The 283,422-nt window shown below is 40.4% G+C and overlaps 1 protein-coding gene and 1 long non-coding RNA gene across 3 annotated transcripts; both read left to right on the top strand.

The window, feature by feature from the left end:
• Positions 1-34,607: 34,607 nt before the first annotated feature.
• On the top strand, positions 34,608-169,897 carry Cradd (CARD and death domain containing adaptor protein). Of its 2 annotated transcripts, none has more exons than XM_090328395.1 (3): positions 34,608-34,739; positions 36,460-36,762; positions 168,843-169,897. In XM_090328395.1, the coding sequence occupies exons 2-3, from the start codon at positions 36,465-36,467 to the stop codon at positions 169,142-169,144; spliced, it is 600 nt and encodes a 199-aa protein (XP_090184521.1). In that variant the 5' UTR covers positions 34,608-34,739; positions 36,460-36,464; the 3' UTR covers positions 169,145-169,897. The 2 variants fall into 2 exon arrangements, with proteins under 2 accessions (XP_090184521.1, XP_090184522.1); XM_090328396.1 differs by lacking the exon at positions 34,608-34,739 and adding an exon at positions 35,315-35,395.
• Positions 169,898-236,900: 67,003 nt separating this feature from the next.
• On the top strand, positions 236,901-279,803 carry LOC150067353 (uncharacterized). Its single transcript, XR_016534605.1, has 4 exons — positions 236,901-237,017; positions 252,649-252,705; positions 278,211-278,339; positions 279,586-279,803. It is a non-coding gene; the product is annotated as an uncharacterized LOC150067353 (long non-coding RNA).
• The last annotated feature ends 3,619 nt before the right edge of the window (positions 279,804-283,422 follow it).

The raw sequence follows: 283,422 nt of genomic DNA on the forward strand, positions 1-283,422 counted from the left end.
CATTGTTTTTGAAATAAGAAAAAGTAAATTGATTTTCAAATTCCAGTGCCTTTCATGTTTTCACACACATTTGTTTTTATCATCTAGTTTCTGATAATTACTACAAATTAACAAGGCAATTAAATTGAAGTCAAATGCAGGAACTATTGAGATAGACCATGGAGACTGGATATTTTAGCTTGTACTTTGATTTTCCTTGTGTCCCTGTGAGTACAATTGACCTTCAGAATTTCAGTACTTTCATTTTTACAGCTCTTCGAAGATTCTGTAAAAAAAAAGCTGAAAAGTGAAACAAAAATTTAACTATTAAAATTTCTACTGCCTAGCTCTTTTCATTTTTAAGCGACTCTTGAAGATATTCTTTCCCTGATGGATCCTTTATATCTTTAATTATTTTTATTATATTCATTATATTTTATTAGATTTAATTAATTTATTCTGAGATGGAGGTCTTGCCATGTAGCCAGGGTGGCTTTGAATTCACAATCCTGCCTTAGCCTTCTCCCATCTAAGTACTGGGATTGTAGTCATACAACACTATACCCGCCTTCAGTGTATCTTTTAAGAATGACTAATAGGCTTCATTAGATTTTTCCCCTTTTAATTTTATTTTTTATAAGAGGAGATATTCTGGCTTCTATTGTTATTTTTATTTCTTTGGACATACTTTGTTCTTCCTTTCTTGGGGGGGGAATTAATATGAAATTCACTTGTTAGAGAATCCTACTATTCTAACAGCTGGTAATATGAACATATATTTCCCCAAGTTATTAGAAAGAATTTTAACCAGCTCTTAAGCAGTGAGAGTTAAAGGAAAGCTTTGTACTTTTGTGTTTTTGATCTCTGTGTTCTAAATAAGAATTAAATAAGAACGGTGTGCTTATGTAACTGGTACTGGAAGCAAGTTTCACTGCATTTTGTTCATGTGTCAAGTTGAATAAGCCAGCTAGAAATACAAGAGACCGATTCTTTCTGTCAGCAATACTTCGAAAGTAAGGATTTATTGAGACTTCTTTTATTGCCTTGGCTTTATTACTTTTGCAAAAATACATAATGGGTATTATGCTTAGATTTAGTAGGGTCCTTAAAATCTTTTTGGAAATGAAACAAGCCCTTCCTGTCATAGGCACTGCCTATTTAAATGCATTTGTGAGTGGGATAGTTTTGCTTTTGGAAACTTAACGCATTACTGAAAATAAAATATGCCCCACTTTTTCTTTTCACAGTAGTCATTTATTTCACTGGTTCTAAGCCAGTAGTTAATGTTAGGGGAAATGCTTGGCATATTTTAACTAATTTTGTGATTTGGTTTATAAAGTGAGTTGCATTTTCACCCTCCCCCACACACACCTTAGAAACCTGATTTATGTAATCCTGAACGTTATGTGGTAGATTCCATCATTCTAAATTCAAGTGAAAGATCAATTCTTCCTATAGTTCTTGGCGGTTCAGATTTCAGAATGTGAAATGGGATTGCTGTCAACTTTAATGTACCTTTTGAGAAAGAAAATGGAGTGTCACATTTCTTGCCTCTGTGTGTATGTGTGTACACTTGTGCGTGCCATGAGCCCCTTCAGCTGGAATGCTTTTCTTTGGCCAACTGAAAATAGAGCCTGCTCCTCTTTCAGATTAAATCTGGTTTCACTGGTTTTCAATTCAGTTGGTTCGTGACTAAAAGAAAAGTCTCTCTCTCTCTCTCTCTCTCTCTCTCTCTCTCTCTCTCTCTCTCTCTCTCTCTCTCTCTCTCTCTCCCCCGTCCCTCCCTCCCTCCCTCCCTCCCTCCCCCCCCCCCTCTCTCTCTCTCTAATTTTAAGCCTGTACAATTTCTAGTCTTGCTGTAATCTTTGGAAGCTCTGAGAACACAATTATTTTTGACTTTGTGTTTAGGTTACCTAGCAGAGTCTACATTCTTCCGGCATTTAATTTGTGACTGTACCGTATTGTACTTTGCAGGATTGCACACACAAAATGAGCACTTTTATTTTACTTTATTTTTTCACATATGAGCTGGGCCCTGGTGTGTCATGCCTCTTCTAATCCTAGTTGCTGAAGAGGTTGAGATTTGAGGGTCAAATTTCAAAGTCAGCCTTAGCAAGAAAGTCCATGAAACTCTTATCTCCAATTAGTAAAACACATGGGGCAAGGAGTTTGGCCTAGTGGTAGAGTGCTTGCCTAGCATGCACAAAGTCCTGGGTTCAATCCTAGGTACCATATACACAGAAGGAAGCAGGAAGTGGTGCTGTGGCTGCAGTAGTAGAGAATGCTAGCCTTGTGAAAAGCCCAAGGACAGTGCTTAGGCCCTGAGTTCAAGGCCCAGGACTGGCAAAAACAAACAATTAGTAAAAAGCATGAAGTGGGGCTGTGGTTGAACAAAAAAATAAAAAGCTCAGGAACAGATTCCTGGTCCTGAATTCAAAGCCTGTTGCCAATACCCCCCCCCCCACACACACATCGGTGGTGGTACTAGGCTTGAACTCAAGGTCTTGCATTTGCCAGGCCAGGCGTTCTGTCACTTGAGCCAAAGCCCAACCTAACCTTTTTTGCATTTAGTTGTTTTTCAGATTTTTTTTTTTGTGGGTCATGGGGCTTGAACTCCCCTGAGCTTTCCAGTTCAAGGCTGCCGCTCTACCCCTGGGCCTAGGCATTGTCTCTGAGCTCTTCAGCTCCAGGCTACTGCCCTACTCTTGAACCAAGCCCCACTTCCCTTTTCTAGAGTCTCAAGTCCTTTTATGCCCGGGCTGACTTTGAACCTTGATCCTCAGATCTCAGCCTCCTGAGTAGCTAGGATTCCAGGCATGAGCCACCGCACCCTGCAGTCTCATGTTTTCGCCCATAGTTGACCTCAGACCTGTGGCCTCTTTCTAGTTGAGATCACAACTCATTATATCCAGTTTATTGATGGAAATGGATTTTCAAATAGAAATCTCAAATCAGGATTCTGTCAGTCTCTGCCTGCTGAATAGCTGGCATTACAAACATGAGCTAACACATCTGGCCGTATCTTTTGTTGTTATTGTTTGTGGTAATTTGGGGGCTTGAACTCAGGGCTTGGATGCTGTCCCTGAGCTCTTTTGCTTAAGGCTTGTGCTCTTCCATTTTGAACCACCATTCACTTCCAATTTTTGAGTGGTTCATTGGAGGAAAGTGTTTCATGGGGACTTTTATGCTGGCTGCCTTTGAACCTTGATCTGCAGATCTCAGCCTTCTGGGTAGCTAGGATTCTAGGTATGAGCCACCAGCAACTGGCTTTATCTTTTTGTTTTAATTTGAAATAATTCTAGATCTCCTAGGAAAGGATGATGGTATTATAGAGAGGGCCTGTATTCTCTTCACCTAGTTTCCCCCAATGGCTAAATTTTATCTAAGAGGCATAAGAAATACATAACCTTAACATTGGTACAGTGTGTGTTAGTGGTTAGTTCTGTGCCATGTCATTGCAAATCTGTATGGCTGCTGATGAAATCAGGACACAGGATGATCAACACAAAGAGCAAACTGTGTTACCCCACCCGTTCCCCCATCTCTTCTTCTCTCTTTCTTCTCTCACTAGGTAGCCCATTAAATATGAATTAATTAATACGGTGCTTAAGTAGGAACTCAAGGCTTCTCCCTTGGTAGGCAAGCATGATATCACTAGAGCTATAGACCTAGTTATTTTGCTTTGAGTTTGCCTTTCAGAGGTTTATTACCTTGGACTGCCACCTCTACCTCTCCCTCCAGAGTAGCTGAGATTACAATGTGCTCTGTCAGACCCACCAAGTTCATTCTTTTCAATTGCTATAGATATTCCAGTCTATAAGTGTACCAGGTTTTTAAAATTGATTCCTTCTCTTATTGACAGATGTTAATAATGCATCCTGCTTTTTACTCCTCTGTATAATTCTGCCCAAAGCACCCTGACATACAGATTCTTGTGGATAGGTGAGTTTTTCTGGAATATTGCTGGTATTTTTTTCAATATACTTCGTCAAGTTGGCCAGACGGTCCAAAATTCCTCTCTGAGGAGTTTGTTCCCATCTCTCTATATAGTCCCTGATTGTATATGAGACTTTGATTCTCCATGTCCTCAACAGTTAGAATATGCTTTCAATCCGTGACAGATTGTTGGATCTCATATCACAGGCTCTTGGTTAAGTATGCAATTTCTGATTGCTAATTTTGTTCTTTTAGATTTTTTTTTGAGAATTCTTTGTTTCTGTCTTGTGTCTACTTTTTTCCAATTAGAATTCTTTTATTGAATCATTGAGGTATCACAAACTGGTTATCAGGATTCTGGATGGTGTTTCTGAAGATGGGTTAAGTTCAGCCTGTTGAACTGTTCCGTTTTCAGAAACTTTTTCTGCATATATGGTACTGAAGAATCGAACTCAGGGCTTCATGCATGCTAGGCAAGCACTCTACCACTCAGCCACATCCCCATCCCCATCCTCGTTTTTTAACCATGGTTGCTTGCTAAATTTGAAAGAAGTTCAATATCATCCGGATTCATCCTGTCCTCATTTGAACTCTTCAGATGTATTTCTTACCCAAAAAGTTTCTGATTTCAACTAGAGCCCCATTCTTCTGAATAAGGATGTTGAAGGAAGCCCCAAGTAACACCCCTGATCCCGTTCTGCACACGACTGCAGAGAAAGCACACAGTGGCCAGTTCCTTTTTGTTTCCTCACCATTTGTCAACCTAGAGCCTCTTCTTTTCTTTCCAAGGAGACTGAGTTCTATGTTGATGTAGAACCTCGCGGGATTCTGCAGGGACTTTCAGAGTGATGGCGGCATTTTCCCGAATGTCAACAGACTGGTTGCTGACATGGTCTACATTCTCGCAGTAGATGGAGCAAAGAGAGGACGTCCTGGGTGTCTGCTTTCTTGTGGAGCTGGGTTTTGCTTTGTTTTGTTTTTTGCCATGGTGGCACTTTATATATTCTAGTTAATAACCCTTCATTACATTTTATGCCTTGATGCATACATGGTAAAAATCTCTGTTGCAGTTTATATGCTGAAATATTTTCTTCTAACTCTTAGCTTGCCTTTTTTACTGTTTTCTTTTCAATTTCTGGCTGATCAGCTTCAAGGCTTTGTGCCTTGTTTGTACATGCTGAGTAAGCACTTTACCATGGAGCCACATTCCGAACCCTATCTTTTAACTTTTTAAAAATCAGAGTTCTAGCAGGGCGTAGCAGCTCATATCTGTAACCTTAGCTACTTAGGAGGCTGAGATCTGAGGACTTAAGTTCAAAGCCCGCCTGGGCACTAAAGTCTGTGACTCTTATCTCCAGTTAACCTCTAGAAAACCAGAAGTGGCGCTGTGGCTCAAGGGGTAGGCTGGTAGCCTTGAACTGAAGAGCTCAGGGACAGCGCCCAGGCCCAGAGTTCAAGTCCCATGACAGGACCGACCAAAAAACACACACAAAACAAAAAATGGGTAGATGTTGAATTTTATAAATTATTTTTGCATCTTTTTAGATAACTATATGATTTTGCTACTTTAGTCTGTTGAGAATGTGAGGTTTATTGATTGATTCTGAATTCTGAATCAGTGTCACCTTCCCCATGTACAGGTGAGTAGATCATGATGTGTTAACATTTCATATATTTTTACATTCAGTGTGCTGAATTAGTCTCTAGTTTTCTTTCCTTTTTTTTTTGTGGGTTATGGAGCTTGAACTCAGCCTGGGCGTTGTCCTTGAGCTCTTCAGCTCAAGGCTACTGCCCTATACTGAGAGACAGAGGAAGGGTGGGGGAGGGAGAGGGAGAGAGAAAAGGGGATGGGGTAGGAATGGAGGGGAGGGAATGGAAGAGGTAGAAGGAGAAGTAACTGGTTCAGGGGACCTTGTAAAAAAATTTTCTAAGCACTACTAGAAAAGCCAAAGGAGAAAAATGACAGAACTTAGTACTATGATGTTTATAAGATTATTTCCAAATAGATTTTTGGAGTATTTTATAAGAAATGAAATTTTAGTGTTTAGCTTAGAATTTTTGGCACATACAAAACAAAAAGGACCCAACATTTTCTCTTTGTTCATTTAATATTTAAATATTATATATATGTTTGTTCATTTGTTTTGGTTGGTCATGGGGCTTGAACTCAGGGCCTAGGCACTGTGCCTGAGCTCTTTTGCTTAAGGCTTGTGTTTTACTTTTTTGAGTCACAGCTCCACTTCTAGTTTTCTAGTGGTTAATTGGAGATAAGAGTCTCATGGACTTTCCTGTCCTGGCTGGTATTGAACCATGATCCTTAGATCTCAGTTTCCCAAGTAGCTAGGATTATAGGCATGAGCCACTAGTACCTGACTAAAATATTATAAATAATTTTTGGGGGATCTTGGGGCTTGAACTCTGGCCTGGTCTCTGTCCCTGAGCTCTTCAGCACAAGGCTACTGCCCTACCTCTAGGCCTAGGTGCTGTCCCTGCACCCTACCCTTGAGCCACAGCCCTACTTCCCATTTTCTAGTGATTAATTGGAGATAAGAGTCTCATGGGTGGCAGTGGCTAGCTACTGTGGTATAATGCCCAGGCTGGCTTTGAACTTTGATCCTCAGATCTCAGCCTCCCGAGTAGCTAGGATTACAGGTGTGAGCTACCATGCCCAGCTTGAAACTTTTATACATTTTCTATTGAGATATGAGATCACTGTTGATTTTTGGATATTAATTTGTACCTATCAACCTTGATGAACTCTTAGCTAAGTCTAAATAGTTTGTATGATTCTTTTGGATTACAAAGATGTGGTGGGGGTGGTCAAGAGGAGGAAATAGAGGAAGGAAGAGAAGAATGTAGTCATTATATTTGTTGCATATCCTATGAAATCAAGGAAATTGGGTTGGAGGGGTTGGGTTGAGAGAGGGAGGAGAAAGATGAAAAGGACTGATATTGATCAAATGCATTATATTTACAAACTGATTTGTTGAATGGTGTCTTCTTTATATAACTACTTAAGATATAAAAGTATAATTAAAAAATGAAACATACATATCTGGTACAGGCAGCTCACACTTATTTATAATTGTAGCTACTCAGGAGGCTGAGAGCCAAGGATCACCGTTGAGAGGTAGCCTGGGCAGACAAATTCAAGAGTCTCTGATCTCCAGTTAACCAGCAAAAACCACAAATGGAGATATGGCTCAAGTAATGGAGTGCCAATCAGCAACTCCAGCCCCAGTACCAGCACACACACACACACACACACACACACACACACACACAGGCACAAATGTACAGCTATATTTCTGGAAATAATACAGTCTTTTCAAAGATAATGTTTTTTCCTTTCAAAGATAATTTTTATTCTTTTGTCAGTCATGGGGCTTGAACTCAGGCCCTGGGCACTGTTCCTGAGATCTTTTGCTCCAGGGATCTACCACCTTGAGCCACAGCTCCACTTCTGGTTTTCTGGTGATTAATTAAAGTCTCACAGACTTTGCTGCTTGGGCTGGCTTTGAACTTTAATCCTTAGATCTCAGTCTCCTGAGCAGCTAGGATTACAGGTATGAGCTAACAGAGTGTGGCAAAGTAGTCATGTTTAAAGCCTTCAAAACTTAGACTCATTCAAGTCAGTGTTTTTGAGCATGCGTGTGGGCAAAAATTAAGGATGGGTACTCATTCCTAGAACACGGTGCAATAGCTTGATACAATGCACAGCAACCTTTATTTCTTCGAACTTCCTAGTCCCTTCCCTATTGATTTTAGTAGGAAATTTACACAAAGATTTTCACAATCAAAATGTGAGCCATGAAGAGATTCAGCCCTCTCTGTCACTTGCTGATGACATTGGCACATGGCTCTCTAAGTCACTGACAGTAATGTATTCTCACACACACATTACAGAGTTCAAGGTGTGGGCCAAAGAAGAAATGAGAAAAGGATAATTGTCAATCCTTGGAACTGCTAACACACACACACACACACACACACACACACACACACACACATACCATACATAGGTATGTGTGCATAAAAGTATGTACTGGCATTAAAGGGCACGTTTCTTAGCTAGTGCTGATGGCTTACCACTATCATCCTAGCTATTCAGGAGACTGAGATCTGAGGATCGTGGTTCAAAGCCAGCCTGGGCAGGAAAGTCCATGACACTCCTAGCTCTAAGAAGCCACCAGAAAATCCAGAAGTGGCACTGTGGCTCAGTGTGGTAGAGTGCTATCTTGGAGCAAAAGAGCTTAGGAACAGCACCCAGGCTCCAAGTTCAAGCCTATGACCACTGCCTCTGACACTACAAATTAAAAATCAAATCCATGAAATGAATGCAGGTTCTAGTTGAGGTCCGAAAGTGTGTCAGTTGTATGAACGACTTTGAGACATGTTACTTCAGGGAAAAGGACCTTCTGGATGAAGATTTGCCCACCAGGAGCCTGGAGTGGTAATCTGCAAAAGGGTTTGGGTAAGAGTGTTGCTCCACTGTGCAGCTCCCAGGATGGAGAGAGGGTCTTCTCTGCAGCCTGCTGGAATCCATGGAGATGCTTCCCTGCCACCCTCTGGCTGCTGGTGATGAGGGAAGGGGGTGTGGACTCCATGGAGTACACCACTCAGCCAGTTGTCACCTGGATTCTATGCCCACCCCCCTCCCCCACCATCTTGGCAGTGTTTTGTGTGAAACAGAAAAGGCAACGGCAGCTCCGGTTGCTCAGATGGCTCATTGCATCTGCTGGGTCTTTTTTTTTTTTTTTAGGGGGGGAGTGTGCAAACCTCCCTGGAGTGAGGTCCAGTCAGGATGTGGTCTGAACCAAGCAGCAGTTTCCAGAGTGCTTCATCTGCCGCCACAGAATCTACTTGGTCAGTGACCAAGTCATAGCTATTCTCCAAAGCTATGAGTGTAAACACTGCCTCCTATTTTTAGTAGTTGGTCACTTGTTAAAAAAAAAAAAGCTAAAAATCTGGCCCTTTGAGTCTCCGCAGTCCTGTGGTAACAACAACAACCTCATCAGCGACTATGACCATCCCTGCTGGCTCCTTACTCAGGAGTCACCTTGTGCAAGGTGCTGTGCTAAGTACCCTAGAGGCATTGCCTTGTGTAATCCTCACACAGAGTAGTTACTGACATTATTGCCATTTTTCAGATGGGAAAAAATGAAAACTCAGAAAGATTAGGCCAGCTACTCCAAAGCACAAGCCTTTCAGAATCAGAGCCTTACCCTGAATTTAAGTTAGTAACCATTCTGATCTGGCAGTTGATGGTTTAACTGTGTCTCCTTTCCAACCTTTCCTCACTCCAGAGCAGCACAGTCAATGTGCACTTATATGAGATCTAATCCCATTTCCCCAAAGAACTTTACTTGGTAAATTGGATTTAAGTTATATAAGCAAGATTATTTATTTTTCTTAGTATCTATTTTCCTATTACCTTTTCTTTTTAAGCCATTGGATTTACAAGTTACTGTACCTCTCACCGTGTTCCCATTTTACCAAGAAACTTTAGGTATTTTCCAACACAGTTTATTTAAGGTAATTGCTTGACAATTCAATTGTAGGTATGTGGAATCTAGACTTCAAATGACCAATAAAACCATCTGAGTCTGTGCAAGCTCCAGGGGTGGAACCACGAAAGTGGCTGCCTGTTCCATTGCTGATTGCTTTAGCAGAAAAAATCAAGTTCAGGATCCTGTGTTTGCTGAGATGATCGACATACATTATCAGAGTAACCACACCTGGATTCTGACCTCTGTCTATTGATTTCATGTAAATGGAATATGGAAAACAGTAAGTGATGGTTTGGATGGCAAATGTAATTCAAGGAAACACCTCGTCAGGAGACAATATATTTCTTTCTAACTTGACATCTCTCAGCAAGAGAGCACAATGGTGATGGCTGGTGAGTTTGATTGCCTGTGTGAGTGTAGAAAGCTCCAGTCATTTTGTGACAAGGTGGGATGAAGGGTGGAGGGCTCTCAGGATAGCCACATGAGGACATAGATTCTAGCCTAGGGATTCTGAACCTGTGCCAACAGGCTCTGTTCCCAGACTCTCTCTCTCCTTTCTGTTCTTTTGAACTCATAGCTTCTCTGAGAGGGGCAAGGGATCAAGCTTTTGTTCCTGTTCCTCCTCTGATGATGGCAGGACAAAGTGAGTAGACTCCCATCTTTGTGTGAATAGAGTACAGATAAACAAGGTATACAAAGTGCCTGTGTCAGAAAATTGGCATCCTCATAGCTTGCATTTTTATTGTCTACACCAAATAGAAATGATTCATTTTTATCTTACTCAGATATTTATCATGCAAGAGTTTGATTAATCATCTATCAAAATTAGCCAATGTATAAATGTAATTAAAAGTAATTTTTCCCTCCAACCTATCTTCTAGGCATACTTATGACCATCAAATATACCTGAACTGAGTGTTTGAAGAAAAACCAAATTATGGTAGTTTAGAAATTTATATTTAACATAATAGATCAGAATCTTTACATCTTGGCCTTTCTTCCCCACTTTTTTTTCTTTAAAATTAATCACTTATACAAATAGGGTAAAATGTTTGGAAACCAATCAGCCATACCTTGATCCCACCCCATACTCAGGTATTCTGGATTTATAGTTCAAGGTATCATTTAACATCTGAATGCTGTTGAATATGTTAAAAAGAACCTGAGCAGGCTAGTGCTGGTAGCTAGCTATGTGGGAGACTGGGGATGGGAGGATTGAGGTTGGAGGACAACTCAGGGAAGAAAAAAGTTCACAAAACCCCTTCTCTACATATAGCGGGATGCTGTGACATGCACATGTCATCCCAGATTTATAGGCAGCTGAAAACAGGGATGGGGAGGATTGCAATTTCAGACCCGCTCAACTGGCTTTGCATTATAATCCTCAGATCTCAGCCTCTGAGTAGCTAGGATTACAGATTCAAGCTGACAAGTCACTAAAGAGAAACTGTCCCCTTAGATCACCCCTCTGGGTGCCTGACTAGAGACATCTGTAATTAATAAATGGGAATCCCATGAAATGACCATAGGCAGACACCTCTTGCACGTGCATCTCTTACATGAATAGCACTTGAGTCAGAGAATAGGGGAAAAAGAAAATAGATTTGAAGTTGTGTAGCTCCTCATTTTATTATAATTGTCTGATGCTCTTTGGGGAGATAGTGGAGATAGAATTCATAACTGTCAACATTGTTATCATAGATGATATTTACTGATTGCTCCATAATGTCTCAGTCACTTGCCATTTTATAAGAGATATTAGTTAGTATATAGTTTGATCTGTTGTAATAAAGATCCAAACTGGCAGGGTTTTTGGGGGGGAATTATTATAATTGCTATTTTAAGTGTTTGTACCAAGGGGTTTCAATTTCACATCTTGTATGAGTATAGTTCATCTTGATCAATCCAAACAGACAAATTCATAAGAGGACAGAGCTTTACTTTTTCACTCACACTGGAGTGTAGGTGTATACAGTTCACAATCACAATCGGTGAACTCAAGGTCTACACTACTACTGTCTTTTTGCTCTATTACTGACAAGGAATTACCCCTATACTCAGGTCCAAGATGGCTCTTGGTTCTCCATGACAACCCTTGATTGTTAGTATTCTATTGGCCAGCATTGAGTCACATGCGTATATGTGACTGCAAGAGAGGCTGGGGACTTTAGTCTTTATTCTGCGCAGCTATGTATGGAAATGATTCCATTCCAGTAGAACCGAAGAGACTTCTGTTCTAATCACATAAGAGAAGCCCTGGATTTAAGGCCTCTACAAGTCTATTCTGTAAGTAGGTAGTGTCTGTTTATTGGACAACATTGGGAGTCCAGCAAAAAAGACCCCATTCAATGCATGATAATAAGAGGGACAGACTTGCTGAGGGTTACCGTGTGTGTGTGTGTGTGTGTGTGTGTGTGTGTGTGTGTGTGTGTGTGTGAAGCTCTTGGTGTGGCTTTATTTTTGTTGCTCCTTTTTGCATTTGCATCTAGCTTGCCTTCTAAGATTCCCACTGCCTCATCATTATACCCCTACTATCATCATACCCCTTAACTATTATCATCCAGGAAGATGCTTTATGGCATGTCTTTCAGAGTGGAAAGAAGTAAACTGCCTTCAAAGAATTCTGTGATGTGCAATTAGTAATGACAGTACATTTGGGTGGTGCCTAATCAGAAGTGGCAACTTAGACCAGGGAAATGTCATTCTTCAATTTGATTCAGATGATACATGGCTTTTGATTAGACTAGAAAATATGTCCTTTGAATCTTTTTAATTAGAAAGAAATGCTTTAATAAAATACTGATTCCATTTCTTTCTTATAATAACTTTTTTCCTCCTGTGACCAATATCATAGTCAAAATCAAAATCATCAACAAAATCAAATGTGGCAGGTTTATATTTTAAGGAGAAAATTATGATATTGAAAGCAGATCTTGTTTTTTGACAGCATGCAACTACTGGCATTTTCCAGACAACAAAATTTGGCAGGAAGGTGACCCCTTTCTGTTGCTGTTCCTCCCTTTCTGTTGCTATCCCTGGCAGTAGCTCTTGGATCTGGCTAAAGAGGTAGGAGAAAGCCCAAGGAAAGCTAAGAGATGGTGACAGAAACAGCTAAAAATGAGTTTAAAGGCCAGTTCAGTAGCTCTAGCACTTTCTCTCTGCAACCCTGTGAAAAGGATCATGTCCACTAACAGAAAAATCAATATCCCAAGGTTCTGCTAATTGCCTGAATGTCGGGAGGTGTTTTCTCATCTTGAATGAGAAGAGCCTTTTAAAACAACAAAGCTCCTATATAACCAGGACAAAAAGAGAGCACTTACATTTGGACTCCACATGAAAAGTGCCTTGTGATTAATATCTCATCTTCCTAAACAACCTAGTGCAATCAATGCTTTCCTTTCCTCAGACAATTTTAAAGACTCCCTCTGCCCATCTTAGAAAATGTATCAGACTCAAACTTATTCTAAAGTATGAGTTTGAGTGAGGGGACTAGGAGACGGAGAGGGCTCCATTTCGATGGGAAGGGATACTTCCTTTCAGTGAGGGCCATCGGGACTAGTGGGAGGTGTGACATCCCTGAAAAAATGGCAGGGGTTGCAACTGGCATGAACAATGAGAGAGTTCACCAAGGCCAAATTTTCCTGCTTCCCTGGCAGCCAAGTGAATAAGGATTGTGTGTTCAAGTAGAAGACTTTCTTTCTTTTTTTTTTTTTTGTTGGTCATGGGGGCTCTGGGTCTGGGCCTGGGCACTATTCCTGAGTGCTTCAGCTCAAGGCTACTGCCTTACCCCTGGAGCCACAGCCCCACTTCCCATTTTCTAGTGCCCGGCTGACTTTGAACCGTGATCCTCAGCTATCAGCCTCTCCTGAGTAGCTAGGATTACAGACATGAACCACCGTGCCTGGCTTCAGGCTTTAATTCTTATTTATTTTTTATTTTTTTATTTTTTTTTGCCAGTCCTGGGCTTGAGCTCAGGGCCCAAGCACTGTCCTTGGACTTTCTCAGGGCTAGAGCTCTACCACTTGAGCCTCAGCACCATTTCCAGCTTTTTTCTATGTATGTGGTAGCGAGGAATCAACCCCTGGTCTTCGTGCATGCTAGGCAAACACTCTACCACTAGGCCAAACTCCCGGCCAGGCTTTAATTCTTTTTTTTTTTTTTTTTGCCAGTCTTGGGCTGAAGCTCAGGGCCTGAGCACTATCCTTGGATTTTTCTCAAGGCTAGAACTCTACCACTTGAGCCTCAGCACCACTTCTGGCTGTTTCTAAGTATGTGGTACCAAGGAATCCAACCCCGGTCTTCATGCATACTAGGCAAGCACTTTAACCACTAGGCCAAACTCCCAGCCCCAGGCTTTAATTCTTAAGTTAATGAAAACACCTTTCTGTCTGGACCTGGAAAGCTGCTAGAGGGCAGACTGAAACAGCAGCAACAACAAAGCTCAAAGCCAAGACACCACTGTTTTATTCCAAACATCTCATGATTCACCTAATGCATGGGAAAATATTAGCTGCCAAACAGTCACAGCCACTGCCACAATAAAAGACTCTACATACTCAGTGTTACTGATGGGACTGGATTTTCCATAACTATTAGGTTATTAATGGAGATCTGGGTAAATAATGATATCACCATGATATGCTTGCTAGGCTGAGGCAGACTTCGAGGATAAGTTGATTTCTGGTCTCAGAGATCAACAATTTGCTCACGAAGTCCAAGAAGCATGAACCAAAATAGGGTTTGTTTCTGGTGGTGGTCCTGTATTGCTCACATAGGAAGATGGAGTCATCACTCTTTCCTGAGGTTCTCCAAAGGGGAGACTCTGTACGAAAAATCCAATATGGTGTTTGAGTGTGGTAGTGATTTGAAGAGGGCATGGGAGAAGTCTCCGAAGTGTTGATCATACTAGATTGGTTGCTTATATGGAGATGTCTATCCTGAAATATAATTCCAGTCATCTCTCAAAGGCCCTAATTCTAAATAGAGTTGGATTAACTCTTTACCTTCTTGGTATACAAGGATTAAACAATAAATGATGGGAGAAGACACTCAAAATGCATTAAACAACTTGGAGATGTTAAAGCTAAAGCTATGGAAGAGAGGCGAGCACAAGAAAATGGCTAGGAATGAGTGTGACAAGGTAACTGGATAAACTTCTATTTCCTCCACTCTTTTGCCAGTGCTTCTTGGCTAAGCCCAAGGGCAAGGGAAGCAGAGTAATGAAGTCTGTAGATGGCAGTGTTCCAGGATACAGAACAGACAGGAAAGGACGATGAGTGGAGCAGGATGAAATCAATTCAAGTATAACCAGCCAGGTAGCTCACATGTGGTGGGTGTTCAACATATGGATGGATGGATGGGTGACTAAGTGGGCAAAGTTGAAGAGAAAGACCAGGGCATACCTAAAGGAATTCACATTTCCCAGTATCCTTCCATGTACCCAGCAGGCATTCTTTATAAATAGTCTTGTTAATACACATAGTGATCCTGTGAGATGTATGGCTGAAGTTCTCGAGGGCTTAGACATTAACATACCTCAAGAAGAAGTTGTGAAGCCAGGATGACAACCAAGATCCTGAATTCTCCCGCTACTTCAAGTTGAACATCACTTGCAGACTACTGTCCCTGAATCCCCGCCCAGAGTACTCATCCCTCTCTGCTTGTAAGGTCTTCTAATTCTGCAGAAATCCCAGTTAACCTCTACTTCAGCTTGTTGCTCTTCAAAACCTTCCCTGGGTCTTCACAGCCAGATGTCACCTTCTTCTGAAAATCATAGCATCAATCACAGGGTATTCTAGTTCCAACTGCTATCTGTTTCCTTAAAATGTAATTATCCTTAGATCTTTGAAAACAGGTACAGATTTTTTTGTTGTTCCTTTTTGTTTTTGCTCTTGCCATTACTTTGTATAAACAGTAGTTATTAGGTAATCAATACATATCGATTGCTACTTAGCCTACTGACCTGTATTATATGATTCATTATGACTTTCATTGTTTAAGAAAAATTCTTCTAAATTACATATTTTATACGTATTACATAAACTTGTATCTTTTTCTCAGTTCTTGGATCATCAGCATTTTTCCATTACTCTTCTGTGTGCACAGAGTTTTCAATGGTGTTTTCACAATCAGTCCTATGGATGTAGTCATGTTTGCTCTAGTCTATTTCCTACTATTGATGTTTATATATACAACATCCCCTTTACCCTCAATATCAATGTTGTTATGAACTTTCTGGGAATAGAATTTTCTTCTGTGGAATCACTTCTGCAAAAGTTTGTCTTTAGGCAGTGCCTAGAAAGAGTGATCAGACTCTATAGTTGTTTTTTTTTTACACCAAATAGGTTCAACCTTGAAAAAATTTGGTTTATAATCGATCTTACAATGGAAGAGTCAGGATAATAGTGTTTTCTGGTACATGAAAAAGATGAGTGCCTTTGGAAAACTTGTCCATCCATCTATCTACCTACCTACTCATCTGTCCATTCATGTGTCCATTTACTCACCCATACATATACTTACCCATCCACCCACCCACATACCCATTCATGCATTTATCTATCCACCCACCCATCCATCCATTCACACTACCCACTCATCCATCCATCCACCCACCTGTTTGTCTGTCCACCCACTCATCTAACCACTTACCCATCTATCCATCCATCCATCCATCCATCCATCCATCCATCCATCCATCCAAGCCTGCACTACTCAAAAGCCTTGTGGGGAAGGGGGGCTGGGAGTTTGGCCTGGTGGTAGAGTGCTTACCTAGCATGCACAAAGATCCAAGCTTAATTCCTTGGTACTACATACGTAGAAAAAGCTGGAAGTGGTGCTGTAGCTCAAGTGGTAGAGGTCTAGCCTTGAGAAAGCCCAAGGACAGTGCCCAGGCTCTGAGTTCAAACCCCAGGACTGGCAAAAAATACACACACACACACACACACACACACACACACACACACACACACACACAAAACTGGCACTGGTAGCTCATGCCTAGAATCCTAGATACTCAGGGAACTGCGATCTGAGGATTGAAGCTTGAACCCAAAGCAGATGGAAGAGTCTGTGAGACTCATCTCTAAGTAGCGAAAAGGCAAGAATGGAGATATGGCTCAAGTGGTAGTACACTAGCATTAAAGAAAAAAGCCAAGAGATAGTGCAAGGCCCTGTCTTCAAAGCCCCAGTACTGGCACAAATACAAAACAAAAATATCCTGCTCAGTGGAAACCAAGGACTGTGGCATGTCACAAGTAGTAGAGCATTTTCATAGCAAGCTTGAGGCTATAAGTTCAAATCCCAGTACTGGCAAAGAAGCAATGGTAGAAGAAGGAGAAGGAGGAGGAAGATAAGGAAAAAGAAGTCTGAGTACACACTTGTAATTCCATAAAGCTACAAGAAGATGAAGTGTTTGAGGTCAGCCTGGTTTGTATAGTAGAACCTTGCATAACAAAAAAAAATTTTTAAAGAAAAAGTAAAAGAAAACCTACAGTAAAGTAGCTCCAGGGTTAAATCCAGGGTGAGCTGCAGAACTGCCACTCCTTCCCTTTCCCCTTCTGATATTTTCTACCCATCTCTGATTTCTCCAAGATGTCATTATCAGTGTTCCTCCTCAAGGCTCCCCCTGCCTGAATGTCACATGGCACACACACACACACACACACACACACACACACACACTCAGAGAAGGGCATGTTTTTCTATTGGTGCCTTTTCCTTATAAAGGAAAACCTTTGCAAAACAAAACAAAACACAAATAAAAGAAGGCCTGGCAGGTTTCCCTCTGACATCACAATTGGACAGGGTTGGCTGAGATGCCAATATCCTCATCATTGTAAGGAGGCAGAGAACATTGTGCCTTATACTTTATACTGCCTGGAAGGCAAGGTAGGGTCTCCCCACAGGAAAGAAGAGACAGCAGAGGACTGGCCACCCAGCTGTAAGGGAACTTAGCACCAGGTGCAGCTCATGTGTACACCCTCATATCCTTCACTTATCACCTGGGTGCAACTAAAATGGATTCCTAAGGAAGACATTGCCTCTAGTTTTCAAATGCAAACAAAAAGTAATAGAGACACAATTTATCCAATACAACTGGAATAATGTCTTCAACATTGTCAGCTTTTAACAAAGGACAGCTACTAGTTCTCTGTCTTATAAGAAGTTTGAGGCATGAATGGTTTAGGCAGGTATTTTTTTTCATCTGCTTTTTCACTTGCTAGTTAGGTATTATATGTTCAATAGCACTCAAATCAAAGACATTATTCATTCAACAGATGATTTTATATATCTGATCTGGTGAAGTTTAGATTCCAATGCACAGGATGTGTGTAACAAAGACTTTTTTGGGAAATAGTTTCCTTTTAAAATATTTTTTTACTGTTATTATCAAGGTGATGTACAGAGCTTTTTAAAAAATATATGTATTGGGGTTTGGACTCGGGGCTTTGTGCTTTTTAGTTAGTTACACTACTGCTGAGCTGTGCCTCCAGGCCTTTTTTTCCCTGGTGGATTTTAGGATAGGAGCTCACTCTGACTGCCCGCACCCCCACTGCATGCCTCTGAACTTCTGCAACCTTTTGGGTTCCTAAAGTTGCTGGGAGAACAGGTGCACACCACTGCATCCAGCTTTCCTTCCTGGAGATGGAGTCTCAATGATTGTTTTTCCCTCCAGGCTGATGTGGAACTTCAATCCTTCTGATCTCAGTTTGTCAAATAGCTAGGATTTATTCATGTGAAGTACTCCATTGGTTTTCAGCCCTCTCCCTCACCTCCTCCATGTCCATCTCTATGTATATCATTGTTATCTATAATAAACAAATACATAAATACATTTCTGCTATAAATGACCCAGTGTCTGGTATCTTGTTATAGCAACACAAATGGGCCAATACCGTACCCATCATCGGAGCACACTATTGGGCAGGGCTTTCTAAGAGCAGAGCTGAGCAGAGGCTGCTGCAGGCTGCTGGAGGAAGAGCTAGGACTTTCTCACCTGCTTGCAGGGCAGGTGAGAAAAGTGGGTAGGAGCTGTAGTAAGTGAGACAGAGGCTCTGCCACAGTGCAGGCAAAATGGCTTCTAATTGTAAACCAGAGAACAGAGCCCCTCGTAACAGGGTTGAAACTCCTCTTGGTTTATAAATTGAAAATATAGTGGCTATCACTTCTTACTATTCTTACTGTTCTTACTATTCAGTCCCTTAGATAATCCTTTACACATTCTTAACATCAAGTGAAGGCCCCATTTTTCTCACCTCAGATATCTCAGAATTGTTTTGTTTTTTGCTTGCTCTTGCTGGTAATTTCCCAGGCTGAATCATTCAATGAGTCATGTAGCCTTGCCAGTCCTTGTATTTATTTTTCTTGATGTGTCACACATGCACACACACAGAGTTTCTATTTACTCAGTTATATAATACCAATCTCTTCTTTCTTAACACGTCTTTACTTGCATTTTTGTCTTCTTCATACTCTTGAAATGAAGGTCTGATTACTTCATGTTGAACCATTTCATTATCATCCCATAGACGGAAAGACTCTGGGTGACTTAGCATACTGGGTGGGTGGTGCAGCTACCTTTGCTGGCTTTGGCACCCAGCCCTGCCTCAAAAAATAATGCGACAGAAGTGGCCCTGTGGCTCAAATGTGTTGAGCTGAGATGCTCAGGGACAAGGCCCAGGCCCAGCCAGTGGTATAATCCTAACTTCTTCTTCTTCTTCTTCTTCTTCTTCTTCTTCTTCTTCTTCTTCTTCTTCTTCTTCTTCTTCTTCTTCTTCTTCTTCTTCTTCTCCTTCTCCTTCTCCTTCTCCTTCTCCTCCTTCTCCTTCTCCTTCTCCTTCTTCCCCTTCCCCTTCCCCTTCCCCTTCCTCTTCCTCTTCCTTTTCCGCTTCTGCTTCTGCTTCTGCTTCTGCTTCTTCTTCTTCCTTTGGTCCTGGGTTTTGAACTCTGAGCCTGGGCACTGTCCCTGAGCCTTTGTGTGTTGCTCTCACGTGAGCAACAGTGCCACTTATGTTTTCTTTTCTTTTCTTTCTTGTTTTCTGAGTAGTTTATTGGAGATAAGAATTGTATGGACTTTTCTGCCTGGGCTGGCTTTGCATCCTGATATTTCAATCCTAGCCTCCTTCGTAGATAGGATTGCATTTATGAGCCATTGGTGCCCAGCTCCTAGCCTATCATTTTAACACTGCCCTGCAAATGCAAGATGCTCAGTAACCAAGAGAAAAAGACCCTGGCAGGGTCCAGCCAGCCTAAGCAGGTGCAAAGTATGCACTATTACATCCTGTGAGTACTTAGTGCCAGGCTTTTCTCTGTGTTGCCAAAAGCTTGGCTCTTTCTGGCTTGAGATTATTGCTAAGGATGTATTTAACCCAAACCTCCTTTTGCTTATTCTGCACCTGATAACACTGTCCTCTATGACGTGTTAACAATGTCTTCAGTCTCAGTGACGTGCACCTGCCCAACTTTCTATTGCTGGTCCTCCTCCACCATAGTAAGGAATGCATGGTGGAGCAAAATTGCTTCACCTCATGGCTAGGAAGCAAAAAGGATGAAAAGGAAGATTGGATTCCATCATCTTCAAGAGTACACCTGCAGTGACCTAAGGAACTCCCACAAAGCTCTATCTCTTCCACCACTTCCGAATAATCCTGCCATGGAGACCAGACCTCTTACACATGAGCAATGTATGGGGAGAAGGTACATTCAAGACCCAAATTATTACATGTCCTATTGTCATTTAGCCCCACTGTTTTCATGTGGGAAAGAGGGCCCCGATACATCTTCAGAATATAGTTGTTTGATGTCAGTGAGATCATGTATAGAGCTTCCAGCAGTTTGGCCCTTCATTGGTGTCTAATAAATTCTATTTCCTTCCTCCAAATATTTCCCTTCCTACTGGAAAGTTATAAATATGGGGCAAGAGAATGAGCACTACAAACTTTCAGTAACTTTGTTTTATTTTATTTTTTTATGGTTTCTTTTATTTTTTTCTTTGGGTAATTAATAGAGGGGTCACAGATTCATCAGTTAGTGGGTGTATTACTTCTTTTTCTTCATATATTTTTATTGTAATTAATAGAAGGGTTACATGATATTTGCCAGATAGATGATGCATTAATTCCCATACATTGATACCCTCTCACATGTCTTAGTCCCCATTTCCCTCCCCCCCACCCCCACCCCTCATCTTGTTTTCCCCCTTCCCTATCCAATTTCAAATAACCAAATACAAATATATCCGATATATCAGGTAACAAAGTGGGATACTGTAACAATATGAGATAACCAAGGGACAGCAAAAAGAGATGAGAGATAACATAGTACCTTAAGAACAACAATCATTCATTATATGGCTTATGTTTCTACATCCTAGAGATCCTTTCTTTTAGCTTCATACTATATGGCCTTTTGTATCAAGGTTTTGCTCTATTGCAAATCTCTGCTAGGACAGCCCAAGGTTTCTACTGATTATGACAAATGAGGGAAACCATTGAGCCTAAGACCCTTTGAGTCTGGCTTACTTCACTTAATATGATCTTTTCTAAGTCTTTCCATTTCCTAACAAATGGGTCGATGTCATTCTTTCTGACAGCAGCATAGAATTCCATTGTGTACAAATACCACAACTTGTTGATCCACTCATCAACTGAGGGACATCTAGGTTGGTTCCATATCTTTGCTATGGTAAATAGTGCTGCAATGAACATTGTTGTGCTGGTGGATTTAGTATGTCCTTGTTTCTGCATGATTGGGTAAATGCCAAGTAGTGGAATTGCTGGGTCATAGGGGAGCTCTATGTTTAGTCTTTTGAGGCACTGCCATACTGCTTTCCATAGTGGTTGAATGAGTTTGCACTCCCACCAGCAGTGTAGCAGTGATCCCTCCTGGCCACATCCCCTCCAGCATCTGTTGTTATTACTTTTCTTGATCCTGGCCATTCTAACTGGAGTGAGGTGGAATCTTAGAGTTGTTTTGATTTGCATTTCTTTTATGACCAGAGATGTTGAGTATTTCTTCATTTTTGTTTCTTCTTCAGAGAAGACTCTCTTTAAGTCTTTGGCCCATCTTTTAATGGGATTGTTGTTACTTTGGGATTAGTTTTGGATTGACTCAATTTTTTGAGCTGTTGATATATTTTAGATATGAGGCCTTTGTCTGTTGTATGGTTGGTGAAGAACTTCTCCCACTCTGTAGGTTTCCTAATTAGTTTACTAGCTATGTCCTTTGCCATACAAAAGCTCTGCAGTTTAATGCAGTCCCACTTATCCAGCCTTTCTCTGATTTGTTGTGATTCTTGGTCCTTATTAGGAAAGTTTCTACCTGTGCCGAGGAGGTCTAGTGTATCTCCTATTCCTTCTTGTAAAGTTTTCAGTGTGTCAGCTTTTACCTCCAGGTCTTTGATCCATTTGGAGTTAATTCTAGTACAGGGTGACAAAGAAGGATCCAACTTTAGTTTTCTGCAGGTGCTTAACCAGTTCTGCCAGCACCACTTGTTGAAGAGGCTGTCTTTCTTCCAGTCTATTTTTTTGGCTCCCTTGTCAAAGATTAGGTGGTTTAATATCTGGGTCTTCAGTTCTATTCCATTGATCTTCAGGCCTGTTCTTGTGCCAGTACCAAGCTGTTTTGATAATTATAGCTCTGTAATAGAGTCTAAAGTTTGGTATTGAAATTCCTCCTGCGCTGTTCTTTCTGCTAAGAAGTGTTTTTGCTATATGGGGTCTTTTATTATTCCATATGAAATTTTGGATTGCCTCTTCTATTTCTTTAAAGAATGACATTGGGATATTGATGGGTATTGTGTTGAATTTGTAGATAGCCCTTGGAAAGATTGTCATTTTTTCAGTAACTTTAAAAGCCTACATTTTACTGACTGTCTTTTGTACTTACATTCCAACAGTGTCCAGTTATTTTGTCAGACACTTGAATCTGACTTTGATGCATGGATATCTGATTATGAAATTTAAGGATTTTTTTCATGTTGTAGAATATTATATATATGCACATAGCTATTGAGCCTTTGTGATCTGCACCTATGAATATCCTCCTAAGAAATTAAAAAACAAAACAAAAAACTCCATGATTTTTTCTTTCCCAGATAGGCTTATCTTGTCACATTACTTGGTCCTTTCATACAGGCAGGAAGGTAGTTTTCTGATATAGAAGCATTACAGCTTCTAAGAGTTACATGGTGAGTTTTCATGATCTATGTATTCCTTTGTGTATTTCATTTTTTTGAACATTTTGCAAAACACCTGCTATTGTCAGCTTTTCTCAGTATGACTTTTGTGAACATTGGAACTGTTGTGTTGTCAAAAACCCCTTTGCAGCTGGCTCCTGGCTAGTATTTTTGTAATCCGTCCTGAAAGTTGAATAGTCCTGAGTTTTTTATGTCTGTTGTTCTTCCTGTGTCAGAGATAATTGTGAGCAATGGCGGAGACTCTAGGATACCATCTACTTCCATTCTTCCTATCTCAAAAGGGACCGAGTTCCAATTCCTATGCTGGTAGAAATGGACTATTTAATCCTTTTCTGCCTGGTGTTATGACTAACCTCAAAGATGCCATTGTTTACTCCACTCCAGAGCATGAGTTTGTCCTTGAAATCGGTGTGATTTATCTCTCTGTTAAATGTGTGGGTGTTTTCCAAGTTGTCTTCTGATTTTATTTCTTGGTGAATGATTCTTAAGAACTCTCAAACTTTTGAAAAGATACCAGAATTTACAATCTCACAAATCAAAAAAGAAAGACAAAAAAAAAACCAACATTGAGGACTGACATATGTTGGTCAATATTTTATTTTATTTTTTCATTTGTAGGAGTAGGAAAAAAAATACCATTTTTTTTAAAGTCCAAGACTATAAAAGGGTCATTTCACATGAAAATGAGGAAGGAAGTAATCTTGGAATTTCAATGGAATGCGTTTAAAATGGAAATTAGCTACATGGTCTCCTACTTTTTTTTCTTTTTTCTTTTTTTTTTTTGGCATGGGACTAGTGAAAAATCTGTACAAGAGTATTTATTTGGGAACTGCCTCTTCACAGCTGGTCATTCTATTGGGTCAAGGTTGCTCTACTACCTGGTCCTTTCACTTCTTACTCCAGCAATATTTAGAGACCTTTCTCTAGGCAAAGGCTTCATTGCCACATAGGAGTGAGAGCCTTTATCATCAATTCTGTGAGTCTGGGTGTCAAAGGAGTTGGTGATAGAAAAGTCCAGCAGAGGTAGCAGCTGTTAGCTCTGAGGACATAGAGCAGCTGTTCGCTGTCATTTCATGACTAGTGCACCATTTATTGCGCACAAAGGTAGCTTTGGAGTTCTCTTCAGCCTTATTCTTCCTTCTCATTCTCAGACAGTGAGAACCCGATACTTTTCATCTTTGTGTCATTACCTAAAGTCTTGGCCATTTGTCTTGGGTTTTCTTCCAGGCTTTCCCTAAGTTCTCTGCTTCTGATTTTGGAGAACAGCCCAATGTCAAACACAAAATGCAGGCCATCCATGCCAGGATCCTTACCCTTTGGGCTTTGATCAGATTTTCTTTATTCCAACCAGAACCTCTGCAAAATGCAAAGAAGATAGGTGCCCTTGGACTGTCCTCCATGAACCCTTTATTTCATTTCCAGGTGACTTCTTCCTGAGAGCTGGTGAAGTCGCACTACCACCCTCTTCCTCCAGGCTGCAAGCAATTGAATAAAACCACTCACACAAAGGGGTTCAACATTTAATTTTCTTCCTCTCATAGGTACTTGAACAGAATGAAGTGGAAAGGTAGCTCAGCTTTGGAGTCTGGAGGACTTAACTCTCTCAATCCACTTGCTGTTCTAAAGGTCATTTGGGCAACTCCTATCTTTTCTCTGAGACTGTTTCTTCATCTGTGAAATAAGAATGAAAATATTAAGATCCATCTTACAGGCTTAATGTAAAATTAAATGAGATTGTCAAAACACTTATCCTCAGAGAAGTATTTCCCATAACGGTTAGCTTTTTAAGGGATTGTGAGATCTAGAAATCTACTTCAGCTAGCTTTAATAAGGACATGGGTTTGAATAATTAAGACTTATATAGGGAGGGGCTTGTAGGGACCCATAAAATTTTCTTTCCTTACACCGAGCAGAGAGTTCCAGAGTTCATCAATATCTGGTTCTCCTTCTCCAGGTGGACATAAAATGAAGATTTTCCATCCTTCCTTGCATTTCTGTGGAACTATGTAATGAAAATTGGGCAGATGGCTTGTGGAAGCAAGTTCTATAGAGCTCTTCCTGAGGTCTTAGCAAATGTCATGGCAATATAGCATCACAGTATACCATGGAGCTCTGATTGTCCTGCCACCTACCCTTCTTGCTCAAGTCCTGGAGGAGGAGTTGTGGGGCTCACTGCAAAGCTATGGGGGCATAGACAGGTAGTGTAAAAAGAGAATATGAGATTTTTCCAGGGCCAAGTCAGTTCCATGTGTTTCTTATTGGCCAGTTTTACTAGGAACTTTATATTACTACTCTTTTTTTCAGGCAGAAAGAGTTTGGATAGGTGTGTGTGTGTGTGTGTGTGTGTGTGTGTGTGTGTTCCATTACTGAATAAAACCAAACCCCAGATAATAATTATAGAATTGTTACCCTTATTAGGATCCTTTTTGTAAAAGAGTCCTTGTGTAATTGTCACTCACTTTTAAAAGTGTGAATTTGCAGTCAGGATAAATTGTCATGGTCTCTTAAGGCTAAAATTATAGAACTCCAGAGAGAAAAGGCAAGAAATGTCAGACTATTGCCAGTGAACTAATATGGTGAGTCACTGGTTTGAATTCTGAGGTTTATGGCAACTCAATAAGCAAGAGGGACTCCTGGAAACTTCTTTGAGAGGCTTGGGGATTTGTCTTACAAACCCAGGAGCTAGTTTGAATTTCCAAAAGAGAAAATGAGATTTTTGTGCAGTAATAAAAATGTAAAAGTTGCCTTTTCTTGCTTAACAACAAAACAAAAGAAAACAAGAAATAAAAATAGTCTTCATTAAATAAGTGTGTGGGAGACACACTCTTTTTGGGTCCCTGTGACTAATGATTTTCATCAGCACAGCAATGAATCAGTATTGTGTTAAAGTAATTAATAATTATACATTTTAAGTCTGTCAATAACCAATTACCTGGTTATGTTTACATAACCAGCCTTTTGTGGAAATAGTTACTTAGTCTTGCAGTACTTGGTAATGCTATTAAGTTGATTTTTACAATAGTTTATCTAACTCTAATAACTCTTCTGACATTTTATGCTTATAGTTGGCATCCCCCTATTCTTTATAACCTTAGGAAGTGTCTACATCAAATCTCTCTTTTTGGCAATAAACTAAAAGTTAAAATGACTTGCCTGGAGGAGAGATGGACCATTCAAGGCTGTGTAATTGATTACAAAGTTTTCTAATGGATTGCAAAAATCTAGAGTCCTTCATCATCTTGGAAGGGAGCAATCCATGGTAATGACAAGTGGATGGGGATTATGAGGCAAGTAAGTGTTGAAAGTTCACTCAGCAATGTGAGGGGATTATAGACGTGCTGATAAGAGGGGCCATATGATTCTGCCACCATAGTCCTCTCCCTACCCATACAAGAGTTTCTGACCTTGAGTGGCATTCCTCAGAGTCTAAACCCCATAAGCTTATTTTGTAATAATGTTCCTAGGTATTGAGGCCATTTCATTTTTTTTTTTTTTTTGCCAGTCCTGGGCTTGAGCTCAGTGTCTGAGCACTGTCCTTGAGCTTTCCTCAAGGCTAGTATTCTACCCTGAGCCACTGCACCACTTCTGCCTTTTTCTATGTAAGTGGTACCGAGGAATCGAACCAGGATCTTCGTGCATGCTAGGCAGGCACTCTTACCACTAGGCCAAACTCCCGGCCCCATTTCACTTTTTGATACATGCTTTGTCTCTACACAGAAAACTGTTACAGGGCCAGATGGCAGAGCTTGGTATAATCATCCATTGTTATTCAGAGAGTGTGAGGCAATTGTAAAGGATGGAGATGAAATTAAAGGAATGGTAGAATCCTGATGTTTCATCAGATTAGGCACTGAGTGTAACGAATGCAACTAGGGAGTAAAATTGCTTAGACAGAAATGCAAAGCGATTCAGATCTGAAAGGCTGTTGTGATTCTGCTGTAATAGAAACAGGAGGTGTGCTTTTATAGGTCAACATACTCTAAGCAAATCATTTATCACTCTACAGGATTCATTGTTCAAAGGTAATAGAAAAAGAAATCCTTTCTTTGTCTTTGTCTCAGAAGACTTCCTGTTCACTGACAGGGTTTTCATTTCCTCAGACCCAGGAGGCCTGGAAAATAGCCCTGCTTTTTTTGGTTAGATGTGGGGTTTGAGCTCAGGGCCTGGGCGCTGTCCTTGAGCTCATTTACTCAAGGTCAGTGCAGTACCACTTGAGCCACAGTGTCACTTATGTTTTTCTATGGGGACTTTGCTGCCTGGGCTGGCTTTGAACTGTAATCCTCAGATCTCAGCCTCCTGGGTAGCTAGGATTACAGACATGAGCCATAGTGTATTACGAATGATACAAAGAGACAACAGAAATAAAGGGCAACAAGAAAGGCAGATTATGGATTGTGTCACTTGTCTAGCCACAACCCATTCTACCATGCTCCATCTATCCCAGACCTGAGTTTGTTTACTAGCAAACTAATTGATCTTTTAAAGACCTCTTCCCCTCCTCAGAAGATGAGAACAATAACAATTCTGACTTCTTAAGCCAGTTGTGACTACTGGGAAAAGAATATTACTTTGAAGTGTCTAATGCACAGGAATCTTCACAAATGGCAGCTCTTCTCAGTGTCTACCCTTTCTGAATTATTAGTAAAAGCTTGTCACTTCATCTAGATTAAATACAAATTGAGGTGCATCCTTTTTCATGGGAGCACCACAGTAAAGTTTGAAAGTATCTGTGGGACACAGTCTTTTGAAGAGGAAACAGAATACTGTAATGCTACAGTGGAGCTCATTGCTAGGCAACAGAATGAGGTCTAGACGGTACAGGAGCAAAAAGTCTTTGTTCAGTATAAGAAAGAATTATTAAGTGGAAAATGCTCAATAGAATCTTACCGGCAAAATAACATTCATTATTTTCCAAAGCACAGTGGACAACTCATTTTTATGGGCGTCCTCTGACAACACTTCCTGAAGCGGCTCACCCTAGTTTTCAGATAATCAGTTTTATGGAAAGCATGTATCTGGATGAAAAGTCACCAAATCCTTGTGTGCTAGAGTTAAATCAGGATTGTAAAAATCCATCACAAGTCATTTCAATATCAGTTCATTTAGATGGAAACATGTTTGCAAAACTTAAAACAGTGGTTCTCGCATGCAGGTCAATATTCCACATATTCCATCTATTCAGATGATCTATCTATCTATCTATCTATCTATCTATCTATCTATCTATCTATCTATCTATCGATGTGATGGCTAAATTTGAACATATGACTTTATGCTTGTGTGGTAGATGTTCAACTACCATCCCCCACCCACTATCATCTAATCTTTAAGTCATAGCTTAAGCCTAATGAGTCAGAAACTCTGGAGTTGCGACCTAGAGCTTTGTATTGTTTTAAGACAGTAAGGTGATTCTGATGTTTCCAAATTTGGGAATCACTGAGTGAGAGGGTCAGGACCACATGGGAAACACCTACAAGCAGACAGTAAAGATTTACATGCACTTTGGAACTAGTCACCCATTTTGGCCACTGTTGAACTACTGGAACTTTTTTTTTTTTTGCCAGTCCTAGGGCTTGAACTCAGGTCCTGGGCACTGTTCCTGGACACGTTTTGCTCAAGGCTAGCACTCTGCCACTGGAACCACAGTGCCATTTCTGGCTTTTTCTGTGCATGTGGTTCCTTGGAATCGAACCCAGGGCTTTGTGCATGCTAGGCGGGCACATTACCACTAGGCCTTGCTCCTGGCCCTGCTGGAACATTTTGAAGTAAGAAAGAGATGTACGGTTATGACTCAAATACTAACCACAGAGAAAAGACTCATGTCACGAAGGAAACTGCTCAAGATAGCCTTTGCTTGCTTTCTACAGGAACTGAAGATTTTTGTAACCACCTACCATTTGCAGTCATATGTAAAAGGGCACCAATTGATATGAACATTTATCTACCCAATATTTATTCACTTGATGACTGCTATCGTCCAGGCAACATGGTGGTTTTATAACTAATTGTTGGTTGTAAATATGGTATTTTGACCTGTCAGCTTGAAATCAACTCACGCAGAACTCGAGTAGGTTATTTCTTGAAATTGGAAAACATACAGATAGGAGCAATATTCAATAGGAATGCAAATATGGAAATACAGTAAATGAGCAATGTTTAGGTTAAAGGTGGACATAATTTCTTGATAATCCTCCCATTGAGAATTGTGGTCTGTTTGTTTGGATCTGGACTGTTTGTGATTGAAGAGGCTCTGCAGTTTCAGGTCTGTGCTCAGGAAGATTGGAAGCTTTTGACTTGATCTCCTGGAGCTATTGTCACCTTGGAAGGTATCTGAGTACCCTGCTGGAGGAAGCAGTGGGGTGCTTGAAAGAGCACAGGGAAGGAGAGACTTCAGCTGACCTCAGACTTTCAGTTGTCCTTGCCAAGTGTATGGACTCTCCTAGGCGTGTGTGTGTGTGTGTGTGTGTGTGTGTGCTTGAACTCTGGGCCTGGGCACTGTCCCTGCGCTCTTCAGCTCAAGGCTGAAGGTACCACCCTACCCCTGGAGCCACAGTGCCACTTCCTGTTTTCTAGTTGTTAATGGGAGATAAGAGTCTCCCAGACTTTAGTGCCTGAGCTGGCTTTGAACCTTGATCCTCAGATCTCAGCCTCCTGAGTAGCTAGGATTACAGGCACGAGCCACCGCATGAGGCTTCTCTTAGGCTTTTGTGTTGTCTGACTTCTAGTATTTTCAGCTTGAATTTCATTGTATCAAGCAGTGTACATAAATTGAAGTCAATCTGATAGTCGTGTTCCCTGGGAAGCATTTTGTGAGCAAATACTATGGACATAGTACTGTCTGGCTTAAGAAAACAAATGGGAAATTAAATTTCTGCCTCCAAAAGAGGAAAGCAAAACATTCATGAGTTGCAAGTATAGTGTATCTCGTTTTATTTCTCTACATCTGATGTTCTCAGGCCATTATGAAAAGTCTTTGTGGACATTCCACAACAACTCCTCTAGCCTCTTCTCCACTCAAAGACACTGTATTACCACTACTTACTTCTCAGAGGACTTCTTTAGGTGTCATATTGCTCATTGATTTACCAGTTGATACTTTCAATTGGTAAATGGACACTCCAGGAATCCTATTGTTCATATTTCCATTATCTGAGAAGAAGTGCCATAAAGAATCCATCAGCATTCTCAATGGCTTGTTTCTTTTCCTTACTAAATTGAAATAGAGTCCTTGTTTTAGCATTTGTACTCATTATTTGTTCAACATTCCATACTTCCTGTGTAGCTATCATTTGTATTGGTTGTATGCCCTCTTATCAGCACAAATGGCAGAAAGAGAAACTTTCTTTTCTGGCTAAATGGTTTATTTGCTTTATTAGGATGCAGGTGAACCTTTTGGTGGATAATTGTGAGAAAGAACAGCTACCCATCAATTATGCAGAGACAAAAATCATCATATTTAGCACTTATTTTTTAGTTTTGAAATGGCTTTTATTAAATAACCCAAGATAAAAAAAAGTTTAGTTCATTCAACTACTTGGTACATTTCCTATAAGTTATCTTGGGAGACTCACAATGATGTAACTCTGCCTGGGAAGATAAGTTCTTTTGTGGTCAATGTGACCTACTGATAGTGGAAATAATCAGGACCTTATATGGAGTGATCACGTGTGTGTGTGTGTGTGTGTGTGTGTGTGTGTGTGTGTGTATTTATGATGTCAACTTTTGTGGTCTCCAAGTACAGGGTCATATTCCTAGACAGAGTCATTTAAAAACTATGATCCATTGAGAAGTATCTTGGCCCATTCTCCTGAAAGCAACAGAAGTTGTTTTTGTCACTAGCTACTAAATTATGTCATCAAACAAATCAGTCTTTTATGTGCCTATCATCTAAAACGTATGGATGTCTCTGCCCAGTGACACCTGATGTTAGTCTGATAGCTATTCAGCAGGGAATTTAGTTATTAAAATTTGCTATTTAGAATACTTAAATTTGGCTGTGACTTCGTGTTGGGGGATGGTCTAAATGGCATCTATTTGCTAGTTTCTTTCAGTTCCTGCATTTAGTTATATTAGCAGAGAGTAACGGGACTGCATCATCTTGGGCTTTATATTAGGCCAAAACCAGAAATGTCACTTCTTGAAGAACATTTTGGTATCATATGCAAAATGACACAAGAAACACACAGTTTGTTCCTTTATTTTGATGTTCTTAATAGAAAGAATCATGATACATTTCTGTTTGAAACCAGTGTCAGAGAACTATTAATCTCTCTATGTGAGTGAATACATTTTCTTTCTTTGAGAGATAGAAACCTTAAACAATGAAAAATGAATTTCCCTTTGTATAAGGAATTAATTTCTTATTTTATTGTATCCAAATATTGTTGGGAGGCCCCTCTAACGTCTTTATAGCTATTTTATAGTATAGCTATTTCATCTCGTTTAACTGGGGATTGAACTGAATGCCCTGAGCTTGCTTGGTAAGCTCACCCTCCCTCTCTGCCTTCCCTCTGCTCCTTCCTTCCTTCCTTCTTTCCCACCTTCCCCCACCACCCCTGGATGTTCATGGTCTTCTTTTCCTTCTAAATTCAAGAGTCAAAGAGTTTACTTAGTTTCTTAACTTACAGGATTTATGAAAATTATTCTTTTGTTAAAATGTTGAATTTTATCATATAATAGTACTGTGCATTATTTATATGCTACTGATATTTTTGGAATTTGTTGAATTTTTTTGTGTGACCTAATTCATCATCTATTTCTGTGACTATATCAAGTGTGCTTGAAAAGAATCTGTTTTTCTCCTGGCTTAACTTCCACATCTGTGAAACAGGAAGTACCAAAAATATTCACCTCCTTTGTTTGAAGATTGCAAAACCAAGGATCAAATTGAAAGACAGAAAAAAGACTATGTTCTTTTTGACTCTTTTGCAAACTCACATGGGTATAGCTTGGCACAGGTAAACTTAATAGGGAGAGAGAAAACAGAAAGATTTGTTCTTGTTGAAAATGGCTTTGTTGTTACTGAGTGACAATCCTCTGTAGGGGCACAATTTCAACATACAGAGAGGGACTGGCCGGAGGGATCACGGGCAAATGGGAACTGTGTTTCTTTCCCTAGAGGCTAAGTGACCTTAGCTATTTATATGAATGAAGTTGCTGCATTGGTGCACTACTAAAAATGATCACTGTGTGTTAAGTAGGTGGTCCATGAGGCTGGGTGAGGACTATTTGCTTAGGAGATAATGCAGACATCAATAGCTTCATTGTCTAGATGTTAGGCACATCCTTAATGCCAGACCTTCGGTTGCTTCTTATAAGAACGCTGTGTCTTTCATCAGCAGCCCTAATGTTTCTTTTGCTGTCTCATGTCCTTGTCTGTGAACACTCATGCTCCTTACTTTGTTTCCTATGTCCAAGTAGACTTATAGTTCCAAGGATATTTCAAGCTTTTCCAAACATTGAGTTCATGGAAAAGGATATCTATTTTACTATTTGTTTCAACCTTTGTTTATGTTTGACAACTGTTAAAGTTTACAGTTGGAAAAAATTTTTCCCTTTTTCTTTTTTTCCAGGCCTGGGGCTTGAACTCAGGGCCTGAGCCCTATCCTTGGGCTTTCTCAAGGCTAGAGCTCTACCACTCGAGTGCATCACTTCTGGCTTTTTCTATGGATGTGGTACTGTGGAATTGAACCCGGGTTTTCATGCATGGTGGGCAAGAACTATTCCACTAGGCCAAATTCTCAGCCCAGAAAAAAAATATTTTCATAACTCCTTCCAAAAGTAGTGATTAGCAGGGTATAACGTGCACATCTGTAATCTCAGCTACTTGGTAGGAGGAGATAGAAGGGTCATGATTCAAGGCCACCTATGGGCCAAAGCACAAGCAGCAAGGATCTCCAGTACTGTAATATGTATATAGTAATCCTCAGGATATTGATAACACTTTTTTTTTTTTTACAGAAAAAACTAGAACAAAAGAAAATGAGAGGCCGGGAGTTTGGCCTAGTGGTAGAGTGCTTGCCTAGCATGCCTGAAGACCCAGGTTTGATTCCTCGGTACCACACACATAGAAAAAAGCCAGAAATGGTACCGAGGCTCAAGTGGTTGAGCTCTAACCTTGAGAAAGTCCAAGGACAGTGCTCAGGCCCTGAGCTCAAGCCCAGGACTGGCAAAAAAAAAAAAAAAAAGAAAATGAGAGAGAAAAAAGAGATTCTGTGGAACTCTACAGTATCAAAAGTGGGACTTGGCAACAGACAGATTTGCTGCAGTTAGAACAATAGGCTCTTCACTATCCAGGTGTGTATGGTGTACTAGAAAGAGGATCAGAGGAACCTGGTTAGGATGCAATTTTGCTCTATTTTGGCTGAGACAGCTGCTATTTCTGATTTCATAATTTCTATATATGTAGAATGCTGAACACTAATACTGTTTGCCATATATACAAACATACTGCCAACTACAACATAAAGTGGTGATATATAAAACTACTACTACTGGTACACTAACACTGATGTAGTAGCATGAACACACTATTAGATTTTTGAGGAGGGACGTTTGGAAATGATCTGCACTGATTTGCTTACTTGTGTATTTTTATCTTCCACTAGAGGGTTAGTTGTGAAAGTGTGTTGTTTGGAAATGGATGTTTGAGGAACTTTTCTTTTTCCATTATTGTCGAACAGTTTTTAGTAGGCGCATGACTTTCTGTATATGTCATCTAATTAATTGTAGAATGAATTGATGAATGATGTTTATTACCTCATTTCAAAGAGTTTGGAGGAGACTAGATTTGATATTCCTGTGTGTTTTGCTTTCCAAATAAGAAAATGCAGTGGATAAAATAGGCCCTCAATATCAGGTCTTCCTTTTTTAGTAGCTCTTTCTGTACCTCTAGTCAGCAGACTTAGATCTGCTGGTGCTGTTTTCTATGCTGCTGACAAATAACTACATCTGGGGTACCATACTTTATCTGTGCAAGGGTTCCTGTGTCCAATTATTTGTTCTGTCTGCGTTGAAAGAACATTGAGGCTGGGGAAGGCCAGCTTCTAGACTCCATCTTTTTGGATTGTGACCAAAAAGCTGGTTGGCACAATTGTCTAGGGAGTCATCTTCTGAAGCTCAATTCATTTCCATCATTTCCAGTGTTTTTGAACATACCCAACTTCCCAGGGCACTTCTGTCTTGAGCTGGTGGCTGTTGTAGGTAGAAACTGTGTTTACGGAATGCTAGGACTTTGCCTTTCAGGGAACTGGTGATAAATAAAGGAGTAAGTACAAAACTTTTAGGAAGTTAGTGATACATGCTTTAGGTAAAAATAAAAGCTGGTAATGGAAATGGGAGGTTTGGGCATGCTATTTAAATTCAGTTGTCTGGAGGCTTTACAGCTAGGTAAGGGGTGGGTGTGTGTGTGTATCTGGTGAGGGGCTTGAGGGCCTGGGTGCTATCTCTGAGCTCTTTTTCATTTAAGGCTAGCATTCTACCACTTTTTTTTTTTTTGCCAGTCCTGGGCTTTGGCTCAGGGCCTGAGCACTGTCCTTGGACTTTCTCAAGGCTAGAACTCTACCACTTGAGCCTCAGCACCACTTTCGGCTTTTTTCTATGTATGTGGTACCGAGGACTCGAACCCGGGTCTTCGTGCATGGTAGGCAAGCACTCTACCACTAGGCCAAACTCCCGGCCCCACATTCTACCACTTTGGAGGCACAGTGCCAGTTCTGGTTTTCTAGGGGTTCCTGGGGGATGAGAGTCTCAGGGACTTTGGTGCCCAGGCTGCCGTGGACCCACAGCTCCTCAGCTCTCAGCCTTCCTCTCGCACCTAGGATTCCGGGCACACCTGGTCCCGGGCTCCCTTGACTTACTATTTTTCCCCACTATCTCCAGGTGGTTGTTTTGTGTGCCCTCAGTAAGCATGGCGGGGAGAGCTTCAGCCAGCCGTCCTGCGACCCTCCGTAGAGATGGGGACAGCACTTCCTGGGCTTGCCCTCACTAAAGATGGCGACGGCACTTCCTGTGGCGGGCTCTTGCCTTCAACAAAGATGGTGCTTATGGTACAGGTTTCCTAACACTGGATTCCGGCTTTTTTTTTTCCTACCCTCTAAAGCTACGTGGTTGCGGACGTAAGTATCCGGACTCCATCTTTTCTGGGAAGCCCCGCGCGCGCCGTGGCGCCGCGGCCCCGGCCCGGGCCTGCGTCTCGGGTGGCCTCCCCTCCCCCACGCTCGCCAGGATTGGGGTGGGAAGTCGGGGGTGGGCGTGTGTGGGGGAGGAAACCTGTTCTCGCTCTGATCCGCTAGGATTGCTTCAGTCGTGCTGAGAAGTCTCCCGCGATTCTCCCTGCTGGTCACACCCAGCTCTCAGCTGCCCAAGCCGGGAGTTGAAAAAAAAACCCAGTTCCAAATGGGTGCTCGTGCCCAAATATGGACACTGCCCTCCGCCCCCCCCCTCCACCCCCCCTCCGCCCCCTCCTCCCCGCGGCCGGGGGTGTGGCCTCAGCTGACACCCCCGCGTCCCGCCCCACCGCCCCGGGCAGTCACCGCGCAGCTGCCGCCCGCCCGCCCGCTGGGGCTGTGCTGGGGCTGTGCTGGGGCTGTGCTGGGGCTGTGCTGGGGCTGTGCTGGGGCTGTGCTGGGGCTGTGCTGGGGCTGTGCTGCGGCTCCGCTGTGGGCAGGGAACTGACACACAAACAAAAAGCCGGGCATCCTAGCCCCTCTGGAGGCTGCGATCTGACGTTCTCTCCCCTTAGCCACAAGTGGAGCACGCCCTGGCTCAAATGGTAGAGCACTAGACTTTGGGGGGCGGGGGGGATCTCAGGGACATGCCCTGGTTGGAAGTTCAAGCCCCAAGACTGACAAAACGAACGCACATGAAATGGCCCGTGTGTGTGTGTGTGTGTGTGTGTGTGTGTGTGTGTGTGTGTGTGTGTGTGTGCAGGCAGTGTTGTGCTGCAGAGGCTGACTTCTCAAAGAGGCATGGTGGCCCCTGACCATGGTAGACAGGACAGGACACACACATCTGTTCTTGAGGGCAATGTAGAGGCTATTTCTGTTAACTAAAAAAACTTTAAAAAGTCCTTAAACTCATTATCTCTGGTTTCTGCCCTCCACTCCTATTGTTGGTCAGGCACTACAGGTGCACTTGTTTCAGGATGAGTGATGGGCTATTGAGGATGAAGACGTGTGTGTGTGTGTGTGTGCGTGTGTGCGTGCGTGCGTGCGTGCGTGTGTGTGCGCGCTGGATTGATGACTGAGCCAGGGGTCTCATACTGTTTTTGGTTTTGTTTTTTTTTCCTACTCAACGCTGGCACCCAACCACTTCAGCCATACTTCTTGCTTTTTGCTGGTTAATTGGAAGTCTCACTGGCTTTTCTTTTCTGGCTTGGTTTTGAACTACTGTCCTCAGATCTCAGCCTCCAGAGTTTGCTAGGTTGACAAGTGTGAGCCACTGGTGCCTGGCATGGAGAAAGACAATTTAAAAATCAAGCCACATTCGAAGAAAATCCCAGCATGTTAAATTAGATGATACTCTGTAGTCCTTAGAAGATTTCCCCCCCCAATTGCTTTTAAAAGAAGGTCTGTGACCCACATTGCGGTCCAATGTCTTTATGGAACAAGGATTTGAAGTAGGACCTCCACGGTGTGAAAAGCAAAAAACAAAAGATGATGTTCAGAAGCCTTTGAAATTGGCTTGGCCTTCACAATCATGTATTAAACTTCAGGGCTGGCACTTACTAAGGTTCAAAGATCTGTGTGACTTTGAGGTGCTTAGAGGGTGGCCATGCTATCTTTAGGGTCCCATCTACATTCTTGTCATCTGAGTTGTGGTTGTGTCTCTTTCCAGGGGAAATGGAGGCCAGAGACAAACAAGTCCTCCGCTCACTTCGCCTGGAGCTGGGTGCAGAGGTATTGGTGGAGGGACTGGTTCTTCAGTATCTCTACCAGGAAGGAATCTTGACAGAAAATCACGTTCAAGAAATCAAATCTCAAACCACAGGCCTCAGGAAAACAATGCTACTATTGGATATCCTGCCCTCCAGGGGTCCTAAGGCATTTGATACCTTCCTGGATTCCCTTCAGGAATTTCCCTGGGTAAGGGAGAAGCTGGAGAAGGCAAGGGATGAAGCCAGAACTGAGCTGCCTGCAGGTAGGTTCCAAAAAGATCCTGTCAAATAAGCTCGGAAACTTGGAACTAGGCCTTTTGGGTTACTGGAAGTTGGAATTTTAGCTGAACAGGGGTCAGCAGCTCATGAGCATGGATAAAGAGTCTGGACTGAAGGGATATAACACTGGAGAGATGATATGAGGTGGCATTAGGAAATATCTGAGGGCTGGAAGTGTGGGCTCAGATATAGAACTCTTACCCAGTCAATGTAGGGACCTGAGTTCAAATCCCAGTACCTCAAAAATACTTAAAAAAAATAGAAAAGGAAATGTAAAGAAGGAAGGAAGAATGAGCCAGGGGAGTGAGAGGTTGAAGAGGGAGCTCTGAGAATGTTTAGAAATGCTTGCAGAGAAACTTGGCAAGTCACTTTAGGAGGCATGTTCTCATCAGAGAGCCGGGTCATATCTCAGCTGTTGGCACAGGAACCATTTGGAAAGTTCACAGGGGAAAGCAGGCTTTGGCCTATTGATAACTGATCTGTGGGCTGCCAGGGCTGCCAGCTGTAAAAGGTCAGATTTGTGGAGGAGGACCAGTCTCTAGGAAGGCATGTCCTGCACCTGTCACTGGGCCACGAAGACTGACAGGTTTGTTATTTGAGGGTATTTGTTTAATAGAGTGCCCCATTGTAACTTGGCTTTGTTCAGACACCTGGAGTATTGTCACAGCAGTAGTTTGGAGAGGGTCTCATTGTAATTTTGAGGAGAACTAGAAGATGTGGAGAGTTATGGTGCTGTTTGCCTGGGCTGTTGCAGGAAGCTACGGTATGAAACACTTGTTTCCTCTTAACACCTTCCATGACTTCTACTTTCTTTTCTTTTTTTTTTCCCCCAGTCCTGGGCCTTGAACTCAGGGCCTGTGCACTGTCCTTGGGCTTTCCTTGAGGCTAGCACTCTACCAGTTGAGCCTCAGCTTTTTTCTATATATGTGGTACTGAGGAATTGAACCAAGGTCTTTGTGCATTCTAGGCAAGCACTCTACCACTAGGCCAAACTCCTGGCCTGAGTTCTACTTTTTACAAAGATCAAGGAGCAGAGATCTAAGCTGGCAAGAACATAAGTTTTTTTTTTTTTTTTTAAAGAAGATAATTAAAAGCTGGCTTGTACAATTTTAACAGGAAATTAAGAAATGAATCCAAAAGAATGAAAAGAATCACATAATTCTGATGTATTGTTTATATCACCCAAGATGATCATATAACTGTTGATTCTGAAAGGGTTTCAGTTTCTAGCTATGTGTTTCTGGTGGGGAGGTTGGGGGGAACTCTAAGTCAAATATCAGGAAAACACCAAGAATTTTTAAAGATCTCTCCCCAATTTTGGTGTTCCATATCCTGCTTTCACTAACATGTTCGAAATATCTTACATAGTTCAGCTTGCCTTTGTTTGGACATGGAGAATTTAATATTAATTCAAGTTGAGTCAGATTTTTGTAGCAGAATGAAGAAGTTAGAAATCTCTGGGGTTTCTGATTCAGTGATAGAGCTACTCTAAGCCAGTGCTCTGTAGCCCTCATTGCTATTTATTTTTTCAGCATGAATATACATTTTTACCACATATCATATTTTCATACCACATGTATTCAGTGATTGCTCAATTATGGTTCTAACCTTAGCAAGATCTGATGGAATATATGTGAGAAAAACAAGTATTTTTATGAAGTGGCCATTTTACATATATGGTTTAGGTGTTGTTTTTTTCCTTCAGTCATGTGGCTTAAACTCAGGGCCTGTGTCCTGAGTTCCTGAGCTGTTCCTGAACTTATTTACCACTTTGAGCCACAGCACTAGGTTTCTGGTGGTTTGACTTCTACAAAAATTGATAAACCTTAAGGAAAACATTATTTTTCCCCTAAATGAAGATGATGTTCCTACCACTTTATGAAGCAGAATACACAGCACAGAATATGGGAGATGGTAGAGAATTCTGGGTGTCTTTCTGTGTTTGACCTAGAGGCTCCTCTTAGCAACAAGAAAATTGCCAGACAGAAAATTTTCTGTATCAAAACACTCAGCTTAGTTACATGACCATTTGGGTTGATGGAATAGTGTCACACATCGGTCAGAGGATTGTAACCCCATTTTCATTTCTTCAGTTGCATTCAGAGAGCAAGAAAACATTAAGGTGATGAAAGTTACAGAAAAATGGGGGGGGGTAGGGGAGGAAGTAGTTTTCTTTTTTTCTTTTTTAAAATAATCTTGTATGTTTATTTGTTTTGTTTTTGTTTTTGTTTTTTTTGCCAGCCTTGGGCTTAAGCTCAGGGCCCGAGCACTGTCCTTGGATTTTTCTCAAAGCTAGTGCTCTACCACTTGAGCCTCAGCACTACTTCCAGCTTTTTCTAAGTATGTGGTACCAAGGAATTGAACCCGGGTCTTCATGCATGCTAGGCAAGCACTCTACCACTAGGCCAAACTCCCGGCCCCTCTTTTTCTTTTTTAGCAAATAAAATGAACCAGTGCATAGTAGGAAAACCTGAGCATATAAGGTTTTCCTTAAGGTTTATTAATTTTGTAGAAGTCAAATGGAAAGCTGGGCAAGGTGGCTAACACCTGTAATCCTTGCTACTCAGGAGGCTGAGATCTGAGGATTGCAGTTCAAAGCCATCCAGGGCATTAAAGTCTGTGAGACTCCAGTCTCTGATTAACCACTGGAAAAATGGAAGTAGCACTGTGGCTCAAGGGGTAGGGTGGTAGCTTTGAACTAAAGAGTTCAGGGATGGTGCCCAGGCACAGAGTCCAAGCCCCATGGCCAACAACAATAACAACAACAACGTCAAATGGAAAGCCAGGATGGGCTCTGAAATGGAGTAATCTTAATTATTTTATTTTTTATTCTAAACAAGTAAATGAAGTGTAGGTTTGATTTACATGTGTTTCTCTACACTTCCATGGTAACAATCACATAAACTCATTTTTAAATAGTTGTTTTTATTAATATCGACTTTTCTTTTTTCGTTCTTTCCTTCCTTCCTTCCTTCCTTCCTTCCTTCCTTCCTTCCTTCCTTCCTTCCTTCCTTCCTTCCTTCCTTCCTTTCTTGCCCGCCTGCCTGCCTGCCTGCCTGCCTGCCTGCCTGCCTGCCTGCCTGCCTTCCTTCCTTCCTTCCTTCCTTCCTTCCTTCCTTCCTTCCTTCCTTCCTTCCTTCCTTCCCTCCCTCCCTCCCTCCCTCTTTCTTTCTTTCTTTCTTTCTTTCTTTCTTTCTTTCTTTCTTTCTTTCTTTCTTTCTTTCTTTCTTTCTTTCTTTCTTTCTTTCTTTCTTTCTTTCTTCCTGTCCTAGGGATTGAACTCAGGGCACAGTTCCTGAGCTTCTTTTGCCTGGTTTAGCACTCTACCACTTGAGCCGCAGTGCCACTTCTGGCCTTTTCTACCACAAAGCCACCTTCCCAGCCCTATTTTTTCTTAATAGTGACTTTTAAATAATATTAAAAGCTATGAATAAGGTATGAAGATTAGTAATATAGTAAACATTTGTCTCCTCATTACTCTGTTTATGAAAAAACAAAACAAAACAAAAAGAACTACAGTTGTCTTTGATAATCCCTGATGTTTCTCACAAGCCTGGTTTTTCACCCTCACTTACTGAACCCATGAATTTGGGGTTGATCATTCTTCACTATATAGTTTTTCATGTCATAAAAATCATCTTTGAAATCTACATATATTATTGAGAATCTACCACAGTATACGTGTATACACATGTACACATGCATATATGTATGTATGTTTGTACACGGAGGTAATAGTCTTTTCTTTTTGTAGACCTTTAAATATTCCTAGGTAACTTAATGGCATTATTTTAATTCTACAATTAGCTATTTAATGAATTGGAAACTTCATTTTTAAAACTGGATAAGTGTCACAATTGAAATACCTTCTGACGTCCTTAAGAAAAACCAAACAAATCCAGAGGCCTGTTACTTAAGGTCCCAGTGGTTCTTCAGCATTGTTGTGAAAAGTTTTGCAGTGGTCTACCTGTGTTTATTGATTTTTTTGCCAGTCCTGGGGCTTGAACTCAGGGCCTAAGCTCTGTCCTTGGACTTTCTCAAGTCTAGAGCTCTACCATTTGAGCCTTAGCACCACTTCTGGATTTTTCTATGTATGTGGTACTGAGGAATTGAACCTGGGTCTCTGTGCATGCTAGTTAAGCACTCTATCACTAAGCAAACTCCTGGCCCCTCTACTTCTATTTCTATAAAGACATCTGGGAGTTCGGAGGAACTGGAGGGTAGAAAGTTGGTGGTGCTTATGCTACGTATGAGAAGTTGCTTGTATGTATTACAAAAACCACTTTTACCCACTTTGGTTGTAATTATCAACTACTGTTTTCAACTCATCTTAGGGATTTGGTGGCTTTCTCTTGGGAGGCCTTAAGAACAAATGGGAAGGAGTAGCCTTCTCTTGCAGGAAATTGATGTTGTTTCAAGGGTGAATGGATTTTGGTTTATTGGTGCTCTTTCTTGTGTGTTAATGGTCTTGGTTTTCTCTGTTTATAGATTTCAGTTGTCAATTTTGGGCTGCCTCAGAGGCTTTATTTGGGTGATTCTAGTTACTTTTTATTTCTATGCTGCATGTGATGTTTTAGAGAGGATTTGAATTATACCTTATTCTTGTCTTATAAATCCCCTCTTCAGAAAATGAACTATCCTAAATCTTTTTTATTCTCTTATCTGTCTTGATGTTTGTTTCAAAACATCTAAGATGCAGATGGATAATGGGTTTGTGTTTTTCTCACCCTAAAAGTACTCTTACCTTTTAGAAGAGGAATTCTGATGCTAAAATGACTTAATCCACTTTGGCAGAATGGAAGGAACACTTCACAGGGCGTCCTTTTCTGCCAAGGTCACACACTAGACATTAGATCAGCTGAAAATCCTCTGTAGGCTTCTGTCAGCTTATTTTAGGACATGAGGACAGCATCATATGTGGGTAAAGGTATCCTGTGGCTGCCTGCCTGGCTTCTCCCTCTGCAGGGGTCTTTTTTGTACCCACAGACAGCTCACTCCACTGCCTGAGCTAAGCTGGCAGTTGTGGAAGGGAATGCTATTGCAGTTCTGTCCTCACATCTTCCCTGACTGAGCCTAAGTCATGGCAGAGTGGCCTCTGGACCCCAGTATTCCTTGCTTCATGATGTTGACCTTGGTTGGCTATGGGGCTGGGGTTGTGCTGTGATTCTCTTAAAAGCTTGCATGGTAACCCTACTTCTTTATGTCCTGTCTTCTCTTAGTCTGGATTTTGTTTTTCCGTCCTCCCTTGGCTAGATTCCTGCTTATGTGTTCTTAGTCACTGGCAGATTGCTGGGACACAGACCTCAGCACCTCAGCATCAGATGCCTCAGCTGCTGACCCCAGTGGAGTGGTTGTTCTGAGGTTGTCACTGGCTTTGTCTTTGTCTGATCTTCAACAGGTCTTCCCCATGAGCTTTATGTCCAGCTCCCTGGCTGCCTTCACTAGGGTGGCTGGTCTGTTTTTCCTCTCGTAGCCTCTCCCTTGTGGAGCTGGCTTTGATTGACCATGTAGAGTATCAGCCACCTTCTTGCTTGCATCTGAAGTTGGCAAGCTGTAATAGTTGGTATATTAGATGATGTTGTAAGTTTTTCGAGAGAATTTGCAATCCTTCCCACAATACATTGTTATAAGTACCTGGTTGATCTCAGATCATGCAATCTTTGCTGTGTCCAGGTGTTTCTGTGTGGCTGAGTAGTCTTTGGCTTTCCGTCCTGATTATTATGTTCTTCCTGAGGACCTATTGGATGCCAGGTACCAGGTTCCCATGAATCAGATCAGTTGAGGACCTTCAGTTGTTCACTCAATAAATATTTACTGAGTACTGATCATGTGCCAGGCATTTGGTGTTGAAGTTTGGACAGAAGCAAAACCAAGTCCCTGCTGGCATGGGCCCCCTCTCATAGGTGATGTCTGAGTGGGGAGTAGATAAGAAGCCAGGGAATAAATAACCTCTCAGATGAACCAAACCAGTGCGTGCATGTGTGTATGTGTGCGTGAGTGTATATGTGTGTGTGTGTGTGTGTGTTTATTAGTCACAGTGAGCCTCACTGATGTGGAATGCTGGCTACAGATCAGTCCCAACAGAATGGCTGGGAGGACTGCAAGGACAAAGGCAATCCAGTGGAGCACAGGTGACACGAGGGTATGGTTAGAGGAGACACTTTCTTGCAGAGGTGAGTCAGGTTCCACATCAGTACAGGCTCAGTCTCCTCCACCATGTGCTGATCTTCCCAGCATTCCCCCCTGACCTTGCATAGGTCTTAAGATGATCTTTCTATGGTTTGTGGACAGGGAATACATAATATTAACTTGCACAATGAGAAGATGCCTTCTTTTAACCTCAGTGGCAGTATGGAGAAGAATGGATGCTTAAGACTTTTTGTAAGCCAACAGGGTTTAGCTAGAACTTAGCTGTATTTTTTCTTTGTTTTTCTATTAGTGTTAGTGGGTTCTTTCCACTAATGGCAAGTGAAAGATCCTGTTAAAAATAACATTATTTAGGGCCAGGAGTTTGGCCTAGTGGTAGAGTGCTTGCTTGCCTAGCATGCACGAAGACCCAGGTTCGATTCCTCGGTACCACATACATAGAAAAAAGCTGGAAGTGGTGGTGTTGCTCAAGTGGTAGAGCTCTAGCCTTGTGAGACCCCAAGGACAACGCTCAGGCCTTGAGTTCAAGCCAGGACTGGAAAAGAACCACCACATTATTTAGGACCAGGAGTTTGGCCTAATGGTAGAGTGTTTGTTTAGCATGCACGAAGCCCTTAGTTCAGTTCCTTGGCAGAGCACTAGTCTTGAGCAAGAAGTGTTCAAGGACAGTACCCAGGTCCCAGGCCTGGCAAAACAACAATAACAACAACAAAAACCATTATTTTTATTTGAATAGAAGTGAGTCAACCTGAGGACAAATCCCAAGAAAAGAACAGAAGGGTCTGTGGAGATGGTGGAGAGGGAGAAGGTGCTTAGCTTGGGTCTTGCCATTAGCAGAGGGGGAGAGTCAGGGGGAGCATGCACAGGAGGTGTCACCCTGCTGCTGAGGGCCTAGGGAACAAAGGCCAGCTCAGATGGCAGGCTGGTTACCTTCAGGGTATGCGTGGCTTTGTTATCCAGTGTAGACATTGACATTCTTTCTCCTTTCCTTCCTTCCCTTCTCCTTTCCCTTCCTCCCTCATAGTGGGGCTTGAACTCTGGGCCTGGGCACTGTCCCTGAGCTCTTCAGTTCAAGGCTGCCACCCTACCCCTTGAGCCACAGTGCCAATTCTGTTTTTTTACTGGTTAATTGGAGGTAAGAGTCTCATGGACTTTAGTGCTCGGGCTGGCTTTGAACTGCAATCCTCAGATATCGCCTGCTGAGTAGCTAGGATTACAGTCATGAGTCACTGCACCTGGCTCACTGACATGGTTTGATTAGTGATTCTCCTATGACTTCTAATTATGCCATGTAACTGAGCCTTTACTGTATGAGAAGTTCATTGTTGATCTCCAGTGGCTTCTCTGGGTGCTTTGCTGTGGTTTCACAGTGTTTGCCAGGTGAAGTGACAGGGCCATGCTAAGTTTCTTAGTTCAGTTACTATATTTGTAAGCTTTTTGAAGTTTAAACACTCTTATCTGCTGCCCTAATAGTTAGCAGGATGGAGCCAGTTCTTGGTATCACAGGTCTTAGGAGCCAGGATGTACTCATGGTCATCTAATTTTTCTTTGAGAAAACGGAGGCCAGGGACATTAAGTCAGCTCACCCATGATCACACAGCTACTTGATGTAATTTGTTGCTGAGATTGGAATCCCAGCCTCCCAACTCTTGATTTAAGACTTTTCCTGCTTCTTATCTTGGCTCCCCATTCCATTTGAAATGAAATTGTATTGTACTGCAGTGTTAATCATTGGAAGAGACTTAAAAAATGTAATAATAAAAAAATTTCATCAAAGAATGAACATTTCCAAGGCTTTTAGTGGTATATTACGATGCAGTTTTACTGAAATAGTTTATTTTTACTAATGCCAGTTTTAATCTTTAAAAAGAAATTATAATAAGTCTATACTGCATCTTATCAGATATCCATCCCTCTTCCCCTGCCCCCAGTTTCTGCCTGGCTGACATAAAGGAAAGCAGACAGAAGACTTTTATGGAGTATTTATGGCACTGGTGAATTAATGCATGTGCTGGCAGCTGATTGAGGCTCTTTCTAGGAATAGCAGATCATGTGACAGGTCTTGCCCCAGCAGGAGTCCTCCATTTCACTTTAATGAATGGATTTAATGTTCTTTTTGCTGAGGAAGTCTGACTTTCTGTCTCCCGTTTGTGGCTGAATGGACCATTTGGCTATATCCATCACCTACTGACCACCGGTTGATTTAGCTTTGCATTTATCAGCCCTAGCCAAAGTGCCTTGGAATTACCCTGTGAACTTTAAAAGAGAATTATGGATGGTCAGAGTTCTACACTAGGGCAGTCAGTTACAAAATCTCTGGAATGGGAGTCTGTCTGGTCCATGCCTTTAAAGACTCAGCACCTGGACCAAGCACAGGCACAGGCACAGGCACAGATGCCTTACTTGGTGATTTTGAGGTTGTAGGGATGAGAATCCTTTCTGCTTCCTGAGCATGGGCCTCCTAAGGTTGTGAGCTTGGTCAAAGAATTGTGGTGAAAGGTGACAGAAGTGGAGGAGAGGCAGATTAGACCTTTGTGTGTAGATGTTTTTATGTGGATGTCTTGAACACTGAATGTTCATTGCCTGCTCACATTGGGTGAACCTTACAACCATAGTGCTGTGTCCCAGTGCGGATGGAGCCTGCCAGAGAGGAGATAGTGGGCTGAAGGTGGCTGGATGGTAAAAGAGAAGAGAAGCTTGGATGGCCCCTGGGGAGCCAGGGTCTGGCTGAGTCTGTCCTTCTGTTGGGTGATCAGATAGGCTGTCTGTCTGCACATGGTTTTGTTTGAAATGGAAAAGGACTTTCAGTCTTTTCTGTGTCTCACAAAGAATCTCAGACAACATTGGCAAAATAATAACCATATTTATTGGAAGTATGCCAGTCATTGCTCTAAGTCCTTTGTATTTATTAATCCATATTGCCCCGACAAAAACATCATGAGAGAGGTGGAATAATCCCCCTTACTGCACAGACGAGCCATGTCTGCATAGAGATATTAACTAACTTCCTCCAGGTCATAGTCTGTAGTAGAGCTGAATTAAGATTCCAAGGCCTCTGACTTGTTTATTAATTCATATTCTGTAAAAGCACTTTGTAAAAGAAGATGATACCGGACTTTTCCTGGGATGGTCTTAGGATTTGATCCTCTTGTCTGCTTCTTGAGAGGCTGGGATTAGAGGTGTGATCCACAATATCTGGGAATAGAAAACCACTTGCTTTTGAACACCTGTAATCCCCCAGGAAGCACAGACCAGGAGGATTATTTGGCTAAGGCTGGCCCAGGACAAAAACCACAAGGCCCATCAGAAAAATAGTTAAAGCAGAGGGTGTGGTTTGTGCGCCTGGCTAGCAAACATGAGACCCTGAGTTCAAACCCCAGAATTGCTAAGACTAACAACAAAAAACTGCTATCTCAAAATTCCTTTTCTTTTTTCCCAAAGTCTGATTATCCAGGCTGCTTCAGAGTCTTACCCAGGCATGCAGCCCAAGGGCCTTTTGCACCTCTCTTTTCCTTGTCTGTCTGCCTGCCTGTGAGTCCTGTTGCTCTCTCTCCCTCACCTCTTAGTTTCTTGTTTTTTTTTTCCTTAATGGGAGATGGCGTCAGAGACTAATGTGAGGACAGATGGGGTCAAGGAACAGAGTCTGAGTTTCTTCCAACCCAGATGTTGCCTTGAGAGCAAGGGGCTGAATGGAGACAGTATGCTAATCCCATGTCATCCCTATCTGTGTCTCCTTCCTCCCCACCTGGACTGGAATCAGCCACACTTCGGCCTATCAATAACCAGCTTTTTTGGTGGTGCGGTTCAGAGTTTCAGCGAATGCTGGTGAAGGGAGCGTTCCCTTGATTTGGGTATAGTTCAAACTTGTAGGCAGCTGTTGGAGCTAGCTGCAGGAATGTTTGCTTTACTTAATTTTAATAGGCAGCTGTGTTTATACTTGTTCCTCTGTTTGGGCAGTAAGGAGTGGAGATGTACATGACTCTTTGGAGGGCATTTACCCTAGATTTTTTTTTTTTTTTTTTTTGAATCATGCTTTTCCAAACAGTAAATTTGAATTGAAAAGGAAATGTAACTTAGAAATTTGGGGCAGGTTTTTGTCTTAGGCTTTATTTTGACAGTGTTAGGAAAGAAACTGTAACTCCTTGTACTAAGTGCCAAGTTGACAATTCCTGGAAATGAGGTTCTAGTTACACTCTGCACCAGGGCTGAGAGAAAGGCAACCCTGTTATCAAAATAACATTGGGAGTTGTCCTAAGTGCCTCAGAGGCTATTGGAGTAAACAAGCTCAGTCTTTCCTTCTCTCACTTAGCACTCAACACTGCTGTGAGACTCCAGTGAAGCGGGCAGTCCTGCCGCGCTCACTCCAGCAGGCTGGCCTTTGGTTTACTCAGTTGTGCATCATCCATCTGGAGGAACCAGCCACCGCAGGTTAGGGCTCATTCTCTACCACTGGCCCTCCTTCTAAGGCCAGTCACCAATTTAATTCTGTTGAGATCCCCATAGGCCCTCCTTGGACTTAGTCAATGCTTGATCTGCTCCCCAGAGCTCACAGAAACACATCTAGCAGGGGCTAGATACAGGGGACAGAAGAGCCCTCATGACCTCTCCATCAGTTCAACTATCTGGTAGCGCTCCAAGTCCTGTTCATTGGGCTTGTGCACTGTCCCTGAGCTGCTTTTTTGCTCAAGACTAATACTCTACCACTTGAGCTACGGCATCACTTCCAACCTTTTCTGTTTATGTGGTACTAAGGGGTTGGTGTTTTTTTTATTATTTGCATAGGGACACTGAGGTGTTGCATAATTACGGGAGAGTGCACAGGATGGTAATAACAGCTGAGATTTGAGCAGTCTGCTTCACAAATCTGCTTCTAATCACTAAGCAATCTTAATCTTTATCTCTAATACCAACTTTTAGTTTTGATTAGATCATGTGTCTTAGATTATCTGACCTGGGCTAGCACCACTTCTTTATTTCCTGAGTATTGGTCTCAGGTCTAACTTGCAGCCCACATTTTCTTGTGTGACTATCAGTCTTTTCCTTAAGTGCTCACACCAAGTGAGAGATTAAAAAAAAAAAAAGATGTTTTCTGAGAAATGGGCTTAACAGAATAAAAGTTTGAATGAGACTGATGGAATTTTTTGTTTAGCTCTTAAGCTTATTCCCATGTAATGCCTTTAAGTTACTAAAAAATTATGTTATTGATGCTACTTATGAATGTTGTTACTTCAGGTCTTTTGTATTTTGTGAGCTCTTTGATTTCAGCATATAAAATCAAGGTCTATGAAGGAGACAAAAATCCTATAGCAAGATGAATAAGGAAAATTTAACACAAATTTTAACCATTGAATAGGTAACTATGACTGTGAAGTAAATAACTCTCTAAGAAATGCAGGAATAGCAAATTATTCTAGAGCTGCAGGATAGAAAATGATACAATGACTAAGAATGTACAATAAAAAATTCCTTCATGTTTTATAGTTTTTAGTGTACAAATTTTTTTATCTTCTTGATTAAATATATGCCTCACTTATTTGGGGGGAATGTTATAGGTTTTGGTGGGAAGGAGTTTGTTTAGGTAGAGTAAATGAAGTTTTGTTGATTTCATTTTCAAGTTAGTATTAGGAAATCTATTGGTTCTTATATATTAATTTTGTGCCCTACAACTGGTCTGAATCTATTAGTACTCAGCACTTTTTGTTTTTTTTTGGTCAGTCATGGGGCTTGAACCTTGGGCCTGGGTGCTGTCCCTGGGCTCTTCAGCTCCATTCTACCGCCCTATCCCTTGAGGCACAGCCCCACTTCCTAGTGATTAATTGGACAGTCTCACATTCTTTAGTGCTTGGGCTGGCTTTGAACCTCAATCCTCAGATCTCAGCCTTCTGAGTAGCTAGAATTACAGACATGACCCACTGTGCCCAGCTGCTCAGTGTTTTTTAATGTTTTCTTTTTCTTTTTTTTTTCATATATTTTTATTGTAATTAATAGAAGGTTACATGATATTTGCCAGATAGATGGTGCATTAATTCCCATACATTGATACCCTTTCACATGTCTTGGTCCCCATTTCCCTCCCTCCTGCCCCCACCCCTTATCTTGTTTTCCCCCTTCCCTATCCAATTTCAAGTAACCAAATACAAATATATCCAATATATCAGGTAACAAAGTGGGATACTGTAACAATATGAGATAACCAAGAGACAGCAAAAGAGATGAGAGATAACATAGTATCTTAAGAACAACAATCATTCATTATATGGCTTATGTTTCTATATCCTAGAGATCCTTTCATTTAGCGTCCTACTATATGGCCTTTTGTATCAAGGTTTTGCTCTATTGCAAATCTCTGCTAGGAGAGCCCAAGGTTTCTACTGATTATGACAAATGAGGGAAACCATTGAGCCTATGTTCCTTTGAGTCTGGCTTACTTCACTTAATATGATCTTTTCTAAGTCTTTTCATTTCCTTACAAATGGGTCGATGTCATTCTTTCTGACAGCAGTGTAGAATTCCATTGTGTACAAATACTACATCTTGTTGATCCACTCATCAACTGAGGGACATCTAAGTTGGTTCCATATCTTTGCCATGGTAAAAGTGCTGTCTTTTTTTTTTTTTTTTTTTGTGAAGCCTTTAGGATTTCTCTGTGTATGATCCTATTGTCTGCCAACAACAATGACAATTCAATTTCTTCCTTTACAATCTAAATACACTTGCTTTCTCCTCTGTTTGCTTTGGCTAGAACTTTTATTACTATCTTAAATAGAAGTAGGAAGAGACATCCTTGTCTTGTTCCTGATCACAGAGGAAAAGCTTTCAACATATCCCTGTTGAAAATGATTGGCAGCTATGGGTTTGTCATGTAGGCCTTTATGATGTTGAAGTATATTTCTACCATGTTTAGCTTATTGAGAGGTCTTATCATGAAAAGATGATGAATTTTGTCAAATGCTCTATGTGTAGAGGGATTTATGAGGTTTTCTTTCACTTTGTTAAGGTGTCATACTACACTGATTTGCATATAGTAACCCATCTTTGCACCTTTTTAGTTCTGGACAGTGGCCCTCTCATGCTATTCAACTCAGTTTGCTGATATTTTGTTGATAATTGGTGCTTCTGTATCCATCAGGGACACTAGCCTATTATAACTGTCTTTTCCTGACATGCCCTTGTCTGGCTTTGGTGGCAGGGTAATGCTGGTTTTGCAAAATGAATGTGGAAGTATTCCCTCTTATTTAATTTTTGTGGTAGACTTTCTAAAGAGCTAGAATTGGGGGAGCTTGGAGTGTGGCCTAGTGGTGGAGTGTTTGCCTAGCATTCACGAAGCCCTGGGTTCAATTCCTCAGTACCACATACACAGAAAAAGTGGGAGTGGTGCTGTGGCTCAAATGGTAGAGCACTATCCTTAAGAAAGATCAAGAATAGTACCCAGGCCCTGAGTTCAAGCCCCAGGACTGGCAAAAACAAACAAACAAACAAAAAACTTTGGAATTAGTTCTTTTTCATATGGCTGTAATTCAGCAGTGAAGACATCTAGCCACTAAATATAACCACTATATCAGATAGATACTAGAAAGCCCCCAGATTACTTGATGCCTCTCACAAGGAAATAAAAAAAAACCCTATATCCTGCCTTTGAATCTAGGCTATGGGACATTTATGCCAAAAGAACAGAGCAAAAGTAACTGCTATGATTTGGGTATGTGGTTAGTCCCTCAAAGTTTCCATGCTGGAAAGTTGGTCCCCACTGTATACTGTATATCATGTTTGAGGCACTGAAGATGCCACTGTTGGAAGGAATTAGAGTAGTCTTTTTAGATCTTATGTTTCCACAAGAGCAGATTGTTAGAAGAGTAAGCCTGGTTCTTGTTGAGTCTTGTTTCCGGGCTTCACATGTACCTCTTCAGCATGAAATTCTTGACAAAATCGTGAATAGAAATACTGTGTGACATAGCCACGTCTGTACGGGGTCTGAAGGAAATAATTCAGGACATTGAAGAGACATTTCTCCCCCATGTCCATAGCCTTAACTAAGGTCAGTGTGAATCCCAGGGTGTCACAAATGGATCCTGGGTTCACAACTTTGGATCATTTCTATGGCACATACAAGCTTTTGAAAAGAAACAAAGACCTGAATAGTAACTTGGTGTATTTTTGTACTTCCTTGGGTGACATGTGGACAGTGTGGAGAAATCTGATTGAGAGATTCTATAGATCCTTTGGTCTAGGTTAGGCTGAAACAGTGAGGCCTGTGCATTCATACTTTTCTTTTCAGATGCAATATGGGGAAGGCTTGTCTCACATGGCAGGGTGGGGTAGGTGGTGGGAGGGGTCAAGGGGAGGGAAGGCAAGAGCCATGCCCTCCTTCCTCTTGCTGCTTTTGCTTTTGTCAGATTTCCTGGGCAGTGTTTTGGGTTAGTATCTTGGATCCTGTTATTAATGCCAGAAATTCCATTTTACAGGCTCTTTCAAAATTCAAATCATTTCCACAAAGTTTTTATTTACTTGATACAGATGTTTAAATCTAGAATTTCACACGGTACCGCATAAAGAAGAAAGTTTAGAAAACTGTGTGTGTGTGTGTGTGTGTGTGTGTGTGTGTATGTAAAAAACACTTTTCTCCTTCAGAGAGTAAAACTTTTGAGTCAACTTAGTCTTAAAATTATTATCAAGGCCTGTTGCTATTTTAGTTAGCAAGTGGGTGGGGGGGCAGGGAATGCTGGACTTGAATAACCTTCTCCAAGTGCCTCATAAGGAACTGTGGAGAGCATTTTAAAGTATTTTTCTGTTTATCTTTCTATGATATTCTATTTCAAAATGTTTCATTATTATTACATAACTTTATTTTTTGGGGTATCTTGTTTGTATGCTTTTAAATTATTGAATTTCAAAACCTTCATTGTTTTGCACAAACTGTTAGATTATAGATAATTAAGCTCTTGTTAGAGGCATTTTAAAATACATCCCTTAAATGAACCAGATATGTAAATATGGGGGTGTTTGGGGGAGTAGATTATTTTCCCCTTGCAGTTGGAAAGGCATTCATGATGACTTTTTTTCCCACTAAATCCTAAAGTGTATTTCAAAGACACTGCTAAAAATTTGCATCGAATCGCCAGGTGCTGGTGGCTCACTTCTGTAATCCTAGCTTCTCAGGAGGCTGAGGTCTGAGGATCACCGACCAGCCAATGTAGAAAAGTCCATGACTCTCATCTCCAAATATCCACCAGAAAACTGGAAGTGCTGTGGTTCGAAGCCAGCCCTCTCAGAAAATTCCTTGAGTTTTTTTCTTTCTTTTTTTTTTTTTTTTTTTGCCAGTCTTGGACTTAGGCTCAGGGCTGAGCACTGTCCTTGGGTTTTCTCAAGGTTAGAGCTCTACCACTTTATCCATAGCACCACTTCTGGCTTTTTTCTATGTGTGTGGTACCAAGGCATCAAACTCGGGTCTCATGCATACTAGGCAAACACTCTACCATTAGGCCAAACTCCCGGCCCTCCTTGAGATTCTTATCTCCAATCAACTACTCAGAACAAGCCAGAAGTGGGGCTGTGGCTCAAGTGTAGAGCACTAGCCTTGAACAAAAGCAGCTCAGGAACAGCACCTACACCCTGAGTTCAAGCCCCAGAACTAGCCAAACAAAACAACAACAAAAACTTCTTGTATGAAAGTGATGCCTGTTATTTTATCTGCAAAGATTCAACGAAAGAATAGATGAATTAAGCTTTTAGCATCTGAAGTGCTCTGAATATGGGAGTTGTATTTCTTTTGCTGTTTGGGTAATCAATTAATGTCATAATTCTCTGTTGTCTTGCCTTGGGCCTTTCCCCTCTCCATTGAAGAAGCTCTCAAATAAGTCAGAAAGTACATAGCCGTGTAATCCCAGCACTGGGGAGTCTCAGGCAGTAAGATGTTGAGTTGGGGGCTATCCTGGGCTACATATGTAGCCTACCTTATGTAGACAGGCTATCCTGTCTCAAAGAAACAAGAAAACAAATAAACAACAACAAAAGCTCCAGAGGTCTTGAATCCTGTTATTAATACCTGAAACTTGTTCTTCAGCAGTTGTCTGGATGTTAGTGTGTTCTTCCCTTCTGTTCAGCTCTTGAAGATGGACTTTATCTTCGGTACATGCAGTGAATGACTGCTCATATCATGTCATGTGACTTGCAGCAGGGACCCAGGAGATGCTTATGGACGTCTTTCTGGCAACCACTTGCTGTCTTGGCAGCCTTTGTCGTGGGGCCATTATCTCCTTTGTTCTTGACTGTCTCAGTTCCATTATAATGTTAGTGGACCCTGTCATGTGTGTGCTTTATATGTGCATGATGTACTGGGAGTTACAGCTTCCACGATAGGAATTCTGAGGAGATTGATGTCCTAATGGAACCACTGGAATTAGGACCACCATCCAGAAGCCCAAACGGTGGGGCTATCAATGCTCAGCTCACGTGGACAGGCAGGAAAGTCCAACCTGTGGGGACTGTCACCACAGAGAGCCCAATGAGGCCATGAAGACAGAGCTGTGAAGCTCTGGGAGCCCCAGTCCCTCAGTGTGTTCAGAAGGTGGCACCTGGGGTGAAAGGTCATTTGGAAGCATTAGGACATAGTGCTGTTTTCCTTCTTATACTGTGTCCTGTTCTGAATGGGAGTGTTTTCCCTTTGCTTTTCCCACCATTATATTTGGGGACTAGATACTTATTTTAATGTCACAGTTTCACTGTAAGAGTGAATTTGCCCAGGATGAGTTTTACTTTGAGTCTTACCTATATGTAATTCAGATGGGATGGACTTTGGGAGTTTTGAGTTGGTTCTAAAGGGAGTTAAGACTTGGGGGCTATTGAAATGGGTTGGAAGTATTTTGTATCTGAGAAGAATGTGAATTTTGGGGACCTTCCCTATGCTATTATTTTAATGTGTCTCTAAAACTCTTGTATTAGAAACGTAATCCCGAATTCTTGTTAAATTCTTTTGGAGTGAGGCCTTTGAAGGTAATTACTTCAGTAAGGTAATTGAAGTGCCGAGGATGGGGCCTCCCTTATGGCTTTAGTGGCTTTATAAGAAGAGACCTGAGCTCCTCTGTTCCCTGTGACACTCCTTACCATGTTACGATGCAGCAGAGGCCCTCACCTGAGGCTGAGCAAGTGCCAGCACCATATCCTTGACATTCCCAGCCTTCTGAGCCGTCAGCCAAATGAACTTTTATTCTTTGTACATCACTAGGTATTTTGTTACAGTGCCAGAAAATGGTCTAAGAAACTTATTGGTGTAGATTTTTACCTCATCTTACTTTTCTGCTATTCCTGACTAAGCCAGCAAATTTAGCTCTGCTTAACCCTCCATCACACTGATTCTTTGGCATTTCTTAGTGGTTGCTATTTGGTGTTTGTGGATGCTTGCCATTAGCTATTCATTTCTCCCGACTTTGTTCTGGTTTCTATGCCAGACAATTTCTAACTTGTCTCTGGTTTTTAATCCATCTCCTCACTATTATTAGTAACTATTATAATAATAATGGATCTCACCAGGGAGTCTATTCCTTACCTTCTTTAGGGCTAGAAATTCCACTCTTACATGTCTCGTTTGGAAATAGGAGTGGGCATGGTAATCAGAACCTCTTGAGACCCACATCTACCCAGGGATAACTTTTTTTTTTGGCTTGGTTATGGGGCTTACACTCAGGGCCTAAGTATTATCCCTGAACTTTTTTTTGCTTAAGGCTAGCACTTTGAGTCACAGCTCCGCTTATGGCTTAATGAGTGATTAATTGGGGTTTCAGCCTTTTCTGGCTGGATTGGCTTCATACAGCAATCCTCAGATCTCAGCCTCCTGAGTAGGTAGGATTATAGACATGAGCCACTAGTGCCTAGCACTAAATCTTTTTAGATGGTGGGAATTGGACTGGCAGTGTTGCCTAGTGGTAGAGTGCTTGCCTAGCATGCAGGAAGCCCTGAGTTTGATTCCCCTGTACCACATATACAGAAAAAGCCCCAAGTGCTACTGTAGCGCTAGTGGTAGAACACTAGCCTTGAGAAAGCTCAAGGACAGTGCCCAGGCCCTGAATTCAAGCCCCAGCACTGGCAAAAAAAACAAAAAAAAACAAAAAACATGGAGGAAATCCTAAGACTGAAAATTAGAAGCTTTCAAGATTTTCTTCTTTGAACCGGTATTATCCCAAAACAACAACAAAATAAAGTGAAATTATACCTCTCACATGCACATACCCCAAACTGTCTTTTGCCTAGTTAATAGAGTGATTCTGTACTCCTAGTAGCTTCCGTTCTTTATATGGTTTGACTATGAAGAGTTTCCTGCAGGCTTATGTGGCGAAAGCTTGGTCTTCAGCTGGTGCTGCTATTTTGGGAGATTCTGGAAACTTTAGAGGATGGGTCCCCACTGGGAGAAATGGGTCACTGGGGCCATGCCTCCTAAGATTGTACTTGGTCCCTCCTCCTTTCTGCTTGCTCTGCTTTCTGAATAGCTTTCTCTGTCACATGCTTCTGCTACCATGTTCTGCTAAATGCGTGAGTCCAAGTGACCATGGATCGAACCCTCTAAAACCAGGAGCTCAAATGAATCTTTCTTCCCATACTGTGTCTGTCTGGTTACCGTTATGGAGAAGTGACTTATACAGTTCTAAATTCTGGGTTCTACCACTCATTCACATTTTTATAGTATTCAGTTTTATTCGAATTCAAGCTACAACCCTTCTCTTGGGCTCACATTTCTTTTGCTCTTTCATTTATTACAGGTGCCTAGAGATTAGAACTTTAGGTAGGTTATTTACATCTACAGTTTAAACCAACTGTTCATCCTTTCATTTAACCTTCTCTAACTGTGCTCTTTTTAGAAACAAAATGAATAGTTCCTAAGCTAATAACACATCCTTTAAAAAGTTTTATTGTAATTACTAAGTAGTTGTATAAAGGAGTTGCGGTTCCATACATCAGGTTATATCTAAGCTAATAACATTCTTTCTTATAGCCTCCTTGCCTGTTTAAGGGTTGGGGAACTATAGCCAAGGACCCAACTGTCTGCTACTTTATTTTTGTATGGTCTGTAATGTAAGAATGGCCATTCGAATTTATTTATGTTTAAATTAATTATTAATGAGGTGAACTCAGGGCGTGGGCGCTATCCCTGAGCCTTTTCACTCAAGGCTAGCATTCTTTGAGCCACAGCTCCACTTATGGTTTTCTGGTGGTTAATTGGAGATAAGAATCTCAAAGACTTTCCTGGCCAGGCTGGCTTTGAAACATGATCCTCAGATTTCAGCCTCCTGAGTAGCTAGGATTACAGTGTGAACCATCAGTGCCTGGCTATTCACTTATTTATTTATTTATTTACTTATTTATTTTTGTCTCTTGGACCCTGGCCTGGGTGCTGTCCCTAAGCTCTTCAGCTCACTCAAGGCTTCCGCCCTACCCCTTGAATGGCCCCACTTCTCATTTTCTAGAGGTTAATTGGAGATAAGATTCTCTCAGTCTTTAGTGCCCCGGCTGGCTTTGAACAGTGATCCTCAGATCTCAGCCTCCTGAGTAGCTTGGATTACAGGCATGAGCCACCATGCCTGGCTCTGGCTATTTATTTGTTTTTAAATTGAGATAGAGTCGTGCAATATAACCCAGGTTGTCGTTGATTTCATGATCTTCCTGTGTTTGCCTCCTGAGTGCTGTGATTACAGATAGGCACCACCATGCCTCTATGTCTTTTTTGTTTTATGAGTTTTTTTTTTTTTTTTTGGTGGTCATGGGGCTTGAACTCTGGGCCTGAGCACTGTCCCTAAGCTCTTCAACTCAAGGTTACCACCCTACCCTTGGGCCTGGGTGTTGTCCTTGAGCTCTTCAGCTCAAGGCTTCCGCCCTACCCCTTGAGCCACAGTGTCACTTCCTGTTTTCTAGTGGTTAATTGGAGATAAGACTCTCAGAGACTTTAGTGCCCAGACTAGCTTTGAACTGTGATCTTTAGATCTTAGTCTCCTGAGTAGCTAGGATTACAGGCATGAGTCACTGTGCCCGGTTACCATGCCTGGGTTTTTTTTTTGCCAGTCCAGGGCTTGAGCTCAGGGCCTGAGCACTGTCCTTGGACTTTCTCAAGGCTAGAGCTCTACCACTTGAGCCTCAGCACCACTTCCGGCTTTTTTCTATGTATGTGCTACCGAGGAATCGAACCCGGGTCTTCATGCATGCTAGGCAAGCACTTTAACCACTAGGCCAAACTCCCGGCCAACAATGCCTGGTTTTAAGAATAATTTTCACATAAATTTTTTTTACGGAGGTGGTAGCAATTGAGCCCAGTGGTTTGTGCTTGTCAGGCATACTCTCTGCTTTTGAGCTACTTTCCCAGGGTACTTTTATACTTTTTTTTTTTTTTTTTTTTTTTGCACAACCCAGTGGTTAGAATTTATTTTTTTGTGTGAAAAAGATCATGGTCTTTTCTCAAAAGGTTTTATACTTTTAAATGGTTGAAAATGAAAGAAAAAGACTTTATAATATCTGAAAATCACATGACAATTCCAACTTTAGTGTATAAAGCTTTCTTGGACCATAACAGGCTTATTTGTTAAACACATTGGCCCTGTCTACATGTTAGGCCTGAGTAATTGCAGTAGAGCTCTTGTGGCCCACAGAATCGAAAACACTATCTAGCCATCCCTATCATAGAATGGAAAAGGCCTATAAAAAAGACTGGATTAAAGCTAATGCTTGGTTTTAAAATTGATTAGAGAGTCAAAATTGGAGCGGCTGTTCTTCAGAGTAAAGCTTTCCTGTGAAAGTATATCATCTTTGCCATTTCTTTTGAATTTCAGTTATGCCAGAAGAGCTTTGTCATACTAGACCCACTGAATCTTTTCTTTCCTTTCTATAATTGCATTCAAAAGAAAAAAGAATTAGGTAAACCAGTAAAAGTGCCTTTTATACTCTCTGTACATTCACACAAAGATTTAGTTTCAATTTATCCTGTGTACTTACTTATTCATGGTTTAGTCTCAAGATTTTTATGTATTGGGGTTATGAGGTAATATTAGCATTTAAGTACTAACCACAAAAAGAGTTAAGCAAGGTTTGTAGTCACAAAGCATTTGCCTTGTGTTCCTGTCCATTAGGTATTTTGTATATTCTTTTCCCCTTTCTTCTATCTATCCTTCCCCACCCTTCTTGTCTTTGTTTCCCCTTCCTTTGAAGAAAATCATTTTTCATTGAGATTCAACTTCCTGACAAATAATGCCCAGCAAGGGTAAGAATTTCTTTCCTGTCTTTGAGATAGCTGTTGTGCTATTTTTATCTATTATTCACAAGTGTCATTATATTAGATTTCTCTCATCCCCTTAAGGCATTTGTTAACATTTTGAATGCTTACAGTGCCTATGGGCTCTAACAGGCCTCAAAAGGATTATATCAGAAACTGAAGTGAAAATCTTTGTCTTTCAAAGAGTTGTAGTTAGTGTGTAAAGAGAGGGCTAACATGCTTGTGAGTTCATCTTTCCTCTCTTTCTACACTCCTTCAGTGAAATTAGGGACCACATCTGAGTCACTGATATCTGTCCCAGCCATCACAGAATCCTTTTGCAAAGTAGTAGTTAAATTAGGGTCCACATCTTAGTCACTAACATCTGTTACAGCCATCACAGAGTCTTTACAAAGTAGTAACAAGGGAAAGACAGCAAATAGACTAGTGGGCTGTTTTAAAAACAGGAGTAGAGCTGGGTGCCTGTGGCAGCTTATGCCTGTAATCCTAGCTACTCAGAAGCCTGAGATCTGAGGTTGGTGGTTCAGAGCCATTCCTGGCAGGGAAGAGTAACTAAAATCCAATTAACTATGAAAAAAAAACTGTTCCAGGACCAGCAATAATAAAAACAACAAAACAAAATATAGAGACAAAACAACAAAATATAGAGACACTAGGCTTGCTAGCCTTGGACTTTGGGAGGAACAGAGATTGTTCCAGGTGGTATTGGTATGTGGTGCTGCATGATACAGTACTTAGCTTTGCAGTTTCTCTTGTAGGAACCTGCTCTCTGACTCCTTTTATGGGTCTTTTTGGTTCCAGGATCCTTAGAATACCGTTTCATTTACACTCAGCATAAAGCCGTTCTTTCTGCTGCCCCCTCCTTCTCCCACTAGAGCCATCCTTCGCAGGGAAGGTATTTCATATGTGCTTCACTATACTTGGGGTGAGCTGCCTTCTTCTTAGCAACATCCATAATACTGGGCAGAAGAGCAATCACCTTCTTTCATGTGGACAGAATTACCTTTGGTAACAATTCTATTCTGATTCACTTTACAAGTGTTGCAAATAATTCACATTGTTTTGTTCAGAGCCAGCCAAAATGCAGATTTGGGCTCTCAGATCCTTAACTGCATGCTGACTGTGGCCAGTGTGAGAGAAAACAGATGAAGCAAAGACTCATTGCCTTCAGTTTCTCTTTGTTGGCTAAAGAAAACAGGTGCCAATTAGCTGTCACTTAAAAAATAAGTTTATTGTAAAGCATATTTGAATAGAAATGGTGGTATAATCAAAAGAAGTAGAAATCATTTGATCAAAAGATCATATTTTGGCTGTATCTTATTGGTTCTCGTTCTTTGGGTCAATTTGTGTGTGTGTGTGTGTGTGTGTGTGTGTGTGTGTGTGTGTGTGTTTTGTTTTTGGTTTTTGTCTCACTGCTTAGTCCAAACTGGTCTCCAACTTACTTTGTATCCTCTTGCCCCATCCTCTTGAGTGCTGGGATTACAGATGTACCACCATAATCCAGCAATTTATTTATTAAAAAATGATATTTCCATCATGCTCCCGTATTCCCCTCCCCATCTCAGCAAGCTTCATTGTTATATTTTCACACAAAACACTTTGACCATATTATCGTCTGTAATTAAATTCTGGTATAAGTGATGACATTTGGGTTTCTTTTGTTATAGTTTTATTGTTGCTCTTGCTAATGATTTAGTTTTCAAGAAAATATGCACTTACATAGTTAGAAGATACTTTTCTCTTTAAGAAACATTTTGCCATTTTTTTTTTTTTTTTGCCAGTCCTGGGCTTGAGCTCAGGGCCTGAGCACTGTCCTTGGACTTTCTCAAGGCTAGAGCTCTACCACTAGAGCCTCAGCACCACTTCCGGCTTTTTTCTATGTATGTGGTACCGAGGAATCGAACCCGGGTCTTCATGCATACTAGGCAAGCACTTTAACCACTAGGCCAAACTCTTGGCCCCACATTTTGCCATTTTTAACCTCACATTATCCTTAGCTTTTAGATCATTTCTTTTTGGTTGTTGTTGTTGTTGGCTTAGAACTTGAACTCTGGGCCTGGACATTGTCCCTGAGCTCTTCAGCTCAAGGCTTACCACCTTACCCCTTGAGCCACAGTGCCACTTCTGGTTTTCTGGTAGTTAATAAGAGTCCTTTTGTGCCAAGGCTGGCTATGAACAGTGATCCTTAGATATCACCTCCTGAGTAGCTAGGATTACAGGCGTGAGCCACTATGCCCGACTTAGGTTGTTTTCTTGAGTTATTACTTACTTTTATTGATTTTTTTAAAGCTAATTGATTACCAGTGGTAAGTGTAAATTCATGTGAAAAAGTATGGGTGATGGAAAATGACTACTCAAAGTTCTCACTTCCTTCTTTCCTCATTTGCTCCCTCTTTCCCTTCTTCCCTTGCTTTCTTCTGTCCTCCTTTTATTGAGTGGGTTGCTTTAACTGATGTTTCTCCTGGGCATGACCTAAAATGTCTGTTGTTAGGATAAGTGATTCTCGTACTGATAGATATTGATTTCATATTGATATTGATTTTCATATTGATTCATATTGATGATTTCATAATAGAATAATTTCTACAAACAGAAGGATGCTGTAAAGGAAAGGACTAGTTGAAATTGAGTATTCTGCATTCTAGTGGCATCTGCTGGAGGATAATTTCAGAAATTTCCTCCTATTAACATATGATCATTGTCCTGTGAATTGAATATTTCATTTCTGTTTTAAGTCCTATCTATTCTTTTTTTTTGTACCAGTCCTAGGGCTTGAGCTCAGGGCCTGGGTACTATTCTTGGGCTTTCTCAAGGCTAGAGCTCTACCACCTGAGCCACAGCACCACTTCTGGCTTTTTCTATGTATATGGTACCCAGGAATCAAACTCGGGTCTTTGTGCATGGTAGGCAAGGACTCTACCACTAGGCCAAACTCCCGGCCCAAGTCCTGTCTATGCTTTTTAAGGTAGTGTCATAAAATTATTTTCTTGCCTGCTGGGTAACTGAATGAAAAAAACTGTGTATACTTTTCCCTAATTCTATGACTGGTGTATCAGTTAAAGTTGATGTTATTGTATTTTCCTTGAATAAATTTTAGGAGAATTTTGTTAGCTTTCTATTCTAGTTAGTATGATTAATTCATTAATTCTGAATGATCAGAGTCTCCCTAGTCTGTCTGCTCTATGTCCTATGAATTACGTCTCTGAGCAGAGACGTCATTGGATATTGGACAAACATTGGTCTGCGTAAATCTGTCGTTCTTATGCGTGATTAGGAGGGAGGCACTCTTCAGTTCTAGACCAACAACAATATGGTATCCTTTCATTAAGAAAAGTAGTCTACTACTTCATTAACAGTGTTCCCCAAATTGGCATATTAGACCTACTATTTAATTTTGCTCATTATTTCATTGATTGCGGATTGAGAAAGATCTTGACAGGCACATTGTTTCTGGTTCACATGGTATCAGGTGACTTAGCTGGAGCCAGAAGATCTAATGTGGTCAATGCAGGGATGCCGGCTCTTGAGCGGGTACTGGGCTGGATGGGTTCTTGGTTTTAGCACTGACATGGGTTCTTCATGGGGCTTAGGTTCTTTAGTTCTTCATAACATGGAAACAAAGTTTCTCAAAACGTATAAGTGGAAGCTTGAAGACGCAAGGCTCACAAGTTCCGAAATGTCCATCCTCTCACATGTTGTTGGTCATATAAGTCACTAAGATCAACTGAGACTCAAGAGTTGAGTGAGACTGTCATTAATGGCTAGTGGTGAAATGACATCAGAATAGCCTTTATTTTTAGCAATTTCTATTCTGCCTAAGGTTCAGGTGGCCTAAAACACAAATACAAAAAGTAGTTCATATCAAGGAACTCCTTTCCAAGTGGTAAAGCCTTCACTACATAATCATTTGATGGATGGAAACTCTAAAAATGGCGCGACTAGAATCTCAACATATCTAGGAAGTTGTCAGTCCTCTCTGACACCGTGCAATCTAATTCGTTGGGAGTGTTCAAAGCAATCCTAGATCTTGCAGCTGGAAAGAACGCTAAGAGATTACGTCATCATCGTTATCTTCCTAAAAGGCTTACTGAGCAGGTGCCAGGCCCCAAGGATACAGAGGAGAACATGAGAGACTTGCCTTCCATAGCGAGTTGAGAAAACAGAACTGAGACGTAAGAAATGAATAGAAACCCACGAGATATAGACTGTCAAAAATAGTACAGGCTGGTGTAAGGGCTGGGAAAGGTTGTAAAGAGACAGGCTTTCTATTACACTGAAAAAGAAAATCCAAAGTGTAAGTTCTCATGGAATCTGCATAAATTCCTTTGGATCCCTGTATTTCCTCTGATCTCTTTGCTCTTTTAATCTACTTTATGTTGTGATAACAAAGTATCAGAGCCTGGATCATTTATAAAGCAAAGAAGGTTATTTAGCTTAAAGTTCTGAAAGTTCGAAAATATAACATTGTCATCTGACCTGCTCTCGTGAGGGCCATGTGGCAGATGACATCACATATGTCAGAGTGGTAAGACAGAGTTAGGGTAAATGCCTGGCTCCCATTCTCTGGGGACTAGTGAAGTTCCATATGATATGCATTAACTTCTTTCAAGGATGGTGCTTCTGTGATCTACTTACCTTCCATTAGCCCCCAAGTCTTGCAGTTTTCACCACCTCAACATCGCTACACTAGGTACCAAACTTCTGCCACATAAGCCTTAGGGCACAAGCCATATCCAAGCCATGATATTACCTCTTTCTCATTGGCCTTTCTCCTTGAATATGTAAGCATATGTAGATAGGATCTTTGCACTTTTCCTGCCTCTTCCTGAATACTCTTTTCCCAGGTATCCAATGGAAGTGAGAATCTCTGGTCACCAGTGCCTGCCTTTAGCTTCCTGTCACTTCTCTGTTTCTCATCACTGTCTCCCCATGAAGGCCATTGCGTCCTTGTTCATTACCGTGTCCTTAGCACCTAGAGAAGTGCCTGGCACAGCTTGTGCCCTCTAAAATACGGTTGAACATTTGAATGAGTCGATATGGACCTTGGCAAGGGGTCCATTTGGGTTTCTATTACAGACTACCTTAAGCTGGATAGCTTATATACAATAGAAAGTTATTTATCACAGTTCTAGAAGCTAGAAAGTTCAAGAAGCTCTAGCAGATTTGAGCCTAATATAGTAAAGACTGAAGGAGGTGATTAAGTCGCTTAAATTCACATCAGTTTATTGTTGAAGGTATATGCTACATTTATGATCATCTGCCTCATTCAGCTCCTTGACTTCAGTGGGACTCATTTATATCCCTGTGTCCTTTAAGTCATCAACCACATAGCTGTATGCAAAGGCCAGGTATAATATGGATTGCAGAAGCCATAATTTATTTTGAGAGAATAACTTAACCATACTTGAAAAATACTTTTTTTTTTTTTTTTTGCCAGTCCTGGGCATGAGCTCAGGGCCTGAGCACTGTCCTTGGACTTTCTCAAGGCTAGAGCTCTACCACTTGAGCCTCAGCACCACTTCCGGCTTTTTTCTATGTATGTGGTACCGAGGAATCGAACCCGGGTCTTCATGCATGCTAGGCAAGCACTTTAACCACTAGGCCAAACTCCCGGCCCCTTGAAAAATACTTTGTAGTATACTTTTGCTTTGCTTTTTGCTCTTCGTTATATTTCTAAGTAGATTATCCTTGCTTTTTGGTCTTCACCTGTTGAAATTACAAATGATGTTTCAATTAGTATGTATACAAGGTCCTGAGAAATTACAAATGATATTTCAAAACACAATAATCTAAAACAATTGTTCAAAAAAATGTCTTACAATTTTGTGTGTTGTCTGGGCTCAGCTTATTGGTTCTTCAGTTCTGTGAGTGTCTAATGTAGTAGATGCTTTGATTTCAGAACTCAACTAGGACTAGAATGTCCAGGAAAGTTACATTCATACGTCAGTGTTGGGCTGTAGACTGGAGTGCCTTTGTCCTGTGCTTCAATGTCTTGTTTATTTTGCCTTATAACATGGAGGCTGGCTTCAAGTGTGGGTCATGGAAACTCTGGTTGTCTTGAGGCTTAGATCTGGATCTGGTGCAGCAATATTTCTACCACATTCAGTTGGTCAGTGACTCAGAAGGCTAGACTAAATTCAGAGGGGAGAGAACCACATTCCCATCAGGTGTGTAGGTGGTGACATATTCACGGATCCAGGGAGGGATCCCTGATGGCTTTTTTTTTTAGCATGCCTATATATCCCTTAGGCATTATTAGTAAAGCTCCTGACCTTTGATTATTATTTTACCCTTTGGTTTGAATTTTGAGTTGCTTATTGAGAAATTGGCTGTAAAATTCATGATTGAATAGCAGCTGAAAAGGATCACTGGGTCTTCTGCTGTCCCTGTTCCTCTGAGCTCAGTAGACATTGGAATCAGAATTGAAAGGAATCTGAAAGATGATGCTGAAGTTTTCTCTGATTCTCACTGTAACCTAGAGTAGGTGACTCCATCAGCAGAGCAAGTAAACACAGAAAAGAAGCAAAGAGGAAGGGCGAAGAAGCAAAGTGAAACAAGCTGAAGTTATAATGTTAACAGATGGGAGAGGGCAGCTTTAATTACCCAGCTTGTATCTTCTTTGTCCTAACTGGCCTTTTGGATTTCATTATTGTGCCCATAATTAATTTCTCAGGTTGCAAACAGAGGGCTCTTTAAAAAGTGGAAATCAGATCATGCTATTCTCCTGTTTAAAATACTCCAATGGATTTTCATTGTACGAGGAACAAAAATCCAGACTGTTGATCCAGCCTCTCCTCTTACTAGTTCCCGCCCCCTCCCTTTCATATATTAGCCACCTTGTCTTTCATTCTCTTCCTGGAGCTTTCTAGGCTCCCTTTGCCAGATTCATTTCATCCTGGGGCCTTTGTACTTGCTGTTCCCTGTCTTGGGAACACTGTGCCATGAGATCTCTGGGTGGCTGGCTTCCTTGTTGAAGCATCAGCACAGATGACCTCAGAGAGACCTTTGCTGACCCCAGCTTCCAGTTGTATGGTCGTACATTAGGTTTCCGATGCCCTGCCCCTCTGTTTTTAATCTTTATTTTTGTCTTCTGCTGTTTTTTTTTTTTTGCACCAAAGCTCTCTGTCTCTCAGTTTCTCATGTATAAGGTGGGGTTGGTAGTAATAGTACATCCTTCATAAAGTTGTTATAAGATTAAATTAGTTAATGTTTAAAAGAGTATGTGGTACATGATACACCCTCAGATGTTAGCATTGCCATTATATCACTCTTTATTACCTGAAATCCCCCTGTCTACTTACACCGGGTTTATCTTCTCTCGCATGTCACTGGGGTAGCTCTGTGCAAACCAACACCGCCCTTGCCTGTGTGTTGGTCTTGCCTCATCTGTTTTTCCCAGGGCATCGTCACACCCAGCCATCCTCTGTGTGTACTTGGAAAGTCAGTAACTGAAAGCAGGAACAGCCACTGAACAGGCCAGAAAAATCATTGACAGTGACAGCAGGCAATTAGAGCTTGGGAAAGTTGCAGAGATTGTCAGACATTGTTCATTTACTTGTAGTGGGTTCGAAGGTTTTGGTCCAGGAATATTTTGTTCCAAGACATTGAATGAATTTGAGGACAACTTACTATTAATTTATTACTAATTTTCATGACATTTTGACAAGTTGGAAAATGTTAGAGTTATAGAAAGACAAGTAAATGAAAATTGGATTTTTTGCTGGGTGCAGGTGGCTTCTGCTTATAATCTTAGCTACTCAGGAGGCTAGAGTAGGTGACTCCATTAGGAGTCTGAGATCTGAGGATAGTGGTTTGAAGCCAGCCTGGGCAGGAATGTCCCATGAGACTCTTACCTCCAGTTAACCACCAGAAAACTGGAAGTGGTGCTGTGGCTCAAAGTGATAGAGCACTAGCCTTGAGTGAAATAGCTCAAGGACAGCTTGCAGGCCTGAGTTCAAGCCCCACCACTGACCAAAAAAAAAAAATCTAATTTTAAAGAGTGAGAAGTATGCATTTAAAAATTAGACTGGTCATTGTAGCCCCCCCAAAACCAGCCTGAGAATGATACACTCCAAACTGAAGTATAACATACATGTGGCATTTGAAAGACTTAGAGTGCAAAAAATATAAACAAAATATAAAAATCTTAGAGTTACTTTGAGTCTATCTGTTGAAATGGTAATATTTTTAATGTATTCATTTACACAAAATATGTCATTACAGGGCCAGGAGTTTGGCCTAGTGGTAGAGTGCTTGCCTAGCATGCACGAAGACCCGGGTTCGATTCCTTGGTACCACATACATAGAAAAAAGTCAGAAGTGTGCTAGGCTCAAGTGGTAGAGCTCTAGCCTTGAGAAAGTCTAAGGACAGTGTTCAGCCCAGGACTGGCAAAAAAAAAAAATATGTCATTACAGTTAGACTCTTGTGGAATTTCCTTTTTAAAATATGGTCACTAGAAGAATTATATGGCTTGGATTTGTAAGAACTAATGACATTTGGGGGGAAAGTTGACAGAATTGGTGACATCACTGTGCTCATGAGGACAGCTGTCTCCACCCCCTGGATGGTCTTATTCTGTGCTCAAAGGTAGAATGAAGACAATGAGTGGGAAAGGTCAGTTGAGATAAGAGATACAGTTTTTGAAGAGATAAGTTTCTTCTAGATGTGGTGACTGAATAACTCATCACTGTGTATAGTTGAAGTGGAGGCTAGCTACCTGATGAGTTGGATTATTTAGAAAGTGGGTAGATTGCTGAATGTGATACATATCTGTAAGGAACAAGCTGTGTGCATTGCTCCATTGACTTGTAATATTCCACTGTGAGGAATACTGTGGGGTTTTTTTTTTTTTTTTGGCCTTATGGAGATTAAGCCAGGACCTCATGCTTGCTAGACAAACTAATGCTCTCTACCTTTACTGCGCCTTCCTCCATCCCTTTCACTTCAGTTTGTTTTTGGTAGGGTCTCACACTTCCGCCTGGGCCAGTCTTGAGTTGCAGTTCGTTTCTCTCTCTCTCTCTCTCTCTCTCTCTCTCTCTCTCTCTCTCTCTCTCTCTCTCTCTCTCTCTCTCCCTCTCTCTCTCCTTTCCCTCTCCCCCTCCCTCTCCTCTCCCCCCTCTCCCCTTCCTTCCTTCCTTCCCTCCCTAAGAGCTAATTAGGGTTCTTTTTTTTTTTTTTTGGCCAGTCCTGGGGCATGAGCTCAGGGCCTGAGCACTAACTATCCTTGCACTCTGTAAGGCTAGCACTCTACCAACTTGAGCCACACCACCACTTCCAGCTTTTTCTGTGTATGTGGTACAGAAGAATTGAACCCAGAGCTTTGTGCATGCCAGGCAAGCACTCTTACCAGTAGGCCAAACTTCCGGCCCAAAAGTATATTGAATTTTTTTTTTTTTACCTGTCCTGGGCCTTGAAATGAGGGCCTGGACACTACCTTGGGCTTTCTCAAGGCTAGAGCTCTACCACATGAGCCACAACACTATTTCAGGCTTTTTTTCTATGTATGTGGTACCAAGGACTCAAACCCGGGTCTTTGTGCATGCTAGGCAAGCACTCTGCCACTAGGCCAAACTCCTGGCCCCAAACTAGGGTCCTTTTTGAGATGAGGTCACACTACGGTTTTCTCTAGACTGACTTTGAATCATGATCCTCCAGTCTAACAGGGATTACAGGTATGCTCGATCACAGTTGACCTTTGTGCTTTTCTTTTTTAACTAGTAGTCCAGTATAGCCAGTGCTACAATATGTGCAAGAGCAGGAATACCAAAAGTTAGAATTCTGTAAGAGATTCTTCTTGCTACAGAGGAACGTTTCTTTTGTAGACTATTGCAATGTAAAATGAGGTACACTGGTAACGGAAAGAATTCCATATATGGAACTGTGTAGGTTGAGAAATGAGGGAAATTTATTGTGACTATTTACTTTGTAGAAAATTTGAATCAAAATTGAGTATGGAGTGCCTTCCTTGCCTTATTCATTGTTTGGCTCATTCTGTCTCTGTCTGTCTGTCTGTCTGTCTGTCTGTCTGTCTGTCTCTCCATATCTTAATTCTCACAGGCTATCCTTTGAGGTAGGCATTTCCCCCATTTCAGAGGGGCATAGATTTTCAAGGTCTCAAAGCTTTATTCAAAACTGAGGACAGAATTTTGCAAAATCTGTAGTGCTCTTTTTTTTTTTTTTTTTTTTGGTGCCAGTCCTGGGGCTTGAACTCAGGAAGTGGGTATTGTCCTTGAGCTTTCTCAAGACCAGTGCTCTACCACTTGAGCCACAGCACCACTTCTGGCTATTTATTTATTTTTGCTTGCCATGGGGCTTGAACTCTGGGCCTGGCCACTGTCCCTGAGCTTTTCAGCTCAAGGTTACACCCTTACCTTTTAAGCCACAGTGCCACTTTCAGCTTTCTGGTGGTTAACTGGAGATAAGAATCTCATGGACTTTGTGGCTGGGCTGACTTTGAACTGCCATCCTCAGATCTAAGCCTCTGAAGTAGGTAGGATTACAGGCGTGAGCCACTGTGACTGGCTTAGTGTGTGTGTGTGTGTGTGTGTGTGTGTGTGTGTGTGTGTGTGTATGTGGTACTGAGGAATCGAACCTAGGGCTTCGTGGGCTTCGTGCATGCTAGGCAAGCACTCTATCACTATGCCACACTTTCAGCCTAGCGCTCTTTGTTTTTGTGCTTAGTATGCTTGAACTGGCAAAAAGTAAGTAGTTATATGACCCAATTCTGTTACCTCTATTTCAGATGAAATTTATTTATTTGGGGCAATGTTTGTATTTCTATATTTAAGTAGTGCTTCTTTTTGTGTAAATGTGCATGTCCTGGGGCTTGAACTCAGGGGTATGGGTGCTATTCCTTAGCTTTTTTTTTTTTTCTTTCCTCAAAGCTAGCACTCTTATCACTTGAGTAACACTTCTCCCTTTTTAGCTTTCTGGCGATTAATTGGAGATAGGAGCCTTGCAGACTTTTTTGCCCAAATTAGCTTTGAACTGCAATCCTCAGATCTCAGCCTCCTGAGTAGCTAGGAGTAGAGGTATGAGTCACCAGTGCCTGGCTGCTTTTTTTTTTTTTTTTTTTTAAATTAGGGAACCAATTGTTACTAGAACATGTAGTTGAGGGGGTAGATTTATAATCTGAAAAAAAAAATCTTACCTAAGGTAACAAATATATATTATAGCCATGAAGTATAAAGTTTATTACTTTTTTTTCCTTTTTGTTTTCTGCTTAAATCTTACCAGGTAGAATCCCAGTTTTCATAGCAGGAATGAGGAAATGGTGATTTTGTAAATTACAGCACAGAAGTTAGCAGAAAAGACTAGAACTGATGTTGAAGACAGGCCTGCTGTAACTGAGTCATCGGTGGTGTATGGCCATCTCAGTTTCATGACATGAAGGAGTAGGAACCTTAGAATTGCTTTTCTTTGTATAGCATGCCTGAATAATTACCAGCTCTGCCCAAATCTTTTATTTTGTGATTGCCATCTTTCAGCTACATTCTTATTATCCCATTTTGCAATTTGCCTTACTGCTGCTGTTCAGGTGGAAAAACTTGAAGCCTCTGAAATTGAAAAGATCATTCTGATGGAATATTTTTTGGTGCTTTTCATTTGCTATTGAGCAAGCAAGGTTCAAGACAGCTGAATTCTTTCCAGATGTGTTTCGGAATAACCTGACAGATCTCTAGGGTTTCTTTAGTAATAGCACAAGTGACTGTGGATTCTCTCTCTTCCTCCATGCATGGCTTCTCATGGTCGCTCTACAAAGGGCTGTTTAGTGGCAGGATGATCCCACAGGAAATAAGAAGCTGTTTAGGAATAAAGAGTTCATCTAGGCAGTGAGTCGCTGAGCTTTGCAGGTCTACTTATTTGGGTACCTGTAACTCACTGTCTAGGAGATACACATGCAGTTTTGTATTCACTTACTTTGTTAATACTTCCAACATGAAATGGGATCATTCACTCTCAGTACATACTGTCCCTGTGTAAAAATAAGTGATAGGAAACTTGCCAGTGATATTGTAAGAAAACACTTTCACCAAATTATTTCATATACAGACTTCATTAAAATATGAGCAGAGAGAATCCAGAAAAATGGAAAAAGATGCTACATCAACAGTGATGATCATACAAATGAGCAATATCCCAAATAGAAAGATAGTCCTGCTACGGCAGGAAGTATAGAAGTTAATCTGCACACATTTGACAATCTAGTACAGAGCTACAATCCTTATCTGAAACATTGGGCTCAGCCATGTTTCAAAAATCACTATGTATATACATACATATATTCAACATTATGTGTATTTTCACAGCAAAATAGACCCATAGCGATGCTAAATGGCATAAAGACCAGAAACAGCTTCACATTGGCTCAGATCATTACCATCTTACGATTTTGGGAGAAGATATTGCATTCAGAGCCACATACTTTCTAGGCAAGTGTTCTATTGTGGAACCATGCTTCTAGTCCTGCTTTTCTGTGGTTATTATTGAGATAGAGTCTTGCATATGCCTTGTTGCATACTTGAACAGTGATTTACCTGTTTTAGGCTTCTCCTTGTTCCTGGAATTAGAGTCATATACTACGTCCTCTAGTTTTCTTCCATTGGCATGGGGTTTTACAGACATTTCTCCTGGAGCTGGCCTGGAATTGTAATCCCTCCAATTCCCACCTTCCATAGAGCTTCTGATGACAGGCACACACCAAACGGAAATAGGTGGTCTTTTGAACTTTTCTGTTCGGGCTGGCCTCACTCAGTCAGCAGTCCTCCATTCTCAGTAGGCAACAAATTTGGAGATGCCAGAGTCACTAAATTTTAACACCAGACTTCCACAAACAAACGAGCCTCAAACATCAAATACCTTCACTTTTAGGATCTCTTTAATTTCAGAATTTCAAGTTAAGAATTAGCAACTTTTTAGGTTGATATATGATGTTTCAAGCACTTCTGACTTCAGAGAATTTGTAAAAGATGCTAGGATTATAAAGGAAATAAAAGAATAAAGTTAAACCCCTACTTAGTAACAAAATTAATCATTTAAAATTAGGATTTGCTGGCGCTGTGGCCCAGTGGTAGAGTGTGTGCTTAGTATATATAAGGCCCTTGGTTCAATCCTCAGGAACGCGTGCGTGCACACACACACACACACATCACAGACGTATATTTCTAGAAAACTAAAGAATATATAAAGGTGGTATGATGGAATAAATAGCCATTTTAAAATTTATAACCTTGGCCAGGAGTTTGGCCTAGTGGTAGAGCACTTGCCTAGCATGCATGAAGACCTGGGTTCAATTCCTTGGTTCCACATACATAGAAAAAAGCCGGAAGTGATGCTGAGACTCAAGTGGTAGAGCTCTAGCCTTGAGAAAATCCAAGGACAGTGCACAGGCCCTGAGCTCAATCAAGCCCAGGACTGGCAATAAATAAATAAATAAATAAATAAAATTCATAACCTTGTGCCTTGTGGTAGTAAGATCTTTGTCAGCATTAGAAGAAAAAAGTTTTAAAAAATTGGATTTAACTACATAAAATTATTTTTTTCAAAATAAAGAGCACCATAAAACAGGTTAGAGAGTAGTGTCAATTTGGGAAAAAATGGCCAGTGAGTTATTACCTAAAATTTATATAAAGTCCTTATAAGATGAATAAAACATGGATTGCTGAACACAAAAACAGATCACAAACAACAAAAGGTAATTTGCAACAAAAACAGCACAATAGCTGGTAATATGCCACTACTTCTGTGACAACAGCTATTACTAGTGGCTACTGTTTACCAAGTTCAAGTTTTAGGCACCAAGCTAAGGGCTCTACATCTACTGTGTAAGAAAATAGAGACAGGCACACTCATTTACATTTGGCAATGGGGAGAGTCCAATGCAGACCATTAAGACAAATCTTACATCTAAGCCAGAACATTGCAACTCAAGATTGTTCACCTCCAAAGCCTTTGCTCCTTGGTAGCACAGTGGCTTTATACTGCTACGTTTAGGAAAAGACCATGCAATGAAACAACCAGAAATTACCATTTGTTTTATTGATGAATTGGCAATGAATTGGGAATAAGGGGAGAAAAGTATCGATAGCTAGGGAAAGTCAGGGTGAGGTTGTACTTAGGTCATTTTAGTGGGGATATGGAAACACTTTGACAGTATATGTCAAATGCCACACCCTGACAATATGTTTTTACTTTGAGAATTTGAAACAATGTGGTAAGTACTTGTAAATAAAAGACTCATTTCAGGGGTGGGGAGTTTGGCCTAGTGGTAGAGTGCTTGCCTAGCATGCACGAAGACCCAGGTTAGATTCCTCCTTACCACATACATAGAAAAAAGCCAGAAGTGGTGCTTTGGCTCAAGTGGTAGAGCTCTAACTTTGAAAAGCCCAAGGACAGCACTCAGGCCCTGAGCTCAAGCCTACGACTGGCAAAAAAAAAAAAAAAAAGATTCAGTATTGTTTATAAAAGTAAAAGGCAGGAAGAAACCTATCAGTGAAAAACTGGTTAATTATGAAAGACTTAAAAATGTAGAGCTCTACAAGAGCGAGGACTCAATATCTGCATACCCAATGCTATGGACATGGTAATGGAAATATAAACATAACTATATAAACATAAAAACCTATGACTCTATAGACATAATGTTTTATTTCATAAATTAATGTTTCTATGACATACAAACCCTTAGCCTAATTTTGATTAAGTTCTAAATACTAAGTCCCAGTGATTGTAAATAGAGATTCCCTTCTTGAACACTTCTTTGTTAAACTTGTCATTTAAAATATGATGTAAAAAATCAATCTTAATAAATTTTTTAATAAAAAATGTAGAGCTCTACTTATTGATATTTAAGTATTTTGCTTGACTTGTAATTGAAAAGAAAAATAAACCAAAACAAAACAGGTTGCAACATAGTATTTGGGTTCCAACCCTGTACTTGAAATTCCCCAGTGTATCCAGAAAAATGTCTGGGGAGGCCATGAAGCAGAGTTGACAGTGGTGTATGGAAGTGATTAATTTTCCTAATTTTTTTCTGCAGCATCCCCTGATTTTCCTGTACATTTACAGTATATATACGTTAGTTGAAAACAAGTATTTAAAAATACACATGATAATTTTTATATGAATGTAATATGTTATCTTGAAGTTTAGCATCAAACTTGGGGAATATTGTGTTATGTCTGCTCATTTACTTTACTTTTGTTAGGGAGCATTTAGGTACTTTCTGTGATTACATTTTATTCTTTGAGACTGGTTGACTCAGGCATGAGCTATTTCTACATGTTTTCCCAAGACTTATGAGGCTCCTTTTTTTTTTTCTTACCAATTGTGTTTACAGTCATAGTTTGCCAGCTATTTGGTTTACAAGTACAGTCAGTGTGCCAGCCATGTGAGGTAAATTTCTTGATAGAAATAAGGAAGTCCTGGTTTGTGTTTGTCTGATCAGGAAATCAATAAGGTCAGATTCCCTTATGGGAACTGACATCTTCTTAATTATAAATAAAATATTTTCAAGTTGTCTTAATACAGCTGAGAATTCTTCTGGGTTAGAAAAGGTTGTGTGTGTGTGTGTGTGTGTGTACACATGTGTGCACCAGTCCTGGGGCTTGAACTCATGGCCTGCATGCTGTCTCTGAGCTTTTTTTTTTTTTTTTTCTCTCAAGGCCAGCACTCTTACCACTTGAGTAACAGCTCCACTCCTGGAGTTTTGGTGGTTAGAGATAAGAGTCTCACAGACTTTTCTTCCTAGGCTGACTTTGAACTTCCATCCTCAAATCTCAGCTTCTGAGTAGCTAGGATAACAAACATGAGCCAATGGTGCCTGGCATTTTCCACTTCTCTTTCCTCTTCTTCCTTCTTTTTCTTCTTCTTTTTCCTTCTCCCTTCATTCTTCTCATCTTCTTCCTCTTTCTTCCTTTCCTCCTCTCTTTTCTAGTAGGGAGACATTGATGTTGGGAACATCCAGAGAACACTGTGTAATGATATTACAGACTAATTAACAGTGGACTTTCTGATAGTGCCCCAAAGATTTGGATAGAGGTCTGAGTACCATTTCAGTAAACTGGTGGTTTTAGAAATATGTTTCTAAATTGCTTACCCAATGACAAGGGAAGACAGATGTAGTGAAAAATGTTTGTTTTCTATTGTTCTAAAGACCATTTGAGGGATCAGAACAAGAAATTTGTCACAGAGAAATAGTTAGAAATGGGCTCTTAAAGTTAGTATATTAAAGTAGTAGTCATTTTGAATTATCTTTAAAATGTTTAGTTGACTTTGTCCTGTTTTGGCATTCTCTTTTGAAGGCATATAAGATGAAAGTAAATACTGAAACTCGGTGTAGTGGTTAAGAGGGTATGTTTTAAAGTAAGACTGACCTGGGTTAAAATCTTGGCTCCGTCACAGAATATTTTTTAAGCTTTGGCAGGTTTGAATTTCTCTAAACTTCAGTGTCTTCATCCTAAAAGTACCAATTCACATTTTTGCGGAGAGGTTTAAATAGATGATTTTTGTAAAGAACTTAATTTAATGTGGCTGGACCACATTAAGTGTTCTTATCATATACATCTTATTGCTTTTAGAAGTCTTTTTTTTTTTGTCCTGGTGTGTGATATAAGGATTGTGCACTATATTATTTAGTAGACATAAATATAAACCCTTGCTCTGTCCCTTAGCAGCCCAAAATCTTGGCCAAGTCATTTCTACTCTGAGTCTTCATTTTTCTTCTCCATGAAATGGCACCAGGAACCCTTACCTTGTTGGGAATTGCGAAGATTAGAGGTAATATAGGCCAAATGTTGTTTTGTGCTTGGAGATATTTAGTGAATGGTTACTAGATGGTAAATATGAATGTTCGATACTTGGTGTATGGTTACTGCCATTATTTTAGGTTAATAAGCACTAAAGAACATTTTAAAAGATTTTATATATGAGAGAATGAAGGAACCAATAATATCGTATGAAATGAAATGTACTCATTAGCTGACTCATGTAAATGTAACCCCTCTGTACATTGCCTCTATAATAACAATAAAGTAAATTAAGAAGATTTTATATTCTCTCTCTTTTTACCTTTAGCTGTAATTGCTTAAGAATTAAATATTGTAGGAAGTGATGCTGTGGTTCAAGGGGTAGGGCAATAGCCTTGAGCTGAGGAGCTCAGGGACAACACCCAGGCCCAGAGTTCAAAATCCCATGACTGACTGATCAAACAAAACAAAACAGAATTATGTATTGTACATCATGCTTTATCTTGGCACAGTATGATGCTTAGTGTGAGGTATTTGTCTGCTCTCCTCCCCTCCATTCTTCCTCCTTTAGTCGCTAGCTATTGCAATGAACAAGACAGAGTCTCTGCTGACAGGAGGCTTCCATTTCAGAGACTCAAAACAGTTTAAAATTTTATCTCATTTACCTAACATATGAACTTTGAATTTTTCAGTGCTTTCATTTCAGATTAAATGACCTACCCAGGATAAGAGTGCTATGAATAGACCCCCCCCTTTTTTTTGTGGGTCATGGGGCTTGAACTCAGCCTGGGCTCTGTCCTTGAGCTTAGTGGCCTTCCCACTACAGCTTCTCCAGCCTAAAACTGAGCCTCCCGTTATTCCAAAATATGGATGTGAACAAGTGAATGAATGGATGAATACCGTAGCCACACAGAAAGAGACACATGAGACACATGAGAAATTTTAGATAGTTAGGGTTTATCCATTTCACTTCCCTCTATGATATGGTTTTAGCAATGAAGACAGTTAATGTAATGGTGCAGCTTTCTCATATTTGACCAATGTTTATATAAAAGAGAAAGTGCCATCCATGTTGGTGTCCACCAGTAAGCCTAGCACTCAGGAGGCTGAGGCCAGGAAGATACTGAGTTCAAGGCCATCCTGGGTTCTATAACAAGGCATGTGTCTCAAACAAATCATCATCATCAACAACAACAAATCACATAGATTAAGAAGGTTAACTACTAGCATTTGCAAAGTTCCTAAAGAGGTAACAAGAAGTGGCAGGGCAGGTATGGTGACTAATGGAGCCTGGAGAAAAGATAATAGACCAGGTTATTTGTTTTATGCCTCCCCCCCACCCCCGCATTAGAACATGAGCAACTTGAAGTCAGCAACCAGAACATATTTATGGTGACATTTTCAAAGAAGAACATGGTGCCAGCTCATAGTAGCTGTTGAATAAATATTGGATGGATTGATGAATAAGTGATGTGTCTCTTACCTATGAAGTCAGCTTTGAACATCTTCAAAGATGTTTGAGTGACTGGTTTGTAGTAGCTGTTGAATAAATGTTGAATGAATGAATGAGTGAGTGATAATCCTCTTATCTTTGAAGTCAACTTCTTGTGCTCTTAGTACTGAAATTAGAAACAATATGGTTTATGGAGAAAATACTGGCTATATAATCAGTGAGACCTAGAATTAAAACTACTTAAATGACAGCCATGTCTACCACGTGATCTTGTTGGGGCAGATGTAAACAGATGATATGTATAATGTGCTTGTTATGCTCCAGAGACATGTAGTGGATTCCAAAGACGTATTTAATTCCCCTTTCTTTCTCTCTACCTTTGTTTCTTTCCCAGATAGATGTTGGGGGAATATGGCAAATCAATGATTAAAATAGCAACAAGGAATCTCAAGGCAGAATCAGTAGAGCTGTGTCTTGTGTCTTATGTCTATGTCTTTGTCTTGTGTCTTATTCTTATGACACGTGAACATGATACTGAAATTTTTACAGTACAGTACATCATCATATAGGAATTGGGGAATAATGTTTAATAATGTTCCCATTAGTCTTGTCCACACTCAGCCTGTTCCTCTAAAAGAAAGATTCTCTCTTTCTCTTTTTTTTTTAGGGTTAAACCTTTTTTTTTTTTTTTTTTTTTTGCCAGTCCTGGGGCTTGAACTCAGGGCCAGGTCACTTCACTGGCCTTGAGCACAGCACCACTTTTGGCTTTTTCTGTGTATATGGTACTAACGACTCGAACCCCGGCCTTCATGCATGCTAGGCAAGCATTGTATTACTAGGCCACATTCCCAGCCTTGATTGATTGATTGATTGATTTTTTGCCAGTTCTGGGCTTGAGCTCAGGGCCTGAGCACTGTCCTTGGATTTTCTCAAGGCTAGAGCTCTACCACTTGAGCCTCAGCACCAGTTCTGGCTTTTTTTCTATGTATGTGGTACCGAGGAATCGAACCTGGGTCTTCATGCATGGTAGGCAAGCACTTTAACCACTAGGCCAAACTACCGGCCCCTATTTTTTTATTTTTAAGCACTGAGGTTCAAAACTCCCTGCTTTGTCTCCAGTGTTATAAACCATCTCACTGTGGCTCTTCTTTCACTTGGTTCTTTTGCTGGTTTCATTCTGTTCTGTAAATTCTCTCTTCTGTTTCGTCAGTGCCAAGTCAGACAGTTACAGTGGATGGACATAGGGTGTGTTCAGTGTCCTTGAGTTCATACGGATTTCTTTTTTTTTTTTTTGTATTTTTTATTGTAATTAATAGAAGGGTTACATGATATTTGCCAGATAGGGGGTGCATTAATTCACATACATTGATACCCTTTCACCTGTCTTGATCCCCATTTCTCACGACTAGGGATAGGCTGGTTATTGTTTCTGTCCTCCAGCTTATACTCCTGATCTAATAATGATACAGACATTGGGAAGAGGGACTGGTTTTTCTTTGTTCTTACGAGGCACATGGTTTAGACTGCTGTATTGGAGGCTTTGGCTCCACCATTGTGATCAATATAAGCTTGGTACTAGGATCAGGATGGTAAAAACCTGGAAGTCACTTCATAGTGACTAATGGTAGTGATGTACCTATACTCTGTCATGGGATATGGTACAAAAAGTGGAAGGCACTGACATTCATTGGGGAACCTTGAGTTCAGCAGGGGAGACTGAGCAGCATGGCACAGGCTGCTGGGTGCCATAGGTCCATGTATGAAGGCATATGAGGTGTTTTTTTCTTGTCAGTCGTGGGGCTTGAACTCAGGGCCTGGGCACTGTCCTTGAACACTTTTTGCTCAAAGCTAGTGCTCTGCCACTTGAGCTACAGCTACTGCCAGCTTTTTCTAAGGATGTGGTACCAAGGAATCAAACCCAGGGCTTCATGCATCTAGGCAAGCACTCCACTAGGCTACGCTCCTGGACATGAGTTTTGTTTTGTCTTTTTTTTTTTTTTCCTCATTAGACCATGAGCAACTTGAAGTCAGCAACCAGAACATATTTGTGGTGATATTTTCAAAGAAGAACCTGGTGCCTAGCTCACAGTAGCTGTTGAATAAATATTGGATGAATGAATGAATAAGTGATGTATCTCTTGCCCGTGAAGACAACTTTGAAGGCACCTTTGAGTGCCTGATTTGTGGTACATGAGCACAGAGTCTGGGACAGCAGAGGGAGATGCCTGTTGGAAAATAAAGCAGAGTTTGCTGTGTAAGGGCTGGGGAAGGAACAGTATGTGAAGACAGGCAGCTGTGGACCAGCACAGTGTGTGCTGGGGTTTCCTAGTACATAGCTACTGCTGTCTTGTTGAAGATGCAGACTGACATGAAGTCTAGCCAATGCCAACGTCGATTGCGGAAGTTTTTTTTTTTTTTTTTGGTGTCCCAGCATTAAAAAAAAGAAATCACATCTGCCCAGGATGGTTGGGGGTGATATGTTTCTTAGATCCAGAGGCATATATACCACGTGTGCCATATAAAAACTAATGGCTATTTTGTACACATAGGGACTGTATTTGTTAACTGAAAAGACTCGGACTTTGCACTTTACTAATCTGCATCTGATAGGTACAATTTTAAAGATACCTAATCGAGGCTGTCAGCTTATGGAACAATATTCTTCCTAGTGACAAATACCATCCCCAAATTTAGTGTCACTCTTTTTCTTTCCATTGGAGAGCTGGTTTCTTTTGAAGCAGAGTCATTACAGAGCCAGAAGAAAAATGGGAGTGGTCTTACTTTATCTATCCTGGCTTTCTGAAATGGTACCTCAAATATTGTGTGCTTTTAAATCAGCTTTCACAGCCTTCCCAGGCTGAGGAACTGGGGAGATGGTTTATAGTTCTGAGAACCCGGGTAGGACTGCTGTGCTTGCAGTTGGATGCTTTTTATGGAACGGGGAATGTTGTTCAGGGGCGTTAGGCAGCTGGAACCTGCCACATTAGCAATTCAGGTTGAGAAAGAATTTTGGGGTGAGAAAATTAGCTCATTATATAAACCCACTTGGGTATTTGGGCCTGGGAGAGAGGAGGGAGAGAGGAGGGTGTTAGGAAGGCAAGCTAGACTTTCCTAAACAGCTCCCTCTCTGTTTACTTTCACTGTAAGAGTCACCTTTAACTAGGCTGACCACGTGGCCTATTTTGAAAAGGGCAGTCATGTTCTTCTCCTGCTTCTTAGCTGTTTTGTAAGTTGGAGCAAAACAACAGAGCTGCTCATTTTTGCAGGGTTAGAGGAAAAAGGCCTGGCTGAAGAATGACGTGGGGTGCAGGAGCAGAGGGGAGGGGTAAAATGTCAGGCCTTGGGGAAGAGATTCTGAAGGAAGCCTCATGGTCCCGGCAGGCCTGGAACTGTGACTTTGGAAGCCTTTTACCATGGCATCCTAACTTAGCCTTCTGTGGAATTCTTCCATGAGGTGAGCTTGCCAACTTCAGGCCTCCTACCTAAGGAAGGGAGACTACCCACTCTAGTGTGACGCTGGACACGCAGAGCTGGGCATGGGCCTTGTGAAAACTCATGGGGCCAACACTGTTGAGACAGACATCCTCACCTGAGGAGAAGGTACTCAGTTCCCCGCACCTGCCAATAATCAGCTTCAGCCCAAACTAAAACTTATATCCTAACTTGTGGTTATTCTTTCCTGTGCATGAATATCAATCCCTTGTTTTTTCTTCACAAATGACAGGGCCATACTTCTTTGCAGAAAATCATAGGTAGTAACAGAGACCAGATTTAAGCAGAATACAAGGTAAGTTGGAGAGTCAGGGTTTAAATAAAGGGAGAGAAAGGAAGAAGGGGACAGAGAGGAGACATCAAAGGGGAAGGGAAGGGAAGGAAGGGAAGGGAGAAAAGGAAGGAAGGGGGAAGGAAAAAAGGAAGGAAAGGAAAGGCAAGAAAGAAGGAAAAGGCTCATCTCATAGGCTTTCAAATATTTAAGGAGAAAGGATCACTTAGGATGTTTTCTTCATTCTAATTTCCACCAGTAAAATGTGACTGAAATAATACAGGGTGTTTGGGAATATAAAAATTCCTATATGACTATGTATATATGTATTTGGCTTTACTATAATCTAGGTATCTAAGTAGATATTGGTATGGATTCACCTCCCTCCCTCCCTCCCTCCCTCCCTACCTATTCACCAACCTACCCTTATTTTTTGTTCTTCTCACCACAAACTATACAGATGTCAGTTTGAAGGGATATGTGTTCTGAGAGACCATGGCAGAGCTAAGGGCTTAGTAGAAAGTGTAATGCCATAAAATTGGAGCTTCCCTTGTGAAGAACTATGCTGGCTGTATCTGTTTAAATCTAAATGATGAGAGGACACCTTGAGCAGTGGTTAATGTGGCAACTTTTTATTAAATGTATATATCAATATATATTCATTTGCATTTTATGCTTATTTCCAGTATAGATTTGAGGCTGTCTTCATTCCTCTTAGCAGGATATATTGAAAGTATGTAATATATTATTATTATTATTTTTTTTTTTTTTTGCCAGTCCTGGGCTTGAGCTCAGGGCCTGAGCACTGTCCTTGGACTTTCTCAAGGCTAGAGCTCTACCACTTGAGCCTCAGCACCACTTCTGGCATTTTCTTTTTTTTTTTTTTATTTTTTATTGTAATTAATAAAAGGGTTACATGATATTTGCCAGATAGAAGGTGCATTAATTCACATACATTGATACCCTTTCACATGTCTTGGTGCTTCTGGCATTTTCTGTGTATGTGCTACTGAGGAATTGAACTGGTCTTCCTGCATGCTATGCAATCCCTCTATCACTAGGCCAAACTCCAGGCCCATATATATTTTTTAATTTTAAGCCTTGAGCTAAAGAGGTCAGGGACAGCACCCAGGCCCAGAGTTCAAGCCCAACAACTGATCAAAAAAAAAAAAAAGAAAAAGGTAAAAATTTCTAGGAAAGTCTAATTAAAAGCATCTCGAGACTCTCTCCTGCATTGGTGGGTTCTGTTACCTTGGTTCTTAGGGCTATAGCAGTGTTATTGGTTTGGAGAAATTAAAAAAGATAAAACTCAGAATCATAGTCTAGGAAAAGAGAGAAGGAAAGATGTTAGAGGTAGTCTTTTGTTTAAAAAGATAATCATTCCTATCATAAAAACATAGCCAAACAAAAACTCCACAATTATTTTTTTTAATTAAGGAGGATTCCCACACTGTACTTTAGAAAGACCAGTATTTTGTAGGTCAAATATAAATGACTTCCATTTTTCTCCTTACTACCAGTCATCTCGTTAATAAGAGGCTTTCATTAGAACACTGGAGTCATTGGTTTTGGAATAACTAACTCTAAAGCGTTCCTTGATTTTTATAGCATAAATTACAAACATCCTTATTTCAAAAAACAACTCAGAAACTTAAAGTTTCTGTAACCAGGGTAGAGTGGAGGGGTTGGCTAGAGATAGACTGTATAGAAGGAAAAATATTCAGTGTATACTTTTTTTTTTTTTTACAGCAGGGCATATGGATTTGGACTTTTAATTGGCAGTAACCTTATCTGTTTCAAATTATTTTTAGAGTTGGAAAAAAAAATCTCCCAGATATTTAACTTTGATGAATTGAAGTTACTGAACCAAGAGAATTAAAATAACTTTTTGCCTCAACATTTAAATATTCTCTTTAAATTGTTTCAAATTTAGTGTGACGTTCTCCCAGAAGTGAAATTCTTATCAGCTATGTAAAAGGGATTCAGAAAATTACTGTATAAGCTACCCACATTTTTCTATGCTATTAGATTGTTTTTCTTCAAAATACAATTTGCAAGGGGACTATTACTTTATATTGTGGTTTATCAAAGGGGTCTCTTTCACTGTCTCTTTTTAAGTAAAAATACTATCTGGATGATTTAATTTTTGTCATTAATACATGAAAGTAGGATAGATTGTTCTTAGAATTTAAGAATATATTTGTGTGAAAACTATGTTCTTGAAGTGAGTACTAGTCACATTTGATCATTCACGATCATTTTGAAATCCCTCTCATCATTAACAAAAAGCTAGCATTGACTAACATCATCTGGTTATTTATTCTTGTTATAGAAGTTTAGTTGTTTGTATGTGTGTGTAACTGTAGTTCCTTTCTAACAATTATAAATAAAATAAGTGTTTTTGGTGACAAAAATGTTTACCACTGGTCAGTATGTTGTATAAAAGTTAGTACCTGTTAAAAGTTGTTTGACTTTCGGTTTTAAAACAGCTCAGCAGCTTGGTGAGCCTGAAGCGTCGGGCTTTCTCTGTGGCCTGCCAGCCAAATAATTTCTGTGGCATTTTTTCTTTGCTTCCTTATAAACACTTGGAAATCATCCTTGTCTATCAGGTCAGCCATGAAGTTGCTGAATACTGAAGTTGTTGTGAAATTGCCCTTTCCTGTCTATACATCAGGGAGGGATGATAGATTTTGTGTATCCCTAGTGAGTTGTGAAAACAGACGTGCTTAGGCTGCTCTTCTCTGGAGCTGCATGCTTGCCTTATTACAGAAATGATTGACTGCATGGCTTTAAAATGTTTTGTTGCTTTTGTGCTTAGGCAAAGATACTTAATTTTGTTCTTGTTTAGAAGACCTTTACAACGTACTTTTTTTTCCCCCATCTGGAGCTCCTAAATTTGGAATAAGCAGAGAGACCTTTTTAGGACTGCAGGTTACTGTCTGATTTACTAGAAAGCACGAAACTTGTAAAATAGTGCCTCAAGATTCTGAGTTTTTTGTACAGATTATCAAGAGACCAAAAAAAAATAGTTAAGAGGTCAAGGAAGTCTTAAATATAGTAAACACTTTATTTTGATTTTAAAGTCCTATTTGATGTCTCCTAGGAACTTTCCAGTCATATTCTCAGCTTCCAAAATAATTTGAATATTACCCCTCAGGCTCACTGCTCTTCAGGTGTGTGGTTATGTCTTGGCTTGAATTTACGGATTCCGTAGCAGGTGATTACTTCTCAAGTAGACGATGGAAGTTAGTTACTGGAGTTTGGAAAGAGGATAAGGCTAATTAAATATAACAAGCTTTTCTGCTTCTGTCTGTGATTCTCTGGAAATGCTATTGGGTGGTTTTTGTTTGCTTGTTTCCATGTTGGGTTCTCTTAGCTTTGGTGAATAACCAGATGCAGGAATAAAACTGGCATTTTCTTCTTGATCAGATGAGGGGCCCGAACTGTGCTTTTTACTGAGAATCCCCACGCTGCACTCTTTTCCTCCCTCCTTTACGTATCGCACCTCTGTGGCGCTCAGCGACTTCAGTTACCCCATTTGCAAGTCGGCTCTGTCAGTTCTTTAGTACAAGTTCAGGCTGGAGTTCTCGCTGCCCACCACCCCAACGCTGTCGTCTACCCACTCCCACTGGAAAAACAAAGAGAGAGAGATGGTACGGCGCTTTCCCCTTCCCGCGAGGGCCTGGAGACACTCGGCCTAGCCGGGTAATCCAATCTATTTTAATGTAAAGATTTGCCAAGAAGGCAGGAGAGCCTCCGTGGAGCGGGAGGCTTGCAGGCGTCTGCTGTTTCGTTTCCAGATCCCTCGTGTTAATTGAATGTTTCTAGGGAGCCGGGCTCTCGCTTTCTTCTCGGAAGCCCTTCTCTAGGAACTGGCGAGAGGGGTGGCGCTGTGGGAGCGGCAGGCAGATAAGGCGTGGGGTTGGGGGGGCGGCGGTGCGGGGCCGCGCTGGGCCACGCCGGGGGCGCACGCCGCTCCGCGTGCGCACTCCTCCGCATCCCTGCGCCCTCGCCGGCCGCGCGGGCGCCCTGCACCCGGGCACCGCCCGCTCCCCAGAGGGATGGTTTGCCAGGCGGGAGGGCAGGGCGCATATAAAGTGATCGGGCGTCCTCACTTCACCTAAACCGGGGAAACTCGGTCCCCGCCCCAACCCAAGCCGAGCCAGAGTGAAACCCGAAGCTCGCACCAACACTTGCCATTTGTGTCAGGAAAGGGGATGCCAGGAAAAAGCGGGCATTTCCGAAGACGGCCCCTGCAGCCGGGCGCCAGCGAGGCAGCCTTGTCTCGGGTGTCCGTCCGGGGAAATGGCTTGCCCTAGGTGATGAGCCGGGTTGGGAGGCGGGGGTACTAGGAGGCAGGTGATGGTGTGGCTCAGGCTCAGTCTCACCCGAGCCCGTGGAGCCAGGGTTCCGACCCTCCCCCGGCGCCGGCCAAGCCGCCGTGCACTTTCGCTTCAGTGCCGGGGAGTTAACCCGACGCGCGCTGCTGCTGCTGCCGCCGCCGGGTGGAACCCCGCGCCTGGGACCCAGCGGCGCCCGGGCCAGGGTCTCAGCTGATGCAGTCTTGGAGGTCTGCAGAGCATGGGAAGGTAGAGAGCTTCGAGGTCCAGTTTCAGTGTGACGTTCTAGGAATCCTTCTATCTTCATTGTTATTTATTAAAAGTGGTGTTCGGCTTCCGTGTGAGGCATCCCCTTCTGTGGCCGGAGAGCTCCGCAGTCATGCGATTGGCCGCACCTTACACTGATGCTCTGTGTAAGTGCTGTTGTCCTTCCAGTCTAAAATCTTCTTTTTCATATGTTTTAGTGAGGTTGAGCACGAGAGAGCATATTCCGGCCTTTTCTTGCATTTGGGCTCTGAGTCCTCCTTTTATGCTTAAGAAACTTCATTTGAATTACTTAGAGACAACAGCAAAATTTCTGATTTTAAGGTAGCGTTTGATGTAGTCAATGAGACGTTATACTGACAACTTTTTTTTAGAATTAAAAATATTGGATGATTTCACATTTATGTTTCGGTCAAAATTAATAAGATGACATTTAAATTAAGAATGAAAGCATCATAAAAATCACCCATATGTAATTTTAAGGGTTTAATACAATAATAAATATTCACGATAAATTGTATTGTAAACTCAGACTTCCAGCTTGCAAAATCTCTCCCCCTCTTTTTGTTTCTGATATCACAATAGAATTGTGTCAGTTTCTAGTAACAGCACTATATAATAATTTTTGTAGTATTTCTGAAAGAATGGTTTCCATCTTCACTCGATTTTAGCCTTGCAATATTTTTAATGTATTTAAAGGTAATTCTCCTAGAAACCAGTTTTGATAGGAAAACTGGATCTTCTGATCCTACTGTCACTTAAGCAAATGAATGAATTAGTCACTTCCAGTTGTAGGACAAATGTAAACCTGTATAACCTTCAATCATAGAGCTGGGAAGCTCTTACATCTTACTGGGGCAGATGGAAGGGAGAGCAGGCTTGCTTACATGTCCTAATTTACCATGAAGAAAGTTGATTACCATTTGTTACAGAAATTATCATTTTTTTCCTTCATAACATTTTTTTGGAGAGGCAGTGGCATTAGGATCAACCTACAGCCCCACATATGCTAGGCAAGTGCGCAATCCATTCTTTTAGAAAGTTTAACTATACTAAAAATCCAGGAATATGAACGAATCATGGGAGAATTCTGGTGCTTTGGAATTATTGAAAAGCACGACCAGCAGATCCAAGGGAAGAACAGAAAGCATCTGGTTTGTAGAGGACTTCTCAATCTTCTTTAACTCCACTCTCTTGCAGTATCTGTAGCAAGGAGGTGGCTTTGGGCAAGATGTGGGCATCTCAGACTCCTTTGCTCAGAAGTGGTGCCCTGGAGGAATGACTGATGGTCTGGGGGGATGGGGTAGAGGAACAGGCAATGCTTGGTTTCTCTTTAGCCCCCAAATGGAGTGTGATGAACAGACGTTCGTCATGTTCTCAGCTTGCTGTGTATATTTAAGACATCAACACAGTTTATAAACTTCTTTTGCTTCCAATAATTTATGATTATTCCCATATAATCAATGATAGTCATGGATATTTTGGTATACTAGGATTTCATTAGGACTTTATATTTATGTAGTCAAGAACAATGGTGTAGAGTTCTGTTATCACTGATGTCTTTGGAGTTGAACTTCAGTGCATCCATGCTTACACATTATTAGCTATACTATTGCGAATCTACTTACTCATACTCTACTTTATAGTACAAACGATATTGAAGCCAGGCATATGCCTGTAATCCCAATTACTGGGGAGGCTGAGGCTAGAGGATTTCAGGTTCAAACCTAGCTTTGGGAATGTAACAAACAACCCTGCCAGGAAAAAAGGGAAAGAAAAAGTTAAAAAAAAATCAAAATCTGGACCTGGTGTGGTATATATTAGCATCCAGGAAACTGAAGTAGGGGGATCATGAATTTGAGGCTACTATATATGCATTATAGTAAGACTTTGCCTCAATAAACAAAATGAATAGAAGAGATAATAGAGAAATATATGTATTCCACCATCGTAAATTCATAAAGGAATTAGAGAAAAAGGGAAATAAAAGAGCAAAATAAGACTGGCATTGGCAGAGTTAGGGCAGAAAACACACATAACAATTGCCTAGTCAAAGAAGATGAAAAAAGAAAAGTAATTAGTAATGGGATTGGTCGTAGTCACACAATTATTCTAAGAGTGTTACATTTTCCTTGTAGTTTTGATGCTCTTTCTTCAACCTCTTGAATTCTGGGAATATAGGTATATATATGTCATCAGGCTCAGGCTCTCCTCCCTTCCCTTCCCTTCTCTTTTCCTTTCCCCCACCCCCCCTCTGATGGTGTCTTGCTAAGGTTGTCCAGGATGCCTTGAACTTAGAATCAAGTTCATCTTATATTGAAGGGGAAACATTTGATTTTCTAGAAAGGTTAACTTTGACTTGCAATAAAAGTCATAAAAATAAAGCTTTGGCAGAATCTTGAATGAACAGTATGACAGAATGGAAGCAGTTAACAGACTTTTGGTAATTACTTCTTTTTTCCTTGGTTGATCTAATATTCCAGCACACTCCCCTGTGCCTGCAGAGATCCAAGGAGATGGGAAGCTGAACACTTCCCCTGAGGACTGGGAGGATGGGTCACACAGAATGATCCTCTTGTTTTTCTTCATAGTGAAAACCTTTTATCATAAAGAATTTTCTCTTTTATTTGCTTTTCTGTAGTTAGAAGGAAGCCCAGGAATTTGTGGTATTCTAAAGTTCATTTTCAAGTTGCCTGGTTGAAAATTTGAGTCCATTTTTCCAGCAAAATGCTATGTACAAACCAGTTTAGAATTGTGATAAACCCAAGGTATAGATTGGTTTAATCTGAATAAATAGACTTCTACAGTTCTGTTTTCAAACCTTGGTGGGCATGTGACCTATATCTATAATCACAGCAATAGGGGAAGTGGGGAATGGATGAAGGAGGAGGTAGAATTGAGAGTTCTCAGTATCCTAAAACAGCAAAACAAAACCCAAGAAACATCCAGGCCAAATCTTGTTGAATTCAGATTGTTTTGAAAAGAAGGGTAATATTGTATGTCGTATTATGGTTATTACATAGCCCTGTTATGTGGCCTGGAACAGGACTCTATAATCAAACACGTTAATATTCCTGCAGTGAAACTGATGAATATTCACACTTGGTGAGGATAAATAAAAACTATAAATAGCCTCATGTCAACTCAGGTCAAGTTTTGTCATGAAAGGAATCCAGGCCCAATGAGTTCAGATCAGGTCAGGTTTTGCTGCCAAATGAGGTATGAAGAAACTGGGTTTTCAGTGCTTTGGGGAATTCAGATTAGTGGATTTATATTACACTTGTTTTTTTTTCTTTAAATAAAACACAGATATTATAAACTCATATATAGAATACTATTTTCTGGAAAAATGCATTGAATTCCCATTATTCCTATCCACGGAGCTGTCACCCTGTGATAGTCCTGCCTCTGTGGTGGGGGTAAACTGTTCCTATAGGCTGGAGTGAAGTGGAGACCCTCCTGTAACCCTGCAAAATGGAGTTAATAGGGAGGGAAGCAGGAGGGGGCTGTGAAGTGTCAGATGCCAAGAGCTGGAAAACATGAGGAGAGAAGGGAGCAAGGATGAATAGTGGCTTTCTCTTTTCCCATTACCCCATGATCCCCTTCCTCTCCCTCCCTGTGCCTTCCCCCTGCTCTCCTTCCCTCTTCCACCTTTCCACTTTATATTTCCTTGTAAGCTAGGGCAGTTGTGTAAGAGGACATTTCACCTTTCTATTCTTTCCTCAAAACTGCCTGTAAGGTCATCAAAAGGTACAAAATAAGCCAAGTGCCAGGCTCTAGTTTTCCTTATTTAGAATTCAAAGTAAATAATTCAAAGTCATATGATCCTCCTTATTTTTTAAGTTTTTCTCTTCCAATCCAGTTAACTGTCATCACTAATGGTAGCTTTTGGATGGAAGAACGCATGGGCAGTCACTTCTGTAATATTGAGCAATTTTTGTATTATCTGTTTTTTACTTTTCTCCTATGGGTTTTATCTGTTTTTCCTCCAGTACGCCCGTCCTTTGCCACTAGCACTAGTATGCATTCTTTTTTAAGCCTTTCTTCTCTCCTAGTTTTGGAGTTTTAATGTGCATATATTCATTTCATGACTTTTAGGGACATACGCTCTTGACTATACTGCTGTGCTTTATAGAACTTGATTTCATGTGGCAAACCTACCATGGCTCCTGTATGTAGTAGGTACGCAGTACATTTAGTTAGATGACTGAATAAACCTTTGGGAGTAGGATCTGCTGGGCTTTTGTGACGAATAAAAAGTCACATCCATTAAGTTGCCCCTAAGCAGGATCCTAAGGATAGTCACTTCAGAACTAGGGGTAAATATTTGGCATACAATCTTAATGGAGGGCTTATAACCCAGATAGGAATTTGGGGAGTGTAAATCTAAAGTCTGAACCTGATATCCAGCTTCTGTTTTGGCTTCTTATGTTGTTGAGAGAGGAAGATAGTTACTGTTATGGACAATGGAAGCAGTACTATATTTACACGAAGAGAAACAATGTGGAATGACAAGATGAAGATATGACCTTTCAACTTAATCGTGAGAAACATTTCATCTTCTCCACATTGTAGCTATGTTTTGTTTACTGTTTGCTGCTAGTAAGTACCCAAACTCTACAAAGAAAGAAGTTAAAGTAATATAGATAAATGTCTGAAGGCAACATACATGTTATGTTTATGTTGCATTATAGACCATTAACCAGCATTGCGTTCAATTCCGGATCTTGTTCTATCATTCATTTTCCAACTATTTAAAATGTCCTTGGTTATCTTCTGTCAATAAAGAGTTCAGAAACTTTGACATGCACACACTGTATATTTATATATGAATTGCGCCTTTAATTTTTTGAAAATTACATTTTGGTATTCATGTTGTTTAGACATGAGCCTATACTAACTTGCCTAATTACATGTGTGTAACTTCTAATTGGAAATCTCACTGACATCACAGATAGGGCAACACTGCATGTTCAGGAAACTTGTACTGTAGTTTAAGAGCTTCTTGATGAGTTTTAAGCTGGTCTCAAGGAAAACTCTCATAACCTGACCTAAAAATGGGCCTCTATGTACCATATTCTTCCCTCCCCAGTTTCTATGCAGTCCCTGGGCTTTTTTGCTCAGCGCTAGAACACAACCTCTTTGAGCCACAGTGGCTCCACTTACAGTTTTTGAGTAGTTAGTGATAAGAATTTTCTGTCCTGGTTGGCTTTGAACCACGATCCTCAGATCCCAGTCTCCCGAGTAGCTAGGATTACAGGCGTGAGTCACCATATTTTTTCTAGTAGGAAAAATTAAGCACAATTGGGGGATTTTTGCTTAAAAGCATGGGTTGGGCTTGGTGGTACATACCTGTAGTCCTAGTACTTGGAAAGAAGAAATTGGAGGATAATGCTTGAGGCCAGCCTAGATAACAGAGTTCCAGACCAGCTGGAGCTACATAGAAAAATGCTTTCTTAAAATAAAAATAAATAAAAGCATGAAAGTAATTGAAGGAAAAAAAAGTAGATTCCGGTTGTTTAGCATAAAGAATAACTATTAGGGGGCTGGGAGTTTGGCCTAGTGGTAAAGTAGTTGCCTAGCATACACAAAGACCCGGGTTCGATTCCTCACTACCACATACATAGAAAAAAGCCAGAAGTGGTGCTGAAGCTCAAGTGGTAGAGCTCTAGCCTTGAGAAAGTCCAAGGACAGTGCTCAGGCCCTGAGCTCAAGCCCAGAACTAGCAAAAAAAATTACTACTAAATCAGTAGCATAGGAACTTGCAAAGAACAGATCACAGAATGTTCACTGATCACCTTTGGAAGTTGGTCCTGCAGAGATAGTTTATCTACAATGAGGCCAGGCTGTTGTCAGGTCATGCCCTGTTTCATGCCTCTTGGACTAAACTGGAAGTTCACTTACAGTTACCATTAACTGAAGTCTCCATGAACAGTGGTTTGCCTCCTGAAAACTATTATAAGCAAGGTCAATATTGTATTTTGAACTGCTTATACATTAGAAAAATTAGGCAATAAAAATTATTTCTGTAGTATTTTTCTATAAGTGAACTCAATTACTGCTTAAATGATACCATTGGTTATTTTATGAAATATTTGGCTAGATAGCCTTTATGTTTTACTCTGTTCCTCTCAGGATAGCCCTCGGATTTGAATCTGCTTTCCAGAACTTTATTCTCACTGTGATCAGTGCTTTACCTCCGGTCGTCATGTAAGGAAGCTCATACACCTGATTTGCTGTGGGCAGTCTTGCTTCAAGTCTGCTCTCTCAGCGTTATTATTATTTTTTTTGCCAGATAGAAGCTGCATTAATTCACATACATTGATACTCTTTCACATGTCTTGGTACCCATCACCCTCCCCCCCACCAACCACCCACCCCCTATCTCAGCGTTATTATTAACAGAGCATTTTTGTCCTCCGAGACATACCCCTGTTTACCTGATAAACTTCATGGGCATGTCCTAATTTACCCTGGCCATATGTGGTTAAGGATTACGAATTCCATTCTTCTCTGCCTTCTTTGATATTTCTCTGCCTTTCTTTTCTTTCCTACATTGGCAGAAGAAAACTAAGAGGGAGAAGGAAAAAGAGAGTGGTAAAGAGCGGAAAAGAGAGGGAACCACACAGCAGCCACATGTGTATTTTTCAAATCAACTTTATCATTTTTTCCTCTTATAAGAAGTAGATTAATTTATTCAAATGTCATAATAACAAGCTTCACTTGTATATTTACCATGGTACCAATACTTGTTCTTGCTTGAATTAACAGTTCTATTTTCCAACAACTTTATGAGACAGATATTACAGTTACCCTACTTTATAAAGTGTAGATAAATCCCCTACTTTACTTCACATGATATGGAAAGTGGATTTGAATCCAGCCTGACCCAGAATACATTTGTTGACCACTAGTTTACACACATGGCCCATTAAAGTGCATGCACTGGCTAGATCTGGTGTGAGTTGATAGTTGACATGGAATGTTCATTTTCAACTAATAACTTCACTATACAATGGTTGGTGTTAGTTGCTGATTGCTTCATAAGCTGTTATCCCCAAATTTAGCAGTTTGAAACCATAAACCTTTATTGTCTCATATAATTTATCGTGGTCAAAAATTAGACAGTACCTCAGCTGAATAGCTATGGCTGGGGGGTGGGGCGGGCTCCCCTGACTTCTCCTGATGTCACTTGGGTTGAAGGACTAGGCTGGCTTCCTTTGTGGTGCTGGTTGCTGGCAGCTATTACTTCTTTCCCATTGAGTCCTCTCCTTGAGCTGCTTCCTCCAGAGGAATGATTGTAGATGGCCAGGTAGAAGTCAATGTGCTTTATGACTTAGTCTCTACCTTTCCACTACTACCCTGTCAGATACACAGGTCATTCTGGGTGGGGGAAGATTGGCCATAGTGGAATGACTATAAAAGGTTGTAAATTTCAGGAGACAAGCATCACTAGGTTATCTTGTGGCTACCTATTACAAAAGGACTAATACATTGAAAAAAATAAGCAAAAAGTCTAAGGATTCTAAGGCTTCAAAGTTCTAAGGGCTAGAATTAAAAAAATTAAAACTTACATTCTTTCTGCCCTCAAATTAACAAAAAATAAAGTTGTTTATATTTCTCCCTCCCTCCCTACTACCCCTTTCTCCCTCCCTCCCTTATGTGTAGACCAGACATAGTGACTCCGGCCTATAATTCCAGTTACTTCTTACGCAGAGAGCAAGAGGATTGTGGTTTGAGGCCAACGTGGGCAAAAAGTTACTGAAGCCCCATCTCAGCAAACAAGTTAGGCATTGTGGTATATGTCTATGATCTCCACTATGTTAGTGTTATAGGTAGGAAATTGTGGTTTGAGGCTAGCCCTGGGCAAGAATCATGTGGAAAAAAATAACTAAAAGCAAAAAGGGCTGAGTTACATAGTTCAAGTGGTAGTGTCCTTATTTAGCAAGCAAAGGCCCTGAGTACTGTTTAATACACACACACACACACACACACACACACACACACACACACACACACACACGTTGTTTCTATTAATGCTTCTACTGAGAATGGTATTTATATAAAAACTACAGCTTAAAAAAGTCTGCGATTGGAACTTGAACTCAGTATCTAGGTTTTTCACTCATTGGCTTCAACTCTACCACTTGATCCATCACACTGAAATGTTCTTCCAGTCTTTGTCTCTGTCTCTGTCTCTGCCTCTCTGTCTCTGTCTCTCTCTATGTGTCTCTCTATCTCTCTTTCCTCTCTGCCTCTCTCTTCTCTCTGTCTCTGTCTCTCTCTCTCTCTGTCTCTCTCTCTCTCTTTCCTACAGCTATTTGTTAACTTTCTGGTACACCCTACACTCAGAATTTATATCCAGAAATGTGGGGCAACAAAGAAATCGTTTCTGGAGACCAAACACAAAAAGCAAGCCAGAGAGTAGGCACTGAGTCCTGGGGAGGGCCCCCACCCCACAGAAACAGGAAGCCATGTGAGATGATGCCCAGGAGCAGGCACGCAGCACTGCAGTCATGTGTGGTTCGACGCTTACAGTAGTACTGGGGTGGAAGGAAAACGGCTTTGGCTAAGCTTTCCAGCTATTTCCCCAAGGTACAGGGAACGTTAGGGACTTGGATAGAAACTAGCCAGATTCATGAGGAAGCCCTTCAGGTCCATTTCTTAGGATTATGACTTGCCAATATCAAAGGCAGGAATTTTCTGTTGGACTTCAGACCACTGAGGAATTTTAGTATGTTGTTTTGTCAATTCCTGAGACCACAGCTCCTGTTTGGTCATCAGGAGTAACAGGAGTAACAGACTGGTAAGATGAATAGGACATGTTTAGGCTATGCAAGCCCAAGACATGAGGCACTTGAACTTGTGTTTATAGTAAGGGTTAGCACTTTTACTCATCTTGGGTAAAGATATACCCAATCTGGACAAAGGTTGAATCTGGTGGTTATGAGAGTTCAGTTCCTTACTAAGAAGTGGTGGGTTTATGAGGCCATAGTCAGAATGCGACACTTTCTCTACCTGGCTGTTTTTGAAATGTATAGTCTGGTGCTGGGGCCTCAGGGCCTGAGTCCTCTCTGAGCTTCTGTGCTCAAGACCAGCACTCTACCACTTGAACCACAGTTTTAAGATTCCCATGAACTTTCCTGTCTGTGCTGGCTTTGAATGACGGATGATCCTCAGATCTCAACTTCCTGAACAGTTAGGATTACAGGCATGAGCCACTAGCACCCCAGTTTTCTACTAGGCTTTTAAAATCCACTTTTTTTTTTTTTTTTAACCAATCCTGGCTTTAAGCTCAGGGCCTGAGCACTGTCCTTGGATTTTTCTCAAGGCTAGAACTCTACCAGTTGAGCCTCAGCACCACTTCTGGCTTTTTCTAAGTATGTGGTACCAAGGAATCGAACCTGGGTCTTCGTGCATGCTAGGTAAGCACTCTACCACTAGGCCAAACTCCCGGCCTAAAATCCTTTTCTTATTTGGAAAATTCTTTCATGTGTGTCAGAGCTTTGTTATGTGACATACTTGAGAATGAACAATCCTGTGATTGTTAACTCTTCTCTGCCTAATCTCCAGATTACAGGTATAGGTTGTACAAAAGGACTAGAAAGGCTAAGCCTCTCAACTAAGACAGGAACTTACAGACAAGACAGGAAACTTCAGAGCAGAATTTCTGGTTTAGGCCCTAATATACTAGAACCCTGGCCAGCCAGTTTACAGATGTGAGCACATGAGACTCATGGCACTGTAGCCACTGTACTGAATTTCTTAAGGGGTGTGTAACACCTTGTAATGTGCTCTGTGTGGCCTTCTCCTTCTACCCTCAATTACCTACTTTTTATGTAATTTTATGCTGCATAGTGAATTATATTGTCTCAGAAGAAGACAAATGAGCATGTGATTCTTCTAAGGAAATATAGCTGCCTTTTAGGTAGTAGGAGTCACAATCGAAGCCAACTGAAATACTTTCAATGAATACAAAAAAGATAAAGATAACAACTAGAAAAACATATATCAAGCATAAGTTAGTATTATAATCAACTTCTTTAACACCTAGCATCCTTAGTTCCCCTTACTTTGTAATTCTTGCCACTGTTTATATTTACTTCTTTTACTTTGTGATACTGAGGATTGAACCTAGGAGCTTGTACATCTAGGCAAGTCTGAGCTATGACTCAGCCCTTACTTGTACTTCTTCTCAAGCATCAATGAATGTCTAGAACACTGAATATTTATTTGTTTATTACTTATTGAGTATTCCTCTACCTCCTAAGAGGTGGCACAAATGAGATATCTTTATTTTAGTCTATGGATAGACTTTAGGCATCTATTTCAGTGTACATAGGAAGTGCTCAAAAATACCTATTAATAACAATTATGGGAACACCCCTATAGGTTCTATGATATTGAGATTAGTTAGGGTATATTCTGGTTAGTATATACTTCCAGGACAGCATCTTCAGTGACATGAGTATAATAATAGTTGTAAGACCTGAGCCAGACCACAGGTAAGCCAATGAAGGCTTTCTGGAGGACAGTCTGTGTTGATACATATCATTCTTGGGCTTTGCAGATCCATCATACTGATAGAGAGTCAAAAAAGCCTGGATGCCTAAAGCCTAGCACATAGCAGGTTCAAGTACTGTCTGAGTGCCTTTCTTGTCCAAGTCGCATCTTTCACACCAAGAATATGGACTGATATATATTAGCTGCTCATTAAATAGGTTTGGATGACGAAGGGCAAATCTTCACAAGTAGTAAGGCCTTTGAATATAGGAAAAGAGGGGGGAGAAATCCAAAGAGGAAGCAGAGCCACTGAAAAAAGCAAATAACAAGAGACACTGATCTGTTGCCTTGTCAGGTATCCAGGAAAGTGTGCAGTCATCTAGACTCAGACTCCTTGCTTTCTTCTACTTTAGAAAGGCTCCTTCATCCTGCCTCCCCTTCTGCCCCCCTCTGCCAGGTGGGAAGTCTTCAGTGCCCTCTTGAGGCTAAGCATATCACCCACATCAATGAATGAAATTGAATAGAAAAGTTCATTTCTTGGCCAATCAATATATTTACCATTATCATGTTGGAATAAAAGTTTCATCTCCTTGTTTATACCTGTTATTTTTCAAATTTTGTGAATAAGTCTCACTTTGTATCTCAGATGAGGCTTAAGCTCATGATCATATTCCCTTAGGCTCCCAAGTACTGAGATTATCCAGCCATATTTGGCTCAATTAAAATGTTTTAAGCAGCATTACTTAAAATGATTCCATTTGTAGGAAATGCAAGGTATCACCTTACTCCAATATTCTTTTTTTTTTTTTTTGTGGGTCATGGGGCTTGAACTGGCCTGGGTGCTCTCCCTGAGCTCTTCAGCTCAAGGCTACCACCCTACCCTTGAGCCAAGTCCCACTTCCTGTTTTCTACAGGTTAATTGGAAATAAAAGTCTCAGATCCTTTTGTGCCTGGGCTGGCTTTGAATCTTGATCCTCAGATCTCATCCTTCTGAGTAGCTAGGATTACAGTGGTCCAATATTCTGAACTCAGACAGCGACAAATGCTGCTGGGGTTGTGGAGAAAGAGGAAACCTACTGCACTGCTGGTGGGAATGTAAGCTAGTACAGCCACTCTGGAAGGCAGTTTGAAGATTTCTTAAAAAACTGAAAATAGACCTGCCCTATTATCCTGCCCACCACTCCTGGGCATTTATCCTGAACATCATAACCCTTCTTAGTCATATTCATCGTTGCACTATTCACAATAGCCAAGTGATGGAAACAACCCAGGTGCCCTACTACAGATGAATGCATACAAAAAATATGGCATATATATATATAAATATATGTGACACGATGGAATTCTACATAGCCAACAGACAAGATAAAATAATGGCATTTGCTGGGAAGTGGATGAAACTAGAATCATGTTGAGTGAGATAAGTCAAGACTGAAGGAACAAAAGGCATATGGTCGTCTTGATATGTGGATATTAGGTCCAAATAGTACAAGAGCGAGGACTCAATATTCAGGTCCCTAAGGTTATGGACATGGTCTTGGAGATAAACATAACTACACAGACATAAAAATCTATGATGAGATATCTGCTCTATAGATGTAATGTTATATACTTTGATATGTACCTATGACATACAACCCTCCAGCTTAATTTTAATTATGTTCCAAAATCTATGTGCCAATAATTGCATATAGAGATTCTCTTCTTGAATACTTATTTGTTAAATATGACATTTGAAATATGATGTAAAAATTAGTGTTAATAAAATCTTTCAGAAAATGATTCCATTTGTTTTTTGTTAGAAATTTTGTTAAGACATATTGTACATTTTGCCATCTTTTAATGGAATATCACCTAGTATTTTCCTATTTCAGAATGATTTTCAAAGTAGAGTACTGTGTCACAGTGGATACTCTTAGGTCTATTACAGGTGGCGTGTTTCCTGTAGACCAAAGACCATATACTGTTATAGTTTTTAAAAAAGTCTTATTTTTCACAGTTTGGTTGTTCTCCTTTTCTCTGGTAGGCTGTACCACTTTTCTTTTCTTTTTGTTCATGTGTCAGTTACAGAACTTGAACTCAGCCTAGTCTCCTACTTTCACTTGTCTGCTTGCTTAGCTGAGCCATGGCTTCAATCTGAAATTTTTGTTCATTCATTTGAGACAGAGTCTTGTGGGCTTTTCTGCCTTGGCTGGCCTCAAACTGGGATCCTCCAAGCCTCAGACTCCTAAGTAGCTAGTATTACAGACTTGAGCCACTGGCATTAAGCCAAGTATTCATTTTCTGTTGTTGTCAACATGGCTGCCCAGATGCCAGCTCTTGATGATATATAAGAACACAAGTGAACTAGTTTAGGTTTGTTTACATACGAGAGTACTTCAGTATATGGATTCTGTGGTTCCCATTAATCTTTTTTCCTCTAATTCCGGAACTAGAGCTGGAACCTCAGCAGTGTTCTAGGAGTTGGGGTTATCAGGCCAATGGCTTCTGGATAAGGAGGTTGTTGATGACTTGTAATTTTTCTGTTCCAGATTCTGAAAGTAGTAGACATCACTAATACTTGAGACAGTTTTTCTTAACGATTCTCGTGGGAATTTGAAAAAGAGAAATGAGCATGGTGCTATTTGTTTAGATACATTTCTGCAGGAAAATAATTTTAATAAGGAGGAAGAGGGAAATATTTAGGCAATGACCTTGAGATAGATTTGCAAGGCTCTTTAAGCCTTCAGGTAGAAAAATGGATTGTAAAGGACCAAAGAGGAAACAGCATAGCTGATGAAGAGACAATGGCAGGTGTCACTGTGAAGGATGGATGATATCTTGGGCAGAGTGGAATGGTTCTCATGCTGAAGCCTTTTTGGACTCAGTATGTATAGTAGGAAGAGCCACAGGATCAGGTGTTGAACTGAAGAGAGTTCATGGTACATAGTATGTGTTCAGCACACACAGTTTTCTTTTTCTTTTTTTTTTTTTTGCCAGTCCTGGGCTTGAGCTCAGGGCCTGAGCACTGTCCTTGGACTTTCTCAAGGCTAGAGCTCTACCACTTGAGCCTCAGCACCACTTCTGGCTTTTTTCTATGTATGTGCTACCGAGGAATCGAACCCGGGTCTTCATGCATGCTACGCAAACACTTTAACCACTAGGCCAAACTCCCGGCCCAAGCAGCACACAGTTTTCTTAAGCAACAGAGTTGGCCAATTATACTTTATTGCTACTATTATTATCATATTTGGATTTGCTCCATTAGGTGCACTTCCAGACACAGAATTAAAATCATTCTTGTCTCCCCCATGGATAAACAAACCACATGTTTTCAGATTGAAGTATTTGGTCTTGTTCCAAGGATTTATCAGAATAGACGTGTAGGGGTGAGCTAAACATTCTATTGCTATTCTTTTTTATTTATCCAACAATGGTAAATTTGGAGATGTTTAGGAATACCACAACTGTAAAAGAAATGAACATGAATCTATACATCAAGAATTAAATAGCTGTCATAGGATACTAGGAAATATAAATGGAATGCTTTTCTTTTAGTTAAGTATTTGTGGTTCTTTGTAGTTTATGGTGGTTTGATTAAGATCACTGCTGAATTTCAGAGTTTTAGATGCAATGGAAGTCTTTCTGTTTAACATCATTAAGTTGATAAAAGAAGTTTTTAAAAATTGTTATTAACTTGATTTTCATAACAATTTTACTATTAATTTTAGGTTCAGTAGATTGTGGTCTGATCACTTAGTATTAATTTATATCCAGAGCATTCGTTAAGATCCTGCAATTATACAGTTTAATCCCATGTACAGTCTTTCTAACTTATTTTATCCTAAGAAGGAGAAGTGTGGAAATTTGAGACTAGAAGTGGGTCCAGCCAAGTCTTATGAAATCAGATAGGTTTTTTATAACCATCCTGTTACCGTTATTTGTGGAGGCTGTTCTTCTAGACATCATCACAGGTTTCCAGGAATTCAAGGACTAAGAAACATTCTACTGAGAATTTAAAATGCTGAGGCATTTAATTTTGTGGGTGTGCAGTGTGTTTTATAACTCTTTAAGTTTTTAGGATTGGCAAAATAGAGAAGTGTATTGTGTTACACAACATGCCAGTTATAAATAAGTCTGTTTTTATTGCACATGATGTAACCAGAATGGGAAAAAAAAAATCCCACAGAAGTAGTAATTGTTGATATCATCTCAGCTTGGAGGTGGGGGCACATGGACAGTGAATGTGAAAACAGCACAAGAAGAGAAAAACAAATCTGTTCCCAATTGCAGTAAAATTATTATAGTAAAAAAGTTACTCACATGAATAATAATACAACCTTCATCTCACTTTCTTGACTATTTATAAACTTTTTTTCCTTAGATGCTATTTATAAATTTTTTTTTCCTTAGGTGCTTGATAAAGGAAATTTCCCTTGGTTGAAAGGTGATCTTATTCTCTGATTCACTTTATCTTTTGTTCTATGTTGCTATTGTGAAATAACTTCTGTTCTCTGCTGAGTTGTACCTTGCTTTCCAATAGACCTCTCCATCCTAGCCTTTCTGTTAGTTTGTGCTATTGAGTTTGTTCCCCTACCTCTTTATCCACAGCCCAAGAAGGATCTTGTTGACCCTGGCTTTCACTTTTAGAAACCCACCTAAAATTCCACTGAATAAAACTCATTTATAGGTAACTTAGCACCGTCTGATCTCAAGACAATCAACAGGAAACAGAAAAACACACAGCAAAATTCAACACAGATAGACAGGAGTTGCCAAAGGCAAATGGGAGAACAACAAGGATTGATTCATTGAATTTCCAGGAATGGAAATTATTGGTAATCTGTTGTTTTCAAAATAAACTTTGACTGGGAGATGACCACTTGTTAGTTACTTCCATTTGATGTGGGATTGTGGGAATGTGGCAAGGCAGTGTGGTGGTGAGTTTGTCAAGGTCAGCCTGCTAATCATAGCTGGAAGGGATTAACTTAGCTTCCAGAAAAGTGGAGAATACTAGGCATTTGCCAATATAAGTAGAGAGAGGGTATGCAGTCAAAATGCTAAGAAGACAAAGTGAAAAAACAGTACCAGCAATGCTGGCCAACCTAATCTTTGATAAGGGAATTATCAGATGGGAGAAAGACAGCCTCTTCAACAAATGGTACTGGCAGAACTGACTATACACATGTGGGAAACTGAAGTTTGATCTTTATATTTGACCCTGCACCAAAATCAACCCCAAATGGATCAGAGACCCTGAGGTAAGAGCAGATGCTCTGAAAATATTCCTGGAAGGGATAGGGGACACACTAGGGCTCTTTGGCACAGATCAAAACTTCTTAAATAAAGATCCAGAAACACAACAAATCAAAGAAAGGCTGGATAAATGGGATTGTATTAAACTGTAGAGTTCTGCATGGAAAAGGATAGCTATCAAGATAAATAGAAATCCCACAGATTGGTAGATTATCTTCCATGAATCACTTTCAGAACATCTATATTAGTAGTTCTCTAACCAGGCCTCCAAGTTACTGCCTGAGCTCCTCAAGTGGGACCGAAGACTTCTGCCAAATAACATGTTAGAACTTTCTTCCATGTAAAACTTTTTTTTTGGGGGGGGTGGACATGGGGCTAGAACTTGGCCTGGGAGCTGTCCCTGAGCTCTTCTCTGGTGAATGTGATCACATTTCATTATTCCTTAAATATTACCCAGCCCTTCAGAAGAAAGATGCTTTAGCTGTTGTCAGTCATCAACTGTCCTTTGCTAGAGGTAGAGTAAGCCTAGAAGTTAAGCTTGATGAAGGTGGTGACCGTGTTTTACTCATCCCTCAGTGCTAGTGTCTAGAAGACGGAGACAAAATGAGACTTTCCTGTAGGAACTTCCTGGAGATGTTGGATCAAGGTCGGAGATCTGTGTGCCAAAGATTTCTGGTAATAATGCCAGATGCTAGAATGAACTTGGATATATCTCCTTGATTTCTGTTCATTTCAACTAGACACAGGGTCTTTTCATTTCTGTCTGGTGCTAGTCAGAAAGCCTGTGGCCTGTGCTCTCCAAAATGCTAAATCTCACACTCATACAAGATCACACCTTTTATTTCTGTCATTCCAAACACTAGTGATATATGCATAAATGATTCTGACTGACTTATTCATGATTCTTTCATAGACTTGCCCCTCTTGAGATAGGATGAAATGTTAAACTTGGTTTCTATTCTTCATGAGAAGCCTCCTCAGCTGGAGCTCATCTGTGACAGGCCCTTTGTGCTCACGATTTCTCCAGCATACAGCCAGTAGTCTGTGTTGTGAGGCCGTGCCTGTATTTTATTCTATCATGCATGACTTGTTCCCTATAGGTATGCTTTTTACTTTTCTTTTCTTTTTTTTTTTTTGCCAGTCCCAGGGCTTGAGCTCAGGGCCTGAGCATTATCCTTGGGCTTTCTCAAGGCTAGCACTCTACCACTTGAGCCACAGTACCACTTCTGGCTTTTTCTATGTACGTGGGGTTCCGAGTAATTGAACCCAGGTCTTTGTGCATGCTAGGCAAGCACTCTACCACTGGGCCAAACTCCCAGCCCCGCTTTTTTAAAATTTTGAATTAATTAATTTTTTTTTTTATCTCAGGGCCTGAGCACTGTCCTTGCACTTTCTCAAGGCTAGAGCTCTACCGCTTGAGCCTCAGCACCACTCTGGCTTTTTTCTATGTATGTGGTACCTAGGAATCAAACCTGGGTTTTCGTGCATGCTAAGCAAGCCCTCTACCACTAGGCCAAATTCCAGGCCCACTTTTTACTTTTTTTTTTTTTTTTTTTTTGCCAGTCCTGGGCTTGAGCTCAGGGCCTGAGCTCTGTCCTTGGACTCTCTCAAGGCTAGAGCTCTACCACTTGAGCCTCAGCACCACTTCTGGCTTTTTTCTATGTATGTGGTACCGTGGAGTCGAACCCGGGTCTTTGTGCATGCTAGGCAAGCACTTTAACCACTTAGCCAAACTCCAGGCCCCCCGCTTTTTACTTTTTAAGGTAATACTTCTTGAAGCTTACTGGGTGTCAGGTTCTGTGCTAGGGCTTTAGATCTGCAGCCATCGTGTAAGTCTCATAGCCCCTGTGTGCAGTTATTATCCCCATGTGTAGACTAGAAAGCTGAGTTTTAGAGCGGAAACTTGCCCAAGGAGATTCAGCTAGGAAATACCAGAGCAGAGATTTGATTTTTATTTTCTTTGAGGATAAGAGGCTATATGGCTCAGGCTATCTTTAAACGCAAGATCTTTCTGCCTGAGCCTTCTGGTGCTGGAATTACAGATGTATATTGTACTACCATGCCAGCTTGAAATTGAATTTCAATCTTTTTATATAAGCATTATATTTCATGCTTTCCTAAAGGAGGATAGGATCATGTCATGCTTCCTGTAGCCACTACCTACCATTCTGCAAGAGTATATCCATTGGGTGCTCTTGTGAGATTCCTGTGATGTGAAGTAATGTACTTTGTTTCTTTCTGTCTTTTTTAATTGTTGGCTGTGGAGCTTGAACTCAGGGCCTGGACACTGTCCATGAACCTTTTCATGCTCAAGGCTAATGTTCTACCACTTGAGCTACAGCACCACTGCTGGTTTTTGGGCGGTTAATTGGAGATAAGAGTCTGCCTTGGCAGGCTTTGAATTGCAATCCTCAGATCTCAGCCTCCTGAGTTGAAATAATGTATTTTTAAATTTCAATGTATTGCAAGTCCTCTGAAAAAACATCTTCAGAAACCTCTTCAATTAAGATAAATGAATACTGCTTTAATGTTTATCCTATTTATCTCCCTCTAGCCCTTCCTATCTTTCCTTCTGGCAATACTAGGTTTTGAACTCAGGGGCCCATGCTTGCTTCTCAGGTGCTCTGCCACTTGTACCATTATTCTGCCCTGTTTATTTTTGCTACTTTTTGGACACAGTCTGTGCCTTCGTGGACCATGCTCCTCCCTTTTGTAATGCTCACATAGCTAGGATATCAGATACTTACCACAATGCCAACTTTTTATTGGTTGAGATAGGATCTTACTAAGTTTTTTCTTTTTTCCCATACTGGCCTTAAACCATGAGTCTTCCGATTTCTACTGTTCAAGGAGCTGAGATTATAAGAGTGAGCAATTACACCCAGTCTCAAGAATTACTCAATGCTAAATATATTCCACTAACAAATTTCTCTTTAGTATATTCAAAATTGTTTCTTTTTCTTTTTCTTTCTTTCTTTCTTTTTTTTTAACGCCAATACTGCGGCTTGCACTCAGGGTCAGGGTGCTACCCCTTAATTTCATTTTTCTCAAGACTAGTTTATACCATTTGAGCCACAGCTCCACTTCTTTTTTTTGGGTCGTTTATAGGCGATAAGGATCTCATGGATTTTTCTTACCTAGGCTGGCTTGGAACTGCAATTCTCAGATCTGAGCCTCTTTCGTATTTAGGATAGAAGGCATGAGCCACTGGCATCCAGCTTTCAAAATTGTGTTTATCCTGATTGATCTTATCATGATTATGAAGCCTAATTGAATGTTACATATTTAAATGATATATGAGTATCAGAATAGTGTTGATGGCCCCACTAAAATTGGGCTTTATGTTTTGGCAGAAATGATAAAGATGAATCTCTACACCAATTGCTCTGGAAATCAGAGTGGGTAAAATCATTGTGAAGGATTGGAGAAGAAATGTTCAAAGTCGTGAAGGATTCAACACTCATATCGCTTCACATATTTAAAATTTTGTTCATTGTTATAGAAACTAAAAGCTGAAAATAGAGAAGGATGGATTACTGACATGCTTTGAACTGCTAATGTGGGAATTCTCATCAGCAAATGCTGAAGTCTTTAGTGCTGAAAGTCAAAATAAAATTTGTAAGGCAACAGCTGGATGCTTTAATTATTAATATTTTTAAATGGATCCTCTACTTGCAGTCGCTTTTGAAGTTAAAATAATTTCTGGTCCTTAACATGTTAGATAAGAATGCTAATTCCCTCTCTATCTCAAGAGCATTGTATGATTTGCTAAGTGGCTTTTATAACCTTAATACATTGTAGACACACTTCCAAACCAATAAATATAGATTAGGATATTTTGTAACAATATGACATACTTGCATAAAAGCACACAAACTGTCAGTGATACAGTTTGGTGAATGATCAGAAAACAACATACATGCTGCATCCCCAGCTGGGCCAATACAAACACTGCCAGTCTCTCAAGACTCCTGTAGCTCCATCCTTCCCACTAACAATATAAATTTGACATTATGGTCTTTTTTTTTTTTTGCCTGGGCTGAGGCTTGAACTTTCTCAAGGTTAGTACTCTACCATTTGAACCATAGCAGCACTTCTGGCTTTTTGTAGGTATGTATGGTACTGAGGAATCGAACCCAGGGCTTCGTGCAGGCTAGACAAGCACTCTACCACTAGGCCATGCTTCTGGCCTGGTCTTTGAACCTTATATATAAATGTATATAGTTTTATTCCATTAAAAAAGCATTCTGCACCAGTCCCCCATGCTGTTGTTGATGGTCATTGGGCTTGCTTGCATTTTGAGGCTATTATGAAAAATATTGCTGTAACACTTTTTTAGTGTTTATGGGAATAGGCTTCATCTTTCAGAGTAACAGTCGCTGAGAACTTGGTAGTCATTGTTCTGGCAAGTCGTTTTGATCTGTGATGAAGTCCATAGCAGTAAGTGTTAGAGTTAGCAATCTATGTTTCAGTATTTTTATTAAAATTTGCCCTTTGCCAATCAGGCAGTATGAATTTACACCACAAACGATAGCCTCTTTGTTTTGCAGTTCTTGAAACCAAGTAATTTAATTGGTCTTTTCCATAGCCTTTTCTCTCCCTCTGCAGGACTGCTCTCCCTTGCACACTTCTTATTGGAAACTGGTCTTGTACTCTTTTAGTCTTAATTAACATGTAAACATTTACCTAGAGACCTGGAAATGCTGCTTTTCAATTAGCTTTTAAATGTCACTCTTAATGATGTTAGATTGACTCCTTTAAGGGAAAATTAAAATGCTCAAGTCATCTCCTACTTATTTTGGGGAGCATATTGATATTTCTGATTATCGGGTCTTTGTGGGATTGTTCATCTCTCACAGTCACAGGCCAATGGAAATAGGTCCAGGAGGGGACTCAGGTGCAGCAGGGTCCTACTCTGGCCTTCCCTGGCCTCTGCCTCCCTAGCCAGGCCTGTGTACCATGCCTGCACTGGCACTACTTCTCAGCAACAGCTTTGTTTACATAGGACCAACCGCTGCAGGAACCCAGAATGGGGAGGCCATAAGCGCCCTCCAAAATAAAGAGGATTACCTTGGGAAGTAGACATTACAGATTCAAGTCTTGTCTGTGTTACTTGGAAGCTGAGCCATGTTGAACATGTTACTTTCTTTCTCTAGAGACTCAGTTTCCTCATGTGTAAACTCTAATGGTGTTATCAACCAGTCAGGCTGTTAGGGGGGTTAAACATAATTGTCTATCTGTCTGTCTGTCTGTCTGTCTGTCTGTCTGTCTATATCTGAGCATGCTAGGCTGCTTCAGTTTCCTTGGGGAAGAAGGTATTTTAGGGTGTGGAATAGATGACCTCAGGGCTAGAGGCCCCACAGGCCCTCAGTTATGTGTACCAAGAGTGGAAATTACACTTCACTCACCCCATAGTGACTTACTCTTAAGACTCCTGGGAATGTATTTGTATTATTTCAAAATATACATTTTAAGTCTAAAATGTTATAGCAACAATTTAAATTATACAATAAAGATATTTTATAAACAAAGCAGTTGTTCCTTTTCATTAAAGTTTCTATCATTAAAAATTGTTCTAGACATTTTAAGTGGCAGCCAAGAACACTAAAAGATAAGTAGACCATAGACCCCTTTATTATAGTCACGTTTCTGAAACTTGCTTCCTTTAATATGTGGGGCAGCCTTTCATATTAATGGTCCTATCCTATTACTTTTTAGTTAGTTCAGTAGTATTTGCTGCTGTGCTTCTCCATGTTCTTATGTAATCTTCTTTTCTTTTGTTGAGGGATGGGATGGCATTGGAGTTAGAACTCAGGATCTCACACTTGCTAGGCTGGCAAGATTCCAGTGAATTCTAGTCCTGTTTTTCACGGCTTATTTGTAGGATATGGTCTGGCTTCCCAGCTTGGTCATGTCAGAGCCATACTCTGCCTGCTGTAGGCTTCTCATCTTTGCTAGGATGACAGGTATGCACCACTGCACCTTGCTTCCTTCTGAGAAGATGGAGTCCCATGGACTTTTCTGCCTGAGCTGCTCTGGAACTATACTTCTAATCTCAGCCTCTCAAGTAGTGTGGGATGATATGCATGTGCCACAGTGCCCAGTGATAGGTTGACAAAGGGTCTTGTGAACTTTTCTGCTCAGGCTGACCTCATACCACCATCCTCCTAATCTCAGCATTCCCAATAGCTAAGATTATAAGTGTGAGTCACAAGCACGTGACAATGATGTTTATGTTTTCTGAATTTTTGCTATTTATTATACACGGTGCCATCGAACATATCCTGTAGTCATCTGCAGACTTGTAAAGAGGTTATTCATCGAGGACAGGTCATCGAGTTCTTAGGTCAAAGAGTGCACCTATTTTAAAGATTTGCTAAGCATTGAGGAATTGTCCTCCAGAAAGGTTATACCTGTTTTCATTCTATCTACAGTGGATAGAAATGATTGTTTACCATGTATTTTTCTTCCCCAAGAAAATCTTGGCTAGACATGGTGGTCCATTCTAGCTACCCTGGAGGCAGAGGTTGGAGGCATAAGACCCTTTCTGCAAAACAAACTGAATGCAGAATTGGGGTATGGCTCAAATGGTAAGATTGACCTAAGTTTAATCCCCAATACTGTAAAATAATAGAAGACTGCTAAAAATAAATAGTGGCCAGGATCCATGAAAACACATTCCTGTGAAAACTCATACTTAGTATCCTCATTCCTAACTGCCCAAATGTAGAAACAACCCCAAGCTTCATCCACGGTTGAGTGGAGAAACAAAATGTGGCACATGCTGACAATGATACAATATTCAGCAATAGAAACTTCAAGGTAGATGAACTCTGAAAGCAGTCTGCTGTGTGAACAAGCCCCATGGATTTAGCTGCGGTGTCTGGAATAGGCAATCCTCAGAAGCAAACAGTAGACCTGAGGTTGCTGAGTACTGAGGGGTGGGGATAGGGATTTGGAAAGTGACGACTCGCTCATAGGCACAGGACTTCTTTGAGGGCATGATGGAAATGTTCTATAATTAGATTGTGGTAAGCCTTGTGCAGCTCTGAATATATCAGAAACCATGGAATTGCACATTTTAAACGGACAGATTTAATGTGCGGATTTCAATCCAATAAAGCAATTTTTAAAAAGTGATGTCAGAAAGCATGGGATGTGATGGGAAGGAGAAATGGCAGCATTCTTCTGGAAGATACTGTCAAGACAGTGTGGCAGGGAATTTGTTGGGGGCTTACATTTTATTTGTCCTTGTTTGGGCCTCACCAGGGTCCCTTCTGCAGAAGAGAGACTCGGGAAGTTAATACCGTGTGTTAGAGGTCAGAATGAAGGTTAGTACACTGAATTACTGCTCCTTGTTCTTGCTTAGTCTTTGAATACACAGAAGATACTGTTCTCCTGGAAGGCAGTAATAGTTTCCTCGGCTGACCTAGAAATGCCTGCTAAGCACTCCAGCACTTGGAAAAGGAAGGTCAGAGAGAGGAAGCTGAGCTCAGCTGCTGAGTCAAGGAAAAAAAAAAAGAGGAAGACACAGGTCACAGACAAAGATGGGGCTTTTACTGGTGAATAAGTGTGGTCAGTTTGAAATTCAGCAGTTAAGTTTTTCTCATAGTGCAAGCAACTAGATTGGGAGTAAGTCTGATAACGAGAATATCTAAAAGGCTCTAGTTGTGATCATGGATAAACTTTAGCTCCAGGAAATAGAGTTAGTCTTGCAGTGAATAGACACTAAATATTAAGGGAAAATCAACATACCTGTGTGCTAAAGCCCATTTCTCCTGGTGGTTGTAGCCTTTTACACACCATTTATTCTGCTTACTCCTCCCCATCATGGCTCCGACGCAAAAGTTACATCAAACCAGAACATCTAAAACCTCCTGAATTACCTTCAGGTCTTGAGATTTTTCAGCTTCAGAAAGAACTGAGGTCTCCACGGTTCATTTGGAGGTTAATTATTTTTAGCTAGCTACTGCAAGTTTGCCAAGGGTTTAGAAACACAGGGCAGCACATGTGTGTGGTTCAACATTGATCCAATAGCCAGGTTTCCTGGACCAAGCATTTGGTCATTTGATTCATTACCCTCGATATGCTTTGTTCTGTGTACCGTAGATAAGAAACGATTACTCCTTGTACTTAATTAGCATGCAGACAGGAATCTTACCCACTTTGAAAGCTTTCCAAGAAATATTTGTCTTCTGATTCCCGCCCCCCCCCCCAAATCGCTAGAGAAAATAGCAGTGAAAGAGAGGAAGGGCCCATTTGTATCAGCTGGATGATCACTGGTTGGATAGTTTTGAATTTATTGCTATTCTTAGATGAAAGCCTGTGGCTGTGAGGGAATAACTAAGCCTCTAATCAGGCACAGAGGTTTGACATTGAATCTGTGACTGTCTAGGCTTTTGGGAAAAACCTTAGTATCCTTAGCAGATGATAATATGCAGTCCCTCTGTGGAGTGATTTATCTTTGCTTAATAAATGAGCAGTAGACTTTCGCATTTTAAACTGAAAGATGATCACAATTATTGTTTTTATGTTTTAATTTTATTCTTACTGTTAACCACATCATAAGAGTAGCCACATGGGGGTTGGTTTGGTTTTATTTTTCCTAAATACATTTTAAAGACAAGTTACAGCCTGTATTAGAATTTCTTTTTGTGTTCTTGTTTTAGTATCCTAAATTAGCAATGAATCCACAGGACTCAAGAACGTAAGAGCAAGGTATCTACCACTTACCGTGTTAGAGCCATAAACTTTCATCTTTTGCCAACTTCTTTAGAACTGTGAACTGTCAGGACTTAACTTCAAAGCTTATGTGCTTTTTGTCGTTGGAGCCAAATATTTTAGATATGCCTGAACAACTATTGTAGGTTAGTGTCAACCGTGAGTAAGAATTCTTCTTTTCTGGTGTACAATGCCACATATTCTTCTTTTCAGCTAAATATTAAAATGACCCCAAGCTGATGTATAGTCATTCGATGACTTTCCCTCCAGTGCCTAGTAGATGTTTCAGTTAGTAGAAAGCAAAAGACTTCCTGTCATTTTATTTTCTAAACTACAGATGGAGGAAACATTGAGATGGAAATATATTAGAAAGTGTCACAACCTATTCAAAAAGCTGCTCACTGAGGCAAGAATGACTAAGGCCTTTAAAGGGAGTAATTTACCCCTATAGTATTACTTTGTAACTGCAGAAGGAAGGAAAATCCAGGATAACAAAATAGAATGATTTGAGAAAAATGTATTTCAGAGAAAAGAGAATTTTCAGCACCCAGATATTTGAAAGGAAAGATTAAAAAAGAGAGAGAAAGAAAACGGGAAATATAGAAAGAAATATAGAGAGGAAAGGAAAATTCTGATGGCTGAAGAAGAAGGGGAGGCAAACTTGGTTCTTCTAGGACAAGAAGCTTTTAATGCCTTGGATGTTAAGAGCATGTAGGAAAACTGAAGACCAGCCATGTGGTCAAGGCCAAATGCAGAAGCAGCATCAACCCAGAAGGGTGTACCTGCAAAGCTCAAGTTCACAGCACAATGGCACTGGAGAGAATTTGAAAGACAACAAAACAGGCCTTTTGAAAGTTATGTTCAAAACAAGAAGGACAAGTAAAGGCAAAGCTCCTTGCTTGAGGCAGATAGGATAACGTTAAACCTCTGATGGAACCTCTGATGACGGACTCAGTTATTTTGGCTTCCCTCTTTTTCTATCACAGAGAGTGATCTTCAAGCTGGAATGTGTAACATAAACATGGTTTAGAGTAAATTGAAGTGTGCAAGCTAATAATGGCACAACTAAATATGCTGAGTTTATGCTTAGGACAGGATACCATACAAGAGAATTTAGTGATTTTCTCCCCCCAGGATTTATGACAGCTATGCATGTAGATATTATTATCAACCCCATTTTACAGATCAGAACACCTGCTAAAGAATATTTAATTGTAACTCTGAAGTTACATAGCTAGTAAGCGATGGGCTTAGTAAGCTTTGACTAGCTTTAAATTCTTGACTTTTATTGTTTTTGGTATAAAGCACATAAATAAACTCATATTTTGTTAGGGTTTGCCTTTATCTTTTAAAATAATTTATACTATTTATCATCTCCATAGAGCCTAATACACTTCAATTAATTCATCTGTAACCCCTTGCTTACTACCCAGGGTGGTTCCTTGTAGATTTATAGGCACATTTTAGCTACCACAAATGAGAGAAACAATGTAACTTATGTTTCTCTGGGTCTAGCATATTTTGCTTAATTTAATTTTTTCCAAGTCTTTCCATTTCCTTACAAATGGTGCAATATCAAAGCCCAAGAAAATAAGTATCAGGGAATGGGTACTTTCAAGAGGGGAGGGTGATGCAAAGGGGATAGAGGTAGAAGAATAAGGGGAAAAGGAGAAAATGCAAGCATGGAATTGAGAAATATAAGGGAAGGAGTAGGTCCAAGGAAAGGGAAGTTGTCGAAGTGATGACGCAGATCAAGATGCATTGTATACATAACTGCTTTTAAGTAAGAAGAGGGGTGGGTTAGGAGCGGTGGGTGAGAATGTTGAAAGGAGCAGTACTGGTCAAGATGCACTGCATTCATAAACTGCTTCGGTGAATGGCAACTCTTTTGTTGTACAACTATTTAAAGATAATAAAGAATATTAAAAAAATAAGCTCACTAGATCATATTTGAAGAGCCACAATGTATGGTCTACTACACTGAGGAAAATAGAATAGAGTCTGGTTAAGAAATGAAGACTTGGGCTGGGGATGGAGCTCAGTGGTGTAGTGTTTGCCTAGGATATGAAAGCTCTAGATTTGATCTCCATGTCTCCAAAACAATACACAAAGGCTCTTTTGGTTTGGGATTTTTAGTTTTATTTGTTATTATTATTTTTTTTTTGGAGACAGTTTTCCTCTGTAGTCTAGAGTGGTCATGAACTAGCGATCTTCCTGCCTCTGCTTCCCAAGTATTATAGGTATTCCTGGCTTGATTTCTTTTTTTAAACGTTCATCTAAGTCAAGATTTTGATGAGGATCCTTTGGTAATCCTGAAACTCTTAGGCAGGTGATTTGTGAAAAGTTGGAAATGAAAGATAAGAACTCTTAGGAAGTAGTATAGGGTCGCAAAGCTTTCAGGATTTGATTCTTCCCAACCCTCCTTCCTGTTTCCTTCTTGCTTGCCATTGTCTCCTTCCTGTTTCCCTCTTTTACTTGGGCTGGCATTGAACCATGATCCTCAGATCTCAGCCTTCTGAGAATCATACTGCTAGGATTACAGGCATGAGACCCTGGTGCCATACTCTGTTTCTGTTTATGTGGTACTGAGGAATCGGACCCAGAGCTTCATGCATTTTAGGTAAGCACTCTACCACTAAGCCAGCCACATTCTCAGCTGTGATGTGATTATCTTTAAAGTATGTAGGTTCATTCTTACTTATTTTGGGTTTTAATCCCTATTTATACTTTTATATTGTTAAGTATGAGAAAGAATTAGGCATGGTATATCCAATAGCTTAAAGTAGAGGCAGTAATTTGAAGCTGTAAATAGAGATTTCACACCCACATAGTGAAATACTTCATAATAATTTGGAGGTTTCAGTCAGAGAGTATATCTGTTAGCATTATAAAGAAGATATTCATACACTGGATAGGAAGTTAGAGAAGATGGCTTTCTGAGATCTGAGGATCCTGGTTCAAAACCAGCCTGAGCAGACAAATTCTGAGAGTATTATCTCTGGTTAATCAGCAGAAAATCAGATTTGGAGGTATGGCTCAAATGGTAGAGCTCTAGTCCTGAACAGAAAACATCAACAACAAAAACGAACAAGAATGTGAGGCTCAGACTTCAAGACCAGTACCAGCACAGGAAAAAAGAGAACTGCCTAAATCTTGGAAGCTATAACAATTTTTGTGATGTTATCATTTTACCCAAGTAAGGCATGTGCAGTCTTAAATTCTATGAAGTAATGGTCTACTTGATTATTCCAAGGGTTTTGGGAGTTGGGCAATGTATCCATATCAGTGACCCTTGAGTTGATCAGTGAATAGTGTTGCTCCACCATGTTTCAGAGAATGAGATGATTGGATCACCCCTTCCTTTTCTTCTCAATGATTTTATTATTATTTTTTATTGATCTTTAAAGAAGAGACAACGTTTTGGTTAAGGATCTGTTTGTATATAACAATTGTGTTGAGATGTAAATTTTATGGATGTCTTGAATAAATGAGTTACTTTTTCTCTGTAGATAGGTTAGAAGCAATGCTTGTGAGATTTTTTTTTTTTTTGCCAGTCCTGGTCTTGAGCTCAGGGCATGAGCACTGTCCTTGGACTTTCTCAAGGCTAGAACTCTATCACTTAAGCCTCAGCACCACTTCTGGCTTTTTTCCATGTATGTGGTACCGAGGAATCGAACCTGGGTCTTCATGCATGCTAGGCAAGCACTCTACCACTAGTCCAAACTCCTGGCCCATGAGATTTTTTTTTTAACCACAACAAAGAGATGCAGTCAGTACTTATGTTTTTCAAAAACAAGCAGTGGTTCTTTGAAAAGTGTTCATTTTCCCAAAGTAATGAATAAATTATATGAAGTAATGTGACTGTTACTTTATATTGTCAAAACAGAAACTGTCAAAGTTGGAGCTACTATTCTGAAGCAGACTTGGGTGCATTCCATGGCAGCATTAGCATCTGAAGACTATAACAGAAAATAGTTTCATAATGCTCAGCACATACTTAGTGCTTCATAATAGCACATAAACAAAAGACTAAAATAAGACTGCTGTGGAATAAAAGTACATGAAGAGTAATGGAGTAACTATGATGGGCTTGTATGAGTGTGAGAATTCATTATAGTTATAGGCAACTCTCAAATCTGTAGTTAGGTCTTTTCCCTTATGCTTCCAGAGTACTCTTAACAGTAATCAAACTTATATAAAGATGTGTTCTGTGTTTCATCTTTCCAAGTAGACCATAAGTGTGTGTGTGTGTGTGTGTGTGTGTGTGTGTGTGTGTGTGTGTGTGTGTGTGTTTTGTTGGGAATGAATCCAGATACTTGCTAGGCAACTCCTGACTATAGGATCTTTTTCCTTGTTGTTATACTTGTACTGGGCATAAACTCAGGGCCATGCATTTTTCTTGGCTTTTTATCTCAGTGCTGGTATTCTATCACTTAATAGCAGTTGCATGTCTAGCTTTTTGCTGGTTAATTAGAGATGAGTCTCACTGAACCATGTTTCTCCATTCTTAGCCTTCTGCATAGCTGAGATTATAGGCATGAGCCATGGCTGGAGTAGCCACACTGGCTAATCATCACTAAATTCCACAGGTACCTTTGCACCATCTCAGTTGTAGCGTCCTAGTCAAAACTTGGGCTGCAAATGGAAACTTAGATTGAATGAATAAATGATGCAATGAATACTCCACAAAAATATTTTTGTCTTTCTGGAAAATGGCCTGATCAGTATAAATATAGGTACTGTGCTTGTGTATGTGACAGATATGCTGGTGTTGCTACAGTTATTTTTCTCTCTTCCTACAGCCTTTGAAATTGTTTGCTTCAAGCTGCTTATTCCTTTCTTCCTTCTTTCTTTCCTTCCCTCATTTATTTATTTTTATTTTTTTGGCAGTACTGGGATTTGAACTTAGAGCCTTTACAATTGTTAAGATACATCTCTTCCGATGAGCCACACTTCCTGTTTTCAGTGCTTATTTTTAAGACAGACTCTTGCTTCTTGCTGCGCTGCATGACTGGACCACCATGCACCCAGTATTGCTTGGATCACTGCTGCATATTATCCTGTCAAGCTTCCCTCTGCTGAAATGGAGTTCTGTAGACTTTTCTGCCTGGGCTAGCTTAGAGACTCCATCTTCCCAATTTTTATCACCCACATAGTTTGGTGTAGCAGGTATGCATTGCTGTGTCTATGCTTTGGATGGGGGTCTCACAAACTCATCTTCCAGGTCGTCCTTGAAACAGGATCTTCTTGTTCTCAGCCTCCCAACTAACCAGTATTATAAATATGAACCACCAGTCCCAGGTAAATCTTTCCATCTGTTTAATTCTTGGTTGAATCTATCCCATTTCCTACTTTTTTATAATCTTTCCTATTTCTTTACAGAGCAAGTGTGAAATTACCTTTCTCCCAGGCCAGTAAGTCTCTGCAGTAACTCAGTCTTTTTTCTTCCAAAGAGACAGTGTTGAGGCTGAAATTGTAGGGTCTGGAGGTAGAATGGCAGGACTGAAAGCCTGATTTTTTACTACTTCCAAGTGAGGTGATATTGGGTAAGTTGCCTTTGTGTCTCAGTTTTCTAGTTTGAAAGGTGAAGATAATAACAGTACCAGCATTGTAAGATTGTAGATTTCATCCACAGAAGAGCTTAATGCAAAATACCCTTAATTGATGCTAAATTTATATTCAACAAAGGCCAACAGCCTCCCTTGTAATTTGACTCATCCTTGAACTGCTAGGATTTTCTTGATCTTTCATTTCCCATCCCTTTCTCCCACCTTGCTTCCTACCTTCTGTCTGCTCCTCTTGTCTGTCAGCAAGGAAGATTGGCTGGGCTGGTCCATGTACATATCTTCATGGGCCTTCAAAAATACCTTTTCTGGGGGCTGGGCCTGTGGCCTAGTGGCAAAGTTGTTGCCTAGCGTGCACAAAGCCCTGCGTTTGATTCCTTGGTACCACATATATGGAAAAAACCAGAAGCAGTGCTGTGGCTCAAGTGGCAGAGTGCTAGCCTTGAGTAGAAAGTATCCAAAGACAGTGCCCAGGCCCTGAGTTCAAGCCCCAGGACTGATTGACAAATAAACAAACAGACAACAAAATCTTTTTTTCAGGAACGCTCTCTCATGAAAGAGGTCAGCTATTTTCTTATTTGCACCCTTTCTGAGCATACAACTTTATCTCATCAAAGTACAGTAGTATTGATCTTCACATATGAAGGGAATTAATTTTTACTATATGCTCTATGGACTGTGTGTTTAAATCAAGATTTATTTGGAAAAGAGAACTCTTTTCTGTTTGACTATTGTGACCTACAGCTCATAAAGAATAGGGGTTTGGTTTTCCCCCCTTCCTTATCCAATTTCAAATAACCAAATACAAATATATCCAATATATCAGGTAACAAAGTGAGATACTGTAACAATATGAGATAACCAAGGGACAGCAAAAGAGATGAGAGATAACATAGTACGTTAAGGACAACAATCATTCATTATATGGCTGAGATGAGGGGTTGGGAGTAGGGGGGAGGGAAATGGGGATCAAAACATGTGAAAGGGTATCAGTGTATGTGAATTAATGCACCTTCTATCTGGCAAATATCATATAACCCTTCTATTAATTACAATAAAAATATATGAAAAAAAGAAAGCTTCCACCAAAATAAAACATAATATAACTTGTTAAAGAAAAAAATAGGGGTTTGGAATTTACTCCTTTACAAATCCAGTGCCACTTGCCTAAATTCTTCTTCAGAGAAGAAGCTGTATAAATTTCATTTTCTACTACTAGCCCCTAGTATGCACTTTCTCTGCTCTGACCCAGCTATTGAAAGGTAAGCTGAAGTGTTCTCATCTTGTACCAGGGGGGCTTTATTTTCCCTAGATCCCAATATATATAGACTAAAGATACTTTCCCCAGAGCAGATGTAGAAAACATCTTATACTCCATCCCACCCAGCTCCTTTTCCCTTAAAGTTTTCCTTGTCACCCCCATAGTTTGTTTGGCCATCTCCGATACTACAAGCCCTGTACTGGAGGAATGACTTTCTCAATTAGATGGTAGAGATTGTTCTGGATCTTTAAATTTTTCCCTCAGTGAACAGTGCATATTTTTCTACTTTGGAAAAATGATACAAATTATAGTAGTTTTGCCTGTCATTTAAAACATAAACACACTTGAAACCTGTCTGGATTCATTGGCTTTACAGAACCAGACGGAAAGTACACCATGTACCAAATTATGGCAGAACAAATTCTTCTTTAGGACAGTCATAATGGGTTGGGTCTTCTTTTTCTTTTGCTCGCTCTTTCTTTCCTTTCCCCTCCCCCCTGTCTTTGTGTGTCTTATTACTGGCAATGATTTCTGGAGCATTTAAATTTTTCCACTTTTGTAAAAATTTAATCAAAGGCACTCCTTTGGTGGCCTTGAGCTATTTTTCTTCCTATATTGAACAGGATCCTTGTCGGGACTGCTTTATAGTATCCTATACTAGGTGTGTGTTTCTGAATAGCAATCCATGTGTTATGAAGAATAACATTGGCCAAGTTCCTTTATAAGAACCTTTAATAATGAATGAATGAATATAAATATAATTAACTCTGTAGCAGAAAAAGTTATAATTAGTAGAATCTGTAGTGTAATTAGAAGCGATGAACGAGTGAATAAATGAATGAATGAATGCAGAACTTACAGTGGGGGAGCGATGTTGGTCTTCTTATTCTATGTACTGTGAGTTCCCTGCTGGATCAGTCTGAGAAATTTACATTTTGTCACACATATCAGGAGACTGATTGTTTTTTGTAGATGTATTGGACTACAATTTTAACATCTACACCGGACACTGAATTTTACCATGAGTTTCAGCTTCCTTATAATTACGTGTAAAAGAGAGATTCATTTAAAAATGATCTATTTAAATTAACAGAAATGATTTAAGCATTATACCCAGAATTCAAAATGATGCACATACAGATTAGTTGCTATAGTACTGCTTGTAATAGCTGAAGATGGGAAACCTTCCATATTCATGGGAAAGGAATAAGGTAAATAATTAAATGGTACATTCTTACACTTACATGGTAAAGGAAAATCTGCTTTTTCCCATGGAGTATTTATCATTAAGTGATTGAAAGTACAGTAAAAATACATATATATGTATATACATACTTATTATATAGTATGCATCTTGTAGCATAAGATAGAAAACTGCAAGTATGTATGTATATGCATATGTATACAAATTTGACTATGTTAAAAAAGAAGAGAAGTGAAATGCAAGTAGAAAACCAATAAAATTTTCTAGCTAGCTGGTCATTCTGTGTGAATGAGGCAGTAGCTAGAATTGTTCTTGGATCCTTTGTTACTTTAGTTTTCCTAGTGGCTTTCCTGAGCAGTCTAACAGAAAAGAAAAGAAAGATGTCTGATGTTGGGCGCAGTGACTCACGCCTGTAATCCTAGCTACACAAGAGGCTGAGATCTGAGGATCATACTTCACAGCCAGCCTGGGCACTAAAGACAGTGAGACCTTTATTAACCAATTAACCACTAGAAAAACCAGAATTGGCACTTGGCTCAAGGGGTAGGGCAGTAGCCTTGAGCTGAAGAGCTCAGGGACAGTGCCCAGGCCCAGAGTTTAAGTCCGTTGACCAAAAAAAAAAAAATGCCTGAATGTGTTCAGAGTAGAATATGAGAATAATGAATCAATTTATAGTCAATGAGCTAGACATGGTAGTCTACATGTGTAGACTTCGGACAGAGATGTGAAGATCACAAGTTCAAGGCCAGCTTAAGCTAAAGAGAAAGTTCCAGAACAACCTGGGTTTCATAGTGAGACTGTCTCAACAAAACAAAATGGATGCCCCCATCAACAACAACAACAAAAAATAAACAGAAAATGATGTCAGAATATTGCTGTCATGATTATAGCCCTGTGTCAAGGAGCAGGTGGGATATATTCCAAGAATCTGGCACCTTGCTATGCAAGAGCTCTCCACCTGTTGGAACAGGAATTGTGCATGTCCATGATGCCACCTGTGGGAATCTGGTATATACTGTAAGCCAGCCCACAGATTAGACAGGTGCTTCATTAGCAGTGCAAGTGAGAAGAGCAGTCCAGAAAGCATCTGCCTTTAGCACAGAAACCAACTGCACAGGGTTGAAAAGAATATATTAATACCTTTGGAGAAGTTCTTACAATGCAGGTCAAGGCAGATACCAAACCAGCTATTCAAAAGGGTTTGGCTTTCTTTGTTTTGTAGAATATGAAACTCAGGTGAAAGTAATGTCTCAGTGACATATGCCACATAAGCAGTGGTGTGACCAGAAAGTGAGAAGCAGAACAGTGTTCTGTGGGTATAATACCGAGAACATGACTGCTGATGAGCGGTGCTAGTTCTCTGTTCCCAAACTGTTCAAGGCTTTTGCTACCTTAGCAGATGATCAGGCTGCCTGGTCTCTTCATGGAGAGAACTTGGATCATTAAAGGAAACAGCATATGTATCATGGCGCAATCGTGACAGAAAGAAAGGGAATATTGGGTGGCGATCCATATAGCTTTAGGAATCAGTGGATTTGGTAGTAGTAGAGCTGGCTTTGGAAACAGTCAACATAATAATCAGGGTGGAGGAAGTCCTCAGCCTGGGTTTAGCAGTGCTGGTTCCCAGGCAGTGCTGCAGACCAGGTGGGGTATGAAAGACGTATGAGCTGGTCAGCAGAACCAGCCAGACCCATTGGGGAATAACCAAAAGCCAAGGCAACATGCTGAGGATCCCAAATTAAGCCTCTGAGTCCAGAAATAACTCTTATGACAATTCTAATTCCAGATTCTAATTCACATATTTCTAAAACCATGATAAACATTATGAAATACATGTGTATTATGGATGTTCAAAATTGGTTGTTCAGTGGAGTACATTCAGCAGTATTGCTGACATCTTTCTTTAGAAAGTAGGAAGAGTGCTGGGCGCTGGAGGCTCATGCTTGTAATCCTAGCCACTCAGGAGGCTGAGATCTGAGGATCCTGGTTCAAAGCCAGCCTGGGCACTAAAGTCCATGAGACTCTTATCTCCAATTAACCACTAGAAAACCAGAAGTAGCACTATTGCTCAAGGGATAGGGCAGTAACCTTGAGCTGAAGAGCTCAGGGGCAGTGCCCAGGCCAGAGTTCAAGTCCCATGACCAACCAAAAAAAAAAAAAAAAAAAGAAAAGAAAAGAAAAGAAAAAAAAAAAGAAAAGTAGGAAGAGTTAGTGGAACTTTAAAAGTTTTGTTTCCTAATGGGTTGAAATATTGAATAGTTGAAAGTGAACTATTGTAGAGAAATGAAGAGAAGAAGTAGCGTAGAGAATGCAGTCATAAAATCCAATGCATATTGGGCCGGGAGTTTGGCCTGGTGCTAGGCAAGCACGAAGACCCAGGTTCGATTCCTTGGTACCACATACGTAGAAAAAAGCTGGAAGTGGTGCTGTTGCTCAAGGAGTAGAGCTTTAGCCTTGAGAAAGTCCAAGGACAGTGCTCAGGCTCTGAGCTTAAGCCCAGAACTGGCAAAAAAAAAAATCCAATGCATATTCTATAATATTAAGAAAAGCAAGAGAGAGGCTATGAGGGAGAATGTTGAAAGGGATGATATTGATCGAGATATGCTGAATTCATAAACTGCTTTATTGAATGGCAACTCCTTTGTATGTACAACTACTTAAAGATAATAAAAACATATTAAAAGAAGAAAGTGAACCATTGTTTGCCTCATTGGTAAACCAATACAAATAAAATTGACATAAAAGATCCTTTTATTATCTTTGTATATGGAAAGCAAAAAATATTGACTAGAACTACATTCCCCCCCCCTTTCTTTCTTTCTCTCTTTCTTTCTCTTAAACTCCAGTGTACAGATTTTTGTCCTTAGGAGGATCTCTTTTTGTGATATCATGAAGAGAAAAAGGTTATCTATAGGAGAAAAAAGAGCAGTGAGACAATACAAAGTGTAAGTTAGACCTCTTTAGTGTCCATTGTTTTATACTTTAGATCTCCAAGAGATATACATTTCTTTTATAATTAAATAAGAAAGTAAAAGGGACCACAAACCTCTATAAACAGCAAGAAATAGAAGGAAAGGCATATGTATCTGTATATACAAGTGACTTTGAGAGATTTTATTTGATTTTTTAAAATCTTATTGTGTTATGATTTATAGTTCCTGGTTGATTTGTGTTTCAGTGGTTAAGATATCAAGTGTGTTTTCATGACTTTAAATATTTTTGACTTCATATCCCTTGGGATATACACCAAAAGGCAGATGAAAATGATCATAGAGAATTTTTAAACTATATTTGTTAATCTTACTGATTATGTTAGTATTCTTAATTGTAAACAAGTAACTCCATTATTGCTGCTAGAGACCTAACTTTCTGTGTAAGAAAGCACTCTTTTGTTCGAATAATGGACAGTGTAAGTGCATACTTTATAATACTAGATTTGTTTTTTTGCAAATAAACAGACAAAACTCAGACAGTGACAGTCCAGTAACATTTAGTTCTTCTTGCACCCAGTTGTGGCTTCTAAATGGCATTTATAAGTAAAAGAAATCACAGCTTTTTAAAGAAATGGCTAATTCTAGGCCTACAATGTGAAGCAAACAGAATGTCCTGAGACATGTCAAATCTGAAGATCATCAAAGAGACTACTGAGATCATGTCAAAATGATTCAGAACTCAACCTGAAGAGGCTCCAGGGATCAAAGATGGGCTAGTTTGAGCTCCAAAAAGATTGAAGTGTGTGAAAATCCATGTTTCTGACACTACTTGTAAAAACAGCCCAGTGTGGGACAAAACAAAAACCAAACTCATCTGTAACTTTTGAAGTTGTGAGGGTGCCAAGTCATTGTTCTACCAATGAATTAAGAAAACACAAATCTAAGATCATATAGTCTCTGCTCTAGGGTGAGTTCTTCCTAGAGTATTAGAGTTAATATAAAATGATGTTAGAAAGTTTTAAAGACTCACAGTTTTGCAATATTTAATGCTAAAATCATGGAGCAAAACTGGACTTTTATAATGGAGAATGTAGGCAACAACACTTGAACATATTAGTCAATGACAGAACTACCAAAGTTAGGACAAGCAAACATGCTTCTTCAAAGTGATCTGGTAGAAGAGAAACAAGCTCTCCTCTGAAAATGTTCTTAACCCTCACACCAGTGTTGAGCCAAAATCTCATCGAACATTCATGAAACTACTGTGCTCCTCATATCCCCATATCCATTTGCAAAGACTAAGTGGATCTCCTCAGTTGTGGAGTTCTGAACCCTACATATCTGTTTTCTTTACCTATGACATTTAATTTGTAAGTTAGACAGTAACTATAAGATGAACAATAATGACTAATGATCATTTATTATATTTATATACTAGTTATGTGAACATGTGGTCTCTCAGAGTATCTTGTTATCATACATTTATATCTCTGGAATGAATTTTTTTTTTTGCCAGTCCTGGCCTTTTCAAGGCTAGAGCGCTACCACTTGAGCCTCAGCTCCACTTCCAGTTTTTTTTTTCTATGTGTGGTAATGAGGAATTGAACCCGTGTCTTCATGCATGTTAGGCAAGCATTCTACCACTAGGCCAAACTCCCGGCCTGGAATAAATATTTTTTAATATAATGCTGGTTGAACCTAGAGTGAATAATTCTGGTGTGAATTTGTTTTTCTTTCTTCACAATTTCAGAGCCAGGAAATTCATTCTTATTGTAGATCTTAGCAATATCACATACTTTCTTATTAAGTTGAAATGCTCATTTTCTCACATCTGAATCGGTAACATCACTTCTCTTGCATTGTGGCCCGGTATCAAATAGAAGAGTTACTTGGACACAAGCACTGAGATCCTGTGACAGTCATATAATTAAGATGGCTGCTGCTAATGGGGAGGTGGTATTTATGTCAGTTATCTCAAGTTGGACAGAGAAGGAACTACATAAAACTTTAACATGGGCCTGGAGTTTGGCCTAGTGGTAGAGTGCTTGCCTAGCATGCATGAAGACCAGGGCTCAATTCCTCAAATCACATATATAGAAAAGCCAGAAGTGGTGGCTCAGCTGATAGAGCACTAGCCTTGAGGAAAGTCCAAGGACAGTGCCCAAGTCCTGAGTTCAGTCCCCAAGACTGGCAAAAATAACCCCCTCCTCCCCAAAAAAGCAAAAAATCAAAACTTTATCATGCTATTTAGAATGGCACACTATTAGAAATGTATGAATTGTTTATTCCTAGATTTCCTACTTAATATTTTCTGACTGTAGCTAACTGAGGGTAATACAGAAAATAGAACAGCTCTAGATTAAAAAAAAAATTAAAACGTTCTTTAGTTCCAGTCTATAGGAACTTCAGGAGACAGAAGAGACACGTGAAGCCACAGGATATAAATTTGATAGTTCTAAAACAAATGAACCAATTTCTTCAGAAAACAAATGTCATTGAAAAAAAGGAAGGAGAAGAAATGTTACAAGTTAAAAATCTAAGAAACCTATAAAGCAAATATGGGTAAGAGCCTTGTTTAGCACTTTCATCATACAAATTAGCTATATAAGATACTTTTCTTAAAAAATAATAGCAGTAGATGGAATATACTCTCTTGTTCCATGTCACTAATAACTTTATTGAGTTTGTTAATGCTGTAGTTTTTTTTTAAAGCAATCCTTATCTATTCAAAACATGTCCTGAAAAACATGAAATGATTCCTGGAATTAAAAAAAAAATATCCTGGCAGCTTGGGGAATGTTCAGCCCAAAGGCCACTTAAAGTCATTTGTTATATGACGGGACAAGACGTGTACTTCTTGAATGCTACCTGGGACTGTCTACCTATGTAGGTAATTTTGAATGCTGTTATAAATAGCCCCTGGTAGCGAAAAGGTTCCTGGTCCCTGCATGAAAAATAAGATGTGACTAGGGAAATCAATAAAACCAGAAAGGCAACATGTAACAATTGTTCAAGTTTGGTGATTGAGTCATGGAGTTCTTTGCACTCTTTCCTCTCCTTTGTTGTATGGCACATGATAAAACAAGTTTTGCTATTTGAGAGGCAGAATCCTGGCAGAAGGCCTGGATTAAAACATTACTTGTTTATTTAGAAAGTCACTGATCTTCTCTCCATTTTCTTCTCTCAAAAATACCAGCTACTAAGTCATTGTTCTGGCGCCTCTGATCATCTAGGATATCAAGTCTATCATTATTTCCACTTTACAGATGAGGCAAACAAGGGTCCAGTGTTGTTTCTTGCCCACAGTGTTTGAATTCCATTGTTTCTTATAAAAGTATCAGTGTTAATCAACTTATGAAGAGGAAAGATTTCTTTTGGCTCAGTTCAGAGGTTTCAGTCTGAAGTCACTTGGCTCATCACTTTGGACCTGTGGTGATGGGAAAGTGGAGAGAGAGAGAGAGGGAGAGGGAGGGGGAGAGGGAGAGGGAGGGAGGGAGGGAGAGAGAGAGAGGGAGGGAGGGAGGGAGAGAGAGAGGGGGGGAGGAGGGGGGAAGGAAGAAATGGCAGGGATACTAGTGTTTCCTTCAGGAACATGTCCCCAGTGACCTAACATCCTTCCATTAGGCATCACCTCCTGAAAGTTCCATCATCTTCCAATAGCACCACAGGCTGGAGAGTAAGCCTTTAACAATGAGCCTTTGAGGGGCATGTATGATTCAAATCATGACACCTACAACTCCATGTACCTAGCTTGAGAAGCTGAACTCTTATACATTATTTTACGGTTGTTTCAAGACTAGTTGATTTTATAATTTTGAATTTCTTACTTTTAATTTTGTGGATAGATTTTAAGCAATGAGTAAATGCAAATAAATCAAATGAAACAACATCTTCTTGCTTGTGAGAAAGATCAAGGTAGAATTCTTATTGTAACAACTACAAAGACCAAAGCTAATATAAGCAGTGATAAAAAGTGAAAGATGTAGTTGGGCGCAGTGGTTCACACCTGTAATCCTAGCTTTTCAGAGGCTGAGATCCAGAGGGAGGATCGAGGTCCAAAGCCAGCCCAGCACCAAAGAACATGAGACTCTTATCTCCAATTAACCTTTAGAAAATGGGAAGTGGGGCTGGGACTCTAGGGTTAGGGCCTTAGCCTTGAACTGAAGAGCTCAAGGACAACACCCAGGCCCAGGGGTAGGGCAGTAGCCTTGAACTGAAGAGCTTAGGGACAGTGCCCAGGCCCAGAGTTCAAGCCCCATGACCCACTGGAAAAAAAAAAGTGAAATAGTATCAAGTTTCTTCAATTCATGAAAGAATAAAGTCCTTCAGGTGATAACTTTGAAGCCAAGAAAATAACATTTATCTATGCTTGCTTCCTGACAAAATATATCGGATCATCTTTCTACTTATAAATACAGATCTGGGGGGAAAATATAGCTGATTTCATTTCTCATGTGTTTGTAATACTTTTAGGACCATTATTATGATGAAGCTATTTAAAATTGTCAAAGCAAACGAATGAAATTTAGAACTTCTGCCACTATTTGTTTTACTCCCTGCAAAGCAATTTGGCTTTTGTAAAACCTGAGTGTGCCTGTGGGCTTGTTGTGACCTTCCATCATCTGTCATGTGTCTGTCATGCTCTAAATGTCAGAAGTCATAGTCATCATTCTTGCTGCAGGGTGTATGAGAGTATGTAAAACACCCGCAGTGCAGTATTTCATGGCTGGTCTCCCCTAGTGATTTATGCCCTAGAGATGTTTGACTATATCAGAGGAAATTATCCTGATGACTCTGACATTGTGGTTTCCTCTCAGAATCAAAGTGCTAAATATAGTCAAACTGAATGACAAAATTTTACTCACATTCAAAATGAAAGAATAATCAAAATGAAAGAAATGATCAACCACACTAATATTCACTTAGTCGGTGTTAAGTGCTGTGTGCTAAGTCTCGTAAATCACATGGTCACATTTAGCACTGTCAGTAGTCCCGTTTTTTGGGTGAGGGGGTCGAATCCCAGAGGTTCTTGTGACTTTCCCAAGGTGGCACAGTTGGTAAGAGGCAAAGCTGGCTTCCACACACATCTCTTCTTCCCCACCCCAATCTTTGCTCTTTATTCATGCTATGGTTTGGCTCCTGATGAGCTTTCACAGCACTTTCCAAATGTTTTCCATCTTACAGACTCCTGGAGCCAGTAGACTGATAGAGCACATATAATAGCTGATAGAGCTCTATTGGAGCAGAGTGCAGTGACTTCTGTCCAAAGTGAAACCACTTGGCTTAGCCTCCTTGAGAAGACCATTAAAGGTCATTGGAGTGGATGTTCAGTCAAGACTAGAAAGTAGGCAAGATATATAATGAAAACATACAGCAAAGAAATGCCTAAATGCAGGGGCCGGGAGTTTGGCCTAGTGGTTAAAGTGCTTGCCTAGCATGCATGAAGACCCGGGTTCGATTCCTCGGTACCACATATAGAAAAAAAAGCCAGAAGTGGTGCTGAGGCTCAAGTGGTAGAGCTCTAGCCTTGAGAAAGTCCAAGGACAGTGCTCAGGCCCTGAGCTCAAGCCCAGGACTGGCAAAAAAAAAAAAAAAAAAAAAAAAAAAAAAAAAGAAATGCCTAAATGCAATGTGGCCTGCTTGATAAGGAAGTATCTATTGTTATTATTATTTACCAATTTATTAGCAAAGCATAATATTAGAATTAAAAGGTTTACTAGAGTGGTCTCCTGACCTCACACTTATTCCAAATACCATTCGATGTCTGCATGGTAGGCATCTCAGGTACTTACAGTGAGATGATGGTGGTGGTGGTGATGATGATGATGATGATGATGATGATGATGATGATGATAGAAAATGCATGTTTTCCCTAAGGAGCTTGTCAAGAATATAAACTTACCAACAAGTAAGTTGAGTGGAAATTATTGTGGTATGACTGGTTATCCCACTCCTTCCTTAAATGTCTAGAATTCCATGAGTGGCTAGCCTATTGCATTTGAAATACAGTTTATATTTCCTGATCACGGGTAGATATTTACATTCTTGAGAAGACACATCTAACCCTTAGCACCTGTTCATAGTGTTTGTCCCCAACACCTAAGAATAGAGTATCTCAAGAGTACCTCCTTACCAAATGAGCCCTGTCTGTTTGTCTTCCGGTCAAAGTGTTCGCTGCTAGAATGGAAACAGCAATTGGAATCAGAAGATGCACTTTCTAGGTCTAGCTTTCTATCCCTAGCAGTTACAACCTACATAGGGCTCTAATTTCTCACCTTCCAAGTAAAATAAAGAACACTCATTTTCACAGGGTGTGGGAGGAAATAAGTATGTGAGAGTATTTTGTGAACTGTGGATGTTGGTCCTTGTTGTTTCCATAGCCCTTTTGTAACAAAGCCTTGATTGCTTTGGAATGGACCAGTCTCTTCTTCCTTGGATTTCTGTGGCAGTCCATTTCATAGCCCTCGGCCCTTCCTTCTTTGGGGTCTTTGTATATCTTAGAGAGTCATCTATTTCAAGGTTGGGGAAGTCCCTTTAGTTTATAAGTTCCTTAAAAACTTATCTTTTGGGCGGAGAGCATAGCCTAGTAGTAGAGTGCTTGCGTACCATTCGTAAAGCCTTGGGTTCAATTTCTTGGTACCACATACTCAGAAAAAGCTGGAAGTGGTGCTGTGGTTCAAGTGGCAGAGTGCTAGCCTTGAGCAAAAAGTGTTCAAGGACAGTGTTCAGGCCCTGAATTCAAGCCCCAGGACTGTCAAAAAACAAACTTATTTCTCTCTCATGTCATAGCTGCCTCAGCATTTAGAGAGGGATTTGTATCTCTATTTGGTGTTTTCTGCTCCAAATAGTACTTGGAGTATATCGTTTGGTTTTGAGTTAAATAGGTTTTAGTAGGAATTAAGTTAGCATTTATGTTATTGGATTTATCACCAGCATCATGAACTCTAATAGTTATAGCAGTCATTATTGTAGTAGATATGATGGCAGTATTTTCTATAGCAAATATAGAGCTCAGAAAAAAATGTAGTGTTCAATAGATGCAGGCATGTTCCAGTTATGGATATTGCTTCATTTTAATCATTGAAGTAGGTACTCATTAATCCATTTACATATGAAGAAACAGAGAAATAAAAAAAATAACCTCCTAAGGCCCCATAAGCACTGATTGACAAAGTCTTGATTTAAGCCTATTATTTTTAGATCTAGTTTATATTCTGAACTGTCAACCTGTCTCAGCAGGACTGAGATTTTACACAGATGAAACAAAACTATGGAGTTTCCCTTACTCTATAGAAAAAGCTAACAATCTTTTAGAATTTTCTAGATTTTAAATTTCCCTCTCTCTTATCCCTGTATCCAGGAGCACAGATAATCTGTGAATGAATAAGTGACAAGTTATTCTATAACTTAATGACAAATGTGTCAAACACACATTACTACATAAACGTAATTGTTTCTGCTGAAAGTAAGCTTGTAGTTAAAAAGTAGAATAAGAACAGCAGAATTACAAACAATATGCCACTTAAGACATGCATGAATGATTAGGCATCCTTCCCCCAATTTACAAAAATTCCAGCATCTGTGAATGTGCACTGTAACAGGGCTAGCATTGTGTAGCCGTCAGGATTCCTACCCTGATTTTGAATGAGTCATTCACACACTCTAGGACTGTACTAATTTTAGGAATTCTAAATAATGTCTTCAGTAAGATAAGTTACTTATTCATGCACAAATATCAAACTAGAAAAAAAAGGACGAAGAGCAGACAAATGATGTGAAATTTGATTTCCTTCATCTGTTAGCACCAATGGAAGGTCTGTGGTTTGCCACCCATTAGTTGCACCCTGGAAAGCCCCCCCGGGCCCTCAGATTTCTAGCTTAAAAGGAGGAATAAAGTCTGTGGCTTTTATTGAAGTCAGTCTATTAAAGCAGTGGCACTGTGGTGGCTCACACGTATAGCCCTAGTTACTCAGGAGGCTGAGAGCTGAGAATTTTGGTTTGAAGCTAGCCGAGGCAGGGAAGTATGTGAGACTCTTCATTTAACCACCAAAAAACTGGAAATGGAACTGTGTAATGCACACGCACATGCATACACACACACACACACACACACACACACACACACACACACACACACACACACACACACACACACCTGTGGGTGAGGAGCTGGGAATGAACAGGGGAGTAATTCAAAGAAATGTGTTAAGGAGTTGCTAATTGCCAAAGCTGGTTGTCCTGGGTGTGCGTCATACTGGCTTTCTCTCTCTGAAAATAAACAGTTGCCAGCACTGCATTTGTACTAAATTTATTTCTCTGCTTACTTTTAGAGCAGAACTTCTTTCAACTGTCTGTATACCTATTTCTACTTCCTCATCTTCCATCCGTTGCTTAATTGGCTTTATTTAGCTGTCCTCCTCACCTGTCCACTGTCATGTCCACCTGTCCACTAAAGTATTTTTATGAAGGTTGATGTTCCATCTTCTCTGATGGAGTGATTCTCTCTTTGTATGTCACTTGACTTTCAGTAACAATTCATATAATCAGTTTTTGTTTCACGGGTTCAATTTCTTCCCTTAATTCATGTCAACCCATATTTAATTTTTTTCTATATCTCATAGGTTATTCATCTCAAAGTTAAAATCAGATCTCTTGTTCAGATCCAAACTCTTAATCTCACTCCTGCTTTGTCCTTTATACCTCACCTCCCTGTTCCTTTGTAACATTTCCACATTTATCCAGATCCATCTATTTTGCTCACTTCTGCTGTAGTCCAGTTCTCTGTTATCTTTTATTGGACTTCTTGTTGCCTCCTAAGCTATCCCTCTACTAAAGTCTAGGGCCTTCGCAGGTAGAATCTTTTCTTTAAATATACTGTCGCCACCTCACTAGTCAGAATCCTCCACTAATCTCCTATTGTACTTAGGCAAAAGCTAAGCCCCGTGATGTGGATCTTGCCTTTCTGTCATTTATCTCACCACTACAGCCATCTAGTCTCCTTTCTGTTCTTCAAATATACAGGCTGGGGTATCTTAGCTCCAGGTATTTGTAATTCTCTTCTGTCTCTTGCTGTAACCATCACTGTAAGGCAGGGCTTCTCTCATTAAGTAACAGTCCAGTTCCTTCCCCACAAGAGTGTTCCCTGACTACTCTGTCCAGAGCACTCACATAGCCCCAGTCATTCTCCAGCCCATAACTTATTTTATTTGAACTTATATAAGATATGCTTATTATGTTTATCTGTGTAGTTTTTTTGCCCCTTAGTGTTTAAACGCCAGAAGAGCAGATTCTTTGTCTTCTGTGCTGCATTTCTAGTGCATGCAACAGTGTCTGAAAAAGGAAGGAGGTGAATATTGTTATATACATGAACAAATCAGTGACTTTTGCTTGTGATGGAAAGTAAGAGAACTGTGTTCCTATGTAGTTTTACCCCAGGCGAATTTTCCCATCTCCAATACTCTGCTAATTTGGACCCTGCATATGTGTAAAAGCTTGTTGAACTGTCTTAAATAAAGATATGCTCTACTTTGGGTTCTTTGTCATTTTCAGTAGTCACAGTCTGTGCTGGATGCCCTGGAGAAGAGTCTGTCATTTCGTTGGAATACAGTAATATTTCCATAGTTGTTTGCTGCATATCCTTTTCTCCAGAAATGCTTCAACTTCACAACATTCATGAGCAGAGCCAAGGCCTTCCCCGCTGTAAGCAAAGAATAACATATCCACTAGCTTTATTTGCTCTTTGATCTAAAACATATTTGTTTCTTCTAGGCTTACTCTGCCTATCTTTTTGTTTTCAGAATGTCTATCTTTCCCATCCTTTCGGTTTTACTTTCCTTTAAAAATAGCCCATACATTTATAGTTTGGTAAGATCAATTTCTAAGAAAAGGGCCCTTTTCTATGCTTATTTATACAGCTAGAATGTTATAATAGAGTGGCCATTTGTAAATAGCTAGGAAAGGGATAGAAATTTGGCCATAAAGCTGAAGTGGGCTGGGTGTGTCTGGGAGATATGAACAGATTCTAATATTCCCTCAAGAAAGTTCCTGACAGAATGAACTCCTTTGTCACATCCTGGAGTGTATCAGCACTTCAAGAATCTTCTAGAGAAGGGATAGGTTGGATTTGCCAGCAGCTATCTACTTAGCCAAGGATTATATGCATAGCTATTTTTATCCACTTGATAGAATGGCTGGGAGAATTTTTTTTTCTTTCCAAGGACTTTTGGACATTTTCGCAAAGAAGTATATTGTAGAATATAAATAGAACCTTTTCTTTTGTCAGGATGACCTGGATAAATACTTACTACTTGTATTTATTGCATATTTGCTTTTTAAATCAGTGAAAACATTTCTGTATGCCTACACTTTTCCTTCTCAAGGTTATAATTTTTCTCCTGAAATTTTATGAAGCCTGAATTTCCTAAGGCTCTAGGATTAATGAGTCCTTCTGACATTGGTTATTTTCATTCTGCTGGGTGTTAGGACCATCTGTTCTATTAGAATTGTCACCCTTTGCAAATCTCTTTTACACCCTTGGCGGTCTGTTTCATGGTGCTCATGAGTGGCTCAAACTGACATCACGTGATAGTCCCTTGTGCCCCTTTTCCTGGCTGCTGCTGCATCTGTTCGGTACAGCTGCTACATCTTCTGGGGTCAGCCCCTCCACTTAGTTAGGAAGCAGGGAAGAGAAAAGTACTGTTGTTGGGACATCTGGCATCACAATTTGCTTGATGAAGGAAATGATCTTGTGAAAAACACCTTGATGAGGGCTTGAGGAAGGAAATGAGGCCCCAAAGGCCTGCACATTGGCAGATTTGCTCTGCATGCGTCAAGGGAAAGATTTATGGGTTGCTCAGAGAGCAAGGGGATACATGTTAGGACAAAAGTGCAAAGAGGCTGGAGAAGGGACAGGACATCCACTAAGCAACGGAAAACTGCAGGAGTAACCATGATGACACTGTGGTCTCCAAGCTTCTTAGTGAAGTGCATGCTTGTTTGTGGATGCTGGCATGGGCTACATTCCAGGGGATGAACTTGGAGATTTGGAGGTACCTGCCATATTTTGTCAGCTATTGCTGTGTCCCAGAATAAATATTTTGCATCAATTGAAAAGGAAGAATTCTTGACAAAGAATGTTAGTATTAGTACCAGGAGTAACTAAACTGCTCATAATGTATTTCATGAGTGCTTACTGAGCTTGTCTTTAATTCTACTACTTCAATTCTTTATTGTACAAAGATTACCCTAATAATGCATAACTAACATTTCAGTATTATCTTTGGAGGTAAATATTCAAAGCTAAGACTAAGGAACACACGTGGGACAAATGTACCTGGTACATCTGGCAGCAGACGTATGATCAGGCAGACCAGTAGGAGGCAGGCAGGCCTTGCACTGAGGCAAGATCAGGACAGTCGGAAGTCCTCATATTCTCAGTCAGTGGTCATTGTTTTTCATTCTAGTCACTGTAGGCAGGGTTTGAGTACTTTTCCCTTCTTTGGCAGCATCAGGGTTTGAACTCAAGGTTTTGTGTTTAGTTGGGTATGTATTTTACCACTAGAATGCCCATTAGCCCTTTCTGCTTTCGTTTCTTTTTCAGGTAGGGTTGCACACTCTTTGCCTGGTGCAGATCACAATCCTCCTACCTATTGCTCCTACAGAATTTGACTCCTTGTACAAGTTCATCCCCTCCAGTGTCCCTTCCTCACTCTCTGATAATGAGGTTTGTGAGTTCTAGCAAAGGAGGTGGAAAATGCCAAGAGACTCAGGGACCTCAGGAATGCCACCCAGCCAGTGATCAGCTCTGCAGTGCTTCAAGTTGTGACCTTACACTTTAGCTATAGGAGCCCTGGGCCTTATTGCACCTGTGTGAAAGAGGAAGAGACTCCCCAAGGAGCAGAATTCTAAGAAAAGAGATGTGGGGAGGAGAGACAAAGGCAGATGGCAGAGAGCATCTGTTTCTAGCTGACTGCATTTTGGTTTCCTTATATTAAAAATGAGGAAATGTGAACTATATTATTCTTTCTCAGATTACCAAGCATTCATACAAATGATTCAATGCCCACTGATGATCCCTGCCAAGTTCCATTGTTTCACAACAGGAAACAAGATGGTGGTTTTCTAATTTCTGCATTTTTTTTTTTTACATCTACTATATCTGAAGAATGTTCCCTCCTCCACTAGGAGGTTATTCTGAGATGTAGTTGTTAGGTCTTGTTCTAAAATTAGGATGCTTTGAGCTTATCTCATATCATTAATTACAGAGGCATTATCAATAGCACCACAGCTGGAGGACTAATGGGCCAGGTTCTTGCTGTGCGTATCCAATGGCCAACTTGGCCATGGATGTTTTATTCCTCATCTGGAAAGATAGGCTCTGTAACAAACTGCAAGAAGTATAGGGTGGAGGAATATTTGGTGTTCTTTGGGTAAATATATTATTGTGACCTTTGAATATCCTCTTGGATCTGATAGTCTCATGAGAGGGTGGGACAAGCGCCATCCAGACCCCGTTTCTCAGGAGACCATTTTTTTCCCCGAAATTTGCAGATCAAACCAAGGTACTCTTGGCAGAATGGGTTCATCCCGGAGGTCTTTATCCCTTTGGCTTCCACTTTGCTTCCTTTTGGAAAGCATGCCTATTTCAGGAAAAGAGCAAGGCTAATACTTTTTAATGTTCCCAACAGCATCACATGCATGGAGGGACTTTGTAGTGGGAGCTAGGATTGCTCCAGGATGTGTTTGGAGGTCATGGGGGTAGTTAACCTAGCAAGAGGCTAGAACTCTTCACAATGTCAGTGCTTGAATGTGAAGAAGGAAGAGAGGAGACCTGTGACTCTAAAATGGTACCTTCTAGCTTCAATTCCCTGTTTTATGTTTGATATAAAATGTCATGCTTCAGAGCCACTGATTGTAATTATTAAATCTGATGACTTCTGAAGTTGTTAAAAATAATCATGTTCTGGGAAGAGATATGACTAGAGATATGACTCTTTTTTAAAAAATAATTTTTTCTTCCTGACATATAGCCAGCCAGACTACAATTTTCATGGAAAGATGTACACCACTTTTGGGGGGCTAAGCCCATGAAAACCTCCTGATGTTCTGCTTATGTTCCTTTTCTCTTTGGCCTTTTCTCTGTGGTTGGAGTATAAGCAGTACCCCTGGCAACTTTAGAGATTGTCAACCTCCCCATCTTCATTTGTTCATAGTTGACCACATAGAGGAGCCCAGCCTTTCGACCCGATTGCCTGACCCAAAATGTATAATAAATAGAGTTTCTCTCCTAAGAGCCATTCTGTATCCACCTTTTTATCACTATGCATCTAAAGCTATCTAAAATTAAAAAAAGATAAATGTTCTGCCTTGCCAATAAACTGTTAGCAAGTCTTAACTTGGAAGATCTGTCCTCCCTGACATTTTGAGAAGTTCCTTAATTACTTCCAGCTGAAGTGGAAAATAAACAAAATAGAAACTCATCTGTGGTAGGCAGAATGATGCCTCCCCATAAAGATGTCCGTGTCTTAATCCTCAGAATCTGTAAATAAATTTCTTTACATGGCAAAAGGGACTTTGTAGATGTGATTAGGCTACTGGCTCTAGATTCTAGATGTGCCCAGTCTAGTCACAGGGGAAAAAAAGCTGGAAAAGAGAGGCAGAAAAATGGGTCAGAGAGATGTGATTGACTCACTGTTGTTGGTTTTAGAAGTGGAGGGAGGGACCACAAACTAAGGAATACAGGCAGTTTCTAGAAGCTGGAAAATGCAAGGCAACACAATCCTTTCTCAGAGCCTCCTATTATTGTAGAATAATAGGTTTGTACTATTTTAAGTCATTATGTATGATGATTTGCCATGGCAGCCATAAGAAACTCATTTATCAAACACACAAAACACTTAGATTTTTAAAAATAGCCATATCACTAGACATTGGTGGTTCACACCTGCAATCCTAGCTATTCAGGAGACTGAGACCCAAGGATCATAGCTCAAAGCCACCCTGGGCAAAAAAGTCTTGAGATTCTTACCTCTAATTAAGGACTAGAAAATGGAAAGTGGCACTATGGCTCAAAGTGGTAGAGTGCTAGCCTTTAGCACAAAAGCTCAGAGCAACAACAAAAAAAAGTAAATATACCAGTATAGTAGGCACATTTAAAGATCCTTGATGGAATTACACAGTGTGATACAGACTGCCTACTAGTGAGGAGAACTTTTCAGTTTTCATCTTAGTGCTGTGGCTAGTATTGATATCTAGACTACATGAGATTTGATTGGCTTAAGGGAAGTCCCCATGTTTAGGAGAACAATGAAATGTGGTTCTGAGTGTTTTCTTTTTGTTTTTTTAAATATTTTTTATTGTAATTAATAAAAGGGTTACATGATATTTGCCAATGTATCACATACATTGATACCCTTTCACATGTCTTGGTCCCCATTACCCTCCCCCCCACCCCCCATCTTGGTTTTCCCCCCTTCCCTATCCAATTTCAAATAACCAAGTACAAATATATCCAATATATCAGATAACAAAGTGAGATACTGTGACAATATGATATAACCAAGGGACAGCAAAAGAGATGAGAGATAACGTAGTACATTAAGGACAACAGTCATTCATTATCTGGGTGTTTTCTTATGTCATGATCTACTCATTAGAATGAGCTGCTAATACTGTGGTCAGGCCTTTGGGCAAGAGACACAACTAAGGTTTTGTTTTTTCCTTCTAAATCTTCCCCTCTCTCGTATTGTTGAAATGTGGCCAGCTTCATTATCCAGTGAGAGTCATCCTAGCGTACATCAAGCAAAATAGTTGGAAAGTAAAAACCTCATGGTCCAGTGGGAGGAAGAGAGGAAGGGAACACAGAATTATCGGCCAAGTCTGAATGTCAGACTCTGAGGTTCAGAGCCCACCTTAGTTTGCCCTTGCGTTAACCTCTCTGATCTCTAACTTCTCGGAACTCTGGGAAGGTGATTAATAGTACCTGCTGTACAAAGGTGCTGAGAAGTAATAAATGGTAGTCAAGGACGATGAGTCAGCCAACTATAAATGCTGCTGTTCCTAAGGTTCCCAGAATATGTTAGTTTCTTTTTAAAGACTGTGATGAGTTCAATAAGTCAGTTATGAGTTGAGCACCAGATATCTTTGTATGCCAAATATTCTTTAAGCTATAAATTGCCTTGCATAGTTACAATTCAGTTCTGATCATCAGTGTTATATTTGTGCACAGGCACTGAGGTTTCTTTCTCTTATCATACACGTGAATCCTGTAATATAGAGTTCAGTCTAATACTGGAATCCCAAAGTAATTTCTAAATCTTTTTTTCTTAAGATATATGTGACCCACTTTTAACCAGAGGCAGAAAATTATTAAAGTATAACAATAACTTTATAGGAGTATATACAATCTAATCTTTTTTTAATGTGTATGAGTGAGGGGGAAGGAGAGGAGGAAGAGAAAAAGCCAGTCTTGGGACTTGAACCCAGGGCCTCGGTACTGTTTCTGGACTTTTTGCTCAAAGCTAGCCTAGGCAGGAAAGTTCCGGAGGCTGTTATCTTCAATAAAGCACTCAAAAAACATCTGAAAGTGGAGCTGTGGCTCAAATGGCAGAGCATCAGCCTTGAGCAAAAGTGTTAGTGTACAGTGCCCAGGCCCCACATTCAAGGCCTACTACCAGCAGACAAACAAAAAGAAACAAAACAAAAACCACAAACAGCTAAATAATATAGACCTTTCCTTCACGTTTCCTCAAGAAATATGAGTTAGCCTGAGCATTTGAAATCCACATTCATTTGTTAGATGGAATTAGGACAACAAAATCATACACTACTTGCTGCTCATATATTTTTTTTAATCGTAGGCAACAGCCTGCTTGTTGGTCATTGACTAGTGTATTACAAATGCCTTGCTGATGAGGAATCTGTTAGAGGGAAAGAGTCGGGGTGGACATGGATTATCATAATACTGCCTATACATCAGCTCCTTCATATACTGACCAGAGATGTTAGCTGGATAAAAGTACAATAAGTCCCTGAAGGATGCTGTAATTTCTTAGGTCTACAAAAGGGAAAAACAACATGTACTTGAGTTTTACCTTGCCTGTGATGGGCCCTAGTAATGAGATAAGTATTTCAATATATTCTCTTACCTTGGAAAAAATTGTTTCAGTGGATGAAAATGTCAGGTTTTGGTTTTGTTTTTGTTTTTGTTTGCCAGCCCTGGGCTTGAGCTCAGGGCCTAAATACTGTCCTTGGTCTTTATCAAGCCTAGAGCTCTACTATTTGAGCTTTAGCACCACTTCCAGCTTTTTTCTATGTATATGGTACTGAGGAACTCAGCCCAAAATGTCAGTGTTTTTTAAAGTTGAAGACCAAAACAAGGTAAGAAGTGGACTGATGCATGGTTATTCAGTATTTTGCCAGTAGTTTGAAAATTAACCCACCGGGAAACCATGTCTTACCGTTTTTGCTCTTCTAGATAAGCATTTTTAACATTTCCTTTCCTAGGTTCACCTCTCAGTCCCATGTATTCTGATAGATTTGCTGGTTTGTCTCTACAAGTCCTTGCTTCCCAACTTTACAAATGCACAACTGTGTCTTGATTACTAGAATATTTCTATGTACCTATCACAAATTCCATGCTCAAGAAATATTTGAGATCAAAAGCTAGAAGATTTATTACAGGGCTCAGGATCCAGCTTAGAGAGACCATGGGGCACTAAGGTTGTAGATAAACTGGGAGCCCATACTTGTAATTCCAGCTACTCAGGAGTCAGAGGTAGCATGATCCCCTCTGAGGGATCCTACCTGAGGCCAGACTGGGCAAAGACAACATGTCATCCTATTTTTAAAACAAACTAATAGCAAAAAGGAGATGGACATGCCTCTAATGGTAGACACAACATACTGAGTTTAGTCCCTACCACTGAAAAAGAAAGAAAGAGAGATAAAGAAATAAAAGAAACTATGATGGAAATTAACTTGTGGTGATAAAGCTGCTGGCAGAAATAGCTACTATAGAATTTTTAGTTTTGTTTATAGAATTAGGCAGGATAAAAGCTGTATCTATATCCTAGGTTAAATATAAGGAAATTCTGTTTTCTTAGCTGTAGCAACAAGACTAACATTGAGGCTCCAAAGTTGTACAAAGGATTCCTGGGAAACACCGAAAACTGTGAGAACAAGTTACAGATAATAAGTAGATGACCTGGAAAATAGTTTTGCCCTTGGGAAAGCAGAAATTTCAACTAACATAGTGTCAAACTTGTTTTTCTCATCTAAGTTTTATATATGTCTTGAAACAAAAGGTTCAAACTTAGAGTAGTATTGTTTTTCCCCCCGTTTTTTTTTAAATAACATATATATTTAGAAATTTGAGACTTTAATTTTTCTGAAGTGTTTGTGTTGAAATCATTAAAGTTTTTTTTTTCCCAGTCCTGGGCCTTGAACTCAGGGCTTGGGCACTGTCCTTGGGCTTTCTCAAGGCTAGAGCTCTACCACTTGAGCCACAGCACCATTTCTGGCTTTTTTCTATGTATGTGGTACCGAGGAATCGAACCTGGGTCTTCATGCATGGTAGGCAAGCACTCTACCACTAGGCTAAACACCCAACCCCTAGGTTTGTTAACTTCAGCTTTAATGTAAAAAATTTTGGCATAAATTTGATGCTTCTCATCATCATAAAAATATGATCACTAGTGATAAAGGTAATATAAGTTATTTAATGAGGCTGTTTGTATCAATATGTAAGGTGTATAATTTCTGAGGCCTGTATTATTCTGTAGGAGAAATTGCGTCATGGATTAAGACCTACAATCAAGAGTTATATAACCTGTCCAAAACAGCTCAGAGCTCAAAGGTCCAAGTGTTTAACACGGGTCTTTAGGGTGGCACCAGTGGGCCAAGATGGAGAAACCAGATCATTCAAAGGAACAAAGAGCAGAAGCACAGAAGGGAATGTGGGAAAAAGCTGGAGCTCTGTGAAAAAAAGAAGGCTCTGAGAACTAAATGGACATTGTCCTTTAATGACCTTCAAACACAAATACCTCAGCTGGTCCACCTTGGGTCAACAGTACAGATGTGTTATGTAAGAAAAATTTTTAGTTGTTTTTTTTTTTTTTGTTTTGTTTTTTTTTGCCAGTCGTGGGCTTGAACTCAGGGCCTGAGCATTGTCCTTGGACTTTCTCAAGGCTAGAGCTCTACCACTTGAGCCTCAGCACCAATTCTGGCTTTTTTTTTTTTCCTATGCATGTGGTGCCGAGGAATTGAACCCGGGTCTTCATGCATGCTAGGCAAGCACTTTAACCACTAGGCCAAACTCCCAGCCCCAAGAAAAATTTTTGTACTGCATATATATAGGACTTTCTTCCTAGGTGGTATTAGTTTTGTTAGAAGAATAGGAATAGGACCTAGAAATTTTTTGTGGTCTGTAATTGTTTTTTGGGAAAATGAAGATGAATGTAGTACATATTTATTATGTGAGAATAGTTTATGGATTTAATGTAATGTAGTATGCATCTTTCAGAGCTGGGCATATCATTTCTTCAGTCTCTACATTCTAAGCAAGTTAGAGCCCCATAATGTGGAAACCGTTTTTAAAGCTCAGGGTTGCCAGTAGTATTTGAGTATTTTTCAAATTTTATCATAAAAATAAATTTATCTATAAAACTCAAAAGGGAAATTGAAATATATCTAATTCAATGAAAATTATGTACAAATTTCTAAATTTTGCCTTTTTTTCCCAGTCATTCCTATGGTAGGCTCATGAAAGAGGAGAGAAAAAAACTAGGAGTAAATTTAGATGTATTCTCCAAGAAGTTTTGTTACATAGAGAAAAAAAAAAAGAGGGAATCCGGATTGGCCAGTATATATGTTGAGTTCTTTCAGTAAGGAACACCATATCTTAGAAGTAGAGTTCCTGGATTTTGTCCTGGTCTAACTACTCTTACTTGTCAAGGAAGCCAGTGAAACTACATGGGATTGACTAGTGACACTGTTTTGAGCTATGCACTGTAACTTTTTAGTCTACCTCTTTGTGACTTTAATATATTTCTAGTCCCTAATCAAGTCCAAGTGAACTAGTACCATAGGACTAATCTGCTCTCTAGGAAACTTAACTGCAAATGGACCAGTAGTCCTAGAAGTGCCCAGAAAAATGGCACAAAATCTTTTTATCATTAACACCTGTGAGGAATTTAGACTTGGACTCCAGAATATATTCTTGTATGCTTTAATGTAAATAAGCTATAATTTGATAAAACTGACTCCCAAGGAAAATGCACCTTGTTTAACCTACTGCTTTGTGCTGTAGTTTGGGCTTCAGGAACGTCTCCCAGGCTTGGTCCCCAGCCTGTAGCACTTTTGGGAGATGGTCATACTGGTAGAAGCTTGACAACTGTCATACATATACTTGTACCCCAGTGGGCTGTTTACTGCCAGCTTGTGGAGCATCAATATACTAGGCATAATACTAGATTAGAGATGAAGATATGGATGTTGTAGCTTCATATTCTCCTACATTAATTGGATATCCTGAAGCATACAATGGAACCTATTGGTCTCCATCTGCTTTATGTAATTTGGTTAGTGTTTGGAGGCTAAGTAGTCAAACTGGACAGTCAGGCAGGGCATGCTGGCTCATGCCTGTAATCCTAGCTACTCAGGAGGCTGAGATCTGAGGATGGTGGTTTAAAGCTAGCTCAAGCACTAAAGTCCATGAGACTCTTAGCTTCAACCAACCGGTTACCAGAAAACTGGAAGTGTTGCTGTGGCTCAAGGGGTAGAGTAGTAGCCTTGAGTTGAAGAGCCTGGACAACACCCAAGCCCAGAGTTCAAGTCCCACAACTGACAAAAAAAAAGAAAGAAAGAAAGAAATGATAGTCAAGCAAGGGCTTTGGTTCTAGGCTGTCAAAATTACTAGAGAAAGTATATTCCCCAAATTAGCCTAGCTATATTAATCTTCTTAAGCCCTGTTTCCAGGCTTTACTAAATTGTACTTCTTGAAGTAGAACATTCAGTACTGGTTTGAAAGCTTCATTGACTAATGTGGCTGGAATCCTGAGAGGAGAGACAAAGAAGAGAAAGGATGAATATGCTTTAAGAGCAGGAAATTTCAGCCGGGCATGTTGGCTCACACCTGTAATTCTAGCTACTCAGGAGGCTGAGATCTGAGGATCAAGGTTCAAAGCCAGCCCAGGAACAAAAGGACCTGAGACTCTCATCTCTAGAAAACAGGGAGTGGGGTTTGGCTCAAGGGTATGGTGGTATCCTTGAGCTGAAGAGCTCCGAGACAACGTCCAGGCCCATAGTTCAAGCCCTATGACCCACAAAATAAAACAACAACAACAACAAAGAATAGGAAATTTCACTATACTCTTTGCAGAATACATTTGAGACACACACATACACACACACACACACACACACACACACATAAATTTTTATATTTACATGGGACATATTACTCCTTGCCTTTCAAATGGTGGTGACCTTGCCTATCTGCACGTTCATACTGAGTTTACTAGGTCTGTATCTCAAATCCATTACTAACTGTGGTCTCATCTGGCTACCCCAACTCCTAGTGCCATGACTGCCCATCTTTCCTCCCCAGCACCCACAGTGTGAAGATCATTTAACTGGGGTATGAATATGTTTGTATTTCTGCCTGGTCTAGATTGTGTATTATCTCAAGTCATACCTCAAAAATGGTATGCAAAGTCTAAAAACATTTCAAAGTGACTAAGTCCTTTAGCTGAACTTACAGTTACAAATCTGATTGTTTTCTTCATTTTATTCTTTGTCCTTGAGTCTCCATGCATGTTAAATTATACGATCACTCTACCACTGACAGTCCAGTGACAGACACCTTTAATTACTTGGGAATAAAAAGAGGCCTATGACTGCCTAGCCTCCCATTGGTCATAGAACTGCCAGTTGGTACTATTTTAGTTCTTTGAAAGAAGCTCTGAAATTAGAAACCTGGAGTTGGGCCTTTTGGTCAAATGATCCTGGTTCAACTTGTGCAATGTACATTTAGTAGAAGCTATCTTTTGAGTATTGATTGTCTCCTGGGATTACAATATTATGAGAATGCTCTTTTGCTATATTGGGCCACAGCTGTGAGCTGCGGCTTTCAGTTAGCCACTCAATCATAAGGGGAAACAACTTATACTCTACGGTATACTGTGTTGCCAAACTAAGCTGTTTAGTACGTTAGATTTATTTTAAATGCATTTTTGGCTTCTATTATTTTAAGTTCAGGACATACTTGTAACCTAAGTCAAGGGGCATCTGTACTTGCATTACTGAATATGATTTATAGAGTGACAGTGTGAAGTTTAATGAGGGCAGGCTGTCTGCCTACAGCTTGAGTTGCACTGAGGTGTGGCTGCCCTAGAGCTTGACTTTTGCCAGACTTGCAATGCCTTGACGCCCTTCTCCAGACCTGTAGCAAAGGAGAAGAGGGAGAGTAGCTTTCTGGGTCAGGAGAAGAAAGTTATAAGGCTGTGCCATCTGGCTTTAGACTCAGGGCAAGAACATTAATCCAATTAGCAGAGTTTGGCAATATGTACATGCACTGTTGAAGGACCCGCCTTCCCCAAACACTGAAATCACTTGGGAGACAGCATAGTGCAGTAGAAAAATGACCAGCCTTAAAGCCAGACTGGCCTCAATTTCAGTACCATCCTCACTCTGAGTCCTCACTGTGCTGTCTTACTGGTCAAGTTATTTGACATCTTAGAATCCCAGTTTTCTCATCGCAACAAGTATATTACACTAGAGGGCTGCTGAAAGCTTAGGCAAAAGCAGACAAAAGGATATAGGCTCTCTAGGAGATAGTTTGGCAGTTTCTTACAAAACTAGCCTTAATTCTACCATACGATCTAGCAACTGTGCTCCCAGGTATTTATCCAAATGAGATGGAAACTGCACAAAACTCTGCACAAGAAAAATGTTTTAGCTTTATTTGTAATTGTCAAGACTTGAAAGACAACCAAAATTCCCTTCAGTGCTCAAATGTACATTCATATGATAGACTTATTCAGCAACAAAAGAAATGAGTTGTGAGTCTTGAAAAGACAGGGAAGAACATTCAGTGCATATTGATAGGAGGAAGAAGCCAATAACTCTTAAAAGGCTACACACTGTGATTCCAACTATGTGCCTTCTTTGTGAGATTTTTATGTGACACATACCTGAGAGAGCAAATTAAAAGGAGAAAGGGCTTATTTGGACTCAGAGTTGCACAGTTGTCCATAGTCAACTGGCTCCATTGTTTTGATCTGAGGCCAGACAGAAACATAATGGCACTGGAATGTGTAGCAGAGTGTTCACTTCATGGCAACTAGGAAGAGGCATGTCCCAGGTGACCCACTTCCTCCAGGGAGGCTCCGCCTCTTAAATTTTCCACCCCTTTTCAATTTTGCCATTAAAATATGAATCTGTCCATGGATTAACCTACTGATAAAGTCAGATCCTCAGGATTCAGTCCATTCTCCAAAAGCTCCATCACAGAGAACTCTGCTTCTTCGATAACACACAAGTCTTTCCACAAGGACACTTCATATAAAACTGTAATAATGAAATTCTGGAAGAGGTCAATGATTGCAGGTGCTCAGGCAGAGCAATAAAACATGCCTAGGTGAAACTCAGAGGGACTGTTCTGTAATAGACGCATACCATTGCACACCTGTCAAAACCTGCATTGTATACCACACAAAGAATAAACCCTACCCCCAAACTTGCTGAACAAGACCATGTATACAAATAACCTGCTGACTACTGTGTTCTAAGATGACAGATTGTTACTTTATTCTTTAAGTCTCAATAGTGTTATTTGGACATAATTTCTGATTGAATTTGATATATCAATAAAATTAAAAGTGATATTGTTGTTTCAAAACCTGGCAGTTCTTCAGCTGTTTTATATTTGGTTTCCTGCTATCTATCTAATATGTGCACTGTTACAAGTCAACAAATGTTTAGTGGTAAATTGCAAAATTTTGGGATTCCTTGCTATAGACCTTCCCTCTGCACAATTCTGGCCCTTCTAATTTTGACTATTAGTCCAGCCTAATTTTGTTAGTTCAGACTCTTAACATTCCTCTAGTGAAACTGTCTAAGCTCTAGACCATGGCTGCATCTCAGCCTCTTTTTTTGCATTGTAGAAGGAAGACACACCCTAGGGCACATCAAAGAACTAGAGAACTAGCTACCCTTTATAACTTCAGATTGTTTTACTGACATGTAATATTCTCTCCCTCATTGCCTATCTTATACCAAGTAATGATAATTTGTTGTCAAATCCAAATCAAAGAATGCAAACTAGCTCATGCATGAGTTTTATTTTAGTCATCATGATATATGGTTAGTGTAAAATTTGTGTCTGGACTTGATTAGTTGTAATGTAGTTATATTGTATTGCATCTTGAGTTGATTTTGACCAGATCCTGTATTGTTATGTAAATTGCCAACTTTAATCAAATATTGCTCCAATACAGTATTCTTATTTGTTCTGTATGAAGTTTCTTCTCTTTTGCATCAGTTTCTGGTATGGTTTGAATTAATGTAGGAAATATAAATTTAAATGAAATGTTAAACCATAAAAGAAATACATCATAAAGCATTAAGGTGGTACACAGAAAACTTGGCATCATCTGATAGCACAGAAGTGATTGTGTAGTTAAATTAAAAGTTATGCTATGGGCTGGGAGTTTGGCCTAGTGGTAGAGTGCTTGCCTCGCATGCACAAAGACCCGGGTTCGATTCCTCGGTACCACATACATAGCAAAAAGCCAGACGTGGTGCTGAGGCTCAAATGGTAGAGTGCTAGCCTTGAGAAAGTCCAAAGACAGTGCTCAGACCGTGAGCCCAAGCCCAGGACTGGCAAAAAAAAAAAAAAAAAAAAAGTTATGCTATGTGGGGCTGGGAGTTTGACCTAGTGGTAGAGTGCTTGCCTAGCATGCACAAAGACCAGGGTTCCATTCCTCGCTACCACATACATAGAAAAAGCTGGAAGTGGTGCTGTGGCTCAAGTGGTAGAGCTCTAGCCTTGAGAAAGCCCAGGGGCAGTGCTCAGGCCCTGAGTTCAAGCCCCAGGACTGGTAAAATAAAAATAAATAAATAATACATTTTTTAAAAAGTTATGCGATGTGACTTACACTTTTGTGCTAGGACTCTCAGAAATTCTTGTTCAGTGAATGTTAAGAAACTAGCCACGCAAAACTTTCAGGGTATCCAGATCCAACAGCATTTGAATCTAGTGCAACAATGCTGAAATTGTCAACAACATAAAATAAAAGCTAAATGTTACAGTTATGTCTTTATCTTCCAGTTTCTTGCTTGGACCATTTTTCTTGGCTCATTTCAGAGACATGAATTGCCAGTAATCAGGGAAAGTTGGGGCAGGAACTTTCTTTTTCTCCATAGTATTTCTTTTTCCTTTACACGTCTGTGTAAACATTCCTATTATATATTCCTATTATACACACCTGCTGGAAATCCTGGGTCAGTGTATTCCTTATCTTCTACCTCTGTCGCTACTGTGGCTTATGCATGAGGAGGTTAGGGTGTAGCAGATATTCTGAGAGCCGAGGGGCTCTCAGTGGTCCTAATGCCAGCAACAAGGGTCACTTGCCGGCATGGCATGCCATGGTTGGGATTCTTTGGGCATTAGCAACCCCAGTGGTGCTGAGCAACAGAAATGGGGGGCAGCGTAAGCTTAGAGCTACCCAGGTGATGAGAATGTGCTTAAGCACAGGAATATCTGAAGATTATGGGAACATATTAGAGTCCAGAACAAGTGGGAACCACCATTCCCCCTGTGGTGAAGAGTATCATAGATGACTGGACTTATTGCTAAGGATGTTGTTCCCAGATAGAAAGCCCAAACTGAGGGGGAAGGCAGCAAAAGGCAAGCCAGGGCAGCAGAACCAGTTGTCAGTGCCTGGTAGCCTGCAGAAGTTTCTCAGTTGCCTGCCCAATCCCTCCTGGGCCGGTTGCAAACACAAAGTACAAGCCATACTTTGTTGCTGACTAAATACATACCATTTTCCTCTCACTACTGTCATTCAGACAGGATCCAGTTTCATGGCATATGCAGATTGTTCTGTTGTTGACAAGACAGGCTGAATCCTCCACTGAGCACACTAGATTTCTCCTTGTGAGACCCACAGTGTTGAAAGGAGGGAAGATGGAGAAGAGTCAGCTTCTACTCATATGGATTTGAAATAAAATGAGTAGAGTTCACATTTCCCCAAAGTATACAAGGTTCAAATGGAGTTTCCCAGTGAGGATGCAGCTTGACTATAATTTACCTTGTTTGAGGGATCTGAATACTGCCTCCGTCCCCAGCCAGAATCCTAGATGCCTGTGTAGACAGTGAAGACCAAGCTCTGGAAGTAAACACTGTAGTTGGAGACAGATGTGTTGCTCAGAGTCTAACTCTAATTATTATGGCCTAGAAATTTTGGGGTATGTTATACGAAGCAGCCCTCAAAGCATAAAGCAAGTAGCCAAGAGTCTCAGCTTCTCTGACTTGCCTGCTACTAATTCCCCAAGACTCTGGGCTTCTATTGGCTATAGTCATTGGCAAGATGCCTTAGAAGACAAGACTAATTTTCATGAATGTTTCATTTTTATTTTCCCAGCCCATGAAGATTTGGTTACCTTGCCTCATGCTGATGACTCAGGAGATGATGAACAAAGCATGGCTAAAACAAATCTAATTATTTTCTTAGTTAGTCATTAAACCAGGATATTTGTGTAATGTGAAATGTGACAGAATCAATAGGCTAGATTATTACTGAGAAATCAAATATTTAGATTTGAAGATGACATGATACAAATGTGTGGTTTTTTTTTTTTAAGTTCGTTTCCCTTCTGTGCCTCCCTGTGATCTCTCCCTAGCTGTTTCTGTGAGAACTCTTTTTTAATTCTTGGATAACACTGGGGTTTGAACTCAAGGCTTTGTTTTAATCAGTGGATACTTTATCACTTAAACTACACCTCCCGCTTTTATTTTTAATTTTTATTTTTTTGTCAATCCTGGGGCTTGAACTCTGGGCCTGGGTGTTGTCCCTGAGCTCTTCAGCTCAAGGCTACCACCCTACCCCTTGAGCCACAGCACCACTTTCCTTTTGTTTTTTTTTTTTTATTCTTGTTATTGTTTGATGAGTGTCTTAATTTTTGTTTGAGCTGGCCTGACCCATGATCCTTCTGTTTATGCTTTCCATGTACTTAGAATGCAGTTCTTATTAAGTTACAGTCTCATACCTTTTTGCTTAATTTTTTTGTTTTTGTTTTTGGTTGGCCATGGCACTTGAATGCTGGACCAGGTGATGTCCCTGAGCTCTTCATCTTAAGGGTAACCCCTACCATCTGAGCCACAGTGCTACTTCCAATTTTCTGGTAGTTAATTGGAGATAAGACTTTTGTAGCCAGCTGACTTTGAATAGCAATCCTCAGATCTCAGCCTTCTGACTAGCTAGGATTACAGGCGTGAGCCACCGGTGCCCGGCTTCTTTTTGCCCAAGTTTGAACCCTAATCTTCCCAAGTAGCTAGGTATGAGTGTGTCTGGCTTCCTTGCTGGGGGTTTTGGGGGGAAACAGTTCTGATTGCTGATTTTATCTAGAGTTCCAGTTGCCTGAGGCCTCTGAACAGGGTGATGCCTTCTACACAGACTGGGTGACCCAGGTCTTCCAGTTAGGCTCCACTTCCTAGGCTAATTTAGTGGGAATGTGAGAAGCCAGAAGAGGCGAAAGGCATGCTGGGTTTGCTGAGTTAGAAAGACCTGTACTCTCTAGGGGAATGTAGGGGTGGAGCAGACTGAGCTCTGGGAGCAACCCACTGACTGCCAGGCCTCTAACTGGGACAGAGAATGAGTATTCTCTGACCACTTAGCCCCTGGGGAGCAAGACAGGAAGGAAAACCACAAGGTAAAAGACAAAGTGGTGGGCAGGGGGAAGGGGTAGAGGCTGGGTTTCAGAATACTCCCACAAGACAGAACAGGATCAAAATCTATGAGAGGTGGTCTGACCCCCAGCAGCCTGACCATAAAACAAGGTCAGTCATATCATAGGGTGCAGACAAGGAAGGGGCCTTTTGGATTTGTTGCTGTGATCTTAGATACAGTGCTGGCAAAGAACTTCAGCAAGAGGGAACAATTAGCCAATTCATTATGTTGACATTTCTAGCCACAGGCCAATATTTTACAAAATAAGGCCTTTCCCCTTAATTAGGGTTGTGACAGATAAAAGTATATTCCCAGCAGACTCATGTGGACAGGCCTATTATGCCTACTTGGCCTGGCCTGACTGTCTATGAGGGCTTACTCTGTGCACACTCTTGGCAGCTTTGTAAAGGATTCAGAAGGAATAAACAGGCCTGCTTCCTGCCTTCATCCACAAGAGAACACACATTCATCATCTGCATGGTTCAAGCCAACAAAACGGTGGGTTCAAGAGCAGGGAAATCAAGCTAATAGGGGTAAGGGAGAAATCAGTTCAGGTGAAGAAAACACTAATGCAGAGTCTAAAACCCATGAGCAACGGGGGTGTTTATGTGGAAGGAGGAGAGTAAAAGGAGCCTTCAGCTCTGGTTTGAAAGGCAACAGAAGGCAATGTGGTTTTTAAAGACATTGAATCAGGAGCCATGCTGCCTAGATTCAAATCCGGCTAGAGTACTCTGACCTAATGGGGCCTTAGGCAAATTATCTCACTTCTGTGCCTCAGTTTCCTATTTAAGAAAGGGAGGATAATGTGGCTCTCATCTCATAGAGATGTTAATAATTATAAAATTGAACAGATAAAAACCAGTGCTTAGTGGGGGTAAGCTTGATAATACCTATTTTTACAAAGCACTAGAAGACAATGAGCAGAGAATAGATTATACTAGACAACTGATAACATTAGTGATGGAAAAGTACCTCAGTATATAGGATAGCATCTGCTGAACTCAGTCCCCCCACACCCCCGCAAAAAAGGATTTTGAAAATGAATAAGGAAAGAAAAGTATAGGGTTCAAATGGAATTCTCTAATCTAGAGTAATGCAGGTTCTATATCTCTAGTTATCTACTTTGCATTTCCACTGTGGTACTTCTCAAGCATCTTTTTACTCTCACTTCCATCAGTTCTACCTCTGGTCTTTTCCACTTCAGTATCCATGATGGCAATGCCAGTCATACTTGAGAAAGAAACTTGACAGACTGTCATCTTTCCTGTCATCTCTGCCTTGTCCCTCTAGTTAACCAATCACAGCAGATGCCCATTCTCTCTTCAGTCTGGGTTAGAGAAGCTTACTTTTCTCCATAGCTAGTGCTGCCATTCTGCTTCAAGGACTATCCTCAGCCCTTTCCAGCAACAACTTTCTAATCATCTTTCTGTTATATCCTTGCCATAAGACCAGAAAACCAAGAGAGGATCTTGGAGTACAGAAAGTAACACTCCCTCTACCCTTGGAAAATCTGGAGTAGTAAAAGTATATTACTCCCCCACTCCCAGGCCTGTGTATTCCTTCTGAACCCTCTCTTACTTAGTGAATCTGGAATCGAAAAAGTATACTTCTACACCACATCCAACCATTGAAAATCTATAGCCCTATATCCAATTCTGTTTAGTTGCCAATCAGCAGACGCCTTGGGATTTGCACATTTGTAGTGACAGTTCTTTGCAGATCATCCTTCCAACAGTAGTCAGAATAGTTTTGAATCTATAATAACTTTAGAGTCTTGATTATACAACTTTGATTTCCACTGTCAACCTTGTCCCTAGCTTTTGGTTTGCTTCCTGCTGCCCTGACTGCAAGCCAAATACCAACTCTCTGGGACATGTGCTCTTGGGCAGAGTATAGAATATTAGCTCTTAAAGAGAACTTAAAGAAGCTGTCCACTGTAGAGGTTACAAACTGCACACTTAGGCCTGCAGCACATTTGCCAGATACATTGCATTTAGGTCACACATACCATTAAATTTTTTGAATTAGTTGGTCCTATTTAAAACTAAGAAATTTGACCAAAAATATGAATTTGGACTTCTCCTCAGAGTTTACAAGATGTGGAGATACGGGCTCTGCTTCTAGGGTGGCAGCTCTTCTCCTTAGGCTGGTTCTCCTGGCCCCTGTTGCTCCATGCTTTGCATTCATTTATATTCTTGACCAAGCCTCTATAGACATTTATACTCATACTTCCTGAACTGTATGATCCCCTGTATTTTACATGTATGAAAAGTAGGGTTAGAAAGATGACATGGATTTCTAGCCATGGCTCCCTGTACTAGAAACACACTATGCAACTTTATTCATTTTCCTGCTATGACCACTAATCAGCCTATCTTTTATTTTTTTTTTGCTTTTATATTTGACCCCACAAGGGTTAGAATATATGGTTTGGAGAGCCAAAGTGGTGTTCTAAGAATACCCCTAATTCTGTGTAAGATGAGAGCCCCATAAGGAAGGGTGAGGAATAGGAAGGATTGAAAATGGCAGAAAAAATAAAATCTACATGAGGTGTTGCAGAAATATGTGGAGCCAGTGGGGCTGCTACCCTAGGACTGGTGATGTGGACAGCAATGAATCAGTCTGCAGGAAATATGGAAAAGCAAATCTTTGTTCTCTGTGTCCCATATCACGCCACCAGCACTGCCACTCCCCAATAATTACTGTAGACAAGTCCATTACTGGAAAAAATGTAATTTTGCTTTAATGAGAATGGTTCTTACCAACCAAGAAGTACTAGGGTAAACCACAGCCCCAGATCCTTGAGGGACATAGCAAAAGTCTTCTTGGATTCCTTTGAGAAGATTATGCTTTAGGGAAATTATTTTGACAACTCCCAGATCCTTCCTATCATAGCTTCTTTATGACACAGTGAACTATTGTCACAAAGCTAAGAGATGAAAACTACTCCAGGTCATGAAAACTGGACCATGGTCTTGTGGCAATGTTGGGCTCCTGTACAACATCTAGAGGTTCAGGCTATCTGTGAGGAGGAAAAAGGAGTGATGGAACAGTTCCCCAAAGAGAAGCCATGGGTAAGAGCTCTGGGGAACTCATATTCATCTTCTGAGTTTTATCTATTAAATTATTCTCTTTTATTGTTTACCATTGGAGTCCAGGAATATTTAATAGTGTTTCTTGCATCAGAGTAACTAGCCATGTAGTTAAAATGTTCTATCAGTAAGAGAAATGTTCTCCTTAGGACATAGATGATATTCTGTCTTTCAAATTTCTGAGTCACTGCTCAGAAATGGAAATCAGATTTATGATTTCATGGATTGTCATCTCCTTATAACAGCAGACTAATGAGCATGATGATTTATGCTAATGAAACGTACTTATTTAAGAATAGTCTCACATTGTTGATTTTATTTTTAGAATCCCAAGGATTTTTGTTTTATTCTTTTAATCAATAAGTAGGGCTGGGAGTGTGACCTAGTAGTAGAGTACTTGCCTAGCATATACCAAGCCGTGGGTTCGATTCCCAGGAAAAGCTGGAAGTGGTGCTGTAGTTCAAATGGTAGAGTGACAGACTTGAGAAAGCCCAAGGAAAGTGTCCAGGCCCTGAGTTTAAGCCCCAGGACTGGCCAAGAAAAAAATCTATAACTGTTACCCTTGCCTTTTATTTCTTACCCTTGAACAAAAATAAGTTTTTTAGTTAAGTTCTGATTATGATATACTTTCATTGATTGGTTGAATCAATAGGTACATCTTTTTCTTTTTTTCTTTTTCTCTGTTTCTTTTAAGAATTTCCTCCCACTTGGTCCTTCCAGCCAAAGAATGTTGGCTGGTTATAATACCTCTTCAGTGAGACATTTACTTTGTTTATTTGGAGTGTGAATCATTGTTGTCCACATCTCTGTCTCTTTTTAAAAGAGAAGCCCGTTACTGTGCAGGCCTTTGGCTCAGGCAGAAGTGGAGATGATTGTACAAGAAGCAACAAGGAGATAATGGGGGGGGGTGGAGGTGGGAATAGTCAGAGGAGGGAGAAATTGGGCTGTTAGAATGAAGAGGTCTAAAAAGCCTTGTTCTAAGAAGCTCCCAACAGAAAAACCCAGCTGTGCAGGCCTGGCACTTGTCAAACAGCAGAGCATCTATAGTTGGAGCCACTCCAGAGCAACTTCTGTCTGCAGGCAAAATACTGACTTGTGGAGGACATGGTGACCCAAGCTGACATGGTAATGAAATAGGTGGCATTTTCCCCAGAGAGTGGAAAGTTACTTTTCACCATGTTCCAAAACACTGGCTTCAATTGAGTGTGTGTCATGTTTTTATTTGCAATACGCTTTGTTGCTGTTTTCTGGATCCCATGTTTGGACTTGGTAGAGAATCTTTACCACCTCCATGTCACCTCTGACCACTGTGAGGAGACACCTCCTTCTTATCTGTGGTGTCCCAACCACTTCTCCGATGCTTTCAGGAATCCATTGTGCAAAACGCAAAACCAAAAACAGATGGGACATATGTAGATAAGCTATTTTGTTTTTCATCCCTGTAATTTCCTAAGTTTGATAGCACTTCAATTTTCTAACCACAAAAGCTGCTTCTATGCTCTCTGGAACATACTTACAGAAATGCCACCAGGAAGTAAGCTAAGAGAATATGGCATGAGGCTTTCTGGTTTGTTTCTTTGTAAATGAAGTCCCTTGCAGCTGCAGAAAGAAAATTGGAAAGTTACTTTGAAGACTGTATATTTTTCAGAATTCAGGTTATTTCCAGAACTATAGATGATCCTAATGAATGCATCCTAAGTTAAAAATATCCTTAGCTGCAAATGTATTTAATACACTCCACCTACTGAACATCACAACCTAGCAGATACATCACCAGGGAGCTTCAGGTGTTTCCCCTTGTAACAGTGTGGCTGAGAGCTGTGGGTTCCTGCCACTGCCCCTTATCTCAGGAGAGGACCATATCACATATCAGTAGCCTGGGAAAAGATCCAAAGTCTAAATTTGAAATATAGTTTCTACTGACGCATCTTACATTTGCCTCATCATAAAGTCAAGTAGGGCTGAAAAATAGCTGAAGCTAGCATCCAGCCCTCTGCTGAGTGGTGTTCCTAAAGGCACTCTTTGTAGGCATTATGGTATTCATGAGCATTTACTCATTTACCAGATTTTAGATACTGTTGGTATTACCTAGCTCTTCTGCATTGGGAAGTATGTGCAAGAAATGTGACTGGCCTGAAGAAGGTGGAAGCTGCCCTCGGACAAAGTGAAGCATGTTGGGGAGAATGGGAGCAGATCAGAAGCTGTTTCTTTTGTCAATTACATGTTTTCCTCATCTTTCCAAGTAATTAGACATTACCAGGCAGGTAAGGGATATATTCTAAATCAACCATAAAAATCAGCTATTGTTACTGATATGATTGTTACAGGGCATCTGTTCCCTAAACCACTTGACTAGCACGCTTCCCTCTCAGGTCCTGGGACCACAGAATGAATTCAAGAAGCTTTCGGAGTGCTCTGCAGTATCTGTTTTGTATGTGGGCTCTGCCTCAACCATTCTGCAGGTGTCTCTGAGTATCTGAGAATTAGACTTAAATGAGTCTGAAATTGTTTCCTAGTAATCCTTTGTTTCCTCTTGGGGGATTTGTGGACATTCTCTATTCAGCAAAGCATGAGCTGGGCACAGTCTCATCTGGAAGAACACAGATTCTAACCAGACAGACCTGGTCACTTACTGAGTAATTTGGGACAAATCATCTCTCCTAAAGACTTCTCTATAAAAGGATTATGATAGTACCTATCCTGTCACTATGGCTTTAACGATACAGTTATTTTTTGGTCTCTGTTTTCATTATTTTACAATGACTCCGGGAGGGCATGCACTTCCATCAGTGTTCTGAAACCAGAGGGGCTCTGTTTAAACTATGCGTAAGCTTGGAATAGGGATTTATTTATGTATGTATCTATCCTGGTGGAAAGGAAACAACTTCCTATCTTGCTCATGTTTCTCTGTTATCCACACAGCAGCTAGGAGAAAAGACTCAGGGCTGGCCAAGCCTAGACTAAAGAGCTAAAGAGGAATAGCATTGGGCCACGAGAGCTTGTGCACAGCTCTTTTTCAGCCCCTTTCAAGGAGAAAAAAGAGCAAGGGCACCATGGAAGGCAAACAAGATACCCAGTATATTTCTCCCTGACTACTCAGACCCTGTGACGGCAGGGACCCCATGCGTAGGGGAGGGGAGGTGTGTCAGCAACACATCCCTCTCTGTCCTCTTCCACATCCTTGATGGTTCTGTTTTTCCATTACAAGAGCACAGTTCCTTGGAAATGCGTAAGTGGGACAAATACCTCCTTAGACTCTGGCAAGTATTTAGAACGCTGTACTTTCATACTTATAAAGTGCATGAACTTCTTCAGGAAAATCCAAAAGCCCAGAACTTATTAGCATACTTGACACCTGCTTCTAGAAGAAACTTGTGAAGCCAGATATATTCCTTGTAACTGAGGCCCATCTGTTACACAGGTTTTTTAATTCAGTTATTCTTCCTTCTCCAGCCAAGGCCGAGAGAGCAGCCAGTTTTGTGGAAAGATCACTTTAATAAGAAACGAATAAAACTATCAATGCTAAATAAAATAGACCACTGTGAAACTTGGGTAAAATCCCACAGGGAAGAGTATGTGAGATTAACTGCATTATATAACAAGACCGCCTTTAATAGCTGGCATGATACTTTTTGTTGTTTCAAGGGAAAAGCGGCCAAGGCTGGAGCCAGAGCACATGATACTATTTGAAAGTGCTGCAGCCTTTGGAATTTTTCCTCTGAGAGATGTCAGGAATCAGAGTTTTTACTGTGATTTATGACTGTCTTAAATGTTTAATACTTTTTTACATTTTCAAAGTTATACTTTGTGCTTCCAGCAGCCTATGGATATGTTTCTGTTGCTTTAAAAGATACTTTTCAGAAAAGGAGGTTTGTAGCACTGGGTGTTTGAGTGATTTCCAAGCTATGGAAGGATGAAGCTACAAGGCAGAGCCTTCTAGCCTTGTTCGCAGCTGCGTATGCAGACCTCACAGAGCCAACCAGGGTTTCCTTCCCTCAGCCACAGCAGGCCAGACAGTCTCCAGATCTCAGTCAGATGTGGCTGGCAAACATGCCTATGGTTGACTGTGTGAAACTACCATTAAAATATATAAATATCAGGCATAATAGAATGTGGAAGTTTAAGAAGGCACACAATTTAATAACTAGATGAAAACTATACACTGTGATAAAAACAGAACACTTGATGTGGGGTCAGGGACAAGAAAGGACCAGCACGATTGACATGCAATATGCTGCACAGATTCTTAGGGTCATATATATATATATTACATATATATGTGTGTGTGTATATATATATATATACCACCATCAGAATAATAAGCCTATCATCTCCAAAACTTTTCTCAAACCCACTGTAAGTCCTTCTCATCATCACCCTCATCCTGGGATAAACACTGATCTGCTTTCTGTCATTCTGTTCATTTTCTAGAATTTCACAGAAATGGAGTCCTACAGTTCTCTTTTTGTCTGGCTTCTTTGACTCAGCCTAATAATTTTCAGCTTCTTCCATGTAGAAGTGAATGTCCACATTTCATCCATTGTTATTACACAAGTACTTCATCGTACCTTTTATTCATCTGTTAATACACGAATTGTTGTCTACTGCAGATGAAGCTACAGAGGACAGTCTGTATAAGCCTTTGCATGGACATAGCTCCTTTTCTGCATTAAACACAGTAGAACAACAGGTCTGACTGCTTGGTACGTGGCCATCCTGTTAAGGGTCTGCCCATTTTCTGATAGAACCAACAGCACAGGAGAATTTTTGTTCCTCCACAGCCTCATCAACACTATGTATATATATATATATACATATATGCACATATATATCTATATCTGCCTCCTTGATCTTAACCATTAAAGCCCTGTAGCAACACAACATGAAATCTATACAACACAGCATTGTTAACTATTGACAGAATGTTCAGTGAATCTCTAAAACATATTCATCTCATAGCTGAGATATATATGTTGAACAGAAGCTCCAAATAACCACTATTTTCCCTTTTTTATGAATAGAACGTGCTATATTCCTCCTATACAGAGAATCATATGGTATGTGTCTTTCTGCAACTGGCAGCTATTCTAATATGCAGTTCTGGTACTACATAATGATACTATTGCTGGGTATCTTTTCCTACACTTTCATGAATGCATTTTCTTAGATGAAATATTGCTCCAATTTTTTGCTTGTTTTAAAAATTGAGGGTTTTTTGTGTGTTAAACTTGAATTTTCTGAAGCCTTTTATGTACTACTAAGCAAATAACTTTACCCTTTAAATAAACCAGATTTACATCTTTGTTATATTCTTATTATTGTGAAATATATGTGCTAAGGTAACTTCAGTCTTCAAATATTGCTGGGAAACTGGTATGAATCAGTTGCTCCCCCCATTATATCTAATTAAGTACTGATTTTATTCTTTTATTTCCTTTATATTGATTATTCTTGAATTCTGTCTCTGATTCAGTTTGAAGTTTATTTTTACTGTATTTATCATACCTATTGTCTTAGTAATCTGCTTTCTTTAAATGTAATAAATCCCCCAAAGGATTGCTATTCTTTCTATAAAAAATTGAGTTGTTTTTCTAGGTAGCTTTGAAAATTATTTGTATATGTTGAATATAAATCCTTTTTAATAATATACACACATATATGATTGACAAATATTTTGGTTTGTCTTTTCCCTTTATTTAGTGACTTTCAAAGAAAAGAACTTTCAAATTTTGATTAACATCTAATTTTTATCTATTTGTTCTTGTATGGATATGCATCTGAATAATTTTGCCTAAGCTAAGATTGCAAATGTTTTGTCTGTGTTTTCTCCTAGAAATTTTATAGTTTTCAGTTTTCCATTTGAGTCTATGGTCTATTTGAGTTACTCTAGTGTATATGTATGTATGAGGAATGGATTGAAATTCTTCTTGTATATATGTGCATCTGGATAGCCAAATTGTTTTGGCACCATTTTTTTGACTGCTCTTCATATCCCCCTTGTCCTGTGGTCAAGAACCAGTTGACAACACTGATGTGGAGCTGGATTTCAGTCGGTTCCATTGATCGCTATTGTTTTACAAATACCTACTCTCATACTTTTTGTAGCTATAGCATAATGTATAATTTTTCCAACTTTGTTCTTTTCTCAGAATTATTTTGGCCATTTAGGTTCTTTTTCTTACAAAATTTGGAATCACCTTATCAATTTCTATTTTAAGATATGCTAAGATTTTTTATTAAAGAATTTATTAACATTGATTTTTACATCATATTTCAAATGATGTATTTAACAAACAAGTTTTCAAGAAGGGAATCTCTAGACAATCACTGGCACTTAGATTTTAGAAAATAATTAAAGTTAGGCTGAGGGTGATATGCTAAGATTTTGATAGGGAGTAATTGGGCTTCAAGGGAATGTATCCATGAAAGAAACATATTTTTATATCTGAACAACTGGCATTTTTGAGACTAATACAACCTTTAAAACATTTTCCAGTATTAACTCCCAAGTTATTAAAAATGCACCTGTGCAAAATGGTATTATTCAATGCCAAAGGATACAAGGGAAAAAAATGTTCTAATTCAGGCCCTGATTTCCTATGATTTCACCCTTTTATTTTCCATCTCCTCCTAAAAAGAGAAGAATAAATGTAACTGTGTCGGGCATCCTTTCACCCTGAGGGGTGAAAACCATAGATACTTGAGAAGGTCTGTGCTGCCTCGAGTACTAAGGAGCCCTGTGCCATGCCCCACTCACCTGCCTCACTTGAGGTGCACGCACCAATCATTAGACTGGTGTTCTACAGGATTTTTCTCCCATTCGTTAGTACAAGAGGCACAAATCAAATATCTGTTGCAATACATAGTTCTGGGCTGGAGAAGCTGCTTGGTAACTGGCTTTTAGAGGTGTGGGGCAAAGGGGAGGAGGTTAATGAGAATGGAGGAAGATTCTAATGAGCTGACAAGAAAGGTCACAAATCTGGAATTTTGTGAAAGTTCTCAATTTTCAAGTGCCTACTCTGTAGTTGTTTTTTTTTTTTTTAACTGCCTAGTCCAAACAAAACACATACATGGGCCAAATTCAGTCTATTGGCTACCAAAGTTTAGCCTCTGATGGATGGACTATGTTATTTGCTTTCAGGATCAGCTCTCTCATCGGCTCCCTAAAGGATTTATTTCAACAATGCTCATTGAGCACTTGTGATATGCCAAGAAGTTCTAGGTTCCCAGGCTATCAGAGGAGCCTTCCTCTCATGGCCTGGGGCCTCCTGTTTCCATGTGGGGCTTAGATGGCATGGAGCGCCATGTCAGGGCAACCCACTATTCTCTCCTGAATCTGACCACTCATTTCAGACTTTCTATGAAAGTCTGGGTGATTATGGTTGGAAAAGTCACACGGGATTCCCTGAGGAGCTGACTTGAGAGCTAATGATTGAACCTAGAATAGAAAGAAGACAGGCCAATGTTCACCAGAATAGTACTGGTCAAACTTAGTGGAACATGAAATCAACATAGTAATTCTAATTAGGATTCAAATAAAATAGGATAGCATATAGTAAAGGTAAACATTTTCTATTTTGTTAAACTTTCGTTCACTTTCTCACATGTATATTGCTTCTGAAATATATATGTATATGTATATATACACAAATATACATAGTCTTGAAATAAACTTAAGTTTTTCAATAGTAACAGATTCAAAGGCTATTTGTTAATGATGAGCCTTTCTTTTTTATTTCTGAAATCTTTTTGTAACATGTATTAAACTTGCTAACTTTGCTGGTTCTTTGAAAGTGTGAGTAGGTACTGAGTACTGCCCAGGGAGGACTGTGCAGTCACAGGTTCTTGACTGAGCTCCATTAATAACAGAGTAACTTCCAGACAAGGAATTTCAGATGTCTTCCATATTTGTCTGGGAAGGAGTGATGGTGTCTCTGATGTTAAGAACTATGTTAGTTATCTATGTCATCTCCTCAAGTGACAAGGGGATCCTGGAATTTTGTCTCTGAAGGCAGTAAACTTCATGGTACATGTTTCTACAAACCACGTGATTTTTTCTACTGAATTTGTGATTGTGAAATATTAGAAATAAGCTCATATGATTTCCATGGGCTGGAAGACACTTCTGTATTTATACACCATTCTTCCTGAAAACAAGACCTAGAATTATATTTTATGACAGTGTTGATCTATTCAAACCTTTATTTTTTCCTTCTGATTATAAAAAGTAATTATAATTTTTTCATAGTCCCTCTCAAAAGTATTGTGAACCCTCACCACAGCCTCCATAGAACTTAGTGGGTAAGTTGACACTGATTAGACTTTTTTTTTAATCATTCATAAGTTGTGTTTTTTGTATTCTAATATACATATTTTAATAATAATGGGAATCAAGCCTGTATCCGTAAGAGCATCTCCATTAGACTCAGTCAACAGCTGGGTATGGGATAAGAGAGAGCATCATTATTCCTGATTGCTATTAGCAACTATCTTGACTAAGGTATGGAAGATGTTTTTGACTTGGTAAAACAAAAAAAATGAATGCCCTTTATTTCTCTCATTTAAGGCAGTAACATGCACCAGAGCTTCTGTTACTCTTCCTGATTTATCAGATGAACAAGTGCCATAATTAGCATTTACTTGTTTCATATAATATAAAATGATCACTAAATATCTGTTTGTCTCCTTTTTTTTTGGCCAGTCCTTGGGCTTGAATTCAGGGCCTGAGAACCATCCTTGGGCTTTCTCAAGGCTAGAACTGTACCACTTGAGCCACAGCACCACTTCTGGCTTTTTCTATGTATGTGGTCCTGAGGAATTGAACCCAGGTATTTGTGCATGCTAGATAAGCACTCTACTACTGGGCCAAACTCCAAGCTCCTGGCTTCTCTTATTTTTAATTACTTTCTTTTTCTGTAATCACGTAAAAAGTGGTTTATCTTTTCAGTACCCAGTGCTCTTAAGACTCTACGACAGAAAGTCGGCTATTATTTTTCATACATTTGAGTCCTCATGACTTTACTGTGTTACAGAAATTACAATGTTGGGGCCTGGAGTGTGGCCTAATGGTAGAGTGCTGGCCTAGCATGCACCAAGCCCTGGGTTCAATTTCTCGCTACCGCCTACACAGAAAAAGCTAGAAGTGGTACTGTGGCTCAAGTGGTAGAGTGCTAGTCTTGAGGAAGCTCAAGGACAATACCCAGGCCCTGAGTTCAAGCCCCAGGACTAGCAAAAAAAATGATAATGTTCATTCTTCAATAAAGAGACTCAGAACAATGGGAAAAATATGCAGAGCAAAATATCCAAATTCTTTCATCCCAGAAATGTCTCGTTAACTTCAAGTGAGCATCTGTTTAAGCATGTTTACAGATGAGAAGATGGATGGGTGAGTGGATAGATTGATAAATAAACACTAGATAGACAGACAGACAGAGAGAGGTACTTTCATGAAAGTGGGAAGTAGGATCAGAGTTTATAGTCATGGCCAAGTATTTAAAGTGATAAACTAGAGAATAGGATTACATGATACATTCTAATTCTTATATTTAAAATTATCACATTTAAAAAGAAACTAAATAAGGGATTTCTAAACTTCAGGTAATCATCTTTTCACAAAAAGAAATGTTGGCCTAGTCAAGTTTTGCTTATACCGTTCACCTTTTAATCACCTGTTATATTACCTTGTAGAATACACTGTAATGCCTGTGCTTGGCATTTTCTTTCAGAACACCCCCCCCCAAAAAAAAAGCTCAATTCTATCTTAGGCGACATGTAAAGAAAAGATGTATTAATAAATGATTCATCGTTGACTTAATGAGAAGTCAATAAGCATAAGAACTATATAAAACAATCAAAAGTGCTTGAAAAGATAGCATAACATACTACACCTAGATGAAACCTTAGATGTCATCTGATTTTATCTTTCACAGATGAGAACAATCTGAGAGAAGTGAAGGACTTATCCCAAGCTTCAGGGCTAGCAAGTGACAGGCTTAAGTGTAGTCTGCTGGTCTGTAGCCCAGAGGGTGCCTTCCTTCCTGCTTGTTAATTTAGTTAAGGACACAATTATTGCTGTCAATTTTGATGTCGAACTTTCCAGATCTGACCAGCAAATCAAGTTTTCCATTATAGTAAGTAGGATTTATTTATATTTTTGCAAGATGGCTTTGTTCTTTGGAGCAGTTTGTCACTTCATCATCCTGGAAATCAGTTTCAGAAAGAACAGGTGTCTTCTCCACTCTTGGAGAAAAACAGATTGTTCTCTGTGATTCTCTAGCAGAACAAGGACTGTTGTGTGTGTTTGGGGTTTGGGGGTGTCTTTTCTGTTCTTTTTATTGACATGTTGAACACTTGGAAATCAGTGTTTCATTGGCTTGAAGTTTTTTCTTTGACTTTTTCATATTACTGTTATTATAAAGATGATGTACAGAGCAGTTACAGTTATACAAGTCAGGTAGTGAGTCCATTTCTCTTTAGACACTCCTTTCCTTGTTCTCTCCCAGGTTTTCACTTCTTTTTCAAGGTTCTTTTTTCCCCCTCTCCAGATAGCCAATCCTCAGCCAAGGGGATTTTTTTTTTTTCAATCTCATTTGTCATCCTCTGGGGAAAGGGTTGACACTTGAGTCCTGAGTGGTGGCCAGAGTTTGGCTTCCTCAGAACATCCCATCCTGACCCTTGCCACCCACCATAGATAAACTCCTTGTCTTGCCTTGGAGTATGTGAGGAGAGGAGATTGTTGGCTTACTGTAGCTCTTACCCTTCATCTAATCTTTCTTTCTCCTTCCTTCTCTCGTCTTTCTTTTTCCTGCCCTCTTGTCTCTTTTTCCTCATTCTTTGTGCTTCTCAACTCATGTCATATTGTGTTTCATTAATTTTTCTATAAAAAGATTTTCTCCTTTTCATTCATTTGCTTTCATTTTCATTTCCATTTCCATTCTCCTTGACATAGCTGTTTGTTTAAACACATACTCTTTTTTTTCTTTTTTTTAGTTATTTTTTATTGTAATTAATAAAAGGGTTACATGATATTTGCCATATAGAAGGGGCATTAATTCACATACATTGATACCCTTTCACATGTCTTGGTACCCTTTACCCTCCCCCCTACCCCACCCCCGTCTTGGTTTTCCCCCCTTCCCTATCAAATTTCAAATAATCAAATACAAATAAATTCAATATATCAGACAACAGAGTGAGGTACTGTAACAATATGAGATACCCAAGGGACAGCAAAGGAGATGAGAGATAACATAGTGCATTAAGGACAACAATCATTTATATGGCTTTTGTTTCAATATCCTGGAGGTCCTTTCAATTAGCTTCAAACTATATGGCCTTATGTATCAAGGTTTTGCTCTATTGCAGATCTCTGCTAGTAGAGCCCAAGGTTTCTACTGATTATGATAAATGAGGGAAACCATTGAGCCTAAGTTCCGTTGAGTCTGGCTTACTTCACTTAATATGATTTTTTCTAAGTCTTTCCATTTCCTAACAAATGAGTCGATGTCGTTTTTTCTGACAGCAGCATAGAATTCCATTGTGTACAAATACCACAACTTGTTGATCCACTCATCAACTGAGGGACATCTAGGTTGGTTCCATATCTTTGCTATGGTGAATAATGCTGCAATGAACATTGTTGTGCTAGTGGATTTAGTATGCCCTTGTTTCTGGATGGTTGAGTAAATGCCAAGTAGTGGAATTGCTGGGTCATAGGGGAGTTCTATGTTTAGCCTTTTGAGGCACTGCCATACTGCTTTCCATAGTGGTTGAATGAGTTTGCACTCCCACCAACAGTGTAGTAGTGATCCCTCCTGGCCACATCCCCTCCAGCATCTGTTATTATTCGTTTTCCTGATCCTGGCCATTCTAACTGGAGTGAGGTGGAATCTTAGAGTTTTTTTGATTTGCATTTCTTTTATGACCAGATATGTTGAGCATTTCTTCATGTGAACACATAACATACTCTTTTATTAATGTGTGGGTTTTTTTTTTTTTTTTTGCTAGTATCAGAGTTTGAACTCAAGGCCTCATGCTTGCTGGGTTTACTTGTATAGCTGGAACTCGTATTATTTAAACTATTCCAATAGCCTAGATTTTTGCTAGTTTTGTTTAAGTCTTCAAACTGTGATCCTCTGGATCTCAGCCTCCTCAGAAGCTAGAATTACAGATGTTGAGCTACTGGTGTTTAAGCTTTGTGTGTGTGTGTTTTTGAGTAGCATTTTGAATGTTATTTTTCACTTGTATTTTATGGATTCTTTGTTTTGCATTGTTAGTCTGACTGCCAGTATTCCAAAGGACTTTCATATTCTTTCTCTTACTCCCTGTGATGAGCATTTAAATTGCTTCTATCCTGCCTGATCCTTCCTGGATTCCTTCTGTCTGTTTCCTGGCTGCCATGTGTTGAATAGCTCTGTTCCATCATGCCCACAATAGAATGACAGCTCTGAAACCATGAGCAAAGTAAATCTTTCCTCCACTTAAATTATTTGACTCACATATTTGATCATAGACATGATAAACTGACTAAAACATATACACATAAAGATTGTCAAATAAGTGTTATGTGATATCGATATAGTAAGCATTTCTATATGATACTTATTACATATTATATGTGGCATCTATATAATATGTATTTTTTTTGCCAGTCCTGGGCTTTAGCTCAGGGCCTGAGCACTGTCCTTGGACTTTCTCAAGGCTAGAGTTCTACCACCTGAGCCTCAGCACCACTCCCAGCTTTTTTCTATGTATGTGGTACCGAGGAATTGAACTAGGGTCTTTGTGCATGTTAGGCAAGCACTATACCACTAGGTCAAACTCCCGGTCCAATATGTATTTTTATAATGTAATTTCTATATGATGCTTATAGAGATGTCACTTTTTTTTGCCAGTTCTGGGGCTTAAACTCAGGGCCTGGGTACTATCCTTGGGCTTTCTCAAGGTTAGTGCTGTACCACTTGAGCCACAGCACCACTTCCAGTTTTTTCTGTGTGTCTGTATGGTACCAAGGAATCACACCCAGAGCTTGGTGCATGGTAGGCAAGCACTCTACCACTGGGCCATATTCTTGGCCCCTAGACATCACATTATTGTATATAATATATACATATAATATCCTATACATGTAATTATTATATTGCTACATATTATTTCTATGTAATATTATATAATGTATGATATTGATATTCCTGTGTAACATAATTATATTAATGTATAATTATAGCACTGTAACATAATACTTATATATCACATCTATGATACTTATTTTATATATGTATCATAAATATGCTATATAAAAGTTTGCTGTAAAAAACCAGATTGTTAGGTTATAAGGTATATGCATATTTGCAGGCAAAAATAATGAAATAATCATACAAACTTTATTCATTTCCCCTATGTGTCTTTCAGAATTTTTCTTGAAAGAAAAAGATTATATAGTATTTTCCATTTTCCCAGCTTGCCATCAAGAATAACTGCCTACTCTTTATTCCCAATAGCAGTGAATAAGATTCCCATCTCACACTGCCAAAATGATACTGTCCACATATCTGTGCACTTAAAATAACTTGCTTACACTTTAGTTTCTGAAATTTTGGCATGTCAGCATCCCTTCATATGCTTGCTTTTATGATTTCTCTAATTTGAGTCACCTATTTGTAACTTTATCTTCTTCCTGTGGAAGCTATTATCTTCCTGTTCATTTCCAGGAGAACCTTAGACAAATAGTGTGCCCTTGTTGGTTTTAGACAACAGCAAGTTTCTTTTCCCATTTTGCTTTATCAGTGTGGATAATGTCTTCCTTATGGCACAGAAATATTTCACTTTGATTTAAAAAGTTATCTTTGGAGAGATTAACATTAAAAATCACCTTCTGTCATGGGTTATGAAATTACTCCCACATTAATTTCTACTAACTTTATGCTTGGGCCTTTAACTTCAACTAATCTGTCACTGTTTATGGTATGATGTCAAAAAGCTCATTTCTTTCTCTATATATAATTAGCAAATTTTCCCTAGTTTAGAGAAACTCCTGGTCTTTCCCCTTATGAAATTGTAATTGTCCTTAAAAGAAAGATAGCTTTATGTTAAAATAATGTCATCTCATTTAGCACAAGAATGACTCTACTTTTATTCAGTTTTTATTTTGTCTTTTGAATTTCAATTTGATTTCCCCATTGAGATTTTATGGCCTTACTAACTGAATTTCTACATCCTTTATAGTTCTCCTTGCTTAGTATATTTTATTGTATTTTGTATTTGATTACTATTATAATGTTTAAACATGATTTGTTTTTGTTTTCATCTAAACTTTTGTATCAGGCAATTTTGCTTAATCCTCTTATTCAAGTAATTTTATGTTTGTCATAGTCTTTTTCTACATATTGGATCATATATATGAAAATAGTGATAGCTTCATCTTTTTCCTTCAGATGCTCCTACCTAATTGTCCTCTTTCTTTTTGGAACTGGTCGGGATTTCAAATCCTTCTTTCCATGACGGTAATAACAGGCATCCTGTTCACCTTGTTCCCTTAACAGAAATGCTTTGCAACCTGCTCTGTTAAAGTAAATGTTTATTGAAGGCTTTTACTGACTTAACCAACTTAAGAAAACCTCCCATATTCTTGAGTTCTCAAATAAATATATTTTTAAGTCATCAGTAGATGTCAATCTCCATTAAATAGGTTTTTTTACATCTATTAAGAGAATGAATTTCTTCCTCTCTCTATTGCTATCTCAAAACAATAGAGTTTCTATGGAAAAATATTTCAAACATGGAATGATTTTACTTTTTATAGCATATTTTTGAGTGTAAATGCCTAGTAAAGAAATGTTCATTATTCTTATCCATATTGCAACCAGAATGGCAGTCATCCAAAAATCAACAGTGAATGTTGATGAGGATGCAGCAGGAAAGGAACTCTTTACATTGTTGTTACATAATTTTAAATTGGTGTAGTCACTACAGAAATAAGAATGTGGCTCCTCAAAAACTAAAACTAGACCTACCATTTGATTCTGTTGAGTCACTTATTGGCATAATAGCCAAAAGAATCCAAGCCAGTAAACAGTTGAGATACCTGCATACTCATGATTATATCACTGCTATTCACAACAGCCATCACTAGACTAATGAATAAAGGAAACATACTGTGTACCTGTTCATGCATTATTCAGCCATAAATGATGAATGTCATTGCTGGGAAGTGAATAGAACTGGAGGTCATTGTGTTAAGCAAATTAAGCTAGACTGAGAAGGACAGATATCACACATTCTCTCTCACAGATGGACTGTAGTCCTTAAAAATGAATGGTAAAAGAAAGGTAAAACATGTTATGTTTGGGGAGTAGGTGAGAGACGGATGTGGGAGAAAGGAGATGATGAAGGTGATAAACATGGTTAACCTACTTCATATGCACATATGCATGATAACATAACAATGGCACCTCTGTCAGCCTGGAACAAGATCCTCCTAATGTTACTTCCTGCCACAACAGGATGACAGACTCAGCTTCTTCCTTAATTTTTTTTTTTTTTTGCCAGTCCTAGGGCTTGAACTCAGGGTCTGGGCACTACCCACTTGAGCTACAGCACCAGTTCTGGCTTTTTCTGAGTATGTGGTGCTAAGAAATTGAACTCAAAGTTCATGCATACTAGGCAAGCTCTCTACCATTAGGCCATACTCCCGGCCAGGCTTCTTTCTTTGAGATGGAGGGTCTCTCAAACTTTTTTTTACCAATGTTTGCCTGGAACTATGATTTTCCTAATCAGTCTGGTTCATACCTGGGATGGCAGGTGTGCCATTACATATAACTGTTGGTTGAGTTAAGGTCTTGAGAAATTTTTGCTCACTTGGGATCCTCTTGATTTCAGTTTATCGAGAAATTACAATTGTAGGCACATTCTATACAGGCACTTTTTAAAAGCTGAATATTAAGCCATTATCAGGTGAGTATCCAGCAGAGATATTTTTTTTTGTCAGTTGTGGGACTTGAACAGTGGGCCTGGCCACTCTCCTTTAGCTCTTCAGCTCAAGGCTATCACCCTACCCTTTGAGCCAGCAAAGATTTTTGTTCCATTCTATACTTATTACTTCACTTCAGTAAGCTTTTTAACTCAAAGCAATTATGTTTTGCTCTTATGTCCTGAAATGTTGAAGTCCTATTCAGAAAAGTGGTTGCTTATTTAAGATATAAGCAAGACTTGAAAGATAAAACTTATTTATGGAACAAACAAAATCAGCTACTGGGAAAAAAAAAAAACATTGAGTTTTCTTCTGTGGTTGCCAAGAGGAGATAGAAGAAAGAGAAAACGTGATCTCTGCCTGTGATGAGCTTGGACAACAGTAAAGCCATATATAAAACAGAAAGAGAGTGTGTAAAACTTTTAGAGCTGACTAAGTGCCATAGGAATTGGCAAGCATACTTATAGTTTTGAAGTCAGAATAGCTATTGATAGGGATGAGGGAAGGAGGAGGAGAGAGTAAGAGAAGAAAGGGCTGCATTGTATTGTGAAATGGGGATGAAGGAGTGAGAGAACAAGCAGATGGGAGAAAAGGATGTAGTCTGCTTATTGCTTTAAGTGGATCTTTAACTTCACTGTGTTAGGTAGCTCTATATGATGTTCTTTTGGGTCCGATGAATTTTAGCTTCACAGAGAATGGGATTCAAAGAATGCATGAAAGACTTAGCATTTATAAAAGAGGGGACATTTTGTCCTAGACAGAGAGTTATATTCTCGCTTAGGGTTTTAAACACTAGAATGGGCATTCTTCTGCCGCATTGTCTGATGGTTTCTAAACATAAAGAATGCCACCACTTCCTCTGGTATAAGAGTTTATGTGTTCATTGTGGAAGGAGAGATATCATTCACAATTAGAAGAAGCAAGGCTGGGATGCTAAGGGCTTACAAGTCTGGCGGAGACTCTGCACAGCACACCACCTGTAACGGCAGTGGTTCTCCTGTGGACAAACACTAGCTTTTCAGACCTTAGTCATTTGGGTTCTACTTACACAATTTTTGATCAATCTGTACATCTAATTTCATGCTTTTCTTTCTATTTATCTTTATTTTAATCAACTTTTCTTATTTACTTTCTGTTAGTCTGTTTTAGATATTTAATTTACTTGTTTCAATCCTGGCAATCACAAACAAGATTCTTGCCTCTGCCTAAAGATGTCTTGCTGGAAGGCTTGATCTGCTTAGTGGGATAGTATACATGTGCTAGTTATCTGAGCCCCAGCCATCTCCCAGTTACATGGTTGGGATAGGTGTCCCTAAAAATATAGGAGAATTAGACAAAAGCCTGTCCATACTTTCAGACAGTTGGCTCACAGCATTTGTCACATGCAGAGCTGGCCAGAAATGAGCAAGGGGACAAGAGAGTAGCAGAGGCACAGACACTCCCCCAATTACCTAGTCAAAAACCAAAACAAACCTAATTTGCTAGCACCAGACAATGTTCAACTTTGTGCCAGGCAGGTCCTTTAAAAAGTGGCAGCCAGGGAAAGAACCATCCCTGGTGATCCTTCAGAAGCAGTGCTAGGAAAAGAAGGTTCTGGAACAAAATCTTGAGGCTCAGTGCAAATTCAGATCCATAAGCAAAAATTCCACTTGAGGGGGTGAGTGGACAGATAGACACTCAGTTACTGTCATCTTAGCAGATGGATGTCAGGCAGACTGCAACCAAGTTTAGGAAGTGCAAGGTCAGGTTCTGTCCTTGCCCCTGTGGGCTTGGCCTGGATAGTAAGTGTTCTAGTGGCCTCTGTGTATAGTGACCAACCCTCCTTAGGACTGGCCCTGCTCTCCACTCTTCCTACTGCCCGATGGTCTCTGCAGATTGTTTTTTCTCAGCAAGATTCTGGGCTTTGCTTCTTTAGCAGCCACACATTTTCTTGGCAATGTTTCCTGTTGAAGAAGCCAGGAAAGAGGCAAAGAGGGTGCCTTCCTGTGGAGAATCCAGTTTTGTTCAGGTTCCCTGCAGGCCCAGAGGCCTGGGCCCAAATGAAACCCCTGCAGTCATTCTGAAGTATACCAGAACTCTTGGCTAGACCTTTAGAAAAACTGTGGAAGCAAAAGCAGCCTGTTACAACGCAATGAACTCAATGTATCTTTTCTATATATTATCCTCCATGTATCATTTATATATTAAAGAGAGGAAACAGACTAAATTACTATCATCGGAGTTGTCTGGTAGAGGGTTTATCTTTTGCCTTTTTGTCTTCAAATGTAATGCAGTAAACATTTTTATAGCTGCTAAGTGACATTTCTTTTTTATGAGTATGTGTGTGGGTGTTAGAGCTTGAACTCAGGGCCTGAACACTGTTGCTGAGATTCTACTGCTTGAACTACAGCTCCACTGCTGGCTTTTCATTGGGAATAAAAGTCCCTTGGAAGACTGATTTTGGATCATGATCCCCAGATCTCAGCCTCCTGAGTAGCTGGGATTATAGGCAGGAGCCACCGCACCTGGATCTAAGGGACATTTCTGAAGCCATAAAGCATAATGGTGTCCTGAGCAGCTTCTAAGAGGACCAGAACTCTCTCACATGGAGGCATCATGGACTCTCCACCCTGATCACAACTGACCTGCCTGAGATGTTGGTTTGCTGATTCACCTGTGAATTTCTCTCCTCCTCAGGTGACCAGATGGCTGGGATTCCCGCACACCTTCTCAACAGCTCTCCTTCAGACCGGCAGATTAACCAGCTGGCCCAGAGACTCGGTTCAGAGTGGGAGCCCGTAGTGCTGTCACTGGGACTGACTCAGACTGACATCTACCGCTGTAAGGCCAACCACCCCCACAACGTACAGTCGCAGGTAGTGGAGGCCTTTGTCCACTGGAGGCAGCGCTTTGGGAAGCAGGCCACCTTTCTGAGCTTGCACAAGGGTCTCGAAGCCATGGAGGTGGACCCCTCGGTGCTCCAGCACATGCTGGAATGATGTCACCCAGCACCCACTGGGGAGTGGGACCCCAAGACACGCATTCTTGGTCGAAACTTTCACTGAGAGCAGGTGGTTTCTTGTTTGGTTATTGCTTTTAATGATAGTAGATGGAAAGAGAAAACAGTGTTTCTCTTAATATTATTGTATTGCTTTTACCTTTTAAAGGCCAGATTACTCAGTACAGTGCAATGGTGCCACCATTCATTGTTTTTAATTAAAGATTGCATTGTTGTTATGTGCTGGTAGCTCATGCTATGAAGGAGGCTGGAATCCAAGAATTGTTATTTGAAGCCAGCCAGGAAAGTCTGTGAGACTCTTAACCTCCAATAAACCACAGAGAAAAAACTAGCAGTGGTGTGGTGGCTCAAGTAGTGGAGTCCTAGCCTTGAGCAAATGAAGGTTAGAGACAACACCTAGGCCCTGAGTTCAAGCTCCAGAACCAACAACAAAAGAGGTTGCATTGTTGTCACTGTGCAATCTTAAACTGTGTGATTGTCTTTTAATAGATGGTAAATCATAGTTGGTCCCCCAGAAAAGTACCTTTCTTTATGTTTAAAGAAAAATAAATTAAGCAAATAATCAAACAGATACTCAACAACCACAACATGTTACCACAGTGCCTGTAAGTATCCTATCTATAAAGAAATGTACTTTCACATTGCCTGGAATCTGAACTGTGGACTTTGTTATTCATAAGGATGATGGTAATAAAATACTAATTGTTATATAATGTACCCCTTTCATGAAAAACTGTGTGGCTTTTTTTCTCTCACTTTTGTATGAAGTAGATAACAGATATAAAATCTCAGTAGGCACTCAGTTGTAACAGAAGATACAAAGTGGAATTGTTATCAGCCCCCTTCCCCTATCACGGTAAGTGATTCAGGCCGGATGTCTGTAGGAAGCATAGATAAGAAGCTCTGTGCAGAGGACCGGCCTGAATCTCCAGACCCTTCCTTTTATGAACAGTTTACTACTGTCCTGTGCTGTTAATTTCAAGCATGAACTTGGGAGACACAGTTGGGGGGAGGTGGCATCAACTTTTCCTTGATGAAATGACCCAAAGTGGTCTGCTGGCAGGAGTGCAGGCCTGCTAGAATGTATCTTTCACACAGATCCTCCCTGTCGGCTGCCATTCCCAGCCGCCATTCCCTCCCCAACTCCTGCCCATCCAAGGAGCTCTAGTCCTGCTCCCACACAGCTGCTTCCATTGGGGAACACTATCTGTGTTCAGCCTCAGTTTCTTCATTGGTAGAATGATTGTGCTCACCTCCAAGATCTTCCTTGTCATGATAGCAGTGATATCCACCCCTGGGGTTGACACATGTATTGCTAAGGTTTAAAATTCAATGTGATTTTATTAATCAAGAGAGGGATAGATGAACAGTCTCACTTGATGATCTACCATGGCAGGCTGTGTTGTCGTTGGATAATTTGTTTGTGACAGTATCTCCCGGTGTGGCCCAGGCTGGCTGGGAATTCACAGCCCTGCCTCAGTCTGCTCAGTGCTGGGGTTGTCCTTCTTAAGCAAAGAATCCATTTCATATTTCTAATGTAATTCAGGATTTTATTTTTCAAAAGGGTAGAACTGAGATCCAGAGCAGTAGAGGAGAACCTGAAGCAGGTGCTTATAAGGAGGACAGTGGTGCATTGAAAACCAGTGTAGGCATCTGGTACGTGCACCCCTTTACTAACTCAGGCATTCCACCGTGCATTCACTTCCCACACAGCCCTCTCAGTAACTCATCATCTTGTAAAGTTGGTGGTTTGGGCCACACCACTGCATCCCAGTGAGAGACTAGACTTCTGTGGCATCTTCCATAAATTGCTCATCATTTTGAACCCGGCCCTTGTTCTCACCACGTGGATGTAGCTGTGCTCTCCTGCCTCCGACTCTGGCATTGAGGAAGTAAGTCTGGTGATTAGCTGGGTGGTCTTCTGCCATTTATAAAGATTCTATCATGCACAAAGACCCTTCTGTTTCCTGTCAGTAGTGAGGGGCAATTAGTAGAGGATGAGGCTATGGAAGGCTGACAGGGTCAAAGGACCATTAGACTCAGAGTTGCTGCCCTTAATGAGCACAGTGTGTTCACTGCTGTGTGACCATAGCAGCTCCTTGGGCCTGCTCCTTCCCTGTGCTGAGTGCAATCACAGAATAGCCTTGCTAATAGCATAACATTGTGTAGTGTTTACCTCTAGTGTGAAGAGTGATGCTTTGTAGCCCCTGCCTGCCTCTTAGATCATCAGGGAGGACACAGGTCTGTGAGGAACTCATGTGCTTATGTAGAGAAGAGTCTTCAATTCCAGAAGACTACCTACCTCCACGAAAAACTGGGATACATATAGTGGGGTAGCAAAAACAAAATGAGTCTTGTTCCACGTGTGTGTGTGTGTGTGTGTGTGTGTGTGTGCGCGCGCGCGCGCACAAGCACATGCAATAAAATACACATTTTTGTGTTATGTAAAACATAAAAATGAGCAAAAGCAAGGAAAATAAGAATTTCCCCTGCTCTTGTCTTCCAGAGAAAACTACCTATACCCAACTTTGCTCTCCGCCCTCCAGTTCATTTCTTATGACCATGGAAGAAATTCTTTACCAAATCTATTCTTTTGAGAGTAGATTGGGCCAGGAATTTGGCCTAGTGGTAGAGTGCTTGTCTAGCATGCACGAAGACCCGAGTTTGATTCCTTGGTACCACATACATAGAAAAAGCCAGAAGTGGTGCTGTGGCTCAGTGGTAGAGCTCTAGCCTTGAGAAAGCCCAGGCACCGAGTTCAAATCCCAGGACTGGCCACAAAAGAAAAATAATAGATTGCATGGTATATGATATTTTACAATTGCCTTCTTTGACTTAACATACAGTTATCTTTCTCATGCCATTGAGCCACCATCCTTTGTGTTTGAAACTCGGTTGCAAGTCCTAAAGTTTTTGCCAGCACCCTTGAAGAGATTAAAAGATAGTTACTAAATATAATCATGGCCTTTTACCCTGAAACCACCCATCATCATCCCACTCTTTGCTTATTTACCTTGTTATAACCTTGTTGCTTAAGTAGAGCTCTTAGTCTCCTCACTGTATTCTCTTTCATCCTCAAAAGGCAAGGTGCAGCACGTTCTGGGTTGCCTTTTTAGTGTTTGTTCTCATTCATAGCAAATTCTTCTATACTGCACCTTGATATCCCATGGGCTTCTATTCTAGTTCTGCGAGAGAATGTGTTTGGGGATGGAGACAGTAAGATCGTATCTACTGATAAAAATTTGTTGGCATACTTCTAAAACTCTGGTAGATCTGTAGGCTACTATAACTCTATCCCTTCATTTTTATTGGCAGCATGTCTTTCCATTCTTTAAATGTGCCACTGTTTCTTAACTGCCTACTTGTTTGATGCCTGTTTAGCTTGTCTTTTCAGTATTGTAAACGAAACAGTGATGCAGAGAAGTTTTCATGCTGAATCTTTTACATGTATCAGAGGTAATAATGAGCTAAAACCCTATTTTGTGTAAATATGTAAGCATTATCAGTTATTTCATATCTCATGCTGTTAATCACCCCTGCATGCATTAGTGTAAAACAACAAATGTACTGTCCTCCAACTTTTGACTCACAGTTTGTGAACGGGCCAGCTGCACTGACTGGGGTCACCTCAGTGGTGGGCTTGCTCAGGCAGTATGGTTAGCTGAGGATCAATTGAAGCTGGATGACCAAAGATGGGTCTTCCCGTGGTGTCTGGCCAAGGACAGTAGATTGCCAGTACAACCTTTGTTGTCCAGATCACATGCGCTTCTGTACCAGGCTGTCCAGGTCTGTTCACTTGCTGCTGGCAGCAATGGTTACAGGCAGCAAGAAGGTAAATCTAGCCGCTGGCTCCTCTTGGCCAGATTCTATCAAGCTTCTGTGGGTATCCATGTTGCTAATACCTCATTGACCAGAGCTAGTCCCATGACCAGGTCAGAATTCGTGGAGAAGGGCTCTCTAAAAGGTGTAGCATGAGGAGGAGATTAACTGGGATACACCTTGTACAATCTACTGAGTCAGTGATTTTAGTTAGGGGCCTTATTGAAAAATAAGGCTTGGTTTCTCTGGATTCTCTTCTTACCATATAGTGGACAAGCCTTTTCTAGATGCCACCATCCCCTGTGACAAACTATATGTCATTTACCCAATTCCTTCCACCTGTCATCATAGCTACTCAGCCTCTGTGTTTATTTTTACCTCTAGAGATAGAGCCATGGTAATTTTAAGGATAAACCTCTAGTTTGCAGGGTTTAAAGTTATGGGACCTGTTCAGAACTATATTTTGAACTTTAAAACTAGTTTTCTAATCTGGGAGAGTAGAATGCTTGCTAGAATACCCAAGACCTATGTTCAAACTTCAGCACTCAAACAAAAAATAATAAAGGCCTATAATTTCTCTAGCAAAATATAGAGCAAATAGTTTTTTTTTTTTGCCAGTTGTGGGGCTTGAACTCAGGGCCTCAGCACTATCCTTGGACTTTTCTCAGAGCTAGAGCTCTACCACTTTGGCCACAGCACCACTTCTAGCTTTTTTCTATGTATGTGGTACTGAGGAATCAAACCTGGGTCTTCATGCATGCTAGGTAAGCACTCTACCACTAGGCCAAACTTCCAGCTGAGGGCAAATGGTTTTAAAAGGCACTTACTCTAACTAAGCTTCAGGGGCCTACTATGAAAATTACTGTTAGATCACACAATTATGTACACCTGTACACACACACATACAACACACACACACACACACACACACACACACACACACACTTGCAGCAGTAGGAATTGTTTATTGGAATGCCCCAGAAGTAGATATTTTAGATACAGCCTCCCCTTTTTCAGCCTTTTTCAGCTATTCAACGAACAATGTTTTTGTTTGTTTTTTGTTTTTTGTTTTTGAGAGGCTCCTCTGAGCCAATGTGTGTGCTAAACAGAGAGGTGAAAAGATGACTAAAAAATAGTGTTGGCCTCTCTAGGACTCACTGTGTGTCCAGTGCACAGATGTGTACCCTCAATCACAATAGGAAGGAAGGGAATCCATGCCCGAGAGCTGAGTCTGTGGGAAAAGAGCCTTCTTCTTGGGAGGTCTAAAGATGGTTAAGACCCCATCACCAGGGCAAGTTGCTCCATCTCTCTGTAGTTTCCTCTCATATAAAATTGTGCTCACCTATAGTTACCACGAGATGAAGGTGCAAGGCCTGTGTGCTGCTGATTGTATAGCCTAATGTTTACTGAATTGAACTCCAGGAAATGGAAATATGAGGCTTTCCTCTTTGATTTTGTTTTCTGTCTTTGGAAGGGTAAGTAGGGGCACAGAAATGGAGCGAAAAAGGGTGAAACAAATGCAGCAGTGGTACTCATTAGATGCCATATTGCAAATAAACTATACAACTTGTGAGTGGATGTGGGAGGGAAAAATGGGGAAAGAGGGAAGAGGTGTGACATTGTTCCAAAAGAAATGTACTCATTACCTGACTTACATAACTGTAACCCATGTGGGCATCACCTTTCTAATAACAATTAAAAAAAAGAAAATTTTTTTTCAAAAAGATAAAGGCGTTGTATATATTCTTATTTGCTTATTTGAAATCAGATAGTGAAGGAGGGGGGACAAGAAGAGGGGTGAAGGTGGGGGGAGGGAAATGGGGACCAAGACATGAGAAAGGGTATCAATGTTTGTGAAGTAGTGCACCTTCTATCTGGTGAATATAATGTAGCCCTTCTATTAATCACAATAAAAAAATACATATAAAAAATGGTAAAGGTGTAGGGCCTGGTGGTACACTTCAGAGCATATTCAGAACTGAGGTGGGAGTCTGACCTAACGCTTGGCTCCCATTAAATGAATCCCAACAGTCAGGGCACAAATTCGAACTGTTACAAAACACTGCACAAGCTACTAGCAATCCAAAGATAAATAAGACATAGACCCAGCCCAGCAGGATCTGGGAGACAGCCGTGGCAGCCAGCAGCTAGGACACTGGCAAGTGTGGCGAGGAAACAATTAATTTGGCCAGAGAGGAAGGTGACGCTTCAACCGAGCTTTTCTATGTTCTGCCCAAGTTAATGCGCTGGCCCCCTTAGAGAACATTAGTGGATACCAGAATTTCATTTGTTCTACGTCTGTATTTGACAAATGACGTTCCTTGCCAGGAGTCTGTAAGATGAATATCTCTAAAGTGGAATCTCAGAGTGATTTAGAAACTAAACACAGTGGCTGATCTTGTCCTAATCTAAACCTCAAACCAGCAGTAACATTGTGAAGCCATAGCTGAGTCAAGATCTTGCTTCTAGTTTTTAGATATTAGGTGTATTTGAGGAAGGGTGGATTTCTTTGTATTATCCCTAGCTCTTATTTTTCAAAGACTACCACAAATTCAAATTAGATGTTGTTGTTATGCCAGGAATATTTTTAATATAATTGTGTCTCTTTGCTTCTCAGAACTATAAACAGAGCTGGAAAAAAAATAAGGATCTCTATCTCATTGGCATTTACTGTTCTTATAGGAAAATTAGAGTTTCTCAAAGACACAGTTGAGTGAGCCAATTAAGTTTCGCCTTTGCTTTGTTCAACTTGTGCAAAACATATGGCAATAATTCTGATAGCTATTGTTAATTCAAAGCATAGGCTATGAAATCCGGGTTTGAATACTTAAAAACAAAACAGATCCGACATCATGGTAATACTTACATGTTTCCATTGCGCATATATATATATATATATATATGTATGTATGTATGTATGTATGTATGTATGTAGTTTATCTCTTGCCAGTAGTGTTTTGGGTGTCTGGTGATATTCTTTTTTTAAAATTTTTTTTATTGTCATGAGAATGTATAGAGGGTTATAGTTACACTCATCAGGTAGTAGGTACACTACTTCTCACACATTGATGCCCCTTCTCATGATTTTGTCCCCATTCCCCACCCCCTCCCAATCATCCTGTTTTCACCCCTTCCCTTCCCTATTTCAAATTAACAAATAAAAGTATATACAATACACCAAGTAACAAAGTCAGATACAGTAATAACATGAGATTAACTATAAGTGCAAAAAAAGAGAAGAGAAATAACATAGTACATCAAGAACTGCAATCACACAAGATAAACCTCTTGTTTCCATATCCTGGAGTTCATTTCATTTAGTCTCATCCTGTATGATCTTATGTACATAGGTTTTGAGCTATAGTAATTATTCTTGATGAGAACATTTCTGGAAAACATAAATGGATTGCATATCATCAAATAATTACTATCCTTTGTCTTGGCAACACATAACTTCCCAGATGAAGTGGTTTTGTGAAGACTTTGCCAATACCAAGATCTTCAGGATGGTTTATCAGCTCACTGCTGACCCCAGGGCCAAGCTGTATGCCTACAAAGTAAATAATTGCAGTCATAGATGGAATGGCCCCAAAGGGTGGGGCATGGATAGGGGGTCTAAAGGGCATTTCTTTGAAGACCTACACACATACACATGCACTCACCATTTTGAGTAAATTGCTAGTATACTCAATCCCTGAATCTAATTCATTCATCCTCAATTCATTTATCTTCCGCTTACCAATGAATCCTTAACTCCAAACCTTCTAAGCATAGCTGGTCATCTTTGGTTTCATGTCATATTTAGAGGACTTGCATCCAATGGAATGGAGTTAAGTGTTTCTGTTAGGATTCATGAGGCTATAAATCACCACAGGTATTAGAATAAAATTGGAGCCATTTGTCTAAATCCTGGTTTTTATACAGCTGCTAACAGTATAACAGTGTTTTGGTTTGTTTTCTTTTTTTTTTTTTTTGGCCAGTCCTGGGCTTGGGCTCAGGGCCTGAGCACTGTCCTTGGACTTTCTCAAGGCTTAGCACTCTACCACTTGAGCCTCAGCACCACTTCCAGCTTTTTTCTATGTATGTGGTGCCTGGTCTTCGTGATGCCAGGCAAGCACTCTACCACTAGGCCACACTCCCAGCCCCGTGGTTTGTTTTCTTGTGTATGTGTGTGGAGGGGGGCGGGGGGTGCCTCAACTCACTTCTTAGAAAGGAAGGAGCTTGTGGACAACCTCTAGCTTCTCCAGCCTTACTACCTTGAACCCATCTCTTTAGAACCAGTGCTCCTAGTCAAGACAGAAATTAGTCTTTTGTACCTAGCACACTATCTGCTTTTAGAGGAAATTATATAGAACCACATTTACTGTATATAGTGGAAAATTGTTGCCAACAGTATTATTTTGTCTAGCCATCTCCTCTTTTTCCCCATCAGCCTCTGGAAGCACTAATTACTGCCTGCTCTGAGACTAGGCTACATTGCCGAGGGAGTGGACCCTGGGTTGTCTACTGGCAAGAGTGCTTTTGTCACTCATTATTGTCAGCTCCTGATTTTGTAATAGTCACTTTAACTTTGGGGCTATAAATAAGTCTTTCCAACACAAGTACTGTCTTTATGAAAGTACAAAAGACCAAATACACAAGCCAATCAGGATATGATTTTATGCAGACTATTACAGTAAGAACATTCATTACTGAGGAATGAATGTTTCAAAGGAAAGGAAGTAGGTTGGGTTTTATAGAGGCAGATAATGGAGGAAGTCATCCATGAATGTTATGGGGGTCATGAGAAAAGATGGCAGTAGGTGTTATCTTAGAACATTCAAGAGCTGGATGATCCTCTGCATTTCTTAACTATTTCTGGTTTCTCAGAGGATAGGACTTAAATTTCATCACTGTCGATCTTCATTTGTTCCAAATGAATATCCTTGTCACTGAGCAGTTGGAGAATGGTCATACACCCTGGGGTCTCATTACTGGGTATGGAGGAGGTGCTTGCTGAAGATGAAGCTCAGTCCTATCTGAGTTGTGCCACCAAACTAAAAGACAAAAAAGTGCATGAGGCAATTGAGGAAATGATTTTTTTTCAGACTTTTGCAGTAGGAAGAAAGTTTATTAATGAACTTTGATGTTTTACAGAGGTAAGTGAACAAAGGTGTTGGATCATCCAGTTGGGACTCATGAGGAAGGATGAAGGTATGTCCTAGGTTATTCAAGGGCTAGATTGTCCTTGGTAGTGATTAGCCAGCTATTACAGGAGATTTTTTTAACCTAAAAGGGTGACAGATTTTAAGGTTTTTGTAGGTATATTTGAGCTCAGAGTCTTGCACTTACTAGGCAGGCACTTTGTTGTATGAGCTGCATCCTCAGCACCTTATGTGCTATTTATTTTTCAAGTAGAATTTTGCATTTTGCCTGGCCTGAACCATGATCATCCATTTATGTTTTACTTATTGCTCCAATGACAGGCATGTACCACTACACCCAGCTTTTATTTGTTGAGAGGGCAGTCTGTTGGACTTTTGCCTATGTTTAACCTTACACTACAATCCTCTTGATCTCCATTCCCTGAGTAAGTAGAATTACAGGCATGTTTGACTATATCTGGCTTGTGTTTGTGGGTTTGATTGGTACCTAATAAAAAAAAGTTTAGGCCTCAAAAAGTTCTTGTCAAAGGTCACATCTTTCAACTTTCTCTTTTTAACAACAAATGAATCAATTTATTAAAACAGTTGACTCAGGCATCTGTCATGGTAGCTTTATCTTCCATTCCTGGCCCCAGGCTGATGGAAGTGATATTTAACAATCTGGGAAGGACTGTGTAGGTCCATGAGTTGTTTATAGATGCTCATCTGAAAATGATGTGATTTTTCTTCAAGTGCTTTGCTATCAGTGATTCTCAAACTCTGGGTAGGCATGTGAATGGGTCCTTTCTTTATATATATATATATATATATATATATATATATATATATATATTATTGTAATTAATAAAAGGGTTACATGATATTTGCCAGATAGAAGGTACATTAATTCACATATATTGATACCCTTTCACATGTCTTGGTCCCCATTACCCTCCCTTCCACCCCCCCATCTTGGTTTTCCCCCCTTCCCTATCCAATTTCAAATAACCAAATACAAATAAATTCAATATATCAGATAACAAAGTGAGATACTGTAACAATATGAGATAACCAAGGGACAGCAAAAGAGATGAGAGATAACATAGTACATTAAGGACAACAATCATTTATATGGCTTTTGTTTCAATATCCTGGAGGTCTTTTCAATTAGCTTCATACTATATGGCCTTATGTATCAAGGTTTTGCTCTATTGCAAATCTCTGCTAGGAGAGCCCAAGGTTTCTACTGATTATGACAAATGAGGGAAACCCATGGTGGCCTAGCAGAAGGCCTGTGACTGGTGCAAACACAGAAAAGTCTATGTAATGGTATAGATACCCTTGCCACACGTCTTTCTGGTTGTACAGACAGGCTGTTCAGGTCACTTTTCCAGCCAGGGAGATGTGCTGCCCCCTAGTGCCGAATACAAATTAGAAAGAATTAGAAAATGCAAAGACAACAAAACTTTTGGTAAGACATGAAATGAAACCAGAATTGTGGAGGCTTTTGCTGTAACTTTGAGAAATTGGTTCAACATCTGTTTCTTGAGCATTTGTTATATGCTGCTAGTAGATAAAGATTATAATAAGTTCAAGTGCTATGATAGCAAAGCCAGGGGCCACTGATTTCTAGCCTCTGCCTAGTCACCAAGTTGATGGAGTTACTCAATCCTGTACTTCAGTTTCCAACCCTGTGAGCTCATCAGAACTTTCCTTAGAAGTAGATTTTCTCATGATTATAGATGGTAAGGATATAGCAGTCAATGTAACAGCCCCAAACTTCCCCCTCTTAAAGCCCTAACCCTTGAAGGGACAAGGGGGTAGGATCTGAACTATACTTGGAAAGTCATAGCCCAGTATCTTACTCTGCCCAGCCCTGTTCCCTCCCTTCCCACAGTCATTGATCCAAAAGAACCCTCATTGCCTTCCTTCCCAGAGTTCCACCTCTGAATCAGCTCCCAGGGATGCACAGCCACTGGCACTGAGGTGAGGATCAGAGGTCAGGCGCTGAGTGTACTTTCAATATATTGCAATGCGATGCTCAAAAAGAAGATTCAATATGAAGCATTAAAGTGTTTTTTTTTCTATTAACAAATAGGAGAAGTGAGTCACTACTGACTGATATGAGAAAGACTGAAAAAGGCAGAAAAATTTTTTTTTTCCAATCCTGGGCTTGAGGGTCTCAGCACTGTCCTTGGGTTTTCTCAAGGCTATATAGCTCTACCACTTGAGCCTCAGCACCACTTCCGGCTTTTTCTATGTATGTGGTACTGAGGAATCGAACCTGGGTCTTTGTGCATGCTAGGCAGGCACTCGACCACTAGGCCAAACTCCAAGCCCAAAGCAGGAATTTTTGAGAGAATGAGTGGGTATGGGAATTAGAGCAAGGATAAGGCATGCATTTGAAATTTTAAAACAAACTGAGCAGTATAGTTCAGTGAAACAGCACAGACTGTTAGGTGCTGAGTTCACTCCCAGTGTACATATACATGCATACACCCAGTTTGTAAAGTTCCATTTTCAGAAGCACAGTCTTAATTAGGTATCCTAGATATTTAACTTTATAAAATTATAGATATTTCATTTAGTCTAAGGAATATCATAAAATTAAAGAAGAGTATGGCCAGGTAACAGAATAGAAGTTTTCTGATTCTGACTCCATGAATGAGAAGACTGAAGGTAACAAAGGAGATACTGGATTCAGGAGAGAGAAAGAGGACTAAACAGTCAGAAAGCACACAGAAATAGAGAGGAATGGAGTAAATTAAAAAATAATCCATGGTTCAAGACCTCCTGTCACAAGGAGAAGCCAACACCTTACCACAAGGTAAGGTAGGCAGCTTTGGTGATGAACTGGAAGATCTAGCTGCAATACATGTTCACATATTGTACAAGTCTTAAAACAGTGTGGGAAACTGGTAAACAGTTACCCTCAAGTTCCAAAGTCTTTCTTACCCTCTGCCTAACTCTAGCAAATGTAAGGTTCTAAATTCAAATCCAGTAACCAACCATCTAACTGACAACTGTAGAAAGACAGTACAGGTGATTGAAACTTCCAACTTAGACTCAGTTATACAAATTCTAATACACAAACACATGAAATTGCAAAAAAAAAAACAATGCAACATATTCTTCCAAAAGTCAACCTCTCCATAGTGATGGATGCTAATGAGAGCGAAGTAGGTGATGATACCGACCTCAAAGAATTAAAAAAGAACATTTATAATAATGTTCAATAAAAATAAAGAGGAAATGAACAATAAGTACCTGAATGAATTTTAACAAACTACAAATAAGCAGCTAGAGGAAACAAGAAAGATCATGCGGAAATTTTTTAAAATTAAAACAGTAGAAAACATCAAAATTCTCATTAAGAACATTTCGGTAATTCAAATAAGAAAAGTCAGGTGGGGCTAGACATGGTGGGACATGCCTGGATTCTCAGCTACTTTGAGACAGTGATTAGGATTATGGTTTAAGGACATCCTCAGTAAAGTTATTGATACCTACCAATAATTTGAGCCTGGTGGCATGTTATCTATATCCTTAGCTACTCAAAATCATAGGTAGGATATTTGTCTCCAAGGTTGGAAAAATGTGAAAAAAATAACTCAGGCAAAAGGCCTGCAAAAATAATTCAAGTGGTAGTACACCATTCCTAGCAAGTATGAAGCCCTAAGGTCAAACCAAAAAAGAAGGAAGAGAAGAGGAGAGAAGAGAAGAGGGGAAGGAAGGGGAAGGGAGGGGAGAGGAGGAAAGGGAAAGGGAAGGGAAGCTACTGAAATCAATATAAAATAGAGAAATTATGTCAGGCTCTGGTGACTTAAGCCTGTAAGCCTCACTACTCCCAAGGCCAAGATCTTGCCTGAGTAGTAAAGTCCTTATCTCCAGTTAACTACCAAAATACCAGAAGTGGAGTTGTGGCTCGAGTGGTAGCTTTTTAAGCTCATTGTGCCCAGGCCCTGAGTTTAAGCCCCAAGATCAGGACACACACACACAGAGTAGAGGAATTGGAGCACTAAGCAAAAAACAGAACATGCAGGACCTCTGAGAGCATTAAAAGACCAAACTTGCCAATTACAGGTATAAAGGACAAGAGGTACAAGCTGAAGGCATTGAAAATACTTCAATAAAGCAATAGAAGAAACCTTATAAATCATAAGACAGACATTCAGATATAGAGGGCTTTTACCACCTCAGAGATGTAGATGTCCTATGGGCAACTAAAAACTGGATAAAACTTCCTATCTCTTATTTTATAGCTGTTTTTTTTAGGTCACTTCCCTAGTCACTTGTGCAAGTAGGCAGACTAAAAAGTAGCTATCTAGGGGTATCGGTGTTAAGAAGTAATATACCCACTACCTGATGACTGTAAGTATAACCCCTCTATATGTTACCCCCACAATAAAATACAATTAAAAAATAGCTAGAAAACAAATTATGTTCCCCAGGCTTTCTATTGATAGTTTTTCTGGATAAGGAATGCAATAAACATTTAATGTTAAAAAAAAAATAGCAATCTATGGGCTGGGAGTTTGGCCTAGTGGTAAAGTGCTTACCTAGCATGCATGAAGACTCAGGTTGGAAAACTGATGCTCAAGAAGTCAACTAATTCAGCCAGGGTAATTTGGTTAAATGCAGAACAGTACCAAAATGTAAATTCATCCTGAGTTTTACTGTCAAGAGGGTACTCAAACAGTCTACATTAGCTGCACATCAGATATGCCCAGCCTATCAGCTGGACATTTTTTTGGTGTCAGCCCCTCTCTATCATCACTGTTACAGCAAATGATTGAGTGATGGAAATAAAGTAGATCATATTTTCTGATTTTTTTCTGACACCAACCATCAAGTAGAGAAACAGCAGAGCAAACCCAGATTGCAGTGACATCCTGTGAGATTTGGTAAACCGTCAAAAATCCTGTCTGAGTCTCAGACAGGGAGGAGCATGGAGTTTTGAAGGAAAGAGCTCCACTTAGGCCCTTATATGATAGTAATACCACATTCTTTTTTGGGGGTCCTGGGCCTTGAACTCAGGGCCTGAGCGCTGTCCTTGGGCTTTCTTAAGGCTAGAACTCTACCACTTGAGTCACTTCTGGCTTTTTCCTATGTATGTGGTACGGAGGAATTGAACCCAGGTCTTCGTACATGCTAGGCAAGCATTCTATCACTAGGCCAAACTCCCGGCCAATACCACATTCTTAGTGAGAAAGAGACTTCTTCTCTTTCTCTGAGCAGGCAGACCATACCACTGGTGAGACTGATGTTACATAAATGGTTTTTCCTTCCCCCTCAGCAAAAGGAGAAGACCACCATGCACTGTTAGAGAGGTAACTGTGTGCCCCAGGGAGGATTAAGACTATCTATCCAAACAGCTACAGCATCCTTTACATGGCCACATAGTCTTTCTGCTCTCAATCTTTACCTCAAGCCCTCTTTTCTGTCCCATGGAACATATGCCAAAACTATTTTCAAGATGAAATGTCACCTGTCCGATTGCCTAACCCACCCTCAGAAATAATCTTGTTCTTTTCACATGACTGTAACTGCATCCTTTTTTCCACAGAGCTAATTAAGTCACTTTCAAGATTGAGAAATGTCCTAGCATCTGAATTTGTTAATCCCAACAAAGATTATTTGAGGTCGCTGTTGGTCAATCTGAAGTTTGCATTCCCAAGAAGTCTGAGAATTCCCTTCCTAGGTCCATTGCTATAAAATACACAAATGATCATCTGACAGAGATGACCTTCTCTCTAACGTTGGCGTGCTCCAGTAGTTATAGCCCTGAACTACCTAATGGCTAAAATGTCTTTTGCAATTTGTTCTTTTGCAGATTGGCTCTTTTCCTCCTCTTTGGCATTCTAAAGAAAATCTGCACCTGAACAATTAAGATGCTAACTGCAGTAACAGAAAATAAGAGAAACATTTATCACAAAGCCCCCTAATCAGTAATCTTTCTTTAGTTTTGCAGAACTCAGAGCATCTGGTGACCTTCACTTAACATCAGAGTGTGCAAAAAAGAAACAGACCACCGCAGGATTTCTGATTTCTCTGGTACTCACCCATCTGTGGCTAAAAATACACTTCCTTGAATTTCCTGTATAAACTCTTCACTTGTGATTAACTAAGGTGGCCTGTCCAGAAGAGTCTACCACCCGCCATCTTGCTATTGTGTTACCAATAATCACTTTTCTCATTCTGAGACTTTGGTTTTTATTGAACATTGATAGAACTAGACCTTACCATTATAGTCTCAGCATTTAAGATTTATAGTGAGCATTTCAGGTACAAATCTTCATATGTGTATCTTATTGGACTTTGCATGCAAGAGTGCATTTCTAAGCATTTCTTCCTTTTTATATCCAGATTATTGATATTATAAGGGAGGAAATATGAATTAGAGACATCAATTTCTTTCTATGCTTTCACAGTTTAAATCTTTCCCTCACCCCCTTCTTTCCTTTCTACTCTCTCTCTCTCTCTTTCTCCTTTCTTTTCTTGAAAGTATTGAGGTTTAAGCTCCGGGCCTCACTCAGTCTGCTTGTTTGGTGAGTGCTCGAGTGCACTTGAGCCTCTAGCTTGGCTTTTAAAATTTTCAATGTTAGAGTGCAAAGACATTCCTGGCTGGGCTTCCTTTGAATTAGGATCCTCCAAATCTCATTCCCCCGAATAGCTAGGATTACAGTATGAACCACTATGGCTTTTTTTTTTTCTTTTGCCAGTCCTGGGTCTGAGCACTGTCCTTGGGATTTCTCAAGGAGAGAGCTCTACCACTTGTGCCACAGCACCACTTTGGCTTCTTTCTATGTATGTGGTACCGAGGAATGGAACCTGGGCCTTAGTGCATGCTAGGCAAGCACTCTACCACTAGGCCAAACTCCCAGTCCTACCATGGCTTTTTTAAATGGTACCTTTTATTTGTACCATAATGTTTTTGGTTTCCAAGAGCTTTTTGTTGTTGTTGTTGTTGTTGTTGTTGTATACACACTCCTTTTCAAAATAACACCCTATTGCTTCATGTTTGCAATAGTCACTTAACTCTTATCTTCTTATCCAGCTTCTTTATTCTTCAAATTAGTCTTTGTGTTTGTAATCTCTCCATTTCTGTTGCTAAAACAGAAACTTATAATTCCATAAGCAAATTGTAAAGGAAAGTGATTTGTTATGGCTTATAGTTCTGGTTGAAGGTTGAAGTGTTCCTCGGTAAGGACTTTCTAACTGGTCCTATGGAGGTTCAAGGTGTCCTTCTTGCTTTGCTTCTTTTTATAAAAAGGCCACTCCATAGTTTGTCCAGTTAACATGTTGCTAACTTTCTCCTGCTTTCTAATATATGACATTTTATAATTAACTATCATCCCAATTCTTTTTCTTTCTTGGGGTCATGGCTAAACAAACAGAACCACCCATTATAGAAACATTACAAGGAATACTTAATTTTTCAGAGGTTTTTAAGTCCTTTACTCATTTATATACAATAGATTTGTTGATTATAAATTGTGCCTTTGAAGTATACTTTTTATTTAATAGCCAGTAGTGCTAGAAATTTCTCCCCAAAAAGACTCTAAATTAGCGGTATTTATTATATAGTCATTATATATAGTTTATATATAGCTTATTATATATAGTTTATTACATATAGTTTATTACATATCTGCAGAGATGCAAACTACCAGAGTTAGTTTTGACCAAATGCTACTTCTTTAAACTATATTTGGAATTATCTTCATGAAGTTCCGGAGAAAGTACTGAAAAGTACAAGAAAATGCATGTGTGTGTTTAATCTTCTATATTTAAAATGAATATTACTCCTTCACATACATTTTGCTGAGAAAATGCCCCAGTATATAATTTACTTTCTTAATGATTACTTTTTAAAAGTAAGGAAAGCAAAGAAGCTACAAGCAACAATTTTGGAGGTCCCTTAGATCATTTCTTACCAAAAACTACTGCTGAACCCGTTGTTGCAAGAATATAAAACAGCTGAAACCTTAGTAACTTGAATTCACAAATGCAAAACTATTTTATATTTGGGGGAAGTAGTGACTACTTTTTGAGGTTTGAGGGTTGAACCTGGATCCCTTGATATGTGAAGCACGCACTGTACCACAGAGCCACATTTTGAGCCCTTGGCATTTGTTAACTTTTTTTTCATATATTTTTTATTGTAATTAATAGAAGGGTTACATGATATTTGCCAGATAGATGGTGCATTAATTCCCATACATTGATACCCTTTCACCTGTCTTGGTCCCCATTTCCCTCCCCCCACCTCCACCCCTCATCTTGTTTTCCCCCCGTTCCCTATTCAATTTCAGATAATCAAATACAAATATATCCGATATATCAGGTAACAAAGTGAGATAGTGTAACAATATGAGATAACCAAGGGACACCAAAAGTGATGAGAGATAACATAGTACCTTAAGAACAACAATCATTAATTATATGGCTTATGCTTACATCATATTTTTAATGACAAGTTTAACAAACAAGTGTTCAAGGAGGGAATCTCTAATTACAATCTCTGGGACTTAGTATTTAGAACTTAATCAAAATTAGGCTAAGGGTTTGTATGCCATAGAAACATACCAATTTATGAAATAAAATATTATGTCTATAGAGTCATAGTTTTTATGTCTATATAGTTATGTTTGTATTTCCATTACCATGTCCGTAGCTTTGGGTATGCAGTTATTGAGTCCTCGCTTTTGTACTCTTTGGATTTAATAGCCGCATATTAAGGATATCATGTGCCTTTTGTTCCTTAGGTCTTGACTTGTCTCACTCAACATGATTCGCTCTAGATTCATCCACTTCCCTGCGAATGCCATTATTTTATCTTGTCTGTTGGCTATGTAGAATTCCATTGTGTATATATACCACATTTTCTGTATCCATTCATCTGCAGTAGGGCATCTGGATTGTTTCCATCGCCTGGCTATTGTGAATAGTGCAGAGATGAACGTAGCTGAGCAGGTGTCTTTATAATATCCTGGGTCAGGATAGATGCCCAGAAGTGGAATGGTGGGATCATAGGGAAGGTCTGTTTTCAGTTCTTCAAGGAACCTCCACACACTGCTTTCCAGAGTGGCTGAACTAGTCTACATTCCTACCAGCAGTGTAGTAGGGTTCCTTTTTTTCCATAACCCCACCAGCAACTGTCATTGTCTGAGTTCAAGATCTTGGCCATTCTTGTTGGGGTATGCCGGGGCCAACCGGCAGCAAACCAGGGTTCGCAGATTGGGGTTCCTGAAATAGGGGACAAGGACTAGGAAGAAAAAGAAGAGAGACAGACACACCGGGTCCGGGATGTCCACAGTCCAGGCAAAGACTGCCGAGACTGCCGCGTTTATTTTCCACTCCCCCTTCTTCCCTCCTCCTCTCCCAGGGAACCTCCAGGTGTTACATTCATATGGTAATTCTCAGGTCATTTACATAGAATAGGGCCAGAAAGCAATAACACAATATAGCCATCATCTGATGCAAGTCAAGGTACAGTTTGATTCCACTCTGGCTCCCAACATGTCCCCCGTTTTTTATTTTAAAAGAAACACAAGTGCAATTTTTACTCTTTTCTATACCCCTAATTTATCCTGTCACATTTTCCAAAAATGACTTTGGTCCCTTGGTCCAATGGGGATTTGATGGGCGGAGATTCAACTTCCGTGACTTCTTCAAGCTGACTCAGGGGCGCCGTCTCCACGCTTGACCAGGGACCTTAAGAAGCCCAGCCTGTTTTATCAAGGGGTTGCAAGGATTAGACACCAGGAACAACAATCTACTCCAAACTAGAAATCATACTTGACATTCAACAACTGCACAAACCATCCTTGGCCACAACAGCGCAGCCTACCTAGCACCCATTTGCAAAGGCTTTTTCTTGATTGTCTGGGGAACTAAATTTCTGCAACCTTAACAATGCTTCAGTTGTCAGATCTAAACAGATTAATAGAGACACAAGCCTCAGATCCACAAACTTTTCCTGAATTTGTGGCTGGTGTCAAAAATAAAAAATAAAAATTTTACTCAATTAGGACTTTAAACTACCCGCTATCACAGAAGATTGACAAGTTCCTGCCCAGTTATGAAAGGCACGGGCATTAGTAAGGCATGCTTACAAACTATTCTATGACCTCTCGGCTCTGATTAATTTGAATGGCCAAGCACAAGTGACTCTAAGATCTGACACCATCTCTGCCATCCAAGCAGAGGCTTTCCTGTCCCAGTAGTGTCTCTCCACACAGGGATAAACATCCCATTGGCATTTCACTTTGTTGATTGCTGGATTTGAACTCAGGGTCTGGGCGCTGTCTCTCAGCTCTCCAGCTCAAGGCTAGCACCCTGCCACTGTGAGTCCCGAGCTTGGTGCTTGAGTGCTTCCCCCCAGCTTTTCAGCTCAGAGCTAGCACTCTGCCACTTCGAGCTCCAAAGCAACTCTGTCCCAGCATCCTGCTGGCAGATTAGACACCACAGTCTCACAGGGACTTTGCTTTGCCCGGGCAGGCTCAAAACTGTGGCTTTCAGATCAATGAGTCCTACAAAAGGCCACTTTACTCCAATTAGAAGCAACAAGGTGGTCAATACAGAAATAGTCTCTAAGCATGATCTTACCTGGAACTTGGTGAGGGCCAAACTTACATCTGAATGAGGATCTGCTGTCCTTCTCCATGGGCCTTCTGGAGATTGCTATAAAGTAACTTACAAGAGTAAGCTGAAATAGCAATTAAGCAACCATTTTGATAGTCCTAATTTTCCTTGTTTCTTTTTTTGAAACAAAGCTTTAGGACAACTTTACTTTTAAATTTTGTTCAGAAATGGTTTCTAATTTTCTTTAAAACTTTTACACTTTTTAACTTAAACTCTTAACACTTTGGTCTTTATTTGCATTTGAAAAACCTTTAAGGCTAAAGGAATTCCCTTTGCCTCCAGGCCCTCTAAGGCTCAAGGCACTCCTCTTGCCTTTTAGAAAAAAGGGCTCTTTTGCAGTTTAGATTACTGTCTAGAACTCCAACAACAGTTTAAACTCAAATAACAGTTTTTCCCTAATTCAAGAACTATAGACATCAGTGCACCAAAAGTCTAAGTCTGGACTTAGTTTCCTCTCCTTTTTTAAAATACACCCAATAGCATGGAAATAAACCTTTAAACATTCCTTTAAAATACTAATCACATTATCCACATTTTACTATCAGATTTCTAGTGTCAGTTTGCAAAAAAGGACAGGCAAAATTTCTGACGTTAATGAACAATTTTACATTTAAATTTCTAATACATGTTTCCAAACTTTAACTTAAAGTAATAAATCCCAAATTCCCTAACACCTCTGTGCTGAACAGGATACAATGTTTACAATGTAAACAGCTGTATGTATTGCAATACCAGATTTTTTTAAAATGCAGATTTCAGGATCTTTAGAAAAATACTTTTTACCAGTTTTTCTTTAAAACAATGCAATAATACTTTTAAGACATAGGAAACATTCAAGCATAATAATTTTCTTGAAGTTTAGACTTAGATTTACCCAATTGCCTTTGTTTCAAATGAGTTCAACCATTGTTTTATACAGCATGCTGACAATTTAACCTTGAACATGTTCACTCACTCATTCACACACATTCATACTCAAAGATCATAAAGTGCGCAAAATTAATATTGGCCGTTCGTTTTCCGGAAGTTTGTGTCAAGAGAGTTTTGCCAATTTTACTCTTATAGATGAGAACCAGGTTCAAAACAAAACTTTTTGCAAGGCAACTTAGCTGGAATTTATTTTTCCAGGGCTTGTCACAACTGCAGACATGGGGGAGCGGCCATGCTAGGCCCAGAAATGTTCAAATAAATAACAAGGATGTGTGCTTGAGTATGCACAAAAAAACCATAAGGATCCATACTTAGAAATGGTACCAATTTTTAAAGACAAAACTGGACAAGGAAAAATATGTAACACGAACAAGACAGAGAAACGGAGACTTTTAAATAATCAGACATTGACATATAACAAGAAAATTGGACTCAATCAGATACACTTAACACAAAAAACATGAGCTCAAATGAATGTTTTCACCAAACAGTTGTTTTTAGATTTAGACATGTCTTGCTGGTGGGACTCTCAGGTATGCCTTGTTATCGACAAGAAACTCAGAAGGGGAGGGGGGGTCAAGGCGTCCCTTGACCACCCAGGCCTCTGTTTTAGGCCCACAGTGCACCTTTTCAAACAAACAAACAAAAATAAAATAAAATAAAATAAAATAAAACGCAGACATACAAGGGGGTCGGCCGACTTCTGCTTACCTCTGGAGGCCTTTGCTTTTCACCTGGGCATCTTTTACAAAAAAGGTTATTAAGAAGAGGGCTGGTAAAGACAAAATAATGTCACATATTAAATTGTGTAGAGTCAATAAATATGTTAAAAGGTCCCTACATAATAGTAAAAGGAGGAGAAACACAGCTCATATGAATGTGTGGAACAAGTGGATCAGTAGCAGTCCCGATTGACATGCACAAATAACTCAGGTCCTTCCCACGTCGCAGGATGCACCACTGGAGGGTTGGGGGTGTAGGCCCAGTGAGTCGCTGCTTGGATGGCCACTGTCACTCTCCACCATCCGAACACAGCGTTCAGGCAGCCAGTGGGCATCATTTTCTCCTTGTGAAAAAACACATACATGCCCTCGACCCCAGGTTAGAACAGGATCGGTAGAAATAACCCATGACTATTAGCTTGACCCATAATTTTTACTCCTGACTATACTCTCTTAATAGTCCTACGATGTGTTACTCACCACAGGGAGGGGTCCTTCACCTTCGTCCCAGATTTTCAGGGTCCCTGTTCGGGCGCCAGATGCCGGGGCCAACCGGCAGCAAATCAGGGTTCGCAGATTGGGGTTCCTGAAATAGGGGACAAGGACTAGGAAGAAAAAGAAGAGAGACAGACACACCGGGTCTGGGATGTCCACAGTCCAGGCAAAGACTGCCAAGACTGCCGCGTTTATTTTCCACTCCCCCTTCTTCCCTCCTCCTCTCCCAGGGAACCTCCAGGTGTTACATTCATATGGTAATTCTCAGGTCATTTACATAGAATAGGGCCAGAAAGCAATAACACAATATAGCCATCATCTGATGCAAGTCAAGGTACAGTTTGATTCCACTCTGGCTCCCAACAGGGGTAAGGTGGTATCTTAGGGTTGTTTTTATTTGCATTTCCTTTATGACCATAGATGATGAACATTTTCTCATATGCTTTTCTGCCATTTTAATCTCTTTCTGATAAGTCTCTCTTTAGTTCCCTTGCCCATTTAGTGAATGGTTTATTGGGTTTTCGGGGGATTAGTTTCTTGAGTTCCCTGTAGATACTAGATATTAAGCATTTGTCAGATGTATTGTTGGTGAATATCTTTTCCCAGTTGGTTGGCTGTCTCTCTACTTTTGCAACTATGATTTTATCTGTACAGAAACTTTTTATTTTTAGGTAGTCCCATTTATCGAGTCTCTCTCCAAACTGTTGTGACCCTGGGATTCTGTTCAGGAATCTGTTGCCTGTGCCTATGAGTTCCAGTGTCTCTCCTACTTTATCATGTAGCAGTTTCACTGTTTCTGGTCTGACGTTGAGGTCTTTGATCCACTTTTGAGTTAATGCTTGTGCATGGTGAAAAGCTAGGGTCAATTTTTAGTTTTCTGCATGTGGCTGCCCAGTTTTGCCAGCACCAATAATTAAATAGACTGTTTGTTCCATTGTATATCTTTGGCTCCTTTGTCAAATACAAGTTGCCTATAGGTATGTGGTTCTATTTCTGGGTCTTCTATTCTGTTCCACTGATCTTCTGGTCTGTTTTTGTGCCCGTACCAAGCAGTTTTTGTTATTATGGCTCTATAGTAGAGTTTGAAGTCTGGTATTGTAATACCACCAGCATTGCTCTTTTTGCCTAGAATTGTTTTGGCTATTCTAGGTCTTTTCTTGTTCCATATGATTCTTTGGATTATATCTTCAATTTCCGTAAAGAATGTCTTTGGGATTTTGATGGGGATTGCATTGAATTTGTATATCAGTTTTGGCAGTATAGCCATTTTCACTATGTTGATTCTCTCTAACCATGAGCATGGGATGTCTTTCCATTTCCTAGTGTCCTCTTTAATTTCTTTCATTAGACTTTTATAGTTTTCATTGAATAATTCCTTTACATCTTTGGTTAAGTATATTCCTAAATATTTTATTCTTTTGAGGGCTATTGCTAATGGGGTCATTTTCTTGATTTGGCCTTCTGTTTGTGTATTGTTGGTGTATAAGAAGGCTACTGACTTCTGAAGATTGATTTTGTATCCTGCCACTTTGCTAAAGTGGTTTATTAATTCTAGAAGTTTGGGAGTGGAGTTTGTTGGGTCACTCAAGTAGAGGATCATGTCATTTAATTTCTTCTTTCCCTATGTCCTTCTTTTCCCTTTGATGTCCTTTTCTTGCCTTATTGCTCTGGCTAAGGGTTCCAGCACTATATTGATGAGAAGTGGAGAGAGTGGGCATCCCTGTCTAGTTCCTGATTTTAAGGTGAATGGTTCCAGTCTTTCACCATTTAGTATAATACTGGCTGTAGGTTTTTCATATATGGCTTTCGCTATTTTGAGGAATGTACCTCTTATTCCTATTTTTTCTAGTGCTTTCAACATGAATGGATGTTGTATTTTGTCAAATGCCTTCTCCGCGCCCAGAGAAATTATCATATGATTCTTATCCTTAACTCTATTAATATGATGTATTGCATTGATTGATTTGTGAATGTTAAACCAGACTTGCATTTGTGGGATGAAGCCCACTTGATCATAGTGTATGATTTTTTAAATTTGTTTCTGATTCTGTTGGCTAATATTTTTATTGAGGAGTTTTGCGTCTGTGTTCATTAGAGAGATAGGTCTGTAGTTTTCTTTTTTTGTTGGTTCTTTCCCTGGTTTGGGGATGAGAGTAATATTAGCTTCATAAAATGAGTTTGGTATTGCTCCTTCTGTTTCTATTTCTCGGAAGAGTTTCAAGAGTATAGGTGTTATTTCATCTTTAAATGTCTTGTAGAATTCTGCAGTGAATCCATCTGGACCTGGACTTTTTTTGGTTGGCATTTCCCTGATTGCTTCCACAATTTCGTTGTAAGAAATTGGTCTGTTCAATTTGTTTACCTCATCGTTTTTCAGTGTGGGTAGCCTATATTTATTTAAGAAATCATCCATTTGTACTAGATTTTCTTGTTTCTTTGAATATAGGCCCTGGTAGTACCTATTCATTATGGACTAGATTTCTTGGGAATCAGTTGTGATTGTTCCCGTGGGGTCTCTAATCTTGTTTATTTGAGTCTCCCCTTCCCTTTTTTTGATTAATCTTGCCAAGGGTCTGTCTATTTTGTTGACTCTTTCAAAGAACCAACTTTTTGATTTATCAATTTTGTGTATAGTAGATCTTATTTCAATCTCTGAAATTTCTGATTTTATTTTTGTTATTTCTGTCCTTCTAGCTGTTTTAGAATTAACTTTTTCTTGCTCATCTAGGTGTTTCAGTTTTTTTTAAGGTTATTTACCTGCTCTTCTTCTGTCTTTTTAATATGCGCTCCTAGTGCGATAAATTTGCCTCTTAGAACTGCCTTTGCTGTGTCCCATAAGTTCCTTTGTGATGTTTCTTGATTGTCATTACATTCAAGGAAGTTTTTAATTTCATTTCTGATCTGATCTGTTACCCAGGAGTTATTCAGAAGTGTGTTGTTCAGTTTCCATGTGATTGAATGTTTTTTGACTTTGACTGCATTGTTCAGAATTAGTCTGACTCCACTGTGGTCTGATAGGATGCATGGGATTATATCAGTCCTCTTGTATCTGCTTAAGTTTTCTGTAGGAACTATTGTATGATCTATATTGGAGTGTGTTCCATGTGCTGCTGAGAAAAATGTAAAAAGTTTCGCTGTTGGGTGGAAGACTCTGTGTATATCTGTTAAGCCCAGCTGGGCTGTGGTGTCATTTAAGTCGATGGTGTCTTTGCTTAACTTTTGTTGAGTTGACCTGTCATTTGTTGAGAGTGGTGTATTGAGGTCTCCCACAATGATTGTGTTTGGGTCTATCTTGTTCTGTAATTCTAAAAGAGTTTGTTTGATGAATTTGGGTGCTCCCGTGTTGGGGGAGTAGATGTTTATAGCTGTAATTTTATGGGCATGGATTGAACCCTTTATTAATATATAATGGCTGTCTCTATCTTTATGTACTGATTTTACTGAGAAGTTAATTTTGTCGGAGATTAAGATTGCTACTCCTGCTTTTTTGCATGGTGCATTGGAATGGAAAATTCGTTTCCATCCTTTCACTTGGAATTTGTTTCTGTCTTTGGCAGTGAGGTGGGTCTCTTGGAGGCAACATATGGATGGGTGGTGTTTCTCAATCCAGTCTGCTGCTCTGTGTCTTTTGATTGGATTGTTCAGCCCGTTCACATTTAGGGAGATTGTGGAGAAGTGATCAGTGTCCATTGTTGTTATTTATTTTTACTTCTAGGTTTCTTTCTCTTTTTTCCCCTTTTGTGTTTAGTGAATTATAGATGTTTACTCTTGATGGGGGTTCTTGATGTTCTACAATTTGTTCTCAATTAATTAGTATTTTTTGTAATGTTGGTTTAGTGTGCACGTATTCATAAAGCTTCTCTTTGGAGTGAAATATTCTTGTTTCTCCCTCAAATGTAAATGCTAGTTTTGCTGGATATATCAGTCTGGGTTGGCAGTTGTTGCTCTTCAGGACATCAATGATGTTTTTCCAAGCTTTTCTTGCATTTAGGGTTTGCATGGAGAGATCTGCTGTAATTCGAATTTTCTTCCTATTATAATATAGCTCCTTCTTTGTTTTTGTAGCATTTAAGATCAATTCCTTGGTATTCGGGACTAATGTCTTTACTATGATATATCTAGGTGAGTTCCTTCTAGGATCTTGCCTGTTTGGGGTCCTGAAACCTTCAATAATGTGAGTATTTTCCCTTTTGAAGTTGGGGAAGTTCTCTGCTATGATTTTGGTGAATAAAGGTTGCATACCTTTGTCCTGGAATTCGCCCCCCTCCTCAATCCCTATTATATGAAGATTAGACTTCTTTGTTGCATCTGCCAGTTCCTGGAGCTCTCTCTGGTAGATTCTGACTGATTTTTCCAAGGTGGTGATTCTCTGTTCCAGCTCTTGTGTTTTATCTTCCGTTTCTGATGTTCTATTCTCCAACTCCATCAATCTGCTGCCTAATGCCTCCATTTTTGCTTGAAGTGTGGACACTGAGCTGATCATGTCTGCTCTGAGGGTATTAATCTTTTCTTCCATTTCTCTTTTTTGAATTCGAGGAGCTCTTTGGAGATTTCCTGCTTATGTTCCTGGAATTGTTTTTGGAGTTCTGTTTTAATCTCTTTAGTCATGTTCCCAATCATCTCCTTGAATAGGGTCATGTTTCGTGTCTCTTCAAGTGTCATTTCTTGGGATGGTGACATCTCTCTCGTTCCTTCGCTCTTGTTACCTTTTGGGCTTTGCGTGGGACTTTGATTATTTATGTATGTCGTAATTCGTCTTTGCGCTCTCCTTGGCATCGAGAACTGTTGTTGTAGTTCACTCTGTGGTCAGTAGGTAGCAGTCTTTGCTTGGATTGGGATTGGTGATTCTGGGAATATGTGAATACCTGTGGTTCTCGACCAAATTGATTCCTCTGCTGACTAGATCAGAGTCTGCAGTTTTTGTGGCTTTTCGCGGCTTGGAGCTGGCGGCGAGGGGTGGGGAGGGGTCCTCGCATTCCGAATTCTTTGAGAAAGTTGGATGTGAGCTTTATCTGGATTTCTTTTCCAGTTTGAGTCCTTCTCTGTTGCTTCTTGAGTTTGTTGTTGTGGATTTCTTAAGGTAGTTGGCTCATGGGACTCCCTGGTTCTCTCTTTTTGTGAGAGAGAGCTAGGCAGCGTCCCTATTGTCTCAGCGCCATCTTCCGCTGAGCATTTGTTAACTTTTAAAGGTAAATGAAGTAAGTTGTGAATACTAAGATCGCAGAAACACTAGGATTAAAACTCTGGGCCAAGGTGAAGTGGGAATGATATTTGAGCCACACAGTAAGGAAAGACATGTTTTAAAAGAGCACAGCGCACCTCAGGAGAAGCTCAGAGACAGAATTAATTGTCCCATTGAAAGACTGAGCTCTGGTGCTGGAATATCAGAAGGCCAATTTAGGATTGTTTAGAATCAAAGCTGAGGACAAAAAAAAAAGAAGACTAGATTACCCACCTGTTCATGAAATGCTGTGAGCATTGTTTGTGTTTATGGAAAAAGATGTTTAAAATTTTGATGAAATAGGGGCCGGGAGTTTGGCCTAGTGGTTAAAGTGCTTGCCTAGCATGCATGAAGACCCTGGTTCGATTCCGCGGTACCACATTCATAGAAAAAAGTCGGAAGTGGTGCTGAGGCTCAAGTGGTAGAGCTCTAGCCTTGAGAAAGTCCAAGGACAGTGCTCAGGCCCTGAGCTCAAGCCCAGGACTGCCTATTTGATGAAATAGGCAGTTCATATACTATCGGGTAGCATATATTTATGCAGCCTTTAATAAAAGCTAATTTGTATTTACAGGCAGTCCTTCATATCTAAGAATTCTACATTCATAAATTCAACTGAAGTTGCATTTGTATGGAATATGTGCAGATTTATTTTGCTTATCATTATCTTCTAAACAGCAGTATAGCAACTTTTATGTAACATTTACATTATTTTGGTATTAAAAGTAACATTAGATAAACTATTATAGGAGGATATGTGTATGATTAAGATTCATCTGGTAAGGAGGAAAAGTGGGAGAAAACATGGTAAGGGCTGACAATGTTCAAGAAGTAATGTACCCACTACTGTGTGAGATGAGTGTAACTATAAGCCCTCTATGTATCACTATGATAATAAAAAATTGTTAAATAGATTCATCTAAAGAACTTGAACATCTGTAGACTTTGGGATCTGTGAAAGAGTCCTGGAACCAATCCCCTGTGTATACTAATCACTATATTTAAATTAAAAATGTGGCCAACTGATGGTGACTCACACCTATAGGTGTGAGTCCTAGCTGTGGAAGAGGCTGGGATCTGAGGATTGTGATTCAAAGCAAGCCCACACAAGAAAGTCCATGAGCCTCTTATCTCGAATTAATCACCAAAAAATCAGAAATGGAGCTGTGACACAGGTGGTAGAGCACTAGCCTTAAACATAAAATCAGCTTAGGGACACGGTGAAGGCCCTGAGTTCAAGTACCAGGACTGACACCAAAAATATATGTATATGCTGTTTACGAATAATTCCATAATGAAAGCTGAAAATTAATGTACAAAAATGTTTACTTGCTCATTATAGAGAAGACCACAAACAATAAAAATATATATTGATGATGTTTATTTTAAATGAATGTTTTTGTAAGGAAATGCATTCAAAAGAAAGGTGAGTATTTTTCAAAGAACATGTAGCCCATATCTCCACTTAATAACTTATTTTTGTTTTTAGTCTCATTGTTGAATATTTACATATCAGTTATATCAATATAGAAGGATATCTAATTTTGTTGTCCATTTTTAAAAGTCACAAAATAGAATATAATATGATTATACTTATGTTTAAAATATAGAAAGCTATCTATTTTCAAGTAATTACCAAGTAGTTTGTACTAGACTAAACTTTACAATGATTATGATTTTATATATTTTAAAAAAGTAGGTACAAACTGGATAAAATATAATCCACCTTTACAATAAAATTCCAAAAAAAAGTTATAATCCATAGTTAACTGGCCTTCCCCTTGTATATATCGACAAGTCAGCAGAACATAGACTTATTCAACTAAAAATGTAGAAGTGTGAGGATAGAATTGCCAGAACAATTGGCAAATGAAGGAGAAGAATCTAGAAGGTCAAGACTAAGAGTGGGGAGGCCTCAGATTTAGGTACAAAGTCTTCTCAAAATCTTGGCTGATTTTTAACTGCACATGTGCAGGGCAAGGCTCCAAAAACCATAGCAGAAAACAACAGCTGGAGGGCTAAAAATGATGAGGAGATTTCAGTGACTGCCTGGTGTTAAGGAGATAGAGTTTGAAGTTAAAAATCTCACCAAGTTAGAGGGGCTTGACAAACATCTCTTGCATTCCATCCATATGTCAGAAGCATCTCAGGAATATGAAAAGCTACACACAGATTAGCCACAAGAAATTTAGCTTCCAGATGGAACAAAACCAAATTCTTATTTGCGGAAGATAGGAGAATTTAGTTTCTACAATGTCCAACATATAGTAAAACTTAACAAACAATGACAACAATAACAACCAAAACACCATGCAGACAAAGAAACAGGAAAATATGACCAAATGACTTCGAAGCGTATTCCTTAGAAAATAAAACATAAACATAAACAGGGCAACAAAGCAGAAATTGAAATTAGTGTAAAAGGAGTTCAAAATTTTTGTTTTAAATACATCATAGAATGTACAGTGAAAGATTTGGACTGTGGGACAATGTGGAAGTTTCAGGAAAGATATGAAAACTTTCAATAGGACCAATGAAATTTTCCAATGTAAAAATAAGTGAAATAAAAAATATGATAGTTGAAAATATGTTGAATGGGATTAACATCAATTTCAATATGGCAGAAGAAACTACTAGGATACTTGTATATAAGTTAATGAAACTCACCAAACTGAAGAGAGAAGGACATTTAAAAAAGAAATGAACAGGGGCCGGGAGTTTGGCCTAGTGGTAGAGTGCTTGCCTAGCATGCACAAAGACCCGGGTTTGATTCATTGCTAGCACATACATAGAAAAAAGCCAGAAGTGGTGCTGAGGCTCAGGTGGTAGAGCTCTAGCCTTGAGAAAGTCCAAGGACAGTGCTCAGGCCCTGAGCTCAAGCCCAGGACTGGGAAAAAAAAAAAAAGAAATGAACAGTATCAATCAACTCAACATATGCATTATTTAGAAGCAGAAGATAGAACAAATGGGACAGAAGTATTTCAAGAGATTTGACTAAATGTTAATTTAGCTGAAAAATTTTCCAGAATGGATTAACAATACAGGATTCTTAAAAATCTAAAAAAAAAAAAACAATTGAAAATATAGAACAGTGTATCTATGAATATCATTTTCAACTAGGGCATGGTTCAAGAGATAAAATGCCTTCCTAGAAACACAAGGTCCTGGGTTCAAATCCCAGTATAGATGTAGCAGGCTATGAGGGCGGGGCTCCAGTCACTTCAGTTGCAGCTGGTTCAGAGAGTAGAATTTCCACACTGAGAGTGGAAAGCTAAGAGGACTAGGGACTGCTGACCCCCTCCCTGAAGACACTAGTGGAGTGGGAGGTCAGTGTAAATAAAGGCAGTTCTGGCCTCAAACTTCTGTTTAGTGATGCAAAGATTCTTCCCAGAAAGACAGACCTGAAGAGAAAGAACATCACATCTCTTCATGAAGACATGATTATATTTGATGCATTATAAATATAAAGATATAGACAAAGCAGAGATTCAGAAGATTTAACAGAATGTATTTGTATACCCTTTTTCAAATATTCTTTCTTGGCACAGTGGGTCTGAGGATTCAATAAACAAATAAGCTTAAGACTAGATAATTATTTATCCAACATGTGTTTCTCAGTCCTCTGGTTCCTCAGTACTGTCAGCCTATCACCATCTAGAAATCTTTCAGATTCCATTCAATTCCTAGATAATGCCTAAGACTTAATGTTATATCACACTTCACTACTGAGTTTTGAGAAGAAGTGGCCATTTTGATTTAGAATTGCATTTTAAAGAAATCCCCTTCTTTAAGCAGAAGAAGATGTGCTGGTGAGGTCAGATGTACTTTATGACTGTGAGAAAAAGTCTACATTCAAAACAAGACGTTAAATGCAAGTATTCTAGTTCTGGAACTGAAGCTTCTTTGGTGACTGGGAGAAGATTTTGTAGAATTCCAGTCAAATTTTAACATCAAGTTAGACTTCATTTTGGGTGGGACTCTACAGGTTGCCATCTTGCTGTTCTTGTCTTTTTCTTCTTCCTCTTCCTTTTTCCTGTTCTTCCTCCTCCTTGCTCTTGTGATCTTGCCAATGTGATTTGGTTGGGAAGGTAACATTTTTGGAGCATAATAATAGAGGAGGATCTTCTTCTTTCATATTCTCCACATTCCAGCCCTGTTTCCCAAAATTTGCTGTCTGTACTGACTTTTTTTTTTTTTTTTTGCCAAGTCCCAGTGCTTGAACTCAAAGTCTGGGCACTGTCCTTGGGCTTTCTCAAGGCTAAAACTCTACCAATTGAGCCACAGCACCACCACTTCCATCTTTTTTCTGTGTATGTGGTACCAAGGAATCAAACTCAGGTTTTTGTGCACACTAGGCAAGCGACCACTGGGCCAGACTCCTGGCCCTGATTTTTTTTTTTCTTCAGTCCCTAATAAATCTTCAGGTCTCCTTTTGAACCCAAAAGATACCTTGATGTCTTTTAATTGCTTATACAACTTCGGCAGAAACTTATTTTCAGAATGGGTACGTAATCTAATTAATATTTGTTGATAAATCCTTTCACCCTGCTGATTCAGTAGATTTGCTTTGTTAGAACCAAATGAGTGAAAGCTGCTTCTAAGAAATAAAGATGAACACCTCATCGGGTAATTTTTGTTTACCTATTCTTAGAAAACACAAAATTGAGTATTTAATAATTCTTTTCAGAAGGTACAAAGGAATGGTCCAAAGATCAACTCACAATTCTAAGATGATGTGGACACAAGACTGCTTGGTATGTTGGCTTCTGCTTATATCCAAGTTTCTCAGGGGGCAGAGGGAGGACCTCAGATCCATGCTATCCCAACAAATGCACAGAAACTTACCTGAAAAAAACAAACTAAAAGCAAAAAGTGTATCTGGCTGAAGTAGAGTACTTGCCTAGGAAGCACTAAGCCCTAAATTCAATTCCTAGTACAGAAGAAGGAGGAGGAAGAACAGTGGACACGGTTATATACTTTTCTCTAGGTAATAATAACCTTTGATTTAAAACCAGATGTCTGTCTGTCTGTCTAATTGTCTGTCTGTCTGTGAAGTTCATGAAGCAAATGGCACAGATAAGGTCAGAACAGTCCTTGGCAAGGGCAAAGCATAGGTATTTGACATCATAGTGTCACGAGGGACTTTTCCATTGTGGTTAGAGATTCCTTTTTTTGAGACGTTCATTTAAGTTGTTAGAGTAATTGTACTAATTTGGTCATTATATAGCCCATACACAAATTAAACCATTACACTAGGCCCAATAAATACGTACAACTACTAGATGATTGTCATTTTTAGCTAACTGGGTTCATGTCAACCTCTTAACACCTCTTTGACTGCAGTGAGTTGACCAAGTCATAAAGACCCCCTTTGGTCCCTCTGTCACAAAGCAGTGAAGATCCTGTCTTTAGGAATGAGCTAAGGAAGCCCCAGTAATCTTGGCAAAGAGAAAACCAAAAGACATTCAGAATGTACTTTTTTTTTCTTCTGGCAGCAGTATTTCTGTGGCCGATCTCTTTTTAACACAAAGACAGTGGCGACTAGACATGCCAGAGCTTTTTAGAAATACATCTTGTTTTATGTGTGTTCATCAAGCACTCAACAAAAGGAAATCCATTTTTTTGTGGCTTTTAAGAAAAGGGCTTTTCTTCTTTTTGTTTGTCATGCATTTAAATCCAAGAATTGCCATGGAAGAGGAGGGGATGAAGGGTTTCAAAGAACTTCAGCTCCTTTATCTCCCACTTGTGGCTCTTGCTGAGCCACAATTGGGATTTTTCATTAAAGTAGAGAGCCTGTGTTGTAGCCAATATATGCCACATGATGTTGCCCCTGAGACTGATTCTTGAAAACTGGATTAATAAAACTCTGTTGTCTGATGAAATGACTTCCTTAGAGAAAATTACAGAAAGACATGAAAACACTGTACCCTACATCTGAGAATGAGGTGATTTAGAAACACATTACACATACCCATACTTATGCATGTATATTCATACATGCATACATACATGTGTGTATATATATACAGTTATGCACCATATAATATTATTTCAGTCAATGACAGGCTGCATAGATGATAGATTAAAATTATAATGGAGCTGAGAAATTCCTCTTGCCTAACATGGTGGCATTGTATAGCAAAGGCGCATTCACCTGTTTGGAGTGGTAGTGGCCTGACAGTCATAGAGTTCATACAATTAAATGGAGTACAAAAATGTGTGCTAATATGATAAAGGAGCATGTTAGTGGCTTATATATTTGTTGCACCTTGATCATGATTTTAGTGTGTAATCCTCCAGTTATCAGTAAAAACAGAGTAATTATAAAGTAGCCTAAGGCAAGTCCAAGCATATTAAATGTACATATGATTATATGTTCCTATGACATATATCTGTACTTATAATTGTATATATACAGTATAGGCATTCTCTAACATATAGACTATACATAAATTTGTATATGAAAGTTTTGGGAAGAATATTATGATTATAATTTGTATTTATACCTCTTCTTTCTTGTCTGTGTGATTCATTTTTCTTCTTATTCACTTTAAAAATCATTTTGACTCATTTCTGAGTTAAAGTTTTGGAACTTTTTTCCAGTACCCAAATAAGAATCCCCAGATCAGTTTCTGAAGACAATGTCATCTTTGACATTGCCGATTGCATGGAGCCGATTTCCTGTGCCAGAGAACAAAATGTTAGCTTAATTCTGCAAATCCAGATTTAGGAGAAAATCAATGGCAGGTTAGCCTCTGCGGTTTCCATTCTTTTGCTTCGTAGAGGTCTTCTCAGTCCTTAGTTCACAGTCCTCAACAGATGTGTCTGAAAATGAACCCAAAGTGGCAAATCAAAGATTTGGAATAGCTATCTCTACAACCAAAAACCTCAAAAATACTTTTATTAAGCATAATTTCATTAACTTTAAATTGATTTATAAATGTAACTTAAGTATATGAATATGAAATTAAAAAAAGAAGTGTTTCCATTTAATGGTGTATGTGGAACTAGACCTAGTAGTACCAATCTGAAGACAAGATGGAGACTTCTATGGAAGTCCAAGAGATTTCTCTGTTATCTTTTATCTCCACACAGACTTATTCAGTCATGTAAAATGCTGAAAAATCTCAAACCCTATGCTTCTGATATTTAAGAATAGGAAATGTGAATTTAAACTGTGTACAAAATATATATTTTTGGGGGGGAGGGTACTGGGGATCAAACCCAGGATATTGCACTTGCTAGGCATGCGCTTTGTCACTGAGCTACACCCCATCCCCCCAAATATATTTTCTTTGCTTCAGAAGCATTTATTCAGTGAGTAGGTATCAAATACTATGCTAGTAATTGCAAATTCAGAAACAAGGAATACTGTCCCTAATCTCAAGAAGCAAAGAAATCATATAAGGTTTCATATCAGAACAAGGAAGAGCGAGTTCCAGGAAAGGACTCATGTGGCCCTCCCCCCTGGGGCTTTTGTGTTATGGCAACTGGCTTTCCCCACAAGCATGATCCAAGAAAGAGCACCCAAGGTAGGAGCTACAGGGTCTTTCATAGCTTGTTTCAGAAGTGGCATGCCATCTTTTACACCACATTCTGCTGGTTCCTCTGTCAATCCTGGTATAAGTACTAAGAATAGGGGTTCATGGGAGACTACTTGGAAGACTGAGTATCTTACTTCTCCAGAGATCGATAGAGTCAAATAAGGAAGGTACTGCCTTCAATTAACTGAGCCACCATTTCAAGTTTTAATTCAATACAAATAGAAGCAGAGGGCCTTCAAGAAGGCCTAGTCCTAGATTCCTAAATCTAAATGTTGGATTGTGGATCTCTCTAGAAATGATGTATGGAGAACTGGCAATATCATGACAAAGAATATAAGAGGATTTATCCCCCTAGACTCTTACATGGAGAAAATACATGTAAGAAAGAAGAGAAGGAAATACCATTTCTAGGCATGGCCACCTGCCATTGATTGAAAGTTTCCATCTTTGATCCCAGAGACTGAATAGATCAATGACTCTTTTTTTTTTTTTTTGCTAGTCCTGGGACTTGAACTCTGGGCAGGCCTGGGCACTGTCCCTAAGCTCTTCAGCTCAAGGGTATTGCTCTACTGCTTGAGCCACAATGCCACTTCTGCTTTTCTGGTGGTTAATTGGAGATGAGTCTCATGGACAGACATTTGTGCCAGGCTGACTGAACCATGATCCTTAGATCTCAGCCTACTGAGTAGCTAGGATTACAGGCGTGAGCCAGCAGCACCTGGCCTGAACTTCTTTTGCTCAAGGCTAGCACTCTATCACTTGAGCCACAGTGCCATTTCTGCCTTTTTCTGTTCATGTGGTACTGAGGAATCTCTCCCAGGGCTCCATGCATGCATTCCCAGCCCCAGTGACTCCTTTAACCTTGGAACAAAGGCAGGACGGCCAGATTTTTAAAGTCCTTTTTTCTATGCAGAAGTCATTGTCTTTTTTTTTTTTTTCCATATGAGGACACTGAGATCCTGGATGGTTAACTGCAGCTAGTGAAGCCTGTTTCTAAGAAGTCTTCATGAAAATGTCTATGTTTACATTGAGCTGCAATGTGGTCACAACAGGACAAAGATAATTGTTGCTGAACTCATAAGGAATTCCAAATTTATCATGTAGATATTTCATCTGTGTCATAGGTATTTGAATTGTGACTTAAAATAACTACCGATCTGCATCCTAGAAATAGACATAACGGGGCAGCTTGAATCATTTATTGCTCCCAGGACTTTGCACAGGGGTAAGGAAATGGACATCTCAAGGATTTGTGGTTGGGAACGGAGAGTAGGCCTTTTCTAAATCTAACTTACTATTTTCTCCTTTGGCTTTGGCAAGGCTCCTTCTGAAATGAATTGAAATGTTGTCTTTCCCCAGCTATGTGAGAGGTAGGAGAATGTGGTAGAAAGAGCCATGAATTTAGAACCAAAGCATCAAGTTAAATTTCAGCACCCATTCTGCATAAGCACGAATGATCCAGCCATGTGCATCTGTTTCCCTTAAAATATTGGCATAATAATATTTACTAGCCACTCAAGGTCATTTTAAGGATAAAAGGGGATACTAATTATGAAAGACCTCTGTAGAATCAAGCATTTCAAGCAAGGTAAGGAGCCAGTCTTTGGAAATATAAACTTACAAGGTATGTAACTGCCAAGCTAAGATGGCTATCCTTTCTCATGTCTTACATTGCATTATCTTGAGTTATCAGTTGCCTATCCGTGAACATTTATTTCCCTTTTCTTCATAAGACTTTATTTCTCCCATGTTGGTGGTTCATCTGAATTCTCATTGCAGAGAATTCTCAAATACTGAGGTCGATTAGTGACTTGATTTTTAATGGGGATGAGGTTTCTTCTTGTGACTGAAAGAGTGAGGTGGTTCTGTGAATATTGCTTTGAAGAAAAGATCCTCTACCAACTACTAGATGTCTTAAAAGCTTTAGTGCTTGGATAAATATACACAATGAGACTGGCTGGCAACTGCTTCTGCTAACAGTGAAGATTGATTATCATAGAAAATTATTTCAGTCCGCAGAGATTCCATAGGGACCATTCTATGGTCATGGGCATAATTAATGGCAGAATTGTTTGGGAAGGATATTAACATGCCTATCAGGTTCAAGGCCAAGATAAAGGTGTGAGGCTAGTGTCTGTTTTGCAAAGGAGGAAGTGTCTCCAGTTCAGAGAGGTTAGATTTGTTGTTCAAGTTCACAAGCTATACAGGTTACAGTTAATACCCCTGAATCCAGATCTTTGTACTCTCTGTAATCTCACACCAGCAAGGGTCTGATGCACAGGAAAATATAATAATTAAACAAGCATAACAAATTTTCTCAGAGATCACAAAAGCCTGCAGTTTGGGGACTTGGGGAAAAGGAAGGTCAATTAGTTCAAAGTGAAAATTAAGATTCTCATGCTTCTGGTCTTTTTGACAGTAGGCAGAGATGCTCTTTGAATGACAGCTCCATTCACCTGTGTCCTCAAAGGAGTTTTCAGTGCCAAAGCCATGAGTGACAAGAGGCTAAGTCAGGTCACCACAAAATACAGGGGCCCTACTAAAGGATCTGAAGCATTGTGAGTTGTGGATCTGGAAAGAAGTAATGAAGGGAAACACAATATTCTTCAATGCACAGAGAGAGACTTTTGTCTTGAGACAAGATCTCCCTCTGTAGCCCAGGCTGGTCTCCAACTCATAATTCTTTTTTTCCTGAATGTTGGTTTTATAGATGTGTGCCACCATGCTTGGCAGAAAGGGATTTTGTTTCACAACTTCTACAAATTCTAAAATGTGTAGACTTTTGGGAAACTGAGAATTTAGCAAATTGCTCAGGCATTAGTAGCTGGTTCTTGGTATTGTGAGAGCACTGTCTGATTTGTGTGTCTGCCTGAAGTACTTTCCTAAGCAAGCATAATTTTTCCTGGTAGAAATTCTTAATGTTTCTGCTAAAAGCTGACTCAGGTTTTGGTGGTCTAAGCACTTTAGTTGGAAAAATAAAATTTATTGAGTACATACTATGCTCTCGGCTGTGGCCAAGGTACAAGCTGAAATGAAGGTGCATATGGAGATACATCAAAGGGTAAGGAACTCAGTCTTGAAAGGCTGTGATCAGTTCCTGGTTCAAGTGTGGCCTAAGCTGAGACTCAAAAAATGAGGAGTTAATAGCAATTCTCAGCAGAAACTGAAACATGCACAGAGTTGACAATATGGATTGGGGGCAGGAGGCGGGGGAGACTGAAGGCTTTTGTCTGGCTAGGGTATTAAGAATGCAGATGACTGCTGGATACTGATGGCTCACACCTAAAACCTTAGCTACTCATGAGGCTGAGATCTGTGAATTGTTGTTCAAAGCCAGCCCAGGCAGGAGAGTCAGACTTCTTGAACCTCTTGAATATATATTCATATATACACATATATAGAAAGAGAACATGATTTTAATTCTGGAACTGTTTGGGGAGATGAGCAGAAAGGAAGAAGAAAAAAGAAAGATAGAGGGTGGATGATCCTAAAATACATTATCACTATTATATGAAGATGACATAAAGAGTCTCAGTGAAAGCTGTTGCTCAACAGAGGTTGGAGAATAGAGAAAAAAAGCCATAGAAAAGGTCAAAAGATGGCATATATGCCTATCTGAAGTAGCAAGAAATTAAAGCCATCTCTGTTAGATCCCCTCCCAGTTAGAGAGGAGATGTTGAACAGACAGAGTGGTTGAAGATGAATGATCAATGCAGTATATTTGCATATATGAACAACAGAACAGTGAAACCTGATGGAAATTGTTTTAGAAGTGAGAGTGGGTAATCCAGTAGAGGAAAGCGTTTGGTCCAGATACATTGTATGCATGTCACAATTAATAGCCCCCAAGCTCTTACTCTCACCCCACTCTTGTATAACTATCCCATGCTAAAAAGAGAAAAAATACTGAAAAAGAGAAAAAAATACTGAAAGTATTGAGACTGGGCTCCACATTTGAAAGATTCTCAAAAAATGAGAATGGTCACTATAGTTACCATTTGTCATTGCGATTTTCTTAAAGACAAGCCAGAAATTAAATGCAGATATTTTGTGAGAATCACCCCATTTTCAATGCTGTTTAGTAGGGTTTTTTTATCTTTTTCATTATTGTTGTTATTGTTATTATTTTACCAGTCCTGGGGCTTGAACTCAGGGTTTAGGCACTGTGCTTGAGCTTTCTCAAGGCTAGCACTCTACCACTTGAGTAGCAGCATCACTTCCAGCTTTTTCTGTGTATGTGGTACCAAGTTGTTGAACAAAGGGTTTCATGCATGTTAGGCAAACACCCTAGGCCACATTCCCAGCCCCATTTTTAAAAATTATTTTTATTTGACTTTAAGTAAGTGTACAAAGGGTTTTCAGCTCAACAAGTCAGATTATAAATACAGTGCATTTTGATCAGTGTCACACTTTTCATCAATTGCTCTTATTTTCCCAATCTCATCTATACCATTAGATTATGTAGTTCAACTTTTACAGGATGTACACTAAATATAATGACAAAACAAAAACCACTCTGTATCTGGGCGCTGGTGGCTCACGCCTATGATCCTCGCTACTCAGGAGGTTGAGATGTGAGGGTCATGGTTTGAAGCCCACATGGCCGAAAAGTCTGTGTGATTCATCTCCATTTAATCACTGAAGAGCCAGAAAAGGAGCTGTGGCTTATGTGGTAGAGTGCTAGCTTTGAGCAAAAGAAACTCAGGGACAGAACCCAGGCCCACACTTCAAGCCCCAGGAAGGACCAGCAAAAACACAACACAGCACAATACAACACAACACATGGGAGTGGGTCTATGGAGGAATGAGGCTGAATTATCCCAGGTAGGGAATGCTGGATGCTGAGCAGCTTCAAAGAAAAAGTCCCAGGGCTGTGTTTAGAGCTGGGTGCCAGAGCTTCTTGGTTTGAGGGTTGGTGGAGGAGATGACATCCAACAGTGGGGCAGGAGCATGATTCTGGGAGTGGGGGAACATATCCTTCCCTGACCTACTAAGAAAGTGCCAACTCTCCCACACCATACGCCTTGATTCTAGAACTTCCTTGATCCTAGTGCTGTTGAACTAGGGCTTCTGAGTGGATTCTGACTTTGCTTTAGAAGTTAATACTTTGTTCATCATAGATTTTTTTTGGGGGGGTAGGGCTTCTTTCTTATTTTTGTTAAGTGTTGCATTGTTATGTATCTTCTCGATTACCAACCGTTGGACTGTCCCCTCATATTTTGTGCCCTAAATCCAGCCTTGAGTCAGGGAACCCCACAGCCTAGGGGGTAGGGAGAAAGTCAATCACTCCCTCTCCTGCTGGGGAGTGATGATCTATTTATTTATTTATTCATTTATTCATTCATTCATTCATTTTGGTAGCCAAAGCAGTCTCTAAGAAACAAATCTACTAGGGGAAGAGAAACGTGTTCCAAAAGCAAACCAGATTTCCCGAATATTTATTCCTTGGGGTTCTTGGCACTTCTTTCTCCTGTTCTTTAATAAAGGATATGAGCAGACCAGCTTCCAGGGGGTCAACTGTCAGAGACTCCCCCACTTCCACACACCCCCTTACAAACAGCTCTCCCCCTTTGTTCCATTGTGAAAAGCAGTGTTCCTATTCAAAGTAGTTCTGTGCTGGGGAGGAGTCCATTTTTCCTGAAACATCTTTTGTTTGAGGATTCCATGTATTTCTAGCACTGGTCTGGAACTGACCTCGTGACTGAAAGCCAAGTTTCCAGGGAGGGCAGGATCTGAGAACTCTGTTGGGGAGCCACATCAGAGGTGGGCAACTCTTCCATCTGTGGAGCAGGCAGCCTGCCTGCTGCCCACTTCCATGTGCCCATTTCCAGAGTCACGCCTGCCCTTGAACTGAAGGAGAAGGCTTGAATGTTTGACCTTGAAGTAGGAAAAAGACAAAAAATACAAATAGGCATAAGGAACAAGAGACCTGTGGATTAACCTTCTCGACTGTTCCTTCTATCCAATTGAAGAAATAAGACATTACCAACACATTGGAAGCCTCCTCTTAAGTGTAAATGTTTGTGCATAAGACAATGTGTGCACTAAAGGGCAGTATGTTCTAGAATTCTCTAGAATAGGATGAGCAAATGAGTCAGTGTGGTATGTCAGCACAGATAAAACTCGAATACATTGGTTCTTTCCAAGGTTGTTTCCAGGGAAACTTAAATTGACTGTCCAAGAGGTCCTTAGTTTAAGAGCAGATCTGAATATTTCTTCTTCCTCTTCCCTCCACACCCCCCCACCCTTTTCTCTTACTTTCTCCATGGTTACTTTGTATACTGTGTTTCCTGCTTGTGAAGCCCAAGTTGGGAAGTTGTGTGTGTGTGTGTGTGTGTGTGTGTGTGTGTGTGTGTATGTGTGTGTGTATGTGTGTATACATATGCATGTGTATATTAGGTGTACATGCCCATCATGGTCATCCCGTTGTTACCCCCACTTTAAGATTGAGACTCAAGGGCCAGGAGCATGTCCTAGAAGTAGAGTGCTTACCCAGCATACACAAAGACCCAGGTTTGATTCCTCAGTACCACATACACAGGAAAAGCCAGAAGTGGTGATATAGCTCAAGCAGAGGAGCACTAGCGTTGAGAAGACCCAAGGACAGTGCTCAGGCGCTGAGTTCAAGGCCCAGGGCTGGCAAAAAAAAAAATTGAGGCTCAAAAAGCTTGGGAAATGGGAGCAGGCTCTGCCAGCTCTGACTGATTCGAGACTCCCATACAGGTTAGATTCTGGAAGCTAGGCTCTTCTCACTTCCTTCCACATAGCTTGTCCTTATACCCCCCTACCCTTTCCTATCTCCTGCCTTTTCTCCTCTTCTCTCATCAAGAATGTCCTATCTGATCTACTGGCATCATTATCGTATTTTCTATTCTACATCCTCTAAGGATGCTGTAAATTACCAAGTACTCTCCTAATAGGATCTCACTTGGCACAGGGAAGAGGAGCTCAGAGGCTGGAGGTTCATGGCCACCTGGCACAGGCTGCTCTCTTCTCGCCAACACGGAGGCTCCTCTGGCCACCTTGTTGTACCAAACCCTACAATGTTAGTTAAGGGCACGTCAGTCACTGGGGTTATACAAGGCCCGTGAAAGGTGGGCCTGATTTTCAATGTTTGATGTTTTGTTTATCATAATGAATTGTTTTCAAAACTATTGTACTAAAATAATACTTACTTGATTACTGAGTTGATTCGGTGCCTTAAATTTTGCACACGCAAGCAAGACCACATTTGTCCCTCCCTTCCATCACAGTCCTGCCTCTGTCTGCCTAGCAGCAAAATGACACATATGATAGTGATTGCTTCTAATGAAGTGGCACAGGTTGTCTGCTCTTTGTTTCTCCCTCCCTCTCTCCCTCCCTCAGATCTCCTTCCAGGAATCCTGTCTGGTCAGAATGCTCCAATGAGCAGCTGAGCCTCAGTGTGCACAGGAACAAGAGGATGCTTGCTTTCTTCCGAGGAGCCCTTGCCAAGGGGCTGGCTGGTGCTCTGTTTCTTTGAGTGATTTAGCATAATGAGACTTTTTTCTGGGAAGGGACTATTGGAGCATATACTTCCATGGATACCTCCTTGTTGGCCTTTGGGGAAATAGCAGGAACAACTTGATCGGGAGTTTTCTTAGAAAAGCCCTTGATGGGCCCGTTATGGAAGCTGCTTTTATTTTCTTTGATTAATCAACAGTGTCCTGTTTTCCAAGCAAATGTGGCTTGGATCTTCAGAAAGAATTCAGCTTGTGCTGTGAAGGACAGGGTCCTCAAGACCTATACCTTCCAGGGAGTTCAGATTACCTACTTCCTTTGTGTCTTTCTGCCACTAAGAGTAGGAGAACATCAGCATTTCAAATTTTCTTTACAATTCCTTGAAAGCTGGAGAGATGGAGCCAGCAGAGAATTATATAACAGCAAAGTCCATTTAAAGCAACAGTGTCTACCTATAGGACTGATGTGTCACAATAGTTTTTCTTACTCATTAGGGAAAAGGTATTGGGGTGTGTGTGTGTGTGTGTGTGTGTGTGTGTGTGTGTGTGTGTGTGTGTGTGTGAAGAAATTAGAGGAAACCTATCACTTTTTATTCTTTCATCAGAGAAATATAATTTCTGAGATGTTGATTTTTAGCAAAGCTTTTTGAAGCCTTTCTCGAGGGAAATAAGGAGAATCCATGCTCCTTAACCTCAAGCAGCTTCAGAATGCTTATTCTTGTTTGAATTTAGAAGAAAAGGGGGCGGGAGAGACTTTCTCTAAAGCATGTGTTTGTTTGCATTCAAGAGTCTTGGGGAATTTTATAAACAGCTTTTTCCTTTCTAGCGGTGCTCTGCCCTTTTCTTGACACCGCCCGCGATAATATGCTGTTGCTTTATCTCCTCTGGAGACCAAATATAGGTCAGAGCCCTGCGCCTGAATTGTCTAAATGACCTACCCATCCCCTGGATTCCATCTTCTTTCCTCCCATTTTAGAGATGAAGAAACTGAGGCCAGCCCATTGCAGGACTTATTCAGCACCCAGCTTACTTGGGAGACAAGTGTTTGAGGTGGCTTTCTCCCTGGTTTCATTGTGGAGCCTCCATCTCCTTCTTCTGTATGGAGGGCAGATAGGGTGGTTGCACCCAGTGGGTGGAGGCTCATGGGTGGAGGCCCACAGAGGCTATGGATGCCATTAAACTTCTGACATCTGACATGTCCCATCCACAGTGTCCACCCCACTGAGGTCAAGAAGCTCTCCGTCCAGCCACAGGCGTGGCCTCAAGAGTGAAAGTGGCTGTGGGGATGGCCCTCTGGCTGTGGCCAGGTGTCCCCCGCAGAGGGTCTTCCACTGGGGCTGCCAGCCTTTCTAACATGATCACAAGGTGCCTGTCTTCATTTAGCCGGGAGCCCGCTGGCTGGCAGTGCCCTGCCAGAGTGGAAGCAGCTCCCCAGCACCGAGCAGCAGCAGCCACCCCACCCCCACCTGTGTTTCCCAGCAAGGTAGGGAGAGGGTGATGGGAAGGGGGATGGCTGCTGATCACAGGCACCTGGGCATAGGCCGAGATGGCACAGAGCATGCAGTCCCCCTGCCGAGCCATCCGGCAGCAGCCCCTGCCAGAGGATGGCCTATTGAACACTTCCAGGAACAGTGCTGCCAAGCCTGTCAACTGCTTTCTTGGAAAAACGCTCAGTGGGGATGGCTGTCTTCCAGCTGGAAAGGCGGAAAGCCTGGCCTGGATCTCACCGGGAATCCAGTGTCTGACTGCATGCTGCCTCAAAGGCCTTGGGGTGGAGAGGTATACTTCCTATCCTTAGATGATTATCTCCCTGTGGATAGAGTAGGCCAGTCCTGCAGAAGTCCCTAGGGTCCTGCTGACCTCCAGCAACTCAATGACCTTTAGCTGCTTCTGTGTCCTTCACACTTCAGCAGACAGGAAGATGACAGCTGAGCACCAGGTCTCACCAGCAGTGACACCTTCACCCCCAAACAAAGCTAAAGGAGCCCCAGGAAGAGGAGTCTTGTCTCCTGCATCCTCTAGTCATCTTGAGACCATAACAAAGATAAAATAATGAAACCAAAATCTTACCATTTATTCTCATCCTCTGATACTACCTACAAAATTAAGCTTTGCTGTCATGAAGAAAAAAAAAAGAAGAGGAGGAAGAAGGTGGAAAAGGAGGAGGAGGGAAGAAAGAAAGAAAAGAAAGAAAGAAAAAGAAAGAAAGGAAGCAAGCAAGCAGGCAGGCAGGCAGGCAGAAACACAACACGGAAGAGGGAAAAGAAGACCAAAAGGAAAGAAGGAACAAAGAGAGGATGTCAGTGGGATGGTTCTTTTCTAAGGGACCCCAAAGTGTTTGTAAGTTATGACAGTTCCATGAAGGAGCCTTTCCCTGGGAAATGCTGTTTCCTCAGCTAACCCCAGGTCCTGGCTCTTCTGCTGCTCGTTGCTTTGCCTGGTAGAGCCCCGAAATGGCTATGGGTGAGAAATGAGTCTTCAGACAGTGGTTGTATGGCCTAGATCAATATTACCTCAGGACCAGAGTTGCTAAGTAAAACTTACTGGCATCCATGGATTTGGACTGAGCTCCTACAATAGAACCCAAGAGGCCAGATCAAAGCACTATGGAGTCACTCATGATCAAACGGAATCAGTCAGTTCTCAAAACATCCAGAGATTCACAGCAGCCAATAGAGAGAAGCCCAGACCAGCTGAGCTGTCATGACAAGTTTATCTGTTCCTCCCGGGAATGATACTAGCAAGCCCCTTCTCTTTGCCATTTTCCTCAGTCTTTCCTGCCTGTGAGTCCTGACTCCCATGCCCTTACCACTGGTGCCTTTTTCTGTTTTATAGCCTGAATGAGATAGATCCATCATTCTGAAAACCAACTTGATCTTTTTTTTTTGGGGGGGGGGGGCTTGAACTTGGCCTGGTCACTATCCCTGAGCTCTGCAGCTCAAGGCTCCTGCCCTATCCTTGAGCCAGGCTCCACTTCCCATTTTCTAGAGGTTAATTGGAGGTAAGTGTCCCCGGTCCTTTTGTGCCTGGGCTGGCTTTGAACTTTGATCCTCAGATCTCAGCCTCCTGAGTAGCTAGGATTACAGGCATGAGCCCCCATGCCTGGCTCCAACTTGATCTTTAAATTCCACTTTTGTTTAAAGTTTCTTAGGGTGAAATCAAATCGGAGGCCATATGCTACGAGCAGAATCCTATATACCTTCCTCCTGCCGTACCCCGCGTGTTGCTGCCGTGCTGGGCTTGTAGATTTTTTAAAAAATTGAAATCTGCCATGATTCTGAAGAACATTTTTTGTTGTTGCCGATGATGTCTTAACTTTCTAAGTACCTTCTCTCTCCCCACAAGGGTGGCCTAACTAAGAAGAAGGCTTGACAGACTTCTGGGAATGGAGAGGCAAAGACCAGGCTTAATGACAAGAAGCCTGGGGGCTCAGCCAGCTGTCACCCTGGGTCCTGGAAGTTTTCTTCATGAATTGGTGCTAGAATTATGATGCTGAATGCTCTTCAAAGGCCCATGTATCAAGCAACACCTAGCATGGTGCTGTTGGAAGGTGGTAGAATCTTCAGGAGGATGGTTCTTCCGAGAGGTCCTGGGGAGTGTGATCTCAAAGAAGACGGGGGGGGGGGGGGGGCTGGTCTCTTCTTTCTTTCCTTTACTTCCTGTCTGTGAGGTGAGCAGTTTGCTCTATCACATAGTCCCTACCACAAGCTTAAAAGTAATAGCCTGCTTGATCATGGACAAGAACTCTGAAACAAGAGCTAAAATCAACTGCTTGTCCTTTTAAGTTAATAACCTCAGCTATTCTGATATAGTGATAGAAAGCTGAACAACACACTGAGTTTGGGAGTAGGTTTCCCCATAAATTCCAGTGAGGAGCAAAAGAGACAGACCAAATATCCCATCTATCATGTCAAGACCTTATAGCACCTGAGGAAATCCAGGCCGGGTCCACCACTCCAAACCAGCAGTTTTCATGGGGAGTCTGGTATACAGGTGGTGAGTTGGCAACTTCAAGGGGATCTCCATGAAGCTAAAATGTGCCAGGGCTCAATTATGATTGAGAAAAAAGCATCTAGAATACTTGCTTACTTCCTATATTAAACATTTAATATAAATATGTTCTTTACATAAAATGAAAATATGTTCAAGATCTTTAGGCCAAAGAAGCCAGAGATTAATTATAAAAAAATACAATTTTTCTAACTGGAGTGAGGTGGAATCTTAGAGTTGTTTTGATTTGCATTTCTTTTATGACCAGAGATGTTGAGCATTTCTTCATGTGTCTATAGGCCATTTTTGTTTCTTCTTCAGAGAAGACTCTCTTTAAGTCTTTGGCCCATTTTTTAATGGGATGGTTGTTACTTTGGAGGTTAGTTTTGGAGTGATTCAATTTTTTGAGTTGTTGATATATTTTAGATATGAGGCCTTTGTCCCTTGTTTGGTTGGTGAAGATCTTCTCCCACTCTGTAGGCTTCCTGATTAGTTTACTAGCTATGTCCTTTGCCATACAAAAGCTCTGCAGTTTAATGCAGTCCCACTTATCCAGCCTTTCTCTGATTTGTTGTGATTCTTGGTCCTTATTAAGAAAGTTTCGACCTGTGCCAAGGAGACCTAGTGTATCTCCTATTCCTTCCTGTAAAGTTTTCAGTGTGTCAGCTTTTACCTCCAGGTCTTTGATCCATTTGGAGTTAATTCTAATGCAAGGTGACAAAGAAGGATCCAGCTTTAGTTTTCTGCAGGTGCTTAACCAGTTCTGCCAGCATCAGGATGGCCAGGATCAGGAAAACGAATGACAACAGATGCTGGAGGGGATGTGTCCAGGAGGGATCACTACTACACTGATGGTGGGAGTGCAAAGTCGTTCAACCACTATGGAAAGCAGTGTGGCAGTGCCTCAAAAGGCTAAACATAGAACTCCCCTACGACCCAGCAATTCCACTACTTGGCATTTACACAACCATCCAGAAACAAGGACATACTAAACCCACTAGCACAACAATGTTCATTGCAGCACTATTCACCATAGCAAAGATATGGAACCAACCTAGATGTCCCTCAGTTGATGAGTGGATCAACAAGTTGTGGTATTTGTACACAATGGAATTCTATGCTGCTGTCAGAAAGAATGACATCGCCCCATTTGTTAGGAAATGGAAAGACTTAGAAAAAATCATATTAAGTGAAGTAAGCCAGACTCAAAGGAACTTAGGCTCAATGGTTTCCCTCATTTGTCATAATCAGTAGAAACCTTGGGCTCTACTAGCAGAGATCTGCAATAGAGCAAAACCTTGATACATAAGGCCATATAGTTTGAAGCTAATTGAAAGGACCTCCAGGATATTGAAACAAAAGCCATATAATGAATGATTGTTGTCCTTAATGTACTATGTTGTCTCTCATCTCCTTTGCTGTCCCTTGGTTATCTCATATTGGTATGGTATCTCACTTTGTTATCTGATATATTGAATTTATTTGTATTTGGATATTTGAAATTTGATAGGGAAGGGGGAAAAACCAAGACGGGTGGGGGGTGGGGGGGGGGAGGGAAATGGGTACCAAGACATGTAAAGGGTATCAATGTATGTGAATTAATGCACCTTCTTTCTGGCAAATATCATGTAACCCTTTTACTAATTACAATAAAAAAAATTTTTTAAAAAATACAATTTTTCAACTGGACCCAGAGAGATAGGCAATTTACAGAGAGAATAATATATTATAAGTGATCTTTATTGAGACTTTACTAATCTCTCAGAGGAGCAACTGAAGTTGGCTTTGAAAGGCAGGGTGTGGTAAGATTAAGGTTCCTTCCTGCCTTTAGAGTAAGGCTGCAGAGGCTGGGTGAGGTGGGAAAGTGGGGCTGTGGCTCCAGGAATAGGCTGAAGAGCTCAGGGACAGCACCCAGGCCCAGAGTTCAAGCTCCATGACCAACAAAACAAAAACAAACAAATGAAAAAGAGTAAGGCTACAGCTTAGTAAAGTAATCAAAACAGTTCAACACTCTGTTATTCTTCCCAGAAGTCTTTGGAGCCAGAACATCCATCACACCCCTTGGAACTGGAGAGTCCTGAGCTTGTGAAACACATATTCCAGGGATAAATTGATATAAGCTCCATGGTGTAAGCTTCTTAGAAGGAGGAGGAGGAGAAGAGGATGAGGAAGAAGAAGAGGAAGAGTAGGAAGAAGAGGCAAAAGAGGAGGAGGAGGAGGAAGAGAGAAGGCAAAAAGACTTTAAAGTTAGTCTTTGGAAGATCTATTATTGATGGAGACAGATGGGAACTTGAAGGGACAGATGGATATTTGCTATTATTAACACTGGTGAGAACAAACAGGACAACTCTTTATGCAAGAGGTAGCATGTGCCTTTTCCTTTTAATATTTAAGAGAGAAGCACCCCAGTACTCAAAAATCTTTGCATGAACTTAAAAAGAATTAATTTTAAGCTGGGGATAGTAACTCCTAATGATAGTCCTAGCTACTCAAGAGGCTAAGTTCTGGTTGAAGTTTGGAGCCAGTCTGAGCATTAAAGTCCATGAGACTCTATCTTCAATTAACTAGTGAAAAGCTGGTCTGAAGGTATGGCTCAAGTAGTAGAGGACCAGCTATGAGCAACCAAGCTGAGTGATAACTTGAGGCTCAGAGTTCAAGCACTGGTACCAGAAAAGTTTTGATTTTATTAAGCTAGAAATTATTAAATAAAACAAAAGTATCCAGTACTCTATCCTGTAACCATGCTCCATAATTCTTGTTTGTGTGCATATGCAATATTTTTGTACTTGGGAGAAATTCCTGGGATCACCACTCAGAACTTCCGACTGGATCTGGCTCCTTGGTGTAGCCTCTGGCATCTGTGTCATCTAGAAAGTTACTTAACTCTGTCCTTTCTTTTTCTTGCCTAAAAAGATGGGAGAGTGACAGTACCTCCTGAGGAATAAATAAGATAATATCATAGATTACCTGGTTCAATACCTGATACATACTCAGGCAGGAGAAATGGTTATGCTCATTCACAACTAGAACCAGAGAACCTGAGATTCCCAGATTGATTGAGATAGGAGAGCTTAGCAGGGAAGTCTACATTTGCCTCTCCATTGTCTTCTTCCTGCAGTGATATAATCTTGAGTTTCTTCTTCTAACCGTTCAGCATCATTCAATGCAAGATCAAGAACCACACACAAGGAATATTCAGCAGCCAACATGTGCTGGAAGGCCCCACACTAGGACTGGGAAATATAAAGCAATGATACTCTCTAGTCTCTGTACAGAATGCTGTGTTGAATCAACAACCCACAAGATACCGCAATTATTTCCATACACTTGAGAAATATGCTTCTTGGAAGGTTGCTATTAGGAACTAAATTATGTCCCTTCTTTCCTCAAAATTGATATGTTGAGGACCCAACCCCTAATACTTTAGAATGTGACTTGACTTAGAGATAAGGACTTGAAAGTTGTTTAGGATAGGCTACTCTGGCTAATGGTCTTACTAAAAGGGAAACTTGGACACCAGGAATACACATGGAGAGGGGAGGACCATGGGAGGACACAGAAGGAAGGCTGCCATCTTCAAGTCAAGAGGAGAGGCCTCAGAAAAAGGCAAGTCTATTGACACTGTAAAGTTAAGTCTCTGCATCTTCAGAGCTGCATAATGTGTTCGACTTGTTTGGAGCACACAGGCTGTGTGAATTATTTTGGAAGATCTAAGTTTTATTTAAAATTTAAAAACTCAGGATGGTCAGCCTTTAAAAGAAAGGGAATTCTCACCTATGTGAGAATTCTTTCTCTTTCACTTCCTAGCCACCGTGAGGTGAGTAACTTCTTCCACCATGTATGTACACCTTGATAACTGCGCTACTACTGACCGAAAGCAACTATGGACTGAAACCTCTGAAAGTGAGCCGGTCTAAATGCTACCTCTTAAAATTGTTTATCTTGGAATTTTCTTACAGCATTGGAATGCTAACACAGGAACATGAAGGAAAGGAACTGGAGGAGGAGGAAATGAGGGAAGGAGAGACAGTAGTCAGGAATGTGAAGACCTATTTATCTTCCTTTCTTGTTAGAACATCGCATTTCCAAAGGACAAATTGTCTCACATGACCTGATTTGGAATGATAGTTTCACATATATGCCTGAGATTACGGCCTTCATTAGCAATGGTGATTGAGGAAAACATGATGGTGAGGGGAGTGTTTGTCCTTAATCTTTGTAGTCAGCATGGTCTCATGATGTTTTTACAAGTGTCTATGTGGAAAGTTCTAAAAATGGAAATCATACTATTCATAGTTAATCAACTAAGTACTCTTCTACTGCACCATTTCTGAAGATAACTTGGTAAATATCCCAGTGGATGTGAATTATCATGATTTAACTAACCCCAGATGGGGCTTCATTTGATATTCCTTGGTCCAACCTCTATACTTCACACTTTCTCAATGTGAAAGGAAACAGGGAAGAACCGCCAGATTATTCTGGAAGGTGCTAGTTCCACTTTCCCAGGAGCAGAATTGGGCTATGAAGAGGAAGTCTTGAGGTGTGATTAAGGTCCTCCTCCAGAACAGATGAACTGAGATTGAGTTCAAACCCTCATTTTCCCCTGATGAGCCACGTGGAGTTCAGCACATTGTCTAATTTCTCTGGACCCCAGTTTCTTCATCTGTAACTTGGGGAGGATGAGCATCCATTTCACCAGGTCACTGAAGAACGAGCACATTGTAAATAGCTCTCACGTAGTAAATGCCCGTGGTGTCGGCCATGGTCAATATTACAAGTAATGTAAGGGGCACTTGTGAGGTTGATAAAGGTTAGACACCAAAAGGGGTGATCTTGCTCAGAAGGGAAATGAAGGAGTCTTCTGTGTTTAGCGACCAAGGGTGATTATGAAAGGAAAAACCATCTTGCAAGGTCTGAGGCTGACGTGTGGTGACATTTTCATTCCTGAGTAATAGATTCCACTGCCCACAGTGCTGCAAATTTTCCATTTATTGCTTTTTCCTCTTTGTGCTCAAACCTGAATTTCGCCTCATCTCCACATCTAGCGCAGGAACTCTACTGGATCCTCATCTGTGATCCAGGTTCTTCACTCAACTGGGGTCAAGAGGCTGAGAGTCCCACTGAGGGACTCTCCAGAACAGCAGAGAGCCTGAGCTCCCACTCCTACTTCAGTTCCTTGATGGCCCTCTCTTTGACAAGTTCCCATCTAACCACTGCCGCATAACAATGCCTTAGTGTCACTTCTGAGGGCTTATGTGTCATCCATTCCTCATATCCACTGGAATCTGTCCACACCACACACAATCAAAACAGTAAAAAAAAAAAAATCTGATCTAATCTTTACATTATATGACTTGGCTACATTTGAATGTTCACAATGAATTCCCATAACTCTCAGTTAAAGATACTGTGTATACAGACATTTATTACTTACTTGTACAGTAATTTTCTAGGTGAGAAAGTTGATTGAGTGGTCATGTAGCTTCCTAGATTTCCTTCCCCCCTCTCCCCTTGGACTGCTGAGTCTTATCAGCTACAGTCATACAAAATCTGGACCTGTCCTTGTGTCACATAGATAACTGCAGCAGAATTTGGACAAAGTCATGGGAGATTTCAAGTGAATGTTATTTAAATTTGTTATGTTATTGCAATGATATTAATATACACAGTGGAATTCAATATAGCCATAAAGAAAAAAATTATGACATTTGCAGGAAAATGAATGGAACTGGAAATCATCGTGTTAAGTAAAATAAGTCAGAGTCAAAAAATGGTGACATCTTTTCTCATCTGTACAATCTAGAGAGTTTTTCATAAAAAGATATGAAAGTGTAAGGGAGACTATTTGCTCTTTGGGAAGGAGAAAGGGAAGAGGGAGACAAGAGAGGATAGTGGAAAGGGGATAAATATGTCAAGGAATATTACAGCATGAACAAAATGTCATAATCACACTGAACAAAAATGAACCAACACCACATGCAACGTAATAAAATTAAGTTAGTATTTATGACACATAAGTTAAGCCAATGGAGTGATTTCAGCCCAATAGGTTGAAATTGACATCTCCCCGTGGTTTGCCCAGAGATATACTGAGTATATTTTACAAAGTAAACATATAGGTACAACCTGTCCCCCTTTTCCCACTAGGGTGTGAACTCAGGGATTTGTATTTGCTAGGCAAGCACTCTACCATTTGAACCACATCCATAGCCCTTTTTACATTCGTTATTTGTAAAATAAAATCTCATGCTTTTGGTCTAGGCCTGCCACAGACTATACTACTTGACATTCCAACACATGTTTCCTGTATAGAAGAGATTACAGTGTGAATTTCCATACCCAGCTTGTTTGGAGATAGTTGTATGTAAAATGTGGGCATCATCTGTTCCAAGCCTGAAAACCTCTGACTTTCCTTCCTCATACCTTCAAGCCCTGGATTCCTTTGCTGATCTTCTCTACTTCTCCCATCTTGTCTTATGAACCTAGAGTTGGGCATGCCAGAGAAGACAGGAAAAGAGGCCACCCTCACCTAGGGTTTCAGAAGTGAATCTGGCTGGGCACCGGTGGTTTACACCTGTAATCCTAGCGACTCAGGAAGCTGAATCTGAGGATCAAGGTTCAAAGCCAGCAAGCAGGTAAGTCCTTGAGATTCTTATCTCCAAATTAATCAGCAAAAAGTCAGAAGGGGCGGCTCAAATGTAGAATGCCAGCTCTTGAGGCAAAAAGCTAAGTGCAATGCCTAAGTTCAAACCCCATTATTAGCACAAGAAACAAAAAATGAGCCTGAGTTATGTTGATGGGTAAGACAAATATTCAAGTTGTAGCACCAATCCAGCCCCTCAAACAAATTAGCCAGAGAACCCTGAGTTTTTCTTTCTCACTTTTGCAAGGCCTGTCCTTCCAAATAATCAACAAGTAATAATGCAAGTAGTCTCTAAGCTTGACTAAAATTGCCTACAGCACTAAATGTGGCAGAGGAAAAACAAACTTAACCTGTAGTTTCTTATTTCCCCTAATTCAATTCTAGGAAAAGTGCCATTTGTACACACCTACAGTATCAAGGTCTCTTCTCACCAGTAAAATGGGAGGGGAGGGGAGAGGGATGATTCACATTCAAAACAAACGTCCTCCCAGAGGTGGTGTTTCTTTTATCCCTTTGGCAGAGAGATAAAACGAGTTTCCTTCCTTCCTTCCTTCCTTCCTTCCTTCCTTCCTTCCTTCCTTCCTTCCTTCCTTCCTTCCTTTCTTCCTTCCTCTTTATTTTCTCTCTTCTTCTTTCTCTTTTCTTTTTTCCCTTCTTTCTTTTCCTTGGCAGTACTGAGATTTGAACTAAGGGCTTGGCTTTTGCTAGGTAGATGCTCTACCATTTGAGTTATGCCTCTATTGCTTTTTGCTTCGGTTATTTTTGCTTTTTTTGCCCAGGCTGGCCCAGTCCACTTCATCCTATAGCTGATATGTTAGGTGCATACTATCACATCTAGCTATTGGGTATAGGGTCTTGTTAACTTTTGACTATTCTAATATCAGATTATGATCCTCCTGATTTCTACCTCCTGAGTAGCTAGGATGCCAGGAGTGAGCGAATAACACCTGGCCTAATTCAGTCTTATTTTCTATCAAAGTGGGTGAAAGTTGGGTAATGAGATAGGAGTCCTATACCAGAGATTCCAAGTGTGGCCAGGGAGTATCTACACACACACACACACACACACACACACACACACACACACACACACACACACACACATATAAAGGGATCTGCAGGTGGGGGTGGGCAGCTGTCACGGAGCTCAGAGGAACAATTAGATTTCACATGGTGATTCACCAACTGTTGTTCCCTCCCTTGAGTTGGAACCAGAAATATCAGTAAAGTGCCAGTTTCCAGAACATGACAGAAGCTAGCAGAGGATTGTTTCTTACTATTTGACAAGGCTTTGGAATTCTTTTCTTATAAGGACATATAGAACTATTCCAAGAACTTCACAGATTATCATTGAATTCTGAACCATCTCTATTTTAGACAGAACAACTAACCACCCCCATGTTGGAACTATTCATAGGCCTTGCAAGCTCTCTAACATTAAGCTACATTCCCGCCCCTCATGATTTGTTTTAATTTAACAAAATTATATTTCCCAATCATTAAAAAAGTTATTCTGGCTTAGCCACTATATATGCATAGTGGCTTAGGGGCTAGAGTGCATGCTTAGCAATACAAGGCCCTGAGTACACATCCCAATACTGTCCCAAAACACAGTAATTGACTTCTTGGCCAGGCAACAGGGTCTGACACCTGTAATTCAAGCTAGTTGGGAAGTAGAGATCAGGAGGATCTCTATTCAAGGTCAGCCTGGGCAAAAATTTTACAAGACACTGTTACAACTAACAAACATGGTGTGATGCACTGGTGATTCGAGCTATGTAGAGATTTTAAGCAGATAATAGGCTTACCTGAACAAAAAAAGATGGGATTCTATCTCAAAAATAATCAGAGCAAAGAGGGCTTACGGAATGGTAGGCTGAGTGCCTGCCTGACAAGCACAGACCCTGAGTTCAAAATCTCAGTACAACAGAATCCATTAATACATACGTATGGGGCTGGGAGCATGGCCTAGCGTTAGAGTGCCTTCCTAGCATGCATGAAGCTCTGGGTTTGATTCCTTTATACTACATACACAGAAAAAGCCTTAAGTGGCACTGTGGCTCAAGTGGTAGAACAGTAGCCTTGAGAAAGCCCAAAGACAGTGCCCAGGCCCTGAGTTCAAGTTCTGGGACTGGCAAAAAAAATACATACAAATGGAGGAAAATATGAAGTCAATATGTCTTATATCTCCTGGTGTAGTCACTCAGCTTGCTTAAATCTGGAAGACAGAGGTTCAAAGCCTTCAAAGTCTGAATAGGAAATTCACTAGACTTCAGAGTCCAGAGAGGACTTCAGCAGTGGTTTCCTGGAAGAGTCAGCCTTCTAGGCATAGAATCTAGAAGCTGTCATGGATGAAGCTCCAATGGCTGCTTTACTTTGAGAGACTTCACTTTAGCCAGGATAGCTTCAGTTGATCCTTTCCACCACCATGCCAGTTTTCCTCACAGCTGATGAGGAAGGAGCATCTCCACCTCCCATAGCAGCCAGTGTGCATGTGCTGGCTCTGCATGCAGTTCTCTTGTCACTTTTCTAGAAGTCTGGGAGACCTCCTTCCTGTGTTCTGAGCCCCCACTAAAGTGCTTTATTATGTAGTTGTGATCTTTATCGCGACTATACAGGAGTTGTTATACAGGAATTTGATCATGAGATACAGCTGCATTTTGAGAGGTGAATCAGGAGCCTTTATTAGAAAGCTAGTGACTGCAGGTGGACACATGTCCTCAAAAAACTTGCAACCTCAAATACACTTATTACTGTTAGGAAACTGAGCATCAAGGATAGGAGAATGAAGAAAGAGCAGAAAAATGAACTCACTAAATAAGGTCAATTCTAACAGAGAACTGAAGAGGGATGCTGTGATGACCTACGGGGAGTCAGGAGACATGAGGCATGGCACAAAATGGAGTCTGAGCTGGTCAGGGCCTAAATAGAGTTACTGTCAGAGTAGAGTCATAGGAACAAAGCCTGAGAGTTCAGAGTCTTTTAAGTTCATCATGGTACAGGCCTGGCAGGTCCAGTAACCTATTGTCCAAGTCCTTGCCCTTACCTGTAGGAATTCACACATGCCCATTGTTTGGCAATGGGATGTTAACCTTCATCCACAAGAAGCCAAGGTGGCACCAGTTAGACCCAGTATCTTTATTTCAGAGTAGGCTGAGTTGGAAACAAGAAGAACTGCTGGAGCTAGAAAGGCAACTGAAGAGTTCCACAGAGTCCTTGTGACTCAGAGCAGCTGAGAGAGACTGAGGCAGTACTGAGAAGGCAAAATATGACAAAGAACTGAGACTGTGGAACAGTGGTAAGTCTCAACCACAAGAATGGTTCCATAAAGCAGCTGAAAATTCCTTGCTGTGGCTACCAGGAAATTGTAACATGTTGTGTTACATGGTTCTTGACCTTCAAGACTAAGAGCTGGAACACTAGCTGCTGGATGCTGAACATCTGGGCTTTCAGTTGCTCTTACTAAGGGAGCTATACTTTGCCTTTTCATGATTTCCATTTGAACAGAGCCAGAGTCCTTTGCCCAGTGGTGGCACACCCAACATCTGAAGAATGTTTAGAAGTGTTCTTTTTTTCTTCTGGGGTCTTCCAAATCTATTATTCAGGCTGTGAGTGTTTATTGTTATCCCTCTTAAGAACTCTTACTTTTGAGAAAAAAAAAAGTCAGGTAGAGCTGCCATTTTCTGCTTCCTGCCATTCAACTCTGTTGCTCAGACAAAAGTAAAAATGGCCTCAGGAGATGAGTGAATGGGCCAGAAGATGGGGAAGTCAAGGAAGAAAGGAAATATCATATACAATTTAAAAACAGGGTGACTTGTGCTTGAAGGACTGTGGATCACCCCTGGGAACAGGCTGTTATTACAGTGATGGGAATAGTGTGATCACATCTGGAGGATGTGAAAAGTGGCACATTTGGAGAAAGGAGATCTCCATGTGGTTATTCAGGAGGAAGAGTTTATTAGCAAAACTGGGCCACCAGCCCACATGAAATGGAAATGTGTAGAGGGAGGGAGACTAATGATTGACATTGATTATATAAGGAGAGGGAAGGGAGGAGGTGTGGCCACAGCAGACCTGACCTCAGAACCTGGGAACCACGGAAGGAGGTTTGCCTGGGTAGAAGAGAAAGTGACCTCAGAGCACTGAGGGAAGCTCCCACTGCCCCCAGATACACCAGTGACCTGGGTTACAGGTGCTGAGTGTAGACTCCTAGAGAGGGCCACATGTGCACGGAAGGAAAAAACAGGGGAAGGGACCATTTTTTCCTGGCAGATCTAACAAAAAGAAGTTACCAAAATCTAAGATCTAGATTACTCAGTGAAGGAAGGTCAATACTTGGGTAGGAAGGAATCTAGTTTACTTAAGAGCTGGCAAACTTAAAAAATGAAGCTCTCTCATAGGGACATTAGGACACCTGTCTCCTTTTTCTTCTTATCTGAAACATCAGAATGGACTTCCTTTAACTGCCTAGTGTCAGCTCTCCAAGTTCCCTTTTTTTAAAAAAAAATTTTAGTTGTGATTTAAAATAAGAATATGAGAGAGTGTTACAAAGGTCTTCAGGCCTTCTGGGCTCTATAAATCTAAATGAAGAATCAGCAGTTACCTAGGTGGGGCTTCTCTTGGAATTTAGAATGTTGGGTGAAAGGGAAGGGCTGAAGGCTAAAGGGAGGAGAAAGCACAGGACAACTCCAAGGAGCCGCCCTGTTATAAAACCTGTGCTAATCTCTGGCCCTAAAGAGAAATTGAGCCTTCCTAGAAGGGTGTGGGGGCCCTTTGGTGGTTTTGTGTACCTAAGCCTTGCTGTCTAAGTTTTCACCCTGGAAACAAACACAGATGTCTCCTGCTGCTAGACCTTGACCTTTCAAATCCCGAACAAAATGTCCTACCACAAAGAATAACATTTTCTTCTATCATCTCTCATTCTTTGTGCCAGTGGAGGCAAAGGGGAAGAAGAAGAGAGGGAACTTGAGGGCAATGATGTCCTAGAGATAAACATATGATTTATACAACTCCCCACATCCAGAGTCCTTTTCTTTCCATCCTAGACCTGCCAGATGCCTATTATCTTCCATCGCAGAAAGAGACTCTGATTGGTGAGGGAAGACTGGGTGTTGCTCCATGGTCTGAAGTGGAAACCACTTCAGAGACACTGCCAAAGCAGCCAATTAAGAAGGTGTTGACGACGCTTCCCAGGAATGCTTTTCTAGAGATTTGACTTTGGTGGAAAGTTTAAGCTTCTAACAATCCCCAGGAACATCATATTTTCCAGGGAATAGTGCCTGGGTTCATAAGAACTTCCAAGAAACTTAATTTCTCAGAAGACTTTGTAATCAGCAAGCTCCCCCCAACCCCGACCCCGCTTGCCCATTCAAGAAATTTGTAGAAAAAGCAAAGGCAATGAAAACTTGGCTTTCTTACAAACCCTGAGAAATTTCAATAAGTCAAGTCAGATAAGAAGTTTGACACTAATTAAGCCACTGCACTAGCTTAGTGTTTGAATGAGTCCTGCTTAATTCTCCTCACCTTTGGCTGTTGAGTGTGACAGGGTTGCCAGCAACACTGTCTCTCAGCCCATGTGGTTTCATCTGGAATTTTCTCAGAAGCCTCGCTCAATTTAATTCTTTCTTCAACATTGTCACAACCTGCTTATTAAAATTAAATTATTTATGCCAATTGATTCAGTGACTTTACTAGAAGCTCAGCAAGGCGTCCATGTCTCCCCTATAGATGAAAAAAACTAAGACTCAAAGAAACTAAGAGATTTAGTCAAAGTTCAGAAGCGAGTATGAATCAAGACGGACTTGAACTTGAGTGTGCTAATCACACTTGGAAGTTCCTAAGGAAAGGTGAGAATGTTAGAGAAGAATTCAATCATGAGATACAAAGAAGCCACATTTTGAGAAATCAAATTGGGAGTCTTTATTAGAAAGCCTGTGACTTCAGGTGGATACATGTCCCCAGAAAACTTGCAGCCTACAATGTCTTAACACTGTTAGAAAACTGAGCTGTTAGGATAGTAAAGCAAAGAAAGAGCAGAAAAAACATCCCAACAAATGTAATCAACTCCAATGGAGAACTGACGAGGGATGCCATGGTGACCAGAGGAGATATCAGATATGGCATAAACTGGCAGCTGAGCTGATTGGGCCCCAAATAGGGTCATAGTCAGGGGGCAGAGTCACAGGGAGCTCAAGCCTGTCTTGAGTTCATGACACAGGGCTGGCAAGTCCAGTAAACTACTGGCACCAGATAGACCCAATTCACTATCATCCACCATGTTGCCAAGATGGTGCCAGTTAGATCCAATATTCTTATTTCAAGAATCATGAAAGATTTTGGCCAGGGTGTTATGGAGATGAATGCTTCTCCAAACATTCATCCTTCAGCTACTAGATTCTGGTGCTACTGGAATCCAAGGTTATAGGTCCAACTCCAGGGTTCCAACAAATCAGCTCCAAATCACTGGGCTTCCTCTTGGTGGAAGAACAAGCAGAAATAGGGGAAGACAGCAAGAAGCATAGTTCATCAGTGTCAGTCACTCTGTCATTGAGTTGGTCATTATCTTAGGATTGGTCAAGTTGGACCTTGTTAAGAAAATCATTGCTGTGAAAGCAAAGCTAGATTCAGCTCTTATCACAAGATTTTGTTCTTTATATCTGTTGGTCCTAGAACTCAGGATGAATTCAGAAGAGAAAGATTAAGACCATAGGAGGCAAAATGAAGGCAGAGATGCTAAGTTTTCACCTTGATTTTATGAGCTCTAGTGAAATGGCATATCAGTGCTTTTAGCACAAAACAGCCATTCAGACCGTGTTAAACACGAACTGGGTAGACTGGGAGTTTGAGAAGAATGTGGTAGTATTGGGACAGCAGCTTTTTATCAACCTATACAGAAGTATTTCAATAATTTTACAACCAATGCAGCCAATCTGGTTGGTGCACAATGGCTGCAGATGAGGCCTGGCTGTACATTTATTAATTAAAATATAGAATAGTTGGGTTACAGTCACAAAAGTTAACTCTTTGGGTGCAGAGTGGTCATGACAGCTTTGGTAAGATAGGCCAGCAGAACCTAAGGGGGGAAAAGGGAATTTCAGGGAGAAGGAAGAGTATGAAAAAGCTAGAAACACAAACAATGGAACATGTTGAGCAAAAGCAGCCAGTAGAGGGGGTGGGTTAGGAGTTGAGAAAATGATGTGGGTAGGTAGAACTAGAAGAACATAAAAGAGACTTGGTGCACAAAAGACATATTGACTGGGCTATTTTGATGAAATTGTATTACCTTGAATTTGTAGATCTGTGAGTGTGTGTGTGTGTGTGTGTGTGTGTGTGTGTGTGTGTGTTTCTCCATTGGTCTTGGGGCTTGAAGTCTGGGCCTGGGTGCTGTCCCTGAGCTCTTCAGCTAAAGGCTACCTCCCTACCCTTGTGCCACAGTGCTTTTCTAGTGGTTAATTGGAGACAAGAGTCTCATGGACTTTAGTGCCTGGGCTGACTTTGAACCATCACCCTCAGATCTCAGCTTCCTGATTACCTAGGATTACAGGCGTGAGCCACGGCGCCGGGGCTGGGCTTGATATCTGTTTTTTTTTTATCATTATAAAATACAAATTCAACCATCAAATACATCTTTAATAAAGTAGTATATGCAACAGACATTTTCATCCTACTGTGACCTAAGACCTGGAGGCCCAACATCACATCTTCTTGGCCCTGGCCCTGTTGACCTTGTCTTAAAATTGAATTTCACCTTCTAACAGTTACTGGAACTGGATCTCTTTTCAAACTCCCAAATAGTGAAGCAGCTAACTTCTACCTACACATTCCCAGGAGTCTTCCCTAGGGTTCCTTGCTGATAGGATCTAGATTGGCTGTGAATGAAACTATCACTTAGAATCAAACTACAGATTCCACAGGCCTTGAATCCCTCTTCCCCTGTGTGTTCATTGCTTCAGTTAATCTGAAGACATGCTGCATATTGCACAAGAGTCTCATGAAGGTGTAATACAAAGGACAAGCAAAATTAATTCCTGTGGCCAACTCGCTTGACACAAATATTTTGGTAGCTCTAGCCCTCACTAATTTTGATTGCTTTTGGAATAGAAAGACAAGTGGAGACACATTCCAGTATGGCAGGTGATCTAACTATGTCTGTGTTTTATTTTTCCAGGTGTGTGTGTGTGTGTGTGTGTGTGTGTGTGTGTGTGTGTGTGTGTGATATGTGTGTGTGTGCATGTGTGTTTCTATTAATTTTAAATTATGATGATAATAGGCTTATAAATTGAGAAAGTACAAATCACTTGACCAGTGTCTTAATACTTGAATTAGAGTCTTAACTATATGTTCCCTAAAGTATAGTTACTTAACCAACCTTCTAAAAATTTTGTTCCCTTAAACTGATTTGGGAAGTAAGGGCTTACTAGTAGCTTTCAAAGGTGGTGGTTCTCATTATTTTTATTTGTAGCATTTTTAGAACATAATAGAACACTGGAGTTATAGCACAAGTTGAAGACTTTCAATGACTTAAAACATTAGGTACATCAACCATCATTAAGTATAATCCTGACTATAATATAGTATTATGTCCAGTTAGATAAAATCATTTGGAGTTATGAATGAATATTTTGTCAATATGAGTTTTCTCAATGGGACTGTTACTAACGAGAATGTCTCTACTTATTTACTCCTATGTCCAAAGGTTTCCATGTTCTGAATGATTTGTGACTTTTCATTATCCCTGCGCTGATTCAGTAGAGCATGTTTGTCCTAAGTCCATGTGAAGTATATGTCTAAATATTCTACCTGCCATGTGAGCTAAAATGATATGAGAATTTAGATATTACTCAAACTGGTTTTTAAGTAAATATTGACCATGACTATCCCAAGGCTCATAACTCAAAAATTCTATAATTTTATATAGAAGAAGCCATCTTTTGAGGCTGTGAATGTAGCTTACTAGTAGAGTGCTTGCCTAGCATGCATGAAGCCCTGGGTTGGATTTCTCAATACCACATGGCACTGTGGCTCAAATGGTAGAGTGCAAGCCTTGAGCAAAACAAGCTCAGGGATAGTGCCCAGGCACTGAGTTCAGGCCCCAGAACTGGCAAAAACAAACATACAAAAATCGTCTTTTCTGTCAAACCAAAACATCTCCATCTTATAACCATTGTATTTTCTAGAATTATCTCCTTCTTGACTTCACTTGTAACTATCATCTGTGTCATTTGTCATCAGCCAGTCATGTCAGTATATCCATCTTTGTCAATGGAGTTAAAGAATAGACCAGTAGTTCCCCTTGAGGTGGAACTTTCCATTGACTTTATCAGCTTTCTCCTATGGTAATAATTCCCAGCTCTGTTCCCAGCCAGCTGTGATGAGAAGAATGTGCACCTTTGCCTCCCAAAGGACAGCCTTCAATCTCCCAGGAGGAACCTTTCATGGGTGATTAGAGGGATTTCTGACTTCCTTGCATTACCTCACCCCCTGGTAACCAATTGTAAAAAAACAAACAAAAAAACCTGTGTGTGTGTGTGTGTGTGTGTGTGTGTGTGTGTGTGTGTGTGTATAATTCCTGACTTCTTAGCAATGAGAAGAGATAAAGTTACCCCTTGGGCTAGAATAAAAACCGAGTGAACTATCCTGACTGCCTAGCTCTGGCTGGTGAGAGTGGCAGACCACCCTTCTGTAAAAGGCCTTAATGAAATCTATATCTATTATGTGTCTATTCATATTTTGACACTGGAGTGTCATTGTGGGTTTCCAACATATAGATCCAAGCAAAACAAAGCAGCATGCTGAGAAGGAATCTAGTTGAGGTGGTGGTGTGACTTGAGTGCCTCTAAGGGTTCATATAGGGAGAGATGCTCAGTGTGGGTGTGTTGGAAGTACCTTCTGGGACGAGATTAACACAGTAGTTCTTGGGAAAATCTCAGCTTGTTCCCTCAAGAATGCATTTTGAAAGTGAGACCTCCAGCCTGGTCTTCTGCCTCTCAGCCTGTGATCTCACTTTGTCTCTTGCACATGCCCCTATCATGATGCCACCTATCATGTTGTGACATAGCAAAGGGTATCCCATCCCCCTCAAATAGAGTCTGAACTGCAGGGGCCATCTGAAGTTGAACATTTAGGTTCCAAAGTCATAATCTAAACTTACTGTGCACTTTTCTTTAAAAGTATACAGCCTCAGGCATTTTGTCATAGCAACTGAAAATGGACCCAACTAGAGTGCTTAATTAAGACATTAAGCTTATTAGTTGAAGAACAAGATTTTAATTGATGAGAAAATGAGATCAGAAGGTTGACTAGAGCTCCTGTGAACCTGAAGAGTTCGAGGGGAAATGTCAGAAGTGAAGGGGATGATTCACACAGATTGTAAGTAGATACTCATTCAGTTTAATGGAAGGTTCCATTAAAGATTTTTGAAGTAGTACGCAACTATTTTAAGTTTTAAAGATTACTGTTTTGGGAACAATAAAATATTGGTTTCATTGTCTTCCTATAAATAACTTTTCATTTCCTCTATTGCCCTTTCTAAACATCTGTTCACTTATTGTTAAGGGCATAGAAAACAATGACCAGTTTAATGATTGCTTAGTACAGATTCACCTTTGTTCATCAGAGAAGGATGAAGATCAAAGCTGCTCAAAGCCAGGCAGCAACTAGATCAAAGGAAGTCTTTTCTGTCCTATAGGCTATGACTTTCAACATTAAAAAATGGACCTTTGGAATCCATGAATTCATCATGATAATACTTCTGGCTTCTGAGAAAAACAAATTACCCAGCCATCAACCCACATTTGTGCCAAGACATGGGATAGTTATAATAATGAGTCTTGAGATCTTTCTCTTGCACCTGAGTTGGCCCCAAATCTTGCCTCAATGAGTCTGTGTTGTACCAGATGTGTACTAAATGCCGTGGGTAGAGAAGCAGGCAAAGACAGGACAGATCCCTGACTTGAAGAGAGCTACTGGAAAGACAGGCAGTCCTGTGTGATCACTAGTAAACTGAAGAAGCAGGCATTACAACCCAGGATAGAACCTGGAGTGATAAGTACACAGAGGCCAGATATACAGCAAGACCTCTGTGAACAAATACTACAGGATGAGCAGGAGTTAACCAGTAAGCGCTCTGGCTAACAGCAGGAAGTCAATGTCTGGATCACAGAATGCAAGCTATTGACAAGATGTGAAGATGAGAGGCAGCAGTTAAGAGCACACAAGGCCTCATAAGCCAAGTAAGAGTTTACTTAGGAACCAGAGGAGACCATTAGATTTTAGGTAGAAGATTAGCACAGTTCTCTAAGGAGAGCACATTGGAATCTAAGTATTCCAAGGAGAAGAGTGGTAAAGCTCTGTGTATGTGTGCAAGGGTTTTTTTTTTTTCTTATCTGTTGACCAGTTGGGGCTGGTCGAAAGCATTTCTATACCATCCATGCCTGCTTACTAAAAAGTGTGGTAATGATGGCTGTCATGTCACTTAGTGGGTAGAATTATTAGGTTTCAGTTATGGGGTCAACATAAATACATGTTTACATTGCTACTATCAAAGCCTCTATGTTTTCAAAGAGCTTTAAGTCAAATCTAGGCCAAAGCTCAAGGCATAAAGGCCAATTTGTCTTTTATTTTTACGAAAAAACAAAACAAAACTATGGGCTATTAAAAATAGATGACTCTTGTGAGGCGCAGTGGCTCACGCCTGTAATCCTAGCTACTTAGGAGGCTGAGATCTGAGGATCAAGGTTCAAAGCCAGCCTGGGTACAATAGGACCTGAGACTCTTATCTCCAATTAACCTCTAGAAAACGGGAAGTGGGGCTTGGCTCAAGGGTAGGGCCTTAGCCATGAGCTGAAGGGCTTGGAGACAGCGCCCAGGCCCAGGGGTAGGGTGGTAACCTTGAGCTGAAGAGCTCAGGGACTGCACCCAGGCCGAGTTCAAGCCCCAGGACCCACAAAAAAAGAAAAAAAAAAAAGATGACTCTCTTAGGCATTCATTAAGGGTAAATATTGGTAGTTTCTTGAAAGACATACTGAATGACTGACTGCTTGAACAAATAGGAACATGGAGCTGTGTACTGATGCTCCTGAGCAAGATAAAGAGGTTCTATATCCCCCATTCTCTGAGAAGTGCTTGGGTGACAAGGAACACCTTCTGGGGGCAGGGGAGGGGGACAATCTGGATCTGTATCCCACACTGCTACTCTGAATGCCAGGAGAGGAGGTGATTTTCACAGCATGCTACCCATCTGATGATACTAGCAGTAGCCCCTTAGCCTCTGAGAGTCTTGTTCTAACTTACCTTAAAGAAGAGGTGGGCAATTGGAAAGAACAGGCTCCAATTCACAAATTTAAAAAAACAAAACAAATGGATACCAAGACATGTGAAAGGGTATCAATGTATGTGAATTAATACACCTTCTATCTGGCAAATATCATGTAACCCTTTTACTAATTACAATAAAAAAAACAAACAAACAAAAAACAAAAATCTAACAAAACACTTGAGGGTGATGGGGTGAAGGAAGGGGCGACACATTGATATGTTGAACTTCTTTGTGCAATGACTTAAAGATATAAAAACATTTTTAAATGAGGAAAAATAATGAAACAACTACAAAATCTCCAAGTCTAAAAGGCATCATAATCTCTCAGGTGTGTACCCTCTCCTAAATTTCAAGACCTTGGCGATGTAATAGTGTTACAGTAGCCAAAGGAAATGACTGTGAGCAAGTCAGCAAAGGTCAAGCATCCATGGTGGTAGTTGGTCTGTAGCAACAGACACATATGAAAGGAGCAAGCCACATAGAGGACCCTGAAATAAAGGAATGTGGCTGGAGTGGGGGGGGCTTACTTCTCAATGGTTGAACAGACTAATGCTCAAGCTCCCTTACATTATGACTCAGCAATCTGTTCAGTCATTCATTTTTTTTATTTCATTCAGTAAAAATTTGTTTACATACTACCTGTGTGCTAGGTACAGTGGGTGTGTTAGCCTGGGTCAGAGGTGAGTGAACCTTTTCTATAAAACGGCCAGCTAGTAAATGTTTTATGTTGCACAGGATTTCTGTTGCAACTCTGCAGACAATATGTCTGCACATGTTTCTTCATGTGGATGTAGCCCAATCAAACTTTATTTATAGAAACAGGTGACAGGCCGCATCTGGCTCATGGGACCTAGTTTTCCAGTCTCTGGTTTAGAGAAACAAAGGGGACAAAGCCCCTTTCCAGCCGATCTCTATCCCAAGAGGCCAGCCTCTGTAGATTGGGTCTTCCAGTCCTTGCCCTGTGGCTTCTCAGTCAGAGGTATTGGCAAGAAGTTGAGAGGAAAGTGGAATGAAGAAATCATTCTCTCCCCCCTGGACTTGTTTGGGTGATGGTTATGTTCCTCTAACATGTAGTCACACCGATGATCTGTGGCTTGTGCTTATAGTTACACCTCTCCCCCAGTTTTGAAGACAGTCCCCTCCACTTTCACCTTCAACCTTGGGTAGAATGTGTTTTCCATGATTCCTGGGTGATTGTCCATCCCTTGTTGGGTTCTATAACATTTCCACAGTTCATGTGTGGTTCTTCATTAAACTCTCTTCAGTGCTAGACAGTGTCTTATAGTGTTTTAAATGTAACACTAGTAATTCCAAAAAGGGGCATGACTCACGTGGGAGCGAACCACCTTTGAGAGAAAAAGCTAAGCGAGAGTCAAGGCCCTGAGTTCAAGCCCCTGTATTGACACCAAACAAACAAGCAAACAAAAACTCTACCAAGAAGTGGAACGAGAGCTTTCTTTTTCTTTTTGAACAGTGTCACCCTTCCCTCATTTTCTCCCAGTTTTTTCCCTATCAACCACCTAAGTTGTAGAGTTCATTTCCAACATAGTGTCTAGTGAATATCATTGCAGAATACTTACAAGAAGTATAACAAGATCTTGTTTCCAAAAAAGAGAGAGAGAAAGAAAAAATCTCCCAGGTAGTTTCAGAGCTTCCCCAAAAAGAAAGGATGCAAAGCATCTGAACACAGAGAGCTTTAGCTTCTTCTCTTCCTCACTGGTCAATTTTATTTGATGAGATTTCTAGGGAGGAGATTTAAGACAATTGGAGCTCTTTTGGAAGAGGTTTCCAAAGACATTAGGTGGAAGACCTTACATTATTTCCATTGCTCAGTGTGCTAAAGTGCCTCACATTGTTGTGGCATTGTTTCCAATGCTGGGCAAAAAGAAAAAAGAAAACCCTCCCACGCTCTAATAATATACACTTTGTCATTTGACTGCAAAGAGAGGAAAATTCTCATCTGAATGAAGATGACAGAAAAACCAAGGAATTCAAGCATAGTGTTTATTAAGTCCTGTGATCAAATTATGAATTTAGATCAGCCATCCAAGTAGACAACTGTATAATCATTATTAATTACAGAGATCATCTAACCACTTACTTAAAAGATCCTTTCTGGACTCCAGGGGTGTTAATTACACCAGGCCTTATTCTCTTTATTAATTTCATTCAAGAGTCTGTTGAGAGAATGTCAATCTTTCGTGCCTTTCTCACATGAGGATTATTGAGAGCTGACAGCAGGTGCAGAGGCGGGAAGCAGAGAAACAATCCTATTGTGAAGAGCAATTTGCAACCATTGATGGAAATCCTCCTCATTGAACTAGGTAGAAAAGCAGGGACTAAGTCTAGAGACACATCAGTTGAGAAGTCAGCAACTTAAATCTGCACAAAACTTCACCCTATTTAAGGCACTTTCCCTGCCACCTCCTGTTAACTGGACCTTCCCTAGACCTCTGTCCCTTTGTCTCAAGGTACAAGAAGTCAAAGCTACTGCTTTGAGATTTGCTCAAAATCTTCTAGATCTCCTTCTCTCCCACCCATCCATTCATCTATGAGGTATTTATACGTGGTATTTATTCTCTGCTTAGTTTTTCCTTTATGTAGCAAGAATTTGGACTTCCTTGTCTTGACTGAGATTTTAACTCTCCTCCAAAGATTATATGTTAAAGGCTTGGTCTCCATCCAGCCTTTGGTCCCCTGGTGTTACTGGAAGATTTTGTTATTTGGTGTTATTGTACCTTTAAGAGGTGGGGCCTAATGGGAAGGAAGTTAAGTCTTGAGAGCTTGCCTTTGCAGGGATCCTGCCACTCTCTGCGGTCTCGCTTGTTTCACTAGTTACCAGTGGAGCAATTTGTTCCACCACAAACTGCCCATCTTCACCACGGGCAGTGGATCAGGTGACCATGGACTGAAGCCACCAAGACAGTAAGCCAGGACAGACCATTCCTCTCTTCAAGTTGTTTGTGTCATTTATGTTTGGGTTTTTTTCATGGTAATGGAAAATGAGTAACATACGCCTTGGCATTGGAGATGGTATGAGATAAGGCCTGCCTTTCCCCACAGAGAGCAGAATGAAAGCACAGGTATTTTGTGGGTTGGAGCAATGTTGATGATATTTAGCAAGGGCCCACTGCCCAGCATGCATCCAAGTCAATATGACAACAAGCCTTTGCAAAAAGTGAAGGTTTTATTGTACAGCCGACCAGAAAGGAAGCCAATAGCTATAGACTCAGATATACCTATCTGGTCAGTTGGTAGTAGAAAAATGTACGAGAGGGGAGAAGGCAGTTATTTGTTGAATGAGAAATAGGAGGAAGAGCTATGGTCTATGCAGGAAAGTTTGAACTTGTGGCATGAATTGGACAGCCTGCCTTCTCAGATGCATTCTTAGAAAGCTGGCCCTAAACCATAAGACTCATTAGTAAGAAGCTTTTCCTACAGGCCCATTGAAGTTCAAGGAGATCACTCTCAGGTGTGTTCAGATTTCAGCCTATTTCACTGATGGTACCCAGCTGTGATGGCTTTGTCCAGTGGGAGGGGGCTGTAGCCCAGGCAGGACGTTATTCTTGACTGCCAGCCTTTAATCCTTGGTCTCTGCATTTCTCTTGGAGTCTGTCAGTTGCTGACTTCTTAAAATACAAACCTTTTATTGCTGAAAAGAGCAAGAGTGGATTTCTGTGGCTTCTAGTTGCAAATATAAATAAAACAAAAAAAACTTGTGATCAGAACTGAACACCTTTAGAGAGACCTTTTTGATCACCTTTCAAGATTAAAATTTTAATTCATATATGTGTGTGCATGTAGATACTTAGTTAATTGCTCCCATAATGTATTACAATTGTCAGAAGGATGATTATTGCAGATGGAAAAATATGGGCTATGTAGAGGTTATTCTCATCTCTTGCCATCTTTGTACTCTAGATATACTAGAGAAAACATTCACATGGGTTTGGTGGGTTTGAAAGCATTTCCAAACTTCACATTGTGAGCAGAGCCTTTCTTCTTAATCATTGCTAGTGTGATCGTCAAGAGCTCACAGGAGCTCCTTTGTTGTGTTTCATTAGTCATAATAATTCCTTTAGCTGTCTAATGAAGATTAGAGCTAAGTACCTTCTGAGAGTAAATGGCCATGGGGAGTGTATGATATCCTCACTTGACTGATTGCCTTTAGGAGAGCTTCTATAGAGGTCTTAAGGCTTATTTCTTAAACTCTGTACAACAAATGTCACATTGCTTTATTTTTCTTTAACTGAAATTTCTCACTTTGAAACTCCAGCATGCTATATCGACACAGACCAGGTGTTTAGTAGTCGTGCCTCAGTGGATGCTGAAGAGACTTATAGAACTGTGGTCCCAAGCACACATTGGCAGTTCTTCCACACTTTTAGTAAATTGAGTTTTTATGCAAAGGTGGCATTCATATGAAAATTCAAGATCCTTCTTTTGTAACCTGATTATTGCACTTTAGGGATTGGGCTGTGCTGAGGATTGAACTCATGGCTCTCTGTGCATGCTGAGCTAGATCCTCCATCTGACTGTTGCTCTAAAAAGTTTTCCAGTGTTGAAATTTTGAAGCCTAAATACTGAGATTCTTCCTTTTCTTGCCTTCCCAGCTCTTTCTCCCCTAAGGACTTGCAAAATTCTTAGGATCTTTTAGTAGAGCCAACCTTTACTGGATGCAATTTCCAATTCTGGCTATAATAGAAAAATAAGCATTATATTTTTCTTTCCTGTATGGGTAATGTTGGACAAAAAACATGAAGAAATGGTTTACATGCCTTATATAATATGTAATGGGAGTGAAGTTTAATCTGTGTGTGTGTGTGTGTGTGTGTGTGTGTGTGTGTGAATGAATAAATGTGAATAATGTGAATAAATTTGAACTCAGGGTCTGAGTGCTGTCCCTGAGCATTTTTGCTCAAGGTTAGCATCCTACCACTTGAGGTATAGTTTCCTTTCTGGCCTTTTGGTGGTTAATTGGAAATACAAGCCTGGGATTTTACTGCTTGGGCTGGCTCTGCACCTTGATCTTCAGAGTAGCTAGGACTTCAGGTGTGAGCCACTGGCACCTGGCATGATGGTTTATCCTAAGTGCCAACTTAATTGGATGGAGAAATGCGTAGAAGATTAGTAAAGCATACCTGGAGTATATTTGGGAGAATTTCCAGAGGATAATAGCTTCAACCTAATGAATGAGTTAATCGTTCAATGGATTCATTATATGATGGGATTATTGGTAGCTGGTGAAAAGTAGGAGATAGGGCCTGCTTGGAAGAATTGACCTTGGAGTTAAATGTTGCCCTGGTCTTTCCCTGTATCCTGACCACTGTGATGTGAGCTATTCAGTTCCACAATGCCCTCCCCACCGTGATGAACTGACATCGCTGATGCCATGAGTCAAAGTCAATAATTCTTCCTTTTGGGTTGTTTATGTCAAGAATTTGGTCACAGGGATACAAATATACCTAATATAGGAGAATATAGTCTTTGGGAAAACTTGTCAGTCATCCCTCAAAAAGAATTCATATGAGAAAACAATTGTCCAGGAAATATTGCAAATAAAGATATAGAAAAGTGAAACCCAAAGAGAATGTAGTGTTTTTCTTGGAAGAGAAATAATAAATCACAGTTTAGGAATGCTAAAATTGCCTGGAATTGTCAGGGTAGAGTACCTGAGGGGAGAGATGCCTCCCACTCTGGACAGTCTCCTGGATCTTTCCAAGTAAGATGTATGTGGTCAAGGAGACATTCCAAGAGGTTTGACTGAATGGTGACCAGATGTGAGGGAATAATGATCCCAGACTTATCTTAGTGCTCGCAAACTAGAGGTGAAGACCTCACCAACACGTTTGTAGCAATTAGTTTATATCACATAATGATCATACATTAGAAGTCGAAATATAAACCAGAATTCAACAACTGATAAAGTTCAAGTAACTGATTATAGGATATTGTAGTTATACTATGATTACTAGTTATTATTGTTAATCTGTTACCTTTCCTTATTTATGCATTAAACTGTTTCATTGGTAGGTTCATGTTAGATGTATTTGGCATATATAAAAATTGATACTGTCTGTGGTTCTCAGAATCAACTGGACATCTTGCAATGTGTCTGCAATGTCATGCAATGTATGAGTTACTGTCATATTACTTGTAAATATTTGTTATGTGTGAATGAATAAATAAACTAATAAGCTTTAGTTTGTGTCAGGAAACCAAAGTCCAACTGTTGTATATCCACTTAGCAAAACCATGACCCTTAGCCCAGAGTTGGCTTTAAGTAGCAGCTCCTATATAAAAATGTAAAGGCATCAAACTTCCCTAGCAATAACAGATTATTATTCTACATGAATAATATTTACTTATTTTTCTCTTGTGAGAGTATTAAGAACATAGATATGACTTTAAAAAAATCTTAAAGTAAAGGAAATAGAGTGGAAGAAATGTTCTCTTTTAAATTTAATTTAATTTTGTACTATTAGGAATTAAACGCAGGGTCTTTAGTAACTGCTCTTCCACTTGAGACATGGCCCTTAGTTCAAGAAAATATTCTTAAAATTTTTTTAATTTGGTAGTATCTCCTTCTTAAATCTGGATGCCAGGCAGTCAGTGGAAAGGACAGGAAGTTGGCGTCTGTCTTCCTGTGTAGGAGCTAGATAATAGGAACAGTCTCTTCATAGCTGCCCTGAGCTTGCAATAGACACCTTTAAATTTCCATTGATAATGGCTATTGCTAAAAGAACCTCGGCTACTTGTAAAGTATTGTGTTTTTTACTTTTATTAATGTAATCTTCATTATAGCTCTTGAAGTAATGCCCTTCATTCTTATTTTACCAGATAGGAGACTGGTACACTATTACATCACTTGCTTAAGAATCAGATTCCGGGCCAGGAGTTTGGCCTAGTGGTTAAAGTGCTTGCCTAGCATGCATGAAGACCCGGGTTCGATTCCGCAGAACCACATACATAGAAAAAAAATGCCAGAAGTGGTGCTGAGGCTCAAGTGGTAGAGCTCTAGCCTTGAGAAAGTCCAAGGACAGTGCTCAGGCCCTGAGCTCAAGCCCAGGACTGGCAAAAAAAAAAAAAAAAAAAAAAAAGAATCAGATTCCAACCTTAGCTAGTGGGATTCCATAATCCACAGAAGACACGGGAGTGTTTCCTTTCTGAAATGTCCAACCATTGCATTTCCAGCGGGTACTGTGAATCCTATCTTTTTGGCTCTGGATTTTGAAAAATTATTACTATCATTAAGAATCTTCCTCTCCTGGATTCATATCTTTCTGGCTTAAGCTAGAGAATGCAGTCACAATCTGGGCATAAGGTCTTAGGATATTTAGTTTGATTCTGTAATGGTGGTCACTGTAAGTTGTGCAATTTTGGTGGTATGAACTTTTTGACATTGACACTGAGTTAGGTAAAGTCCACAGTGTGGTATCACAAACTCAACTGACATCACAAACTCATCTTGAAGGTGTAAGCACCCATTTTTATAGGTTAAACCTCCTTTCCACATTAAAATATTCTATCCCTCAAGTTGAACCCCTCCTATCATCAGTTTTCACACAGTTGTAAAGAGTGAGGTCATTGTCAGTAGAGATGGTTTGAGTAAGGCTAAAACTGTGTCTTGTGTTCCAGTAATCTTCTAAAGTTTTCTCAGTCTCTTTCACACACATCCTCAGGTCATCACACTGGAAAACCCACCAATAGGTCTTGAGTTCCAGATGTCTTGGCTGCAAGAATGCTAGGTCTTCAAAACATTGAGCCACTCCAAAATTATATAAACCTTAGGCAGTCCAGCTCTGTCTATGAAACCACACCACAAGCACAGCTGGACACTATGGAACATCTTAGCTGAAAGGGAATTTGGGTTCCTCAGGAATGACGAAAGCACCTTTCAGAGGAGCTAAGGGAAGAAAAGCACATAGTGGGTTGTGTGCTCCTTTAGGCTTAGACCATTCCATTAGAGGGCTTCCTTTTTTTTTTTTTTAAGTCTCCATAATAATGACTTGTTTTCTTCTTGTGGTTACATAGTAGACACTTCCTACCACAAATTCAAAGGCTGACATTGGGTCATGAGTTCCCTGTGATTATGGCTCTTGGCTCTACTTCTTTGCTGTAGTTTTTTTTTTTTTTTGAAAGCGATGTTCTGGCATCAGTGCCTTTCTTATTTTCCAAAGGAAATCAAATTTGATCACAGCACTCCCTAAATATGCGTTGACCTGTTCTCAGCTGCAATTGCTGCACCATGAAATCTTGCCATCATTATTTACTTAGGCTCTGCAGAATTCTGATAAATTGGACCAGAGCACCTGCCAAGGCTCTGGCTCATGCCTTAGTCATCCTCTGACTGTACCGTTGTAGGACTCCTGGCTACCCTTCCCATTCATCTGCGAAGATTGACTTGCCAAAACTCTGTGGCCTGTTTCAATTTTTTTCCAATTCTCTATGTAAGTTTCCTGTTAACCTATTATTTGGTCAGTTCTATTGCTTCTTTGCTGATGATGGTTACATTTAAGTTGCTGTTTATTGTTAGTTCTTGGGACTTGACATTTGTGTGGTATTGTGGTCTATTTCTCAGAAATTCTCCTGCTATTTCTCCTTCCCTGGGTGATCTTCTCAGCTGATGTCATGTTTGGGCTGGTTGCCTAAGAAATGGGAGAGGTTGGATATGATAGCATTCAACAAGCATCCTTCGGCCATGTTGAACTGTCAGAGACTCAGAGCTGGGAGGATACTGGGAGACTGGATACTTTAACTTCCCTCCCAACACAAGAAGTTTTTCTAAGTGCCCATATTTCCCTCCTCTTCTGGAATCCTCCCGAGTACAGAAAACTCATTAGTTAGCCGGGCCAACTATCGCCTGTTTCCAGTTCTTGTTATTTATTTTTGTCTATTGCTGAACTAAATTCTATAACTTTCTCCCATTAGTTGTTGGTCTGCCCTCTGGAATGATACAGCACAAGTAGACTTAATTTTTTATTAAGACCATAGTAACTGCTTCTACATTTTGAGGACTGGCTAGGTTCTGTACCCATGTCTTCTGCACATTTGATTTGGGGCTCATTAGTTGTAAGGAATCAAAGCTAACTCTGGCTATCTATCTTTTGCTATGTAAAAAATTACTCTGAAACTTCATGACTTAAAAAACATACTTAGACATAGCCAACAGACAAGACAAAATAATGGCATTTGCAGGGAAGTGGATGAATCTAGAGCGAATAATGTTGAATGAAACAAGTCAAAACCAAAGGAACAAAAGGCACATGGTATCCTTAGTATGTGGCTATTAGATCCAAACAGTACAAGAGCGAGGACTCAAAAGTTGTATACCCAATGCTATGGACATGGTATTGGAAATATAAACACAGCTACATAGTCATAAAAACTTATGACTCTATAGATATGTTTATTACATACATTATTATGTATCTGTGACATACAAACCCTCAGCCTAATTTTGATTATGTCCTAAAATCTAAGTGCCAGTGATTGTATATAGAGATTCCCTTCGTGAATACTTGTTTGTTAAACATGTCATTTGAAATATGATGTAAAAATCAATGTTAATAAATTCTAAAAAAACAAAAAAAAAAACCCAAACCCAAAACATACTTAGCTGGTGCAGTTCCTCACACCTGTAATCTTAGCTATTCAGGGGGCTGAGATCTAAGGATCAAGGTTCAAAGCCAGCCTGGTCACTGAAGACTGTGAGACTCTAATCTCCAATTAACCACTAGAAAACTGGAAGTGGTGCTGTGGCTCAAGGGGTGGGGTAGGGTAGTAGCTCTGAGCTGAAGAGCTCAGGGATAGCACCGAAGTCCAGAGTTCAAGCCCCGTGACAAACAGAAACAGAAACATAAACAAAAACAAAAACATATACTTATTATATTACAGTATCTGTAGGTCAGAAATTTCAAGGCAATTTAATGAGTGGGGTCAAGGTTTCTCAAAGAATTTCACTCAGAAAGCCAGAGCTTCAGTCATTCAAAGACTCAACAAAGTAGAAATCACTTCTAAGTACTCTCAAAGTGCTAATGATAGGTCTTGTTCCTTACTAGCCATTGGCTATGGCCATCAGTGTTTTCCCACAATAACCTCACAGTAGTGTGACTTCAGCATGACAGCTGGCCTGCAGTGAGAGATGGGTATGGGGAGAAAGGCCCCACTGGCTTTTCAGATCTAATGACTATACCCATTATGTTTTGTTTTTGTAGTACTGGAAATCCAATTCAGGTTCTCATGCATGCTAAATGAACCCTCTACTGCTAAGCTACAACCACAGACCTACTGATAAGATTTTAATACCTGTGGTTATTTTATTTTAACAGTAAACATGAGGTTTCTGAGTCACAGGAAGCCTGGTTATTTATTACAGAGTATCTTAGTGGCAGTGTCCTGTAGAACTATTCTCTGTGGTTCCCTTACAATGGCATCCTCTTGTGCATGTCAAAAAGAAGGGATGTGGCCTGGCACAGTGGCTCATGCCTGTAATCCTAGTTACTCAGGAGGCTGAGATTTAAGGATCATAGTTCAAAGCTAGCCTTGGCTTCAAGTGAAGTCCATGAGGCTCTTATCTCCAATTAACCACCAGAAAACCAGAAGTGGTACTGTGGCTCAAGGGGTAGGGTGGCAGCCTTGAACCGAAGAGCTCAGGGACAACGCCCAGGCCCAGAGTTCAAGTCCCATGGCCAACAACAAAAGAGGAAGAATCTGGACCACAGCAGAGGAATTCTGAAACATGTCTTCTACCTTCCATCCAGAGAAAGAAGAGAAGACCTTGAATATATGCTGGTCTCTTTCTGGGAGAAGAAAAGCAGAAGGGCTCTACCCAGGAATGGAAGCTTTGGCTATGGCAAAGATAAGAAAAATTTTGAGTAATATTTGAGTGGAAGTAGAATATTCTATGAAAAATAGGCAATTGGCTTTAGTCTGTCTCTTTTAGGCTCTGGGGTCACAGGAGAAATTTTCTATATAGATGTCAGTTTCCAGTACCCACAACACACTGGCCATGCAAAAACTTGAGAACAGCCCCACTGTTTTCCAGGTCACCATCATTACTTCTTCATTCTATTTTCTAGAATCCGGTCATCAAGTCCAAGCCACATTCAAGGGGAGTGGATCTGAGCTCTACTCTTGAAGACCTAGGAAGCCAAATTATTTTTAAAGAGGAAGGAAGAGAGGGAGGGAAAGAGGGAGGGAGGGAGGGAGAGAGAGAGAGAGAGAGAGAGAGAGAGAGAGAGAGAGAGAGAGAGAGAGAGAGAGAGAAAGGAAATACATTTTTAAGCCACAACATTCCTCCAAAATAACATGAATTTTCCACATATATACTCCATTCCTCAGGGCCCTCAAAGTGGCATCTACTGTAAATTAACTTAACTTACAGGATTGTCCACTAAAAATCAGGACCAGATATCATTTGGTTGTAACTCCTTTAAGCGTAGCCCAAAGATCTGTTATCTAAAGTACAAGTTATCTTCTCTATACATCCGACACATAGTGAAACAGACATGAGAACACAGAAATCATTTCTGTTCAAAATGGAGGAAAACAGGAAGCACAATGGAGTCACCGGTCCTTGGCAATTTTGAATTCCAGTTGGGAAATGTTATAGGTTGATTAAGACTCATGGTGAGAGGATAATTCTCCCTAAGCCTTTGCTTTGTTCTTTGGAGCAGTTTAGCTGGGTAGTTTTGGCTCATGTTCCCTCATGAAGTCATAGTGAAAATGGTGACTTACAGAAAATGGCTCTGGGACTAGAAGCCAAGCCATCTAGATGGAACTCGGAAACCAGGTGAGGGGAACAGTCTGATACTCACCATGAGGGATAGATAGGGAAACTCTTCCTTTCAAAATCATAGGGAAAACATGAGAAAGGGTAGCAATGTTTGTGAAGTAATGCACCTTCTATCTGGCAAATATAATGTAACCCTTCTATTAATTACAATAAAAATATATTTTTTAAAAAGCAAAATCATAGGGAAGTTATGGGCTTAGAATTATGACTAGAGGGCCGGGAGTTTGGCCTAGTGGTTAAAGTGCTTGCCTAGCATGCACGAATACCCGGGTTCGATTCCTCGGTACCACATACATAGAAAAAAGCCGGAAGTGGTGCTGAGGCTCAAGTGGTAGAGCTCTAGCCTTGAGAAAGTCCAAGGACAGTGCTCAGGCCCTGAGCCCAAGCCCAGGACTGGCAAGAAAAAAAAAAAAAGAATTATGACTGGAATTAGGAGCCAGGCCAGGTTTTCACTGACATTGAGACAAGGTGTAAGTCTGTGAGTGGCAAAAAGTTACCACAGAACACCACATTCAAACTCATCATTGAGTGGCTTCTCTCCAGCCACATTCTGTTTGATTGAAGCCTCTTTGATTGACAATGTGGTCCTCAATGCTCCAGGCATTGTCTGTTCAGTTCAGAGAACAGTAGGGCCATTAAATATATCCAGAAACTGCCTGAGGAGCTTGTTTGTGGGATGAATCAAACAAAAGGAAATTGTCATGACAAGAACTTGGGTGAGAATTGGGTAATGTCTCTGGGATTCATGGAAACATGTCTGGTTTAGTTAAGTTCATCATTTACTAGATCTTTTTATAGTTGTAAGGGACTACATTAGTTCTCAGGATGCAGACATGCATACCACATATATACATGTGGTATTACTAATTAATGGACCTCATCTTTTATTACCAGTTCCTTCATTCAGCCCCTCCACCTGTCTGGCCACATCAGCTACTTGTATACAAGGAATTCATCCACTCATCACCTTCTGTTCTTAGCCAACATGACTTTCCAGTAATCTGTGGACCACAGTATCTTGTGAAACACCTTTCCCTTATATTTTTATATATTTCTAATTCTAGTCTCCCCACAGCATCCACAGTGTACTTTTTAAAACTTAAATTAGGCTGGTTGCTGGTGGCACATGCCTGTAATTCTTGCTATTCAGGAGGCTGAGAATTGAGGATTGCAGTTCAAAGCCAGCCAGGACAGGAAAATCCCCATGAGACTCTTATCTCCAATTAACCACTCAAAAACCAGAAATGGTACTGTCACTCAACTGGTACTACACTAGCTTTGAGCACAAAGAGGTTCAGGAATAGTGCCCAGGCTTTGAGTTCTAGCCCTGAAAACCAAGACTTAAATTACATATTTGACCACAGTACAGATAAAAGATTAACCTCTTTACTTAAACATCTTTAGTCACTATTTAATTCCCTTTGAATAAAATTCAAGCTCAGGGGCTGGGAGTTTGGCCCAGTGGTGGTAGAGTGCTTGCCTAACATGCACAGCGACCCTGGTTTGATTCCTGGGTGCCACATACGTAGAAAAAAGCCAGAAGTGGTGCTGTGGCCCAAGTGATAGAGCTCTGCCTTTAGAAAAGATGAGGGCCATGTTCAAGCCCTGAGCTCAAGCCTGGGACTGGCAAAAAAATAAAGAAATAAATAAAAAATAAATCGAGCTCAGCCAGCACCAGTGGCTCACACCTGTAACCCTAGCTACTCAGGAGGCTGAGCTCTGAAGATCAGGGTTCAAAGCCAGCCCAGGCAGGAAGACTCTCATCTTCAATTAGCCACCATAAATCGAGAAGTAGATCTGTGGCTCAAAGTAGTAGAGTGCTAACCTTAAGTGATAAAGAAACCACATCGAGCCCCACAACCAGGAAAAAAAAAAAAATCAAGCTCCTTGTAAGGCTCTCGAAAAATCTTGCAAGATTTGTGCTTCATCTCTACTATCTCTGCCTTTACTCATGGTGCCACAACCATACCAGCTCCAAGAGACAGTATCTGAAGATCTTTCATACCTCAGGATCTTTGAATGTGCCTCCCTGATTCTGATCACCATCCTAACGTACATCCTTGTCTTATTGATGCATGGTTCTGTCCATTCTACCCAACTAAAAAGTAGTAGACAAGGGTATCTATCAGTGTGGATAGGCTAGATCAAACTGTATTAAGGCACAGTTTTTTACATTTGATAACATGGAATTTTTCCACCTCACTCTAGGTTGACTAGAGCCTTCTTGGAAATTCTCTGGGGTGGTCTTTACCTGAAACACAAAGTCATTATGAAAGATGCTCCAAGAGAAATCACTATAACTCCAAAGAAGTTGGCCTATGATTAATTGTATTTTAAAATACATTACACCTGCTTTGTTGCTTTTTAGAAGGGTTAAGTGCAATGTGGTAACTGAGGGGAAAATGTCAACTCTTCCATGTACATACTTGCTGGGTTATTTTTTTCCTCCAGTGTTTGATAAAAGTTAATGAGACACATCTTTTCTGTGAGCACAAGTCCCTTCTCTTGGTGTGAAAATACACACTGGTGTTCACTGCCCCTTCCATGTTACGTGGAAGTGATGACAGGCAAAAAGAAAGTGGTCATTCGTTGTCATGGAAATAAGGTAACACAATCCTGCTTGGTTTGAACTAAGACTTGAGATGTCCTAGATGTGAGGGACATTTACATAATTGGGAAGCCAAAATCCCTAGAGAAATACTTGCAAATAGTTGTGTAGGTTTTGTCTACCCATTTTCTTCCTGCTACATCACATGGTACAGTAGAACCTTGGTATCCCCAGATCTATGGTTCCACTGACATCTCGATTGAGAAAAACCAAGTATTATGAGGAAAGGTAGAATTCCGTGTAGTGTCATATGACTCAAATTAACTATGTATACAGTAGGTCTGAGCATTACCATCATAAACTTACTGTTATACACCTAATACTGTTCACTAAAATCTACTTCATAGTCTTTCTACTGAATATTGAAGATACCAGATTCATTTTTCCACTTATGCCACCCAACTTCCACTAAAGACACACTACTTTTCAACAAATCTATCATTTCAACTTAACATATTCACTTTTTCTATGCCTTTTGAGCACCATTTGCTTTATGGGAGGGGATTTATTTTTCACACAATTAAAGCAGGGTAACTCGCAACAGATCACAGTGATTTAAACCCAGCTGACAACACAATACTGACCAAAATTTTCTGTGCATCTTGTGAGTGGTGTAATGGGGGGGGCATGGGAGAGGAGTTTAAGTGCTTATGAATTTTCTTTTCAGTTTGAATTATTTATCTATTTACTGTGCTTACTCAAGGCTGCATGTAACAAGTTCTTACATAAGGTGGGCTCAGCCTCAGAATACAGACTAATCTATCAGAAGCAGATGAGGCCCTCACAGCTCCTTGCCATTCAGCACAGCACAGCCAAGTGTGGGATTGGGCAATTTCAACATCCAGTCTGCATTTCTTGGATGCGTACAACTTCAGACATTTCCGGCAGTTCCCTGGACTCCTCATCAATTAGGTTGATTTCCCAGTTTTTCATGATGCCACATTTTCTACGGTGACCCCAAATGGAAGATTTGTTTCTTTTGGCCACATCTGGATTATTGACCCTTGACTTCCACTAAACCCCCAACTTTTAATTTAGGGGCAGGACTTGATTCAGTTTGACCAATCATAGTAATTCATCCTCCTGTGGAATGGTTAATTGATTTTTGGGGAATGGTCTGCGCCAAATCAAACCAACCAGACTTATTTCCTCCAAATCTTTCAAACTAGAAGGAAGAAAATATTTGGTTTCATTTTGGAGGTAACACTGTGGGCTTTGAAGCCTGGTATCTGAATGTGGCCATTGGCTTTCCTCTTCAAAGACATTCTTTTAATAAAGTATGGAGTAGCAGACAGAAGATGAAGAGAAAAGTTAATGGCAGGGTTGACTCCCTAATTCTGCTGTCCCTGTGGTTGAGCTGAATTTTGTACCTTTCCAAAGGTATAAAAGTTTGCTTCGAAAAAAAACACAACATTGTTTGACTAAGATATTTATAGATGATTTACAGTTATTTCTCTCCCTAGAAATGAAGTGTTTTAGTTAATACAGCCCTCCTCACCCTTTTTGGTTGTGATTCAAAGCATTCTCTTTCAAATCCTTAGCTTCATAGGAAATACTGAGAGTTTGGATGACCCAAAAGAATAACATCACAAAGCCCTTAAGATATCACAAAGCCTTTACTGCTCTGTTGCATGAGACCAGAGGCTATTGTAGGGAATTTGTTGCTGGAATGTTCTGTTTTGATCAAGTTGCTAAAGGCTCTCCTTCTTGGGTTTAACACAGCATTCCTTTGGGTTACTGAATTTGTTTTGTTTTGTTTCCCAAGGCACCTATATCACATGTAGTCCTTGGCTTTGGCAGAGCTCTCTTATCTTCATCTCCTGTGATTCTGTCTCTTCCATGATCACAGTTTATCTCTTGGGAGCTGCTGGGGATGTGTGGGCCTAAATAAAAGGAGGAAACAGCCTCATTTCAAAAGGATGAGGTGTTTGGTTAGAGCTACTAAATTAGTCCAGTGACAAAACCAGCATGAAAATTAGTTTTTCTTACTTTCAGGACTTTATCCCTACTCTACCCACATTTGGCCAAAAATTAATGAGGTACCAATGGCTCTTTGGGTTTGAGGATGAGGACACAGAGACACGGGGAAGTACCCCTCCTGCTCGGATCAGAAGAGGATGTAATAGTGGCCAAGCTTATGTGCTGCCTTCTCACAAAACACAGTGAGAGAATTTGTTGCACAGTCTTACCACTGTCGAAATGTATTAGGGAAATGTGAGATAAATGTGGGCTAATGTCCCAGAGAACATCCTAACCTCAGGAAAACCTGAAGGGGTGTTTTTACATCTATCTTTGCCCCCAGAGTGTTTGATATTGTACCTGAAAGGGTTCTCTCATTCAAGAGACCGGATATCTCCTGGCCAGGAGGGTCCTTGGAGGCCCAGAAATTGCCTGTAGAATTATTTGGCTGTGTAGTTGGATGTGGTTAACTATATTCCCCTTAATACCAGGTGAGGAATCAGAGAGGGCTGGGGTTTCAGATGGGTCTTCTTTATTCTTTTTTTTTTTTCTTCCAATCCTGGGGCTTGAACTCAGGGCTTGAGCACTGTCCTTGGGCTTTTCCATCAAGGCTAGCACTCTACCACTTGAGCCACAGCACCAATTCTGGCGTTTTCTGTGTAGGTGGTACCAAGGAATCAGGTGCGGGGTCTCATGCATACTAAGCAAGTACTCTGCCACTAGGCTACACTCCTCATGCCTTCTCTATTCTTTTAAGCCAACACCCAGGAGAAGGAACCTGGGAGACTTCATAGTGGACAAAAGAAACTTGACAGTATGTCCTCTCAAATAGACCTTGGAATAAGCTCTGAGACTCCTCTTCTCAGCTCAGTCTTCTGAAAGGCTAGCAAGCTCTGTTGAAAGTGTTGGACTACTGCTGATGCTATTCACTCAAAATATGGAAACAGGAAAAACAGGCCTGACTTTTTGAGTCCTGCATTCCAATAACAATACTACTGGATTAAATAGGAAGGCATTAAATAGGAAAGATAGGATGAATCTAAAAGCTTGCACTGGCTGGGGTCAAGAGGGGTGAATATAATGGCAAGTGGGGAGGGGGGTCCAAAGCTATTTACCATGAAAACAACAAGCCTGACACCTAGACAAATACTGATACCGTTTGTTCAGCTCTGACTCAGCCAATGGATTTGGACTATGTAATACCATTCCTAAGTAGTGAATGAATGTATAGAATGCCAGCCATTGTGTCTGAGTATTCATGTCATGTTTGTAAGACAAGATAACAATGGTCTGTGGTATGAATGATGCACTAGATAGTTTACTCTGCTACTTTTTGGGGGGTAAGTCTTGGGGCTTGAACTCTGGGCCTGGGTGCTCTCCCTGAGCTCTTCAGCTCAAGGCTACCGCCCTACCTCCTGAGCCACAGCACCACTTCTGGTTTACTAGTGGTTAATTGGAGATAAGAATCTCACAGTCTTGTTTTCCCCCCTTCCCTATCCAATTTCAAATAACCAAATACACATATATCCAATATATCAGATAACAAAGTGAAATACTGTAACAATATGAGATAACCAAGGGACAGCAAAAGAGATGAGATAACATAGTACATTAAAGACCACAATCACTCATAAGATGAGGGATGGGGGTGGGAGGGAGGGAAATGGGGACCAAGACATGAGAAAAGGTATCAATGTATGTGAAGTAATGCACCTTCTATCTTATGAATATAATGTAACCCTTCCATTAATTACAATTAAAAAAACAAGAGTCTCACAGTCTTTAGTGCCCAGGACTAAGTGCTTTGGACTAAGATCCTCAGATCTCAGATTTCAGCCTCCTGAGTAGCTAGGATTACAGGTGAGCCACCACCCTAGCTTGTTACTCTGTTGCTTTTTTTTTTTTTTTGTCAGATTGTGAGGGCTCAAACTCTGGGCCCAGGCACTGTTCTTGAGCTCTGTATGCTCTGCTACTTTTAAGATTAGCTTTTCCAGGTTGTTCTTGATCAGACATCACACCCAGCCATGTCCTGGTCAGTACCTAGTTCCTGATAGAAACTTTGTCAATCCTAAAATATCTCAATCCTTCAAATGTGCTTTTGCTTCCAAAGATACTTTCTCATTCAAGTGCATCACATGAGTTTTAAAAGCTTATAGCTTTTTATTGTTATCTTTCTGATTTTTTTTTTAAAGAAAACCATCCGCCTCAAGAGCCTGATTCAAGAGCCTGCCTGAGAGATGAACTGCAAGGTATGCTGGGAAAATCAGGCTGGGGTCTTCCCAAACGAATGGGCAGCCTGCTGATAGTTGGAAATCTGTAAGGTAATAAATGACACCTTCCTGGTTGTTTGGGAGACATACAGCCTCCATCGGGAGAAGGAACCTCTTAGATTGGGAAAGCACATTTTGAACTTTAACACAATTCTCTTTGAGGAGAAGATAGCTATAGCTAATACCAACATTTTTTTCATGGGATTAATATGGTGGCCATTAAAAAGGCACCTTTAGAGACTGCTACCCAAAGGAAGGGAGTGCTCTCTAACATCCATTACCAGATTCAAACACAAGTCTTTCCATGGCTGTTCCCAGCCATGAGATAGCCTAGGGACAAGAAGGAAGCAGCCCATCCCAGGAGACACAGGAATTCTCTGATGGCTGACGTTGGCCTGAGAATTACCACCAGCCTTGCCAGGTCTCTTCTCCATTCCACAGCTACCTGGAATGTTTCCACTGAACTGTTCTTCCCATTCCTTTCTCATTGTCAGACTTATTTTATTTCATTTTTCGGTCCTGGAACTTGAACTCTGGGCATGGGCACTGTCCCTGAGCTCTTCAGTTCAAGGCTAGTGCTCTACCACTTGAGCCACAGTGCCACTTCTGGTTTTCTGGTGGTTAATGGGTGATAAGAGTCTCACTGACTTTTGTGCCCAGCCTGGCTTTGAATTGCCCTCCTCAGATCTCAGTCTCCTGAATAGTTAGGATTGCAAGTGTGAGCCACCAGCTCCCAGCTTCATTGTCAGCTTTTTATTGGGCTTCTTCTATTGTTAGTCTTGTCCTGGCATTTGCCTTCCAAATGTCCCAGATGAGATCCATAAATAACATTCATTCTTAGGGTCCCAGCAGCAGAAAATACACACTCATATTGGGATAATTTGATTAGCAATATAAAGGAGTTCTTTCCAAAAGTAGGGAAAAATCTAGAGAAAGAAAAGGGAGAGTGTGTCGTGGCTCATGAGGAGTGAGTAAGTGATGAATGTTCAGCGCTTTCCTGTCTCAGGCCTGAAGGAGTGAAGGGAATCCTGCGACATGGAGGGTTCACTTTGTCAGAGCTGGGATCTTTGCCGAGGAACATAGGGTCCCCAACCATTGCAGCTGAAGGATCCAAGTGTCTTGCATTCCTTGTCTCACCTTCTTATGATCTCCTGTTGGGAACTGCATGGAGCATCAACCTGCCAGTCACTCTTGTGTCAGCCTTGTGAGTTCCACACAGGGAGAAGGTGGCGGGTGGTCTAGAAAAGTGAGTGGGACATCTCAGCCAAAAGACATCCCAGAACTTTTGTTAGATGGCAGCAAACCCCACCTCTTGGTTTCTCTGTTGCAGCAGTGCCAAATTCCTGTCAGATGAAAGACATAGACTCCACAGAAGTTAGTGTTCGGTGGAAGAGAGAGCTATTGAAGACTGTGGTAGGAAATCCTGAGTGCTACCAGGACCCAGTTTAGCCTTGGGTTCAGACAAACTAGGGTTATGGAAAGTGGCCACCAGTTTCTGGGTCTCAGAACAGGTATTTCCTCAGGACTAAATTATGGAGGTAATTTCCAGGAGGGTTAGTTAGATAGAGGAAATATTTTTCAACCGAGGGTCTAAAAAGTGGATTCAGAATTAAACGACCACACTGTTGGTTAAGCCTAGAAGATAAAGGTGACAATGCCAACAGAGAAGGGCAGAGCTCCTTGCTTCTCTGACCATTTCCCAGGGATATGCAGTTCTCTGGGTCCCAAGTGAGAGACACAAACCTGATTTTACACGCACATTGAGGCGAGATTGTTTTTTCTCTTCCTTTTTCCTTTTTGTCAGTCATAGGGCTTGGACTTGGGGCCTGGGCATTGTCCTTGAGCTCTTTTTGCTCAAGGCTAACACTAAACTACTTTGATCCATAGCTCCACTTCCAGTTTTAGGCCCAGGCTGGCTTTGAACCATAATCCTCATGTAGCTAGGATTACAGGTGTGAGCCACCAGCACCCAGCTGAGATTGTTTCTTACAAGAGTATGTTCCTGGGCAGGAAGTTTGGCCTTGTGATAGAGTGCTTGCCTAGCATTCACGAAGACCTGGGTTCGATTTCTTGGTACCACATATCCATAGAAAAAGCCAGAAATGGTGCTGTGGCTCAAGTGCTAGAGCTCTAGCCTTGAGAAAGCCCAAGGATGGTGCTCAGGCTCTGAGTTCAAAGCCCAGGACTGACAAAAAAAAAGGGGGGGGGGAGTATGTCTCTGCATCTCCATAGAAATCAAAGAGAATATATGATAGAATTCCCCAACTCGGCCCTCTTTTACAATTCCCTGTTTTCATCAACCAGCGTGTTCCTCAGGGCGTCTCTCCTGCCCATCTGCCAGATTGGCCCACTTCTCATCCCATTGCCTAGAATAATATCCCGTACTTGCTTAGGTGACCAACAAAGGACACTTCATCAGTCTCCTCACCTGTCTCAGGTAGCAGTTAGAATGTCCTTGGCAGTGAGAAAAGGACTAAAATTAGCTTCTTCTCATGCAGAACAGCAGTTCCCTTATAAGAGTTCAGTTTAGGGAAGAGCATCCGGGCTATGGTACCTCTTCCTTCTGCATCTCTTAGTCTCAAACTCCCCCAAGTGGTAGCTTTATCCTCCAGCGGGTAGAATCACAGCCAGATCCAATGCCAGTGGCATTATACTCAGACAATACTCCACGATGTCCAGAGGCAGGAGAGCCATCTCTCCTGTTTTTTATTGAGCTGTGAGGGAGCTTTTCTAGAAACTCCTAGGGGAGTCCTCTTAAATACATGGCTATCAGAGGAAGAGACCCCAAACAAGCTAGGGTTTTGTCAGAAAAGAAGGAAACTGCTACAACTGCTTTTATCTTTCGGTTATTTGTAATTAAGTTTTAAAAATTGTGTTAGTATTTGTGTGTTAGAGCCAGAGAGTGAGAGAGCAAGAGAGCAAGGGAGGAGAGAGAGAGAGAGAGAGAGAGAGAGAGAGAGACAGACAGACAGACAGACAGACAGACAGACAGACAGACAGACATAGTTCTGGTGCTCAGACCTGGGCACTGTCCCTGAGCTTCTTTTGCTCAAGGCTAGCTCTCTCCCACTTGAGCCATAGCACTACTTCTGGTTTGTTTTGGTGGTTAATTAGAGGTAAGATTCTCACAGACTGGACTTTTCTGCCAGGGTTGGCTTTGAATTGCAATCCTCAGATCTTAGCTTCCTGAGTTGCCAGGATTTCAGGTGTAAGTCAACCAGCTTATTTTTATTTTTAAGACGGAGTCTTCCTAAGTAGCCTAGATTCCTCTGCCTTTGTCCCCCCAGGCACTGAAATTATAGGAATGTGCCCTTGCATCTATCTCACTGTTTTTAACCTAGCAAACTGAGTAACCTAGAATGAACAAGTCTGATCATATTTTTTTCTGCTTAAAATTCTTCAGTGCTCAAGATGTATCCAGAAACTGCTTTTGTTTAATAGCAACTTCTTTGTACAGTTACTTAAAAATAATAAAATGAAAAATGGAATAAAAATCTTCAGTAGCTTCCATTACTCTCACATGGGCAGATGAGCATCTTTATGTTATGGTCCCAATCTGACTTATCAGCCTCATGCTCTTCCTTCTTTCTAACCTCAATTATGTTCCTGTTTGCAGGATCCAGCCACAATTTTTTCTTCTTTCTTTTTTATTGTAAGGGTGATGTACAGAAGGGGTCACAGTAAGGTAATAAGTACATTTTTTTATCAAACAGTATTACCTCCTCCCTTGTTTTTGCCTACTTTCTCTCCCTCCTGACTCCCCTCCTTCATGTTTCTTATTTCTTTTATAGTTACTCACAAAATTGTATTTTCTGTATTTTTTTTACTCAATTCTGTTTTATTTCTTAAATATTTATCTATTTCTTTCATATTGCCTTCTGACTACAGGCTCTTAATCATCCTCAGTTTCCTTGCTTCCAACTCAGAGCTCCAATTTGATCTTCCATCTGTCCACTGCTTGGCAGGAAAGAAAGTAGAACTCTCCATTGAAAAGCAGCACTGGACATAGTTTCTGCCGCCCTCCACACTGACGCTTATCTGGGGCCAGATTGCAAAGGGGAACTAACAATCTGATCCTTCCTCAGGAAGAGAAAGGACTTCTTCTGAGTCTGCCCTTGTCACATGGTCCCCTGGGTAGCTTTTTCCAGGGATGTGGGCCTGGCCCTACTCCCTGTCATTGCTCTTCCAGTATGTGCCATCCTTCCCCTCCTTCACTACTCTGTGTGTGTGTGGGGGGGGGGGCACATTTAACCATTTGTCACTTAAGAAGATTAGGAAAGCCTTTTGATTTGTTTCTCTGAAAGTATCCTGTCCTTCTCTAATCCCTTCCAGGTGGAGCTAAATCAATTCCCTTGAAATAATAATCTCACTTTTTAAAAAGTCCCCTACTAAAAAAGAAATCTCTAACTGGCAGGTCATTTGTTTCAGTAACATTAGTAAATAAATGTATGCTGCTTGTCCACGGTTGAGCTCTCTAAGTGATCAAGAAACTCAATCCTGCTCTTTGTAGATGAGGATTTAGAATCTTTTCTACAACCGGCACTGACTCACTGGAATCTTGTTTATCACCCTTATCCTATTCAAAAAAAAAATCTTATTTCCAGAAATTGGGCCTTGATGGCCCTCTGTCAATATTCTTATGTATCCAGTCTTGCTGGCTGATGTATGAAGATCCTATGTCCTGAACAAGGCAAGTGCCTTGCTCTGCCTTTGTTGTGTTTTATTTTTCCGTAAATGATTGGGCTCTTGAGCAGAGCAGAGGCAGCCACTGCTTTTGTAGATGTCAGGTCAAAGAAGAGCTGTTAAAGGTGCTGGAAGACATGAAGCCTGAAGGAAGAATCCAAATTCTCATTGGGAAAGGCAGCAAAAGGAAGTAATCAGGGAACCAGTACCAGGTGTGAGGGCCCAGGAGCTGAGAGTTCACAGATGGCAAAGGTGGAAGCAGATACAGGGCCCTTGTCTGATGTGTTGCTAGTGAAGATTTTCTTCCATTCTGTGGGCTTGCTATTTATCTAGCTAGCTATGTTGTTTGCTAAATAGAAGCTCTTCAGTTTGATAAAATACCATTTATCCAACCTTTCTTTGATTTGTTGTGTGTCTAGATCTTTTTTTTTAGGAAGTTTTGACCTGTGCCAAGGAGCCCTAGTGTATCCCCTATCTCTTCCCGTGTTGCGGTTTTTAGCACTCTTTGCCTCCTGACCAGCAGGAAGGGCAAAGAGAACACGCCCCAACTAAGACGAGAGAAAGGATAGGGCCGGCTGGCCACCTTCACCCAGCCCTCCTTTCTCCAGAGGGAAGACACAGACACGCCAGGGAGAAGGTCACAGCAGACTCGTTTAATGGGAAAAAAACAGGGGCTAAAGTAAGATGCAGGAATCTATTAACATAAAAGTAGGCAGGACAGAGGGAGGTAGGTGCGGTCAGAGAGGGTGGCAGGGCCAATCCATGGGTTCAAGGTAGCCTTATTTTACATCACAAACCATAGCCAAACCTCCCAACCAGGAGACAGGCAGGTTGAATCTCCAAAACCAGGAAGTGAGCACTGGGCCACGAGGTAGGCCTTTTACCCTTGATGTGACGTGCCCCACATTCCGGGAATATTTTCAGAGCATCTGCTCTTACCTTGAGGTCTTTGATCCATTTGGAGTTGATCAAACTTCAGTTTCCTACATGTGGATAGCCAATTCTGCCAGCACCGCTTGTTGAAGAGACTGTCTGTCTTCCAACTGGTGTTTTTTGGCTCCCTTACCAAATATGAGGTGGCTTATAGGTGTTTGTGGGCTTATTTCTGGGTCTTCTATTTTGTTCCATGGGTATTGTGGCCTATTCTTGTGGCAGCACCAAGCTCATTTATAGTCTTTAGTATGTGCCTAAAAATCTACAAGTAAATACATTGACTGACTAAGATATGTGAATGACACCGGGACATTACATAGGACACTGGTCATCAGCATACAGAGGCCAAAGCTGGCTGGCCATAGGAATAGAGTACAAAGGCTCAATAGCTGCATATAGATGATCTTATAAAACAAGACTCTATGAAATGAACTCCAAGAAAAGCAAGCAAGAGACATTCTTCAGTTGCCATTGTTGCTGTTTTCATTTTCCTTTTGTAGTATTTGTAGTTGGGCGGGTAAGGGAGGATACATAAAAGGTGGAACAGATACAACAGTGATATTCACTAGACACTATGTGGAAAATGAACTGGATAGTTTATGAGTGGGGATGGCCCGGAAAGACTGGAAGAGAGCAATGGAAGGGAGACATCACTCATTACCTGATTCATGTAACTGTAACCCCTCTGTATATCAACTCTACAACATGAAAATAAAATAAAATAATTAAGGTAGAGGAGGGATCCAGAAAGATGGGAAGTGGTTGCATGCAGAATGCTAGCTGGAGCAAGCCAAGTTATTCAGAACTAAGGTTGTGGAAATGTTTTTGGTCAGACTTGCCCCTAATGCATAACCAACCATTAAAGCAGAGAATAGCTTAGTGGTAGAGTGCTTGCCTAGCTGCATGAAGCCCTGGGTTTGATTCTTCGGTACTGCATACACAGAAAAAGCTCAAATGGTGCTGTGGTTTAAGTTGTAGAATGCTATCCTTGAGAAAAACATGTCCAAGGACAGAGCCCAGGCCCTGAGTTCAAGCCCCAGGACTGGCAAAAAAAAAAAAAAAAAAAAAAGCAAGCTGTGTATATAATCTGCACTGGCACTTAGATAAATAAGAACATCAATCAAAGGCAAGCTACCCAATACTCTGTTGAGCTAATCTATTAATAAGAAATGTCAGGGAGGGGATAAAACAAAAACAAAATAAAAAGGAAACTTCTATACTTTCCTTCATCTCCTACACACAGTGTTACAAGAAGAAAAGTATTGGGTTAGCAACTTTTTCTTAAATTATTAGTGTTTCCTTCAGTGTCTTTAATATGCTGCTTAAGCTAGAGTGGAAAAAGATAGCTGTTGAAATATAAACTAATAATAAATCACACCTTTAAAACGTGGCACATGGCAACAAGAAAAACACCACCTGGGGACTTCTGCAGATTTGATTCGTATGATGCGTTGGCTCCCCTTTGTCCCGTGCCAAGTCTGAGGGACGGCCTTCTTGCCACAGCTGCAAAAATTAATATCTTGTTCGTGCCAAGAAAGTAGGTGATGAGCTCAGCAGCTCTCCTTTGCTTTCCCCTCCCCTGCCATACCCAAGGCAGAAGCAGGTACCTTCTCACCAGGCCTTTGTCTGTGGACTCAGTGGGATTGTAAAAGTTGAGGCAAGTTGATGAGGATGAGTCAGGAAGTAAAGTGGCACCTGGCAGTGGAACCATTCCCAGAAAAAGCCAAGGGAAGGGAAGCCAGGCTAGCTGGTATTGGCTCAAGTGAGTGGAAGTAAGTGGACTCCTGCAGTTCTGGGAATAGCTAAGGTTGTTTGCATGCATGCAATGAATCATCTAAGATGTGAGGCAAGCCACCAGCTACAGTTAATCTTGGGCATTCAAATAAAGTTCAGCTAGGTTCCAATGGCTCATACCTGGAATCCAAGCTACCCAGGAGTCTGAGGTCTGAGGATCATGATTTAAAGCCAACCTGGGCAATAAAGTCTATGAGACTCTTTAAGTGATAGGGCAAATAGTAATACCCCAGTGGTAGAGTGCCAGCCTTGAATGAAAAAGCTGCTGGATATTTACTAGGTCCTGAGTTCAAGTCCATACACAAAAAAGTTGAGTCTTCTGACCAGGAGCTAATGAAGTTGATCTGTATGATCATGTAGCTCCGAAAGCTGGGTAAGTGCATCAGGGACAAAAAGAGAAATGGAAAGGTACCTCTCTACAAACTGCAGTTCCCCTCGTGGTGACCCATGTGGGGTGTGAATGTTGGGGGTGGAGGACTTTGCCCCCACTAGTGCTGCCTGCCACACCTTTATTTGCAAGGCTGTATCAGAAAGGATGGTTCTGGAAGACAAGCATCCTGAGAGGGTGCTCATGCCTGTTTCTGTTTTACAATGGACTTGTAGATGACTTGTAGAATTCAGTATACTAAGATGGCAAACTCCACTGGAATTGGGTATCTATTGGGTTTTGGCAAGCCAGCATCTATGGCATACTCCCTTCTTGATACTGGCTGTTTCCTTCTGTGATTTGGCCTCTCCTTTTGGAGATAGTGTGTTTAGACTTCACTCAGGTGTCCTGCTCTTCTCAGATTAGCAATGTTCTTAGCGAACAATCCAGGCCATTCATAGGCTCCTTCCCTGTACTTTCAGTCTTTACCAGTAAGGCAAACAGATTGAAGAACAGAGAATTTGATCTGCCCAGCAGTGGCTCCCAGGAAAGAAAACTAAATGCTTCCAGCACCACTAAGCTTACCTTAGTGCCAGGCTAAGCTTTCCAGCCATCTCTGAGTTTGACCTCTGTGTCTGTTCTTTTGGTTGTCCCATAATCTTCATAAATCTCCCTCGTTGGTAAAGCTGTCAAGGGCTTTGCTCTGGTAGTTGCAAGGAAAGAACTATTGGATACAAGTTCATATATCCAAAGTCTCTTCTATAGATGTCCAAAAGGCTAGACATTTGTTTGTTTGTTTATTTACTTATTTATTTATTTATTTAGTCTGTCTTGGGACTTGAACTCTGGGCCTGGGCTCTGTCCCTGAGCTCTTCAGCTCAAGGTTTATGCTCTACAACATTGAGCCACACTGCCACTCCTGGGTTTCTGGTGGTTAACAGATTTTCATGCCCAGCCTGGCTTTGAATCTTGATCCTCAGATCTCAGCTTCCTGAGTAGCTAGGGTTACAAGTGTTTTTTTTTGTTTTGTTTTGTTTTGTTTTATTTTTAATTGCTGTCATTTATTGGGCCTGGGCACTGTCCCTGAGCTTATTTGCTCAAGGTTAGTGCTCTACCACCTTGAGCTACAGCACCACTTCTGGTTTTCTGTGGTTTATTCAAGATAATAGTCTCATGGGCTTTCCTGCCCAGGCTGGCTTCAAGCCACAGTCCCCAGATCTCAGCCTCCTGAGTAGGATTACAAGTGTGAGCCACTGCCACCTGGGTGGTGTAGAGAGTAATAGTAAATCCAATAAGCTGATTGATTGTACAAATGTTGGTTAAGAAAAATACTATGTGTTTTACAAGGCTCATTACTCAATACCATGTGTCATCCCTCTGATTTTTTCTTGCCTTAAAGTCTTACTTCTAGATAATTTGTTTGACTCCTTTGTTGAATATTTCATATCTGTAATAAATTGATGATGTGTTGCTTGAGATCTTTATTATCCACAAGTATTCTCCTGCCTATATATCTCTTAGGGGATTGTAGGAATGCTAGTTATTGTTGTTGTTTCTTTTAAATGACACATGCACTTAACTATCAATATGTGAAAGAGAATAATTTGTGAAGTACAAACATATAGTAAATCTGGATATGGGTGGCACACCTGTAATCCCAGCACTTGGGAGGTAGAAGCAGGAATATTGAAAGTTGGAGGCCAGCTTCTGCTACCTAATGAGACTCTGTCACAACAAACATACAAACAAAAAGTAAAGTACCAAGGGGAAAAAGTGAGTGAGTCACGAGGGCAAAGTCTTCATACATTAGCATCCTTACAGAGGAGGCCATGTGTGCAGCTTGTGTTTGTTTGAGAATGTGAGGTTCCATGATAAGACAGCATCAATGGGGAATTGAGTCCTCACCTTGAACTATCTTCTAGTACTTTGAACTTGGTCTTCCTGGCCTCCAGAACTGTAAGATATGACCTTCCATCTTGGTATCAGAGATCCTGCAAAATAATGTAAAACTTGGTAATAAAGGTGATGACAGAGTATGGGGCTCTACATAAGTGATCAGTCCTATCCTAATTGAATTCTAACAATCTGACTAGTCCACTGTCTATGCTAATGCAGAGAAGACACATCATTAGCCCGACAGATGGCTTAGGCTTAATGTAAATTCATAGTGGGGCCATTAAAGCTTTGATCAGAACTGACATGTTTATATTTTCATCAAAGCAGCAATTAAAATTACATGTGAAAATATGACTCTGATTTCTTTTTAAGTTTATGAAATCAGTATCCAAAATGTAACCTTGCCTTCTTTTTTTTTTTTTTTTTTTTTTTTTTTGCCAGTCCTGGGCTTGAGCTCAGGGCCTGAGCACTGTCCTCGGACTTTCTCAAGGCTAGAGCTCTACCACTTGAGCCTCAGCACCACTTCCGGCTTTTTTCTATATATGTGGTACCAAGGAATCAAACCTGGGTCTTCGTGCATGCTAGGTAAGCACTTTAACCACTAGGCCAAACTCCCAGCCCTAACCTTGCCTTTTTGTCAGAAGTTTACTCTTAGTTTTCTGTCAGTCTTTAAAATTATTTTTGCAACCATTGTTTCCATTCTTTGTTATACACACACACAAATATATATGTATATATGTATATATATACATATATGTATATATATATACATATATATATATATATATGCATATATATATATATATATATGAGAAGGCCTGTGAGCCCAAAGCAGTAAATATTCTTCTTATTTTCTTATCTTGTTCCTGGTTATATAAATTGATTGATAGGAAAAAGCAGTGCTGGGCAGCCTTTCTCTAAAGGTATTTTCTGAAGTTTAGGGAGAATGTTTAGTTGTAACTTGAATGAGATAATAGGGCACCTGTGCACAGTCTCAACCAAGAAATACATCCAGTGACCACACGCGACCACTCCATTTTGCTTTCTTGCATTTCTCAAAGAAATTAAATGAAATTCAATTCATGTTTTGGTTTCTCTTTTCTCCTTTCCTTTGTTAGTAGCAGGATTAAACTTGGGACCTGAATTAGGTGTAGTTCTACCACCTGAGCCATGTCTCCAGTCCTATTTCTTTCTTTATTTCCCCCTTTTTGTATTGATTATTTTTCAGATAGAGTCTCATGCATTTTGCCCAGGGCCAGTCTCAGTTTATAAGCCTTCTATTTTTTGCCACCTGTGTGGTATAGGAATTATAGTAGTACACCATTGTATCGTTTACTATCCATATAAAATATAAAGTAGTATCATTTTCCCTTGACTTGACATTGTAATATGAGATAATTCATGCGTACTGGCCACTGCTTGAATGAATACATGTGTCAGAATTTACAGAGACCAGGTGAACTGTCACACAAAAAAATTATAGGCAACAACAACAACAATATATATATATATATATATATATTTGACTCTTAATGTTTAATTTACTTCGAACTATTGCTATTTTGAGCAATGCTGGATGCCAAGATTCAGTCTATGTGCATCCTAGGCAAGCACTCTACTAGTAGGCCAAACTCCTGGCCAGTCTAACAGACTTTCTTGCCCAGGCTGGCTGTGAGCATGATCCTCAAATCTTAGCTTCCTGAGTAGCTAGGATTACAGTTGTGAGTCACCAGTGCCCAGCTAATTTGCTTTGATTAGCATATATTAATTGTGATATGAGTTTCATCATTTACATAGGGACATATAATTATGGGCTTTAAATTTAAATTTTCATTTTCTCAATCATCTGCATCCATGTACAGTGTTGGTATGTTATTTTCTATAAATGTATAATGTACTACAATCACATTTGCCCCATACAACTCTCTTCTTTCTTCTCTTCTCTCATTCTGGCTCTCCCTTTACATTCATGTATTATTGTTACTATTACTATTATTATCATCATTTTAATTATTTTTAAGTTTGAGCAAAATCCATATGAACAAAACTCAGTGATATGTGAGTTTGGATCGTCTGTGCAACATGATAAAACTCAGTTCCATCTATTTTCCTTCAAATATCATCATTTTATTTTAAATTAGGGCTATATAATACTCCATTGTGTACTGCATTTGTTGTATCCATTCGTTGACTGTTGGGTGTCCATGCTGATTCCTTAACTTGGCTGTGTGAACAGTGCTGCACTAAACATGAGTTGTGCAGGTATCTTTATCATGTCTATTTTTTTCTGGTATATGGCCAAGAGTGTCCACATGAAATTCTCTGAATGTCTTTAGATGTAGTAGAGGAAAAGCACCAGAGAAGTATTTAACTTGTGGAAAAACTGGGGAAAAGATTGCTCAAACATGAAGTATTAGTTTATTATATCAGATTATGGTTGTCTTGAGTTCTGTTCACTACATATTTCTAACATTCACCCCCACTATATATAGAAAGATTAAAATCCTTACTATTTTATATTAAATGGAGCCATGATATTCACCGTGACTAAAGAAATGTAAGAGGATATACAATGTACCTACCAGGCAAAAACTTTAAGGACAAGTATATGATTTTCTGTACACCAAGCAAGAAACAGCAAATTATTATTTAATGTCATCTAGGTTTGCAAGTGTTTGTTACTGAAGTTTCACCTAGCTTTTTCTGACTAATACACCACAGTGAAAAATCACTAGAAAATATGAAAATCCAATGGCAGGGAAAATAGATAATAAAACATCCCAATAATAAGTTTAAAAAAGCAAGGTTTTGAAACTATTTCACAGTCATTGTAAAATGCAAATAAAATGGGGAATGGTTGGGGTACAGTGGAGTTTCAGAATTTTGAATCTGGGAAAACATTTCAATGAAAAGGATATCATGAAGCATGTGTCAACTGGCAGTTCAGTGAATATAGAAAATGTAATGTATTTGTGCCATGGAATATTATTCAGCCTTAAAAAGAAAGGATGTGCTGACATATGCTCCAGCATATGAGGATCGTATGCCGTGTGAAGTAAGCCAGTTACAGAAGTATAAATACTGCAGCGCTCCACTTAGAGAGCAAGTGGAATTAATTAGCCAAGTAACAGGAGACAGAAGGTAGCCAGGGGCTGGCAACAGGAACAATGTGGAATTGTCTGATGTGGTGTGAGTTTAAGATGAGAAGGGTGTAGATGGATGATTGATTATGGCTGCTCAATATCATAAACATTCAAAACTGTGTATACTGAAATGGTGTGCCATCTTGTATAAAAAGGAGGGAAAAGGTATCTATGTAGAGCCCATAAAACGTAGTCCCATGGGTTCGATTATCTTCTGTGGGGACAGTTTTAGTCATCTGTAAGGCACTTGAATATTCTTTTTTTTTTTTTTTGGCCCCTTTCTCTTTCTGGCCCCGCTCGCTACGGCCCTGCTCGCTCCGGCCCGGCTAGGCCCCCTCTCTAGCTCAGGCCCCGCTCGCTCTGGCCCGCTCGCTCTGGCCCAGCCCCGCTCGCTCCGGCCCGGGTCGCTCCCGCACGCTCTTGGCCCCGCTGGCTCCGGCCCTTGCTCTGGCCCCGCTCGCTCCGGCCCGGCCAGCTCTCGCTCGCTCCTGGCTCTGCTCGCTCCGGCCCCTTCTCGCTCCGGCCCCGCTCGCTCCGGCCCCGCTCGCTCCGGCCCCGCTCGCTCCGGCCCCGCTCGCTCCTGCCCGCTCGCTTCTGCCACCACTCGGTTGGGCTCTGTTCACTTCAGCTCAGCTCGCTTCTTTCGTCTCGTCTCTGCCACTTCCGGCTTGGTTGTGCATGTGGGATACCGAGGAATCGAACCCGGGTCTTTGTGCATGCTAGTCAAGCACTTTAACCGCTAGGCCAAACTCCCGGGCCCTTGAATATTCTTTTTTATGTGAGGGAGAAAAGAAAAGGCACGCCACCTTGGCTTGGGAAAGACTTTGGGCCTTTCATATAAGAATTGGAAAAACCCAGTGATGCCAAGTTACAGACCAAGAACTCTGAAAAGTCAGCTTGTGGCCAGCTGGGAGTTATCTCAATCTATAATTCCAATCAAACTGCTATTTAGCCTAGAAGTCGAGGTGCTTGTGTTGCAGTTTGGAGAAAAGCCAAGGAGAGAGTATGCCATTTCTGGTCATTTCTGTGGCTGCATATGAACTGGTCACCAGCAGTGGGTTCCTTTCATCACAGAGGAAATACAGAGGAGCTGGCAGGGGCCCTGGTTTCTTCCTGCAAGGCATTATAACTCAGACCTCTAGGATGTAAGCTACCATCGACATCTGGCTTCCTATGTTTGTCCTCATCTCTCCCTCTAGAAGACAAAGTGCCCTGACATGTCACGTGGAAAAGACAGGCGGTTGAGCTGCCCCAAGCCTCTTGTTCCTGCTCTCCCCCAAGACAAAAGAAGGTGACAAGTAAGGAAAGCTCACCACAGGCAGCCCTATGCCATGACAAGCCATCTCAACAGGGTACAAGAGAAAGCAATTATCTGGAAAGGCAGTAATTATTAGTGTCAGATTTAACCTTTGTTCCCCTGTAAGTATCTAAGGCATTAAGTCATCACTGGAAAAGACCTACGGCTTGCTCTGTGAGTGTTTTTGTCTTCCTGTGTGCAAGTCCAGTGCCTGCATTTCCAAAGGATGAGACTTCTTCTAAAGCAGCCACCTAATTACACTGAAAATTAAGCCTGGAGATGATGGCTCATGCCTGTGATCCCAGTTATTAAGGAGGCTAAGAGCTGAGGACCACAGTTCAAAGTCAGTCCTGGCAAGTCTGTAAGTTTCTTTTCTGTGTGTGTGTGTGTGTGTGTGTGTGTGTGTGTGTGTGTGTGTGTGTCATGGGGCTTGAACATGGTCTGGCCGCTATCCCTGAGCTTATCAGTTCAAGGCTACCACCCTACCCTTCAGTCAAACCCCACTTCCCATTTTCTAGAGATTAATTGGAGATAAAAGTCTCAGGTCCTTTTGTGCCTGGGCTGGCTTTGAACCTTGATCCTCAGATCTCAGCCTCCTGAGTAGCTAGGATTATAGGTGGGAGCCACCACGCCCAGCTTAAGTTTGTAAATTTCAGATCTCCAATTAAAGAGCAAAAAGCCAGAGGCAGAAGTGCAGCTCAGTGGTAGTGTGTCAGCCTTGAGTGAAAAAGCCAAGCAAGTGTGAGGCCTTGAGTTTAAGCCCTGGTACTAGCACAAAAAGAAAAAATAAATAAATCTGTCATGTAGCTATTTCCAAATTATCCCCTTCTGAATTGCCTTCCAGAGGGCCTATCACCAGACAAGAGCACAGATGCTACTTCTGGCATTTATGAAGACAACTCAAACCAACTCATGCAAAGGTGTGGCTATGGAGCAAAAAGATTGAAAATGCAAATGAGAAGCTCTATGCAAATACAGTGGTCAGGTGCATGGATGGGAGTGGGAGCAGATTGATGTACGCATGCACGTGTGTGGAGTGGATGTATTCAATAGAAATACACATAGGAGGCAGAGTCCCTGGCAGCCTGGAGAACATATGTGTGCGTGCTAAAACCCATGTCTTAGCAATGTTTTTCCCTGCTTCACAGTCAAGTGACATTTTCCCAAACATCTGTTCTGTGAGCAGAAGGGGGAGGGATGAGCATCCCAATTGGGAAAGGCGGCATGGAGAGACGCTACCCACTTATCGCAGCTCCAGGAATGATTACAGGGCTTGGGTTATTTCTGGCCATATCCGAGTGACTATGACAAGTAGAAGTGAAGTCATTAATAGAATGGGCATATGTGCATTTAGTCATTTGCCTTCAGTCAGAAAGTCTAGTAGGCACTTCTTTGGGAACAGGAGGCATGTGGTGTGTTTCTAGGACTTTCAGGATTCTTGTGTAGCAGAAAAGCAGAGTCCTTGTGGAAAGGCTGGATGTAAATGGCTCAGTAGCTTTGACACCAAAAGCAAAAAGAAATGTGAACTTGTGTGGTGGTTAGTCATGGCTGACCACCTAACCAGCCATCATGGGAGAAGCCCACCTGAGCCCTCAGGAGCCTTAGATGTTAACTGGATCTGCACGCCACTGGTCTTCTTCCACAGATGGCTGAGAACTCAATCTCTGTGCCTCTGTCTTTTTGGGTATGGAAGAGGCACTCCAACCTTAGCCACCTGAGTAGTGAGCCCTTCCCAAGAGGCTTTGCTTTGATTCATTTGTTCTCCTTGGAAATCCCATAATATAGGAATGCATCAGTACATTTATTTTAGATGTCCATTCTTTCATTCGAATGTTTGCTTTTATTAGAATGTATCAGGTAGCTGGGCACTGGAGGCTCATACCTAGAATCTTAGCTACTCAGGAGGCTGAGATCTGAGAGTAGCTATTCAAAGCCAACCCCAGGTGGAAAAGTCTGTGAGGCACTTATCTCCAATTAACCACCAGAAAACTGGAAATGGTGCTGAAGCTCAAATTGGTAGAGCATTAGCCTTGAGTTTAAAAGCTCAGGGACAGCATTCTGACCCAGAGTTCAAGCCCCAGGAGCAAAAAGAAAGAATGCATCAGGTAATTCATATGAAAGCAGATAAGTCATGCCTGATATATTCTGTTAAGTCTTTCTTCCTGGCACATATGGAATTGAGTTAGATTCAGGAAGGAAAAAGAGACATAGATAGGGAAATAGAGGCCTCAGTAGATCAAATAATTTTCCCCCAGAGAAAATTGGAGGAGGAAGAGCCTTGAATCCAAATCCTGGTTTGTTTCTAGAGTTGATTTTCTTGTAAGGAACACAGATTGCTGGTGTTAGTAATGATGCTGGTTATTTTACACATGCAATATACTAATTAAGAGAGAGATACTGGGTTTGCAGCCTGGTTTCTCTAGTTTCTAACTATGATTTTTAGACAGTTTCTTTTTTAAAAAAAATTACTTTATTATAGAGGTGATATACAGAGGGGTTATATTTACATGAGTCAGGTAATAAGTATATTTCATTTTGTACAGCATCTTCTGTTCCCTCATTCTCTCCTCAGTCCCTCCTTCCCATCTCTACCCTCAAGTTGTATAATTCACTTTCATCCATGTCTAGTGTGCTTCACTGCTTCACTATTTTACCTTGATTCCTTGAATTCAGGTAGTTTCTTAATCTCCCTGTGCCTGGGCTTTCTCACTCGTGAAATGAAGATTATCATAGTATCTAATTCATAGGATTATAATGGGAAGTCAACATTCCATTCATATACACAGACCTCTTCAAATACTGTCTGACATAGGGAAAGTGGCCAGTAAAATGTAGCTGTCATGTTCCTTAGTATGCTGAGAAAACCACCTTCGCTTGTTATAGAGAGGACAATTACAAAGTATGTAAGTAGCCAGAAAAGAATATGCTTATCCCTGTGTCCCTAAAATTATAGATCTTCCACTCTTTTGGGAAAGTTATTTTGGGTTCTGTCTCCCCAAAGCCAAGAGACCAACTCACATGAAGTGGGAGAAGGAGCTGAGAGGAAGAGACTGATGGAGATGGGGAGAGGGAAGCAGGAGGAGAGTAAAGCAGTGAAGCTGTAGCTGCTTTGGGGCCCAGGGCTTGAATAAACAGGTGGGATCACCAAGAAGCTTACTATCTTGAGATGACTAGAGTAGCTTGAACAAGTCTGAGCCGTACCAAAGTGGAGGCTAAACTCCTTACTGAAATTGCAATGTGCTCTAAGGCATGGATTACAATTCCTTAGTAAATTACGTGGTGAATTTAGCAGATCACAGGTCACATCTGTAGAAATGCAAAGGTAGAGAAAGAAGCCAGGGAAGGGAAGCAGAGACAAGCAGTCTTGGGTATTAAGAATAATAAACAAGGCTTAATGAAACTTGGACTTAGCCAGAATGCATGAGTCATGTGGTATAAAATGGATTTCTCTTTTTGGGTCTCTCTGTTAAGTCTGAAAGCTACTGAACTAAATAAAGCAAAGATGCGAGTAGGCGTTTGGCTGAGAAATAACTACAATGTAGGTTTAGAGTAATGTGTTTTCTATTAATGGGCAAGGACCCCTGTTGCCCCTGTACTTCCTAAAAGCACTCCAATATTAATATATTTTGAGACCTACATAAATTTCTCCTCTTCTTTCTGTCTTTTTACTTGAGGGAAATTGTACTCGCACTTCCCCTACACACTCTCTCAAGCCTGATCGATCCTGAGGCCGACAGTGCCTCTCTTTGGCTCACTTTTCCTTAGACCCATTTCTTGTGTTTCCCTCTCACATCCTTTCAACTGCCATGCCCTAAACCTGACCTTCCCCAGAGTTAAGGCCATTTTTTTTTTTTTGGTAGCTCCACAGAGCCTGCTCACCCCAGGAAGCTGGACTAGCCTGTTACGTTCTTCCAATTTTGAAATATGAATACTAACAACTCAGTCCTGGTTGGGACCTGACTACACAGCTTGATTGAATACTCTGATCAAGAATTGGGTGGGGCAAGGACCCGAGAGAGCTGATGAGAAGTGGCGCACACTTTCCTCTGCTGTGAAGAACCAGAGCACCCAAGGAACCATTGTGCTATGAGGGGAAGAAAACACTGGAACTCAGCCATGAAGTGGTGCCACAGAGAGGAACACAGCCTTCTTACGCCTCTGCCCCGGCTTCCTGGCCTGCGGAGGCTCCTGAGTCTCCATTTCCAGAACTCATCATCTGTGAGTTCAGGCCAGCCTTGCTAAGGAGAATCTACAGTCCACGTAGGCTTTTAACATGGTCCGAGTCATGTCACTGCTTTCTCCAGAGAAGGATTTCACATTCTCCTTGCTTCTCTGGCCTCTAGCACACTGCAGAGACCAAGATATCCCAACTCAGTGCCATTTTAAGTAGACAGAATCACTGCCATAGCCCCTCCTGTCCTGGAAACCAGTGGCCAGTTTCTTCCTCACAGCTGCTCCTGTCAAAGGCTGCTCTTCAGTCCACAGCTCTGGGATCACACTGCTGGAGCCTTGCTGTCATGGGTACCCACCAGCTGTGAAGGCATACTCTATTGCCTCCGCAGATCTGACCAGTATTCTCAGCATCATAGCCATCACTATTACCAACAGCACTTGTCTCCACTGAGCCCAAGGATTTGCCCTCTCCGCCTACCCCACTCTAACCCCTGGTCCCCAGCCAAACTGAGCTGTAACTACTCTATGGATCCATGTGGTGTCAAATCGGCTATGGCCAGAGACTCCATCACCATCAGGGCTGCATGCTGGCCTTTGCACATGCCCCTTTATGGACCGAAACCCATTGTGTCACAGCAGCCACCTAGCTCTGCATGCCTGTGAGACAGCCCATGTCTCACCTCCTCCACAACAGGAGCACCCGGACCTGTAGTCCAGACTCTAGGTCTGAATCACTAAGGCACTTATAAGCACCAGTGATGCTGATTGTGGCTGAAGAAAGGTCACCGAGGCTATGCCTACATACTTCCCCAGATGCCATGCCAAAGTGCTACCCAACTGGTATCCACATCTCATCTAATGAAAAGATGCCCAGGGAGGCTATTCCATCAGATCGGGAGATGCCTAGGCCCCAACATAGGGACATAGGAATATAGAGAAATTGGATGTTTGTTTCTGATTCTCTAGAAACAAATCCCAATGCCCAGAAAGCCTAGGAAAAGCCTGAACAGAAATTCAAAATGCCGATGAAGATCTTCACAAAAAATAGAAGAAATAAAAGCAGTTAAAAAAATTCATATGTGTTGGGTGTGGTGGCTCACACCTGTAAATCCTAGCTACTCTTAGGAGACTGATATCTGAGGATCTAGGTTCAAAAGCCTGCCCATGCGCAAAAGGACTTGAGACTCTTATCTCCAATTAACCTCTAGAAAATGGGAAGTGGGGCTTGGCTTAAGGGTAGGGTAGTAGCCTTGAGCTGAAGAGTCAGGGACAGTACCCAGGCCCAGGGGGAGGGTGTTAGCCTTGAGATGGGGAGCTCACCGACATCGCCCAGGTCAAGTTCAAGCCCCATGACCCACAAAAAAACCCAAAACAACAACCAAAAAATTTCAGGCCAGGAACGTGGCCAAGTGGTAGAGTGCTTGCCTAGCATGCATGAAGACCCCGGTTTAATTCCTAGGTACCACATACACGAAAAAGCCAGAAGTGCTGCTTTGACTCAAGTGATAGAGCAGCCTTGAGGAATGTTGGGAGCCAGAGTGTGGAGTCAGACTGTCCCATGAATCTGCATCACTGAGTAAGGTAACCACACAAAGAAGTGAGCTGTCATGTGTGACGCCATGCCTATAAATTTTGAGCTATACTGTCAGTATTGTGAACCTCCTGACTTTATTGATTTATTGCTTTATCTTTCTGTTGAGACTTGATTACCATCTGGCACAAATGTGTTATTGCTTTATCACCTTCTGCTTAATTGATCTGAGACCTGATTACCATTTGGTGCTAATGTAACCCCTGGCAGTTCCCTGGTTTCAAGACAGTATATAAGACTGAATCTAAAAATAAACGGGGCTGCAGTCTTAAGCTCACAGCCTTCTTGGGCTGCTGACTTGGGCTGTAGTCCTCCCGACCCCATCTGTTTGCCTCTTGTCTATTTCTTTTCTCAGTCTTCCCCCCCAAAGTCAGGAATCCCAGTTCGCTGACGGCTGGTTCCGGCAGAGGAAAGCCCAAGGACATTGCTCAAGCCCTGAGTCCAAGCCCAGGACTGGCAAAAATAGCAACAACAACAACAACAAAACCTTCATATATAATCAGAAAAGATCCTGAACAAAAAGGCTAAAGTTAGAAACACCTTAGTGTATGGTTTCAAAAATCACAACAAAGCTGTGGTAATCAAACCTGGATGATGCTGGCATAAAAACCAACACATAGATCAATGATTCAGAATAAAGAATTGAGGAATTATACACAAAAGGCCAACTGCTTTTCAGCAAAGGCACCAAGGACATGCAGTGGAGAAAGGAAACATGTCCTTAATGAATGGTGCTTGGAGATTTGGCTGTACATGTGGGGAAGAATTAAGGTAGCTCCTTATCTCTTTTTAAACAACCAACTTATGGTGAATTTTAAAAAACTATGGAGTTCAGATTATTAAATAGTTCGAGGAAAACATTGGAGAAGCAAAGACAGTATAGGCAAAGACATTTCAATAAATAAAATAGGCAGTAGATGTAAAAATATAGAAGTGGGATTATAGCAAACTAAGGGGCTTCTGCAGAGCAAAGAAAACAATTGGCAATGAAGAGACGACAAACAGAATGGGAGAAAATATGAGCAAGCTATTTATCTAACAAAGGATCAATATCCGGCATATATAAGGAATAGAATAAAAAAATTACAATCAGACTTTTTAGAATGGATAGACATTTCTCAAAAAATATAAATGACCACAAATATTTGAAAAAGTGATCAGTATCACTAATAATCAAGGCACTGCAAGTCAAACTCACAATGAGCTAACTTCTCACCCCCATTAGAATTGCTAATATGAAACAGAAACAATAGATGTTGTTGGTGTGGATGTGGAGAAAGGGAACTCCTATCCATTGTTGATGGAAATGTGAATTAGTAAAGTGTCTATGGAAAAACAGTACGGAGTTTGTTCTAAAACCTAAGCAGAATTTCCATGTGGTCAAATGATCCCATTATGGAGTATCTCTGCCAAGGAGATGAAATAATTTATAGCAAAGAGATAAGTACTGTTCACAACAATGCAGAGAGAAGAATTTCCAAGGAGTCTATCAACATGAAGAAATCATGCCATATACTAATAAATACAAAGACTAAAAAAGAAGAAAATGTGGTATGTGCACTGGAATATTTTTCATTCAAAAAAAAAGGAATGAAATCCTTATTTAAGGGGATATAGATGAAACTAGAGAACAGGCAGTAAGCTTAATGTCATGTTACACAATGTCCTACATTTGTGAAAACTGAAAACATTGATCTTATAGAAAAAAGTGGAAAATTGTTGACTAGAGACAAGAAGGGGCTGGAGGAGGGAGGAAAATGTAGACAACAGATAGGAAAATACAGTTAGACAAGAGGACTCAGCTCTGGTATCCTATAGCATAGTGTGTTAGTTATAGTCTGCCATTTATGTTTCAAAATAACTTTAAGAGATTTCAAGGAGATGGAAACGATAGTTATCCTGGTCTGACCATTTCACATTGTATGCATGTATCAAATATTGTACCCCACAGATCTACACAAATATATGTCCATTTTAATAAATAAAATAGCCTTTTTTAAAATATGATTTTGTTATTATTAAAGTGTTATACAGAGGGATTACCATCTCTAAGCAGATGAGTATAATACTTTCTGAACAATATCACTTTCTCCTTTGCTTTCCCATAGTTTCTCTATCCCATCCCTGCCTATAAGTAAAATTTTCTATAATTAAGAACCTCTCTTCCCCCACCCCCGCAAAAAAAAAATCACCAACAGTTAGGTTGGGTGTCAGTGGCTTCAGAAGATTAAAGCCTAGAGGATTAAGATTCAGAGCCAGTCCAGGCAGAATAGTCTGCAAGTCTCATCTCCAATTAACCAGAAAAAATGCCAGACTGGAGACATGGCTCTAGTGCCAGTGATGAACAAGAAAGTTGAGTGACTATTTGAGGCCCGAAATTCAAGCCTTAATATTGGTACATGCAAGTGCACACACACACACACACACACACACACACACACACACACACACAATAGACCTACACTCATTTATACTTAAAAATAACCAGTGACAAATTTTAAGTCTGAATCAAACTAACATTGTTTAAAAATGTATACTTACAAATTTCAGAATAACATGGAAATGCCTGCCAAATCTTTGAGAAACTCCTTCTCTGACAACATGGAATATAACGCAAGCCCAAGTCAAAGTATCTGGCATGATATAACCATCAGCCCCTTCCTTCTTCATGTCTGCTCTACTCAGGAGACACGAGCTCATGTGTTTTCTAAGTTACTTTCTACTTCCAAGTAAAACAGTGCCTGGAAATCATTGGCTAATATTACAGAAAGGTTCTCCAAAGAAAAAAAATACTAAAAGTGAATTGATATGTCAAGATGGAAGTTGTCAGCCTGTCTTGTAAATGAATGCAATACACACATTAATAGATTCAGAGCAATTCATTAAAATTCTCTCAGGATTACAGAAAGGGTAAAAACTGGGTGTGGCTAAGTAGGACTACATACAAGAATTCCCTTAATGGGGGCTGGAGACAGAGCTCAGTGGTACGGTGCTTGTTTGGCACATGGCGAAGCCCTGACTTTGATTGCTACCACTGAAAGACAAAAGAATTCCCATTATGGTATCATCTATGGCACACCGATCTATTTTAAACTCTGATTTTGTGTACAATTCAATTAGACATATCATCTGGAGTCTTCCTTACTGGTCACAACTAAAGAACTGGCTTTTCCTGCTACAACTATTTATTCTTCTCATTCATACGAAACAAAAAAATAAGTTTCTAAAACATAGGTCTTGCTTTTAATTTATTATTGAAGACACAATGGATTTGGTATTGAAAAATCTTGAGAAACAATCTATTCTAAGTTCTTTTTGAGAAATCCAGGTAGAAGATGACAGCAGGCAAGAGAAAAGGTTCACCAAGTTTCTGGGGTCTAAAGGGATCAACAGCAAACTAGCCCCAATTAAACAAAGGCTCTGTTCCCAGAAGCTGAGCTGAAAGGAGACCCCATTTCTTCTCAGCAATTAGAACTCTAATGTTCCTCTATGCCTGGAGCTCATTGTTTGAGACTGTTTTTTTTGTTCTTTCCTTTTTCTTTTTTAGAGCATTGATTTTTTTAAAGTTATCATTAAGTAGTTGTACAAAGAGTCGTCACTTCACCATATCCATTTCTGAGTATGGTGCATCTTGACCAATGTCATGTTTTCCATCATTCTTCCCCACATCTTGTTTGGGACTTTCTTAGAGGTGGCCAATCTTTATGCTTCAGGAAACAACCAGAAGTCAGGTGTCAGATTGAGTTTGTCAGTTCAAATGTGTTAAACTGTAACTTTGATATTACAGATCTGTCCTTCTCATCTAATTCAAAACCAGTTTCTACGTCAGGACATTAAGGTTCATGGCAAACGGTGAGAGGGGAGAAAAGAAAAAATACCTAGCTTGCAGCCATGATTAAGGCTGATGAAGTTGATATTAACATTTCCAAGTTTGACTTGAAAGAGTAACAAGGGAAAAATGAAGATAAGGAGAGATGAACTTGGAGTGGAACCAAGGGGATTCCTCACTCTTTGTGTATAATACACAAAGACTCGAAGACAGAGACAAAGAAATAGGATCACCTGTAAGCCTGGTACCAAGAGATAAGCCTTGTTAATATATATTGGTTTATCTCTTTCAAAGTATTTAAAGAGAATGTGTGTAAAAGTCTCACAGACTTTCCTGACAGATCTGATTTTGAACTGTAACACCCAGCTCTCAGCTGACTGAGTATAGCTAGGATTACAGGAATGAGCCACTGATGCCAAGCAGGGAACTTCTTGATTAATACAACCTACTGCATCTCATCATATAACCTTTATAAATTTTATCATGAATAAAGTAGTTGCCTTGTATTCCTGTTTTATTCTGTGTATTTTAAGAAATATTTACCAGATTACCATTAGAAGATGAGCTGAAGACTTAAAGAGAGACTTCACTGAAGAGAAAGTAAGAATGGCCTATAGATGCATGAAGATATGCTTGACATCTCTGGCCATAAAAGAAATGCAAATCTAAACAACTTTAAGATTTCTACCTCACTCCAGTTAAAATGTCCATGATCAAGAAATCTAATAACAACAGATGGCAGCAGGGATATGGCCAGGAGTGATCACTACTACACTATTGGTGGCAGTGTAACTCGTTCAACCAATATGGAAAGCAATATGGCCTTTCCTCAAAAGACTAATCATAGAGCTCCCCTATGACCCAGCAATTCCACCACTTGGCATTTACCCAAATGTCCAGAAACAAGGACATACTAAAGCCACAAGCACAACGATGTTTACTGCAGCACTATTTGCCATGGCGAAGATATGGAACCAACCCAGATGCCCCTCAGTAGATGATTGGATCAAGAAGATGTGGTATTTATACACAATGGAATTCCATGCTGCCATCAGAGAGAATGACATCACTCCATTTGTAAGGAAATGGAAAGACTTGGAAAAAATCATATTAAGTGAAGTAAGCCAGACCCAAAGGAACATAGGTTCAAATGGTTTCATTTATAATAATTAGTACACATCTAAGAGTCTCCTAGCAGAGGATTATAATAGCTCAAAACCTAGGTACATAAGGTCATATAGGATGAAACTAAATGAAAGGATCTCTAGGATATGAAGATGTACTATGTTTTCTCTTCTTTTTTTCCCTTTGGTTAATTTCATATTGTTACTGTATCTGACTTTGTTACCTGGTATATTGTATATACATTTATTTGAAATATGAAAAGGAAGAGGGGAAAACAAGATGATTGGGAGGGGGTGAGCAGAGGGAAATGGGGACAAAAAACCATGAGAAAGGGGTATCACGGTGTGAGAAGTAATGCACCTGTGACTGTAACTGTTACCCCTCTATACATTGCCCTGACAATAAAAAAATTTTAAATATATTTACCAGATTATTCTAAGCTCTGTAGTATCGATTGATATGGCAGAGTGGATTTTCCTCTTTAATTTATTGATGCAGTATTTATTATTTTCCTCATAGATAACACCGAAACTACAGGATTTGCTTGATAATCCACTAACTTCTGTGTAAGAAAATATAGAGTCTTTGCTTCTATATACATCAATATAATCAATGTAATTAATTGATAATGCTTTTTTTTTTTTTTGGCCCAGTTTCAGACTTGGCTTTTAGATTTCCAGCCACTGTGGCGAATGGTAATAACAAGCTGGTGGATTGAGGGCTTCGAGAGGGACACTGGATAGAAACTGAACAAGCATTATTGTGTTCAGTTCCAAAGCAAGGTACAGAGCTGCCCACCATCCACTTAGGATAATTGGTGGATCTTGAACTGGGCGTTGAGTTTTATTTCCAAAGTTTTCTAAGTCTTCTCCATACGATTTCACTTTTCTCATGCTAAATGGCCATTTCTTGGCACCTGCTGGGGTGGAGAATTGTTTTGTTTTGATTTTTGTTGATTGTGGGTCTGGGCTCTGTCCCTGAGCAATTTTGCTCAAGGCTAGCACTCCCCAACTCTGAGCCACAGCACCACTTCCAGCACCTCCCATTTTACCCCTAGATCCCATAGTCATAAATTCTCAAATATTGGATGGAATTATCTAGAATGTTCTAACTCTGAAGCCACCTATCTATCTCTTTGATGAAGTTATGTTCCGTTTGTAAAGTGAAACATCAGGGGCCATGCTAAGGCTTTGAAGTAGAGAACTTACAAAGAACTCACGTTTAACCACGTTTTCTTTGACCTTCCAGCTCCCCAGTTGGGCATCTTTGCCAAATGTAGTCATTAGGTTGTAAGGTTTTAGATGCAATCATCCTGAACTTTAGGCATTTTACTAATGATCAGCTTGTAAGTTGAGAAAGATGGTTAAACCTCCTGTAATATATCAAAGAAAAAATTGAAATATCCATCGTAGGAACAGTTTCCTTTCAACACAGAATTTCTAAGGGAACAAAATATGCATATGAGCCTTTGGAACTTATGTTTCTTTCATCCTTGCTTTAATAATTGAGAATCCACAGGGCAATAGTCCAATTTTCTTGCTGCTACAGAAAGAACTTAAAGCTTTTATTAGGTACCATGTGATGCTTGTGACATTACAATGGAAAGATTATTATTTCAGGTCATAACAAGTGAAAGAAGTACATGTAAGCTATAAAAGCATAAATGTATACTAATGCTAACCCTACTGGAAATCTTTCTTCCCTGACAATAATTTTCCAGTTCCACCTGCTGAAAACTCATTTCTATAGAAATGAAGCCACAGGCAACTTAACAGTCAAGGTTACAAAAACCAGTTTCAGAATCAATGTAGATGGGGGGATTTTTTTTTTAATATGTCCAATCTTGTCCTTTTGAAGTGAACCAATCTTAGCCATTAAAATAGACTGAAAAGATTTGCATTCTGTCATCAAAGACTGAGTCATAAGGAATAGTCATGCCACTTTGGGAAACAGGTAAAAAAAATTACTCAATTGTTTGCAGCCTTACTAATGGTTTTAATGATGTCCTCATTTTTCTTTCAAATTCAGACAGCAATTTTCTCATGATGAAAGCATATGACCACTAGAGAAAAAGAACATCTTGCACAGAATTTTCAACTTGAAACAAAGGACAACCGTTTCCTTCCACTGTCTTTCCAGAAGCATTTGAAAGTCCTGGATTTCTGCTATTACATAAATTTTCAGATGAGAAAAATGTAGAAGATATGGCTATAAGTGGGATATAGAGTATACAATATATTATTATTTATTTCTTAAAAAGTACATAGAGTCATTTCTTTAGCTGCAGTGTTTCAACTTAAGATTCTGTTTTTACTTTAATGGCCCTGAGTTCAAGTCCCAGTATTGTCACACACAAAAATATTCCAAAACTTTTAACTTTACAGTTGTAAAATGATTCACATTCAGTAGAAACGAGATACATATGCTAAAATACTGTCTCATGATGTTGGAAAACAACCATGAGCCACAGCTCTGTTAGACTGATAATTACCAAGACAAATAACTGATAATCTATGTTGTACTATGTGGCTAAGTTCTGATATTCGGCAGGTAAAATGCTGTAAGTGCATCATTTTCAATTTAAGATAGGTTCAAATCACAATGGTTTATCACAAGATTACATAATTGTAAATCAAAGAACATCTATCTATCTATATATACATAATCTTGAGACTCTGTACAGAGATGAAATTCAATGGTTATAGAAGCAAATTCCACAGCATTCTTCATACTTAGTTTGTGCAATAACTGTTGCTATAGAAACACTAAATCCCCAGCAGAATTCCTGAAAGTTAAAGATCTGCATGCAGACTTGTTTCCAGATGCTGATTGCTTGCTTGTTAAATACACCTTGGCCTTTATCGCTTGGGAGAGTTTATCTCGAAACACGCTAGGAGAACTACCTGGGACCGTTGCTGTGCTCACCGTGGGGAGAATGAGCTTATGGAAGAAGGGTGTGTGGTTGGTGTCTTAGGATTTTAAGTGTCAGTGACTATCAGCCTAACCATTTTCCTCCTCCCCCATTGACACTTCCAATAAAGAAGTAGCTCTAAAAGGATTAATCCTCAGCGACCCGAGGATAGAAACTCAGTTTGTCAATAAAATAGTTCATCCGTGTTAAGCAGATTAAGTCTCCCTGGATTACCACAGGTTCCAGTGGAAACTTTGGAATATCCCTCTTTAAGAGTAATTTTTTTCTCTAGTAATTATATAGCAATTTGCTCCCAGAAAGCAGACTAATTAATTAAGAAGCAGCTAAATGAGTTCTTTAATAATGTCTAAAACGTGTTCTTCTCTTTTGCTAATCCTCCTCCGTTTAACTGGTAGCTTTGCAAAAGAATCCCCTTAAGGAGAGCATGCATGAACTCAGCCCTGACGCTGACTGAAGAAAGGATTTTTTTTTTTTTTTTTGGCCAATCCTGGGTCTTGAACTGAAGATTGTGGTTCAAAGCCAGCTGAGATGGAAAAGTCCATGAGATTCTTATCTTCAATTAATTGATAAAAATTACTAGAAGTAGAGGTGTGGCTCAAGTGGTAGAGTACCAGTGTTGAGCATAAAAGTCAAATGAGAATATGAGATCTTGAATTCAAGCCACAGTATAGTAGGGAAAGAAGAAAGGAAGGAAGGAAGAAAGGAAGGAAGGAAGGAAGGAAGGAAGGAAGGAAGGAAGGAAGGAAGGAGAAAGAATGAAAGAAAGAGAGAAAGAGAGAAAGAAAGAAAGAAAGAAAGAAAGAAAGGAAGGAAGGAAGAAAGAAAGAAAGAAAGATGGAAGGAGGGAGAGAGGGAGAAAGGAATAGTAAAAAGGAGGAAATAAGGATAGGGAGGAAGGAAGGAAGGAAGGGAGGGAGGGAGGGAAGGAGGGAGGAGAGAAGAGGGATGGAGGAAATGAAGGAGGGAGGGAGAGAAACAGAAGGAATGAGAAAGAAAGAAAAAGAAAAGAAGTATGTAAATACAGTAGAATATTATGTTTCTGTGCTCTTCGAAAGGCAATAGAGGGGTAAATACTCTTTCTTATGTGCTGTTCATAGTGGCTTCTTTCCATGGAATACAATATGTGAAGAGGACAAAAGAATAACTTTACACTTAGCCAGGTAACTGAGGTCAACATCAGCAACAATAAATCATATTTAATTTGGATCTTCAATATAATATGATAAAAATGGCACTTTTCTTCTGATCTTGTCCCTAAATCCACAACTACACTCGAATCATGAGAAACCTATCAGGCAAATCCCAGTAGTGGAGTGTCTGTATTTATCTGACAATACTCCTTAACTGTCAATGTCAAACACAGTTAGGTTGGAAAACCTGCCATAGCCAAGAAGTAACTAGGAAGACAAGATAAATAAATGTAATATGGTATTCTGCATGAGATCCTGAGGCAGCAAAAAGGAGTGTTAGATTTTTTAAATGTGGAAAATAGTTAACAATGTTGTACTGATGTTGGTTCATTAATTACAACTAAGAGACCATGTTAATATAAGATGTCAATAATTGCAGAAGCTGAATGTGAGCCAGAAAGATTTCTATATAACATCTCTCTATACTTAGATGGATTTTTTTCCTGTAAATCTTAAAGTGTTGTGTTTTTAAAGCACCTCTCCCCCCATGGATTTTTGTTTGTTTCTTTTCTTTTTTCCTTTTTTTGGTCTGAGCCAGAACTTGAACTTGATACCTGATACTCTTGCTCATTGACATGCTCTACCAATTGAGCCATGCCTCCGACCCCTAAAAGGGGGTGGGAGCAACTAAAGCATAGCAGAGAGAAAGAGAAGAAAAAACTCTATTAATAAAAAAAAATAAGCGAGAGATGGTATGGTAGAAGGGGCTCAGAGTGTGTGATTAGGAAAGATGTCAACTTGACATCAGCATCGTGAGCTGAAAGGGAAGTGAGAAGAAACAAACAACCTTCTGGCCTCTCTCTTGCTAGACTCTCATCAGCTCAGAAGCAAGCCCCAGGGGAATCCACATAGAAGCCATAACTGAAACAACCCTTGTCTTCCATGTATTGTCTTTACCATAGTCTGCTGCTCATAAAAATCTATACCTTTTTCCTTTGTCTTGTGGACTGTGGACATTTTTTGCTAAGAAGCTATATGACTCCAAGCTGCCCCCCACCCCTTTACGTTACTTCTCACTGAGTTTCTTCCATAAGCATATACATTGAGGGTATTAAGATATATCTATCTTTGTTCTTGTTTATAGGGCCACTTGGGAGGGGGGAGAGAATGAGAAATGGATCTGTTTTCGCCCTCTTTGCCCAAGAGTGGCTGAGGAAAGTGGGTAGCTACTGAAATACACAATGTCCAGTATTTGCTGCCTTTGAATATGGGGACCAATGTGGCTTTAAGAGTAACACAAAGCATGAGTTCTTAGATTTGAGTATAGAAAAGTCATTTAAAATCTAGGACATATAGCAGTTTATAATGCCTCTGAGACATGAGCCAGAGCTACCAGGCTAGATGGCTGGATTTCATAGAATTGCAGTTACTTGTTTTGAGAACAGTCAGAGGGAACTTCTGTGGAAGCAAAATGAGTGACTGGGCCAAACTGGTTCAGCAAGGAGGGTTAGAACTAGTCTGATATAAGGGCTACGTGGACACAAGCCCTGTAATATCATGACTTTTGATCTGATAAGTGAATAAATATAGCAGATGTATAGTGTATACTTTGTGGATGCAGTGCACAAAGGGATGATTCATGAATGACATAGATAGGGTTGAGAGCTCAAACACACACACACACGCACGCACGCACGCACTCACACAGAAGTAAACAAGTGTTAGGTTTTAGTGTTCTAATGTGACCAGCTCCTTCCACTGGAGTCTTGCAGGCTTTCCTACCTGGGCTGGCCCGGAACTATG

This window comes from Megascapheus bottae, chromosome 2, assembly GCF_031878675.1.
Source record: "Megascapheus bottae isolate mThoBot1 chromosome 2, mThoBot2.hap1, whole genome shotgun sequence".
NCBI classification, from domain to species: Eukaryota; Metazoa; Chordata; class Mammalia; order Rodentia; family Geomyidae; genus Megascapheus; species Megascapheus bottae.

Excerpts from the sequence above, each read along its gene's own strand:
- Cradd (XM_090328395.1), top strand. The coding sequence starts at position 36,465 with ATGGAGGCCAGAGACAAACAAGTCCTCCGCTCACTTCGCCTGGAGCTG. Across the intron at positions 36,763-168,842 it reads CAGAACTGAGCTGCCTGCAG|GTGACCAGATGGCTGGGATT; the intron begins GTAGGTTCCAAA and ends TCTCCTCCTCAG.